This window comes from Erythrolamprus reginae, chromosome 1, assembly GCF_031021105.1.
Source record: "Erythrolamprus reginae isolate rEryReg1 chromosome 1, rEryReg1.hap1, whole genome shotgun sequence".
Lineage (NCBI taxonomy): Eukaryota > Metazoa > Chordata > Lepidosauria > Squamata > Dipsadidae > Erythrolamprus > Erythrolamprus reginae.
Window position 1 is genome coordinate 133874232 of NC_091950.1, and position 243201 is coordinate 134117432.

The following is a 243201-nucleotide window of genomic DNA, read 5'->3' on the forward strand; positions in this document are numbered from 1 at the left end:
CATTGTATAAGTGGTGAAGTATCATGATGATGTCACAATATCTGATGCAAGTAGCTAAGTCATAGCCTTTGTATTTGTGTGATGATGTCGTGATGCAACTGTCATTATCTCTCCACTCAATCTACCGTGTGGATGCCCGCGTATACCTGCTAACTAAGAAATACACATTTAATGTAAATCTATCCTGTATTATCAAAAAAAAATCCATATTCAGTAGGCCAAACTTCCTATCTGTGCTCATTTGGTGGGGAGTAGAGTAGAACCTCTGGTCATGAATGCTTCTGACCATGACTAAATTAGGTTCCGACCAAAACAATTCACAATTCACACACACACAGCCAATTTTCCCTTCTGTGCCTTTTTTTTTTTTTGGTAAGTGCCAAATTTCCAAAATTAGATTCAGATCATGACCAAATTGGGTTGCGACAAAAGTTATGGAACAAATCATGGTCGTGACCAGAGGTTCTACTGTATATCAGTTCTCATTTTGATGGAGATGATACCAAAGTTTTCATTCTGCATATAATTTGGAAAGACCTTTGCCTCACATTCCCTCTGTGCTGCTACACTAGTACAAATTATTCAGTAGTAGCAATCTCAATTTGGCCATAAATTGATGACCAGCCCCTTTATCAGCCTCATACAGAGCATGCAAGAGGGCTGCTTTATTAAATATACTGGAACTTATGCACGAACTGAGTATTCAAGGTGACACAGCTAAATTGCAACTGCATCAGTAGTTCATTCTTGCTGATTCTTGAATTCATTGTGTAAGGTTTTTCCCAACCTATTTGCTTTTTTGCCTGAAAGAAAGACTCAGATTTCACTATTCAGTACTAAAAACGGGTTAGGGAAAGCTACTCTGTATTCTTGGCTGATTTTAAGTATTACCCCTGTTCATAGAAATGGATAGTGTTTCTCTCTTTAGTGTGAAAGAAGAAAAAAGGGAGAACTAGTAAAAGTATAAGAAACTCCTCACCTCCCCAAAGCCACTTTTTTGGTATATTAATATCTGGATAGTTGTTTTAGATGTGTGAGGGCAATAAAACGTAATGATAAGAACTAAAAAGAAAAAGTGTTTTAGTTTAGACAAATATACAGTATTTATTTATTTAATTGGATTTGTATGCCGCCCCTCTCCGAGGACTCGGGGCGGCTCACAGCATATACAAAACAGAACAATAATATAAATCCAATTAATGCTACATTTAAAAACAATCATGTAAATTCAATTAAAAAGAAAAACTTATCAACCAATCATTCAACAATCATACTTAAAACATGCATTGGTCAGGGGGAAGATCTAAAGGTCTGAAGCCTGTACAAGTGAGAAAATGTTAAGACTATAGTTCTATCCAAAGTCTTGGGTCTGTCTATCTTACATCCTCCCATTCTTCTAATATCACTCCTTTTCCTTCTCCTGTTAAGATGCTCAGGGTATAAGGCCCATTTCACCACCTCCACAACACAGGATCTTCCACACTCTGCCAAGCAATCTTCATTTTAGTCTGACTCCAATGTCATTTTAAATTATGACTGAATTTTAGTCTTAGGATGAAAGGGGGGAGGATATCGGCTGATGTAATCACTTAATATGTCTTCTGTTTCTTAATATACATGTGGCCCAAAGCATCTGGGATATGAAAGGTAGTTCTGTTATATTTTTCTGTTTCAATCTCAAAGGCATGCCTTGATTAGAAGCTGGCAGCTACAGTTCCATCATTATATCTCATTGTGCAGAATTGATGAGCGCTACATGATGCAATTAAAATTGTCTAATCAGTTGCTAATTTTTCAATCATAGAAGCTTCAACCAGTTTCCCAAGCTATCAAAAATACAAGGAGAGTACCTCTTTTGTGATATACCCGTGTCCTTGTTCGTATATGTATTTGAGGTGATCTCCCACCCCCTCACATTTCTTATGTCTTTTCCTATATTTATGGTTAAGGGAAGGCCCAGAATAATCCTTGTAGATGGGAAATGCTAGTTGATTCAATCCGAATGTTTGCTATCTGCTTCTAGATTCATTTGAACAAAACAGAATCATACAAAATGTACTCAACAGCAAAAATTGTTTCTAAAAATGATGTAACCTTACTAAAGCGTCTCCCCATTAATTTGAGTAGCCTATAACATTAATTAATTATTTCCCTTGCTCAACAGGCACACTTACATGAACAACTTGAGATTCTTCATAGGTCCTGGGCTATAATCCACCCAGTTCTGAGATATGGTCCAACACAATTGGAAAAAACAAAGTTGGTAAATGCTAATTTAACATATGTTGGCCTATGCATAACAGAAATTAAGGTGTTTTCTTTCTTTCATTTCGAAGTCAGCTGTTGCAGACTATCTTTTGTCAAAGCAAATGTGAAATAACACCACTTTAAGTTAGAAAATAAATCTGAACCTTTTGAAATCTTCTGATATTGCCTATGCTTTCTATGGACACTTTGTATGGGCTTCAGCTCAGCTCCGTAAAATGGCAAATAATTTTTCCTTTCCCATATAGTATTCTTTTATTTGAATTTTAAAATGCGTATAAATGCAATAATGCAGGTAGAGTAGAACTATTAGACTAAAAATTAAAGTAGTTTAGCTTGTCCCATTTGTGACCTACAGTGTTGTTTGACACCCAACACTGTATCCTAGCATTCTCAAGGCTTTCCTACGTAGCTGAATCTAGTCTTAGCTTTGAAAATTCATTGTGTGAATGGTGGGGTGGGTTGACTGGGAACCTGTATGCTTTACACACCGTATGTTATTTGCATCAGAATAGCCACTCCATTTTCTATGGAACTGTAAATGATTCCCAATATACCTGTAACTATTATCAGGATTGTGTGAAATAAACTATATATATATATCTATATAGATATACATGTATATTGTATAATTCCTACAGTTATCTTCATGTTTTATTTTCAGTATGACCCTTTAACAACGAAAAAGAGAACTGTAATACATAGCTTTCTGAACACAGACCAAGAATGATTTATCAATTATGGCAGTAACAGCAATCCTGGTGACCTAATGGTGAAGACGCCTCCCATTCGGAAGATTGAGAGTTCAATCCTGTTTCTCTCCTAGGACATAAAGAAAAAATATCAGCTGCGAACTCTACAGGGCATCAGGAAGTAAACATTCAGCTCTATTCAATCGCCCTGACTGTTTCCTGAATTAAGGGATTACAGGGTCATAAAAAGGGAGCAATCCTGTTACTAAAAAAAATATAAATTAGACAAATGCATAATCATTTGTTTATAGCTCTTATTTAAATCCAACAGCAAACAGACCCTTAAGACAGGGAATTCAAGAAACAAAGTTCAAACTTCTATAATATGAATATTGTTCCAAGTTAGACTATACTTTTATTTTTCCCTGATACAATTTCAGGAAATAACATAGGGATAATGATAGTAAAGAATAATAAAAGTAGAAGGCCTGGAAATTATATAGAACCATATTTGGAACAATGCTGCTGGCAATACAATTCCGAAGGTTTTTTAATAATACAATAATTCAGGAGCAGAGTAAATTTAATTCATTTTAAGACACTATGTTGAGACTATGTTGAAGTTAGTCGGGGAATACCTTTGAGATAATTTCAGCTATATGGCAATTCTGTAAACTGTGTACCTCTATTTTTAGCTAGAAGGTAATGTAGTCTTTAAAAAATTGGGAATAGGAATTCAGTCTTCACAACATAATAATCATCACTGATTTGTTGGCAGTTCACTTTGGAACAAATGATTCCAAGTGCAAGTTTCCCGCTTTGTATAAGAACCAAAATTTTGGTGCTCTTCAATTTATCTATCTATCTATCTATCTATCTATCTATCTATCTATCTATCTATCTATCTATCTATCTATCTATCTATCTATCTATCTAATCTATCTATCTTCTTTGCCGCCCAATCCCGAAGGATTTAGAAAGATTTCTGGGGTATCACTTCATTTTATTGAAAAATTGGTCTTTCCTAAAAACCATGAAGATGATATGGACTAAAGTACTGCAAATGGGAATGAGTTCAAAATCAAACATATTTGGAATGAAACTTCATGGACATTAGGATGAAGTGAACATTTGTTGTTTTCCTCCATGGCAAACCAGATTTTGGCACAGATCCTAGAGATGGTAATAAATGATAAATGTGGGGTGAAACAACTAGAATTATATATACAACTTTTGTTCTGTGTCACATTAGGTTAATAAACTGTAATGTCTTTTCTTTTTGACTTCCTTTAACGTGTGAATCCATTCTAATAATGAATCTGGAAGTATAGAAAGACAGGGAAGTGTAGGTTTATGCTAAAGCTTTTTGTGAGTCCTTGTTCATAATTAATCTGAATAGCAATTGTGAGTCAACAGCTGAGTTCTAGATCTCAATTATGCCAATGTAATATTGGTGTAGACCAGGGGTAGGCAAAGTTGGCTCTTCTGACATGTGGACTTCAACTCCCAGAATTCCTGAGCTAGCATGATTGTCTCAGGAATTCTGGGAGTTGAAGTCTACAAGTCATAGAAGAGCCAACTTTGCCTATCCCTGGTGTAGACTATCTCTGAAAATATCTACATGTACTGTACCTCTGCTTTTGAAGTTTCAAGATAACTCAAGTCCTCTAAAATATTTCAGAATGACAATTTTAGACCATGAGAATTATGGTCTTAGAAAATCAGAACCAAAGAAGTGAGAATTAAATTAGAATTGGAGCTTGCCTTCTTCTTTGCAGGCAAATTACCGGTAAGTCAAATAATCTTGCATAAAGGCCATGGAATTACTAGGCAGCTATGCAAATTAAGGCCTTTTTCCCAAGTGTCGTCACTCTGACTTTTCCCTTGACTAAATAGTTATTTTAAATTACATCTGTCTATGACAAATACTGAATTAATTTGCAGTGCTTAAAATGGATCCTTCTGTTATGCATTAATAAGGTTAATACATATGAACAAGGTTTTGAGGGTGCATAGTATATTGAAATTATGACCTAAAAAGAGAAAATAAGTAGTAGAAACCATATCATTTAACTATGTATGAATGACTCAAATATTTATTATTTAAAATATTTAAAATATTTAAAATAAATCCATTATGTAATTTTTTTTTACAATTGGCCCCAATTACCATCAAATAAAAAATATATTGTGGTCAATATCTATATCAAATATGTATATCAGCTCTTATAGCAAGATCATATGCTGCAACGTCCTGCCTATCAAAAACTACTTCAGCTTCAACCACAACGACACGAGAGCACACAACAGATTTAAACTTAATATTAACCGCTCCAAACTTGACTGTAAAAAATATGACTTCAGTAACCGAATTGTCGAAGCGTGTAACTCATTACCGGACTCCGTAGTGTCATCCCCAAACCCCCAACACTTTACCCTTAGATTATCTACGGTTGACCTATTGAGATTCCTAAGAGGTCAGTAAGGGACGAGTACAAGTGCACTAGAGTGCCTTCCGTCCCCTGTCCCATTGCTCTCCTATATCTCCTATTCCTTTCTTCTATTCCTATATCTCTTCTTCTATTCTTTCATTGATATGTTCTATTACTATATCTTCTTTTCTATTCTCTCATAGATATATTTTACTATGAGTATCTCCTCTATAACCTTCATCATGTATTTTACTATGTGTGTGTGTGTATATATATATATAATTTTAATTTTAAAAATTCCAGCTAAAAACATTTAACACTAAAACCCTTATTGTGTATTGAACAAAATAAATAAATAAATAAATAAATAAATAAAAACAATTTACCATCTAAAGCCGGGGTGTCAAACTCAGGTCGTCATGGTGACATCATGTGACGTGTGGGGACTTTTCTCCCCTTCACTAGAGTGGGTGTGTCCAGCGCATGACGCAGTCAGCCCGCGGATTGGGATTGTGACAGCCCTGGTCTAAAATAACAAGCAGTTCCGAGACAACTTTTCAAATGCACCTCTTTTGAATAAGTGAAGCAGCCATATCTCTTCCCAATTCTGAAGGATTTGCACAGCCATTCTTTTCTAAAGGTAATAGAGGAAATATAGGGAGAGGCATGCTACTATTTCAACATTTGTTTCCATACAGCCAATTTGACTCGAGGGCGCTTGCGCAAGGCGGGCTTGGTGGGCGGGAAGCGCGCCGTGGTTCCTCCTCAGTTGCTCGCTTCTCTTTTTTCTCCTGCAGGTTTCCGCCGCCGTCGCCTCCCTCCCCCCTCTCCTACGCCGTCATGTCGGAGAGGCTCAGCAAGCCGACGTGCCTCATTGTGGCCAGCGCTGCTGCAGCAGGTGAGGCCTGTGGCTCTGGCTCTCCCTCCCCGCCCGCCCGCTCTTCAGCTTTTCCGGGCGAAGGCGGTGGATCCGAGCGCTGAACGGAAAGGCGGTGTGTGTGTGTGTGTGTGTCTCATCCTTGGCCGCTTTAAGACTTTTGGACTTCAACTCCCAGAATTCTCCAGTCAGCTATGTTATGGCTATTCCTCAACTATGCTGGCTGAGGAATTCTGGGAGTTGAAGTTCACAAGTCTTAAAGTGGCCAAGGTTGGGGATCGCTGATTTAGGGAATCGCCTCTGAAAATTGCCCCGGTGGAGGATGTGTGGCTTTGCCGACCTTTGATACTCCGTTATGCTGGAGGCAGGAGATTGGAGAAGGCTATTCCCCGCCACTTGATCCATGCAGGAATTGCAGGGGGAGTTTTATATCTGGCGGCATCGGGAGTGATGGGACCTTATAAATTGCTTCAAGTGGAGTTCAGCTCTCTTTTTACATGGGCTGATCCGTCTAACCTAATGTTCCTGACAAGCAATCATAATGCAGTGCTTTTCTCCTGCTCTGGATGACATATCTAATGTAGCCTTCAGCCCAGAGATTTCTTGGTGGTCTCCCATCCATATATGAACCTGGCCTTTTCCTCTTTTTTATAATCAGCTAACATCAAGAACCTAGCTGGGTGTCTGTTGCATTTTAGGTCTGCATAATCAGTATTCAATGGTTGTCGTGCTGTAGTTTCTTCATAGTATAAAACATATTTTTATGGTCTCAAAAACATGTTGGGTTTCAGTTCCTTTAAGCCCTAACTGTTTTCTGCCTGCAAGAACATAGGAATTGCTGTGTTGTTGGGGCTGTTCGTTGAGGGTTTTTAGTGCTCTTCATTAAATCTTTTATTTGACTTCATTTATATCCAATGTTTATATTATTTTTAAAATAGATTTCCCTTCAGGAGCTCACGTAGCAGCCTTCAAAGATAAAACTGATCTTCAGTATAAGCCAATAACAGCTACATCTCTTCACCACATTGCCTTTATATATACAGTATACATATCAGGCGAAGGTTCCTACCTTTTGCTGCTACCAGAACGCTCCTGGAGACTGGCGTGGGCGTCCGGTGGGTGCGTGGGTGCATCTTTGCGCAGGATTCGGCTTTTGCACATGTGCCGGAAGCCAAATCTCGTGTAAAGATGCATGCACAAGTGAGATTTCGGCGCATTTGGCATGTGCAAAAGTAAAAAACTGCCGAAAATGGGCAAAATCTTACGTGAGAGAGCATCCTCACGTGAGATTTCGCTTCCAGTGATGCGCAGCAGCTGAATCTTGCATGGGCGCAAGCATCAGGGGTGCGGAGATGCATGCACAGTTCCATTTCTTTTTTATTTTTAATATATTTTTATTGATTTTATAATATAAAACACACACACAACATATAACAAGTGCTCAGTGATTAGTGCCAGCCACCAGACAACATCCGCACCCCTCCACCAAAATGGAGGAATATTTTGTATATAGCATTTTAACTCAAGAGCAATGTATCTATTTACATATTATAAAATGATTCCAATTTATTCCTTGTAGCTTGGTCTGGAATTCTACTGATCACATATCCTCTTACCTTGTCCCATCAGTTCCCGCAGATCAGTTTCATTGGCCAAATTCATCCTCTTATCCATAATCTCAAATTGAATATGATCCACTATATACCAATACCAGTTTTGCATTGTCCATTTTGTCCCATCCTTCCAACCTAAGACTATTACCGCCTGAGCATTTTGTATCACTGCTTCTTTTATTTCTCTAAACTCTCCCATCTCGTTTCTTTTAACTAATACCGCCATTTCCTTTGTAATTGTCCATCATATATTTAACATCCTATTAATATCCTCTTGCACTTTTTCCAAAAAGTTCTGCACTACCGGGCATTCCCAAAACATATGCATAAGATGCACAGCTCCATTTCTGCTACCGGAACCCTGATCCCAGTCGTACCAGGTGCAACCCACTACTGGTACATATATACTGTTCCATATGTGTGTGTGTTTGTGTGTATGTACATATGCACACACACATATACCCCTAAACCTTTTCTCTTGTTACAAAACCTTTTTATTTATGTATTACTTATTTATTTATTGGATTTGTATGCTGCCCCTCTCCGCAGACTCGGGGCGGCTAACAGCAATAATAAGACAGCATATAATAATAATAATCCAATACTAAAAACAATTAAAAACCCATTACTGTATAATAAAAACCAACAGACATACAGACATACCATGCATAAAATTGTAACCGCCTAGGGGGAAAGAGTATCTCAGTTCCCCCATGCCTGGCGGCAGAGGTGGGTTTTAAGTAGCTTACGAAAGGCAAGGAGGGTGGGGGCAATTCTAATCTCTGGGGGGAGTTGGTTCCAGAGGGCTGGGGCCGCCACAGAGAAGGCTCTTCCCCTGGGTCCCGCCAAGCGGCATTGTTTAGTTGACGGGACCCGGAGAAGACCCACTCTGTGGGACCTAACTGGTCGCTGGGATTCGTGCAGCAGAAGGCAGTCCCTGAGATAATCTGGTCCGGTGCCATGAAGGGCTTTATAGGTCATAACCAACACTTTGAATTGTGACAGGAAACTGATTGTTTTTAATGACTTTTCTCTTAAGGGAATTTAGGGTTATTCTCAGAAGTTTGTTAGCCCTGGCAAGTTTTGCTTAATTTGTTTTCTTGTTGGTCAAGATCAACAGGAAAATTATTAAGTCTTTTGTTTTTGGTTTTACTTTGAGGAATGTGAAGGCTATCACGTTTGTATGTTTTGTAAGAATAATCACAGAATGCTAAGCCCCCCATATTTCTGTGACAAAAAAGCAAGGTGGCTTTTTCAGTATGTCTCTGCTGCTATCTAGGTCACATCCAGATTTTATTCCCCTAAGTATACAGCCATACCAATGGTTTTTTTTTCCATATGGAAGCTCACGCTACACATATAATGTGCTTCTTATCTGTCTGCCAGGTGTATCAGCTGAGTCCTTCTTCCACTCTTTTACATTGGCGAGCTCTGCTTTTAATCTGCAAGTTGCTACCCCAGGGGTAAGTAAATGTAAGGGTTCCATATTTGTTTTGTTAAGTAGGTGATGAAATAGGTTCTATGCTGTTCTGTCTGGGTCACTCCGGAAGCTATGACCAACCCAAAAAGATAAGCCAGACACACCGGTAGAATCCAAACACAGTTTTATAATGGTAACGAGAAAAGAAGCCAACAGCAAATCAGGAAAACACTGGAACTCCAAATGGATACATGAAGGCAATTGTTCATATAGAAACACAGGATCCTTGATACCAAGACGAGGCTGTAGATAACAGACATACACCTCCCACGGGTCTTCAAGACTGCTGGGCCACGAGCCAGGAACAGAGACGCTGAGAGACAATGCAGATTACAGTAACTCCACTCTGATAACACTCCGCACTGTAGAAAGAGTTTGCCTGCCTTATAAACCCTTCCCTGCTAATGAGGACCCCCCCCCCCCCGTGTTCCTCATTCACCGGTGATAATATTTCTTCAATTGATCCCTCCTTTGATCTATACGTCTCTGTCGCATACTAATGACAGCTTGTGCTTCGTCACCTAATGACTCCAGAGACTCCAAGCTACTGGCTTGAGAGAGCCCCTCGCCAGGGCTCCCAGGCCGTTCTTCCTCGTCACATTCCTGACTGTAATCTCCCCTGTCCGACTACCCAGAACCCTCCTCTTCGCTCTCATCCTCCCCCGGGCATGGAGCCAGCAGAGACGCAGCTGGTCTTTCATCTGACTCAGGCTGAACCACAACATATGCTAGGCAAGGTGGTTAAAAAAAGTGGCACGTACTTCATGCTACTAAAGCTGATTATAGATCTGTAGGTCAGCGGTTCCAATCTCACCACTGAGGTTGACTCAGCCTTCAATCCTTCCGAGGTGGGTAAAATGAGGACCCGGATTGTGGGGGCAATAGGCTGGCTCTGTTAAAAAGTGCTATTGCTAACATGTTGTAAGCCGCCCTGAGTCTAAGGAGAAGGGCGGCATAAAAATTGAATAAATAAAATAAAATAAGGAAATAACTGTTACAGGAAATGGTGGCCTTCAGTAATGGGCTTGAGAATGGAATGTACCATATTTTTTGGAGTAAAAGATACAGAGGGTGAAAAGTGGGTGAAAATCTGGATTTATTATTTATTTATTTATTATTTAGATTTGTATGCCGCCCTTCTCCGAAGACTCGGGGCGGCTCACAACAAGATAGAACAAATCATAAATAGTCCAAATAACATTAAAATATTTAAAGATTTAAAAGAACCCCATATACTAACAGACACACACACAAGCATACCATGTATAAATTGAACATGCCCGGGGGAGGTGTTTCAATTCCCCCATGCCTAATGGCAAAGGTGGGTTTTAAGGAGTTTACGGAAGGCAGGAAGAGTAGGGGCAGTTCTAATCTCTGGGGGGAGTTGGTTCCAGAGAGTCGGTGCCGCCACAGAGAAGGCTCTTCCCCTGGGGCCCGCCAACCGACATTGTTTAGTTGACGGGACCCGGAGAAGGCCCACTCTGTGGGACCTAATCGGTCGCTGGGATTTGTGCGGCAGGAGGCGGTCTCGGAGATATTCTGGTCCAGTGCCATGAAGGGCTTTAAAGGTCATAACCAACACTTTGAATTGTGACCGGAAACTGATCGGCAACCAATGCAGACTGCGGAGTGTTGGTGTAACATGGGCATATTTGGGGAAGCCCATGACTGCTCTTGCAGCTGCATTCTGCACGATCTGAAGTTTCCGAACACTTTTCAAAGGTAGCCCCATGTAGAGAGCATTACAGTTGTTGAATCTCGAGGTGATGAGGGCATGAGTGACTGTGAGCAATGAGTCCCGGTTCAGATAGGGCCGCAACTGGTGCACCAGGCGAACCTGGGCAAACGCCCCCCTCGCCACAGCTGAAAGATGGTTCTCTAATGTGAGCTGTGGATCGAAGAGGACGCCCAAGTTGAGGACCCTCTCCGAGGGGGTCAATAATTCCCCCCCCAGGGTGATGGACGGACAGAAGGGATTGTCCTTGGGAGGCAGAACCCACAGCCACTCCGTCTTATCCGGGTTGAGTTTGAGTCTGTTGACACCCATCCAGGCCCCAACAGCCTCCAGACACCGGCACTTCACTTCCACTGCTTCGTTGACTCGACATGGGGTGGAGATGTGTCTTATACTCCATATGTAGCTTTTCCAGAGCTTCTTTTTCAGCCCTAATGAGGTGCTAACAATCTTCCTGGCTCTTCCCTATTTGCAGACTTTTTCATTGCTGCTGCCTGCTTAGAAGTTTTTTCCCCCCCAGCCCTAAGTCTTTGCAGGGTTTTTTCATTGCTACTCCTCAGAAGAATGCTTTTTACAACCCTCATAAGGGGATAAAATAAGGTTCTGAAGCTGACCAGACTAAGAATGCTAGCCAGATGAATACCTGTTAGGCAGATTTCCACCCCACCCCCCTATTTTCCTCCCCCAAAACTAAGGTGTGTCTTATACCTGGTGCACCTTATACGCCAAAAAATATGGTAATCAGAAGTTGCAGTGTTCCACATTGCATTTTAAAATAAAGATAATTTAAATTGATAATCTGAGTTGCCTTGAAGTAACTATTGTTCCATTTTGCATTTCTAAATTAAGAGGAAAAGATAAAGTCCACTCTCAAAGCTTCAATTGTTTTTATAGTTTAGCTCTAATAAAAGCCATGGTTTCATATTTCTCCTTGGCATAATTTAGGAGTTTGTTTTCACCTTTATCTAACTACAGGTAACTTTAACTTGCTGTAAGGGGATTAGTGGAAAATAAATTTTATCCAACATTATTTTCACATATTTATTTTTCTCTTCCGTTTTCATATGCAATTTCCCATAGGGGTCTGAAACTGCAGCAATGCATAAATGCATTGTTTTATTAAAAAACAACTAAATCCAGCTAATGTTCTGTCTGGGTCACTCCAGAAGCCAATACCAACCCAAAAAGAGAAGCCAGACACACTGGTAAAAGGCAAAGGCAGTTTTATAAAATTCAAGAAAAACACAGGTAACAGAAAATGTCCTTACAAACAGGAAAATGCTGTCTCTTCAGATATATCCACGAAGGCAAAAGTCCATGCAGCAATACAGAATTCTTGCTGCCAAGCCGAGGCTGTAGATTGCATACCTACACCTCCCACGGGTCTTCCAAAGCTGCTGAGACACCGAGAAACAAGACAGGATAACGCAACTCCAAACTGATAACACTCCACATGGCTTCAAGGGCTTGCCTGCCTTTTAAACCCTGCTAAGGAGGACCACACCCAAACCCAGCTGTTCCTAATTCAATGCTGATAATACTTCTTTAATTGCTCTTTTCTTTGATCTGACCGTCTCTGTCGCATGTCAATGACGGCTTGAGCTTCATCACCTAATGACTCCAAACTACTGGCTGGGGAGAGCCCCCCCCGGGGGCTCTCATGCTGTTCTCCTTCATCCCATTCCTAATTTTACTCTCCCCCGTCCAACTGTTCAGCCCCCTCCTCTTCGCTGTCCTCCTCCTCCAGACATGGAGCCAGCAGAGACACAGCCGGTACCTGAGCAGCCTCAGGCTGAACCACAACAGCTAAGCTCTTTTAAGAAAGAATACACCAGTTGTAAATATATAATATTTTTGGGTCTTTCTGTGTGTATTGGCCAGTACTTCTATTTTGGATCATATGAAAAATGACATCTTCATTTAGTACCAGATACACTGTTTTTCCTTCATGGAGACAGGCTATTATTTTTTTCCAAATATTTTTTGTTTCATTAAATGTTTATCCTAAAGGCTTTCTTAAATATAGATGCATTAATTGGGATTTGCTGTTTTAGGGGAAGCCAATTGATTTTGTTGGGGTTAATGAAGCAAACATGCGTTGGATCCAAGATTTCCGTATGAAACCCTACGCAAATCCCGCCAAGTTGGAATCAACTGATGGTGAGATATTTTTTGACATGTGATTGAGTGTATGTTCCTTTGTTACCTACACATTAATAGTCTTTTCAATATCTGGATACATTTCTACCACATAGCATTTTAAAATAAAGATAAGTTTCAAGTTTCAAGTTTTATTGGATTTATATGCCGCCCCTCTCCGAAAACTCGGGGCGGCTAACAACAATCATGAACAATATACAATAAAATCCAATACTAAAAGCAAATTAAAACCCCTTAATATATAAAAACCAAACATACATACAAACATACCATGTATACAGTTGTAACGGCCTAGGGGGAGAAAAAAATCTTAATTCCCCCATGCCTGGCGGCAGAGGTGGGTTTTAAGTAGCTTACGAAAGGCAAGGAGGGTGGGGGCAATTCTAATCTCTGGGGGGGAGTTGGTTCCAGAGGGCCGGGGCCGCCACAGAGAAGGTTCTTCTCCTGGGTCCCGCCAAGTGGCATTGTTTAGTTGACGGGACCCGGAGAAGACCCACTCTGTGGGACCTAACTGGCCACTGGGATTCGTGCGGCAGAAGGCGGTCCCTGAGGTAATCTGGTCCGGTACCATGAAGGGCTTTATAGGTCATAACCAACACTTTGAATTGTGACCGGAAACTGATCGGCAATAATTTAAATTGATAATCTGAGTTGCCTTGAAGTAATTATTGTTCCATTTGCATTTCTAAATTAAGAGGAAAAGATAAAGTTTTCTCTCAAAGCTTCAATTGTTTTTATAGTTCAGATCTAATAAAAGCCATGGTTTCATATTTCCCCTTGGCATAATTTAGGAGTTTGTTTTCACCTTTATCTAACCAAACGTAATGGTTGCTTTAAATTATAATTGAGAGCAGCTTATAATTAAACTAGGTTGAGATTCTGTTTTCTTTTCAGAACAGGTAGTACAGATTTGATACATTAAGCAGTGGTGATGTTGGGATGATTATACAGTGGTCCCTCGATTTTCGCGGGTTCGAACTTCGCGAAACGGCCACACCACGGTTTTTCAAAAATATTAATTAAAAAAATACTTTGCTGTTTTCCCCCCTATACCACGGTTTTTCCCGCCCGATGATGTCATACGTCATCGCCAAACCTCCGTCCGCCTTTAATAAATATTTTTTTAAATAAACTTTAATAAATAAACATGGTGAGTAATAATCTAAATGGTTGCGAAGGGAATGAGAAATTACAGTTTAGGGGTTTAAAGTGTTAAGGGAAGGCTTGTGATACTGTTCATAGCCAAAAATAGTGTATTTACTTCCGCATCTCTACTTTGCGGAAATTCGACTTTCGTGGGCGGTCTCGGAACGCATCCCCCGCGAAAATCGAGGGAACACTGTAATGCTTATATTTCTAAAGGATGGCTAATATGTGAGCAGTGCTCCCTTTATTTCCTCCCTGCCTTTCTCATAGATCGTTACATCTATCCCAAAGAGCACTGAACTTTTAGGGGCAAATGGAGAAGCAAATCCCTTTGTACTGATAACAGAAATGTTGGGCAGATGGAATATACCTCTGGGATACATTGATCTTGTCCTGGACACCAACATTGTTTGGAAATAGTGAGTGGGTTGCAGAAATTATTACCAGTCAAGCGTTTTATTTTATATTTTTTATGCAATGGGACCTTTACATGCTGCTCAAAAATAATAATAAAGTGAATACTCAAATAACACATCCTAGATCTGAATGAATGAAATATTCTCATTGAATACTTTGTTCTGTACAAAGTTGAATGTGCACAACAGCATGTGACATTGATTGTCAGTGTTGCTTCCTAAGTGGACAGTTTGATTTCACAGAAGTTTGATTTACTTGGAGTTATGTTGTGTTGTTTAAGTGTCCCCTTTATTTTTTTGAGCAGTGTATATTGCTATTGAAGACAGTAGGAAATGCTTTAGGACAGGGATCTCCCACCTTGGCCACTTTTAAGACTTGTGGACTTCAACTCCCAAAGAATTCTGAGAGTTTGAAGTCCACAAGTCTTAAAGTGGTCAAGGCTGGAGACCCCTGCTTTAGGAGATCACTGTCCACTAGTTTTTGAAGTTATCTCTGCCTCTCTGGTTTTGAATAATTGAACTCACCTTTGCCTTTGCTTCCCACCTAGGTGCAAGATACCATGCTTTGTTGATCCCTGACTGTCCTGGTGCTTTGACAGATCTAGCAAACAGTGGCTACTTAGCTAGAATATTGCAGCATTTCAGTTTGGAGAACAGTAGGTAAACTTCCATGGTGTTTTACGTGCTATTGTGTACATCGAGACATCATAGATCAGAAAGCATGTGGCAAAAAGTGGTGATTAATGTATAAGATACACATGCCATATTACCTGTAATACTTCTACTTTGACTCTAGCCCTTCAAAATATTTTGGACAGCATATCAGATGCACGATCGGCTCAATCATTGTTAGGAATGCATGAAAAGAATAGATTTGAATATGCGTTACTTATTCTGTTCTCATCAATATTGTATCTTCCTCTTTTGATCCCTTTCCCTGTTGCTTTAGAATAGAATAGAATTTTATTGGCCAAGTGTGATTGGACACACAAGGAATTTGTCTTGGTGCATATGCTCTCAGCGTGCATAAAATAAAATATACATTTGTCAAGAATCATGTCGTACAACACTTAATGATTGTCATAGGGGTCAAATAAGCAATGAAGAAGCAATATTAATAAAAATCTTAGGATATAAGCAACAAGTTACAGTCATACAGTCAACATGGGAGGAAATGGGTGATAGGAATGATGAGAAAAACTAGTAGAATAGAAGTGCAGACTTAGTAGAAAGTCTGACAGTGTTGAGGGAATTATTTGTTTAGTAGAGTGATGGCGTTCGGAAAAAAACTGTTCTTGTGTCTTTAGTTTATATATATATACACACACACACATGGAAATAATAAACGTTGCATTTATACAGCCTGTGATATCCTGTTTTTGAAAGAAAGACCCATTTCAAAATTACATTTTCATAAAACTTTGAAGACTTTATATACAAATTATTATTATTTAAATAGAGCCTATTTGTGCTATTGGAAATGGAGTTGCTGCCTTATGTTGTGCCACGAATGAAGACAAATCCTGGGTGTTTCAAGAATACAGCTTAACAGGGGTAGGTATTGTATGCTGAAGGAACGGTGCATTTTTTTACACTAGATCAGTGTTTCCCAACCTTGGCAACTTGAAGATATCTGGACTTCATCTCCCAGAATTCCCCAGCCAGCGAATGCTGGCTGGGGAATTCTGGGAGTTGAAGTCCAGATATCTTCAAATTGCCAAGGTTGGGAAACACTGCACTAGACAGCTCTCTTGAAAATTTTCTATAGAAACCTATGTGATACAAAGTTAAGTCTTTTTGAATGAAACTTTATTTCCTATAATTCCACAGACTTACCTATGTAATATTTATTTATTTATTTATAGTTGAAAGGGATCTTGCAGGTCATCAAGTCCAACCCCCTACTCCAGCAGGAAACCCTACACTACCCCAACCAGATGGCAGTCCAATTTTCTTTTGAATGTGTCAAGTGATGGGGCATTCACAACCTCTGTTGGCAGGCTGTTCCACTGGTTGATCGCTCACACCGTCAGAAAGTTCTTCCTTATTTCCAATCTCTCCTTGGTCATTTTCCATCCGTTGCTCCTGGTCTGGCCCTGGAAAATAGTGTGACCCTCTCCTCTCTCTGGCAACCCCTCAAATATCTGTATACTGCTATCATGTCCCCTCTGGCCCTCCTTTTTGCTAAACTATCCATGCCCAGATCTAGCAACCTGTCTTTGTATATCTTGGTTTCCAGTCCCTTTATCATTTTATTTGCTCTTTTCTGTACTTTCTCTAAAGTTTCAATGTCCTTTTTGTAGTGGGGTGACCAGAATTGAATGCAGCCTCTGTGACAATATCTGTGTTTCCTTTGATTGGCCAGGTGCTGCTACATATCCAGGCAATATTATGTAGTTTATTTTTATTTTTCATATATGGGTGAATTTCTCATACTCCAGCCCCAGATCTTATGATTTATGTTTTTGCTGAAGGACATCTCCTTTACTTACCGTACATTTAATTTTATGACCACAAAAAGAGTATATTTGCTTTTTAAAAAACCTTTGAAATCTAGTTTTATATCCAAGAGATTCTCAAAGTACTTTAGTAATCTCAAGATAATCACATGCAGAGAGTATAAACACAGTAATAGCTACAATGAAACTGAATTAATAATAGCTAGAGGAATTATTTGCAGCAGTAATGCATTTAATTCTGTATTTCGTATAAAGTGATACTGACTGTATTCTCTTGATTGGAAACTGCTTTGATGAATTATGTGAAGTTCTACTTAGTTCTATAACTAAAACATAAATCTTTGTGCATAAATTTCACTATAATACAATATAAAAGCATCACTTGTATTGTTTTGTTTCTTCCAGCCTTCTGTCTATGAACTTGTAAGACTTCCTAGTTTTGCTAGTTTACCCATTATTGTTGAAGACTTTTCAAAAGATTCTGGAGCTACTTTTAGTGGTATGCTATTTTAATATTTTCTGCTGACATAGATTCTTAATACCTGTTAAAATCAGTATTTAGAATCACTAAATAATTTTGTGAACACATTAAAGTAGAAAGTATGTTATGGTAATAATTTATAGGAATTTAAAGTATGGATGGCTAGGATTTCTTTTTTCCTACTTTATGATCTTAATAATGTACATTCAGATAATTGTGGTTTCCTGAAGTTGCCCACCTGATTAATAGCATCAAATATGCAGTGGTGGTCATAGCAATGAAGTTACACCAGTCTCTCCACCCTACAATTAAAAAGCTTTAAAGAGATGCATTTTTCCTAAATTAGGAAACTAGGCTCCACTTTATTCTTGTTAGGGGGACCTACTTCAAACAGTGATGTTGCGGATTAATAGCCAAGTGTGCAATGCAGCAATCTCAGAATAACACTCACACTTGCACCAACTGGGGTCTGTTTGCTTTCCTGATGCTGGAATGTAATAGAATAGCAATGTGTTATAGAATGGCAGTTTGCAGTAAGAACTACATAACTACTCTCGGACCAAACATCATTCATTAGACTTACAGAGCCTCCTCTATATCAGAACTAAAACATGGCTCTATGCCTCATTGCAGAGTCCTGTCCTGGCACAGATCTGTACTTCATTTTTTAAAACCAGCCTAAAGATTACCAGAGCGATACTCTATTCCAGGGGTCTCCACCCTTGGCTCCTTTAAGCCTGGTGGACTTCAATTTCCAGAATTCCCCAGCCAGCAAAGCTGGCTGAAGAATTCTGGAAGTTGAAGTCCGCCGGGCTTAAAAGAGCCAAGGTTGGAGACCCTTGCTCTATGCTGTCAAGTAGTGTGTGAGGTACAAACTATGCAAAATAAGGGAAATTTCAAGCACCTTGTAAGCTTGAAATCCTGGTTTACATAATACTATATGTGAAATGAACTGCCACATATGATCATTCGCCTTTTCCTTCTTTATCTGAAAGAGGAGGGTGATATCCCACCAGAAAATTGACTTTTCCTCCTTTTTGGTTATATTGAGAAAGCATAAGACTAACCTTGGCTCAACCTTATCTCTCTTAACCTTCTAAAGGCCTTTTGGAAGGTTGTTAAACATGAATACCAATCTTACCAATGCAGGATTCAATTGTGAATTTAACCCATTGTAAAGAAAGAAAAGTAAGCATTTCTTGCTAATTTTTAAAGAAAATATGTAATACTTTTCCTTTGGTTGTTGAAAATTGATATATTGTTACAAGTATAAATTAAAATATGAGTGTGTGTGTGTGATTTTTTTTGTTGTTACCCTGGTATATTGAAGGGGCATCAGCTTCTTGTTTTGCTTAGATGTATGTATGTATATATGTATGTATGTATGTATGTATGTATGTATGTATGTATGTATGTATGTGTTGTCGGGCTCTCTGGTAGAATCCTCCCAAAAATTCACAGGTACAAATTTCAGACACACACACGTTTGAAAATTCAAAACAATGTTCTTTATAATGAAAATTCACTTAACCTAAACCCTCTTTTGGTATAGCAAAGAGCACTCGTCTCCAAACAAACTGGTAATTTGTACAAGTCCCTTATCAGTTCTGTGATACTTAGCTTGCAGCTGTGAGGCAATTCACAGTCCTTCTTCTTTCACAAAGTGAAACACACTTTGCTCTGGTTTAGTTTCAAAGCGGGGAAAAATCAGCACACAAAAAGTCAAAGTCAGTAAAGCAGTCACGAAACACAACGATCAGATAATCCTCCACAATGGCCAAACCCACAGACTGCTCTTTATAGCAGCCTCACTAATTACCACAGCACCACCCAACCACAGGTGGCCTCATTTTCTTTGATAATAATCTCAGTTGTTGTTGCCTATGCATCACTCTCCGCATGCGTGGCTGTATCATTAACTCTTGTTCCGAATCCAAGGAGGAGCTAGATAATTGATCTCCTTCTGAGCTGCCTGCCACACTCTCCTCCTCCCTGTCACTCATGTCTTCTTGGTCAGAGGAGCCTTCATCAGCAGATTCCACCGGGGGCAAAACAGGCCTGCAGCATGTGGATGTCTCCCCTACATCCACAGTCCTTGGGGCAGGAGCTGGGCCAGAGCTAACCACAACAATGTGTATATATGTATATGTAAGCAAAACAGGAAGCTGATGCCCCTTCAATATACCAGGGTAACTCAACAAATATATATATATATATTTCCACTGTAGCCAGCAAGGTAGATGCAGTTCATGTCGTGCTTGACAGACACCTTGTCACTGGACAGAATGAAAATTCTACTGTTGCAGCTGTGCAGAATCTTATTTTTCTCTGCAATGGCAGGTAAGAAAAGGCAGATGACATTACTAGTAAAATACAGAAATTTTGCATTTCCAAATGCATCTCTGCATTACCATAACCAGCTTCAGTCATTTGTGCCAGCATTCTCCACTCCCCCTCCCCCCTGAAATTGGTCGATTTGAGGTGGTTGCTAGAATAAGGGACAGTATTCTCAAGCACTTTATTCCTTAAATGAATCATGTGCAAATAGCTCTATAGTGATTAACTCCATGTAATGTTTCTTTCAACAGAAAATGACAGAAACATCCCTGGAACTAAGCAGAATGAAGGAACGTTGGAAGAGTTCTTTGACTTGTGCAAATTGCTGCTCTTTCTTTATCAGCCAATAGAAAAGAACACAGTTGATTTATAAAGAATGGTATTTTGTACCTCCTGCACAAGCAAATATTAATTCATATAGTAAGGCCTGCCTGTTATCAGATGTACCAATATCCATAGATATTCGTTGTTTATGAGTCTACAAATATTTCTTCCTACCCTCCCACTTTTATAAACCGAGGATAAATTGATTTGAAAGATTTCAGTCACAGTTCCCTATGTTTCTGAACTTCCATCAAATGTATGTTTAAATCTTTTCTTCTTAGCTATGTTTCCCATTGTGCCTGATCTGGGCAAAACCAGTGTAAGATCTGGACTGAGTAAGTCAAGGGTGAATCTGTTAGTTCCATGTTATCATTTCAGATTGTGAATTAGGTTTCAAGCTACAGGATTATATAGTGACTTTCTCTCATAGGAATATATAGTATGTTGTAAAAGTTACAGTGGGAGATATTAATGATATTACTAGTAACTGAAGTGAACTTCAAGAAAAGGAACGATTAACTGTAAAATATTTAATTTTAAAATGAGACAGGTTAAATTTATTTCATAGAGTTGGTTAGTCTTTTCGATATGTTCGTTTGTTGTAGCTTGACAATAGTGCTTCATTTATTTTGCCTACTACAAAAAGCTTGATTAAATTTTACTTCCGATTTTATTTGCTTGTGTTATCTAACACGTAATTGTAATTAGCCATATTTGTGTATATAATTTTTCCATTTTATTCTTGAAATAAATTGATAATATGAAAGCTCATAGTAGCTTATAACTATATTCAAGTTGTAGGTTGTGGGTCTTGTTAATGATAGAATGGTACCCTAGTTGCATAGATTTTGGCTCAAGACTGAAGAAGTACTTGAGATTTTCCTGCAAACTAGAGTTTGCGAATCAAGGTTTAGTTTCATATAATGGACTAAATAACATGCTAAGCAACACTGTTCATTCTAGTCTGCGCGACATGACAACAAGCCGCTCCGAGTCCTCTGAGAGGGGCGGCATACAAATCTAATGAATAAATTAAATAATAAATAAACTACCGTGCAGCTCTTTCCAACTGCCATGCAGTTGTGCTGTAAAATCTACCCCAACAAGCGATTCACAGTGAGGCTCCTCAGTGTGGCTGGCTGGGAAGGGATAGCTAACAAGCTATGGAGTGCGGTGCAGCAAAGCTCCTCCACGTGGTTGGGAAGAGATCACCAACAAGCTCCAGAGTTCTTGATCATTCGGTCACCAGTGAGAATCGTGAAGATCATGACTCCCTGATATTGTCTGACCCGGTGAGAATGAGATTGTTGGGTCCGGTTGAGCCCCTGTGAGACCGATCCTGTGTATGTGAATGGACCCAAATTCGTGGAGAGAATTGGACTGGAGGAAGGAGGAGCTGGAATGCGGGTGTTGGCGAAAAGAAGATGAACAGAGAGGTGGAGGAACTGAGATCTGCATTAAAGCCACTGATGGAAGACAACACTGATTTGGAAAGTTTGGAACGCCACTTGGAGGGACAAATTGCAAATAGACGCTTTACCTAAAAATAAAAAATGGGAGATTTAAGACCTGTTTGAGAAAACTTTCAAAGATTTATTTTTGGGGAGGAAATAAAAAAAAAAAATCAAAAGGGGAAGGACCTTCTCTGTGGTAGCTCCAACCTTTGGAATCAGCTCCTCCCAGAGATTCTTTCGGCCCCCACCATCCTGGCCTTGCTCAAGGCTCTAAAAACACATATTTGCCAGCAGGCTTGGGGCCATTGAACATTGCCTTCATGCTCCGGCCGACGATATGAGTGAATGATTATGAATGAATGTTTGTTAAATGCTTTTAATTATGTGGGTGTTTTAGATTAAGGTTTTATATGGTATTTAGGTTGTATCTTAGATTTTGTATTTGTATTGATTTTATTAATATGTAAGCGGCCCTGAGTCCGCTGGAGAAGGGTGGCCTAGAAATCAAATCAAATCATATCAATCAATAAATAGTAAAATTCTAGTAAAATAAATAGAGATTAGATAGATAGATAGATAGATAGATAGATAGATAGATAGATAGATAGATAGATAGATGATAGGTAGATAGATAGACAGACAGACAGTAAAATTCTAGTTAGAGATTTGGAGATCACAAAGAGACAAAGCTGGGAGCAGCAAAGTGGCAAAAACAGCTGGAGAATGAGACTGCATTATAATTTAGATTTATCTCCCATCTTTTGTACAATTCAAACTTGTACTTAATCTTTCTTCCTCCTTCCCTCCCCGCCAACAATAACCCCGTGAGACATCATTCATTCTATCAGTAGGGAAACTCCTCATAATTCCAAGAATGGAACATTTATCCCATACGCTTCTTGAAACCTTACAGAAATTTCGTTTGCTGTAGAAATAGCAGTTATACATCCTCCAAACGGAGGACTTGCCTCAATAGAAGACAACAAAGCTATATAAAATGTAGTACCTTTTATTTTTTTGGAATGCACTCATACATCAGAATTTTTTAAATCATTATTAGCAATAGTAATACCTTGAAGAAAAAAGCAAGGCAATTGGTCCCTTATGCATCTGCAATTTAGTGAAAAATAAAAATATCGGTAATGCAGAGTTGTAATATTACAATCCTGATATATAAAAGCACAGCAGACTTGAAGAATCTTTTCTCTGCAAATTCATACAGAAATCTCTGAATACAGAAAATCTTTTCGTATGCAGCATGTAAATCTTTACATCTGTATAGCAGCCACAAAATTTGTCTACTTTCCATTTGCAGTACCGAACATTCGTTCCTAAAAAAAGGAGAACAAAAATAAATTGGCACATTAACTTCAGACGTTTTAAGAAATCATTGCCATTTAATGTTCAAGAAGAGATTGACAAATAGGGATTTCACCTATTTAAGGCTAATGCAGAGGCACTGAAAAGTTATATACAGTTTAGTATATATCAATTTTTATATCTGCAGTCTGTTTAAATTTCAAGTTAAAAGGTTATAAATAGCAGAGTTTATTAATTCAGGGAAATAATTTATTTTGATTTTGGGGTTCATTCATTTTGACTATTTGTGTGTGTGTCAAGAAGAGCCTTTAAGATTTTTTAAAAAATCAATGTTGAAAATCCATGTGATAGCTTTGAATGCTGCATGTGGATATCTACTTAATATAAATGTTTGGGGAAAATATCTAATTCTTCAGCATTGTTATTTAAATTTAGAATGTTTAACTTGTCAAAAATATTTCAGATTTATAAAAAAAGCACAGTGATATAACCTAGAACAATGATGGTGAACCTTTTTTCCCCTTCGGTGCCAAAATGCATGCATGAGTACCCACACCCATAATTCAATGCCTGGGGGGGGGGGCAAAAACAGTTTCCCCCATCCCCTGGAGGCCGGAAACGGCCTATCTCCCAACTTCTGGTGGGCCCAGTAGGCTCGTGTTTCGCCCTCCCCAGGCTCCAAAGGCTTCCCTGGAATCGGGGGTGGATAAAAACATCATCCCCCATCCCCCTGGAGGCTCTCTGGAAGCCAAAAACGCCCTCTCAGAGCCTCTGTGTGAGCCAAAAATCAGCTGGCCGGCACACACATGCAGGTTGGAGCTGAGCTAGGGCAACGACTCGTGTGCCAGCAGTTATGGCTCCACGTGCCACCTGTAGTACCCATGCCATAGGTTCGCCATCATTGACCTAGGATCTGCCATCCAAGAATTTACAGTTATTTTTAAAGTGCATTTAATTCTATATGGAAAATAACTGAAATCCATAATAATAAATTGATTATGGGCTCAATAACCCAATTACAAAACAATATACAGTGATACCTTGTCTTACGAACTTAATTGGCTCCAGGACAAGGTTCGTAAGGTGAAAGGTTTGTAAGACGAAACAATGTTTCCCATAGGAATCAATGTAAAAGCAAATAATGCATGCAAATCCTTCAGGAAAATCCCAAACTTTAGAAGGGAAGCGAACAGAGGGCAGGGAGGAGCAGCTAAAGGGGGCGGGTGGAAGAAGCAAGGCTAGGCTAAAGGGTGAGTGGGAAGGAAGAAAGGCAAGGGGGGCGCCCCTCCCTTTTCTTTCTTCAAAAGACACCCTTTCAGTGCCTTTGCAAGCAGGTTTTTCTCCTATTTTTGTTAATGCAAAGTCTTTCCCCCTCCAAGCCGCTCCTCCCTTTTCTTTCTTCAAAAGACACCGTTTCAGTGCCTCTGCAAGCAGGCTGTTCTCTGCAAACTCTTTCCCCCTCCAAGCCGCCCCTTCCCTTTCTTTCTTCAAATGACACCCTTTCAGTGCCTCTGCAAGCACGCTGTTCTCCTACTTTTGTTAATGCAAAGTCTTTCCCCCTCCAAGCCGCTCCTCCCTTTTCTTTCTTCAAAAGACACCCTTTCAGTGCCTCTGCAAGCACGCTGTTCTCCTACTTTTGTTAATGCAAAGTCTTTCCCCCTCCAAGCCGCTCCTCCCTTTTCTTTCTTCAAAAGACACCATTTCAGTGCCTCTGCAAGCAGGCTGTTCTCTGCAAACTCTTTCCCCCTCCAAGCCGCCCCTTCCCTTTCTTTCTTCAAATGACACCCTTTCAGTGCCTCTGCAAGCACGCTGTTCTCCTACTTTTGTTAATGCAAAGTCTTTCCCCCTCCAAGCTGCCCCTCCCTTTTCTTTCTTCAAAAAAAGGGGGGGGAAAAGAAACCCCTTCATCCCAGCAGCAGAGGCTTGGGTTCGTAAGGTGAAAATAGTTCGGAAGAAGAGGCAAAAAAATCTTAAACACCGGGTTCATATCTCGAAAAGTTCGTTAGAAGAGGCGTTCGTAAGATGAGGTACCACTGTACTTATAATTCAAAACTCTTTACCAATAATGTGTATTTAGTTGGTTTTACGCTTTAACATTAGTGTCATCTATGAACACATGCAACAAAAATACAAATAAACAAGATGACATTTAGATTTGCAATACTTGTGTACGCTGCGAAGCAATAATATTTACTTAAGACAAGAAACCCTTGATTTTACCTTTATCATGACTTCCAGTTTAACTGCATCAGCAGCAAACTTTCTGATTCCATCCGACAGTTTCTCCACAGCCATTTGGTCTTCATTATGAAGCCAACGGAATGTCTTTTCATTCAGATGCACTTTCTCTAAGTCAGATGCCTGGGCTGTATTGAAGATGACAGAAGCAACCAGTTATGGAAGAAGGCAACAGTATGCTTTGTCATGATACGAATCGTAGACTATGCCGAATCTCAACATCTTACACAAAACCATTCAGTTGACAAACTAATATGAATACGAATATGTAGCAATAGCTACATGTATGGCTTGTCTGGATTGTATGACTGTTTTTATAAGGGTTTTTTAAAAATTGTTTTTAATATTGGATTTGTACATTATGTATTGCTTGTTGTGAGGCGCTCCGAGTCCTCGGAGAGGGGTGGCATACAAATCTAATAAATTTATTATTATTATTATTATGTCAGTGCAACACCGCAAACGAGATCACTATGCTGGATTTCGTATTTCATCACCAGTCGGGCGCTTCCCAAGCACCTAGGACTGCGTGATGTAGCGGCGAATTATGTTTGCCGATCCTAGTAAAGCGGCCTTTTGTAATTGACAGATGAAGATTTTGTCAATTCCAATGGTTTTCAAATGTCTGCTGAGATCCTTTGGTACTGCGCCCAGCGTGCCAAGTACCACTGGGACCACTTTCACTGGCTTATGCCAGAGTCATTGCAGCTCGATTTTTAGATCTTCGTATTTCACTAATTTCTCTAGCTGCTTCTCCTCAATTCTGCTGTCCCCTGGGATTGCGATGTCGATTATTATTATTATTATTATTATTATTATTATTATCATCATCATCATCATCATCATCATCATCATAATCACTTATACACTGCTTTACAGCCCTCTCTAAGTGTTTTACAGACAATCTGGTTCCTCATTTTACTGACCTCGGAAGGATGGAAAGCTGAATTAACCTTGAGCCTGGAGAGATTTGAATGCCAAATTGCAGTCAACAGCCAGCAGAAGCAGCCTGCAGTACCGCACTCTAACCACTGTGCCACCATGGCTCAGTTAACAAACTAATATGAATATGAATAGGTAGGTATTGATATTATCCTGTCAATCCCATAGCAGAAATGCCACATATTCCTGTACTGTAAATATATTTAATAATGCTGATGTATCTCTTTGAGATATTACTTATTCAAAAGGTGAACTTATCTATTGAGCACTGAAAAGATTTACTTTGCACATATTCAGCCCTCTGTAGATATTTCAGTAAAAATACATTCTTAACGATGAGAGGAGGGGGTGAAAGATCACGATTAAAATGTTTTAATCTGTATTTAAACTGTATTGAGTGTTGTTTGTCTAAGGCAGTAGTCCTTAACCTTTTTAATGCCGCAGCTTAAAACAGGTCTTCATGTTGTGGTGACCCCCAAGCATAAAATAATAAAATAATTAGGAAACTCAGGGATGAGTTATAATAATAATAATAATAATTATTATTATTATTATTATTATTATTATTATTATTATTATTATTTATTAGATTTGTATGCCGTCCCTCTCCGAAGACTTGGGGCAGCTCACAACAACGATAAAAACAATATTATAATGGCACAAATCTAATATATATTTTTTTTTTTTAAACTAAAAAACTTTTCTCGCTGCTAGTTCGCTTCCTCCTGTGCCACATGGTCATGCCTCATGGGTGTTCATGTACTTTGTGCTGAATTTTTTTTTTTTTAAAGCCAGAAACAAGATGGCAATGGCAGAAATTTGGCTTCTATGCATGCCGGAAATTTGGCTTCTGCACATGCTCAGAAGTTTCCATGGTACATATATATATATTTTTTTGAGACAGATAGAGGAGCGGTGTCTCGGTTTCCAAGATGACAGGGAATATGTGTTTTCCGACGGTCTTAGGTGACCCCTGTGAAAGGATCATTTGACCCCCATAGGGGTTGTGACCCACAAGTTGAGAACCGCTGGTCTAAGGCTATTGGATCCCACATTTTGCATGGCTGAAAACTTACCATCTTTGACGCTCAGCTTTGGTGTCAGTTTGCTGTTATCTTTACTCAGCTCTCCCAGAAGTTTAGGCGAAATGGTGAGAAAGTCACAGCCAGTGAGTGCTTTGATTTGTCCAGTGTTCCGAAAAGAAGCTCCCATTACAATAGTTTTATAACCAAACTTTTTGTAATAATGGTAGATTTTAGTGACACTCTTTACCCCTAAAAGAGAATGTAAGGTAACCATTTAAAGCAATTGCTGCAACTTTATTCATGTCTAAAGTAGCCTTCAGAATGGCTTATTTTTGAATATTTAGAAACATAGAAGACTGACGGCCGAAAAAGACCTCATGGTCCATCTAGTCTGCCCTTATACTATTTCCTGTATTTTATCTTACAATGGATATATGTTTATCCCAGGCATGTTTAAATTCAGTTACTATGGATTTAGCAACCATGTCTGCTGGAAGTTTGTTCCAAGGATCTACTACTCTTTCAGTGAAATAATATTTTCTCACGTTGCTTTTGATCTTTCCCCCAACTAACTTCAGCTTGTGTCCCCTTGTTCTTGTGTTCACTTTCCTATTAAAAACACTTCCCTCCTGAACCTTATTTAACCCTTTAACATATTTAAATGTTTCGATCATGTCCCCCCTTTCCCTTCTGTCCTCCAGACTATACAGATTGAGTTCATTAAGTCTTTCCTGATACGTTTTATGCTTAAGACCTTCCACCATTCTTGTAGCCCGTCTTTGGACCCGTTCAATTTTGTCAATATCTTTTTGTAGGTGAGATCTCTAGAACTGAACACAGTATTCCAAATGTGGTCTCACCAGCATTCTATATAGCGGGATCATAATCTCCCTCTTCCTGCTTGTTATACCTCTAGCTATGCAGCCAAGCATCCTACTTGCTTTTCCTACCGCCCGACCGACTAAACATTGCAGGTTGATTCAATTGCAAACGTAATTCCTTAGCCGCATTTATTCAATTACCTGGGTCCTCTGACGGCTCATAGGTTTTCTTGTCCGTATTTGCAACATACCAATCCAGAATACGCCCAACAAAAGGGGAAATGAGTGTGACCCCTGCTTCCGCACAAGCAACTGCCTGAGCAAAGGAAAAGATCAGGGTCATATTGCAATGTATCCCATGCTGCTCTTCAAGGACCCTGCAAGATAAAACAGAGAATTGCTTTTCCTATCAGTATCACTTCTGTAATGTATTCAATTTTATTCAATGCTGTATATACAATTTTCTTTTAAACCGTGTTACTTTTTTCAAAAAAGAAATGTCTTCTCAAATTGTTCTGCCGGCGTGTCTCAACTGCCCGTAATTACAGGGTAATTAGTCCAGGAAGACACACACCACACAATAAAAAGAAAACCCAAAAGTTTTTATAAACAGAAAAACAGAAACAGCTCCCTTTTTAAATGTCAAAGGGATTTTCTGGAACACACAAGGCACAGGTTAAATGCAGTCCAATTGCTCACCCAATAACTGGGAAATTGAGTCCAATTCTAAAGTCCAGAGAGTCCACACACACAATCCTGAACAGCAAAAACCAAGATCTTGACGAAACAATGAATCAGATAAACTGCCATGAGGCTAAAACACCAGGCTGCACTTTTATCTGTAGCACTAATTACAGCAGCCCCACCCAACCACAGCCTCATTTTCTCTTGTAATAATCCTTCAGTTGTTGTCTCCTATGCATCACTCTACGCATGCGTGGATGTGTCATTAATTCTTGTTCAGAATCCAGGGATGATACAGATGACTGATCTCCTCCTGGGCTGTCTGCCAAACTCCCCTCTTCCCTGTCACTCACACTAACGTCGTCAGAGGAGAATTCATCGGCAGATTCTACTGGGAGCAAAACAGCCCTGCGGCATATGGATGTCTCCTACACATCCACATCCACATTCCTTGGGGCAGGAGCTGGGCCAGAGCTAGCCACAACATCAAATGAGTAAGGATACTTTGTTTTCTTCGTGGTTAGTAGTGCTTCTCAATTATTTTCTGTTATACCCCACCACCACCCCAGAAGAAGTAAACATTTTGTGCCCCCCCCCCAACTCTCTGCTGGGACGATTGTTTGCAATATTCCCCAAATTTTCACTTTAAAAACTCAAGCGGTTTATCAGCAGGATTGGAGTGTAATGAGTTTAAGTCATGCCTTAATTTATTTGGCTTCATGCTTTCTGCGGCCAACATTTTCAGACACAGTAAACATACTCGTCTTTCCTCATCTCCCACCGCAGTCACAATGAAACCAAGCGCTACATATGCTGCCATATTTTCTTGTCTTAGCTTTTGGGAGACGTAGGTTTGTCTCATTATCTCTGTCTCTCTCTTCTCCTTTCTTTTCATTCCTGTTAAATATTTTTCCAGGGTTGTCTCTTAAGGGTTTGTTGTCTGCACTTCATATCTCCTGCTCTGTGATATTGTTCCATGCAAAAAAACCCTACTCCCTGCAGTAAAAAAAGAGCACATTCCCAGGGGTCAACCCCCTCCCCCCGCATTGCTCCGTGTCCCCCCAAGGGGCCCTGCCCCACTATTTGAGAAGCACTGGGTTAATGGAAAGTAAGCAACAGTATTCTTAGCTTGCAAAATGATCTCTGCATTATAGATCCTAGCTTTCATAGAATAGCATAAGGACAATAGGAATAAAATAGAATTTCAGCTTTCCTTGTGGCATATAGAGTAAAACATGCCAAGATGGACTGGCATTATCCATAGCAATAGGAGAGAAGGATACTTATGACGGTAGATGTGACTACTACTCACTCTTACTAAAATCTGTGAAAGCTTTGACTCATGAAACAATATATGGTCTCATGTCGTGATGATCTCAGCATATGGAAATTGCCACTCAAACTGAAATGTGATCTGATCCAGGAAGGGATAAATGAATCTGATACTGCAGGGCAAATTACTCTGTTAGGCAACATGAACAGATGAGTAGAATATAAAAGATAAGTGAAAATTGAGTCAGCAACAAATTAGAATGATTGCTTGGACAGTATCTACTTAGGAAAGCATCTCCTAGGTTTTTTTTTTTTAAATTTTATTTTATATGACTTACAAACATTTAGACATCAAACAATACAACATTAAACATTTACACTTGATATATTTACAAAATTTATTTTTTAACAATTCTATTAACTATACCTTTTTCTTAATTTCCACCCAATTGTAAATTTTTTCCCCACACTTTGTAATAGTCCTTATTTTGTTGGTTTTGAATTTCGTATGTTAATTTGCTAAATTTGGCGCAGTCTAATATTTTTTTAATTACCGTTTCTTTGTTTGGAATCTTATCTTGTTTCCAGACTTGTGCATATGCTAATCTTGCAGCAGTAATCTCCTAGTTTTGAGCACATTTTAAAATTATTATTATTATTATTATTATTATTATTATTATTACGGAGAGGGGCGGCATACAAATCCAATAAATAATAATAATAATAATAATAATAATAATAATATATTATTATTATTATTATTATTATTATTATTATTATTATTATTATTATTAAGATTTGTACGCTGCCCTTCTCTGAAAACTTGGAGCATACATCTACTGTGTTACCCTGAAACTAAGCTATCCTCCCAAAATAAGTTCAATCTATTGGCAAATATTAGCAACATTTTTTTTAGTGTATTGGGTGAGGAGTGGGCTGCATAAAATGATCCGGGATGGTGGTTTAAGTCTGAGGCTTCTGATGTAGCATATTGCAAGAAAGAAATGTATCTTGAAAGACGTGAAAATGGCTGTGTTTAATGGCATCTTTTTCTGGCCACATTGTTAAATGGAAATGAAAACTGGCTATGTTAGAGGAAACCTAAAAGATGAATGTAATCAGAATGAACTATTTTAAGAAGTGTGTATGGTAAAAATAGACGAGATAGGTTCAAGACAGAAATTCCTATGCAAAAAATGATGGAAATGGAATATAAAATAGCTACCAAATGAGCCTTATACCGTATTACTGTTCCTGGTACACTTACTTGCCAGCTTGGATGCCCTCCCATGTTGATGACAGCTTGATGAGGATACGATCTTTGCTAATTCCTATTTCTTTATAAAGATCTATGAATTGTCTGGCTCTCTTAACCATGCCTCCTTGATCAAAAGACAACCTTTAAAATAAAAAGATATATTTTTTGTTTCATTATAATTTGTGTAAACTATACTCAAGCAGGCAAATAAGCAAGGATATGGGATGCAACATTCATGCTTTTCTATACTATTGCGACACCTCGGTCCTCTGCTTAAGAAGTCAATGAGGCGAGAACACCATTAAAATTGGCACCTTTGCAATATCTATATGTCAAGCACCATTTCTACTACTTCTGCATTATTTGATTGCCTTAAACATTACAACTCCCTCAAATAAAATCAGTTGAATAATATTTTAAAAACCCACACAAATACAAATTAAGAAAATTAGCATTTTAATTGTAGGACAACAAAGGGATTATTCAAAGGCCTTTCTAAACAAGATCTTCAGCTGGAAGCCTTAAGAGAAATCATGAATGGTAAACTAAACAAAAGACTCCAGTACATAGATGCAAATAAGAGGATGGCCATCTCTGTAATCCATGCAAGAGAAACCAACTGGTTTAATTAACAGAACAAAAAAAGCTTTGGGCGAAAGTGGTTGGAACCCTTAGTTGGGTATGTGATTTGTTGTGTGACCATCTGTTTTGCTTTTCATAATCTTTTTATCTGAATTGTATATGTGTTGTTTTGTTTTTATGCTGTGAGCCACTCAAAGTCATGCCTCCACTGATTATCTTCACAGGGTACACTGCTAACCCCCCCAAAAAACCAGAATATAACTTCAAGTAAATCAAACTTCTGTGAAATCAAACTGTCCACTTAGGAAGCAACACTGAAATTTCACATGCCGTTGTGCAAATGGAATAGTAGTGCAATTGCAATATTCAATGAGAATATCTCATTCATTCAGATCTAGGATGTGTTATTTGAGTGTTCCCTTTATTTTTTTTTTGAGCAGTGTATAACATTATGAGAGCCAATGTGGTATTGGAGTTACAAAGTTAGATTTAGAAATAATGAGAGGCAGATTCAAGTCCATCTTCAGGCTCAAATGTTCTGGATCAGATAGTCACCCAAACCTTTCTTACAGGTTTTTTTTCTATTAGGGGCAAAAATAAGATGGGGGATTTCCTGAAGTACAGTTGGGATATAAATCAATCAAACAAACCAATATAAATAATACATTTGAGGAATTCAGAAGATATTCACCTTGCATCTACTTCTGTGGACACGCGGCCAGGTATCCTCTTCAGTATTTCTGCCCCAAACAGGACAAAAAGCTTATCGCAAGCATTTGTAACTTGTTCATTTTCTGACCTAGAATTGTATAATAACCAAAGTTTATTTCTTTTTTATTTATTTATTTTGTCAAACAATTATAGGATGATAATTGGTACAAATAAATCATTAGATAAGTAATGATAAAAAGTAACAAAAGAAGACAATAGGACAGGGACGGTAGGCACAATGGTGCGCTTATGCACACCCCTTACAGACCTCTTAGAAAGGGGGAGAGGTCGATTGTAGATAGTCTAAGGTTAAAGGTTTTGGGGTTAGGAATAGAAACCACAGAATCAGGTAGTGCATTCCAGGCGTTGATTACTCTGTTGTTGAAGTCGTATTTTTTGCAGTCAAGTTTGGAGCGGTTGACATTTAGTTTAAATCGATTTCGTGCTCGTGTGTTGTTGCGGTTGAAGGTGAAGTAGTCGTTAACAGGTAGGACATTTTGGTATATGATGTTATGAACTATAATTAAGTCGGAACGGAGACGACGGAGTTGTAAGTTGTCTAATCCAAGCATTTCAAGTCTGGCGGAGTAAAGTATTTTGTTGTGAGAAGAGGAATGAAGGACTCTTCTTGTGAAATATTTCTGGACTCTCTCAATTGTGTTGATGTCAGATATGCAATGTGGGTTCCATACAGGCCAGCTGTATTCTAGGATTAGTCTGATAAATGTTTTGTAAGCTCTTGTTAGCAGTTCGAAATTACCAGAGAAGAAGCTGGGAAGGATTAGGTTAAGAACACTTAAAGCCTTTTTGGCAATGTTGTTGCAGTGGGCTCTAGGACTTAGGTCATTGGATATGAGTACTCCAAGGTCTTTGACAGATTGAGGGTTATCAATAAGTTCAATTCATCCAAGTTTATATTTAGTATTCTGATTCTTTTTACCAATCTGTAAGACAGAGCATTTAGTGGTGGAGATTTGAAGTTGCTACGTGGTCAAGGAAGTAGAAGTTCATGTATGAACATGAAGTAGAAGTTCATGTATTGAGGGGGAAAAATGTGGTGCCAATGCGACATCTACAAAAAGAAATGAGTCCAATTGCAACAGTTCTATTAATTCTTTGCATGATGTTCTCAACTTTAAGAGTCAGTTTTAATGGCTTGGTTTTAATGCGAGACTAGAAGATAGGAGACCGTAAGTTCTAGGCCTGCCTTAAGGCATAGAGCCAGCTAAGGGACACTGAGCCAGTCACCCTCTCAGCCCTAGGAAGGAGACAATGGCAAACCACTTCTGAAATCTTACCTAGAAAACCTTAGGGCAGAGTCTGCGGAGAGGGGCGGCATACAAATCTAATAAATATATATATATATATATAGTGATGGCAAACATTTTTTCCCTCGGGTGCCGAAACAGCGTGGGCGTGCATTATCACGCATGTGTGAGTGCCCACACCCATAATTCAATGCCTGGGGAGGGTGAAAACAGCTTTCTCCATCCCTTGGGAGCCTTCTGGAGGCCAGAAATGGCCTGTTTCCCAACTTCTGGTAGGCCCAGTAGGCTCGTGTTTTGCCCTCTCCAGGCTCCAAAGGCTTCCCTGGAGCTGGGGGAGGGTAAAAATGACCTTCCCCACCCCCCGGAGGCTGGGGGGATGCCAAAAATGCCCTCCCAGAGCCTCTGTGTGAGCCAAAATTCAGGTTGAAGCTGAGCTAGGGCAATGACTCGCGTGCCAGCAGATATGGCTCTGCGTGCCACCTGTGCCATAGGTCTGCCATCACTGCCTTAGGGACTTGTTCAACCAGTTATCAGGAGTCATCCCTGACTCAAAGGTGTACACCTGTACATGCACATATGTTCTGAGCTTTAGCAACATTAATCTAAGTCTCTAACTCCCGGGACAAATAGGATTAATGCGACCTTAGAAGAGAACTCTGTTTAAACCTCTGACTCATTCTCTAGAAGTGCACTTGTGCCAACTACTCCTTTCTTCTTCCTTCCTGAATGAGGAAAAAACCTGGGAGGGGCTGGTAGCTTGCAGAAGGGTTTTTACTTCCTCTATTCTGCCATGGTTTAATTTTTTTGATCCCGGTTTAAATCTGACACCTTATGTGAAGGTGAAAGACAACGGACAGTGAGGACTCATATTGATAACAGCCAACCAAGTGTCAAAAGTGGCAAAATTAGAACATTGGCAGACTTACTCACCCACCAAGTTTCTTTCCATACGCCATAGCATCTTCTACCAGTTGCTGGTAGGCTGGCATCTGAGCTGCAGCTAGTATCAGGGATGGGTTGGTGGTAGCATCTAGAGGCTTGTACTCTTCGATAGCTGATGAAAGAAAAGCAGCCCAGAAGAATGAAAAAGGTTTAGGGCCATGGATGTTAACCTCTCAGCTTGATAAGAACTGTTTTAAGGATATGCAATAAGACAGAGCAATGTAATTAATGTAGTTATTCCAGTGCCAGAAATTATGTTAGAAACATAGAAACATAGAAATCTGACGGCAGAAAAAGACCTCATGGTCCATCTAGTCTGCCCTTATACTATTTCCTGTGTTTTTATCTTAGAATGGATCTATGTTTATCCCAGGCATGTTTAAATTCAGTTACTGTGGATTTACCAACCATGTCTGCTGGAAGTTTGTTCCAAGGATCTACTACTCTTTCAGTAAAATAATATTTTCTCATGTTGCTCTTGATCTTTCCCCCAACTAACTTCAGATTGTGTCCCCTTGTTCTTGTGTTCACTTTCCTATTAAAAACACTTCCCTCCTGGACCTTAATTAACCCTTTAGCATATAATATGATTGAGAATTAATAATCAGAAAGGGACACATACAGTTTTTAGAAAATTAGCAGCTAGAATATATTATTCAAAGACTTTGAAAGTCATATAGGAAGTTGATAGTAGGCTGTGTCTGATAGGATGCGCGTCTCAGATGGTGACACAATTTGGGGGTGGCAGGTGGGCAGTGATGGGCTACCAAAATCTTTACTACCACACTGTGGGCGTGGCTTATGCATTTTGTTTCAACATCTTTCAGTGCAAATTGGGTGCTCTGGGGTGGAGCTCCAAATTTTGCTACCCGAACTGCGATCCTGACCGTTCCTGTAGGAGCCCATCATTGCAGGTAGGGTGGGGCAAGATGGGGTGGGATGCACATCGGTGGCTGTGACTTCTGTGGCAGCAGGCACGGTGGGGGCATTTCCAAAAGCAGCCTGGGAAAACCTAAAAACCCGGGCAACTTGTCACTTGTGCTTTCTCTCGCCCGGCGCAAAAAGAGAGGCTCCTGGCTGGGAGAGGGAAAGAGAGCCCAAGCAAGAGGCAGGCACGCGCAGGCAGTTTAACCAACTCCCTCTGCTGTGGTGTTGTGCATGCCCCACGGGACTGGCTCACTTCCTGTGGGCTCTGCCTCTGGTGGCATTTTGAAACATGTTCATATCTGCGAGGAGGAGGAAGAAGAGAGGCAAGGATCGAGGCTCCAAAGGGAGGGAAAGACCAGAATACCTCCGGGATTGTCTGCTGCCACACGAATCCCAGCGGCCGATAAGGTCCCACAGAGTTGGCCTTCTCTGGTTCCCGTCGACTAAACAATGTCGTCTGGCGGGCCCCAGGGAAAGAGCCTTCTCTGTGGTGGCCCCGGCTCTCTGGAACCAACTCCCCCCAGAGATCAGAACTGCCCCCACCCTCCTTGCCTTTCGTAAATTGCTCAAGACCCACCTATATCTCCAGGCATGGGGGAATTGAGACATCTCCCCCAGGCTTATAGAGTTTATGTATGGTATACTTGTGTTGTATGATTTTTAAATGAGGGGTTTTTAGATAATTTTTTAATATTAGATTTGTTGCATTGTATACTGTTGTTGTTACTGTTGTGAGCCACCCAAAGTCTGTGGAGAGGGGCGGCATACAAATCTAATAAATAATGATAATGACAATGACGATGATGATAATAATAATAATAATAATAATCCCATCCACCCGCCAGCGAGACAGGGTGATCTACCAAAAGTAGAAATCTTGTCTGTATAGGACAATATACATGCACTGTAATGTAGAAAGAACTATTTCTGAACTGGCATGTCTAAATTCCAAAATATATTCCACATATACAGGCTAGAAAATTGTGCTTTTCATGGTGAAGCTCTCTGTAGGTGCTTTGTACATAGATATGCTGGTAATTATCTCCAACTACTTAAGGAGGACATACCATACCAAAGTTCTTTGCAAAGTTGCATAAGCGGAATCATAGAAACCCACATAGCCATGTGACATTCTTTAAATATATTGTGCAATATTTCCATAGAATATTTACAAAAATATTTTTACATCAAATATTTAACACCATCACATAGCGTGGGTAATTTCCTGCTCTGCAAGTTTTATTGAAAAGTTTAAAATATTTTTTTTCTTGTCAAAATCTGCTAACTCATAGCCCATCAGCAAGATTCCATCATCTGTTAAGCAACAGGAAGAAGAAATGTCTTTCATAAGACCATTTACAAAATACTTAATATTTCATGTTAGGTTAGATTCTCTGAGCAATTTTTACCCTGAGAAATGACTATTATGCATATATGTTATACATTGACAATCTAAGCAAGAGAACAAGAAATTAAAATTTGCAAGCAATACTATTTTATGCAATTATGTAAACAGAGTAGTGGTAGAATACATAGGAGCTTTGTAAACCGATCAGGTTACTTATAAAAGCCCATTTTTAATAGCATTTAAATAGAAAAGCATATTAAAAACCAATTTTTATTAGCATTTAATAGGAAAACATATTATGATTCCCTTCAGTCATTAAGTTCAAGAAGAATTAAGCTAGGATTTGAAAAAAATCAATAGGCATGTCCTCCAGGAAAAACATAAATATCAATTTATGCAAAACTATGCAGAATAACAGGTAAGAGAGTAAGAGAGCTAAACTGTAAGTTTAAAATATTATCTAAAAGGTTTTTTTTTAAAAAAGATACAATGTTTTAATAATTGTTAATCTTGCTGATAGTTGAGTAGCAGGTACATTTAATAAATTATCACTTACCCAAAATGTGTGTTACTTCTCTTTATTAAAAAGTATCTCTTTATTAAAAAGAATGTTTTTATTTAAAAAATGTCTTTATTTAAAAAGAATCTTTATATTCTTGATAAATATTATTTTATTCTTCTTATGTACACTGAGAACAAAGACAAATTCCTCTTATGTATCCAATCACATTTGGCCAATAAAGAATTAAATTGAATTTTATTGTATTCTATGCTATTCTTTCTTTTTGCATAAATAACATTTTCTAAGGGGCTTATATCACTCCACAAATAACAGAGGTGGGACGTTTTTAATGCTGCTCCTTGTGGAAAGGAATATTGGACACTGTTAGAAATACTACAGGTTAGTACCGTAATATGTAAACTTTTTTTTTAAAGCCTTGCATTTTAGAATGAATGGAAGTCGAATTCTTTAATCCTTAGAACTAAATTGTGAGTGACGGTTACAAAATACAGCAATAGCATGAAACACCTGTATTTTCCCACCAGTAGGCACAGAAGCTAGAGCGATTAATCCATATTTTTTCTTGGCAACGAAACAGAAGTTGAATGCCAATTCCTTCTTCTGAGATTACCACCACCATCACAACATCCTAACTTAATCTCTAGCTATGAGACTTCCTGGCGATCTCTCCCATTCAAAGTATTAACTAGGTCTGATTTTTTTTCAAGCTCCCTCATAAACAGGATGCCCTTAAATTTGCACATGAAAACAAAAATCGGAATCCAATAAAACAGGACCTTTTTCAAAGTACAGTATTTTTCAAAAGGAGATTGGATGGACATTTGTCTGAAGTGGTGATGGTGGGGAGGAGGGGATTGGACTAGATCGGATTAGGCAAAGTTGGCTCTTCTGACAGGTGGACTTCAACTCCCAGAATTCCTGAGCTGGCATGATTGGCCCAGGAATTCCGGGAGTTGAAGTCCACAAGTCATAGAAGAGCCAACTTTGCCTACCGCTGGCACTAGATAACCTGCAAAGTCCCTTCCTTCCAACTCTGAACTAAGAGCTCCCTCCCGTTCTATAGCTTATCTCTCCGGGATCCCGGGATCCTATACAAAACGGATCGTCGCCCCCCTCACCGTGGAAATCTCCCGTATCGGCCACCACGGTGGTGTGTTGCTTGAGCTGCTCCAGCGCCGACTCCATCTTCTGCTTTTTCACGGGGGAAACTGACATGATGGCGCGCGCGGCGATGAAAGAAGTTAAAGGAGGAGGCGCGGCTGCAGCGTCCGAGCCTTTTTCGTAAGAAAGAAAAGGGGATCGGCACGCACGCGGCTTCCGGGCTTGCGCCGCACGAAGGTTCTGTGTGACAGGAGGCCGAGGGCTGCTTTGACGGAAGGCGGGGGGCGGGGCCTACTTCATGACAGAACCCGCCCCCTCCCCTTTCCAAAGGGCGCCGGGGTGAGATAAGGCTGCCCTGAGCAATAGGCGCCAACAGGCGATTGGTTCAATCTTTGGTTTTATTTCCTGCTCGGCAGCCAATCGGGATTGCTTTTAAGCCTTGTGGACTTCAACTCCCAGAACTCCTCAGCCAGCCAACTTTGGCCACTTTAAGACTTTGTGGACTTTAAGACTTCCTGGCTGAGGAACTCTGGGAGTTGAAGTCCACAAGGCTTAAAGTAGCCAAGGTTGGAAACCCCTGATTTTTAGTCAGGCAAACATATACAGTACTGTAATGGTAACAGATAAAAGTATAGACGTGATTTTGAATACGTGAAAAGGATACGAGTTTAAAAAGGGACATTAGGACTGGGGCGGTTAGTCACGCAGCTGGTGCGCTTATGCATCCCGACTTGAATGAAGCAGAACCGAACATTGAAAGGGCGCTCGGGGTACCTCGGTCTTGGCTGCGTTGATGAGGCAAAGCGTTATAAATCAGGTTGATCCCCCCCCCCCTAATCTTGCGTTCGCTTCCTCCACTTTACCTAATATGCTTTTATTTATATATACGCATATAATTTTATCATAGGAAGTAAAATACAAAATAGTGAAACAAAACGAAACAAAACAGAGACATTCAACCCTAACAACAAAAAAGAAAAAAATAGTGTAGAAAAAAGAAGGAAAAATAGTCTTATTAAATTTAACATGTAGGATCCATCCTGGCTGGGGGGAAAAACCCAATTAATTCTCCTCCTATGTATATATTATGTTTAGCTCAACCTGTTGAATACTTTTTCTTCTGTCTTCATATACACACAGACACACACAAATACACACACAGAGAGACATACACACACACACACACACACACACACACACACACACACTTTGTTGAGAACAAAGTTGAATGTGCACAACAGCATGTGAAATGGATTGTCAATCAGTGTTGCTTCCTAAGTGTACAGTTTGATTTACTTGGAGTTATATTGTGTTGTTTAAGTGTTGCCTTTATTTTTTTGAGCAGTGTACATTTATTTATTTAATTTATTTTGTCAAGTACATATTGGTGGTATACAAAGATATAATAATATTTATGTACTAGTAAAAGAGAAAGTTTAGGACAGGACAGAAGGCATTCTGGTGCACTTATGCACACTCCTTACTGACCTCTTAGGAATTGGGTGAGGTCAACAGTAGATAGTCTAAGGGCAAAGTTTGGGGGGTTAGGTGATGATACTACAGAGTCTACTAGTACTAGTATACTGGGATACTAGTGAGTTCCATGTATCAACTACTTGGTTACTAAAGTATTTCCTGCAGTCGAGTTTAGAGCAGTTTAAGTTTATATCTGTTGTGTGCTCGTGTGTTGATGTGGTTGAAGCTGAAGTAGTTGTTGACAGGAAGGACATTGTAGCAGAGGATTTTATGCGCTATGCTTAGGTTGTGTTTAAGGCAATGTAGTTCTAAGCTTTCTAAACCTAGGATTGTAAATCTAGTTGCGTAGAGTTTTCTGTTGCTAAGAGAGGAGCAGTATCTCTGGACATTTTCTAGAGGTGTTTATGCCTGAAATGCGGTGTGCGTTCCAGACAGATGAGCTGTATTTAAGGATTGGTCTGGCAAAAGTTTTGTATGCTCTGGTTAGTAGTGTGAGATTACTGGAACAGAAGCTACGTAGGATTAGGTTAACAACTCTTGAAGCCTTTTTGGTGATGTTTTGCAGTGGGCTTTGGCACTTAGGTCATTGGATATGAGTATTCCAAGATCTTTAACAGAGTGAAGATCATCTGCAAGATTTATTCAGCTTGTATTTGGTGTTCTGATTCTTTTTGCCAATGTGTAGGACAGAACATTTGTTTGTTGGGATTTGGAATTGCCAGATGTTTGACCATTCAGACACAAAGTCAAGGTCTTTTTGGAGGGTAGCTATGTTATCGTTGGTGTTGAAAAGTTTGACATTGTTGGCGAAGGGAACGCAGTTGCTTGTAATGTGATCACAATGGTCATTTACATAGAGTATGAAGAGCGTTGGTCTAAGTACACTGCCTTGGGGTACGCTGCTCTTAACCAGAACAGGATTACATATGGCGCACCCTATTTTGGCAACTTGTTGTCTGTTTGATAGGAACGCAATTATCCAACTATGGAGGGATCCTAAGATGCTGTAGGATTTGACAACATACGTACATACATACATACATACATACATACAGACAGACAGACAGACAGACAGACAGACACAAACACACTATATATATATAGTATAGAATTGTCGGCTAGCAAAAAAACATGTGACGTATATATATATATAATTTTCTGCCTTACAAGGCAAAGTGGGTATGGCTAGCTGATGAGGCCAAAATAAGGCCGAAATAGATCTATCCTAGTCTCCCTTAATTTTCAAATTCAGCAAAAAAACTTGTGACACATACAGATAGAATTGTCGCCTATCAATAAAATAAACTGCCTTGGAAATGGCCCTGGGTTGGGCCGAGAGGCAAATAAGGAGCTGTGATGTTCCTTCAATACACCAGGGTGATTCGACACAAAAATACGTAACCCTTCCCTGGTGCAGAGCTGAAGGGATTGGATACTGTAGCCTAGAGGATAATTCTCTGCCTTACAAGGCAAAGGTTGCAGGTTCAAGTCCCAGTGATGGCTAGCTGATGAGGCCAAAATAAGGCTGAAATAGATCTATCCTAGTCTCCCTTAATTTTAAAATTCAGCAAAAAAAACATGTGACACACACACACACTCACACATATATATATATATATGAGAGAGAGAGAGAGAGAGAGGAAAAAGCAGTCAACAAATTGAGCTAAACATTACAATAATCTTTAACCCCCTCTGTTAACCATCTGTTATTATATTTGGCATGTAGAAAGTACACAAACTGACACGAAATGTGCCTTTTTGAGTCCTTGGCGGCTTAAAATGAAGGAATTAATCAAGGGAAATATCACTGACCATTTGAAGGAAAGCTTCTGAGAGCCAGTTTGGACTAGTGGCTGAGGCACCAGCTAGAAACCAAAAGACAGTGAGTTTTAATCCAGCCTTGGGCTTGAAAGCCGGCTGGGTGAGTTTGGGCTGGTCAACCACTCTCAGCCTATGTTGTCAGGCTTGGGAGCACAACTCATGTATCAATATTAGGTTGTGCCAGAGAAAGCAGATCATGCATTTGGGGAAAACCCTAGGAAGAAAAAGGTTTCTGTTAAAAGTACAGTCCCACTGCCATGCATTGTTTAACATATGGATTATACACTATTTTTGTTGCAGGATTTAATCTTCAAAGCTTTTACACTGTATGCTGGAGCTCATCCTCAGGAAACTTTCATCTCTCCAGAATATGTGCACTGGCGTGTTCTAATATGTAGCTTTTAGTTGATAATTAGGGTGTTGATGGCTGGCCACTAAGTTGTTGATTGTTGCTCCTGAGTCATGTACCTCATGATTCTTGACAAATGTATATTTTCTTTTATGTACACTAAGAGTATATGCCAATTCCTTGTGTGTCCCATCACACTTGGCCAATAAAGACTAAATAATTCTTTGTGCTGTCAGGTCCTCAGCTCCTAAACATCTGATCAGGACTCCTGTTGACTGATAAGGGGGTAATTCCCAAGTTTCAATCATTTCTCTGGCTATTTTTGTCCCTGCTCCGCAACAATTGTAGTAGCTGCAAAATTGAATGAATGTCCTCCTTCATTGCAGTGTGAGGCTACTAATAAGTCCAACAATCCTTATTAACAGATCACTCATGTTCTTGCAATCTGGTAATTAGCTTCCTCTCTATCTGTCCTATATATACTGCCCAAAAAATAAAGGGAACAGTCAAATAACACATCCTAGATCTGAATGAATGAAATATTCTCATTGAATACTTTGTTCTGTAGAAAGTTGAATGTGTACAACAGCATGTGAAATTGATTGTCAATCAGTGTTGCTTCCTAAGTGGACAGTTTGATTTCACAGAAGTTTCATTTACTTTGAGTTATATTGTGTTGTTTAAGTGTTCCCTTTATTTTTTTGAGCAGTGTAGTTACAGGGGGAATCCATGTAGGGAATCAAGTAAATTCGATTAGAAGTTTTTCCCACTTTCAAGTTATCTTTGTAGTGCACCAATCCACCAGACTGCAAGAACACGAGTGAGACGTTAGATGAGGAAACCTGAACTCATTGCCACACTGGACCGAACAAGGACAAAAATAGTTTTGATTTGTCTGGACTACCTGAAAGGGCTGACATATATTTATTTATTTATTTATTTATTGGATTTGTATGCCGCCCCTCTCCGTAGACTCGGGGCGGCTAACAACAATGATAAAAACAGCATGTAACAATCCAATCCAATACTAAAATAACTAAAAAAAAACCTTATTATAAAAACCAAACATACATACAGACATACCATGCGTAAATTGTAAAGGCCTAGGGGGAAAGAATATCTCAGTTCCCCCATGCCTGACGACAGAGGTGTGTTTTAAGAAGTTTACGAAAGTTTATGAAGCAATATAATGAATCATTGACTATGGTTTAATAATGGATGGTGTTTTAGCATTAGTTGTTTGATAGTTAAGTAACACAACGTTTTAGAATGTTAGACTTTTAATATTCTACATGAAATATTCAATAATTATCGAGTAGTTTAGTAATCTAATTTTAAGTAACTCTTGGAATTTTAATATTTGCATTTTTGCTTAATCTTTGTTAACTTGCCCCCTTTTTTCTTAGATTAATTTTTATTGCATAATGATACACAATTCTGGTCAGTGAACAATAGGAAAAGAATTTAGTTTGTTAAATTGAAAATAGAACCAAAAGTCTTTAGTTAAGTAGGGGGAGATTAGTTGGGAGGAAAATCAGAAGCAACGTGAGAAAATATTATTTTACTGAAAGAGTAGTAGATGCTTGGAACAAACTTCCAGCAGAAATGGGTGGTAAATCCACAGTACAGTAACTGAATTTAAACATGCCTGGGATAAACATATATCCATCCTAAGATAAAATACAGGAAATAGCACAAGGGCAGACTATATGGACCATGGGGTCTTTTTCTGCTGTCAATCTTCTATGTTTCTATGTTTAATATTTATTGGGGAGCTGCATGGAAGATAAGGCACATTTACCAAGCTACAGCAATTGAAAGTTTTCCCAGTTTCCGTGCCAGTCCGGAAACAACCACACACATGTGATTTTGTTGTTGCTGTTGCTGCTGCTGGGGCAGTATATTTACAACTCAGCTGCTTTGTGTCTGGAATTACACGAGGGGCAATATTTTCATTTCCTTATGTTCATGCTCTACAGCAGTGTTTACCAACCTTGGCAATTTGAAGATATCTGGACTTCAACTCCCAGAATTCCCCAGCCAGCATTTGCTGGCTGGGGAGTTCTGGGAGTTGAAGTCCAAATATCTTCAAGTTGCCAAGGTTGGAAACACTGCTCTACAGGATGAGTGACTATTTCACTGTGGAGTCCTTGATGCTCTTTTGCACTAGCATTGATGGTGATATCTAGTTGGGTAATCAAGTGCCTGCAAACAATCAAGCAAGCTCAGAGAGCACCAAGAAGTCTACATTTCTATCCAGACCTGTACACTGTTTTTTTAATTGACCATTTTAGTCTTGGCAAAAAATTGCTTCAGCCTGCCTCCCAGCTTTGTGTTCAAATTAGCCCCCTTTCCCTCCCTCTAGAAAGTCAACCACTAACGTTTTTTGATAATTTTATGTAGGTAGTCCTCATTTAGTGATCACAACTGGGATTAGCAACTCAGTGGTCATGCAAAACAATAATTGAGACTGCAACTGTGCTTATCTTTTTTACTATAGCTTTCTTTTGCTTCACGGATCTGCAAAAGTGGTAGATGAGAGGATTTATTTATTTATTGGATTTGTATACATCCATACAGACATACCATGCATAAACTGTAGAGGCCCCGGGGGGAAGAATATCTCAGTTCCCCCATACCTTGCGGCAGAGGTGGGTTTTAAGGAACTTACGAAAGGCGAGGAGGGCGGGGGCAATTCTGATCTCTGGGGGGGAGTTGGTTCCAGAGGGCCAGGGCCGCCACAGAGAAGGCTCTTCCCCTGGGTCCCGCCAAACGACATTGTTTAGTTGATGGGACCCGGAGAAGGCGGTCCCGGAGATAATCTGGTCCGGTGCCATGAAGGGCTTTATAGGTTATAACCAACACTTTGAATTTTGACCGGAAACTGATCGGCAACCAATGCAGACTGCGGAATGTTGGTGTGACATGGGCATTTTTGGGAAAGCCCATGATTGCTCTCGCAGCTGCATTGGTTGCAAAGTTCCTTTTTCATGACAGCTAGAACTATGAATGGTTGCTCTATGAGGCAGTTGCTAACTGAGGACTACCTGTGCCTCCTCGTAAATAGAAATGGGGTTTTTTTGGGGGGGGGAAATCAGGGCCAGGCAAATGCACACAGCATGAATTAAGGGTGGAGAAACTGGTGGGGTAATATGTGCTCTTAATGTTTTTTGTGCTCTTATCTTAGAAACTGGGAATAAGAACTGACTGGTACTTGAACACTAATAGGTGATTGGGAAAGGTATATTATAATCCTAATTAGGTATTTGATATAATATTCAAAGCCAAAAAGAAAATCTCTAGCTATGGTAAGATAGTTATGATAAAGTTACGCTACTTCTGCTATGCCAAAACAGCTAAATTCATCAGCTCCTACTGCTTGTCTGATGAATTTCTTACATATGGTGGATTGGAGTACTCAGTTAAGGATATCAGGGAAAACAGATTTTTCCCCCCTATAGATTGTTTTAATTTTAACTGAAACACGTGTAACAAGAATAGAAATAAAATTTACTGCTTTTTTAATGGAAGAGAAATTCCCTAACTTGACATTCAAAATTTAGTTTAGCCCAGCAGACATGTCAGTCAGTCTAGTTTTTTGTTGAAATTGTCCAATGGGCGGGATGAAGTGGGGTAGCAAAAATGGAGCTCCACCCCAGAGCACCCAATTTGTACTGAAAGACGTTGAAACAAAATACAGGGGATCCTGCATAAGCCATGCTCACACTGTGGTATAAAAAATTTGGTAGCCCTTCACTGTATCCCCCTCACCACCAATATTTAAAGATTTTGCACAATAGTATAGAAAAACATTTGTAAGATTTTAAGTTTGGACTTGGAATAAAAACTGGATGTAAACTCAAAATTGAGTGGTGAGAAGGTGTTCAACTTCTTTGTAACTATCACGGTGCCACAGTTACAGCAGGTAGAGTGCAGTACTGCAGGCCACTGAAGCTGACTGTAGATCTGAAGGTCAGCGGTTTAAATCTCATCACCGGCTCAAGGTTGACTCAGCCTTCCATCCTTCCGAGGTGGGTAAAATGAGGACCCGGATTGTGGGGGCAATAGCCTAGCTCTGTTAAGAAGTGCTATTGCTAACATGTTGTAAGCCGCCCTGAGTCTAAGGAGAAGGGCGGCATAAAAATTGAATAAATAAATAAATAAATAAACAAATAAATAAATAAAATAAATAAATAAATAAATAAATAAATTGAATGAATGAATGAATGAATGAATGAATGAATGAATGAATGAATGAATGGCATATTTCCCCTTGGTGCCATTCAGATTTAATGACTTTCAGAATTTCTAGCCAATACAGAATGCATTTTGACATCAATTCCTAGCAATAAATGATAATTGTTCATGAATGAAAATAGAGCTGGGTCTTATCCATATATTAAGCAAATATATACAGAAGGTTTTCGATATAGAATAACTACAATATTAAGTTATAAGAGACAGCCCCCAGTTTGAACAGTACTGGTAGATGGTTTTAATATGCAAGAGAGGACACGTATTAAAAATCTCAAATTTCCCAATTTTTGGTCGAAATCATGCAAATTGTGTGACAAGTGAAGCCTAGAGAGTTAAACAAAGCATTAAAATTTCCATTCTTATTTTACATAAGGATACATTTTAAAATTAATTTTTAACCAACTTGCCATTTCATTTATTGTACATACAGACAATTCAGTAACACTAATGAAAATATCTTTGGTTAGGCATATCTTCAGACAGAAGTATAAAATACTCAATTTGATATGCTTCAAATACGTCCAAATAAATCAAGAGAGAGACTAGTCCCTCTAAAGCAGTTTTCTGGGGCTTGTGATGCAATGAGGATTGTGCTTGCTCCGTTAATGTGATATAGGAGTGTCTTGCAACTACATCTGCCATAGAGTGCGTTTGGCGGGCCTCCTCCAATGGCAGAAAGGAAAGTGATTGCTCCACATTGGAGGGGATTCAGTCTTCCAAGCTTCCTGTTGGCTACTGCAGAAAAGTCACTGGATTTATTTAAACTCTTAATACCTTCTGATAGAGAAAAGTCAAACATGCCCTTCTGTTCTGACATGTCATTGGAAAATAAGAGCCAAATTAAGAAAAAAGATGTTTACAGAGTTATAAAAAGTTAAATGAAAGAGAGTCTTTCATTTATCTTCAATGGTGATGGGCGAACCAACCGGTGTTTGGGTTCGGCAAGTTCGGACTAACTTTACGCAAAATTTGGCCGAACCCGAACGGGGAATCCCACCAAGAGATTCCAGGGGCGGAGCTTTGACGTCATGTATACTGGCAGGTTGCTAAGGACGCCAAGGTGATCACTTCCTGGATTCCATGGAATCCAGGAAATGATCACCTTGGCGTCCTTAGCAACTTGCCGGTGATGTCAAAGCTCCGAACGCCGAACGCAACCCCAAACTTTGCCCGAAGTTTCAAAAAATTTCACGTTCGCATTCGGCATACCGAACACCGCAAAATTCGGTGCGGACCCGAATTGTGCGGGTTCGGTTCGCCCATCACTAATCTTCAGTCTTATCATATACATAGGAAATACACCGTGGGTAAAAAGTAGTTTTGTTACTTTGATTTCTTCCTCTCTATTGGAATTGTTCCTTAATGGTGATAATCATGTATCTTTAATGAATTAAAATCTACAGCTATTAATGTACATTTAAAAGTGAGAACATAGCCATTTATTTCTTATATTTATTGTTTAATCTTTCTATTAGGAGTTCTCAATATCTATACTACTTTGTTTGGCTTTACCTTATTAATATTCCATATGATAAGCGGATAGTTAATTTTGCCTGCTCTACATCTGGTCTATAAGTAAGTGCATCAACTTCTGCGTATATATTTGTCAGCTTCACATATAATATATATTTTTTCTGATTTTAAAATATGATTTAAATTATCTCTGCACGCTACCTTTAAAATGTATTTAATGTGACCATATGTTTATTTAGCAATATCTCCACAAAAGCTTTTTGTTTTGCCTTTGTTAAGAACTTTGTCTACATAGTTATGTACAGATAAATGATTCCAGCTAATGTACAAATAATAGTAGATAGAGGAACATTAAGCAACAGAGTATGCCTTCTTTAAAGGCTCGCAAATTTCTCCAGACATGCAGAATAATACACATTTTTTTGGAATATTATATACCAGACACAGTCTATGTTTAACAATTTCTTCAATATTTATATATTTTCAGATTCAAAATATATGTAAATGAAGTTTTAGCAGCTAATATTTTATATACTGATTTGCAGTTTAAACAGAGTTGTGTTCACCAACACTGACTACAGCAATTTTCATAAGTAGCCCCACTTCAATTGCATACCTTGATTTTGGGTAAGTATCTTCCAAATGAGGATATAAGCAGCCAATTACATAATTTAGGCAGAAAAAGAAAAACATCTGAGAATCAGGACTGGTTGTGGATTTCGGCTTATGCCTAATTAAGCAAAGCGGAGCTTCACCTTACAAAAGATAGGAGACATAGTGGCACCTGTACCTTAGTACAGTATAATTAACTTACTAAAAACCTAGGCACCAAAAGTTTTCACCAACATGTTCTGGATTTTAAAAAGTATAAAAGATAAATTAATGTTGTCTTAAGTGCATAAAGTGCCATATTCTAATTTCATAGTTCACTTTCTTCCTCTTTATATAGCTCATAAATTTAGTTTTTATGAAAGTTTATATTCATTAGAGGATTTCCTAGAATCAAAATAAATTGCCTCCTTCCTCAATTAAAACAGACTGCAGAGTTTGGATGCATTAGGAATGTTGGGAATCCCATCAGATTGGAATTATATGTTGGGTTCTTCTTTGTATTTTGATTAATCATTATTAATTGAGTGATGCTGGAGCTTCCTATGACTCAAGACTGCCCAAATTTATTTAGCTATTTTTGTCCTACCCCTAGGATAAAAAGGAAAGCATCATAAAGCCATGCCAATCAACAAAAGCAAATGTATTTGTTTGGCTTTCATTTTAGTTCACCTTTACTTTGAAGATTTTTGTCGTTGTTACTGAAAATAGTTACAGCCCTTCATTCTAAAGCTTGGTCTAAATACAGTTTAGTGATAAATGTATTAAAACAAAGAAACACACATTGATTTCTAAATGTATTTCTTTGGATAACTCCCTTGGAAGAGTATTTGGGAGACTTCTTCAATTTCACTCTGGAGTGGAGAGATCTACCTTGAATATTCTTTGCCAACCTCTGTAAAAATGTTAAAAATTTGTTTGTTAACACCTGAAGTCCAGTGTTGGAGGAAAATCCTGAAAACATACAGGTAGCCTTTTGGGGCCCCTAAACCTAATCTACACCAATTTTGCAGGTGGTGGAGAACAATTTCCTTCCTTTGGTTTAAAAAGAGAAAAAATGAAGTGCTCTTCTCTCTTCCATCTTGCTGCATTTGTATCTGCAGAACTGCCAGAGAGTCGACTGTCGGAGCAGTCTGAGGGCTCTTCCCATGAGGCTCTGGTTCTAAGCACATAATTATACAGTGATACCTTGTCTTACAAACTTAATTGGTTCTGGGACGAGGTTCTTAAGGTGAAAAGTTTGTAAGACGAAACAATGTTTCCAATAGGAATCAATGGAAAACGCTTAATGTGTGCAAGCCCAAAATTCACCCCTTTTGCCAGCCGAAGCCCCTGTTTTTGCACTGCTGGGATTTCCCTGAGGTTCCCCTCCATGGGAAACCCCACTTCTGTGTTTTTGTGATGCTGCAGGGGAATCCCAGCAGGGGAATCCCAGCATCGCAAAAACGAGCACTTCACTGGCAACGGAAGTCCGGGGGTGGGGTTTCCCAGTGAAGGGAGCATCAGTGAAATCGCAGCATCACAAAAGCACCGAAGTCCTCGAAACCCCACCTCCGGACCTGTGTGTTTTTGTGATGCTGCAATTTCACTGAGGCTCCCCTCGCTGGGAAACCCCACCTCCGGACTTCCGTGTTTTTATGATGCTACAGGGGAATCCCAGCAGGGGAATCCCAGCAGCGCAAAAATGGGTGGTTCGCTGGCAACAGAAGTCCGGAGGCGGGGCATCCCAGCAGCGGCAGTGGGTTTGTAAGGTGACAATAGTTTGTAAGAAGAGGCAAAAAAATCTTAAACCCCGGGTTTGTATCTTGAAAAGTTTGTATGACAAGGCGTTTGTAAGATGAGGTATCACTGTATATGTACAGTCTTGGACTGTAGAACTCCAGGTATCTCCTTATACTAATAAATAAGAAATAGAAGTTTTGATATACGTGGCTATGGGCCAGTCCAATTATGCACTCTTTTGTATGCCTTGACATTCCTTTTCACAAAGACAATTTGAATTACTGCGACTATTTAGATTTACTGTTGAAATTATCAGGGATGCCTCATGTGTTCACTTCAGAATCAGAATAGATGTATGCGGGGTCAAGCCTGGGCAAGTTGCAAAGCATTCAAGTTGATTCAAGTCTTGGATGGGTGTGTATATGTGTGTGTGTGCAAAAGCCTATAGAAAAACATATGTAACTAAAGGAGAGATGTGTTCTTGCAAACAAAGAATGCTATCACTATCAATATGAATGAAGCAGTTAATCATTAAACTGCCATTGGGTGAACCTGAACTTGCTACCGGTACAGTGCATCGTATTTTCCCCATAACCCTTTTCGATTGCATGTAATTTTTTTGGGGGGGGTGGGGGAGATAATTCTAGGAGGAAAAATCAGGCAAATTTAAAGATCTTGCCTGCTAATGTTAAGCTTTTGTATGTAACAAAGGTGATGCAGGAGATTCCCGGCTGCATGCTAGAGAGAGGTTGTACTGAGTTTTGTACAAAATTAGCAGAAGATTTGCAAGCATGCAGGCTTCAAAGCACGTGGATTTGCTGGCAATACAAACAGTATTTCCAGCCAGTTCTGGATGCATTGTTGGGCCACAGAGAAAACCTACTGCATAGATTGATTGGGTTTTGCTTCAATTCAACCTTAGCTTAGAGCAGAGATCTGGTTGTCCTCATGCTTGGAAATCATAGACATAACATCATATATAAAATATAGCAATATAAAAATATAATACTTCACTCAATACTACAGCTTCTTCTTTCTCAACGCATTGTGTCAAATTAATGAAGGGGTTTAGTGTTCCCTTTGTCAACATTGCTGAAGGAACAGTTGGTCTGAATGGCAATGTACATTGACAGTCCCAACAGTCTCACTTGAAGAGGTTCTCATTACATTATTCCTCTTTTCCCTTTTTCCTGCAAGTAAATATATGTGACTGCAAGTTGAAATAAACAAAAATAACTTAAATAGAAGAATCGATCCTCTCTTGGCGTCGCTGCATGATTTCCTCAAGTTCTGACTTCTCTCTATTTTTCTGTTAAGAAAAAATATATAATGAAGTTTATTTTATTTTATTTTATTTAAAGCATTACCTATGTAATTTAGCATTTTCAAGAATGAGTTCACTGCTACGGTTTCTTCTCTCAAATTTCTCAGAAGCAATTTGAGATGACCTGCAATTGCCTTCTCTTCCATCAATCACAATTTTAAACAAAAAATTATTGTTCAATTATTGCCCTGAGTTGCCAGAGGTTCAAAGCTATGTCTTGAGCTGTTGCAGTTCCTCCAGAAACAAAAATCTCCTTATTCCTCTTCCTGCAAAAATGAAATAAACATTGCAGCCCACCACTGCAAAACCTGGATTCAAGGTGAGCAACTAGTAGGTGATTAATGACCTTTGCACTGAAACTTTTAATGGCACTAAACATACTTATTATCTTTATAATTGGCAAAATGGAGGATGGTATTTGAAAACTTTTATGGCTAGGGGCAGGTTAGCCCTTATTTGTTGCAGGTTATCAAGGCTTGGAAGGAGACACTTAGATATCCAAATATTCTCATCTGATTAATGTTAAAGCCATTAATTTTCCAGGAATAGTGCTGTGTAATGATTAATTTGGAGAAAATGGCTATGGTTTTAAGCACAGTGCATCTGAGCTGGAAATAATTGATTTTGTTATTGGACATTGCTATTGGAATTCATAGAATCACAAAGGTCCAGAGCGGCTTTCAGAGACATAAAGTTAAAAAGAAAAGGGGGAGGGGCACGGAACCGGAATAAAATGTAGGGATTATTGTTAAATTAGTTGTATTAGATTAGATTTATTGGATTTATATGCCACCCCTCTCTGTAGACTCGGGGCAGCCTATCAAATGCATTTTATTTGGAAAAGGCAGTCAGTTCTTAAAGGTTACAAGTTAAATTCTGCTTCACCTGGAAGTAGATGAACCATATAGTACCTCAATGGTCCTCAACTTCCCCCCCCCCAAAGACCCTCTGTAAATACCTTTTGTGGCCATGGACCCCCAAAACGTACTGTATTTTTTGGAGCATAAGACACATGTTTTCCCAAAAAAAACCCCAAGAGTGAAAATCTGGGTGTCTCTTATACTCCAAATGTAGTCCCACCCAGTCTCTCAAACGGAAGTTTCAGAGACTGAAAAAACCTCTGAAACAGAGCTTCAAGCCTCTGAAATGAAACTTCAGAGAAAAAGCCCCTGAAACGGAGACTTCAGAGGCAGAAAAAAAAGCAAGGTGCAGAGCTCACAACCAATGAATCTGTTGCTAAAACTCACCCCTGGGAACAGCTGATTCTGAGAGGCCCATCCACCAGCCAATCAACTTTTTTCTTATTTTCCTCCCCCAAAATTAAGGTGCGTCTTATACTCTGGTGTGTCTTACAATCCAAAAAATATAGTAACTCAAGAATTGAATCCTAGCATTTCTTCAAGTCTTCTCAAATCCCCTGTGACAACGTCATGGACCCACAAGTTGAGAATCATTGAACTACCTTGTTAGCACAGCAATAAAGTCTGCTAGTTTATTTGCAACACTTTAAAGCATCTTTAAGCATCAGCATCTTCCCAGGATTTTGAGATCGCCCTCAAATATTAACAGCCTTAAAAGTCCTGTGGACTGTGTTAACAATGTCACTCTACCCATCCTTAAAAGTATGGATGTCACTATCAAAAGTTTGCTATTTTAGGAACTTTACCTCTAGAATAGCCCTTTGCACTGTGATTTTGCTAAATACCCGGGCACCTTCTTCTCCGCATACTTTTTTCAATTCTTCTTTGTTCAAGGAGAAAAGCTGTGCTCCTGTCAGTATGCCAAGATGCTCCACGGTTCTAAAAAAACATGTCAACGAGAAAAAAACCCACTATTTAAAGATGTACAAGTCCCCAGACATTCAACACTTTTCACAGGCCAAATAGTTTGTCCTAAATTCACAGAAGATTGTAATTAATTCTGTATCCTTGACATCTGCTCCAAAGATTTCTAAAAGGATGCCATGATCTCTTCTCTGAGAAAGGGTCTGCATTCAGGCTTCACAAAGTATAAGAAATTTGAAAAGTGGACCAGTTTCTTAAAGATGAACTGAACTGAACTAAACTAAAACTAAACTAAACTACGATAATATATATTTTAAATATCTTTCAGACCTAGCTGTTTTTGCCTCTTCCTCCTGTGCCATTCTGAGTATAAAAGATCCTTCATTGACATACATAAGTAGTGGACAAACTAATCAAAGGCCTAGTTACATCACTGTCATAGTTATGTAAACTTTAATCTAGGAGTGGTTATGGGGATAACAGAACAGCCATCCGGATAAAAAGGTAGTGCCTCTCCTTTTTAGTTAGAATAGAACTAAGCATAATAAAACTATCCCTTAATGATCTGCAGATAGTTTTACATTATGATTTGCTGAAAATCCTGCACTAATCAGTAGAACATCCAAATTTAAGTACAGATTATTTTGGCTGCCTAAATCTAAAGTATATTTATATAATGCCCTTTACAGAAGAAAGTTCCCTTGAAACTGAAGAAGATGATAATGCATGTGCCTAGCAGCAGTAACACAGTTTATTTTTTAGACAGAACTTGATTTGCATCTGCAGATGTCTTTCTACAATTATTCCTTAACATCTTTCTCAGGAGGGAAATCTTTAAGCGCTGATTAATGTATATGTGCTAGTCCCTTTGAGGGTAAACAATATTACGCAGAACATAGAAAAGGAGTAAGAACTAGCAAGCACCTCAGAAAAAGTCATGAGATTAAAAAAGAAGAAAAGGAAATACAGCTAAAGTTACACTAACATTTTTCGCCATATCTCTCTCATCCAGTCCTTACAAACCTACTATAGGCTTCCTACATTGCTTTTCATTTTTTTAAAATTCTCACCTCTTTCAGGGTCACATTAACTTTCTCAGCCTTCCTCTTCCTCTCAATCCAATTACTCTTCTTTCACATACTGTATTGGCATTGTAACTTGAACCTAGATTATACTGTCTAGATCAAATCACCATGTACTTACTTCATGCCAGTCATTAATTTTGTATTCCATCCACATTCATGATCTATCTATCTATCTATCTATCTATCTATCTATCTATCTATCTATCTATCTATCTACCTACCTACCTACCTACCTACCTACCTACCTACCTACCTACCTACCCACCATCTATCTATCTATCTATCTATCTATCTATCTATCTATCTATCTATCTATCTATCTATCTATCTATCTATCTATCTATCTATCTATCTATCTATGGGCGGACTGTGAACGCCGGGACTGGGTGGGCAGCAAGCACTAGGGCCCGAGCGCTGGGGCTGGACTTACCTTTTTTTTTTGCTGTTTTTTGGTCTTTTTTGCTTCTGCGCATGCGTGGAATCAAAAAAGCAAAAATCTCATTCTTGCATGCGCAGAAGATGAATCTCGCGCTGGGAGCGGGAGCATGTTTCCGGCCCATTCCATTAGCGCCGGGAATGGCAGCTCATTGCTGCTATCCCAATCACTTCAAACAAAAATGAATCTGTTGCCCTATAGAGTCATTAGACTTACTTCCATTATCCCTAGCAGTTACAGGGAAGGGAGAATTGCAAAAAGCAATAAAGAAGAAAAGATCTGGGGAGGCGCAGAGCCAGGAGAAGAGCCACTTACCCTTTGCTGAATGAATTTGCTTCCAGCCAAACTCTGACTTCCTCAGCATTGGATTCAAAGGTTAAGGGCACGTGAACCTGCTGGGGCTTCTCTACTCTAAAATTCCTTTGAGGTTGCTGGATTTTGATATTTGTGATCTTTTTCAGCAGTTCATCATTGACTTCGTCCATGTGATGGATCAATTCTAAAAAAAGAAATTGAGGAAAAAATATGCAAGTTCAGAAGAGACATCAGGCCTATCAACCTTTTAAAGCAATTTTTTTGTAGTGGAAAATCTCTTCATCAATTATTTGTTAATATTTAAGCTACATATAAAAGCACATTTAAAGATGTCCATTTCCAGCTACAGGTAGTCTTAAATTTACAAACATTCATATAGTAACTATTCACAGTTACAATAGCACTGAAAAAATTGACTTAAATTTTTCACTCTTATGGGCTGCGGCAGCACAGTGGTTAGAGGGCAGTACTGCAGGCTACTTTTGCTGATTGCTGGCTGCTTGCAATTTGGCAATTTGAATCTCAATAGGCTCAAGGTTGACTCAGACTTCCATCCTTCTAATGTTGGTAAAACGAGGATCCAGGTTTCTGGGGACAATATGCTGACTCTGTAAACCGCTTACAGAGGGCTGTAAAGCAGTATAAAAGTCTAAGTGCTGTTGCTTTTGCTATTCTGACCACTGTAATATTGCCAGGGTCATTTGATCAAAATTCAGACTCTGGGCAAATACTTGCATGTATTTATGTTGGGTTCACAGTCCCGGGGGCACATGATAACCTTTTGCAACTTTCTAAACAGCAAAGTCAATGGGGAGCCAGATTCATTTAACAATCATGTCAGTGACTTAACAACTGCAGTGATTCACTTATGAACTGTGGCAAAAAAGGTATTAAAATGGGGAAAACTCTCTTAACAACTGTCTCACTTTAGCGACAATGAATTTTGGGCTCAGTTGTGATTGCAAGTTGAGGGCACAGCTCAACATTTTCTTCCAAAGAGAAGTGTGCTCTTAAAAGTCTCTTCCATGCAAAAGTTGCATTTCCCCTGAAGCCTTTAAAATTAATTCTCAACCACTGAATGTAAAAGCAGTACATTGAATTGTATTCCATGTGCATTAAGTCTGCGGAGAGGGGCGGCATACAAATCTAATACATTATTATTATTATTATTATTATTATTATTATTATTATTATTAATTATTGTTAAATTTGCACACCTACTATTGGGAACATTAAAATATGGGAGAGAAACAGATGAACTGCCCTTCCAATCTTGGAGAGAACCAGCTATTGTCAATTTTGAAATGGTTCAGGTCTATTACAGCCTGTTTCTTTCCGTTTCTCAGAGGGGGTGAGGGGGGAGGGGAGGGGGGAGTCTGGAATGTCAGACTAGACCACACAACAGACCAGTCTGTGGGAACCAAGTCATCTCAACCGGTGCTTGCCTCCAGAGGTTGTGAATGCTCCAACACCAGAAGTTTTAAAGAAGAGATTGGACAATCATTTGTCAGAAATGGTATAGGGCAGTAATGGCAAACGTATAGCATGGGTGCCACAAGTGGCACGCGGAGCCATATCTGCCGGCACGCGAGCCGTTGCCCTAGCTCAGCTCCAGCATGCATGTGTGTGCCAGCCAGCAGGTTTTTGGCTTGCACGGAGACTCTGGGTGGGCATTTTCAGCTTTCAGAGGACCTCCCGGGGGGGGGGGCGTTTTTGCCCTCCCCAGGCTCCAGGGAAGCTTCTGGAGCCTGGATAGGGTGAAAAATGGGCCTACCAGGCTTACCAGAAGTTGGGAAACGGGTTGTTTCTGGCCTACAGAGGGCTTCTGGGTGGGGGGCAAGGGAGACAATTTTTGCCCTACCCAGGCACTGAATTATGGGTGTGGGCACTCATGCAGACAAGATAATGTGTGTGCATGTGCTTTTGGTAAAGGTTTTCTATCACTGGTATAGTATTTCGTGCCTGAGCAGGGGGTTGGACTTGAAAGACCTCGAAGTCAACTCACTGATCTGAGTTGAAAGATCAGAATATCTTAGCCAGTAATAATAGCATAAATTTCTTTTAAAATATTAAATATATCGGCTCAGATTGCATAGGTACTTACGTCCTTTGGCTTCTGAAGAACTGTGGGCTGCCATTTCAATTCCCCATTTTTCACCAGCGTAGCTAGGAGGTAGCTTATGGGAAGGACTGGAAGATTCTGCTGCTCGTGGACTCAAGTCTCGATATTTCTGATTACTCTACAAAATGTCCAATGATTGTTTTCGTGTCATTCAATCATATTTCTATTATCCTTCATTCCTTATTGCTTGATAAGAAAGCATAACCATTTAACTGGTGTAAAACCTTATTTATTCTTTTGTCCAGTTATAAAATTTCTACCATTGACCTGACATTATTAAGAGATAATTTCAACCTTCATCTGCTTAGGACATCTGCTTTTACTGACATTTGGCTGAGTTACTGACATGCTGGAGCATTATGATGGACATTAATATATACTGCTCAAAAAAATAAAGGGAACATTCAAATAACACATCCTAGATCCGAATGAATGAAATATTCTCATTGAATACTTTGTTCTGTACAAAGTTGAATGTGCACAATAGCATGTGAAATTGATTGTCAATCAGTGTTGCTTCCTAAGTGAACAGTTTGATTTCACAGAAGTTTGATTTACTTGGAGTTATATTGTGTTGTTTAAGTGTTCCATTTACTTTTTTGAGTCGTGTATATACTTTATATCTATGGATAACAGAACAGAGACTATGTTTCTCTATGGAAATGTATTATTAAAGCCCGACACAGAAATGAGTACTTCTTTCAGTATTTATCAGAAGGTTGGCTATGTAAATACGATTCATTTATTTAATGAATTAATAGTCCCCATCATTACTGCATCATTAATGAACAAAACTCATGATTTTTGTGCCAGGGTTACACTCTAATTCTTTAGGGAAATTTTTATCCTTTAAAACTACTTTTGTTAAGAATATGGAAGTGATTGTTCACACATTCATCAGGAATTGAATCTGATATGTCAGCAAATAGGTACCTAATGAAATATAATGTGGTACAAATAGAAGATTGCATTTAAATCTTCACTCAGATATGAAGGTTAGAAGATCAGTTTAGGGACAATTTTTGTCTACTCTACCTCACAGAATTGCTTTGTGGAGAAAGGAGGGAGGAAGATACATATCTATGCCATTTCCACTGTTCTTTTAATAAAGAAAGAGAATTATTAAAGAAAAAGAAATTTAAAGCAGTGTATGTGCATTTGACTAAAATGTGATTTCCTTTCGGTTAAGAAAAATTAATAACCAGAATCATTTAGGTTTAGGGAAGCATATCAAAATAACCTGTGTGAATTTGTGTTCAATTTAAATAATTATGATATCTAATTTAAGAACTAAATCACACCTGCTCGATTGCTGCAAAATCCTCCGGAGTCACCAGATCTAAGATATTATATGGAACATAACCAGCCTGTCCACTTCGGTTTTTCAGCTTCCACCATTGTTTGTTATCTTCCAACACCTGTGAATAATAATAAAAAAACCTGCTACAAAAGATTACCTTCTACCTTCTATGTTCTTTGTTTATACCTCTCCCTTTGGAATCTTTATCTTACAGGTAAGTCCTCCATTCATTAGTGACTGTTTGAACTTGAACTTGAGTGATTTGGGATCATTGAATGGCTACCAAACTTTTTACTAAAACACTGTGGCCATGGCTTATACAGGATGCCCTGCATTTTCTTTCAACTTCTTTCAGTGCAAATTGGGTGCTCTGGGGTGGAGCTCCACTTTTGCTACCCCACTGCGTTCCCCCACCCCCATCCGGGCAGCAGCCCACCCCTGTTTAGGATTATGTTCTCACTTACAACCACTGTAGGATTCCCACAGTGTAACTCTTGACCTACAACGAGTTGGCCATGGCAAGTTGGCCGTTGTTAATTGGCCATGGAGAATTATCACAGACTCTCCGAGTCTGCGGAGAGGGGCGGCATATAAATCTAATAAAACTATAAACTATAAACTTCTACACCATAAATCAGCTAGTGCTGCAGAATATTAAAGTGCAGGCTTCCTTCTCTCTCCCACCTGCCCTGAAAAATCTCAAATGGAATATTGTGTGTCGAGGATGGAAGGATCTACTCGAAGCGTTACGTGACCATGCCTGCCTCCCACTTCCCTATTTCAGTTATTTGCAAGGATCTTGGTTTTTTATTATTTTACCTCCAGAATTTCATCTTTCAGTACTGACAGTTCAGTTGCATTTCGAGCAGTGAAATCATAAAGAATTTTGGCATATCTCTTTGACTGAGCCATACCCTGTGCCTCAAAATTCCTGCAAGAAAGAGAATATATGGGCAGAACCAGGTTAGACTATTGTGGCAAAAAAAATATGTTGGTAGCATGTTTGTCGATTAACAAATATCTAATAAGAATTTAATTCAAATTTTAACAAAATTGGCTAGTTGAACACAATGCCTTCTGGTTTTGTTTTGTTGTTTTGCAAAGAAAGATATAATGGCATTATCACTGGCCTCCATTACCAGTCATAATAACTCATGTCCTAATTTAAAATACCATACTGAAGTTAAATGATACACCAGTGCATTTTCCCAGTTTTCTTTAGCTCATGTGCTAGAGTTCCTGAAAAAAATTAAACTACGCATTATATCAACAAAATAAAGTAATAATGAAGTGTGCCTATAAAAGTAGTTAAAATAATAACTCTTCAGAACATAGTTTTAATTCATATTACAAAATCTTTTCTTAAGGTAAGCAAGCCAGACCTCCAACATAACCACAATCCCAATTCTCTCAAGAGTTGGAATGAAATTTTGCAATAGAAATAAGAGTTAACAATTGGAAGACAGCAACTGAATTCCCTGTTTTTAATACGTTGGAATAGATAAAAGAGAAAATATTAGCTTTCATGGATTGACGTTTGAAACCAAGGCAGGGAACATCACCTTAGTAGGAGAAAAGATTTCCCGCCCAAAAGTGGCTCTCATCAAGAGAAACATACAATAAAGACGCTCAAACAGGAAAAAGAGAATGATACTTAAACTAGTGTAAACAGAATGAGTCACTGGAAAGAACGGTGGAGACTAGGAGAATGCTTACATTGGATAAGTAACATTGAAATATGTTCGAAAATACTCTGAATTACTTGTGAACCCTATTGTGAAGGACACTGGTCATCATACAGTATATTCATTTATGCTAACAAGATTATTCTTAATAATTTTCTTTTTCTTTAGAAGTGTCATTTTAGATATAGTGCTAATCATGGATATTTAAGGCTATTTAATATTTTTAAGATCACACATATTGTCTGTCTTTCTTTCTTTCTTTCCTTCCTTCCTCCTTCCTTCCTTCCTTCCTTCCTCATTTTCTCTCTCTACTTTTATTATTTTCTTTGATTTCTTTGCTAGTTTCTAAAACTCTGTAATCCTTTTGGTCTTGTTTCATGTGTTCAGTTAAAAAGATAAAAGACAAGAAATCCATTTGAGGGCAATTATTTCATCTGTCCACCCAGAGATGGTTTGCTCCCAGTTTGGACTGGTTCTATAAAACCAGTAGCAGGAATTTCCCACCACTCGCTGAACCAGGAGTGATCACCAGCTGGCCACACCCCTGAATCGGCTCTAATGGTGGCTGTTTTCTGCTTCTGAGCATGTGCAGAAGCTGTTCTCCGTACTGAAGGAGCGGGTCCAGCAGTCACATGGGTTGCTCATGTCCAATCCGGTGGAACTGAGCCTAGTGTTAAAAAAGCTTGCTGGATCCGCCCCTTCCCAGAATTCGCTCAGTTCTCGCATCCAGCGGAACGTTTGTGAATAGCTCGTTCATCACTAACACCTTCCCTTCGTTCTATCCTTCCAAAAACAGTAAGAAATCCTTCTATTGAGTTTTGGGACTTGCCTAATTAGCGCCAGCCATTTGCGGCTCGGCTTTCTCTCAGGGGAGAAGTAGCGGTTTAGCCTCCCGCGGCTTCCCTCGCCGCTGGCTATTCCTGCTGCCGTTTTGGATTATTTAGCAATCCTTCGGCCTGGAGGTCATTAGGCTAGTCTATTTATATATATTTATTACTTTTAAGGGGCTTTACCTCCCGCGGTGTGAGACGCTTCCCTCTCAGTCTCCTGGACTTAGTCGACCATTTCCTTTAAAACTTTTACGGAGCGGTTTCGTTTTTGGCGCGAAGGCCTTCGCGCCCTGTAATTTAGTACCTCGTATTGGCCTCCTGCCAGCCGTTGGTGCTTCAGTCCGCCGCTTGGATCCTGGAGTGGGCTTTGAGACGCTCAGGCTTAATTCTCCACCGGCCAGGCCTCCAACCAGGGTGCCTTGGTTACTTTAATTGAAGTTTAGGGAGGCTGGCCATGCTGTATTTGGGGACACGAACTCTGGGTTTGCCCAGATTGCCCTCAAGTCGCAGCAGCTCCGAGGCCTAGGAGCAGGATCCCATTCCTCTTGGGAAAGCTTGGAATTCTTCTCCCCCCTAAATCAGATTTCTTTTGGCTCAAGCCTTGTCTTCTGTAGATTGTCAGACTATGGCTTCCTTTCCCAAGAGAGGCACCACTCAGGGTCCCAGAGAGGCCAGGCCTACAGGTGATGAGATAACCAGTATCCCCCAGGCCTCGGCCCCCTCTTCTTCTAAAGCCCGCCCCTTGACCAAGACCACCAAGGCTGAGAAGAGAAGGGACCAAGCCCTACAAAAAATCCATGATAAATCAGCAAAACGCTTGAAAGTGCAGGCCCAAGTGCTCAGCAGTTCTGACCCCCCAGAGGCTCCTAACCTGCCTCTCTCTGGTGTCACTGTGTTATCTCTGGATGAGCCAAACCTAGACAGACCCCAACCTAACCTATGGGGCTTAGGTCCAGAGGAACCAGATATCGTTGAAGATTCTTCCCAGCCAGAAACCTCTCAGGCCTTCAGAGATTCTTCGGCCACTCCTGCTGATATTTCTAGCCTCCCTCCAGAGTTCCAATCTATTTTCTCTGTGTTGTCCAAGGCCATTGATGCCAAGCTCTCTGCCATCAATGTGCCCTCCTTACCTCTTCCTCCTCCTCGCCCCCCCCCCCGTCCCTTGAATTCTCCTCCAGCTGTCAGAGCTCCTATTCAGGAAGAATCAGATTCTTCTCAGGATGAATATGATCAGGATATGGAAGAGGATGAGGATCCACGTCAAGGCCTCTCGGACGATGAGGAATCCCAAATCAAGGTTCCTTCTCCAGTTACTATTTTTCCATCTCAATTGTTCAAATCTCTCCTTCTCAAGGCTAGAGTTTCCACAGGGCTAGCGGCACAAGAGAAGCAGGCCACTACATCCACTGACCCTCCGGAGGAGAACTTACCCTACTTCACAGAGGAGCAGGAGGATAACGAGGTAATCCCTATGCCAAAATTGTTTAAAGATGCTTTGCTTAAGCAGTGGGAGTTTCCAGCATCGGGGCTTAACCCCACCACTAAAGACAAAAGATTGTATAAATTATCCCCTTCTTATGAAGATCTCTTATCCTGCCCTAAACCTGATGAACCTGTCAAAACCCTACACTCTGCGGCTGCAGTTCCAGGCGAAGCAGAGGAGGTTCTCCGCCCAGAGGACAAGCGGATTGAACAGATGCTCAAGAGAGGGTTCACCGCAGATTCCTGGGCTATCAAAAGCTCCGCATCCGCTTCCTTTTTTTCTAGAGCCATGCTCCTATGGCTTCGTCAACTTCAACAACATATTCCTCCCGATGATTTAAGAGGTCAACAGGACTTCAACAAGGTATTTGCGGCCGCCCAATATGTGGCTGATGCCACACTGCAATTCACCAGATTCGCAGCCAAGTCTATTGCGGCCTCCACAACGGCCAGAAGACTCCTATGGCTTCGCCCCTGGCAGGCAGGAGTACGGCAGAAGTGGCAGTTAGCTTTAGGTCCATTAAAACGCGATCTCCTATTTGGAGATCTCCTAGATCCACTCCTAACTGAAACCACGGACAAGAAAAAAGTATTGGGTCCGACTACCAAAAAGACCACCAAAACGCAGTCCTTTCGTCGCCCGGGGCGCCAACAAGATCAGGCGCCCACTTACCAGAGGAATCCAGGTCAGTATTCCCCTCGTTTTCGTTCCCAAGGTAGGAACTCCAGGGGTAAAGGATACCGTTATCAGAGAGGAGCGTCCTCTAACAGGGCTTCTAAAAAGCCTAGATGGTAATTTCCCTTCGGTCCCCATAGGGGGGCGCCTGGCTTACTTCTCCTCTAGCTGGCGCCAATCTTCCAAGGACCCCTGGGTCATTGATACAGTACAAAAAGGTCTCCTTTTAGAGTTCATTTCTTCTCCCCCTAAACGTTTTATTTCCTGTCCCTCTCCCAGGTCTTCCTCAACTCATAGCCGAATGGGGGAAGCCATCTCCCATTTATTATCCATTAGAGCCATTCAGCCGGTCCCCTCCGGTCAGAGAGGCCGGGGCTTTTACTCCATCCTCTTTATGGTCCCTAAGACCTCCGGAGGTTGGAGAGCTATCTTGGATCTCAAAAGGCTGAATTTATTCATCAAATATAGAAAGTTCAAGATGCATTCATTGTCATCCATCTTAGCCGCTATTCATCCGGGGGATTTCATGGCCTCCTTAGACCTCACTGAGGCCTACCTCCATATTCCCATTGCCAAATGCCACAGAAAATTCTTACGCTTCTCCTTCCAGGGCAGACATTTCCAGTATAGGGCCATGCCATTTGGTCTTTCCTCGGCCCCTAGAGTCTTCACAAAGCTTTTGGGGTCCCTGGCGGCCTATATCCGGGCCAAGCCCATCCACATTTTATGTTACTTAGATGACATTTTAGTTCATGGAAATTCCCTAGAGGAAGTAAAGGTAAACCTTTCTGTCACCATGTCAGTTTTACAGAACCATGGCTTCTCCATTAATTTTGACAAAAGCCATCTCCAGCCTTCTACTTCCATATTGCACCTGGGATCTATCATTAATTCAGAATCCTCCCAAGTTTTCCTCTCCCCTGAGAGGAAACATAATATAGGGGAGTTGATTTCTCGCATTTTACCCCTGCAATCAGTCTCCATAGTCACCTTGTCCTCCCTTTTGGGTAAAATGGTGTCGTGCATAGGCATCATTCCCTGGGCTTGTCTCCACGCCAGGGAACTACAGTGGCTTCTATTACCCTTTCAGAGATCGGGGCTCAGCAACTCAAGTCGTCGCATTGCCATTCCATCGATGGTTCGCAGATCTCTCAAGTGGTGGATGTCTCCGGCCATGGACAAAGGATCCCGGACCAATTTGTCATCACCACAGATGCCAGCCTATCAGGATGGGGCGCCTATGCCCAGGGGATGATAGCCCAGGGCACGTGGTCACCGGAGGAAGCTTCCAGGCCGATCAATTGGCTAGAATTAAGAGCCGTATCCCTAGCTCTAAAACAGTTCAAGCCTTGCATCCCCAACCGGCATGTTCTCATTCTCACCGACAACATAGCCACAAAAAGCCACATCTGCAGACAGGGAGGCACAAGATCCAAGGCTCTCATGAGGGAGGCCCTCAAGTTAGGCCTTTGGGCGGAAAAACATCTTCAGTTGCTCCTAGCCGATCACATCTCGGGGAGCCTCAACGTCCAGGCGGATTGACTCTCTCGAGCAACGATAGACCCAGGAGAGTGGAATCTCCACCAAGAACTGTTCCATCAAATCAGCCTCAGATTCGGCCTCCCAGTGCTGGATCTCTTTGCGACCGAAGCGAATGCCCAACTCCCTCGATTCTTCTCCAGGTTTCCATCCCCGGGAGCAGAGGCAACCAATGCCCTCAGGAGCCCCTGGTCTCCAGGACTCCTGTACGCATTCCCTCCAATTCCAATTCTACCAGACGTGATTCACAAGGTCCTCATCGAGAGGGCCAGAGTAATCCTAATCGCCCCTCATTGGCCCCGCCGGCCCTGGTTCGCGGACCTCCAACAGCTGTCCGTTCAGGACCCCTGGCGACTCCCCGTTTCGGGGGATATGCTACGGCAGGGGGCCTCATTCCATCCAGACCCGGAGTGGTTCCACCTCACCGCCTGGCTATTATCAGGAGAGACTTAGAACTGCGTGGACACGACCCCGACACAGTGGAGGTCATCTTAAAGGCCAGAAGAGGATCGACCAATCGAATCTACGACCATACATGGTCCAAGTTTCACCAGTGGTGTCTACAGGAAGGTCTTTCTCCCCTGTGCATTCCCATACACAGGATCATATCCTTCCTTATGCAAGGTTTCCATCAAGGCCTTTCCACCAGTACTCTCCGTCGTCATCTGGCGGCCATTTCCTCTGTCCTAGCAGGGCCTCGCAGACAGCCTCTCCATTCCTTCCCAGAAGTTCAGGAATTTCTCAAAGGTATAGCCAACCTCAGACTTTCTAAGGTCCACAGATATCCTTCCTGGGATTTGCCACGGGTTCTCCATTCCCTCACGCAGGCACCCTACGAACCCCTAAAATCTGCGTCCCTCAGGTACCTATCCTTTAAGGTAGCATTTCTGGTGGCAATTACCTCCGCCCGACGCATTTCGGAGTTGGCAGCCCTCTCAATCAGGCAGAACCTCTGCCAATTCCATCAGGACAAGGTAGTCTTACGACTGGACCCCACCTTCTTACCTAAGGTCAGTTCCATGTTCCACAGAACCCAAGATCTTGTCTTACCTTCCTTCTGCCTCCAACGGGACCATCCTCTGGCAATTAGATGGCACACCCTGGACCTCACTAGAGCGCTGAGGATCTATATCCAACGCACAGGACCCTTTCGGAGGTCGGAAGCACTTTTTGTAGCCTATCACCCCAGAGTCATGGGTGCCAAGGTGTCTTCAACAGTGATAGGCCGTTGGATCAGAGGGACTATCTCTAAGGCCTACGAGTCGGCCTCCCTCTCAGTTCCAAAGAACATCACAGCGCATTCCACCAGGAGCGCAGCCACTTCGGCCGCTTGGGCGACTCAAGCTCCGTTGGAGGAGGTCTGCAAAGCAGCCACTTGGGCCTCACCAAATTCCTTCATCAGGCACTACAAGATTGATTCTTACGCCTCAGCGGACGCTGCCTTCGGCAGAAGGGTACTCCAATCCGTTATCTCTCACGATAGCAATCTAACCCCACCCTAGGGACCAATCTATTGGGTATGTCCCATGTGACTGCTGGACACGCTCCTTCAGTATGGAGAATAGGCGTTGATTGCTTACCTGAACGCCTCTTCTCGTACGGTGAGCGGGTACAGCAGTCACCTCCCACCCTTGTATGTGTCTTCTATACCTTCTATAACCTTTCTTTCCTCTAACAATGAGAGTTGAACACTAAAGAGCTTCACATCTGAGCCTAGTCTACGGATTCGCGAATTCTGGGAAGGGGCGGATCCAGCAAGCTTTTTTAACACTAGGCTCAGTTCCACCGGATTGGACATGAGCAACCCATGTGACTGCTGTACCCGCTCACCGTACGAGAAGAGGCGTTCAGGTAAACAATCAACACCTATTTTCAGCCCTGCACATGCGCAATGTGTGTGCAAACACATGGCATGGGAGGAAGCGAACTGGTGGTGAGGTACGTTAAAACCCACTCAGTTGCATAATTAAGCCCCACAATAAATCCACTAAGGCTGGGGAGTACAATCTGAGGTCCCAGGGTGGTTGCAATCACTCAAAATGTTAGCCACAGACTTCACAGAGTGAGTTAATTACCATTTAATGACTTAACAGGACAGAGAGAAAGAGAAAAATATTCAATACACAAAGTATATGCTGCTCTGAGTCTTCAGAAGGGGGCGGCATACAAAACAAATCTAATAAATAATAATAATAATAATAATAATAATAATAATAATAATAATAATAATAATGGTAATCACATTAAATTCATTTATATAAATACTACGTTTTGTGTGTATAAGTCGTGTGTACAGTAGTTTTTGCCCTAGCATCATCCAATTGCAAGAATGCAGCTCCCAGCTTTGCATCTCAACCTAAAGTTGTGTTATTTCTGATTTCCAGAATGATGTGACATCAGCTACCCACATTTTTTCATTCCCCCAAATGAAAGAATGAAAGGAAAATACCTATTTACATGTTGAGTAACATGCTGAGCAAAGGCATCCACCGCTTGTTTTTGGTCTGAAGGCTGGACTGGCTTCAAGTGGCGATTGGGACACCCATTGGATGATGATGACAGCTTCCAAAGAAAGGAGGAAGAGGAAGAGGAAGAGACCAGGATATTACTAATTTTGTGCACATCCCAAAGAAAGTTCGCATTTTTATCAATCAAAATCATAATGTGAAAGGTGTCCCAAAGGAGGCAACTGGACTTTCTTTTTTTCTTTGAAGATGTTTCTCATCTAAGACGTTTCTTCAGCTCTGACTGGATAGTGGGGAATGGCAGGATTTATATTATCCTGTCAGAGCTGAAGACGCTTCTTGGATGAGAAGCGAAACACTGTCAAAGAAAGAAACAAGGAAGTCCAGATGCACCTTTGGGATAACTAAAAGCTGGATGACTGAGAATTTCTACAGACGAATATGAAAGGTGGTATTTCCACTAATATCCCTTTCCAGGAGATATACACACACACATGCATATAAATAGTTAGACTGCCAAAATATCATTCCCATGATATGAATAATTCTCAATAGATGGTATGCAATCCAGTTATAAATCTGCAACTAGCTAGACCAGGGATCCCCCAACTTGACAACTTTAAGACTTGTGGACTCCAACTCCCAGAATTCTCCAGCCAACCCTAACCCTAACCCTGGATTTAGGCAATAAGTGAGTCTTGAGTAAACTACTCAAGACTCACTTATACCGCCAGACATGGGGGAGTTGAGACACCTTTCCCCCAGGCTTTTTTATATTTTGTTTTATGTTTGATATGAATGTGCTGTTTGGTTTTTTAAAAATAATGATAGGGTTTTATATGTTTTTTTAATATTAGATTTGCTCCACTACTATATTGTTTTTATTACTGTTGTGAGCCGCCCCGAGTCTTCGGAGAGGGGCGGCATACAAATCTAATAAATAATAATAGTAATAATAATAATAATAATAATAATAATAATAATAATAATAAAAAGGGGAGAGAAAGAGGTAGGTTCTAAGAACTACCTATGGACAGACACAAAATGAGGGAGGAAGAGAATAGTTCTGGAGCAACTAAAACCTCATTCCCTCACCCATTCTATACATTTTAAAAATCAATATCTCCCTGCCCCCCCAACTATGTCAAAGATCTGTCTGTCAAAAATCCCCACGCAGATTGATTTACATCCTGGTTAGTTCAGAGAGAGAGGGGAACGATTGAAAGTTTTTTTCTTAATTTCATCCCGGTATCTTGCTTGGGCTGCTATGCTCTTGGAACTATTGCATAGGTCTACAGAATCAAAACAATACAAATCAACACTTCCTTTTCAAGTGGCATGAGAAGCAAAGTTAACTTGCATTTGGTCATATACAGAAATAGAAACATAGAAACATAGAAGTCTGACGGCAGAAAAAGACCTCATGGTCCATCTAGTCTGCCCTTATACTATTTTCTGTATTTTATCTTAGGATGGATATATGTTTATCCCAGGCATGTTTAAATTCAGTTACTGTGGATTTATCTACCACATCTGGTGGAAGTTTGTTCCAAGGATCTACTACTCTTTCAGTAAAATAATATTTTCTCATGTTGCTTTTGATCTTTCCCCCAACTAACTTCAGATTGTGTCCCCTTGTTCTTGTGTTCACTTTCCTATTAAAAACACTTCCCTCCTGGACCTTATTTAACCCTTTAATATATTTAAATGTTTCGATCATGTCCCCCCTTTTCCTTCTGTCCTCCAGACTATACAGATTGAGTTCATTAAGTCTTTCCTGATACGTTTTATGCTTAAGACCTTCCACCATTCTTGTAGCCCGTCTTTGGACCCGTTCAATTTTGTCAATATCTTTTTGTAGGTGAGGTCTCCAGAACTGAACACAGTATTCCAAATGTGGTCTCACCATCATTCTATATAGTGGGATCATAATCTCCCTCTTCCTGCTTGTTATACCTCTAGCTATGCAGCCAAGCATCCTACTTGCTTTCCCTACCGCCTGACTGCACTGTTCACCCATTTTGAGACTGTCAGAAATCACTACCCCTAAATCCTTTTCTTTTGAAGTATTTGCCAACACTGAACTGCCAATACAATACTCAGATTGAGGATTCCTTTTCCCCAAGTGCATTATTTTACATTTGGAAACATTAAACTGCAGTTTCCATTGCTTAGACCATTTATCTAGTAAAGCTAAATCATTTACCATATTACAGACGCCTCCAGGAATATCAACCCTATTGCACACTTTAGAGTCATCGGCAAATAGGCAAACCTTCCCTACCAAACCTTCCCCTATGTCACTCACAAATATATTAAAAAGAATAGGACCCAGAACAGATCCTTGAGGCACACCGCTTGTAACCTGACTCTGCTCAGAATACTCGCCATTAACAATAACTCTCTGATGTCTACGCTTCAGCCAGCTGCAAATCCATTGAACTATCCAGGGATTAAGTCCAATCTTCACTAATTTATCTATCAGCTCTTTATGTGGAACCGTATCAAAGGCTTTGCTGAAGTCCAGGTAGGCAATATCCACGGCACCACCTTCATCCAACACCTTTGTGACATAGTCAAAGAAATCAATGAGATTAGTCTGACATGATTTGCCTTCAGTAAAGCCATGCTGATTTGGGTCTAATAAGTTATTGTTTTTTAGGTGCTGATTTATCCTCTTTTTGAGTAGAGTCTCCATCATTTTAACTACAACTGATGTCAAGCTAACTGGCCTGTAGTTACCAGCTTCTTCTCTACTGCCCTTCTTGTGAATAGGCACAACACTGGCCATTCTCCAATCCTCAGGAACTTCTCCTGTTAACAAGGATTGGTTAAACAAATCAGTCAGGGGGGTAGCAATGACAGATCTGAGTTCTTTAAGAACTCTGGGGTGGATGCCATCTGGACCCATTGCCTTATTTATCTTTAATCGTTCAAGTTCTTCTAAGACATCGGCTTCTAAGATCACTGGAGCTGAATCCGTACAGCTGGGAGCAATGCTATATCCCTCTATAGTATTATTTTGTAAGGTGTCTTTTGAGAAAACTGAACAGAAGTAGCTATTGAAATGGTCAGCGATCTCCTTATTCCCATTAATGCATGTATTATTCCCGGTACTAAGCTTCGTGATGCCGCAGTTTTTCTTCTTCTTATCATTAATATATCTGAAGAAGGTTTTATCCCCCTTCTTTACAGATTTGGCAATTTCTTCCTCTTTTGAGGCTTTAGCAGCATATATTATCTGTTTCGCCTCCTTCTGTCTCATTTTATATACCTCCCTATCAGCTATACTTCCAGACTCTTTATACCTCCTATAGGCAGCCTTTTTTTCATTGACTATAGCCCTTACATCATTGCTAAACCATAGCGGTTTCTTCTTCCTTTTACCTTTAGTTGTTTGTCTTACATACAGTCCAGTGGCTTTTAAGATGGCCTTTTTTAATACAGTCCACTGGATGCTCGCTCCTGCCATTTTATCCCTCCCCTTTAATTCATTATCTAAATATTCTCCCATTGCATTAAAATTTGTTTTTCTGAAATCCAATACTTTGGTTGCATTATAGGATTGCTCACAATGAGTTTTTACATCAAACCACAAACATAGATGGTCACTGCAACCTAAATTTTCTCCCACCTTGACATCTGAAACCCAATTCCCATTCGTAAAAACTAAATCTAGAATATTCTCCCCTCTAGTTGGTGTCTTAACCAGCTGTGCCAGAGCTGCTCCTGTAAAGGCCTCTACTATATTCTTACTTTTGCATGTAAGGGCACTGGGGATATTCCAGTCAACATCAGGCATGTTGAAATCACCCATAACCACAATATCTCCCTTTACTGCCATTTGGGTAATTTCATCCACCATCTTGTTGTCATATTCCTCGGATTGCCCTGGAGGCCTATAGATCACCCCAATTCTAATGACAGAACCTTCTTTATTTTGCATGCAAATCCAGAGAGTCTCTAGATCTTGACACGTATTTTGAATTAGTGTTGTTTTTAGACTTTCTTTAATATAAATGGCTACTCCACCTCCCCTTCTCTCTATTCTATCCTTCCTATACAGTGTATATCCTGGTATGGATATTTCCCATTCATTAGAATCCTTAAACCATGTCTCAGTTATGGCAACCAGGTCCAAATTATCTCTAGATATTATGGCCATTAATTCACAGAGCTTGTTGCTCAAGCTTCGAGCATTTGTGCACATTACCCGAAGAACATTATTTTCGTTATTAGTTTGCCCCTTATCATCAACAACTACATCTATATTATTTGCAGCTCCCTTTTCATAAGCTTCCAAAAACTGCTTTATCCTCATTGGTCGGGGACAGAAATCACCCACATCAGTTACATCTCTGTCCCCTTTACCTAGTTTAAATGCCTGTCCAAAAAAGTTCTGAATTCCTCACCGAGCACCTGGGTACCTCTGTATGATGGATGCAAACCATCCCTCTTAAACAACTCCCTATTAGACCACCTACTGACATCATGACTTACATAGCCAAAACCTTCAGCTTTACACCACTGCCTTAACCACACATTAAACTCTCTGATACACGTTGTTTTATCCTCTTGGCCACAAACCGGTAACACCTCTGAGAAAGTCACTGAATCAGTTATTTTACCCAGCTCCACACTTAGACATTGAAAATCTCTTTTTACTACATTAACATTTCTCTGGGACAAATCATTTGTGCCAAGATGCACCACCACATCAACGTTATTACCTTTACTCACAGTCTTAACAATGTTTGTAATCCGCCTCCTGTCCCTGCTGGCAGTGGCCCCTGGGAGACACCTCAGCACCTTAACCACATCCTTGCTCTGTCCCAAATCAACACCTCTAACGGTCGAATCACCCACAAGAAAATGTGTCCTCTTTTTATTTCTACTAACTGTACTTGATGGTTTGGTGACATTTACGACAACTTCCCCTTTGAACATCCCCTCATTCTCTGCCTGAGGGACCTTGCTAATATCTCCAACATCCTTACTATTTAAATCCGCAAGAACACTATAGGAATTCGATACAGAGAGACCAAAATTGCTATGTTTTTGCTCAACTGCACGCAATCTTCCTGAACCGACAGTTGTCCACACAGCCCTCCTCCTCGGGGGGCGCTGTGGAAGTGGAGGCTGGACACATGGCTGCATTACAGTTTTATCTAAGTGCTTGTTATAAAATGGGTTATCTTTCCCTTTTATGGTGGGAGAATAGAATACTAAATTAGCTGAAGACCAGCTGTTGGGAGGTGAAATGAAGCAAGATTTCTACCAGCAGGAAAACAGAGACTCATAAAATTTTGAGAATTTCACTGTCAGAAACAAAAAGAGGTGGGTTTTTTTCCTGGTTTATCTGGCAAGTCACAAACAAATCAGCTCAGTTGCTATAAACAACAATGGCATGAGAACACAAAGATGAAGGTTGATTCTGGAACAGCGTAAATAAACTACATGGGTGAGATTAGGTGGTGCTTAGCTAGACTGCTAGCAAGTTAGCCAAGTATCAAAAATGTTTAACATGCTTGAATTATCAATTCACCTCCCTAAATTTTAAAAATAAAAGAATACAAACCCTTTATAGATCAGTCTATCTAAATTAACAATAGCAGTGTATTTGGCTCACAATTTGAATAAAAAGCTAAATAGGAGGGAGAGAGGGATAATGGATGGATGGATGGATGGATGGAGGGAGGGAGGGAGGGAGGAAGGAAGGAAGGAAGGAAGAAAGGAAGGAAGGAAGGAGATCCACAAAGTACCTCTTCTTGCAAATGGGCAATATCGATTTCCCACGGAGCTCCACGAAAGATTTCCAGGGGTGGTTCCCATCCGTTATGAAACTTTGGAACATATCTTGGAATGTTGGCATCTCTTGGCCATTCGGCTCTTGGAACACATATTAAAAAGAAGTTTATTTTCTAGGAAGCAAGAACATACGCAGCCCTTTCCCATTTCAGATTACCAGTTCTCAAAAGCTGAGCATCTTTTTGGGACACCAGCATTCTGACTGCTTAGATCACATACAAATGCTACCAATGACCTTACAAAGCTAGAGACAAAACAAACATTGCTTAACAGTGGTCCCCAAACTACGGCCCACGGGCCACATGCGGCCCACTGAGGTCATTTATCCGGCCCGCGGGTGAGTGACAGGAGCACATCTAATTTTCCATGAATAAAAGGACCGTTGAACTTATCTGAACGGTCTTCTCGATGCACTGCAAGGAGAGTCCAGGATGGGTTATTCTCAGCCTGATTGGCTGGGACTGAGTTTAATTTAAATATTTAAATATTAGTCAGGCACCGCCCCCTTAGCCCTCCAGTCTAATAAGCACGAAGGAGCAGTAATGCAAAATTAAGGTTTATTAAACTAGGAGCAACCCCCAAGTTCCAACTAGAACATCAACAAACAGGTGACCCTGGTCCCAACAAACCGGGTGGGTCTGGACTCTCCTTGCAGTGCATCGAGAAGACCGTTCAGGTAAGTTCAACGGTCCTTCTCCAATGCACTTGCAAGGAGAGTCCAGGATGGGATATACCCAAGTTAGAGTCAAAGGGAGGGAGAAGCTTGGACCAGGGGCTCTGAAAATGAGCACACCCCCTGCAAAACCCTCCTTCCAAAAGCCGCTTCCGAGGAAGCAAAAGAGTCTATCCTGTAATGTCTTATAAAAGTGGACGGGGCTGCCCACGTGGCAGCTCGACAAATGTCCTCGAGTGAGGCCTGTGTCCTCCAGGCCGATGACGTGGCCGCACTCCGGGTAGAGTGAGCAGTTATCCCATGTGGAATGGCAGTGTTCTTAGCGGTGTAAGCCTCTGAAATACAATCCCTCAACCAACGGCTGATAGTTTGAGGAGACACTTTCTTCCCCATCGTTCTAGTGGAGAAAGACACGATGAGACCTTCGGAAGACCTGAACCCCTGAGTTTGACGTACATAGATTTTCAAGGCACGTCTAACGTCCAGTTTGTGCCACCTCAGTTCAGAGGGGTGGCTGCCGTGGGTGCAGAAGTCCGGCACAACAATGTCCTGTGACCTATGAAAATAGGTGTTCACCTTTGGAATAAAAGCTGGGTCCAATCGAAGCACCACTCTGTCCGGATAAAATCTGCAAAGGTCCTGCCTGATTGACAGCGCTGAAATTTCGGAGACCCTCCTAGCGGATGTAATAGCCACCAGGAAGGCGGTTTTAATGGACAGGAACCTCAGGGAGATATGTCTTAAAGGCTCAAACGGTGGACCTGTCAAGGCATGAAGAACCAATGATAGGTCCCAGGAAGGAAACCTATGCACCGTAGAGGGCTTCAGGTTGGTTGCCCCTCGCAGAAAATCTCTGATCCATGGATGCCTCGAGAGGGGATGGCAGTGACCCCCAACGAGGACAGTTGACAAGGCAGCGACGTGGCGTCGAAGAGTATTTGGGGCAAGACCCCTGTCCAGGCCCGCTTGTAAGAAAGAGAGCACCATCAGGGGAGAGGCTCCCTGCGGGTCCACCTGCCTCTGTTTGCAGAAATCGGAGAACGCCGCCCAAGTAGTTTGGTAGAGCCTCCTGGTAGACGATCTGCGGGCAGCCTGCATAGTGTCTATGACCGCATCCGGCACGAGCTGGCTCTTCAGATGTTCCCGCTCAAGTGCCAGACGGTCAGCTGCCACCAATGGGGCTCTGGATGACTCATTGCCCCCTGCGTGAGGAGTATTCGATGATCCGGAATTCTCCAGTAGGCGGAAATCGACAGTTCCACCAGATCTGCAAACCAGATGCGCCTCGGCCAATAAGGAGCTAGAAGGAGAACCTCTGCTCGTTCTTCCAGTAGTTTTCGAATTACTCTCGGTATCAGTGGGATCGGCGGAAAGGCATAAAGTAGGCCCGCCGGCCACTGTTGGTGTAAAGCGTTCACTCCCTCCGCCCCGGGGGAGGGAAAGCGAGAGAAGAAGCGGGGAAGCTGGGTGTTGTGGACGGTCGCAAAGAGGTCTAGTATAGGCTCGCCAAACCTCCCGACCAGCTCCTGGAAGATTCTGGGGTCCAGGCGCCACTCCCCGGGATCCAGAGTCTCCCGACTCAGCCAGTCCGCGTAAACATTGTCCACCCCCGAGATATGCTCCGCTGAAATAGAGGCTAAATTGGCCTCCGCCCACCGTAACAGAGACTCCGACTCCTTCATTAGGCGATGAGATCGTGTTCCGCCCTGCCTGTTGATATGGGCCCGGGTAGAGACATTGTCCGTGAGGACCAGGACGTGACGCCCCCGTACCCTGGGGGCAAAACTCCGGAGGGCCAACAAGACTGCCTTCAACTCCAGGAAGTTGATGTTGACGTCCTGTAAGTCCCGATGGTCCCATAAGCCCTGGGCCATCTGAGAGGCAAGGTGGGCCCCCCATCCCAACAAACTGGCATCTGTCGTCAGCGTGAGATGGCGTTTTGGCAGATAGGAGGACCCCCTGTCCAACGCCGGAGAAGTCCACCAGCGCAGCGAGCTGCGAACCCCGCTCGGGAGCAAAATCCTCCTGTGTAGGTGACTTGACTTTGTCCTTTGGAAAGGAAGCAGGAACCACTGCAACGGTCTCAAGTGATATCTGGCCCACGGTACGACGTCTATACAGGATACCAGGGTCCCCAAGATCTTTGACAGGAAGGAAAGTCTCGGGAACCTCTGACCGTCCAGATCCCTCAAGAGTCTCTTGATGGAGGACCGTTTCTCTGGGGAGAGGAACACCATACCCCGGGTGGTATCGATGGTGGTCCCCAAGTGAGCCAGCCTTGACGTGGGCGTCAAGTGGCTCTTGTCCCAGTTCACTGTGAAGCCATGGCGTTCGAGTGCTGATGGTCAAGTAGAGATCCCGATACGCCTGGTCCCTTGTCTTTGCCAGTATAATAATGTCGTCTAGGTACGCCATGAGGCGTACCGACTGCTGTCTCAGAGAAGATGTGAGAACGTCCAAGAGCTTTGTAAAGGTTCTGGGAGCGGACGAAAGCCCAAAAGGCATTGCTCTGTATTGAAAGTGGGTTCCACTCAGACAGAACCGAAGGAACCGTCTGTGCGGTGGAAAGATGGGGACGTGTAAGTAAGCCTCTTTGAGGTCGATTGACGTTAAAAAGTCCATGTGTCGGATAGATGCGAGGATGGTTCTCAGCGAGTGCATTTTGAAGCGTCTGTACCTCACATAAATGTTCAGTTGGCGCAGGTTCAGAATCAGTCTGACCCCTCCGGAGGTTTTGGGTACAAGGAAAACTAGGGAATAAAACCCCGTGCCTCGTTCTCCTGGGGGAACCTCTTCTATGGCCCCTATCTCCAGGAGATGAGAGACCTCTTGGTAAAGAAGGTTCCTCTTTTGAGCATCCAAGGGAATTTGACATGTGACGAATCGCTGAGGGGGAAGATGAAGGAATTCGATCCTTAGACCTTCAGCCACAGTGGCCGCCGCCCAAGCGTCCGAAGATAAACTGGCCCATGGCTCCGCGAAGTGTGCCAGCCTGCCCCCCAATGGAACGGAGACGAGGGAGTCATTTGTTTTTCCTGAAGCCCCTCCCAGCTCCTCTGAAGGGTCTGCGTCCCTGAGTAGCTGACCTATCCGACCGAAAAGACCCTTGGTTGAAGGAGCCCTGGAAGTAAGGCCTCGATGCCTGGGCGGTGCTCGAGGAGGGCTCCGAGCGAAAGGGCTGGCGCCTTTGATATGGAGTGAATCGCCTTTCCGGCTTTTTGGACCTTGGCATGACTTTCTTTTTGTCCTTATCCTCGACCAACACGTCGTCGAGGACCTCTCCAAAGAGCTTGCCTCCCTTAAACGGTGCTGAGGCCAAGCTCCACTTGGACTTGATGTCCGCCTGCCAGCTGCGTAGCCATATGAGCCGGCGGGAGGACACCGACGAGGCCCTGGTCCTGGCCGCGAACTTGGCCGCATTAGCCATCGCATCTGCCGAGAATTCGGTGGCTGCTAGGATTTTATTTAGATCTCGGCGAAGGCGTCCATCTTCAGGATCCACCCTCGATTGGAACTCCTTAATCCAAAGGAGAGTTGCCCAGTTAAAAAAGGAGGCCGCAGATGAGGCCCCTATGGCCCAGGCCGCCATCTGGTGGGTCTTGCGCACAATATTTTCGGCCTTCTTGTCCTCAGCTCTTAGCCCCTGTTGAGACTTGGAGGGGACCAGGGCATTGGAAACTAAGCTGGTGACTGATTTGTCCACCACCGGGAACGTTAACAGGTCCTCCATTTGCTGGTCAAAGGAGTACAATTTCCGGTCCAGGCTAGACGGGCCTTGTGCCGCCGCCGGGTTCTCCCAAGGCCTTTGAACCATTTCCAAGAACAGATGCGAGGAGGGGATGTCCACTGTCTCTTGCTTCGGCAGTACGAAAAGGCCCGCCTTAGGTTGGGATGAAGCGGAGGCATCTGGTTGTCCGCCCTCCCCTGCCTGCTCGATGGTGAGTTTGGCCTTATTGAGGAGGACCCTAAACAGGGATGACTTAAAGAGACCTGTGAAGGCAGGTTGTTCCGGGGGGTGTTCATCCCCCGACAGGTCATCCTCTCGATCGCTGTAGTCACCCTGAACGGAATCATCCTCCTCCATAGACCCCGTCATGGAGTGAGAGGCTGGGGCAGTCCAAGGGTCCCTGGATCTCAGTGGGGGGTGACCCGCCAGAGCTTGCTGTTGATGTGCCCCGGTCTCAACACCTTGGGAAAACACATCCACGATCAGATCTTGCACAGCCTGTGGCATATTCTGCCAAGTGTCATGAGCAGTGCGCAATCCCACTGCCGTCGGGGTGAAGGTGGATGACTGCGCTGAGGCATGTTGAGAAGGAGCGCAGGATTGAGGCACAAAGGTGCCAGAACACATGGCAGCTTGCCTTCCCCAAGCACGCGCCTCCTGATGATTAGGCTGTGTAGGCCTCTCAGGAGACCAGTCCCTTTCAGAAGCCGAGCCTGCTACCCATGCTGGGATCACGGGGGAGGCTGGCGGAGGCGTGGGGCCAAAGGTCCTAGCTGGTATTGAGGCTTGCTTTTGTGAGGCCTCCAACTGCTTTTCCAGGGCTCTTATCCGTTTCTCTGCCTCCCTGAGGGAGGAGCCCTGAGATGTCTTTGCCTTTTGGCCCTTTTCTTTAGGGGTGCTGGGCCTAGCAATGGCGGTGGCCTCCTCCCCTGCCTGGGCTGGTGTTTCTGCCATAGCCTTTCCTTATGCACACTCACGGTCAGAAAGAATGGAGCACGAGCCAGCCAGAAACCTTTCCTTTGTACTTGAAGTAATGGCGAAGTACAAATAACGGTTAACTAAGCCCCTACTGTGCCTGCGTGTCACCAGGCCAAGGGAAAAGTCTGAGGCAGAGCCCGACCAATGGTTCCTATTGGCCCTAGCCCCTGCTGGCTGATGTCGTCATGGCGACCATCTAGCCCTCCGACAATAGCTGCAGCTCTGACATAAAATTGGGCCGGGCGACAATAGACAGACAGGGGGAGGGCGGGGACTCCTCCTCCGCCCTGGCCTGCTGTTGGAGGGTTGGCCCCCGTTGCCGTGACGACCGCTCCTGCGGTCTCGGTGGGCAAGTAATAAGGCCGCTGAATCGGGCGGGAACTCTTCTCTCCGTTCCCGCCCTTATGTCCCCCCCAAGATGGCGACATTCCCCGCCGGCGTTTTCAATCTGAGGGACTCCTCGGCAGGACTCAGCAGCCACAACTTGCGGGGGAGAGGGGGGGGCGCGGGGCTTCTGGGGCTGTCAAGGCTTCGGAATCCCGATCTTCTAGCGGCATATCCGCCATGGGGAGCAGGCCCCCCATGGCGTCAGCCGACCGCCTTTCCACCGGGTGCCACCACGGAGGTAAGCAACCCGGGCGCTCCTCTGGGGCCCTTCAACAAGCCTCCCTGCGTGTTGAGAGGAGCTGCAGCTCAGGGGGTTAAACCCACAGAGGGTATTAACCCCCGCTGCCAACATGAAGCCGCCCCTGTGCCTGAAAAAGAGAAACACAAGAGAAAAAAACATTATAACATTAGAAAATAATACTTAAGAAATTTTTAATTAAATTTAACCCTATTAAACTAAGTTCAATAGGAGAACTAAAACTCAAAGTCCCATTACTGCGACTGAGTTTTTTAGACTGGGCGGCTAAGGGGGCGGTGCCTGACTAATATTTAAATATTTAAATTAAACTCAGTCCCAGCCAATCAGGCTGAGAATAACCCATCCTGGACTCTCCTTGCAAGTGCATTGGAGAATGTGGTGTTTTGTTAGTAACTAATATCAATCATCAAAAAAGTTGCAAAAGTTTTTTTTCTAATTTTGTCATCCAGTTACATTCATTTTCTTTTAATTAAATTCCCTCCTCAAAAAAGGACAACACCAATTATATTTCTAACTTATTAACCATTATGCCAAAGTGCTTCCTTCTTTCTTTATACATTTTTCTATAAGCCAAGAAAACCTTGTATAGCCAATCAGATGTTAACAAAAGAAAATTAAAAACTAAACATGAATATATGAATTTCAAACTTCTTCCTCCCCCCCTCTAAATAGTACGTTCTCATTTTGTTTTTTACTTTAAAATAAGGTATGTGCAGTGTGCATAGGGATTTGTTCATATGTTTTTTTTATAGTACGGACCTCCAACAGTCCGAGGGATAGTGAACTGGCCCCCTGTGTAAAAAGTTTGGGGACCCCTGGCTTACAACGTGGATAACCAACCCACCTCCTGGCTGTGGTCCATAAGGACTTTTGGGGTCTATTGTTTTAAATTCATGAGGAGAGGCACTAGTGAGGAAGAAATGTTAATGGGTGCTTCATTGCTAAGGGCCTCACTTTTTAAATCAGGGAAATTATTGCTTTCAGTCTACATTATTTCTGTTCAGATAGCATTTTAGGGAATTTTGCTTCAGCCAAGAAAGACATGAAACGTCCTGTGAGTACCATGGCGATCTGATGTCCAAACATGACCATATTTGCATGAAGAATCACGGCTGGATGCACATGGCAAAGTTTTGGGAGGAAGGAGAGATTGTTGAGATTATCCGCAGGACTCTGGACAGCCACTCCTTGTGAGTAGACCAGGGAAACTATTGTTTTGCAGTCAGCTTAGTCGAATACCTATGAATCAGGGTTCCATTGAATTCATCCTCAATACGGAACTTTCTATGGGCATAAACCTTAACTGAATCTCATTTCCTAATCACCTTTTGGGTATGTATGTCCACGCACGCACATGTCTCCCACCATGCAATTTTATTTCTGCGCATGCTCAGGATGACATTACAAGCCAAAACACAGCTGAGGAGCTTCTCAGCTCTGCTTCAGATGAAGAATAAAGGTCAGCATTAACATGACGGCAGGTGGGAGGGCTTTTTTCAACTCAGAGACACTATCTAAGGTTTTGCCCCGTGTAATAATTTGAGTGTCTATGCGACGTTTCGGTGAAATCACATTCACCATCATCAGGCTGAAGTTTCAAGCTTCCATATTTACAACAGCACGAAGCTTGAAACTTCAGCCTGATGATGGTGAATGTGATTTCACTGAAACGTCGCGTAGACACTCAAATTATTACACGGGGCAAAACGCGAACTCAGAACAATCTACATATACATACATACATACATACATACATACATACATGTGTGTGTGTATATGTGTGTGTGTGTATATATATACCAAGACCGTCATTTATATATATGTAACCCTTCCATGGTGCAGAGCTGAAGGGATTGGATACTGTAGCCTAGAGGATAATTCTCTGCCTTACAAGGCAAAGGTTGCAGGTTCAAGTCCCAGTGGGTATGGCTAGCTGATGAGGCCAAAATAAGGCCGAAATAGATCTATCCTAGTCTCCCTTAATTTTCAAATTCAGCAAAAAAAACCATGTGACACATACAGATAGAATTGTTGGCTATCAATAAAATTAACTGCCTTGGAAATGGCCCTGGGTTGGGCCGAGAGGCAAATAAGGAGCTGTGATGTTCCTTCAATACACCAGGGTGATTCGACACAAAAATATGTAACCCTTCCCTGGTGCAGAGCTGAAGGGATTGGATACTGTAGCCTAGAGGATAATTCTCTGCCTTACAAGGCAAAGGTTGCAGGTTCAAGTCCCAGTGGGTATGGCTAGCTGATGAGGCCAAAATAAGGCCGAAATAGATCTATCCTAGTCTCCCTTAATTTTCAAATTCAGCAAAAAAAACCATGTGACACATACAGATAGAATTGTTGGCTATCAATAAAATTAACTGCCTTGGAAATGGCCCTGGGTTGGGCCGAGAGGCAAATAAGGAGCTGTGATGTTCCTTCAATACACCAGGGTGATTCGACACAAAAATATGTAACCCTTCCCTGGTGCAGAGCTGAAGGGATTGGATACTGTAGCCTAGAGGATAATTCTCTGCCTTACAAGGCAAAGGTTGCAGGTTCAAGTCCCAGTGGGTATGGCTAGCTGATGAGGCCAAAATAAGGCCGAAATAGATCTATCCTAGTCTCCCTTAATTTTCAAATTCAGCAAAAAAAACCATGTGACATAATTATATATATATATATATATATATATATATATATACAGTATATATATATATACATATATACAGTATATATATATACACAATATATATATATATATATATATATATATATATATATATATATATATTTTCGTAAATTTTCACGGGTATATGTATGTAGATTGTTCTGAGTTCGGGTTTTGCCCTGTGTAATGTTTTGCATGTCTATGCGACGTTTCGGCGAAATCACATTCACAATCTGAAGATGGTGAATGTGATTTCGCCGAAACGTCGCATAGACATGCAAAACATTACACAGGGCAAAACCCGAACTCAGAACAATCTACATATATATATATATATATATATATATATATATATATATATATATATATATATATATATATATATTTTACTGTATTTTGTTTTACTGTACTGGAGTGATAAAGACCCTTTGGATCAGCAAGATTTAGTTATATTTACTGGAAGACTCCCCTTCTCCTTGGAGGAAGATAATATAAATTAGATTTTACTTTTGTTGGATGTGACCCAAAGTTGTTTCTGAGATTGGTGGACATATACATGAAATAAAAATAAATAAATAAACAAACAATTTTTAATTATGCATTAAAAGAGTATTTATAATATGGATTTTGGAAAGTTAATAATGGATTAAGGGTCCACAGAATATTTTGAATTGTGGAATATTTCTCCGTCAAACTTTGACAAAATAGGTAAAGTTGATAAGATGGCTAGAAGATGATGTAATGATGCTACAAAACAGGAAGAAGCTGCAACGAATAATTTTGAAATTATTTTGAAGGGGGACTTATGTTAGTTGAGATAAAAAAACAAGAAGGATATAGAGAAAAATATCGACATACAAATGGAACTGATAAATAAAACTGACAAATATTCCCTAAAGGAGATATACAACCTTTGAACCAGGAAATGGAGTTCACTAATCTTTTATTACTACATGTACAAAAGAACTTTAGTAAGGTTCTGTTGGAGGGGACAAACAAAAGGAAGCACAAAAGAAATCTGTTCTAAAAGTTCTAAAAGACTTGTGGCTCCAATATGAATAAAAAACAAGCTTGGGGATTCTTTGAAGGGGCTAAGACTAAGAAAACTCAGGGAAGGTTTACAAAATTAGCTTATTCAATCAGAGCTAAAAGAGAAAAAATAGTTGTATCTGGTTCCCCTTACTGGACTTTTGCTAACAAAGAACAATTGACAAAGCATTTGGATTTTGGTTTCTACTTACGAGATGTGCTATGGAGTGAAAAGAAATTATGTATTTAGAGATGGAGATAAACTATTAAAATTGCCTTTAGTTGTGGGGATGAAGGATGAAGTTAATCTTTGTTTTATTTTTTCCCCACCCTTATTTTTCTTTTTGTATTTTACTGTTTGTATTTTTAATAGTTCGTTATTTGCTGTTGCTTTTATTGTTTTCAATCATAAAATTATGCAAGAATCTTTCTTTGGGTTCCTCTTCCGCTTTGCTTTATTTACATACCTTGATCTTGTCCAAGTCTCTCCTAAGGATTCCCACAATGCCATTTCCTTTGGTGTTAGATGCCCTTTCAGAAAATCTGTAGTATCCTTTGAAAGAAGTGGACTGAGGACAGACCTTGCAAATTCAGGGCCTCCACTGCTGTTAACAATCTGTATTACAAACAAGAGATCTTTTATGGTTAAAGCGTTTGGAAGTATCAATGCTTAGGCCTTTTCACGTAGATCTTGGCTTATGACCACAAATGAGCCGAAAATTTCTACTGCTACATGAGACAATTGTCAAGTGAATTTTTCCCCATTTGATGGCCACAGCTGTTAAGTGAATTACTGCAGTTGTTAAGTGAATCTGGCTTTCTGATTGTCTTTGCTTGTTGGAAGGTTGCGAAAGTGGGGAAACTGCCACTGTCACAAATAAATGCTAGTGGCCAAGCATTCAAATTTTGATTACGTGACCATGAGGATGCTACAGTAGTCATAAGGGTGAAAAATGATCTTAAGTCACTTTTTTCAGTGGTGTTGTAACTTTGAACAGTCTCTAAATAAATGGTTGTAAATCAAGGACTCCCTGTACTTAAACTGCTGGATTAGGAAAATATTTGGAAATCAAAGCTTAGCCATGGACTTTTACTTCCAGGTTGGTGTCATGCCAAGATATTGTTTTAAATAGTACTTGGGTGATAAATAAGGAGCTGGTGTACTGTTTGCTGGATGCTCACGGCGTGTTTACTTTTCTGAAGTCCGTATTTGCAGTACAGACACAATTGAGTGCAAAATGCACTGCACTACTCAAGTGAGTGGGTTGGTGCCATCTAGATCCTCCACAGAATGTGTTACCTTAAGAATGTTGCCTTTTACAGAGATTCAGCTGAGGGAGATGCAGTTTTTAAAGTTGTAAGTCAATGTATAATAAACATGTTTCAGATTCACTTCCAATTTTATTCAGCTGTATCATTCAAAAGTATGGTCATTTAATTTTCTATATACACCTCCGTACCAGTCTAGAGCCCAAGATCAAAAGTTTCAATTAAGGACTGTCTAAAGTTAGTCTTATCAATGATGGAAAAATTAACTACAAAGAACGTTAAATGATGTTATTGTTGCATGAGGGTTTGTTGAAGCGGGTTCAGGTGTGTCTGCAAAGGAGAACAGTGGGGAGCAAGTATCCAAAGGTGTATTTTGCCACCAGAACTCAAACCTTGTTGCTTATATACTTGGAGCACAATTAAAGAAGGGATTGTATTGTCTGTGAGAGATTATGGGAAGGCTGAAAAGGGTGCATAAAGTCAAAGTGCACGAGCCAAAAAGAGGGCTGTGAAAATATTTACTGACCCCTAGCATCTTGGACATACACTGTTTCAACTCCGACCCTCAAAACATTGCTACAGAGCATTGCACACCAAGACAACTAGACATAAGAACACCATCAATCTGCTAGGCAAATAATTCCTTCAACACTGTCCAACTATTTACTAAGTCTGCATTACTATTACTACTAGTTTTTTCTCATCATTCCTATCACCCATTTCCTTCCACTTATGACTGTATGGCTGTAACTTGTTGCTTATATCCTCAAGATTGTTTCCTCATTGCTTATTTGACCCCCATGGCAATCATTAAGTGTTGTACCTTGTGATTCTTGACAAACGTATCTTTTCTTTTACGTACACCGAGAGTATATGCACCAAGACAAATTCCTTGTGTGTCCAATCACACTTGGCCAATAAAAAATTCTATTCTATTATTAATAATAAAGAGATAGAGTCGGAGTCGGTTGATAGCTTATCCTATAAATGGTAGGTTAAGTTTAGGTGGAGAGAAATCAGAGCCATTCAAAGCCATTTTTCAATGCATGTTATGCTTTAAGATAGTAACAGCATTTAGACATAGGACTTAGTCTTATATACCACTTCACAGTACTTACTAGCCCTCTCTAAGTGGTTTACAGAATCAGCATATTGCTCCCAACAATTTGGGTCTTTGTTTTTCTGACCTTAGAAGAATGTAAGGCTGAGTCAACCTTGAGCCAATGAAGACTGAACTGCTAGCAGCTGTCAGAGTTAGTCTGCAATACTGCATTCTGACCACTGGGCCACCATAACTCTTGTAAGAGTCCCATTTTTGCTGGAAAAGACTAATAGAGCTACCTTTTGGAAATCTCTGTAACTACCACATATTTTTCTTTTAAGAAAGAGTGTTCTGTTTACGCTGCTTTTTTGGTGGTGCACAAAATAGTATTTAAGTGCCTCTCCAGAGAAATAAATGCATACATTGACTCACTAGATATGATAGCTTTGCTATTTCCATTCTCAGATATTATGGGAAATCTGAAGTGAATCCTCTCAACATGTCATGAGCCTTTCAACCTTCTAGGTTTCTACTTTGGAATACTGTAAATCAATCCCTAATCTAGAATAAATGAATCTTTAAACAGGCTAGAAAAAATGTAATATGTGTCAAAAATATGCTTGTTTAAATAACCTTCTAAAACCTACTCCCAAAAATTACATGCAATGGTTAGAATTCAGGGAATCAGAAGTCAACATATCTGGATGCCATTATATGAGGAATGCTGGTTTAAATGTTATCGAATAAGGGAGAAGGTAATTTATACCAGTTCCAGTCGTCCAAACAGGAAATGGGCTAATTCTGAAGCACTTGGATTCTGAATATGTTTTTTCAGTTTGACCTGAAAAGAGAAGAAAAACAAGTTAAATCTATATTTATTTTATATCCAACTATGTTATAAAACTGTTCAAAATTAAAATGCAAAAAAGCAATTCCAAGAAATGCCTAAGAAGATATGCACCATATTTCAACTGAGATGGTGTAAACTATTTCTCTCTAAAGTAACATAAATAATATATTCCGGTTCTTGTACAAAGTTAAATTAGGAACTGTATTATGACTCTACCTTATTCCCACGATCAAGTGGGCAGCTGGCCTCTTGGCATTAGATCAACTATTGCAGGAATTACTAAGATTAACTTGATCCCACTTAATCTAGAATAATTCTTTTGAGATTTCTAAGCAACATACAGTTGTATTGTTAGTCAAACATTGTTTAATTAGCAAGAGCTTGTTTACATTGTAGAATGGGTTTGCTTTACTGCAACTGCATTGATTGTACTCCACGGGGCAGCCAAATCTTGAATCTCCTGCAATGTAGCACCTGAAAGAACTAAACTACAAAGTTTACTCTATGAGTTGCTTGGTTCATTGGTATTGGTATGGGAGATGGCAGATCTATTCATTATACTGGAAAGAATGTGCTACCTTGTGGCTATTTTCACAAGACTCAATAGATAGACAGAAGCAGTCTGGCAACTGCTTGTGTAGCCTTGACACTTCTCCCACTGGGCAAGAACTAGCATAATATTGTAGTAAATCACAGTCAGTGTTCCCTCTAATTTTTTTGGGGGGTGGGCGGAAAAGTATAGTGTCTGAGCGGCAGTCCCTTTGGGACTGGGCGGCACAGAAATAATAAATAAACAAACAAACAAACAAATAAATAAACAAACAAACAAACAAACAAACAAAAAACCCACCCTGTTTTGCCCCAGAGAATTTCAAAATAAAATACTGTACTGTGTGTCTATAACAGTGAGCTCATAATAGGGCAACTCTATCAATATCAAAATGCCACTTAAATAGTTGAGCTAGTTTCAAACTAGATTTTGATTTTCTTTCTCTCTTCCTTACTCCCATTCTTTTTCTTTCTCTTTTCCTTCCTCTCTTTTTTACATCTGTTTCTCTCTCTTCCTCTCTTCCTCTCTCTCTCTTTCCCTCTCACTCTTTCCCTCTCGGCTTCTGGGCAGGTTTGGAAAACTCTGAGTTGATGATGATTTTTAAGTGAGCAATTTCTCACTGCTCAGCTTAGAGGGAACTATGATCACAGTGTGTGGCCTTCTGTGAGATGGGTGGCCATATACAAGTAATTCTCAACTTATAACCATTTGTTGAATAAGTATTAGAAGTTAGAACAGCACTGAAAAAATGACTTATGACTGTTTTTCAGAATTATAGCCATTGCAGCATCCACATAATGCTGTGTTAAAAATTCAGATGCTTGACAATTAGAAACAACATTTATGAAATTTGCAGTGTCCCAGGGTCATGTGATCACATTGCAAATTTCATAAATATTGTTTCTAATTGCCAAGCACCTGAATAAACAAAGTCAATGGGGAAGCCAGATTCATATAACAACTCTGTTACTAATCATAGTGATTCACTTAACAACTGTGGCAAGAAAGGTTGTGAAACAGAGCAAAACTCACTTAACAACTGTCTTGTTTAGCAACAGAAATGTTGAGCTCAATTGCGATTGTAAATCAAGGACTACCAGTGGCTCTCAACCTTTCTAATGCCGCGACCCCTTAACACAGTTCCTCATGTTGTAGTGACCCCCAACCATTTGTCTAGTGCCAATTCTCCCAACAGAGTTTTAAGCTGATTGGCAGGAAGGTCAGAGGGACACCTCCACTGTAAATGCCTGATTGGTTGGATTGTAAAAATATGTTCCAAGGTGCCAGAATAGAAGATTTAGTTCCTAACACCATGGGAAATTTATCTTTTTCCATAGTCTTAGGTGACCCCTGTGAAATGGTCATTTGACCCCCAAAGGGGTCCTGACCCCCAGGTTGAGAACCACTGATCTAAACATTTGATGAATAAATTAACAAATAACACAAGAAAGTAAAAATAAGGTGTTGTATCCATTCATGTGTCTACCTACCCATCTACTTGGGATTATTTCCTCTAAGACTGCCAGGGAATTTTCAAAGCACTCCTCCACCCACCTTCTTTTCCCACAAAGCAACATTATTAGGGAGGGCTTGCTAAGAAAGAAGGAATTTCCAGGACTGAAGGTAAATTTGAACCTGCCTTGCCAAGTTTCCTAACAGTGCCTGAACCACCATATCCCACTACCTCTTATATGACATATACGCTAAGGTTGCCTTAAGATTTGCACGGATACTGAATATTAACTGTGTGATTTGCCAATAGTGCAACATTTGCCAAAAGGGTAATGATCTTTCACACTGCACACATATTATTCAATTTTGTACAGTTTCTACTTCTCTAAGTACATTTTTATTCAAATGCTGTTGGGGGGGGGGACGACCTATTCTGCTTTGTTTTCCTCTCAAGTACAAGAAGATCATACTATCAGAAAAGTCTTAGAAAAAATTGATGTTTTTTCTTTTGTATGAAAGTCAATTGTTTCTACTAAGTAGGATAGTTAAGTATTTTGTCCTTCTTGCTTTGGCTTGATTTTATCAATGAACGTGCAGAATGAATAGTTTTCGAATAAATAGGAGTCTCATTGTCAGCACTTGGCTGGGGATCATGTGAATTGTAATCCAATACATTTAAGAGCTCAGGGTTTAGTAATGCTGGTTAGGGACATGCTGAAGAATAACCAGTTTGAAGATAACCAGTTTTGACTTGAGCAAATCTAGATCTTACTAACATCCCAGGTTTTTTTAGAAAGGCTTTAGGGGTCACATTTATGAATTTGACTGGATGTGGGAGCAAGTGTACAATTTTTGCTGCAAACAATTGTTATGTTCAAAATTTCTGCTTCTCCTTTTTCGTGGACGAGTAGAAACAAGATTTCATGATATGATATGAGTCTGAGGAATAGGTTGGCATATAAATCTAATAAATAAATAAACATGTATACAAGTTAACCTAGCAGTGGAAAAGAGTATTTGTCCTATATGCTGATATTTTGTGAATGGATATTTTTTTGGCTCTTCCTTTCCCATTTTCCAGTAATAAGGGTACATAGAGTGTCAGTCTGAGGCTAATTCCCAATACATTTTATGAAATGGATTAAGTGACACAAAAATTAATGCTCCGAGTGTGTGGCTTTTTAAAGTGTCAGCTGCAGTACATCATTTTGTGCTATGAGGGTTATTGGAAAGTAAGACACGTAGCTCTTGAGGGGAATGTTGCGGGAGACGTAGGCACGTAGCTCTTGAGGGGAATGTTCACGGGGGACGTAGACACGTAGCTCTTGAGGGGAATGGTCGCGGGGTATGTAGGCATGTAGCTCTTGAGGGAATGTTCGCGGGGACGTAGGCACGTAGCTCTTGAGGGGAATGGTCTCGGGGTATGTAGGCATGTAGCTCTTGAGGGAATGTTCGTGTGGGACGTAGGCACGTAGCTCTTGAGGGGAATGGTCGCGGGGTATGTAGGCATGTAGCTCTTGAGGGAATGTTCACGGGGGACATAGGCACGTAGCTCTTGAGGGGAATGTTGCGAGGGAGGTAGGCACGTAGCTCTTGAGGGGAATGTTCGCGGGGGACATAGGCATGTAGCTCTTGAGGGGAATGGTCGCGGGGGACTTAGGCACGTAGCTCTTGAGGTGAATGTTGCGGGAGACGTGGGCACGTAGCTCTTGAGGGGAATGTTCGCGGGGATGTAGGCACGTAGCTCTTGAGGGGAATGTTCTGGGGGACGTAGGCACGTAGCTCTTGAGGGGAATGTTCGCGGGGGACGTAGGCACGTAGCTCTTGAGGGGAATGTTGCGGGAGACGTAGGCACGTAGCTCTTGAGGGGAATGTTCGTGGGGGACGTAGGCACGTAGCTCTTGAGGGGAATATTGTGGGGGACGTAGGCACGTAGCTCTTGAGGGGAATATTGTGGGGGACGTAGGCGCATAGCTCTTGAGGGGAATGTTGCGGGAGACGTAGGCACGTAGCTCTTGAGGGGAATGTTCGCGGGGGACGTAGGCACGTAGCTCTTGAGGGGAATGGTCGCGGGGTATGTAGGCATGTAGCTCTTGAGGGAATGTTCGCGGGGGACGTAGGCACGTAGCTCTTGAGGGGAATGTTGCAAGGGAGGTAGGCACGTAGCTCTTGAGGGGAATGTTTGCAGAGGACGTAGGCATATAGCTCATGAGGGGAATGTTGCGGGAGACGTAGGCACGTAGCTCTTGAGGGGAATGTTGCGAGGGAGGTAGGCACGTAGCTCTTGAGGGGAATGATCACGGGGGACGTAGGCATGTAGCTCTTGAGGGGAATAGTCGCGGGGGACGTAGGCATGTAGCTCTTTAGGGGAATGTTCGCAGGGGAAGTTGATATTACTGTCGTGTAGCAGGAAGCAAGCAGAAGTGAACAAGCAGTGCCAGTGTCCAGTACATCAACGCCAGTCGATGATCTGCTGACCACTGGCACTGTTTGTTTGCTTCCACTGGCTTTCTGCTACATGACAGTAATACCAACTTTCCCCGCGAACATTTCCCACGAGAGCTACGTGCCTTTTAATCTTACTTTCCGGATAACCCTCGTATTTTTTTGCAGCTCTGTAAAGTTGCTTACTACTTTCTCCATTCTTTGACTATACAGGCATAATATTTGCTTGATTTCCAATAACAGCATTAAACAAGCAACTATCCCATTATCTGTCTAGTTGATACAAGAGAAAATTATACCCAACTTCCTTTGCTTCTTACCAGGAGATTTAGTGCCAGTTTGATTTTCTGAAAGCAGTCAAGAAACTCGGTTTCATTTGGAGGTCTTGCACGCAGAGTCAGAACTCCCTCTTTAGACCAAAAGAAAATAAACACTGAATAAAAGGCTGAAATAGTTTACAAAAAAACCAGCCACCTCATTCTATCAAGTATAGTTAAAAGCTATCTATAAATACTGGGAGTTGTGGGCTGGGAGGTGCTTGGTTCTTAAAGGCCTTATAGGCAAAATTAAATATTGACCACCTAGTCCATTGGGACATACTGAGAGATGAGTTTTTCTCATTGGAGACATTGGAGGTTTTTAACTATGCCTTTTAATAACATCTCTATGTGGTTTTGGTTATTGTTTCCTAATTTAAAGAGTTTCACTGTTTACAGGAAGAAATGAATCGTTGAACTTGGAACCAAATCACAATGGTGAAAAAAAAGCCCCCCCCCTCCTGACAGTGGATGGCCAGTGTTCCTACCCACTGTCTCAAAACCTAGATGAAAGACTAAGAAAGAGCTAGATCCAGTGGCTTTACTTTTGAAAAGGAGGAGAGAAACGGAACAAGAAAAGAGGTTAGTGGGGTTCAGAACTGGCCTAGAATTCAGTATTTGAACTGGATCCTTCAAGCCTGATGGGATGGGGTGTACAGTGCATTCAGAAGGTATTCAGACCAGTGTTCCCTCTAATTTTTTGGGGGGATGGGCGGAAAAGTATAGTGTCTGAGCGGCAGTCCCTTTGGGACTGGGCGGCACAGAAATAATAAATAAATAAATAAATAAACAAACAAACAAACAAAAAACCCACCCTGTTTTGCCTCAGAGAATTTCAAAATAAAATACTGTACTGTGTATCTATAACAGTGAGCTCATAATAGGGCAACTCTATCAATATCAAAATGCCACTTAAATAGTTGAGCTAGTTTCAAACTAGATTTTGATTTTCTTTCTCTCTTCCTTCCTCCCATTCTTTTTCTTTCTCTTTTCCTTCCTCTCTTTTTTCTATCTGTTTCTCTCTCTTCCTCTCTCTCTCCCTCCCTCTCACTCTTTCCCTCTCGGCTTCTGGGCAGGTTTGGAAAACTCTGAGTTGATGATGATTTTTAAGTGAGCGATTGCTCACTGCTCAGCTTAGAGGGAACTATGATTCAGACCCCGTTCACTTTTGTCAATTTTGTTGTGCTGCAGCCTGATTCTAAGTTGTTGAAATTCATTTTTTTCTTATTAATTTCCACTCAGTCCTTCATAATGACAGAGTGAAAATAGAATTATTATTATTATTATTTAGAATGTCTATAAATTTATTAAAAAGAAGAAAAAAGATATATAAGATATAAAAGATAAGGTCCCACAGAGTTGGCCTTCTCCGGGTCCCGTCGACTAAACAATGTCGTCTGGCGGGCCCCAGGGGAAGAGCCTTCTCTGTGGCAGCCCTGGCCCTCTGGAATCAACTCTCCCTGGAGATTAGAACTGCTCCCACCCTCCTTGTCTTCCGTAAACTACTTAAGACCCAACTATACCGCCAGGCATGGGGGATTTGAGACACCTTTCCCCCAGGCTTATTATAATTTATGTTTGGTATGTATGTGCTGTTTGGTTTTTAATTATGATAGGGTTTTTAGTTTTTTTTAATATTAGATTTGTGCCAGTATAATATTGTTTTTATCGTGGTTGTGAGCCGCCCCGAGTCTTCGGAGAAGGGCGGCATACAAATCTAATAAATTATTATTATTATTAATTATTATATCACATTGGTATAATTATTCAGATCCCTCACTTAGTACTGAGCCACCCTAAGTCCCAAGGGATTGGGCCACATATATGTCAATTAAGTTAAATTAAATTACTGTTTTAAAGAACCTTTGGCAGCAATTACAGCCTTAAGTCTTTTAAGGTATGATGTGACAAACTTTGCACACCTGGATTGAGGGATTCTTTGACATTCTTCTTTGCAAATCCTCTCAAGCTCCATCGGGTTGGATGATGAGCATAGGAGGACAGCCATTTTCTGATACCTCCAGAGATATTTAATAGGGTTCAAGAGTCAGGGCTCTGGCTGGGGCACTCTAGGACATTCACAGGATTATCCCTAAGGCACCCCTGTGTTGATTGGGCTGTGTGCTTAGGATTGCTGCCATGTTGGAAAGTGAACCTTCGACCCAATCTGAGTTCCTGAACGCTATAGAACAGGTTTTTATTGAGGATATCCCTGTACTTTGCTCCATTCAGCTTTCCCTCAACCCTGACCACTCTCCTACTTCCTGCTGCTGAAAAACACCCCCACAGCATGATGCTGCCACTACCATGCTTAATATTGGGCAGGTGATGAGCAGCGCTTGGTTTCCTCCAGACACAATGTTTAGAATTGAGGCCAAACAATTCAATCTTGGTTTCATCAGACCAGAGAATCTTGTTCCTCACAGTGTGAGAGTCCTTCAGGTGCTTTTTTTTTCTTTTTGCAAAATCCAAGCAAGCTTTCATGGGTTTTGCATTGAGGAGAGATTTCTATCTGTCATTCTGCCATAAAGCCCAGATCGTGGAGGGCTGCAGTGACGGTTGTCCTTCTGGAACTCTGTCCAATGACCATATGAGATCTCTGGAGGTCAGTCAGAATGACCAATAGATTCTTGGACACCTCTCTTACTAAGGCCCTTCTCTCCCAGTTGCTCGGTTTGACCCATTGAACAGCTCTTGGAAGAGTCCTGGTTGTGCCAAACGTCTTCCATTTGAGAATAATGGAGGCCACTGAGCTCTTAGGAACCTTCGGTGCGACAGATATTTTATTGTAGCCTTCCCCAGATCTGTGCCTTGCAATAACCCTCTCTGAGCCTTGCAGGCAGTTCCTTTGTCCTCATGGCTTTTGCTCTGCTACAGCATGCCTTATCAGTTGTCAGGCCTTCTATAGAGAGGTGTGTGCCTTTACAAATCATGTGCAATCAGTTTAATTTATTACAGGTTGACTCCAATTAAGGTGTAGAAACAGGTCAGCAATGACCAAGAGGCACCTGAGCTAAATTTCAAGTAGTGTTGCAAAGAGCCTGAATAGTTATGCCAATGTGATATTTCAGTTTTTCTCTTTAGTAAATTTGCAGACACTTTTAAACTTCTGTTTTTACTTTGTCATTATGGGGTACTGAGTACAGATTAATGAGGGGGGGGGAAATGAATTTCAACAACTGTAAAATCAGGCTGCAGCGTAACAACACTGACAAAAGGGTCTGAATACTTTCTGAATGCACTATAACTATATAGTATGAAAGCAAAATAGGCATCACTTAACAGAACTGGCTTAATAATAATAAGGTACATCATGTGGTGCAGTAGGGTCATTATTAAAAAAAACCAAATGTGGCTCTTGAAAAGAGCCCTTGAGACTGGTATTTGTAGCTTTTTTTCCTTTCATGGTGTGCATTTAATAATATATAGAAAACAAACATGAAATCTCGTTTTTCATTCAGCTGAAATTTTCAGGAGAAAAAAAGCCACATGTTTATTTTTATTAAAAAGTTGCAAGGGTCATCAAGGCAAAAGAGAATTATTTGAGGGTTCTAACCCTTGGATTGTGTGCCAGTTTGCTTATTTGCAAAATAATTTATTGTCCAGATCCACAAGAAAAATTTACAAAGAATAACCAAATCCACAAAGCCAACAAAATGACATCTACAGTACTTGAGTACGTATTGACATCTGTTATGGGACTTCTCTCTTAAGGAGGTGCATCTAGTGGGGCCAAGAAGATGAGTCTTCTCAGTGGTGGTCCCCTCCTTGTGGAACATTATCCCAGCAGAGATAAATTTGGCCCCAATTTTGATTTTTTTTTTTTTTTGCAAGTCCCCTAAAAGATACGTTCTACCAAATGCTTAGGGAACCTGGAGTGATTTGGAGCCCTTCAAGTGATTGGTTAGTCTGATTTTTGTCAACAGGAGAATTAGCATTTATTGGGTTTTGTACATGGGTTTTATCTTGGTAAGTTACCCAGAGTAATCATGTGATTGTTGGGCAGTTTTTCAAACAAACAAAGGAAGCCCTTATACTATTATCACCCCTAAGCAGAACAAAAACATGTTCAAGTCATTTTGGAAATTGATGGAAAAACTGCAGAGTGGGCTAAGTGAAAATACAAAGGCTGTCCCGTAGGCTCATTAACCCTTTATCTCATGTACATTTTTCCAAACCTGTGAACAGGTGTCAAAAACACAGAATCCCCAGAGGGGGAGAGCCAGACCCCTGTGGCAGAACCAAGGGCCAGGCCCCCTGTGCCCAGGGGTGGGCTACTGCCGGGATGGGGGGGGGGACGCAGTGAGGTAGCAAAAATGGACCTCCACCCCAGGGCACCCAATTTGCACTGAAAAATGTTGAAAGAAAATGCAGAGCATCCTGCATAAGCCACACCCACAGTGTGGTAATAGAATTTTTGGGTAGCCCTTCACTGCCTGTGAAGAAAATAAAGCAAGGGATGAAGCCACATCTGTCCTCTCTGAGGACTGAGTCATCACTGGGGATCCAGGCAAGGCGGAGCCCCTGAATTCAAATTATCAGACTCAGTCCTCAGATGATTGGATGAGGTCAGTCAACCCATCCTGGATGATAACCTCACCCACTATAAAGTTGGGCATTTTTTCAAACAAACCAAGGCAGCCCTTATACCATTGTCACCCCTAAGCAGAACAAAAACATGTTCAAGTCCTTCTGGAAATTGAGGAAAAAACTGCATTGGGTGGGCTAAATCAAAACAGAAAGGCTGTCCCATAGGTCATTATCCCTTTATCTCATGTACATTTTCCAAACCCATTTAGACACAAACTAAGGATGTTCCCTTTTTCCCTTTTGAAGGAGAAAATCCCCTGAATGTAACACTATACACCCTCTAAAAATCTTGTGTTCAGTTGCTCCTACAGCCAATGATTTAGCTGTTGATACCTGCTGGCCCTTTCTTCTTGTTCTTCTTCCCCTTCTTCCTTTGGTTCAGTTGCCTGAATGCTTCTGCTGCTTTTTGAAGCTTGGCCACGAACAGCTCAATATCATCAAGGGTGCAATTCAGTATTTGCTGTGAACACACAAATCAGAGAACTTAAGACAAAGCCAACAGCCAGAAGTCATCCATGCTCACACAAACGTACTCTGTATCTCCCTGATTAAGAGTCAAAATGTTCATTGCAGCTTTAACCATGGGCTTCCCCAAATATGCCCATGTTACACCAACACTCCGCAGTCTGCATTGGTTGCCAATCAGTTTCCGGTCATAATTAAAAGTGTTGGTTATGACCTATAAAGCCCTTCATGGCACCGGACCAGATTATCTCAGAGACCGCCTTCTGCTGCACGAATCCCAGCGACCAGTTAGGTCCCACAGAGTGGGTCTTCTCCGGGTCCCGTCAACCAAACAATGTCGCTTGGCGGGACCCAGGGGAAGAGCCTTCTCTGTGGCGGCCCCGGCCCTCTGGAACCAACTCCCCCCAGAGATTAGAATTGCCCCCACCATCCTTGCCTTTCGTAAGCTGCTTAAAACCCACCTCTGCCGCCAGGCATGGGGGAACTGAGATGCACTTCCCCCTAGGCCTTTAAAATTTTATGCATGGTATGTCTGTATGTATGGTTGGTTTTTATATAATGGTTTTTAACTGTTTTTAGTATTGGATTTTGTTATATACTGTTTTATTGCTGTTGTTAGCTGCCCCGAGTCTGCGGAGAGGGGCGGCATACAAATCCAATCAATCAATCGATCAATCAATCAATCAATAAATTCAACGTGATTAGCAGGTACATTTTGTTTTAAATAATCACAACTACTGGTAGGAAATTATGGGCTGCCTCCAAACCAGGTAGAGAGAAATGCTTGGAAAAGAGCATCTTTCCCTGCTATGTTCTTATTTGCATCTCAAAAAAAATGTTTCTTTTCTTTTGGACAAATAAATGTTACCATCAAGTGGTGACCGCATCCTCTCCCATATAACTTTAAAAAAAATACTATTACTAACCGTTTCTTTTTCAATCTTCTGTGCTAAAGCTGCACGAGACTCCTCAAAATCCTGGGAGCCACTATTTCGTCGATCATATTCTGGCAAAAACACAGAAAACCAAGTACAGTTAAGTTCTCAACTTACAATAATTCCTTTAGTGACCATTCAAACAATGGCACTGAAAAAAGTGAATTATGACCGTTTTTCTCATTTATGGCCTTTGCAGTATCCCCATGATCACTTGATCAAAATTCAGGTGGTTGGCAACTGGTTCATATTTATGACCGTCGCTCTTTTGGGATACATCTTTTGATAAACATGGATGATTAACTGTAATGCAAGGGCATAACTTGCTTTAAAATGCATACATAGAGGCCATCTCCCTTTATCATTGGACATTTTTTCTCTTTTGCAAAATTGAATTTTAAAATGGGATTGTAGATCTTGTGATCAATGTATATTTCTGCTAAGAAGTCCAAACAAAACTGTTCTCTATCCAATAAGTTTAAAGCATCTTAAACTTTCAATTAAAGTAAGGTTTTCAGTGTCAAACTGACACAATGGCTGGGGATGGTGGGTTATAGTTCCTAACGCTTGAGAGTATCAAGTCAGGAAAAGCTGCCATATACAACAGAAGTTCCCTTCAGAGAAAAACTCTGTCAATTGGATCACTTTGCTTCCTTCAAACCTAAGGCTTTTCAACTTGTCAATCAACTGGGAGGAGGGAAGGGGGAAACAGAATGCTGAGAAAGTGTGCATAGAAACATAGAAACATAGAAGACTGACGGCAGAAAAAGACCTCATGGTCCATCTAGTCTGCCCTTATACTATTTTCTGTATTTTATCTTAGGATGGATATATGTTCATCCCAGGCATGTTTAAATTCAGTTACTGTGGATTTATCTACCACGTCTGCTGGAAGTTTGTTACAAGGATCTACTACTCTTTCAGTAAAATAATATTTTCTCACATTGCTTGTGATCTTTCCCACAGCTAACTGGACCTTATTTAACCCTTTAACATATGTAAATGTTTCGATCATGTCCCCCCCTTTTCCTTCTGTCCTCCAGACTATACAGATTGAGTTCATGAAGTCTTTCCTGATACGTTTTATGCTTAAGACCTTCCACCATTCTTGTAGCCCGTCTTTGGACCTGTTCAATTTTGTCAATATCTTTTTGTGGGTGAGGTCTCCAGAACTGAACACAGTATTCCAAATGTGGTCTCACCAGCACTCTATATAGCGGGATCATAATCTCCCTCTTCCTGCTTGTTATACCTCTAGCTATGCAGCCAAGCATCCTACTTGCTTTCCCTACCGCCTGACTGCACTGCATGGATCGTGACAGCCTTGCAACCATCAAGGTCACCACTGCAAGTGCTTGAGAAAAGAGATGGACTGTTCCCATAACAAAAGGATGTCTCATAATTGAACAGGGGTGGGGAGAAGAGGGAAATATTGTTTAACTAAGCAAGCATTTGCATGGAAATACCAGAGTTGGTTTTGATTCTTTAGTACCAAAATGGTGTATCCAATAAAGTTTTACTTTTGGGAATTCAAAGCTCCTGAGAGTATTTCCTTATTTTGGGTTCACTAGTCGGACAGCTGACACTCACATTTTGTAAATTTTGACTCTGAAGAAAATCAGCAGGTAAAGATTTCCTCTGCATTCTATCACCTGATTAGCTAAAAGCTTATCTCTTAGTGTGCTATCCATTATGCAAATATAAAGTTGCATCAAGCTTCTATTAATTAAAAAAGGTAGTGGCTTTGTTCTGGTCCTTCTGGTTTCTTCCGTAGGAAATCTGCATGTCCACCCATTTTGCATAAATTGCTGTAAAGTAGCAGACAGATTAACATCCCTTCTTTCATCTTGCAATGATTGTGCTCTTGATGGAGCTACAGCACCCTTTGGGGTTGCTGTTAATTCACATGACAAAAATCTCTGCTATCTTTTGTAAACCTCCAGCATAATGAGGGGCTCTTTTGCTGTAATCAGCCCCATTATCCACTGCCTCCTACTCCCTGGAGCAAATAGGCTCTTGTGCTGTTCCCCAGAAGGAAGCAATGGATTTGAGGAGAAAAATAAACTAGGACTTTGTAATTGCTGGAAGAACTAATGACCAGAGAGGGAGAGTCCCCAGGAAATGTTTAGAAAACTAGTATAAGTTAATCAGTAGCTTGAACCACCTGGAAGTGTGCACAAGGTTGGTGAGTTGGAAAATAGACTATGTATTGAGTGGGTAGCTCTAGATTTAGCAATAGATTTCTGGTTGATTAGGAACAGTCTGGCAAGAATCTCTAACTCTTAATTGTTTAACAGTGACAACACCAAAGAGTCCTACCTCCCCTCTGATCTGATCAGCAAGAATCAGATCAAATTATGATGGTCTATCTATCTTTGTACCTATACAGTTGTGCATGAAGTTCTAATAAAACTCAAGGATTCTACTAAAAACAAAAATGTCATAAAGTTGAAACATAGAAACCGAAGATTAATGGCAGAAAAAGACCTCATGGTCCATCTAGTCTGCCCTTATGTTATTTCCTGTATATTATCTTAGGATGGATATTTATTTATTTATTTGTTATTTATTTATTCATTTGTCCAATACACAAATACATAGGAAGAAAAATAGACATGTAGTAATATATATAAGGGTAAAGGGAACTTAGAGGAGAGGATACAGTATATGAAAGAAAGAAAATATATATGATAAGTGAGAGAAAGGAAAGACAATTGGACAGGGGACAAAAGGCACACCAGTGCGCTTATGTACGCATATGTGGATATATGTTTATCCCAGGCATTTTTAAATTCAGTTACTGTGGATTTACCAACCACATCTGCTGGAAGTTTGTTTCAAGCATCTACTACTCTTTCAGTCAAATAATATTTTTTCACGTTGCTTCTGATCTTTCCCCCAACTAACCTTAGATCTTGAAGGCTGCCTTCCCCATCTATTGATGCAAAAACCACCTGCCATCACCTTTTCTTAATCTGCTATTCTCTGGGACCAATGCTCTCAGAATTGAAGAGATTCTGAAAGGTTGAAGGAGGAAGCTCCAGTACAGCAAGGACACCTAGGCATAATTCAGGTTGTTCAAAGGCTGATGTGAGTGGGATTTAAGCATGCTGTGTTTTAACTATCGCATGGAAATATTCATGAATGCCTTGCTTCCTTGGGCCTTTAAGACAGTGTTTCCCAACCTTGGCAACTTGACGATATTTGGACTTCAACTCCCAGAATTCCCCAGCCAGCAAATGCTGGCTGGGGAATTCTGGGAGTTGAAGTCCAGATATCTTCAAGTTGCCAAGGTTGGGAAACACTGCTTTAAGACATGCACATGAGTGACAAGAACGAGTGACATGGCCTTGATTTTCTGTTGACCATATTAGTGTGGCAATGTAAGGCTCCTGCAAATGCTGTTGGAACTGGCCTTCAAGTGCAGGTGCTTGGCTTGGCGCACCATTTAATGTGTTCACGGATGTGATGGAATGTAGTCTGGATTCCCAGGAAGGAGGGGCTGCGTTCTTAAGGGGGGGGGGGCAGCCAGGCACGGAAAGTTTCCTTGGGAGAAAAAGAGTTAAGAAGGCTCCTCACTAGCAATTCTCAATGATGTTAAAAATCAATAAATACCTTTATTTTGGCAAGATTTCTGTCTATAGCTGAGGAACAATAAAGGAAACTACAGAGAGCTAATTCTACTTGTCTGTTTTGTTCTTGGAGCCTGATAGAGTACTGACAACAATTGCCATACCTGGCTGGGACGGAGGGACCACACGATTCTGCTTGTTTTTTTGGAGGCCTCTGTCATCGTGGAAAGGGATGGGCGCAGGCCCTTGAGGCGGGGGAAGGATGGACTGCCTCTGTTTGATCTTCTCCAGGTTCACCCTGCAGAAGGAAAATAGGAATGGTATTGATATCCAAAAGATGTCCAAAAGATTCACTCAAACAGCAGACACAGAGCAAATGAATTTAAACCTGTGTTGATTAATTTGGATTTTATTGGATTAAGAGCAATGTTTAATTATGGAGGGGAGGAGTACAAAGCATTTCATATAGGCCTCAATTATGGGTGATCTAACAGTGCAAAGCCTTTCATTTACATCCATTGTACAGATTAAGCTGATCTGCATATGTTGATCATTGTAGTAATCCTATTAAATTCAGACAGATTTAATGCTAAATAAACAAGTGTGCATAAAAACACCATTCTACTTTGCTTCTCTCAGCAAGCAAGGAATCAGTAGAGGCATCAGACCAGGCCCAAAACTGCCTGATGAACATTTTTTTCAGACGCCTGTTTGGTTTGTAAAGTTCTATCGGCACATTGACGTACTTGCTCCATTGCTGAGGTGGGCATTTTTATCCTCCCTTTATCCAGGGCTAGTACTTTTGTTTGAATCTCACCAGGCTCAAGGTTGATTCAGCCTTCCATCCTTCTGAGGTGGGTAAAATGAAGACCCTGATTGTTGGGGGCAATAGGTTGACTCTGTAAATTGCCTAGAGAGGGCTGTAAAGCAGTCTAGAAGTCTAAGTGCTATTGCTATGGATAAAGATATGGATAAATTAATGTTTTTTTAAAATGACCAAGCCTTCCAGGTGCTAGGAAAAAGCAGATCAGTGGGCATTGTAAGGCATACGTTCAATTGATGAGAACTTTCAGGTAAAATTTTCATACAAATGGGACACAAGGGTTTTGTACAAATTCAAAATCGGTTCCAGATTTATCTTATTTATTTTTATCCCACCTTTATTATTTTTATAAATAACTCAAGGCAGCAAACATTCCTATTATTCCCTCCTTTTCTATTTCCCTCCCCAACAATAACTCTGTGGAGTGGGCAGTGCTGAGAGAGAATGACTGGCCTAAGGTCATCCAGCTGGCTTTCAGGCCTGAGGTGAAGCCAAAACCCAGACCCTGGTTTCTAGTCTGTTGCCTTAAAGCAGTGTTCCCCAACCTTGGCAACTTGAAGAGATCTGGACTTCAACTCCCAGAATTCCCCAGCCAGCATTCGCTGGCTGGGGAATTCTGGGAATTGAAGTCCAGATCTCTTCAAGATGCCAAGGTTGGGGAACACTGCCTTAAACCACCAGACCAAACTGGTTCACATCTCTGTGTGACCTGACAACATCAGCTGGTTTGAGGAGCTGAGTCAATTCTTTCCAGCTCTGTGGTAGTTTACTTGAAGCTAGAATTTAGGTGATCTCCCCACCCCCCTGAACTTGTGGATCTGCCAGATTTGTGGTTGATTTCATTTTCACCGATGAAAAGAAAGGCATCACCTTGTCTTCTGGAACCAAAGCGGCCACTGTTCTCTCTCACCAACTCACCTACCATACCGTTTACCTTCGTAATTCTTGTCTTGTTCCCAATAATTCTCTCCAAGCATTGCGCTGCAGTTAATATGTAATCAAGATTGCAAGTAGGAGGATAAAATGCCAGATTAAAAAGTTGCTGACATACTAGCAAAAAAGGATCTTTTTAATGTGCAACAGATGTCAGCTGTGGGGCCAGTTAAGTATTTCCTCAAAGCAGCTTCTTTGATAAGTTTGTCAAAATGGCTGAATAAATAGGACACAGTGTGCACTGAAACGGTAATCGTGATTTCTTTTACTGCCTTTTATATAAAGTGGGAGAAGAAGGGATTCAGTTACCCTAGTGCTGTGATGGTGAACCTATGGCATGCATGCCACAAGTGCCACACGGAGCCGTATCAGTGGGCATGCGAGCTCACATCTGGTGTGCGCTGGCCAGCTGGTTTTCAGGCCTTCTGGGCCCCCTGGGACTCAGGGAACAGTTTGTTTCCAGCCACCAGAGGGGATGGGGAAGGCCCATTTTTTGCTCTCCCCAAACTACAGAGCCTTTCTGGGAGCCTGGGGAAGACAAAAATGGCCTTCCCCACCCCAACCAAAGGTCCTCTGGAGGCCAGAAACGTTCCGTTTGTCGACTTCCGATTGGACTGGAAGACCCATTTTTTGGCTGTCCCCATGCTTCAAAGCCTTTCTAGGAACCTGGAGAGGATGAAAATGGCTTTCCCCATCCCCCAGAGGCCAGAAATAGCAAAATAAAAATGGGCCTTGCAGTCTAACTGTTGGCAAATGGGCTGTTTTCTGCCTCTGGAGGGTCTCCGAGCAAGGGAGTCCATTTTCACCCTCCCCAGGCTCCTAGAAAGACTCTGAAGCCTGGGGAGAGCGAAAAGCATGTGTGCCATCGCATACCGGGAGCAGGGGATGGTCATGCATGCATATGTATAGGGGTGCACATGGAATTATGGCTGTAGGCACACAAGCACAACCCTCCCCCCCGATGCTTTCCCCCATTTGGCACACAAACCAAAAAAGGTTCACCATAGAAACATACAAGACTGACGGCAGAAAAAGACCTCATGGTCCATCTAGTCTGCTCTTATACTATTTCCTGTATTTTATCTTACAATGGATATATGTTTATCCCAGGCATGTTTAAATTCAGTTACTGTGGATTTACCAACCACGTCTGCTGGAAGTTTGTTCCAAGGATCTACTACTCTTTCAATAAAATAATATTTTCTCATGTTGCTTTTGATCTTTCCCCCAACTAACTTCATATTGTGTCCCCTTGTTGTGTTCACTTTCCTATTAAAAACACTTCCCTCCTGAACTTTATTTAACCCTTTAACATGTTTAAATGTTTCGATCATGTTCCCCCTTTTCCTTCTGTCCTCCAGACTATACAGATTGAGTTCATTAATACAGATTGAGTTCATCACTGCTCTAGTGCAACTGTTTCAGCTGGATAATGTCCTTTGGTCATTTGGAAGGGAGGACATGGATGGACTCCTATTATTGGTATAGAATTCCTAAATTTTGAGGTTCAAATTATTTCCATGGGAATTGAAGATACTATACCGCCCCGAGTCCATGGAGAGGGGAGGCATACAAATCCAATAAATAAATGAAAAAGTAAATACAACTATCTCTAATCCTATCAACTTTATATTTTTCCCCATTAAGCAGGGCTCCATCTCTGCCCTATTAAGTTCCAGCAAGATATATTAGGCGCTTGCACAAAGTCACTGCTTTCAATTCCCAGGTCTAGAAACTGATTCACCATGACCTGCAATTATTTTCCAGCTGGTGAAAAAAAATCCTGAACAATGAAATTTAGTTGAATGATTTCTGAACATTTGGGCTGAAATGCGATAGCATTAGGAGGTGAATTTAGACTTTTGTTTTAGGCTATTTCCTCTGTTACTGAATCCTGTCTGAAAGACTCTCATCCAATTCTCACTCATTAGATTTAGGTTTCAGGACGTCTTCCTGAGAGAAAGAGCAATTCTGCTGCAAGAGATAATTCTTTCCTCCATCTTCATGGAAATATGGGTAAAATTCCTCAAAGTTTTGCTACTCCAAATGAGCTCCCACCACGCATTTTCAAACTGCAACAACTCAAACTTGGAAACTTGCAACTCCTGTAGTCCAAGAAATGCCTTTTCTTGGTCTCCCTGCTAGTTTGTCCATATACAGAAGCCACTTACTTGAGGGTCTGGGGCCGTACCTTCCTTCCAGATTTATGGTCAACAAGTGCACTTTCTATGTCCTCGTGAACCAACTCTGCCTAAAACACAGAATCAGAAATAGATTGGGGAAGGAAAGATGCAATGGAAAAATGCCTGCAGCCTGTCTGTTAGATAAGCATTAATCGACTGCCCTAAATCTAGATTTTATTGATGATGCATGCCTTCAAAGTGTAAAAAGGAAACACACAGGCACAGGGCATCAGGGAAATATTTCATGGGGCTAGCAGTGGAATTTATACAAAGAGGTTATTCAGGCTTGAAGCAAAGGTTCCCTTCAATCCTCAAGTAAAGCTAATTTCTGGAAAGATTCAAACTTTCTAGATGCAGCCAACAAATATATTCCTGTATGAATCATGGAGTGTGTTTTCCTGCTCTGTAAATACATCTTCTTTTAAGGGAAGCTCTGCAACCCCACCTATTTCTGAAAACAGTCTCTTGTTTGCATTTGGTCTGGCAAAGGAGAACTTCAGTGTGGAACTTCTGCTGACATGGGACTCTTGGTAGAGCTTCGCCCTCCTTTCCCCAAGCCATCAGATAACTGTGAAACTTTAAATATTCATGCCACAGGATTGCCCCTCTCTAGGTCACCTCTCTGAAATCTTGCAATCTAGTTGGACCAGGGATGCCTTTCACTCAGAAATCTGAAAGACTCCATCCTTTAGTCTTCTGGTTAGTTATCAAGACCTGGCTTTTTATGCAGGTACTGAGCTAGCATGAAACTGTTTTGGGTGGGTTGTTGGAGCATCCTAAGGTATATCTTCGAGACTGTTTTCTACCTTCTATCTTCATTTCTCCCAGCGATCAGTAAGATCCCACAGGGTTGGTCGTCTTCGGGTCCCGTCAGCTAAACAGTGTCAGCTGGTGGGTCCATGGGGGAGAGCCTTCTTGGTGGTTGCCCCGACTCTCTGGAATCAGCTCCCTCCTGAGATCTGCACTACCCCCACCTTATTGACTTTCTGGAAAGCTATAAAAATTTTGCTTTTCTGACAGGCCTGGGGCCGTTGACCTCAGGGGATGATTAGTGAGGTTGGCCCATGAATGTATGAATGGCTACAATTATTTTAAATTGAAATGTTTTTACACTGATTCATGTTTGTTTTTGTTGTGAGCCGCCCTGAGTCCCTAGGGACTTGGGCTGCATAGAAATATAAATAAATAAATAACCAAGGCATCAAGTTAAGGGGTTTTATGATTTTTATAGACCAGGATTTAATTGCTGTTGTGAGCTATCCAGAGTTGTGTTTTAAAATGGACAGCCACATAAATCTTAAAAATGATAAAATAATAAATAATAAATCTAAATTTAAAAACAAAGGGTCTTTTCTATAACTCTAAAATCTGGACCAACCTTGCACTTGGGGGGAACTGTAACTCTAGTGAGTCCAATTTTTCATAACCCCATTTGGCTCCCTGCCGTTTACCTCCACTTCATCACAATTAAAGAAGTGAATGTCAGGTTTGTGCTGTTCAGAGTCTTGACACACTAACAGGAGGACGGAGGGATATCGCATCTGATTCAGCACAGTCTGGCAGTGCTGGACTGTTGGCAGGAGGAAGTCTTCAAGCTCTTCCTGAAAAGCAAACACCAAAGAGAAAATGGTTCAAATACACATAAAGGAATATTCAGCTAGTGGCTGCATTTGCACATTGAAATGGCTCTTTGCAAAAGGAGACCATGGATATAGGAGCATTTGAGTTGCCCTTAGGACTTTAAATCCATTAGCAGCCACTTTGTCAACATCAGAGTGGCAACGCTATTGCTGACGCACATTATTCACAAGGGACTGAAAGAAAGGGAGCATAACTCTTGGTACTTGTCATAAAACGAGACATACTGGAAAAGAAACCAACCCTGAAGAAGATATGTAACTTTTTAATATAGATCTGTTTATATCTTGCTTTAATAATATATTTTCTCAGATGGCAATGAGAAAATTAACCACTCATATATCATGTAAGCCACAACCACAACTGACCAGAGAGTTGTTTATTATCCCCAGAGAAAACATGGTTTATTTACCTGTCTTGCTTGTATATAATGCTAAACCAGGAACAAATAAATCACTCTGAGGCTTAGTGCAATGTGGGAGGCCAGACTTTTATCATTTTGATGCCCTCCAAATACATTGCCACATTGAACCCATCCATCATATGGAAATTGTGGTCCAACCAACTTGCAGGGTGCTAGATCAGGAGAGGCTGCTTTGTATTATGATATTTCTAACAAGATTTTTGCCAGCACAGCTCCTGATCTATCAAGACCATCTTGATAGATCTAATTGTAATGTAAATAACCTCTTTTGTCCATCACCCAATGCTCTGGCAGAACAGAAAGCATTTCCATTCATGTGCAATTCATCCCTCTGCTCAGTCAGCTTGATTAGATCAGTCTTATCCCAGCTGGAATACAGGCACACAGACAACAAGGTGCTTGCTATGCACGTAGGCGGGAGAAATCGGGCAGACTTTTGACTTTTTGTTGTGGTTGGTCTGAGCCTGAATTCCATCCAGTTTAATACTCTTAGAAAAGCCTGCAGCAATTCATCAACCCATTGAGAAATAATATGCAATGTGTTTATGTAAATCATAATCTTTCCAATGTATGTTTAGCAACTTGCCTCGCCATTACCTTCCAAAAGAGGTTTTTGCTACTCACCTGAGTTCCACAATCCAACAGTCGAATAGATTTGTCATTCACCTGCAGCAGCATATCTTGGGCCCAGATTTTCTCTTTGGAGCTCAGCTGTTTGAGTTTCCTGATGGCATCTTCCACTGTTACAATGGCCTCGCTTTTATCCATCATGAAGGTAGCCAGGTGCTAGAGAGGGGGGGGGGGAAACACCCCAAAAGGTCAAACAGGGATGATAAGCAATTTAACTGCAGAGTTTTATTGTATTCATGGCGTATATGCATGTTCATAGAGACAGCTAACTCTGGTTTCTACTAGTGATAAGCAGCAGAAATAACACTTTGTGAATTATTTTATTTATTAGGTTTTTAAAAAATTCTATGCATGGAACATATTTTATGATTGGTTTAAGAGGAGAAATAGAAGTTCAAATTGAATTACGATAATAACAATGCTTTAAGATATGTATTTATTGACAGAAAGATGAAATATGATGCAATTACAACGATTTTTTGTGAAAACAAATCTTTATGTAACTTTATGTAACTAAATTAATTAATAAAAAAGGGTACGGAAGGCGGTTTAAAAATAATAATAATAATAATAGAGAAGACATTGATAACAAAAAGGACAACAGTGAATGTCGATGATTTCTATTCACCAGAAAATAATTTGATATGTAACAAAACTGTAACTCTCCTTCTCTCAAGAGGAAATTGATGATATTTCTATGTTATTTGTAATTTTGTAATTGTCCAGGTGTTTTTTGTTGGTTTAGAAGTGTATGTATGTTTTTCTATTTTCTTTTTTGTGTATTGCAAATATTGCAAATATGTCAATGTATATATTTTCTTGATTATGCTTTAAAAAAAAACAAATTAATAAAAATCACTTTAAAAAAAATAAAAATTCTATCTTTCTTACTTTAGAGATAAATTAAAATAGCGAACATGCCTAATACTCCCTCCTCCTCCTATTTTTCTCCTGTTGGTCTGTAAAGGAGGGACTGGCCCAAGGTCACCCAACTTAATTTCATAGCTTAGAAAAGGCTAGAATTTGCAGTCTCCTGGTTTCTATCCTGGTGCCTTAACACTAAACCAAACTGGCTCTCTAATTTTGCCTCTCCCCCCAATTCTAGGGTGCAAATATTGCCAGTGTATAAAAGAAACCACTGCTGTTGATTTGATGGTTTTGTTTATCAACAGTCTCTCAAATCTTGCTTTATAGAAGATTTGGGATGCATAGAAGTCAATTAAATAAATAAATAAATTTGCAAAAGAGCTATGTGAACTGACAAGGACCTGCAGCCAAATTGTAGGTCTCGTTTTGAAGAACTGTTAAATCCTATATATTTAAACACACATGGCAGCCTTTAGTTAGTTCTTTCTCTTTGGTGTAGAGTCATTTATATTGAGACCTCAGCAAGGGATTCAGCTTCCTGCAAGCAATAAAAAAACAACAACCAAACAAACAGCCAGGCGTGATTGGACTTGTAATAATTCCACCTCAGCTCAAAACCTGTTGCCCTAGTTCGAAGGGGGAAAAGCCCTCCATGGCTCAACACACTCCAACAGTTTGCTTTCTAGATGTGAGGATTTGCATACATGAGCTATTTTTGTGCAGGCCCTACCGATGCTAATGCCAGGAGCAAGAACATTGTTATCAAACAGTGCAACAAAAACACACAGGAAATGGGGGCCTTTTGTTAATCTCCATCTGCCTGCTGTTGTTGGCAGATGAAAAGAAGCTGTTCTTCCTTGGCTCAGGGGGAAAAAAATCACACAATGTTCCCACTATGGCTTTATCATCCAGCAGAGGGAAGTGTAAAGACCCTTCAAAATTACATTATTAATCCATTCTCCTAGGAAACTCAATTAGACCACAGTGCTGGCTGTGAAAAGGCCAGCTTCTTGGATTAGAAGTTTGCCCATTGTGGACCTTCTTATGCTGTTTCTGCACTTGACCCCCTTCTCCTCATAATCCAGCAAGCAGAACACACATTCACTTAATTTTGCACTATGCTGACTTGACAAAGTTCCGGATGAAGTTATTTATCCTGCGACTACTCTGCTCCGAGGAGGGAATTCAATAGCAAGTCCTGACTATTTGCATCTCAGCTGTGTTCCCCACTATCCCTTCCACCTTTTCTAAAAAGGCAGATCATCTCTTAAGGAAAAACATGACAGCTGCAGAAAATCTTAGAGAGAAAAAAGTATTACAGCACTACTGTTAGGTGCTCCATCACTGGAGGTTTTAAGAAGAGAGTGGACAGTCATTTATTTGAGATGGTATAGGTTCTGCTTAAGCAGGGGCTGGACTGGAAGATCTCCAAGGTCCCTTATTTATTTTATTTATTTATTAGATTTGTATGCCGCCTCTCTCCGCAGACTCGGGGCAGCTAACAACAGTGAAAAACAATATAAACAAATCTAATATTAAAAGTTGTTAAAAAACCCCAATTTAAGAAACCAATCATACATACAAACATACCATGCATAAATTTTGTAAGCCTAGAGGGAAGGGAATATCTCAATTCCCCCATGCCTGACGACAGAGGTGGGTTTTAAGGAGCTTATGAAAGGCAAGGAGGGTGGGGGCAACTCTGATATCTGGGAGGAGTTGGTTCCAGAGGGTCGGGGCCGCCACAGAGAAGGCTCTTCCCCTGGGTCCTGCCAGACGATATTGTTTAGTCGATGGGACCCGGAGAAGGCCAACTCTGTGCGACCTAACCGGACCAAAGCAATTTCCAAGTCACCCTCCCAGCTTGGTTCTGGTTCTGGTTCCTATTCTATTCTATTCTATTCTATTCTATTCTATTCTACTCTACCATATCTTTGGACAATACTTTCTACTGCCAGGGTAGTTGAATTCCTCACTCATACTTGCTGAATTCTGTCCATCTGAAAAGGAACTGTAAGGTTTTTCCTGGGAGGTTGAAAACTTTTTTTTGTTTCCTCAATCCCTTTCTAAAGCAAAGCCAAGAAACCAAGTTGGTTAATAAGTTTGGGGTCTTGTTTGCAACTGAGAAATGATAAAAAAACATAGCAGTATTTCTCCCTTTAATTCTCTCATTGCTGCAAAGGACCTATCACCCACTGAGGCTTTGGAACTGAGGTCACGCTAGAATGGCACTTCAACTGTAGAGCATCAGGGAGAGCTGGACCTTTACTCTGGTAATATAGCACGAGCATTTGGGTAGCCTTTGGAGAAATGATTTGCAAACATCAAAATTATTGCCAGGCTCCCAGGCGGGAAATGGTCTAGTAAAGGGCTTCTCAAATTTGGCAACTTTGAAGTTGGTGGATTTCAACTCCCTATATAGAATAGAATTATTTATTGGCCAAGTGTGACTGGACACACAAGGAATTTGTCTTTGGTGAATATGCTCTCAGTGTACATAAGATACAATTGTCAAGAATCATGAGGTACAACACTTAATGATTGTCATATCCATATTAATCAGGAGAAATCTACTTATGAGAACTTGGTGTGCTGCCAATCATATCTTATTTGATTAGGGTTCAGGATGAAAGCTCATTTCATGCCTGAACAAACATGATAAGGAGAGACACATATTCTGATTACTGAAAGAGCATAGGCATCACTCCTGTGGAAATGCATACAATCATCTTATTGCTTTATTTCCAAAACGAATCACCAGAATTTAAGTCATATGTACAGTTCCAACTCCAGCCTTCTGAGAGCTCAAGTATCTTAAATATGGAACAAATAAAGATGTGCTTATTTTAGACAAAGGTATATTTGAATATATAATCCCATCCTTTTATAGGAAGCCCAGAGTGGGAATGCAGTCAGAATGAACATGCAACGGAGAAACAGGATTCCACATGCTGACCTTCCATTCTTCCACCCAATGAATGAACCAAGCACCAGCAGGAAACCTGGCTTATGGCCGGTGAGACCAGCAGAGCCTCTACCTCCAGCCCAATATTATTATTATTATTATTATTATTATTATTATTATTAATTAGATTTGTATGCCGCCCATCTCCGTAGACTCTGGGCGGCTCACAACAATAACAAGAACAATGTAAGAACAAATCTAATAATTTAAAAAACACTAAAAACCCCATTATTAAAAGCAAACAAACACACAAACATTCCATGTATAAACTGTATAGGCCCGGGCGAGATGTGTCAGTTCCCCCATGCCTGACGGCAGAGATGGGTCTTAAGAACTTTACCAAAGGCAAGGAGGGTGGGGGCAGTTCTAATCTCCGGGGAGAGCTGGTTCAAGAGGGTCAGGGCCGCCACAGAGAAGGCTCTTCTCCTGGGTCCCGCCAAACGACATTGTTTAGTCGACGGGACCCGAAGAAGGCCAACTCTGTGGGACCTAACCGGTCGCTGGTATTCGTGCGGCAGAAGGTGGTCCTGGAGGTATTCTGGTCCGATGCCATGAAGGGCTTTACAGGTCATAACCAACACTTTGAATTGTGCCCGGAAATTGATCGGCAACCAATGCAGACTGCGGAGTGTTGGTGTAACATTTTCCTTTGTCTCCCCATCAGGAGCAATTCTCTTTTACAAAGGTACCAAGAGAAGCTTCTTTTAAAATTTATTTCTTAAAAAACCTCACTGGTGCAGTGGAAGCATTCCTAAATGATGGGAACATAGGTGGCATGGGGAAAAACTAGCTTTTCCTCTTTTAAATAATTGATTTGAACCAGCTATTTCTCACATCCCTCCCTTCCCATGAGTAATCTTGAAAGAAGAAAAAAAGGAAATGGAAGGATTTCCCAAGTAGTTTACCACTGCCTTCTTCTGTTGCTTGCTCACAGTGAACCTGCTAAACTGCTAGGGCTGCATTATTACTGTTACCTTTGAATTTTTTTTATTTTATTAGATTTATTAGCTGATTATCTATCTCCTGTGACTTATCCCTGGTGTGATCACAGTTGTGCAAAGAGATTGCCCACTGACTCAGATCCCTTACCTATTACTAAGCAATTTATTATCATCATCATCATCATCATCATCATCATCATCATCATCATCATTATTATTAATTAGATTTGTATGCCGCCCCTCTCCGTAGATTCGGGGCGACTGCATGCTTATTCTGGGCTTTCCAACTCACCTGGACATGGTATTGAGATGTTTCGTGCATGATGATGTTTGAGTTGGAGTATTTCTTCCTTTGTTCTGTGGAGAAAAAAAAAGTAGGATAACCATCACTCCAAGGCTTGGCTAGCTTTTTTAGACTGCTTTCTTCCAAAAATGTATTCCTTTTCTTTTCTTTCAGGATAGCTTATTTATTATTTAGCTTAATTTAATTGGTTTATAGAAGATTTTATACATCATTCTGCTGGAGTAACAGCAACATTCTAGCATGCATGGGTATTATTTAGTTAAGTAAGTCCCAAAGTAGGTATTTTCTTGGCAAGTACACATTCCAAGTTCTTCATTATCCAGAGAGAGAGAGAGAAAAAGAAAGAAAGAGAGAAAGAGAGACAGACAGACAGACAGACAGACAGACAGACAGACAGACAGACAGAGGGAGGGCATCACTCAGTGTCAAAGACAGTCTTTCCTCCTAATATCATTTTCCCATACTTAGAGCTTACTAGATATGGTTAGGTTGTAACTGCCACATCCTCTCCTTCAACAGATAACTAATCACACTTTGATATCAGACATTCAATATGGGAATATTGGTTGGGGAATTTTAAGAATTGAAGTTCAAAGATCAGAGACTAATTAATGAATTTTAAAAAGTTTTATATGAGGTTTTTGGAGATGACATGAGAGGGCAGGCAGGGGAGAGGAGAGGAGAGGAATCTACATACTGTATCTGAAAAGCAAACTGAGCTTTGATTTCAGGTCAGAAAGACTCTACTGGCCAATGCTGCATATAAAAAAACCCCTAGTATTCATTTATTTATTCACAACTAGTATTCACAACTAGTATTCATTTATTTATTATTTAAAAACTGTCACTGAACCATAAGAAATCCCAGAACATTATACATAATGCAAAAACAATTTGAATATTATATAACAATAAAATTACAAATTATATAGAACTAAACACATTTTCCATCTATTAATCAACCAACCAACCAACCAGTTATTTTTTTTAAAAAAATGTGTTTTAAATACTTGGAGAAAAAGAAATTGTCATTTGGTATCATAGAAAAGCAAAGTCGTTGCTCATCCCATCTCCTTAGAAAGGGCACATTGGGGCAACATGACAAAAATGTATTATGGAATTGCATTGTGTAAGTACTCGTCAGTGACGCTTATGGGAATAGGGCTTTCTTTGAAAAACTAATAAACAAGTAGGATTATACGACAGGTGATTTTTCTAATATTTCAGCTCCAGTCCATTTTAGGACTTCACAGATTGAATACAGGAAGATTCTGTTAATGTAGTTTTATATTAAGAGTAGAATTAGTTCATCTGATCAAGTTCCCGGTCTGGTCTACTTGGGAAGGCTGACATCAATACTGCAAATCTGTCATCTCTTTTATAGGCCAAGAAGTTAAGGAAGCTCCTTTCAGAGTCTCTTTCTTTACTCATTATGCAAGTGTGTGCTATGTCCTCTCTTATCTGATTGTTCCCTAGGCAGCACCTCTCCCCCCTCCCTCCCTCTCTCTCTCACACACACACATAAGGTCATTCCCACATACCATTACAATTCTTTGCTTCTGGTGATATGAAAATTATACTGTGATTGATGCAGCGATTGATGCAGCCTAAAACAGCAATCCCTTTTTTAATTGTAGTTAGATTTTTAAAAAAGAGAATGGACTTTGAAAAGGGTTGAGTCACCTGCTTGAGCAGGGGATTGGACTAGGAGAAGACCTCCAAGGTCTCTTCCAACTCTAATATTCTCTTACTCTACTGACTCATTCTCAGCTTTTAATCACTACTACTATTCCAGAATCTTTTTTCATTACTACAATTAGTATGTATAACTCTGTAATTTATATTTGCTTTGTAAATAAAGAACTTTGCATTTGTCTCTGTTAGGTGTTATGCCATTAACCTCTGCAGAAAGGACACTAGATGTGAAAAGGTTTGTTTAAGAAATAAGTCATAGCTTCCTGCTAAAAAATAATCACATTTGCTGCCTCCCTTGGGTCATTTCCACAATGATTTTACTTTTTATTTTCTTTTTTAAAAATATATTTTTATTGTTTTTCATTAGACAAACAAGACAAACAACATTCAACATTTAAGGGAGCTACCATTGCTCCGCTTATCATAGAAGTCTAACTAGTACAAAAAACAAAGTCTAACTATAATCAGATCAATACAGAAATATAACACTTACATTCTATGTTCTTGTTAAATTTAACTCTGTTATCTTTATGCTATAGTTCATATAGCTCAAGTAAATTCTCTTATCTATAAAATATCAAGTTACTTAAACTAGTAATAAGATATAAAAAATATTGAATAAGTGAATTTTAATTATTTTATAACATGATAATAATAGATATAATGTAATAGATTAAAAACAGTATAAAGATAGAGTATTTTTGCAATATTACAAATTTTAATGTGTTATACTTTTTATTTTCAAAAGGAGACTGACCAAATGTCGCTTTCACTGCTGTTGATTTCAATATTGAGGCCCAGTAGAATTTTCTTCCAACTGACCAATACTGGAGTGCAAAAAAGAAGCATTGAAGTATTCCCTGTCTCTATTTTAAGTCCATGTGTTAATTTTTCTGCTCAATAATTTGAGCAGCTGCGACAAGGAAAAGATGCAAAGCCACCAAGTTCTATCCCTTCTATATGCATATACGCAAGATGGAAGACCGATATTTATTGGCCAAATATGATTAGATCCATAAGGAATTTGTCTCCTGTACAGAAGTTCTCAGTGTTTATGCAAAGCAGAAAAATAATCATAATTATAATAACAAATCATAACCAACATACTAATGATATCAATAAGAGAAGGTGGCAGAACAGATGAGAAGATAATAATAATATAGCTGTATTGCATAAGTAAATATACCTAGATATAAGATAGTACTGTGGGAATTAGATGTTCAGCAGAACACAAGCACAAGGAAAAAAACTCTGGGTCTAGTAGACATGCAATGCCCAGTAGCGGCTTTCCGTGAAAAGGTTCACAGAGTTTATGTCCAGGATGTGAGGGATCTATAGTTGTTTTAATACAGGTACTAGAAAGATCTATGAAGTATGATTGGACCATAATAGAAGTAAAACAAGAGCAGGGGGGATATTCTCATTCTTTCTTGAGATTTCTGTTTTCCAACACAGATGAGAAAAAAAACCAGGAATAGCAAATGTTTCTCTTATTGTTCTGAAGAGCTTTCTGCTTTCTTGCTTTCTCCAAAATACATCATAAATGGAAGCTCTGGAGGAAAAATAAACAGCTTCCTGGCAACCTTCTTACCAGATGGCCTGAGACACCCTTGTCCTGGCAAATGTAAAAGGAGATTCATAGATGTCTGCATGAGAAATCTACTTGGCAATGATTATACAAACTTGCAAATGAGATGTTGTTCAGTGGTCTGTTAAATAATAGATATTCAGATGACCAGACTGGAGAGATTTGCAACATTCTTTTCTATTTCAGCTATATCTGGGTAACCTAGTCATCAGTAAGCTAGAAGCAATTTATAATAATTTAATAATAGTATGTTTGAATTCATTTGATGGGTTATCATAACAGTTTAGAAAACAACATTTTAATATGTATTTTCAATGTTTAAAAACATCCTGGTCTCTGTACAACTGAAACACAAAATTCAACTAACAAAAGATGAAAAGCACAAGCAAACATATTATAAAAGAACCTCAGGGAAAGAATGTTACTGACATAAGTAGGAAAGTTATGTACTTCATAATATGATAGCCAGAGTGTCAAGGGAGTTAAAAAGCTGGGATATTAGCACAGCAGAAGACAAACAAAAATAATATTTACATTCAGTGCTTCCTTCTGGAGGGAATGATGTTTAAAATAAATAATCTGGTTTTACAGAACAATCAGATGGTTTGGTGAAAGTGTTTAAATCAGGGTGGCTGGATTTAGCCAATTTAGTCATCCCAAATCTTGATCTGAGCCAGCCAGGCGAAGCTCCAAAGAACTACGGTATATACCAACTAACTATAAAATAGCAAGACCTGGGCTAACATTCTGAATATAAGTATAGGACTAAGAAAGGTAAAGTCTTTGCACCTGAAATGAAAACATTTTTTAAAAAATTATGTGTCGTGAAATCCCTCAGGTCATTTATGAAGAAGTCTTTGAATTCCAAACTGTTAATTTAAGTTTAATATTCATTCAAGGAATCTGATACTGAAATGTTTCTTTTTTCAAAATAAAAATGAAGACTTAATTCTCACATAATGGAGAAATCTGAACTTCAGAATAAAACTAAAAATACAAGGAGGTGAACAGAGATTCCTTTATCTTTAAAGAGCACAAAGGACCAAATATGGGAGAAGAAGTTCTGAAGGTCAGGAGGTGGATCAGAGGCTATAAATCATCTAAGACAGTTCTGCATCTAGTTTTTTGTTTCCATTGGTTATACCTGAATAATGTGGCATACGACATGGGAAGGAAATGACCAATTCTCCCCTTTTTTGTTACATATCACTGAAATAGTAGCATGTCACATTAAAGTACCATAGTTGTTAGGACACAAGAGGCCTGCGTTTCTAGATCCAACATAAGTCCATAAAGAAAGGTTAGTTAGAAAAGGTCTTCGGATCACGACAAATATTTGTTGTCCATGTCCTGTGTTGAAAATGGCTGTATATATTCTAAACTTGTGAAGGGGATGGAGCAAGTTCTCCCCAGAAAAGATAAGACAGGCCCTAAGGAAAAATCCCATTATCATGATATTATCTGTATGCCTCATTAACTGCAGATCAATCTTCTTTTCTTGGGCTATTGGAGAACACAATTTTTGCTATTGTTGAACAGGGTGAATAGAAGAGGCAGACAGATGTGGCTTCAAAACAACAGCTCTTTATTTGGCAACTACTTACAATCCAACAAAATCTTTGTCTGACAGCCAGCCCTTTTATAGGGAACTGCCAGACAGTCTAGCCAACTACGGTAGCAGCCAGTATTTTCCCCTCTAGCCTCTGTGCTTCAGTATGAGAATGTAACAGGTATAATTGATCTATTCTGCACACTATGTTCTGTACTACTCACTATGTGCTACTATTTGACACTCAAGGCAGCTTACAACAGAAAAATGTAAACAAAGAACCATTCATACAATTCAAGGCCAAATAAGAACCAAGCATTCAAGCACATTCGTTAGGAATAAAAAGCTGGGAAGCAGGGATATGTTTTTAATGACTTGTACAATACAGTACAGTGATACCTCGTCTTACAAACGCCTCATCATACAAACTTTTCGAGATACAAACCCGGGGTTTAAGATTTTTTTTTGCCTCTTCTTACAAACTACTTTCACCTTACAAACCCACCGCCGCCCCACCTCCGGACTTCCATTGTCAGCGAAGCACCCGTTTTTGCTCTGCTGGGATTCCCCTGAGGCTCCCCTCCATGGGAAACCCCACCTCCGGACTTCCGTGTTTTTGTGATGCTGCAGGGGAATCCCAGCAGCACAAAAACGGGCGCTTCGCTGGCAACGGAAGTCTGGAGGTGGGGTTTCCCAGCAAGGGGAGCCTCAGTAAAATCGCAGCATTGCAAAAACACAGAGGTCCGGAGGTGGGGTTTCAAGGACTTCGGTGTTTTTGCGATGCTGCGATTTCACTGATGCACCCTTCGCTGGGAAACCACCTTTGGACTTCCGTTGCCAGCAAAGTGCTCATTTTTGCGCTGCTGGGATTCCCCTGCAGCATCGCAAAAACACAGAAGTCTGGAGGTGGGGTTTCCTATGGAGGAGAACCTCAACAGCAGCACAAAAACGGGTGCTTCGGCTGGCAAAAGGGGTGAATTTGGGGCTTGCACACATTAATCGCTTTTCCATTGATTCCTATGGGAAACATTGTTTCGTCTTACAAACTTTTCAACTTAAGAACCTCGTCCCTGAACCAATTAAGTTTGTAAGACAAGGTATCACTGTATATGGAAAATGAGAGCCAAATGCTCTCTAGGCCAGTGGTGGACAGCTATGCTGGCTCAGAAATTCTGTGAGTTGTCCACGGATCATAAAGGTGGCATAATTGCCCACCCCTGCTCTTTCCCAAGTACCAGAGAGTTGAAACGTCAGATGGGACTTCTCTGCTGATCATGGGGGATTAACCAAGCAACTTTAAGAGATTCCACGAATAGTCAGAACGTAAGCCATTCAGGGCCAAAGCAAATAAATCTTTATTGTGGTCCAAGACCAGTTTTCATACTGGTCTAAAGACTGAACTAAGACTGCAATAGGACAAGACCAGCACAGAATGCAATAAAAGCAGAACCAGTAAAAGTAAAAATATAGACGTAAACAGAATAGGAAAAGTACAGAACAATTAAAAATAGTCAAGAGCTTAATATCCCGAGCCTTGAAATAGCTAAAATTAGCCCTGAATCCAGGGAAGGGTGGTCACTAATAAACACAAAGAGAAGTCTAATTTAAAAATAGAGATTAACATTTAAGGTTAAAAATTGGAGTTATAAAATTGGGGTGGGGGTGGTAAGAAGAAGAACTGTTTCCATCTGGTTGCATCATTCCAGACCTCAGCTTTTGATATGTCCCTTAGACCAGTGTTTCCCAACCTTGGCAACTTGAAGATATTTGGACTTTAACTCCCGGAATTCCCCAGCCAGCAAATGCTGGCTGGGGAATTCCGGGAGTTGAAGTCCAGATATCTTCAAGTTGCCAAGGTTGGGAAACACTGCCTTAGACAATCCATAGATCAGTGTAGAATCCAAGTAATGAATGGAGGTTACATAGGCTGGGTTTTGGCCATAGCAGATGAAACCCCATTTTTATTCCAACATAATAGAACTCTGGTCCAAGAAATTTGGATTACAAAGCCTATTACATTTGATGTTTACCTGGAAGACCACCAGCAACTGGAGACAAGCCTTACATGCCTAGAAAAACACTGAAATATGCCCTAGCATCAATCTTGCAAGAAGGCTAGCTGTTCAGTCTTATGAACCACATTCATTGAAAGAAAGAAAAAGGAGGTGGGGTGGGAACTGCCTTATAGAATCTCGGAAACGGGATATGCACACCTTAGCACGCAATTTCTCAATAAATTCATTAGAGTGCGGATTCTTGCTGACTGCTTCCTGAAACTAATATCCTCCACATTTTTATTTATTTATTTTTATTATTTTATTTTACATAGAAGGAATACACAGCTTTTCTGGCCCTATACATTTCACAAATTCCTGCTGCCTTCCTTGCCAACTGAGAAGTCTATTACAAATAAACCAGAGTAAGTTTACACATGCTTTAGTGCAAAGTATCACAGAAAATAGCCTGTAGCAGTTATGACCCATCCAAGTCTCCCATGCCAGACAGGGTCAGACATTCAATGAATCAACAACATTCAGTCTGACTGAAGGATGCTTTCTTTAGCATGTGAAGAGCACTCTTTAATATAAAAAGAGCACTCAATTCCCTGCTTTTCTGCTTGGAGGGGAAAAAGGGTTTTGTTCACTTAACTTCAAGCCACAATTTGGGTACAAGCTGGGGGAGGGGAGGTAGAAGTAATATTTCTCTTCCAAAGCTCTAAAAACAGAATGATGCTTCATATTTACACTAGTCTGAAAAACATCCAGAAAAAGAAGCAAAGCCAGCAGGAACGGTTTGCTGCAATGATCCTTTGCCTCTAAAGCACTGCTACACATTTAGCAATGAATTACATCTTTTGATTCACTTAAAATCATTTATTTTGTCTGCAATTTTTTGGCTCTGTTTATTTTATATGCATGCTCAAGACTTTTCGATCTAATGTAGCCTTTCGTCTAAATTAGAAGCATATCAATATTATCTACTCAGAACCTTTTTTATTATAAATATTTATATTCCTTTATCTTTTTCTTTTGAAGATCCCAGCCTATAGTATTGAGCAGCTCTATATTGAACTATTTTGCTGCAGAAAGTTTTACATGTGACTACTTAAAAGTTAAAATAGCCTTCTTATATACTCTTCTTTATTCTTTTTAATCTGAAATTAATTTAAATTTAAGTCTGACAGAAATGGTGAAATAAAAACAGTAACTGCTTCAAATTATTAATATGTGGGTGCATTATGATAGGAATAATAAGAGCTCAGTTAACAATGGCTAGTTAGAAGTAAGCCTGACTGAACTCATCATCACCTATTTAAAGATAAATAGGACTGGAGAATAAAGGATATTTCAGTTTCAGTTATAGCACTTTAAATTTTCATTTGCATATTATTAGGGTCAATTATGTTTGGAGGGCATTAATGTTTGCTAAGATTCCTTGTCTTTAAGAGAGTGCCTATCTGCATTAGATTAGCAGAGTTTTCCATATCTGCTTCCTCAACATTTCTATCACAGTATTAAAGAGATATATGAATCCATCAGCTAAGGATGTAAAGATGCCTAAATGTGGATCTCATTCAACCCTGCTCCGAATTTGACCTCCTTCACAAATATAAGAAACTTTGTAGATACTAGTAAAACAACTTAAAAGTCAGCTTTTATTTTCTTTTAATATTCCTGTGGTCTCCCCCCCCCCCCCCCACGTTCAAAGCAATAGGCTTGATTTAACAGAATCTCAGAAAAACAATTTCTCTCCTCTCACCCCATTAAGCAGGCAATTGGAATTTACAGTGTATAGTACAATAAGGGACTTAACCAATGGTTTGGTAAACGTGGCCTTCAGCAAACATTCAACAAATGTCTAGGAGTAACGTTGGAATTAAAATAAATATGTACTGTGGTGGTTTTTTTAGCTTTACTTAAATGATGGGTCAACGGCGAACATGAAGCTTAGCACATATGAAGAAAGATTAATCTTTTTACAAAGAAAAGAAAGAAATCCTTTGACAGGAATAAATAAATTTGACTTTCATCCACAATACTGGAACACAACAAACACAAATAAAGAGAGGAAGGAGAAATAGAACAGGGTAGAAAAATGGTTTGTAATGTAATCAATTAAAACTTACTGTGCTTACTTAGGTGCTGTTTCACTAAGATTATCTAGAATAAATTCCATGCATCTAAAAATACAGTTATTGTTTATATACACCTCAATGTCCTATCATTCTACTTTAAAAAAAAAAAGAACCCCTGAGAAGAAAATCTGAAGTGCAAAGTTTGATCCCATTTAGGAGAGGAAAAAACAGTGAAGAACTTGAGATTTGAACACTTTTTGTAATATTTTAGTTGTTCTAATAAAAATATCACCAATTGTGGGCTGCAATCTTTGTGTGTATACTGTATATGTTTGTATGCATGCTTTAATCTTCCATTATAATTTATTTATTTACTTAGTATGTGGCATATCCTACAGGCACTAGCAATATACGGTACATTAACATTTCATCTACATTAGTAGAATGAAACCATCAAAACGAAACTCTTGTACAACACAGAGAGGAAAAACATTCATTATTATTACCAAATACAATAGATTTCCTGGCTGGACTTCACCACATGAGCAAATCTCAAAAGACCTTTGAGATTAAAAATAAAATCATTCAGATAATAGACAAGAACAAATTATCAGCTATTGGTGACTATTTCACCATAATAATATAAGCATTCTTTTTTTTTTTTTTTGGGGACATCTATAGCTATAGCTTTAAAACAGGGACCTTCAACCTTGGCAACCTTAAGACTTGTAGACTTCAATTCCCAGTATTCCTCAGACAACTTGGTTGGAGTGAAAGTCCAGGTCTTGAAGTTGCCAAGGTTGAAGACCTGCTTTAAAAAGTCTCCCTGGGCAAGAGAATTCAAAGCAAACCAGGAAAAGAAATAGGTTACCCTCATCCCAAAGTCCTCTGGCATCTCGTCCTTGCAAAATTCAACAATCTCACATTATTCACAGTATGTTGGATTTGTATGGCTTGCAAGGTGGTCACATAGCTGTTCAAATAATCCAGCAGACTAAAAAGAGGCATTTCCAACTCTTAGATTTGTAATGAAAGGCACCTCCTACTCAGAACTCATACATCTAAAATGGGGAAAGCAAGAGGAAAGCAAAACCATTCTATCCTTTTCAAACATGATAGAGCTTGAATAACATTCATTCATCAGTGTAAGATGCTATTGCCAGGCACCATTCAAGTTCTCAAAAATGCACCAGGCAAGCTTCTTAATCCCATTAAAAAAATATACTCACAAGTAACATTTGTGAGTTGACTTATTAATTTACTAATAATTGATCTTTTCCTTAGGTAAGAAGATTAGGATATCTATTCTGCCTTCCATCCAGGAACTCATATAGTTTTACTCACTAGAACCCAACCATGAAATAGACTAGCTAAGTCAGGGGTAGGCAAAGTTGGCTCTTCTGTGACTTGTGGACTTCAACTCCCAGAATTCCTGAGCCAATCATGCTAGCTCAGGAACTCTGGGAGTTGAAGTCCACATGTCATAGAAGAGCCAATTTTGCCTACTCCTGAGCTAGGTTAACACAGAGAGTGAGTGAGTGACTTCCCCTAAGCCATTTTGTCCTTTGAGTTTCCATGGTGGATGGTGGATTTCCTTTCGGTCTCCCAGATTTCAGTCCAATATCTTAATCATTATGACATTGGCTGTGCAGTTGGTGTGACTTTGTGAGAGGAATTCATTCCCTCAGCGCACTTCTCCCATATTTATCTGCATGCCCCAAAGGTACTTTTTCAAAAGGCAAAAGGGCGCCATACAAATTATTATTATTATCATCATCATCATCATCATCATCATCATCAACAACAACAACAACAACAACAACAACAATAATAACCAAGACCTGGATGACTCAGAATCTCCATAGACAATTTCTCTGCAAGAAAAAGGAGAAATGTTCCCATCCTTTTTTGGAAAGAGAAAAGCATTCTATGAAAAAGATGTGTATAATCGGGCCGGCAGGGAACAGAATGGAGCCTTCTGCGGCGGCTGCCTGCTGGGCTGGTAAGAGGGGGAGCCGAGCCCAGCCCCGTGGCATTCGCTTTCCTCCCGCCCACAGCCGACTGACCGTGGGCTCCTTCCCGAGCTCGGAGAGCTTCCTGGGCATGAAAGCTCGCGAATCCAACAAGAACGAAAGCCAGGAAGCTCTCCCTGGTGGAGACCGCCGGCCCCTCAATCGGGCCGGCAGGTTACAGAGCGGAGCCCACATGGCTGTGCTCCGTGACGGGGACCACTGGCCTGCCTAGCGGGCTGGGAGGCGGAATACGGGAGGAGGAGGAAGAGGAGGAGGAGGGAGGAAGGAGAGAGAGAAAGAGAGAGGGAAGCCGCCCGGCTGTTTTAAAAGGTGACAGCCGGGCGGCAGCGTTTTTTGGCGGGTTTTTTTGTTGTTGCACGGATTAATTGACTTTACATTGTTTCCTATGGGAAACAATGTTTCGTCTTACGAACCTTTCATCTTACGAACCTCCCCCTGGAACCAATTAAGTTTGTATCTTGAGGTACCACTGTATTCTGTAAATGTCTATGGAGATTCTCAGTCATCCAGGATATGGTTGCCCCAAAGGTGGTTTTTCAAGAGGCAACTGGGCTTTTTTGGTTTTTCTTTGAAGACATTTCGCTTCTCATATCCAAGAAGCTTCTTCAGCTCTGAGTGGATGGTGGGGAATGGAAAGAAATTTAAAAAAACCCTACAGGAGCTTCTCCGTAACAGATAACAAAGAAAACACTAAACGAAGCAACGTTGTCATTCCGTATGTTGTAGCGATGTTGGAAAAGCTCAGGAGGATCTTCAGCCAATATAACTTATGTGCACACTTCAATCCCAAGTATGCACTAAGGCAGAAGCTTATCCATCCCAAAGATAAAACACTCAAGACAAAAGCTGAGCAATGTGGTATATGCAATACAATGCAGTTTATGTGCAGATCTGTGCATTGGGGAAACAAAGGAGCCACTTCATAAGCACATGGCACAACATAGGAGAACACACACATCAGGACTAGATTCAGCAGGCCACTCTTTTGAAGACAGCAAAGTCCATATTCTGGACAGAGAGGACAGCTGATTTGAAAGAGTGGGGTCAAAGAGGCCACCTATGTCATAATTGAACAGCTAGATTAGATTAGATTTATTGGATTTATATGCCGCCCCTCTCCGCAGACTCGGGGCGGCTCACAACAATGACAAAACAGTACATAATGACAAATCCAATACCCACCAATCCAATTACAATTTTAGGCTAAAAAATTCATAAAAACAACCCCAGAATATATAAAAACAAGCACACAATCAATCAAACACCAGAACAACATGGGCAAGGGGGAGATGTTTCAGTTCCCCCATGCCTGACGGCAGAGGTGGGTTTTAAGGAGTTTGCGAAAGGCAAGGAGGGTGGGGGCAATCCTAATCTCAGGGGGGAGCTGGTTGCAGAGGGTTGGAGCTGCCACAGAGAAGGCTCTTCCCCTGGGTCCCGCCAGACGACATTGTTTAGTCGACGGGACCCGAAGAAGGCCAACTCTGTGGGACCAGCCTTCTCTTCACAGAGGGGGAGGGATATGGCATCATCTATATCCAATCTACAACACTTTTCAACAGTTCCAAGAAGGCTCCACACCTATTTGCGCCCCTCAGGTGGCCTTGATGGCACAGATAAACCTCCAGGTGACCTTAATGACTCACTAAAAGAATGCAAATGTTCAGCTGTCTGCAAGGAGTATAAATCCTTCCATTTCCCACCATCCAGTCAGAGCGGAAGAAGCTTCTTGAGTGAAATGTCTTTGAAGAAAAACCAGAAAGTCCAGTTGTCTCTTGAAAAAGCACCTTTGGGTGTTATATGACTACACAAATAGCAGTCCACTGCTTTCTTGGCACTAGGTTGGCAGGCCTTTAGAGGGATCTCTCAGCTAAATTCCTTTCCATCATGTTTAATGTTTACCTTGAAATTAGTGTAAGGTGCTTGCATTCCATTGTTTATTAGCTAATGCGATATAAGCCAGCAAAGAAAGCAAACACGGTTGCAGCCAATGCTTCCTCCTTCTTGGGAGAAGGCTCAACGTGGTGAAAACACGAGCTCACACAACAATTGCCTGTCAAAACATACAACCTCAAGCATCTGTACAGTACAGTATTTTCAAGATTCAAAATGTTTTATAAGCATTACCCTTGTTAACTAGACTGTTGGGTAAATCAGCATTATTTCTCATATTGCAGGCAGGAAAATTGAAAAGAGCACATGGTGGCAGAGATATGATTTCGCTTGGGAACTTTCCCTCCTAGTTGTCAGTCTTCCTGGCACCCTGAAATTCCAAATGTTGCAGGTTTCCTTGTTTTCCCATAATAACACTGAGACATCAGTTTTGCCTTTCCTGCAGTGCAAATTGTAAAGCTAGTATGGAAACACAACAGATGTCCAACTGTGAAGTTCTTGGTGCTAAGCTTGGATGCTGTAGTTGCAGACTTTTCATTGCTCAACTACTCTCTCGTTCGCTAATGAAACATTTTCAAGTAAATAACGAAGCTCAAGAGAGCAGCCAGAGTTTGACAAGTTCAATAGATATTGAGCTACAGCTTCTCTTCTATTGGAACATGTCCATCTATAACAATCATTATCCCATGAGGTCTCTACTGTACAAGGGTAGCATAGGCCAGTGATGGCGAACCTATGGCACAGGTGGCATGCGGAGTCATATCTGCTGGCACATGGGCTATTATTATTATTATTATTATTATTATTATTATTATTATTATTATTATTATTATTTTTATTAGATTTGTATGCCGCCCCTCTCCGCAGACTCGTTACCCTAGCTCAGCTCCAATGTGAATGTGTGTGCTGTCTAGCTGATTTTCAGCTCACCCGGAGGTTCTAGGAGGGCATTTTCGGCTTCCAGAGAGTCGCTGGGGGGATGGGGGAGGGCATTTTTGGCCTTCCCAGGTTCCAGAGAAGCCTCTGGAGCTTGGGGAGGGCAAAAAACATGTCTACTGGGCCCACCAGAGGTTGGGAAATGGGCTGTTTCAGGCCTCCAGAGGCCCTCGGGGGGTGGGGGGAGGCCATTTTTGCCGTCCTATGGGTATGGGCACTTTCAGCATCCAAGGAAAAAAAGGTTCGCCATCACTGACATAAGCTAACACCATGATTGTAGACAAGAATGGAACAGTAGAGTGTTGCTCAAAGCTGTCATTTGGCTACTTTTTTGTGAGCAAATGCATGACAGATTTATGACTTGGGCAGATCTCTAGACAGCTACACCTATCACTAATTACAAGTACATAGCTACCTTGAAAATCAAATTTTAGAATTTAGGACTGCAGTTTGACAAATAAAACCCACCAAGAACAGCATGCTACTATACTGTAACTATAAGATTATTCTTAGGCAAGGCTTCATTTCTATTAAACAGGAGACATAACTCTTTGTACCTTATACAAAGGCACCAAAACCTCTGAAATGGAGCTCGTGCTGCTCTCTGAGTTTGGTGGTTTGTTTGCAAATGTTTCATTACCCAACTAGGAGCATGATGGATCATGAGGTTAGGACGCTGGGCTGGTTTTTGACGGGCTCGCATTCAAAACCCAGTTGCTGCCATGAGAGGGGTAAGTTCCTGTCACATGCTTTAGCAGCTCCTGCCAATCCAGCAGTTCAAAAGCGGGTGACCGCAAGTAGATAAACAGGTACCACTTCAGTGGGCAACTAAATGGGGATGTGAAAGGAGCCCCCAACTGGGGCATTCTCCCAGGCAATGATACTGTCACTGTTCAATTCTTCCAAGCTGGAAGGGCTTCAGAGCTCCCAATATGACTGTAGTAGAAGTAATAGTAGTATCAACTATGCGAAGTTGCCTAGTTGAGAAATGAAATATCTGCAAGCATCCAACCAAGCTTAGCACCAAAAACTTCACAGTTGGACATCTGTTGTGATTTCATATTAGATTTATAATTTGCACTGCAGGAAAAGCAAAAATGCGGTTTTAGTGTTATTGGGCAAAAACAAGAACATTTGTAACATATAGACTATAATAATTCAAATACTTGCAACCTGAAGAGGGCATGACATAATAGCAATTGCCGTATTTTCCGGCGTATAAGACGACTTTTTAACCCCTGAAAATCTTTTCCAAAGTGGGGGGTCGTCTTATAGGCCGGATACTGCGCCCATTCCACAGCCGCGGGCGGGAGGAGGCCGGGAGCGGGATTGGGGGGGGGGGAGCGGACCCGCGCTCACTTTCGGCTCCGGGGACTGCGGGTGGCTATGGCGCCGAAAGGAAAAAGCGCTGCTGTTGCTGCTGTCGCTGCCGCCTGAGGCGGCGGCACTCGAATCTGGCGTGGTGGAAAATCTGGAGGCAGGCAAAGATTTTCCACCACGCCAGATTCGAGTGCCGCCGCCTCAGGCGGCAGCAACAGCAGCAGCAACAGCAGCGCGTTGATGAAGCCGGCGAGGGAGCTCCGGAATCGGTTGGTGCTCGCCCGACGCCTTGTTTTTTTATTTCCCCCTTTGGTTTCTCTTCACAGGCGGGAGTTCGGGAGGCAAGGGAGCGCTCGAGGAGACAGCGTCTTGCGGCATCGCTCAGCAACTTCTTTTTCCTTTCGGCGCCATAGCCATCCGCAGTCCCCGGAGCCGAAAGTGAGCGCGGGTCCGCTCCGCCCGCCCGGTTTGCAAGCGGCGGAGATCCCGGAGCGAGGCTTCCATTCAGGACGGGGGCAGGAGGGAGGGAGGGAAGGGAAACGCAGCCCTTTGCCTCAACCCGTTGGCTCCGGGGACTGCGGGTGGCTATGGCGCCGAAAGGAAAAAGAAGTTGCTGAGCGTCCCTTCGTCGTAAACCCGACGGGAGGCGATGCCACAAGACGCTGTCTCCTCGAACGCTCCCTTGCCAAAGGGGGAAATAAAAAAACAAGGCGTCGGGTGAGCACCAACCGATTCCGGAGCTCCCTCGCCGGCTTTGCTGGGGTGGAGCGCCACTCCCGGCGGCAGGAACTGTGGGGGGTAGCCGGCATAACGAGCCCTTGCTGCAGCTATCCGCCGCTTCTTTCTTCTCCGCCTTGCCTCCGCTACTCCCGCTGCCGCCTTTGCCTCTTGCCCAGCGGGGAGAGCAAAGGCGGCGGCAGGAGTAGCGGAGGTGAGGCGTTCCTGCCGCCGGGAAGCAGCCCCTTTACATTAGCAGTGGCTGCAACGGCACTGGCGATGCGGCCGCTAGCCGCTCCGAGCGGTGTGGGGGCTGCTTCCCATCCTCCTGCCAGCTTGCTCAGAAGGAAACCTTCTGAGAAGGAGGATGGGAAGCAGCCCCTTTACTGTCAGCTCGAGACCGGACTGTGAGAGGGGTGGGCGTTCCCACAGCGCTCGGAGCGGCTAGCGGCCGGATCGCCAGCGCCGCTGTAGCCACCGTTGTGGGAGGAGCCTCAGAAAGAAAATAAGAGAGAACAAGAGAGAGGGAGAGAGGTGATTCTTGAAGCATATGGTAAAAAGCACCCAAATAATAAGAAACACCCCCCCAGCCCACACCTGTGTTTGAAAAGAATAAAAGAGAAAAAAACCCCAGCCCTCAACTGGTTTTGGAAATGGTTCGAGTGTGTATACACACACACACACACACACACACACACACACACGTAAGGGGGGGGGAGAGACAGGGATGGAAAAAGAGGAGAAGTGAGAGGGAGAAGGAATGAGGGAAAAAGGGAGGAAGAGAGAGAAATGAGAAACATGAGAGAGAAAAGGGGGAAAGACAGGAGAAGAACCCAGAAATGAGACAGTGGTATAAATTTGAGGAGGGATGATTGATGATTGACTGTATTTATAAGGGGATGTTACATGGGATTGTATATATGAGGGGGTTATTTATGTGTGTGTGTGTGTGTGTGTGTGTGTGTGTGTGTGTGTGTGTGTATGTATGTATGTATGTATGTATTTATTTATTAGATTTGTGTAATTTTGGTTGGTGATGTGCCCCAGGATTTTGTAAATGTAAAAAATGTGCTGCGGCTCAAAAAAGGTTGAAAATCACTGCTCTAGCAGGTGGTAAATCAGCACTCCTTTTAACTGACAAGGGACCCATTTCCCAGACTTTGATAATTTCCCCAGGTATTTTTGTACCTACTTGACCAACATTATTAGTGGTTGCAAAATTGAATGTTAAACTGGATGCATTTATTTCTGCCTGTTTGTATTTGTTCTTATGTTTAACCATTGAAAATGTACTTTTCCTCCAAAAAGAATCATCTTTCCATATTTCTTAGGCAACATTTTAAAATAACTTTAAAAGCTGAGGTCATATTATTCACCCTGCTCTGTATCATAGCACACTGCACAGTACTGAAAATTGGCAGGGTCACTAATTAAACCCGACAAGTTAAAATCTGTTTAAGTGACATTGCAAGAGGATAAAGACAGAAAGTGCGGAAAGAGGAAAAAATGGATGGGCTGTTTGGATTGCCATATCATGATATCACATACAGATTCTCATTCCATAATAGATTCTCACATAGGTGTCAGCATGCTGCATGTTAGACTGAAAGATACCTGCAGAATAGATGGTAGGAGAAAGAAAAATAGCCAGGTTCACCTTTTTGTGTTGACAAATTACGATGAGTTATAATAATAAACTTAATTGTGGTGAGGAGAAATATGAGAGGCAGACAAGACAGATAGACAGAGACATATGGAGAGATAGACAGAAGAGTGTTCCCACTTGGCTCTCTCTCTCTAAATAATTCATTCATAATTTTAACAATAAGATCTTCATCATTAGTAATTAAAATATTGTGTTATCATGTTCAGAAATGATTTTTTTCTCAATGCAAGTACATCATAGACCTAGACTCAGTCAGGTCTATGATGTACAGAAGAGGGGTAGTCTTATACGGCGAGTATATCTCAAATTCTATATTTTAACTGGAAAAGTTAGGGGGTCGTCTTATACGCCCAGTCGTCTTATACGCCGGAAAATACGGTACATTAGTTCACAATTAGGCATGTCAGAGGAGTATAAAAGCAAAAATGTGTATTTGTCCAAGGGAATGAATGTCTAATAACTGAGAATGAGAACAATTTGAAGGGAGGATTGTGTTTCTAAAATTCACATCTAGGCCTATTTGCTATGGGCTATTTCGCTAAGTGATATATTAGCAATGATAAACAAGCAGCGAGATTATTTTTATGTCAGATAATTGGTTTTGCATTCATTTTCAGCCAAATACAAAATTAGGAAAAATAAATTTGGGATTTAAATTATTCTCTTGCGAAAATGATACGGAAGTAATAATAATATTAAATATAATTAGGGAGCCAAATTCTGTATCAGAAGAGAGACGAGACACATTTGATGCTGTTATCCACAATGTGGAAAAGGTTTGAAACGAGAAATTGAAATGGTAATACTGCATTGAAAATAAACAGTGAAGTTTATTTGATTATTTATACCCAGCCTTTATTATTTTTATAAATAACCCAAGGTGATGATCATAAACAACACACCTCCCTCCTCCTATTTTCCTCACAACAGCAACCCTGTAAGTAAGGTTGGGTTGAGTGAGTGACTGCCCCAAGATCACCCAGTTGGCTTCTGTAACTAAGATGAGACTTGAACTCACAGTTTCTTGCTTGGTATCTTAACCGCTAGACTAAATTGGCTCAATTCATACTTTTTCAAGGAAAGGGAGAAGGAAATTTACTCTACTAAGTGTTCTCAGAGAACATGTAGGAATGTGTGTGTGTGCATACACACACACCACGCACAAACAGAAGAAGAGAATCCTGTAATACCTTAAAGCAGTGGTTATCAACTTTTCTAATGCCACAACCCTTTACTACAGTTCCTCGTGTTGTGGTGACACCCAACCATAAGTCTAGCGCCAATTCTCCCAACAGAGCTTTAAACTGATTAGCTGTAAGGTCAGAGGGACACCCCCACTGTAAATCTCTGATTGGTTGGATTCTAAAAATATGTTCCAAGGCGCCAAAATAGAAGCTTTAGTTCCTAACAACATGGGAAATTTGTCTTTTCCCATAGTCTTAGGCGACCCCTGTGAGACATATCTCAGGGACCGCCTTCTGCTGCACGAATCCCAGCAACCAGTTAGGTCCCACAGAGTGGGCCTTCCCCGGGTCCCGTCAACTAAACCAGTGTTTCCCAACCTTTTTTGAGCTGCGGCACATTATTCATATTTTCAAAATCCTGGGGAACACTGAACGGGGTGGGGGGGCTAAAGAAAAGTTTGGACAAAAAAAATTTCTCTTCCTCCATTTCGCTCTATTTCTCCCTCCCTCTTTCTCTCTCTTCCTTCCTTCCCTTCTTTCTCTCCATCCCTCTTTCTTTCTTTCTTCCTCTCTTTTTTGCTCTCTTTCTCTCTCCCTCCTTCCCTCCCTCTATGTTTTTCTCTCTCCCTTGCTCTCTCTGCCTCTCTTGCTATCTCTCTTTCATTCTCTCTCTCTTTCTCTCTTTCTCTGTCTCTCTTGCTATCTCTTTCTTTCTCTCTCTTTCTCTGTCTCTCTTTCTCTCTCACTTGCTATCTCTTTCTCTCTCTCTTTCTCTCTTGCTATGTCTCTCTTTCTCTCTCTGCCTCTCTTGCTATGTCTCTCTTTCTCTCTCTCTCTGCCTCTCTTGCTATGTCTCTCTCTCTCTGCCTCTTTCTCTCTCTCTCTTTCTCTGTCTCTCTTGCTATGTCTCTCTTTCTCTCTCTCTCTGCCTCTCTTGCTATGTCTCTCTTTCTCTCTCTCTCTGCCTCTCTTGCTATGTCTCTCTTTCTCTCTCTCTTTCTCTGTCTCTCTTGCTATGTCTCTTTCTCTCTCTGCCTCTCTTGCTATGTCTCTCTTTCTCTCTCTCTCTCTGCCTCTCTTGCTATGTCTCTCTCTCTCTGCCTCTTGCTGTCTCTTTCTCTCTCTCTCTTTCTCTGTCTCTCTTGCTATGTCTCTCTTTCTCTGTCTTTCTCTCTCTGTCTCTCTTGCTATCTCTTTCTCTCTTTCTCTCCCTCTCTTGCTATCTCTTTCTCTCTCCCCCCCTCTCTCTTTCTCCCTCTCTTTCTCTCCCCCCTCTCTCCCTCTCTCTTTCTCTCTCTCCCTCTCTTGCTATCTCTTTCTCTCCCCCCTCTCTCCCTCTCTCTTTCTCTCAGCAGCCGCAGCGGGTAGTAGCCGTGGGGCGGCGGCAAGGTCGTCAGCTGTGAGGCAGAGCTCCGGAACGGAGTCACCGACGGCGTCTAGTGAACAAACCCAGCTTTTTGAGGTCTAAGCTCTCATTTTTCTTCCCTATGTTGTCTGTGACAGCATTTTCATTGCAACCACAAGAGTTAATCTGCTCCTTTTCATTTATTTTAAAAGATAAACATGACGCCAAGTGCTAACAATTAACAGAGATTACTAAAGAAGCATCTCCACAAGCATCTTCAACAAGCTATTAGAAAAGAGGTATTTCCGAGTTCAAAGTGTTGCTTGCTGTTGTTTCAGAAAAAGGAACAATTTCACTAATCTATTCTCGGTAGCCACAGCTACCTCCAATATTTTGGAACTATCTGTGGTCACATGGTTTCATTTATGGAAATAAAGCCCATGGAGATGTTAAACAAATCTTGATTTTAAATACTAAGGTTATAAAAATGTCTGGCTGGCTGGTAGACAAATTCCACTGTATGTGCTTGAGAGATGGACTAGAGCAGTGTTTCCCAACCTTGGCAACTTGAAGATATTTGGACTTCAATTCCCAGAATTCCCCAGCCAGCAAATGCTGGCTGGGGAATTCTGGGAGTTGAAGTCCAGATCTCTTCAAGTTGCCAAGGTTGGGAAACACTGGACTAGAGAACATTCCATGACTTGGAGGCCTCCACAGATTCTCAGGAAGCTAATCAGAATTCTCAGGAAGTTAATAAAATCAACAGTCAGGTTTTATGGGCGTTCTAGGATTTACTATATTTTTCAGAGTATAAGATGCACCTAGATTTTAGAGGTGGAAAACAAGGAAAAAAGTATTCTGAACCAAATGGTGTAATAATGTGTTATTTAATAAAATACCAGTGTAGCAGAATACTTTTTACAACCATGTACACTTTTTACAAACTTCAAACTTGACAGCTTTAAGGCTCGTGGACTTCAACTCCCAGAATTCTTCCTCCAGTCATGCTATATGGGTAAATTAGAAGGCGAAAAACAGCCCCATTTCCAAAAATTGGGTGGGCAAAGGGCCTAGGGAGCCTGCAGAGAGCTCCTGGGGAATGGGGGAGGTAAAAATGCCTCCATTTTTGTGAAAGAAGGGGCAAAAAAATGGCCCATTTTTGCCATCCCCCAGCACCCAGGCGCTCGCTGCAGGCTTCCCAGACCCTCTGTCCAAATATAGGATGCAAGGGTGGGGCTTTGGGACAGCAAACATGGCTGTATTTGGGGTATAAGACGCACCAACATTTCCACTCTCTTTTAGGGAGGGAAAAAGTGTGATTTATACTCCAAAAAATACGGTACATTGAACACTACTGGAGAAGGAACGCTCTGTATTGCTGATGCAAATAAGTTCATTATTTCAAGCAAGAGAAATGTATGAGCATTCAGATAAGGTCTGTTGTGATCCTGGCTCGATACATGGACAATAATTACCTGCTTCATACTAGCCTATCAATGTGCTGTTTCTGTATTTCACTTCTTCTTAAATTACAAGTGACTTGCCTTGAATCAGTTGGCAACAGTTGGCATCATCAGTTGGCTTCTGCTGCATGAATCCCAGCGACCGGTTAGGTCCCACAGAGTGGGTCTTCTCCGGGTCCCGTCAACTAAACAATGCCGCTTGGCGGGATCCAGGGGAAGAGCCTTCTCTGTGGTGGCCCTGGCCCTCTGGAACCAACTCCCCCCAGAGATTAGAATTGCCCCCACCCTCCTTGTCTTTCGTAAGCTCCTTAAAATCCACCTCTGCCGCCAGGCATGGGGGAATTGAGATGCTCTTTCCCCCTGGGCCTTTACAATTTCATGTGTGGTATGTCTGTATGTATGTTTGGTTTTTTTTTAATATATTAATGGGTTTTTAAATCATTTTTAGTATTTATTGGATTATTATTGTACATTGTTTTATTACTGTTGTTAGCTGCCCCGAGTCTCTGGAGAGGGGCGGCATACAAATCCAATCAATCAATCAATCAGTCAATAATAAATAAATAATAAATAATAATAAATAAATAAATAAACAAACAAACTATAGGAACATTACATGAACATTATTTGAGGACTCGCATCCAACTCACACTGGATATTTTCCATTTTTATGAGCAGCAAGACAACTGGTAGCACCTCACCCTTATTCTTTATGCCACATTTTGGTAACCGTAAGCCTTTCAGATGCATTGCATGGCAGAGGTGGGTTCCTCTGGTAGCAAACTGCTAGTGATATGACAGAGTCGGTTTGGTCAATGCCGGTCTGTGGACACCACCATCTTTTTTGTGGGAATATTTTTTTCTATTTTTTTTTCTTCTTCCGTGCACGTGTAGAAGCTGAGTTTTTGGCACTGTGCATGCGTGGTCATCTTGTTTTTGGCTTTTAAAAATTTTGAATTTTTGGCACTGCGCATGCACCCATGTGATGCTGCTACATGGTGTGGGAGAAAGGGAACCAGTGGCCAGGTAAGTTAGAACCCACCCCTGTTGCATGGTTACCGCCAGTCAATATGTTTGCTATGAGTATGAGAGTTGAAAGGCAAAGTAACCAAAGGGCAGAGTTGTGGAGAAGACTCTAGCTTGCTAAAAGGTATCGCCATTCCACTTTTCTGTCTGTAAACAAAATAAAAAGTATTTCTACCTAATACTTTTAAATATATATATATTGTAATATGTTAATGAATAACTAACAGGGAATGGATCCATTTTCAGACTTCTTTCCAGATAGTGAATTCTTTGCGTGAAAGCATCTCAAAGAGAATGATCTCAAAACTTCTGCAATAGTTCAGTTAAACTGAGCATGTTTTAGTTTTTTCTTTGTGTGATTTCTGCTGGAAAAGTCAAAAGGGGAAACAAGGAAAAAGGGCTAGCAAATAGCTTTCTCTTTGGCATCATTAGACATGAGGACAGTTATATAAAGTTAATTGATTATGTGCCACTAAGTCATTTTGATTCTCAGCAACCAGATAGATAGATTTTCTCCATAACAATTAATCCCTAATCTTCCAGGTATTCAAACATTGCCACTGTAATTGAGCCCATCCACTTTGCTGGTGGTTGGGCTTCTCTTTCTTTCTACCTTTCCCAGCATTATAGATGTCTCAAGAGAGTTGGTTTTCACATAATGTGTCCAAAGTAGTATAAATCAGGGTTATCCAGAGTGAAAACGTTTTGAAATTCCCCGATATTTCCTTGACATTTCCCTGTAACTTGCAATCTAGTTAAGGTGCGGTCATAGATGACGTCATACCAAATGGCTAAGCCGTGGAGAAATATCAGCAGCTGAGGAAGCAAGTTGTTGCCACAGTTATGCTCATCTTTGCTTGACTCTGCCAGGCAGCGCGATCCATTTTTAAAAATATGATTTTCCCCTGACTTTTAAACATTTTAATCCAGTTTGTTTCCCCCCCTGATTTATTCCATTTTTTTCATGAATTTCCTGATAATTCCCTGATATTTCCTGAATCAGATTTCCCTGACAATTCCCTGTTTTCCAGGTTTGCTGGACACCCTATATAATTTGAACAGGGGTGAAATTCAAAATTTTTCCCTACAGTTCTGTGGGTGTGGCTTGGTGGCCATGGCAGGGGAAGGATACTGCAAAATCTCCATTCCCACTCCATTCTGGGGTCAACCAGAGGTGGTATTTTCTGGTTCTCCGAATTACTCAAAATTTCCACTACCGGTTCTCCAGAACCTGTCACAATTTCACCTCTGAATTTGAACCTGGTTCAAACGAGAACTTTGGATTGAATTATTTGATGATCCATTTGTACAAGCAACAGAACCTAATGCCATAGCAAATGCATCATCTGAGAGCTACCTTGACCATGAGGACAGATCATATCTCCAAATGGAACCTCCAGAATGGAATGGAATATTTACATATAAAAATAAATCCACAGATCTGGATTGATTGATCTATCTATCTATCTATCTATCTATCTATCTATCTATCTATCTATCTATCTATCTATCTATCCATCCATCCATCCATCCATCCATCCATCCATCCATCCATCCATCCATCCATCCATCCATCCATCCATCTATCTATTTATTGGATTTGTATGCTGCCCCTCTCCGTGGACTCGGGGCGGCATACAAATCCAATAAATAATTCCCCTTCTAGAAGAATTCAAAAGGCAAAACAATCAGGAGGTACACTACTACTATAGCCTTGCTACAAATTTACTGCAAGTTCAGGGAAGGGGAGAGTGTTGCAAATATGACAGAATAAGCAGCAATGGACGTCTCATACAAATCTCTAATTATTCTGAAATACTTCCCGGCCACCCAGACTTGCCAAGAATAAAATGGATTTCCCTTCAATGCCCTGTCATTTTGGTTCAAAACAGAAGCAGCCAGTAAGCAGAGAAGTCACATTATTTATTCATGGTCTACATTAACATTTATTCAGCTGGCAGCTGTGTACTGAATGAAGCAGAAACCTGAGATCTATCTGCTGGATCTGTAAGCGTACGGATCCTTCACCAAGTATGTGGCGAATCTTTTAAAATATGGGGCTTAACACATGAGAAGCTTGGGTGTTCAGTGCCAAAGGCAAAGAGCATTCAGTACCCTAATGACCTCAAGGGAAGACAAGGAACATTTGTGGCCGGCACAGGACAATTCATTCATTTGTGCAAATAGGAAGAAGGGTCATTCATCAGCTCCTGTTACTACTATGGGAGCAACTAATTTAAGAGGTGTGTTATTTCTGAATCCTGAAGTGAACCTTCAATAAATATCCATGAAGCTTCTAAGACCATTCTTAATTAGCGAGTCCAATGCAGTAGACATTAATTTGGCATCAAGGGGATTCCTGGTTCAGAACTGAGTCTCTTAGGGCTCATCTACAGAGCAACAGCTATGTGTTTTCCTCCCATCCTTGAGGCAGGAAGACAGTATGCTAATAAAATACCTCTCTCTCCACAGCCTATCTTTCATTGCACGTTAGCATTTATCTATCTATCTATCTATCTATCTATCTATCTATCTATCTATCTATCTATCTATCTATCTATCATATCTATCATCTATCTATCTATCATCTATCATCTATCTATCATCTATCTATCTATATATCTATCTATCTATCTATCTATCTATCATATCTATCATCTATCTATCTATCTATCTATCATCTATCTATCTAACATCTATCTATCTATCTATCTATCTATCTATCTATCTATCTATCTATCATATCTATCATCTATCTATCTATCTATCATCTATCTATCTATCTATCTATCTATCTATCTATCTAACATCTATCTATCTATCTATCTATCTATCTATCTATCTATCATCTATCTATCTATCTATCATCTATCTATCATCTATCTATCTATCTATCTATCATATCTATCATCTATCTATCTATCATCTATCTATCTACCTATCTAACATCTATCTATCTATCTATCTATCTATCTATCTATCTATCTATCTATCTAACATCTGTCTGTCTGTCTGTCTGTCTGTCTATCTAACATCTATCTAACATCTATCTATCTATCTGTCTGTCTGTCTGTCTATCATCTATCTATCTATCTATCTATCTATCTATCTAACATCTATCTGTCTGTCTGTCTGTCTATCTATCATTTATCTATCTATCTATCTATCTATCTATCTATCTATCTATCTAACATCTATCTATCTATCTGTCTGTCTGTCTATCATCTATCTATCTATCTATCTATCTATCTATCTATCTATCTATCTATCTATCTATCTATCTAACATCTATCTGTCTGTCTATCTATCTATCTATCTATCTATCTATCTATCATCTATCTATCTATCTATCTATCTATCTATCTATCTATCTATCTACCTACCTACCTACCTACCTACCTACCTACCTATCTATCTATCTATCTATCTATCTATCTAAATGTGTACAAGATAATAGATGGTATAAACATAAACAAAAGCAAAGTAGGTACAGGTACATTTGGACAATGGGACAGTAGGACAGGGATGGTAGGCACGATGGTGCGCTTACGCACGCCCCTTACAGACCTCTTAGGAATGGTGTGAGGTCGATTGTAATGAGCTGGCAGTGCCTATATATACCTCAGTGCAAGGTAATTTTAGAACAATTGGTATGTCTCCCATCAAACAGGTGCTGCATCACCAGCAGAGAAGACAGCACCACATTAGAAACTAGAGGATGCGAAAAGAGGACAGATTAAGGTTGTGCGTTACCCATGCTAGAAGGGTAATAAAAGCTACCAACACATGCAGAGCCCACCAAACTCTTGCAACCCATGGGGTGGGGAAGAATGAGTTGAAAGTGCCAAATTTCAGGCACTAAAAGACAGATCAATTGGGCTCACAGAAACAGGGATACAAATTGTCTATGGAGATTTTTAGTCATCCAGGTCATGGTTATCCCAAAGGTGCTTTTTCAAGAGGCAATTGGACTTTCTGGTTAACCAGAAAGTCCAGTTGCCTCTTGAAAAAGCACCTTTAGGACAGAGATATAAATTGCTGTGATGAAAAAAGGCTGGAAACATTGGCCTAGCTACCCCGCCAAAGCACATGCTCCCGCAGAAGCAAAAGTAAGGAGTCTACTTATAAAGCCTGGCCAGGCCAACTATCTGGAAAAAGTTCCGTCTAACAGATGGTATCAGAGGTCTGGCCCTACTAACTCTTGCCACTAGATCTGCTTAGAAAACCAACAATGGCAACTGAATAATTCATAGCACACATGGTCTAAGAACATCTAGGAACTGTGATGGTGAACCTATGGAATGCATGCCGGAAGTGGCACACAGAGCCATCTCTCCCGGAACAAGAACCATCACCCGTTGCTGTTCTGGCATCTGGTGTGACAGCCAGCTGGTCTTCATGTGTGCAGAGATGTCGAAAACCAGAAGAGCACCTGCTAGCCACGCATATGCGTGCCGGGAAGATGATCTTCTGGTTTCCGGTACACACGTTTCTTATAATTCTTGTCCCTGTATATGACATACTAAATTAATCTTCTGCTACATGGTGCTGTTTTCCAGATATCCAACAGGTAACCAACAGAATTCCTAGCAAGCATAGACACTTCACCAAATAAATCACAGGTAGTTACTTTAAATGCATGCAATAGCAGGAGAAACCAAGTGGGAGTGATTTAAGTACACTTCATTATGGAGTGCAACACAAACTGTTCATTAACCTTGTGTACACATGGCAATATTAATATACTTTATGTTGAATATAAGAATTACATCATATTATACTTTAAATTCCCCCAAGTTTCAAAAGCAATAATTGATGATGACTTTTTTTAGAGATGATTGCTCTCATTAGCGTGATACTTGTGGTCCTGTGGATTAGGGGTTAATTGGCTGAATGACCCCATATTGAAAACAGAAAGACAATTTTCTTCACACAGTACAGTGTATATTATGCTCTAAATCAGTGTTTCCCAACCTTGGCCACTTGAAGATATTTGGACTTCAACTCCCAGAATTCATTTGCTGGCTGGGGAATTCTGGGAGTTGAAGTCCAAATATCTTCAAGTGGCCAAGGTTGGGAAACACTGCTCTAAATGAATAATCTTCTTTAAATTGACAACAAATAATTCTTTTTCATCATTTTGTAAGTTAACTCTTGCTTTTGTTAGATACAAAATTGGATCTAACCTAAGCTTTATTAAGCATGAAATGTGGACTTACCATATAAATCTTTTGCACTCATTTTGCCAGCACTGTCTCCTTTACCCATGCTGCCACTGGAAAAAAGAGAAAGCAGTAAGATGAAACAGGAGCTTTTTAATTTGTCTTTAAGAAAATTCACCATTTGTTTGCACACTGCAGATATCAGGAATTTTAACATCCTGTAGTGGAAAACAGGACACAGAATCCTAAGCAAAGTTTGGCTGCAAAGTCCTCCATTTTTTCCTTATCACGAGATTTAAAACAGCAGTTCTCAAACAGATAATGCAAGAGAAGAATGTAGAAATTTATGTTGGAGATTGGGCAATGCTTATCAATTCTCCTCACTTGACGCTGATTTCTTATGCCTCTTATAATTTGCAGGTTTCAAATAGGGCAAAGATTTTGCAACAGCTCTGGCTCTTTGTTATTTACCATGTACTCATAGTTACCAACCTTTTTTATAATCTTATTCTAATGTATTTTCTATTTTTGCTTGCTTTTGTTGTACACTGCCTAGAGTCAGTCCTTGGAATCGGGCGGTGCCTAAATTGAATACCTTAAATTAAATCCCCTGCTGATGTCATAGTTAAAGAATAAAAGGAAACAAATTGCCATTGTTCTTCAGGAACTGTAATCCCTAAAATGACATGAATAAGCAACAGGCTGGTTTCAGGCTATAGGACTAGCTGTGTCTCACTCAAAATCTATCCCCACCCCACCCCGTTGCCATTCGCCATTACTACTGCCAGTCAGTGGACCCAAAAAGGTTGGGGACGGCTGTTTTACAGGACAGAAAAACAATTGAGTTGTTGTTCCTATCATTACACAATGGGAATCAGAAATCATGATCTGGAGACCCACCAGGGGATTTCATGCCCACCCAATCTAGCCAGAAAAAAGAAAGCAGAATTACTATTGACCCAGGACATAGTTCTACTTTTTAACATCTGCAAACTTGCTCTGTATATATCCTCAGCATAATAACCCAGACTATAGAACTGGGAACCTATCCAGTTGCTTTCTCCTTCACCCGCACTTTATTTATTTATTTATTTGTTTATTAGATTTGTATGCCGTCCCTCTCTGGAGACTCGGAGTGGCTCACAAGACAAAACAGTACAAATCCAACGATTAAAACAATTAAAAACCCTTAATATAAAAAGCAATCATACATCTCACATAAACCATACATAAAACGGAAACTGGTCCAGGGGAATCAATTTCCCCATGCCTGATGACAGAGGTGGGTTTTAAGGAGTTTGCGAAAGGCAAGGAGGGGGGGAGAGTTGATTTAAACATTAGAGTCCTTACTTTGCAGATCCTTTCTGGCTCATACTGCTTCTGGGATATTCACCTGCAAGAGAACAACATGGATTACTTTTTTTTCCAGTCCAGTGCTAGCTCTTATACATTTGACATCAGGGTAAAAAATAATTATTCAAATTTCTTATATGCATTTTAAAAGCTATTATCTAATACAATTTCTTTTAGCTGCTTCTTTTCTTATTACATCTCATCATTTAGGCTGTCAGGCTTCAATCTCCTTGATATATCCTTAATATTAATTTCATATATATTTCTCACCATTACTTTTATTGTAATCACCCTTTAAAAAAGAAAAGAAAGAAACCAGAATTCCCAATCATAACGACTACATCTTAAATTTTATCTAACTGTTACAGGGATCTAACATATATCAATTCAAAAGGGGAGGAAAATCCAAATAATTTATCATAAATGTCCCAACTAGCCCAATTAGTAAGTAGATTTAAAAAAGTTAAAAAGAAGACGAGAAGAAGAAAAAAAAGAGAAAAAAAAGAAGAGGAAAAAGGGGAAAAAGAAGGAAAAGCAAAACCCCTTTTTAACATGAATTACTTGAGAGGCTACCATGCTTACGGTATGTTGTAATCACTGATTTGCTTATCTAAATATATTCTATATTTGAGCCTCCCAGAGTCCTTTGGGAGTTGGGCGGCATAGAAAATCAATCAATCAATCAATCAATCAATCAATCAATCAATCAATCGGTTTTATCTCACAAATTACAACAGTGCACAGGTACTCCTTGACTTACAACAGTTCCTTTGTGACCATTCAAAATATGCTGGGTGGAGAATTCTGGAAATTGAAGTCTACAAGTCTTAAAGTTACAAAGTTTGGGGACCCCTGCTCTTTGGGATGCTGTACATCCTTGATTACCGTAACCCTCCATGCTGAGTGGAGAAGACCAATTGATTTCTGCTTTTAAGGGTCTTCAAAATGTGTTTCTTTGGGCAGTTTCTTTTTTTAATTGCTTATCACTTTAGTTCATTTTTAGTATCCTTGGTTTTAACTAAATACATTTTATATTGAGCTGCCAAGAGATTGAATAGCCAGTAATGTAACAAATTTGATCCAACCAAACAATAAATATACATTTAAATTAAATACATAATTGAATAACCAGTCTAGAAGACATTCGGTTGCAGATGAAATGCCAATAAGCAAATGATAAATTTGCTTATTGTACCACAATAAAACCCTCCTAATCTATAATTTATGCCCAAACCAGATGTTAAACTGCCTTCATCTGCAAAGTGCAACTTATTAAGCTTATTAATAAATTCAGATTTTACTTTATGTTAATTCATTTGACTATTCCTTTTTTTAAAAAATCCAAAACCCCCAAAATTTTAAGCCATAAATATCAGATATGTTTTGAGATGCTAGATATCTTCTAAATGTAAATCAGTTCACAACACAATATAAATATACAACAAAGTCCCCATTCTTTCTATTTTTAGAATTTATTTCTGATGAAATAGAAACGATCACTTGCAAATTCTTCAGGATGACTATTGCAAAAAAATAGTAATAATGTAAAAATGATCTCCTTATTGTTACAACGAAACCTATTTTTTAAAACATAAATTCCTGATTTACAGTGAGATGGGAGAGTGTTGGATTATTTAAAAATCCATTTTGCTTTTGTTTGCCTGAAACATTCTCTTTATCCTAAGGCTTGATATTTTATTTTTATCTTTCTTTTTAACCATGAATCTATTTTTATGAACTATGTCATAGTTCATCTAAGTCTCCATGTGAATCTCCATGTTTGCCATTCTACAACTATTCTATCCCTCCTTTCCTTCCTTTTTAATTCTCTCTATTCTCAATGAAGGAGAATATTTGCATCTCAGGGTTGAAATGAAAGGTCCTTGGTGCTCTCTGAACTTGGTTGTTTTTTGTAGACGTTTCATTTCCCAAACTAGGTAACATCATCAGTGTTATTAGTCATTTCCTGGAGTGAATTAGGTCCTCTTTGTTCTTTGAATGGTTCTGAGATAATGTGTTTATTGTCCAGTGCATATGACATTTCTTTTTATCGGAATGCAGTTAAATAACATATCTCAAACATTTTTATTAATGGTTGGGCAGGAAGCAGATAATAAATAATTCCCAGAAGAGGTTAATCTTGCCCATCAACCATGTCAAAAAACCTGTCTGACCAGAATGACTACTATTCATAGAACAGGAGATTCTTCAATTTTTGGTAAATCAGCTTTTAAGCATTTTGGTTTTTAATTGGAATAAGACTCTCTCTGTACAGGTTCATGACATCTTCTGTACAAAGGGAGTGTGAAGCTCCGCCCACCCGCCCACCCCCATTTGGGTTCTTTTACCCTTTGTGCATGCACAGAACGCTTTGTGCATGCACAGAGGGTAAAAGAACCCAAATGGCGGTGTCCAGGCAGATGGGTGGAGCCTCGCACTCCCTTCACGACTGGCTCTCCAAAGACTGACAGGCATGAGCACACCGGGAGCATTTCACCCCTGCACTGAACCTGAAATTAAATTATCATTTGGTTGCACTGCAATGACGAGCATAGAGACGATCTGAAAAAAAAAGATCACCAGCAAAAACACTTGAATAAACCACAAATACTTGCTCCCCATATGAATCTTTGAGAAGGGCGGCATAGAAATCTAATTAATAATAATAATTATTATTTTTATAGTAACAGGATTTGTTTAGATAGCATAACTGCATCATCATTTGGTTTCCTTTGCACTTTTCTCCCACAAATCTGTCGTTTTGATGTATGGGACACAGTTTTTTCAAACTATAAAAAAGAAGCATAGTTACTGTTCTGCCAGGCTCTCTGATAGGAGCCTCCCGAAAATTCAAGGATACAAATTTCAGACGCACACACACACACACACACACACACACACACGTTTGAAAATTCAAAACAATGTTCTTTATCACAAAAGTAAAAATAAACTAAAGCACTCTTTTTGTATTGCAAAGAGCACTCTTCCCAAAACAACCGGGTAGTCTGTACAATTTCCCTTAAGCAGTCATTAAGTATTTAGCCAGCAGCTGTGGAGAAACTTCACACCCCTTTTCTTCCAAGGAAGGGAAACACACACACACACACACACACACACGTTGCTCTGCTTTGGTTTCAAAGGCATGAAAAAGCAACCATATCCAGCACACAAGATTCCTGACGAAACTGCAACAGGTATTCTTCCCCAATGGCGAAATCCACATGCTGCTATTTATAGCTGCAGCCCTAATTACTGGAGCCCCACCCAAACACAGGTGGCCTCCCTTATTTCCTGTAATATGTTCTTACTTGGTCTCTTCTACGCATGATTCTGCGCTTGCGTGGGTCCAAAATGTCATCATTTGAAGCAATAGAAGATAAGGAAGATTGACTGCCTTGGCTGTGTGCCAAGCCCTCCTCTGCTGAGTCACTCCCACCTTCTTCTTTGTCCGAGGAAACTAAACTCTGCACTGATTCTGTCGACAATAACACAGGCCTGTGACATGTTGAATTTTCCCCTGCATCCACCTCCCCATTCCCTGGGGCAGGAGCTGGGCCAGAGCCAACCACAACAGTTACTAACATGAATCAGTGAACACATTCTCTCTCCTACCTTTACAACCAAATTAGCTTTCCCACAATATTTCCCTTGAAAGCCACCTCTTTGCAGACATCTCAGCTGGCCACAGGGCATCAGTTGGGCATCAGTTGGGCATCTTTTGCAATGAGGGGCGCATAGGAAAAAATTTGCATCATGTTTGGGGTTGCTTTAGTCACACACATTGAATTTCCTTTTTTTTTTGAGTTTCTTCCTATTGGAAATTGCATACAGCATATGTGTAGAAAGTCATAAGCGGGGAAAAAATATTGTAGTAGCCCAATAAATAAACTTGCACATGATGTTAAAACCCACACACTGAATGGAAAATAGTAACCCACACGAAGACTTCCTTTTTCAAAAGCGACTGGCTACTACAATGTTAGAGGAAAGTTCAACTAATCTATTGTATGAGATTCAAATATATTTGGTTATACAAACGTTCTTGTACTTTGTTATTAATATACACAGATGCCTTGTAGCAGAGGTGGGTTTCTCCCAATTCTAACCAGTTCTTTAGAACCGTTAGTAAACCGGTGGTGACGCTATGGAGCCACTTCTGTCGGTGCTGATTCATGGATGCTGCCATCTTTTTTTCCGCATCTGCAAATGTGCAGAAGTGAATTTTTGCCTCTGTGCATGCACGGAAGCCAACATTTCGGCACTGCGCCTGTGCCACGCGGCATAAGAGGAAGCGAACTCACAGTGCGGTAAGTTAGAACCCACCCCTTGCCTTGTAGCCATAGTTCCCTCTAAGCTGAGCAGTGAGCAATCGCTCACTTAAAAATCATCATCAACTCAGAGTTTTCCAAACCTGCCCAGAAGCCGAGAGGGAAAGAGTGAGAGGGAAGGAGAGAGAGAGGAAGAGAGGAAGAGAGAGAAACAGATAGAAAAAAGAGAGGAAGGAAAAGAGAAAGAAAAAGGATGGGAGTAAGGAAGAGAGAAAGCAAATCAAAATCTAGTTTGAAACTAGCTCAACTATTTAAGTGGCATTTTGATATTGATAGAGTTGCCCTATTATGAGCTCACTGTTATAGACACACAGTACTGTACAGTATTTTATTTTGAAATTCTCTGAGGCAAAACAGGGTGGGTTTTTTATTGTTTGTTTGTTTGTTTGTTTGTTTATTTATTATTTCTGCGCCGCCCAGGGACTGCCGCTCAGACACTATACTTTTCCGCCCACCCGCAAAAAAAATTAGAGGGAACACTGCTTGTAGCTAGCATATGTTTTGAAAAAAAGTTCCCTTCTGTCTGTAGAAGATGGGAGGGACCTCTAAAATATTAGCTGATGCTGGAAATGAGTCTGTTTATCAGAAAAGCAGCTAAAGCAGGCGTATTCAGTAGTGGGTTGCACCTGGTACAGATGGGATTGGGGTTCCGGTAACGGAAATGGAAATGTGCATGCACCTCTGAACCCCCAATGCATGCACGCCCGCATGAGATTTGGCTTCTGCGCATGCACCAGAAGCAAAACCTCACGCGAGGACACTCTTGCACGAGAGATATCACCCATTTTCGGCATTTTTTTGCTTCTGCACATACACGGAAGCAAAGATATCAGCAAAAATTACTGATATCTCACTTGTCCGAGTGTCCTTACATGAGATTTTTCTTCTGGTGCATGTGCAGAAGCCGAATCTCATGTGAGGACGTGCGCACCCGCGCCCGTCTGCAGGAACGGTCCAGTAGCGGCAAAACGTAGAAACTCCCGCCTGGGTGTATTCTGTATCTCCCATCCATCCTGTTTGTTGCCATCATGGTAATTTGATCCTTAGAAAGCACATCTATTTACTGAAAACAGTAGTCTTTCACTGGTCCTTGTTGGGTATACACAGACACTTAATTTAGTAATTGACAAAATCCACCATTCAGGGAAATAGTTTTGTGACCTTAGAGCCAACAAAAAGGAACTTGCATTTCATTCAAAGAAAGAGGATGGGTCTTGTTAAAAACCCCAAACCAGTAAATCTTGTTCTTGAACAAGAGTAGTTCACATTGCTGACATTTAGCAGAGATCAAATATAATTGAATTCACAAAATTAAACTAAACTAAACCGCAAGTGAGATATGATAGGTGTGCTACAAAAAAAAAACTGGTAGGGTGGAAGACATCATACTGGCAATAGAGAAATGATAATAAACAACCTTATTAAAGGCAGTTCCTGGAATTTTCTTCTCAAAAGCTTTGCCATCTGGCAGCTACCATGACCGGAAAATATGGGATTGGTAATGGAACGCAACTGAGACTGCACCAAATTTGGAAAAGGTGCAGTAACCATAAATAAGCAAAAAAGAATCCCTCAACAGGATCTCTTCAGGTTCTTGCAGTGATAGCCAATTAAAAGTTCCCAGGAAGCTGAAAAGTAAAATGTAATGGAAACGTTCTTGTTTAATATTGGTCCCCAGCTAGTAGTACCTGGAATATATTCCCTGCCATTCTGGATTTGCCAGGGATGTAATGGTATGCGGAATGACTTTAGGATGTTGGGTGAAGAGATGCTTTCTAGGAAATGGCCCCATAAAAGGTAGTATAGCTCACAGTTGCCTAATGGGCAGAGTAAGATGCTCAGGATGGACCCTCCCTTAGTCACTGGGAGAACTGTACTTTCAGACTTGCAAGAGTCTGTTAACCTGGCTTTACAACAATGAAGAAAAATTATCTTATTAGGTTGTGTTACTTGTCTGCTCTGCTTGGTAAGGCTGAAACCAATCAGTTGCAAGGAATTATGTGGATGTTAATCCTGTTTGTTTCTTTGTTTTCCCAATAGTGGAATGCTATAAAGATTATTTGCTAATTAGTTCAGAAGGCTGTGCCTCAATGATATATTCAAAACACATCCAATATTTTTAATATCGTTAATAGATTAGACTTATTCTATCAGGCAAACTTCAAAGGACAAGTTGGGGGAAAGATCAAAAGCAACATGAGAAAATATTATTTTACTGAAAGAGTAGTAGATCCTTGGAACAAACTTCCAGCAGATGTGGTAGATAAATCCACAGTAACTGAATTTAAACATGCCTGGGATAAACATATATCCATCCTAAGATAAAATACAGAAAATAGTATAAGGGCAGGCTAGATGGACCATGAGGTCTTTTTCTGCCGTCAGACTTCTATGTTTCTATGTTTCTAAGTATAAACTGGGCTTCTCCCATTTCTCTGCAGGTATGCTCAGTCATATAGTGCAGATCTCCAACCTTGGGCAACTTTATGAAGTGTGGACTTCAGTTCCCAGAATTCCTCAGCCGACATGGCTGACTGAGAAATTCTGGGACTTGAAGTCCACACCTCATAAAGTTGCCAAGGTTGGAGACCACTGATATAGTGTACTTGAATGGATACAGCATGTCCTTCACAAACGAACAGAGAAATCCAGCAAGATCTCTTCCGTATGGCCACAGTTTCTCTTTACAAAAGAGTTGATAGCTGATTCATAGTTCAGCAGCTGACCTTGACACATGGCAGGAACCAATTAAGTGACCAGCAGGAGAACACACTAACCAGCATCAGACAGTTTCCTTATCCATGTCCAATGAGTAATGATTCCATGTTGCAAAGAACATGATACTTAAAGAACCTAAGCAATTGCTGTGAAGTTGCCAAACAAGAGGTACTTTTGCTCTACTGAATTTTGGGCCATGTCCAGCTGCAGGATGAAAGCTGTGTGGAGGAGAGAGAGAGCCAATGAGGTAAGACATAAGGTGAGGTGAGAATTCCCACCAAAGGGGAAAACAGACTCCCTCACAGCTTGATACAGCATTAGTTTATCTGGCTGCAAAGTAGCTCCAGGATTATGTCTCTTGCACTGCAGTTCATGAGGAAGTAAATGGACTCAGCTGCCAGCAGAAACACCAAGGTGGGATGATTAAAAGACAGCAGAAACCCTGTGTGTGGAGTTTATTTATTTATTTATTATTTATTTATTAGATTTGTATGCCGCCCCTCTCCGTAGACTTGCCCTGGGTTTGTGTTTAGCTGAGCAAAAAGTAAACTCATACAATGTATTTCAGCAAGCCAAACAAATGAAAGCTGGAATTGCTTCTTTTCAAATATTTACCATATTTTTCAGAGTATAAGATGCACTTTAATTTTGGGGCAGGTGTTATTGCTTTTAGCTTGGGAGGAAAACCCCTCTGGTTTTCAGACTGACTGAAAATAAAGCGAATTTGGAAAATAATGTTGTATTTTTTCATCATGCTCAATTTAATATGGGTTTGAATATTGGACTTTATTTAAGAATTACAAATGAGGGAAAGAAATGGAGCCTTTCTCCAGTTCAGGGGTCTCCAAACCTTTGGACTTCAGGGACCACCAAATTCATAATTTTAAATCCCGCGGACCACTGGTGGAGGTGGGGAGCTCAGCTGCCTTTCAGGCCTACCTGTCTGCTTTTGCGAGGCCTCCCAGTGGGAGGCCCGAGAGAAAGTGCCTAGTCCAGGCACATAGTCTGGAACCCTCTTTTGTGTTCCTTCTCTCAAGAAGCTTAATCAACCTGAGTGAAGGAAAATGAGACGGACAGACTCACAGTGGCTTACTGATGATAGTGGCAAAGTCAGTCCCCTATTCATTCCAGAGTTGTAGCTGTAGTCCCTTCTCTCCTTTCCTTCACTCTCCTTTCCTTTTTTCCTTTCCTTTCCCCTGTTCCAAAGCTTTCCTTCTTTCCTTTCCTTTCTTCTTTTCCTTTTCCATTCTAGTTCTTTCTTCCCCCTTTATTTTCTTTTCTTCCCTTCCCCCTTTCCTTTCATTTCCTCTCCTTCATTCCCCTTTCCTTTCCTTTCCTTTCCTCGAGAGATAAGAGTTTGCAGGTGGCCGATCTAGCATCTGCAATGGACAGCAAAGCTAAGGTTGACCCCGGGTGATTCTCTCCACTAACAGGTAGCCAAGTTAACTGCCTGAAAGACCCTGTCCCAATGAGTCAAAACACTGAAGCGCGAGCAGCACAGGAAATTCGGCAGGCACATTGAGAGAAAGGCAAAGATTTCTCTGCAGACCACCAAAGTTTCGTTGCAGACCACCAGTGGTCCATGGACTATCAGTTGGTGATCACTGCTCCAGTTGATCTAAAAACACAAACCATATTTGGCTTCTCCTTGATAGCCATTACCACAACATTAATCGTACATTCTTGCTTCTACCTCAAAAAAATTCTAGGTTTGCTCAGTGAATCCTATTTTTACCCCATACTCATTGGGTTTGCACACACAATCAATTTTAAAATCAGAATTCCTTGGGGAATTCCTAACCCTTAGACTTTGAAATCTGTTGCTGAAGGTCAGGGGTAGGCATGTGACATGTGGATTTCAACTCCCAGAATTCCCGAGGTAGCATGATTGGCTCAGGAATTATGGGAGTTAATTATTAATTAATTAATTAGATTTGTATGCTGTCCCTCTCCGTAGACTCGGGGCGGCTCACAACAATAATAAAAACAATATACAGTGTAACAAATCTAATAATTAAAAGAAAGCATCTAAAAACCTATCATTTAAAAAACCATATAACACAAGCATACCATACATAAAACTCTGTAAGCCTGGGGGAGATGTCTCAATTCCCCCATGCCTGGCGATATAGGTGAGTCTTAAGCAATTTACGAAAGACAAGGAGGGTGGGGGCAGTTCTAATCTCTGGGGGGAGTTGATTCCAGAGGGCCGGGGCCACCACAGAGAAGGCTCTTCCCCTGGGGCCCGCCAGACGACATTGTTTAGTCGATGGGATCCGGAGAAGGCCAACTCTGTGGGACCTAATTGGTTACTGGGATTCGTGCGGCAATAGGTGGTCCCGGAGGTATTCTGGTCCGATGCCATGTAGGGCTTTAGAAGTCATTACCAAAACTTTGAATTGTGACCGGAAACTGATCGGCAGTCAATGCAAGCCATGGAGTGTTGGAGAGACGTGGGCGAACCTAGGTAACTCCACAATAGCTCTCACGGCCGCATTCTGCACGATCTGAAGTTTCCGGACTTCGACAAAGTTAAAGTCCACAAGTCATAAAAGAGCCAACTTTGCCTACTCCTGCTGTAGGTGAATAGTTTTAATACCAGGAAGTAAGCCAACTAAATAGGTATTCAGAGAGATTCCTTGAAGAACAACCTTTATTCAGAAATGTCCTATACTGCAGTGGCCCTTAACCTTGTGGGAACCCGGGACTGGTTTCATGGAGAAAGGTTTTTTCCCCATGAACTGGAAGTGGGGCATGGTTTTATGTGATGCCTGCATCCAACAGATGGGCCTTCGCTTGCTTGCACCGACTGGTTTCTGGCATGCTGCAAAACGATGCCTGTCTACAGACCGGGGATTGGGGATCCCAATTTACTGTACTGCCTGAGCCCTTGCCACTGAATTTAAGCTCAACCAGGCATTTGTAATTTCAGAATAATTTTTAAGAGCTTGCTCCACTGTTAAGTTAAAGTGTTATCTATCCATCTTCGTAGAAAATAGTTAGTCTCTGTTTTGCATTTAGTGCCTCTAGTTTGGCTTTCTGCCAAAACCTTGTGTTCCAATTTCACATACATGGGGCAGATAAGCAAAGTAATTGGGGGAATCCTCTAGCTTTGGTATCTTCCTACTTTCTGAATAACATAGCCAGAAGGAAATGATCTGCCATTTAGGACAATGATAGAGGAGGGGGTAAGTGTCAACAGGTGTATGATTGGCGTCTCCTTTGACCCTGTCTGGATGAAAGCAGGAAAGCACATCTGTCAAAACCTGGAAAGCTCTGCCATCGATTGAAAGAGCCAGTTCCCTCAATCAGATGTTTGGAGGGCTGGTCTTGATAGCAGATTTAGCCCTCCTTCAGAAGAGTGTTAAACCTATGTAAAAGCAAGTTTGCTGCTAGCTTTGGAAAGAACCACTCTTCTGCCCCAGTTTCCTTTTTCTTAGTCATTCAATTATCTGGTGGACTAAGAGATGCTGCTATAAACTGATAAGGCTGGCAGCTCACCCAGCTCTTTCCATCGGGGAGGGGAGGGGGCAGAAAAGTAGCAAGAAAAAAGGCCCAGGATCCAAGGAGAAGGATGGTGCCATCTCTCCATCACATCAACCTAAACTGCCAATAGCACAACTTGCTCTGGCCTTCATGGGCTATCCAACTGGCCCATGATTGAAACAGTGGGTGAAACGTTTTGGATTTTAAGCGCTGCTATGCACTGCTCTCAGTCTAAGAGGAAATATCACTACAAACCTAAAATAGATCAAGTTGACTTAAGCTTGTCTCACTCATGGGATGAGAATGAGGTGAAACCAGCATCATGGACTCACCCTTGAAATAAAAGAAGTTGCCAAAACATATTGTTACTACAATTAGATGGAAGGGTGGGAAGGCCCTCAATATATATTTTTTTCATCTTTCTTCTCAAATTGTGACCCATGAGTTTTATCCAAATGGTCTACAGAAAGATTAGAATTCATCATTTATTTATTTATTTACTTATTTATTAAATTTGTATGCCGCCCCTCTCTGTAGACTCGGGGCGGCTCACAGCAGTGATAGAAACAATGTACAATACAAATCTAATAAAACGAAGTTAAAAACCCATAATTTAAAAAACATGCACACAACACACCATACATAAATTATATAGGCCTAGGGAAGATATTTCAATTCCCCCATGCCTGACGGCAAAGGTGGGTTTTGAGAAGTTTACGAAAGGCAAGGAAGGTGGGGGCAATTCTGATCTCTGGGTGGAGTTGGTTCCAAAGGGCCGGGGCCGCCACAAAGAAGGCTCTTTCCCCTGGGTCCCTCCAAATGACATTGTTTAGTCGACGGGACCCAGGGGAAGAGCCTTCTCTGTGGCTACATATATTACATATTAGGTCTAATAATATTTTGCTCTACTGGGTAGGCTTTCAACAATTACATTTGAAGTGTATAATTATAGTTGAACCTTTAAGTCCCTCAGTATTTTATATAGTAGATAGATATTTTGAAAATATTGACAAAATTGAACGGGTCCAAAGACGGGCTACAAGAATGGTGGAAGGTATTAAGTATAAAACGTATCAGGAAAGACTGAATGAACTCAATCTGTATAGTCTGGAAGACAGAAGGAAAAGGGGGGACATGATCGAAACATTTAAATATGTTAAAGGGTTAAATAGGGTTCAGGAGGGAAGTGTTTTTAACAGGAAAGTGAACACAAGAACAAGGGGACACAATCTGAAGTTAGTTGGGGGAAAGATCAAAGGCAACATGAGAAAATATTATTTTACTGAAAGAGTAGTAGATCCTTGGAACAAACTTCCAGCAGACGTGGTTGGGAAATCCACAGTAACTGAATTTAAACATGCCTGGGATAAACATATATCCATCCTAAGATAAAATACAGGAAATAGTAAAAGGGCAGACTAGATGGACCAAGAGGTCTTTTTCTGCCGTCAGTCTTCTATGTTTCTATGTTTCTATGTATGAGAACTAAAACTTAACTTATAAAAAGAAAGACAATCAAATACTAGCTATAGAGAATAGTGCAAAATATATTATGCCTGGCTGTAACATGGATAAATGAAATTGTTTTTACATGTAAGGGTGCAACTGGCTTACCTAACGCCTATTCTCAGTAGGTTGCGCAATAGTCCAGGAATGGGTTGCTACAGCCTGATCTGCCTGGTTACTGAGTCTATGTTTTTCGGCAACTCCTCCATGCCTCTTTGTGCATACCCCAGTTTTCGACAAAGTGATGGCTGAAAAGGAGACTTGCACATAATGTTAAGAGACAAGGCGGCTCCAGATCCTATGAGCGCTCTGCAGGGCGGGACTGGACTATTGTGTAGTCTACTAAGAATAGATGTTCAGATAAGCCAACGCCTCTTCTCCATTTTGGTTGCAAAATAGTCCATGAATGGGATATACCAAAGCCTAGTATCCCTAAGGGTGGGTAGGCATTGGGACTGGAGCCCCCAAGGCTAAGTGGACCTGTTGTAAAACTTCCTCCCAAAAGAAGTCTCCGCTGAGGCAAAGACATTCAGTTTATGTCTAATGAAAGGGGAGGGGGAGCCCAAGTGGCTACCCTGCGGCTATCCGTGTAAGAGGCCTACGTGGCCCATACAACAGTGGTAGCTGAACTTCTCGTGGAGTGTACGGTGATGTGTCTGGGAACCTGGAAAGACTGTGCTTGATATGCTCTAGCAATGCACGTTCTGATCCAGCAACATCGAGGATGACAATTGAGTGCCCATGGAAGAGGGTTGGAAAAAGACAAAGAGAGCCTTTGATCTCTTTGTGGATGCTGGCCACGTAATATAAATTTTTAAGACCTTCCGTACGTCCAGCTTATGCCATCTTCAAGACATGAGAAGGCTGAGGGCAGATGTTTGGCAGAACCAAACATCCTGTGATTTGCCTGAGGCCTTTCTGGATTCAGAGATCTCTCCCTGCTCCGAGACAAGGCTGGGATCAATGGAGTAATGATCGAAGTCAAAGATCCAACTGGTGAGGGCTGGTCCAAATCTGAGCAGCCACACAAAGAATTGATGGATGGAGGTTGGAACCGAAAAGGTGAAGGTTTAGTAAGACTAGGCTACACATGGCTACGGATTGGCTCCTGAGAGGCTTAGGCCGAGGCAGGGTTGACCAGCACCTGCACACAGAGTCACAATCAATAGAGTGCAGCGAGCCTGAGAAGTCCAGCCACACTGGGCCTACAATGAGGAGAGCCAAGAAGTAGATGTAGGACACTGGTATGAGTAGTTCTCTAAAGCTGGCAGAGGTAAAAGGGCCAATGCACTAGGAAGTGTGCAAAATGGTCGCTTGAGGCTCCTAAAATGGCTGCTGCGGCCTTGAAAAAAGGCATGAGCACAATATGGCTGCTCAGGGCTCTCCAAATGGCCACTGCAGCCTTGAAAGAAGGCATGAGCACAATATGGCCCCTCAAGACTCTCTGAATGGCCACCACAGCCTTGAATAAGGTGTGAGCACAAGGCCAGGTAATAAGGCATTTCAGAGGGTTCTGGATGAACCCCTGAACAAGCAGCTTCACTGGCTTCTAATGCGAGTAGAACGGTGCCTTGTTTATTGCCAGGATGCTGGGAGACAGATTTTTTTTCTGGTTTTCCTGCTCTAAATTTAATGTGCGTCTTATAGTCCGGAGCATCTTACACTCTGAAAAATAAGATACTTCTGAGGGAAGAGTTAAAAGAAACTTATAGAGGGGAAAAAACTGTCATGAAGCTGCAAAGAATGGAAAGAATCTGAATAATCTATAGTCCTTCACCTCGAAGAAAAATCCTCAAATACCCTTTCTCAACAGGATATATTTGAACTGGTAAAAACAGCAAAGCAATTTGAATATATAGAATTTAGTTCCTTCTTAATATCACTAGGCCCATCCCTTTTTTCATGTTTGTGTAACTAGAAAATGAAGTTCTGTAAGAAGGGAGGGTGGTGCATTCCATATTGTTAATTCTGAAGTTCAGTTAACACTCATCCAACCACACCTCAGTCTAAATCAATGTTTCTCATGCTGAGTGGGAAATTCTGAAAGTTGTAGTTTTGCTAAGGTTGAGATATCCTACCTGTTTAAGTGACGCACCTTGGATTCCAAGGCAAATTCTATAGTAATCGGTCAACAATTAGGCTCCACAATATTCACACTAAGACAGAAACTCCTCGCAAAAGCACTTGAAACATTTACTTAGACAAAGCAAACAGGTGACTCGCTCCTTAAAAAAAATGATGGTATCCAAAATGAAATCTCACAATTGATGCTGGGGTAAAGGGTAAAGTGGCAGGGGTAATACAAGCAAAGAAAGATAAGCTTACGGTACTGCAGATGCAAACTACAATTCAAAGGGAAATTAATGCAAAAGAATATTCTTGAGTTATGACCATCTTGCTGAGTACTCAAGCAATGTATTACAGTCAGCAAATTCCTGATCTCCTAGTTTTCATGAATTGATTTTAAGCTATTCAAGCTTTATATTTACATAATTTGAGGCTCTATCTTTGCTGTGCAACATTATATTGTCCGAGATACTCCAGGTACTTCAACTAATTTGTTTAAAAAAATAAACCTGGTGGCTTTGTGAATGAAATATTACCTTTAGTGGTAGCTATATCTCTATACCTGCTAAGTTTATAAGTATCAATGCAAAGTTTTATGGGTTTCCTTGTAGTCGTAAAAGTGTTCGTTTCTTTTGATTGCAATAATAATTTGTTTTTTCCAAATTACATTCAAACTTCTATCAGAAGACTGTACTGTACAATAGGGGTGTCAAACTCAAGGCCCGTGGGTAGGATTTGACCTGTGGGGTGCTTAGATCTGACCTGTGGGGCAGAGATGGGATCCAGCAGGTTCTGACCATTCTGGAGAGTCGATAGAGGACATTTTGAGTAAATGGTAAATACCACCTCTGACTGGCCCCGCCCCCATCTATTCTCTGCCTCCCGAGTCCCAGCGGATCGGGAGGAAATAGGGATTTTGCAATATCCTTCCTCTGGAGTGGGGAGGGAATAGAAATTTTACAACATCCTTTCCCTGCCATGCCCACCAAGCCAGGGCCACCAAGCCATGCCACGCCCACAGAACCGACAGTAAAAATATTTGAATCCCACCACTGCTGTGTGGTCACCCTGGAAACAATGAAGGACTGGCTTCTCCCAGTGAAAATGGAGGTTGGGAACGGCGTACATGGTGGTGTCAGGCTGTGATGGCCTACTGCCAGCAAAAACGGAGCTCGGGGAGGCTGTGTGTGTGCCCCCTGGGCTCTGTTTTAGTTGGCAGAGGGCTGCAGGAGGCCACTGTGGCCAAAAATGGAGCCTCAACAAGTGATGTCAAGCTGGCAATGCCCCTCAGCCATGGTCACCCCCAGCCCATAAAGTCAAACACAACCCCGATACAGCCCTGATCAGCTGGGACTCAGGAGGCAGAGAATAGATGGGGGCAGGGCCAATCAGATGCGGTATTTACCATTTACTCAAAATCGAGCTTAACACTCCTGCTCTACAAGGCAAACATATTTCAGTTTATGTCTCATGGTAAAACACAACTCAGGAGCCCTTTCAAAACTTGTTTCTGGTCATCTGAACATTTAATGAAGAAAATTCACTACAATAGTTTATTTCAAGGTAAAGCATGTGAAATTGAAAGGTGTATTTTTTCTTCAAGGAAAATATTTCGTTTCTAGGACCAGGGAATGTATACTGTATACTGTGCACTGTATACTGTAGTGGGAAAACTGTAGCCCCCTTTCTGTTGACATTTTCTCATAGATTTTTAATGATGATCTGCCAAAAAGTTGCAATAGTTTGCTGTTTGAAATATACTTATATTTTGACAAACAGTGTTTCCGGAGGAAATAACAACAAAATCCCATTTTGAGTCCTCCTTGCAGCAAAAAACAAACAGCCAGTTTGCTGCAAAGAGGTAAATTGCTGGCAGGCAGGGACCAAAGAGTGGGGGAGTATTCGATGTATAAAATGCACTCAAGTTTTCACCCTCTTTTGGGGGGGGGGGTAAAAAGGTGCGTCTTATACACCGAAAAAATACTGTGTGTGTTTGTGTGTATGTATGTATGTTTGAGGATGTAGTTGTACCCAGGCTCACTTCCTTGTTTCCCCACCCACAGCCTTTGTTGGTAGTGTACAGCTCCTGAAAAAGAAAAATGGCATGGTGTGTAAATTTCCTGCCTTTCAAAGTGAAAGGACAGAGATTGCATTTGAAACAATGAATTTATGTGTGTGTAGCCTAAATATAAACACTGCCAGGTTTTCAAAAGTCAAAAAAGTAGAAAATCAAGACTTGAAAAAACAAGACCATCTATCGCTCAGAAATGTAGGACTGACCTGCAGAACCTTGTTGAAGTTGTTAAAAGCCCTCCATGACACCGGACCAGATTATCTCAGGGACTGCCTTCTGCTGCATGAATACCAGCGACCAGTTAGGTCCCACAGAGTGGGCCTTCTCCGGGTCCCGTCAACTAAACAATGTTGTTTGGTGGGGCCCAGGGGAAGAGCCTTCTCTGTGGTGGCCCCGGCCCTCTGGAACCAACTCCCCCCGGAGATTAGAATTGCCCCCACTCTCCTCGCCTTTCATAAGCTCCTTAAAACCCACCTCTGCCGTCAGGCATGGGGGAACTGAGATACTCTTTCCCCCTAGGCCTTTACAATTTATGCATGGTATGTTTGTTTGTATGTATGATTGGTTTTAAAATAAGGGTTTTTTAGTTGTTTTAGTATTGGATTTACATGCTGTTTTTTATTATTGTTGTTAGCCGCCCGAGTTTACGGAGAGGGGCGGCATACAAATCCAATCAATCAATCAATCAATCAATCAATCAATCAACAAATAAACAAATGAATAAATAAATAAACAAATAAACAAATAATAAATAAACAAACAAATATAAATTTTAATTTGTCAGTAAAGTACTAAATAAATGACTCAAATGAAATTATATTAGTTGCATCTCATTTTCATTTAATGTAAATCAAATCATAAATTCATTTATGAGATACAGTCCACAGTGTACCGCTCAAAGGTCAAGAAAAAGGATGCATTCCTGTCAGTAAGTTGAATCATATATTTTTTAAGTTCAGAAACAGAAGCAGCTTGTATTCCTGTAAGGGCTTTTTCATCTACAGAGGGATCTTTCTTTTCTCATTAATATCCCTTCTGTAAGCTAAACTGCCACTCTTTAAATGTAAATTCTTCGTGGGAATCAAGCAAAAACTAGAACCCAAGTTATAAACTGTTCTTAACAAATATCGTTTAACTTTCCTTAAAGACATTACTCAGATTTAACTAAGTCAGATGTAATGAAGAACATGTGAGGATTTTGTTCTGCTCATTTGGTTTGAAAAAAGCAAGCCAAACTTTTTGGGTTGATAAAAATATTCAGTATTATGAGAATTTCTGGATGGTCTCACTCACTGGGATAAGACATTCTCTATTATAAGCCAATCATGAGATACTCATGATTTTCTACCTATAGAAAATCATGAGTATCTCATGATTGGCTTATAATAGAGAATGTCCTATCCCAGTGAATAGCTATTGAGTGAGACTAATAATGCTGAAATAACAAGAAGAAAACCCTACTCAAAATTAAGCGCAGGCAGGGGAGAGGTCCGAGATACAAAGCATGCTAACATCTTATGAATTTGCCTTATTCTACTCATTCCACAGAAGACAAACCGGAAATCTCAGAGACAAGAGATGGCAGTCTAAGCTTCAAACTTCACTTCATTTCCCATAGGGTAACATGATGATGCTCAAAGAACCACATAAACTTAGGAGAAACAACTTATCTACAGCAAAAGCAAGCAAACAAAAATTCATAGCCATATTTTTTACTTCCTTTCCCCCAATATCTAGTGCCATGTTTCCCCAAAAATCAATCAGACCCCATCTTATATTTTTTTGAACCCAGAAATAAGTGCTTGGCCTTATTTTTGGGGAGGTCTTATTATTTTGGGACATATGGAGCAAGACCGGGCTCCTCTTGCCTTCTTACCTGATTTCCAGCTCTGTCTCCCTAACCTTAAGCAGAGGAAATGGTGTTTTCAAGGAAGGGCTTATTTTCAGGGAAACACAGTACCTATCAAATTAAAATAAAAGGCACTGACAGACTAATTCTCAAAGACATGCTGGTTGCTGCAGTTTACACCTCATAAAATAATATTCTCTTCCGCTTCTCCTCCTCCACCCTCACTCCTTGCTTCCTAGGCCTCCAGCTCATGTTTATTTTTTTTTCCTTTTTCCATCAGGCTGAATAGTTTTTAACATGAAGCCCTGCAGCCAGTCATAAATTTTATTTTCTGTAAATGTGTCTGCTGTTTATGTAGGACACAGAGAAATTGCAGGAAACTAAAGTAAGTTTGAAAGTTGCAGGTTTTTTTGACAGTGCTGGTCTCCCTCTTTCAAAAGAAAGCCGTTGCACATTACACAATCTGGCAAAGCCTAATTTTATTTATTTATTTGTTTGTTTATTTATTTGTTTATTGATTGATTGATTTGATTTGTATGCCGCCCCTCTCCGTAGACTCGGGGCGGCTCATAACAATATTAAAACAATGTATGACAAATCTAATATTTAAGTAACTAAAAACCCCTTATTAAAAAAGCAAACCATACACACAAACATACCATGCATAAATTGTATAGACCTGGGGGGAGGAGGATATCTCAATTCCCCCATGCCTGACAACAGAGGTGGGTTTTAAGGAGCTTACGAAAGGCAAGGAGGGTGGGGGCAACTCTGATCTCTGAGGGGAGTTGGTTCCAGAGGGTCGGGGCCGCCACAGAGAAGGCTCTTCCCCTGGGTCCCGCCAAACGACATTGTTTAGTCGACGGGACCCGGAGAAGGCCAACTCTGTGGGACCTAACTGGTCGCTGGGATTCGTGCAGCAGAAGGCAGTCCCGGAGATATTAATTTTATTATATTAAAGGTCCAAGTTTGTAAGCACTAGTTAATAGAACAGAATAACAGAGTTGGAAGGGACTGGAGTTGGGTTCTAGAAAACTCTGTACCATTTCAGACCAAGGATTGTTCAATCTCTTCTTTAAACCTTCCAGTGTTGGAGAACCCACAACGTCTAGAGGCAAGTCGTTCCACTGGTTAATTTTTATAACTGCATATAATTTTATAGTCGTTACTAAAAAAAAAGCAATAATGGAGGATTGAGGGGGGGAGGAATCAAAATATTATTTGAAAATAATTTAGATAAAGTTTTGGATGTAAGCAAAGCTTTTGTCAGAGGTTATTAATACAATTCAAAATGCTTAAAAAAGAAGAGACAAGAGAAAACAGCAAAAAAAAAAAATCCAGATAAGATAAATAATAAAGAAGAATTAAAGAAATGTTTAGGCCAGGTAAGTTTTTCTCAGCAAATTAAGCTAATAAAATGACAGCTATCTATTTATTTATTTATACTTATTTAATTATAATTATATGTTTATAAGTTACTTATATTTATACTAATGGCTGCTTATTTAGTATCCAATTAACAATTATAATATTAATGCCTCTTCCATAGACAGCCTCCTTCTGTTCATGGAGAATTTTCAAGTCACAGGTATATAGAGAAAGTGGGCAGCGTCATTAATTATTTTTTTTGTTTACAGTTTCTTCCCCATTGATTCTGAGAACTCTCTAAATTTAAGAATACCACCTCCACCCGGAACTAAAGTGTCTGCAAAGAGAGAAAACATTATCAAATGAGACGGGGTTCCCGCTTGGAGATTCAGCAAAAGGAATTGTATTTATTGGACATTATCACTGGAAAAGAAAGATGGCAAATCATTGCAGAAGTGGGGAACTTTGGCCCTTTTATGACTTGTCGACTCCAACTCCCAGAATTCTGGGAGTTGAAGTCCAGATATCTTCAAGTTGCCAAGGTTGGGAAACACTGCTCTAGTCTAGACTATACATTTGCCTTATCAGGGAACTCAACTGCATCAGGTACTCTATGCCAGTGATTTTCAACCTTTTTTGAGCTGCGGCACATTTTTTACATATACAAAATCATGGGGCACATTGAGCAAGGGGGGGGGGGCTAAAAAAGTTTGGACAAAAAAATTCTCTCTCTCTCTCTCTCTTCCTCCCTTTCGCTCTATTTTTCTCCCTCTTTCTCTCTCCCTTCCTTCCTCTCTCTCTCTCCATCCCTCTTTCTTTCTCTCTTCCTTCTTTCCTCTTTTTTGCTCTCTTTCTATCTCTCCCTCCTTCCCTGCCTCTCTTTCTCTCTCTCTCTTCCTCTCTTGCTTTCTTTCTCTCTCCTTCTCTTTTTCTCTTTCTCTCTCTCTTTCTCTCTCTTTCTTTCTCTCTCTTGCTTTCTTTCTCTCTCCTTCTCTTTTTCTCTTTCTCTCTCTCTCTCTTTCTCTCTCTCTTTCTTTCTCTCTCTTGCTTTCTTTCTCTCTCTTGCTTTCTTTCTCTCTCTTGCTGAGCTTCGCGGCACACCTGACCATTTCTCGCAGCACACTAGTGTGCCCCGGCACACTGGTTGAAAAACACTGCTCTATGCCACAGTTCTTTGCAGAGGATCTCAGATTTAATCTCTGACCTCTCCAGGTAATATTGGCAAAACATTTACCTGAATAACAGCTGTCATTCCATACCAGCAGTACTGAATTAGTTGGTCCAATGCTCTTGGCTTGGTATATAAAAGATGAAGTCCCTTTCTAAGTTAACTCCTCGTGGCTATACATACACACCCATTGGTGTGAGGTGCAAGAAACCAGGAGCTAGGAAAGAGTTCAGAAAGCATTGAGAGTTTATTCCACGTAATCTATACACACAGATCTGATCTACTAATGGTCAAGACAAATTACTGCCAAGTAAAAGTCAACAGACTTCAAGCAGGGTTGGATTTAGGTCTCTTTTGTGGGTGTAGGTTCAGTCTTGTAGGCCTCTCCTACAATTGGTTTTCTATTATGTAGCAGCTGAAGATCTGAATTTCAGGAACATGGAGATACAACAGTTTGGGTTTAATGCCAAAATAAACAAGTTAATCTTCCCAACTCTAAAGAGAGTGTCTTTTTTGGGGGGGAGGGCGATCAGATGTAAGGATACAATTAAAAAAACACTCAATTACTTATATATAAAAATCCTAAAAGTTGCATATTGTAGAGGTTATCAAAATAATTTTACTTACTATCTTTACAAAAACAATTGAAATGGAATGTAAGACGCCTAATGTTAAGCACCAATACAGTACTTACAAATCCTTTAGTCAAACAAATATTTAATTGCTCTGAATCTTTGGGCTTTCCATTTCAAGTGGTGGGAATTCAATTTCACTGTAGTTGCATAATGATAACCAGATGTCCTGGCCCAGTGAAGAGAATCCATGGGTGGAGACTTGGATGTCATAGGTCATAGGAGAATCAGCTCTGGGCTACCACAATGTCACAAGTTAGAACATCAGAAAGCGGAAGCCTTTAGGCAACTAGCTTGGGTTTAGTCCAATTACATAATATGAGCCAACAAAACTAGATTCCTTCTATTTGTGCCAAGCTAATCCCCTACAGCAAAGTTCTCACTTGTTAGGTTTTAAAGGCTACTACTCAGTAAGAGCAAGGGGTATTACGATCTGCCCTAAAATTCATGTCTTACAATTCTGAATAGGAACAACTCTGTGCAAACAAGATGGTGAAGCAAGCGGTATGCATCATTAGAGCCTTGCAGAATTTGCAGAGGCATTTCTCAATTATTCCATTGATTGATTGATTGATTGGATTTGTATGCCGCCCCTCTCCGGAGACTCGGGGCGGCTAACAGCAATAACAAGACAGCATACAATAATAATCCAATACTAAAAACAATTAAAAACCCATAATTATAAAAACCAAACATACATACAGACATACCATGCATAAAATTGTAAGGGCCTAGGGGGAAAGAGTATCTCAATTCCCCCATGCCTGGCGGCAGAGGTGGGTTTTAAGTAGCTTACGAAAGGCAAGGAGGGTGGGGGCAGTTCTAATCTCTGGGGGGAGTTGGTTCCAAAGGGCCAGGGCCGCCACAGAGAAGGCTCTTTCCCTGGTCCCGCCAAGCGGCATTGTTTAGTTGACAGGACCCGGAGAAGACCCACTCTGTGGGACCTAACTGGTCGCTGGGATTCATGCAGCAGAAGGCGGTCCCTGAGATAATCTGGTCCGGTGCCATGATGTCAATTCAATAATTTTTTATCACATTTAATTTCTTCAAGACCTGCTTCAGTTGGAAAACTGGAATCCCGTTGAATTATGGCTTTCAAAGGGCCCAGTCAGCACAGCCTATGGAGAGGAATCCTGAGAATTGAAATTCAATGTCACCTGGGTCTGTCCTGGCAGGTGACAGCTTTCCCATCCTTGAACTAAAGTTTTTAATTAAGATGCAAATGTGACTTGCTCTTCCTCTTGCGATGTTGAGAACATGCGGTGAAAAGAGCTGCATTCCCAGGACAATTACAATTAGAATTCTATTCCTAGGACAATTGCAATCCCCACTAGGGGGAATATACAGGTGTCACTGAGCATGACCCTCATTCTTCAGAGCACTGTTAAAGGACCCAGCTGTGTTACCAGACTGCTTGTTTTTGAACAGTACACACAATCACATGGAAAAATTTAGATAGAAGTCATTCACATATCAAATTGTTGCATCAATTGAATATCTGGATCACCCTTTGTGCCGCATCACAAGAAAATAATTATCCTTCATGTTAAATTTGACTTCTCAAGCCTTCACTAAAACATCCATGTAATATTTTTTTTAGTAGAAATATGGATGTGGTTTGTCACTTTCAGGATGTATTTTTGACTTCCAAACTAGTCTAATTAATATTTTCAGGGATAGATACAGCCCTGGCATTTGTTGTTGAATTATCCTGAAATACTAGGTCCGAGTCTGCTTAGCCTTTTGAGAAAAATTCTGACAGATAGCACCCTCAAACATTTAGAGTACTAAGTAGGAGAACAATGAACTAGTTACCGTGCTTCTTAGTTTCTGCAGATTATTGAGCTTGGCACCAAGAGCAAGAGAAAAATGTTAATGATTATTAGTCAGTTATGTTATATGATTTCAACTTAGCAGTTGGTGAAAGGTGCCTCCATCTCCCAACTGAAACTAGATCTTATTTCATAGACAATTTAAAAATAATAATATTCTGATTTGATTTCAAAGATAGGCATTGGATAAATCTAGAAGGCAGTTCCCCAAAGATCTGTTTGCTCTACTAAATTTCCATAAATAATGCTCCTAAAATTAATCTTGCCTAATTACTGCAGAGAACCAGCAACATTTGATTTTTCAGTTTTACATATTTTTGCATAGCAAGCCTTAATTTGGCTAACGCCACCCAACCTGATGATCACAAACACCTTCATCCTTTGTTTTTTTAATAGGGATCAGTGTGACCCTTATATTAAGATGAGCAAGAAAGGAAGTACCGGTATGTCGGGGACATCCCATTCTCAATTCTCTCTGCATATGATGTTTAATCCCATGCAAAGGCCACTTTCTCATGGGCTTCATTAAATTCTGACTGCAATCCTATATTCCAATCTCTACCTACCTGGGAGAAGGCGTACAGTATTGTAGTCAATTATATATATGAAGTACTGTTTCCCCAAGGTAAACCAAGGGATAAAAATCATTTCAAATCTGAAATCCATGCAAGGAATGGGGAAAGAGAGCTATTCTCTCCTAAAGATATAAGTCAAAGTATGCAGGTAAAAACATATCATTCAGTGTTATTATATAAAAGGCCATATTTTGTAATTAACTCTATAGAGAAAATATCTTCGTAGTAACGGATGCCAGAAGGATTGTGATGAATTCTGCAGACATGCTACAGTGAGGGCCTCCAACATTTTTTAACAACCGGTTCTCTGCCCTAATGACTGGCTGGGTGGGCATTGCTGGGTAGGTCATGTGACTTAGTGGGCATGACCAACTGAGTCCCTTATATGAGTGGTACCTGTATGGGACAGGCAGGGTTGGGGAGGGAATCCAGGGCTCTCTGGTGGTGGTGGTGGTTAAGAGAGGAAAATATGGTCCAACCTGTTTGTGCGTGAGCGTGTGCATATGAAAGAGAGAGAGACTGCGTCATGCTAGATTGGGAAAGCTACCAGTAATTGTGAGAGGAACAGAAGATAGATAAGCTGGACCCAGATCCTTCTCCCTCATCCCACAAGCAGCCACCTTGCACTCTCCCCTCTCTCCCTAGCCCTCTTCTCTGCATGGGATCACCCAGCAGTGGAGATGGAGAGGGAGAAAGAAGAGGGCAGCAACAGCCACTAGCATTGAGGGGAAAGTATCACACAGAAACGGGAGTAGACAGAAACATCACCCCCTTCTCCCTCCTTTGCTAGGCGATCCCATGTGAAGAAGGGGATAGCAGAGAGGAGAAGGGTACGAGGTTTCTGTTTCTTTGATCAGGGGACCTGGGACACGTTTGGGTCCAGCTCACCCGGCTTCTCTTCCTTTCACAGCCAGCTGTTTTCATGCCATTTTTAGGCTGATTTTGGCCAGAAAAATGGCCGAAAATGGCCCAAAAATGGGAGTGGGGCAGGCAGTGGTCCGATTTGCCGGTTCTCCGAATCGTACAGAATTGGAACAACCAGTTCAAGCGAACCGGTCTGAACCAGCAGCAGCATGTAGCATTTTGCACTTCAAGAACAAAAAGTTCTGAATTGCTGTCCTTGAGGTCTGTCTAGCCCAGATTCCACTTAAAGTGTACAAACAAGTCCCGAGATCTGCAAAAGAGCCACCCAGCCTTTCCCCCAAACTGGTGCCCTCTAAAGATGCTGTTTTGGAGAGCACCACAGGAGTGGTTAATACACATCTGCATGAGTCTGGTTGGGAATGTGGAGTTGAGCAATATTGTAGAGATTTTTAATTATTCTCGTCCTCCTTTTCTTTCATACCCTGCTACTTCGATACGTTTGAAGCAGCATGTGTCTGAAATGGAAATTTAACAAATGGAATTTAACAAATTCCAAAGGTTAAAAGTGAAAGTTTAATGGAACTTTAACAAATGAGAAATTTGTTTCTAAATGGATCAGTTCAGCTTGTTTATAAGCAGTGATGAGAATACATTTAGTGGTAACACAAACACACTTAGAGATTGTGAGAAATAAATATTCCACTCATTTAGTTTTCTGGAATAGAACTGATCACTGCACACCTTTGCTAGCTGCTTTGCCATTTCGATCATGACCTGCTCAAGGTTGACTCAGCCTTTCATCCTTCTAAGTCCAGTAAAATGGGGGCCCAGATTGTTGGGGTCCATATTCTGACTCTATAAACCACTTACATAAAGCATTGTGAAGCAAGTATGTATTGCTACTGCTATTCTAACATTTCATCCCACCTCACAAATACCCCATTTTATATATGCACTGCCCACTCTTGCTAAGACAAAATCCACTTTTGAGGAAAACCGTGGAAGAAATTATTGGACTTCATTTTAACTTTCCAGAGTTCTACCTAGCTATACCTAATTGCACCAGCTCTTAGGAAATCTTTACAACCGCCTGAGCCAAAGCAGGATAAGAACAATTCGGAGACTGAGCATAATTACAGGATGGGTGGAGTGATCAGGGCATACTCCAAAAAAATTGCAAGAAAACTATCATTTGGAAGAATGTTTGACATACATCATTAATTTTGCTGGCAGCACAGTAGGGCAGATAACAGGTGATATGCACCATTCAGTTTTCTAAATTTCTTTTTTAAAAAAAATATTTTTATTGTTTTTCAAAAGGACAAAGACATACAACATTAAACATTTAAGGAGCTACAATTGCTCCGCTTGTCGTAGAAGTCTAACTAGTACAAAAATATAAAAAAACCTAACTGTTATCAGATCAATACAGAAATGCCACACGTGTAAATTACATTCTTATTAAATTTAACTCTATGTTTTTAATATTAAGCCTATTAATTAAATTTCTTTATCTTTTAAATTATTGTATACTTATACAAAGAGAAAAAACAAAGTACTGTATTAGTAATACAGAGAAAAGAGAAAATAAACACTTCTAAGTTGGTTATACTATATACTATTTCATTCTATCTTATAATTCTAAATAGATCCAAATTTATAAAACCCAGTTTGATGTGAACAATTTGAACCATACAGGTTTTCTTTGATGATTTTCTCAACAGCAGAGTGCCATCGTATCGACTCTGCCAGATATGTCTTAACCCTCCTGTTCTGTTTAAGAAAAGTAACAAATCTTCTGTTCCCGGGTCACCCTGACCCGGACCGAAAACTCTTCATTTGCAGTGCTTATGTTTGGTCAATTTGAATACTTTTTTCACTTGGAAAGTAGTCTGAACATTTCTGCACACAATGATATGAAAATTGAACTGAAGAAATTAATCCTTATTGGTTTATTTTGCACATAAATATGCCTCCCCCCCCCCGTTTTTGTGAATTTTCTTTAGGTTTATTGATAATTATGCCTGCAAAATACATTCTATTTTACTAAAGTTGGTATGGGATTGGTAGCTTGAACATTTCTGAACATAATGATATGAAAATTGAACTGGAAAAATTGATGCATATTGGTTTATTTTGTTGATGAAATGCACGCCCCCCCGTTTTTTAAAAATAGTCTTCACTTTATGGATAGTTTTGCTAGCAAAATACATTCTATTTTACTAAAGTTGGTGTGGGATTGGTAGCTTGAACATTTCTGAACATAATGATATGAAAATTGAACTGGAAAAATTGATGCATATTGGTTTATTTTGCACATAAATGTATGCCTCCCCCCGTGTTCAATTATTTCAATTTATATAAAAATTATGCTGTTAATTTCAAACTTACATACTTTTTTTTAGTAAAATGGATTTGTTTCATAAAATTAGTTCTCTGGCTACAATGTGGTTGATTTTCAAAAGGATATTCCAAATATTTCTAGACAAATATGTATAAACAGTGACAATAATGGCACATAGCAAGGCCGGGGGGTGGGGGGTGGCCCTTTTGTGGCAAAAATAAACCAATAAGAACCATTTTTTCAGTTCATTTATATTTTTCTTATATTCAGAAATGTTCAATTTAGTATATCAAACCTTTTGGGGGGAAATTCCTTAGGGATTTGTAGCCTTAAAAAATAGAAATTGACACGAAATTAAAAAAGGATGGGGGGAGGGGCTTTTTGATCAAAATAAAAATATAAGTCTCAATTTTTCCAGTTCAATTTTCATATCATTATGTTCATAAATGTTCAAACTAGTTTTCCAGTTGAAAAAGTTTTCAAAAAGATCAAATTCAAGTACCTAAAAAAATTATTTTTGGTCCGGTCATATACGAACAGAAACAGACTCGAAGTTATGATTTTTTTTTGCCCAGAAAACAATTAGCCACCACCCCAAAAATATTTTTTGATGATCAGCATTGTTAAATTGAGTAAATGAATGCCTAAGATTTTAAAGAATATTTCGGATTTGGAGCATAAAAAAATAAAAAGTGAAAATGGTTGCAAGCAGCCGAGGGGGGGGGGGGCTTATTTCTGATATTAAAAAACCAATAAGAATCATTTTTTTCAGTTCCTTTATATTTTTCTTATATTCAGAAATGTTCAAGCTACCAATCCCACACCAACTTTAGTAAAATAGAATGCATTTTGCAAGCAAAACTATCCATAAATTGAAAAAAAATTCACAAAAACGGGGGGGCGTGCATTATATCAGCAAAATAAACCAATAAGATTTACTTTTTTCATTTCAATTTTCATATCATTGTGTGCAGAAATGTTCAGACTACTTTCCAAGTGAAAAAAGCTTTCAAAAAGACCAAACATAACCACTGCAAATGAAGAGTTTTCGGTCCGGGTCAGGGTGACCCGGGAACAGAAGATTTGTAACTTTTTTTGCCCAGCAAAAACTAAGCCCCCCCCCCCCCCCAAAAAAAAAATTCTCATAGAGAGAACCCCTGAAATGATGAAAAGTTATGAAATTTCAAGTTTCAGATATGCAGGGAAAAATTTTTACAGGGACTCAAACTTGGCTTCGGGTCGCATACGACCCGAACAGAACAGCAGGGAGTTAAAGAAAAATCCAAAAAGACTGACAAAGTCATTGTTTCATGTTTAAATCTAGCTTAAATCATTGATTTCCATAGATACAGTTTGTGGCATATGCCGCTTTTCTGGGATCACATATTTGCCTAACCATAAAACAGATCGAAAGAACATGGAACTTAGCGACCAAGGTATAAATACTATATAATGTTTCAATATGTTTGTTTAGTTCTGATTTATTGGCAGGTTGTGGAATTGTTTATTCAGTAACCTTTAACACATGACTTTAATGCAATATATGACTCCAGTAAATGGAATTTTTTCAAATTGAGGAGTTCAGTATAAACATCTGTTTGGATTTGGGATGTTCTATCTTCTGTGCTTGAATAATACATAGATCACTATGCATAATTAGAGTGTAAATTTCATGACTTTTCTGAACCAAAAGGCTTCCCTTGTGATAATTATGCTCCATAGAAAGCTGCCAGGAAATTACATAATTCAGGATTGTAGTAATATGATTCATTACCATTAATTTATATTAGTGCAAATGAGCCCACTAATTTTGGGCACGGAGCCCTTGGCATGACACAAGCACTCCAGTCTGTGTCCACAAGACAATAGATCCCCAAGGCACAATGATCCACTAAGTCAATGAGTGATACTCTTGATCATTTCTCTTTTGTTAGCTTCAACCAGAGATTCCATACACAATGCCAATAAGTGTTTTGTTTACATAAAGGGCAATGGAAGCAGCAATTAATCTCAATAATCCAACAAAACACAGACATAGCAAGAATTACAGTACTTCCTTGCTTCTATCTGACATAAAGCAAGATATGCTTGCATTACAAAACCAACAAGTTCCATTTTTTGCAGGACAACTCCTGTTCTTAACAAAACATCTTCAAAATATCCTTCAATCACCACTGTGATTCATTCTTCACACTGGACAAAGACTTAATGCAGAAAACCAACTTTTCCTGTTCTGCTGATTGAGTTCTGCATAAGCTGTGTGTCACATGCCATAAAAATTTAGGAGGCTCCCCTACCCTTGTTGCCCTTGTTGTCTCCAATTATGTCAATAGATGGTCCTTGATACCATCTTTTCCAAGTCAGGTTATCACCTTGCCATCCTGCACAGAACTTGAGTAAATTTACGGGACCGTCTTCTGCGTCACATTTCCCAGCAAATTAGATTAGATCACACAATGCTGGCTGGCGGGACTGCGGGGAAGGGCCTTCTCTGTTGCGGCTCTGGTCTTCTGGAACCAACTCCCCCCAGAGATTTGTACCGCCCCCACCCTCTTGGTCTTCCTAAAGGCTTTGAAAATACTATTATTATTATTATTATTATTATTATTATTATTATTATTATTATTATCATCATCATCATCAATTAGATTTGTATGCCGCCCCTCACCAGCAGGCCTGGGACTGTTGAACAATTGTATATCACTCCGGCCTGTAGTATAGATGACGGATGGCTGTATGTTTGCTTATATCGGGTTTTAAATTTTGTATTTGTTTTTGTAATATATACAGTATTTGGGGATATTTTTAACTTTTGTTGTTATTTTATTGTTGTATGCCACCCTGAGTCCGTCAGGAGAGGGGCGGCTTATAAATTTGACAAATAAATAAATAAATGATAAATAAATAAACGTGAATATGAGTTCAAGAGATGGGCCTTCCCCAAGTTGGTACCCTCCAGTTGATTTAACTACAACGTCTATCACCTCTGACTGGGCATTTTACAGCCCCTGAGTCACATCCAGCTCTTTGACTGTCTGTGTCTGGCCCACTTGGGATCAACCAGAAATTAGAAACCAATGTAAATAAGATGTAACATATATTCTTACTGGTAGCAGCTATCAAAACCATACAATTAACTGCTTTTTATAATGTGATAAAATTATATATTATTATTATTTATTATTATTATTTATTAGATTTGTATGCCACCCCTCTCCATAGACTTGGGGCGGCTCACAACAATAACAAAGACAATGTAAGAACAAATCTAATAATTTAAAAAACACTAAAAAAACCATTATTAAAAGCAAACATACACACAAACATACCATGTATAAATTGTATAGGCCTCAGTTCCCCCATGCCTGACGGCAGAGATGGGTCTTAAGAACTTTACAAAAGGCAAGGAGGGTGGGGGCAGTTCTAATCTCCAGGGGGAGCTGGTTCCACAGGGTCGGGGCCGCCACAGAGAAGGCTCTTCTTCTGGGTCCCTCCAAACGACATTGTTTAGTCGACGGGACCCGGAGAAGGCCAACTCTGTGGGACCTAACCGGTCGCTGGGATTCGTGCGGCAGAAGGCGGTCCCGGAGATATTCTGGTCCGATGCCATGAAGGGCTTTATAGGTCATAACCAACACTTTGAATATTGTGACCGGAAATTGATCAGCAACCAATGCAGACTGCGGAGTGTTGGTGTAACATGGGGATACCTTGGGAAGCCCATGATTGCTCTCGCAGCTGCATTCTGCACGATCTGAAGTTTCTGAACACTTTTCAAAGGTAGCCCCATGTAGAGAGCATTACAGGAGTTGAACCTCGAGGTGATGAGTAGAATTAAGTTCGGCCAATTGGTCTGACCCTCCAGAGCAGTCCCAGTTTCTCATATGTTCCCCTGGAAAAATGAATTGCCTGCCATAGCCCAACCCTCCTCACTCTGATGGGAGCGTTGTTTTTGAATATTTGTCTGCAACAGTTTCATATAGCAAGAAACTTGAAAGACTGCAACAGGTTTTATTGCCTGTGTCACATTGCACAATAAAAGAGCTTGTGATCATAGCTTTTTTTCCCCTGAACAAGTCAGAATGACTTACCTCGCTTAAAACAATAAGGCCATGATGACAAACCTATGGCACGCGTGTCACAGGTGGCGTGCAGGGCCATATCGGAGGCACACGAGGCGTTGTCCTATGTCAGCTCTAGTGCATATGTGTGTGCTAGCCCAGTGTTTCCCAACCTTGGCAGCTTGAAGATATTTGGACTTCAACTTCCAGAATTCCCCAGCCAGCATTTGCTGGCTGGGGAATTCTGGAAGTTGAAGTCCAAATATCTTCAAGTTGCCAAGGTTGGGAAACACTGGGGTAGCCAACTGAGTTTTGGCCTTGGGGAAGGCTGTTTCGCCCTCTGGAGGCTTCAGGGAAGTGCAAAAAACCACCCAGCGAGCAAAATGGAAATTCAGAAATCCGGTTTGCGTGTTGTGATGCTTTTTGCACCCCAGGGACTTCAAGGAAATTCAGAAAACAGATTTCTGGTTTGCCCGTTTGGCTGTTTTTTCACTGTCCTGGGATTCAGTGAGGTCTGTGTGCATGTGTGGAGATGGGGCATTTGTGCGCATGTGCAGGGGCAGCACAGGGGGATTGTGCATGCGTGGGGGTGAGGGAATGGGTGTGTATACATGGGCATGTGCTAGCACACAAACACACACCCTTTTGGCACACGAACCAAGAAAGGTTCACCATCACTGCAATAAGGAGTACACCATGGTTTACATGCCATAGTTACATATTTCTCAGAGTTACTAAGGCCACCGAATAAAGTGCACTATGGTTAGAATTTGATCATGTTTGAGAAGCTCCAGATATAGAAAAATATTTCAAACTGAGTTACTGTAGCTTTCTATTTCTTCAATTTCAAGCATAGGATTTGATGTTTTTCTAATATGATTAGCAGTTGTATGATCAACACCAAACCCATAAATTAATTGCTCTCCCAGTCTTTTAAGAATTTATTATTCTTTGCAAGTATATTGCCTTAAAAATCGGATTAGAACTTAGTTTTGACAGGTGCTCTGATGTCCCTGCAGCATGGGAACCTCTAATGATCCAGCTACAATTATTCTACTTTCTCAATAGCTACTCATCAAATGACTTGTATGGAGCCATCCTTCACAATGCACCTTGCATCACCTCTTTTTAGCTAGAGGAATTGTTAGACCAGAGAAGGCTGACCTTGGCAATATGTGTCTCATCTACTGGCTTGCCTTATCTTCTTCCTAAATGATGAATGTTCATGATCAGGCTTGGCCAATCCACTACATTTATTCCCCCAGCAAAGATGAATTCCACCCTTGCCCTGAATATTGCTTTATCTAACCAACAGTCTGAATAAAGCAGATAAATCTGCTAATTGACCATGTTTTCTCCTGGACAAGCCAATAATGAAGATCTAATACATATAGAAAGCTATTATTGAAACTTTCATGACACGGAGCTCAACATTGAGTTCAAGTCCAAAGATAGGAATTCCTGGAAATGCATGATCTTCATTTAGTTCTTCCAACTGCAGCTTTCCATTGCGGACTATGTAAAATCCCCATGCAATCTTTTAGAACAGATTAATGTTTGGCAGAATTATCAAAATCTAGTTTGTCCCAGAGACAATCCTGAGAGTACTAAGGACCTCTCCGTTCACCGTTCATATTCCTTTGGTACAAATTTAGCTTCTTAACTTCTGTGAGAGAACCAGTTTGGTGTGGTGGCTTAAGACAACAGCATAGAAATCAAGAGACCGCGCGTTCTAGTCCTGATTTAGGCATGAAGCCAGTTGTGTGGCATTAGGCCTGTCACTCTTTATCAGCCCAGGAAGGAGACAATAGTAAACCACTTCCCAAAAAATTATGTCAAGAAAACTGTAGGGGCTAGTTGTCTCCTGGTGAATAAATGGAGTGGATTGGCCAAGTGTGATCATTAACACTTATAGTTTAGAAAGAAGACAAGGAGACCAGTTGCTAGGAGTTGAAGACTAACTGGAAGACAGAGACACAGCCCCCAAATCTTTCTCTATAGCTCCAGACCACAAAATTCAGCAAATGATGGCCACGTTATCAAAACAAAGAAATGGACGAGCTCACTGCAATCCAAAAGTTTGGCTTAATTGCTCATGTGGCCATGAGACTGAACAATTAGAAGCTGCAAGTTCAAAGAAGATACTGTACTTCCCTTCCTATCTTTTCTTTTCACAGCTACCTCAATTCTCCACCCCCATCCCACCCTCCAGACCCCGGTTTGGTTTCCTGAGTTATCAACCATTTAACCGGATTTTATTTTTACCGGTAATTTTATTCTTTAATTTATTTTTATTTTTTTTTTCTTTGTAAAAGCCACTGGGCTTAATTTAATTAAACCACGAGACTGAATTCACAAGTTACATTAATCCAAAATATGATTTGCTTTACTTGGGCTTGATTTGCATAAACTCAACTACTATTATAAACCAGGATTGTGGTTTAGCACATATGAGGCCAGCTTACGCTGCAAACCAAAGTATGTATCAGACCTCATAAACCGGTAGTAAAGAAACTTATCCAAGTTGGACATGACAACCCCGAATGCTCAGTAGAATTGCCTTCCTGTTTAGGCTCCAACAAGTTTCTCTGGTTTAGCAAATATTCTCCAAAAGAGAAGCTGCTGGATGCCCTGGAAGCCTTATACATGTTATGGCTTGTGGTAATAAGAAAGCTGTTTATAACATGAATCTACTTCTACCATTGCTGAGATTAATCACCTGTATTTATTACTGTTGTGGGAACAACATTCCTTTCAACCTTCAGGAATAATAACTCAGATAAGGTCTGAAGCCCTGATGTTTTTCAAATAAATACTGCAAGCCCAATGATAAGATAGCACTAGTTGCTATTAGTTCTGTAGCTGTGTCACAATTGTGATTATTGTGCTTGTCCCTAAGCAAATATCCCAGGGCATCAACATATCAGCCAGCATTGCTGATGCCCAAACAAGTATTACAACTGTAAACATAAATTCTATATGCAACAAAGGGGGCAGAGAGGAGAGCTAGCAAACTATCCATCTTCTTATTACATCATTTCCGGTCCATTTAATTTTAGTTTCAAGCCTGCAATCACTATTTTGCTGTGTGTTGGTTATAATTTGCACAATCTAAAATCTAGATTATCTGGAAAGGAATCCAAAGGGATGCTTAGTATTTTACAGTAACTTCCAGGCACTAGACATAATATATATGCAGATTTCAGTTAGTGCTAGTGTTTTCTTTTTTCATCACTTATTCTGCCTTTTTTCTTATTGCAGAATATCCTCCCCTCCCCCCCAAAAAAGGGGGGTATGGTTTATTTTATTGTGGATTATTGAGTAAGCCATTGTTGGCAGGATTCATACAGCTCTCCAAAATCAAAAAAGGCAGAATTATGGCTTTGTAGTAAGGACAAATCTGTCCAATCTCTTTGTGAGTATGGATAAAAATGTGTGTAGTTTGTCCCTGGAAAAGTAGCATTTCATCAGTGCTACATACGTATCTATCTATCTATCTATCTATCTATCTATCTATCTATCTATCTATCTATCTATCTATCTATCTATCTATTCGACTTCTATGCTGCCCAATCCCGGAGGACTCAGGGCAGCTTACAACAACAGTATGAATACAATAAATAGATACAAAACAGTAAAAGAAGTCGAACATTATCTAAGGCTAAAACATTAACAAACTAAAACCCCTTAAAAATATTATAAGAAATGGCAGTCACACTCATATATTTATATTTCAGGGTCAAAATAAAGGAAATCATCAAGTTCTTTGACCTGACTTGATTGCAGATCAGACTTCTCAGATTAACCTAAAAGTACTTGTAGTTATTCTTAAAACTGTTTGAAAATAAGCTTAGCCCCCTGGCTTCATTTTGTAATCAGAGGCACAGATATGTAGTATCAGAAAAATCGGTGGATTGACCGCTGAAGAGAAAGAAAGGTAAAGTGAAGGAAACAATATTGCCCATATAGTTTTTTTCTTCAACAGGGTGAGACCCTGAGAAGCACTATATGCAAAGTATTTTGTTCCCTGATAATTTACTGTAAATTCACTGCTAGTTTGCAAGCTTCCACTGCTCTGAATGGTAGACCAGGAGCCTTCTGTTGGGAGTATGGTAGGAGTACCAAGCCATAGCTAAACAACATAATCCTACTTCTACAGTAAGATGGAGACACACAGAAACATGCAAATATCACAGAACAGATTGGCAGGAAATAACAGACAGGCAGTGGCATTACTCATTCCATATGAATTCACTTAAATTCCATTCTCCAGAAATACTTTAGTATGTTGTTGTCATAAACCAGAAATGTACTTGAAGTTTTCTTAAAGCTGCAACCCAGAGTCAACCCATTGAAGTAGAAATGCCATTTCAAAAAAATGATAACAGATATCAAAGCTATAAAATAAAGCTGAATAAGAATGTACCTTTATAAAAATAGCCAAATAACTATTTGAAACATTAATCAGTATTTGTGATTTATTAGTACCGATAATTGCTTTTTTAAAAAAAAAAAGTTTGTTATTTTATTAGGCTTAGAACAAATATTAGTGTGTTTACTGTCAGCCTGCCTGCCTAAATATTTATTTCTTATAGAAGGTACTGCCTGTAGAGAATTTCTTACAATTCCTATCTTTGCTGGACCTTAACAGGCCAGGTTTCTGCTACATGATTTTTTTTAATTTTATATTATCAATATTATCAAATGTTATATAACTTCAGATATTATCACACCCTGTGTAAAATAAATGTCTTCACATTTTTGTAATTTTAGGTATAACCTCTTTATAGCCTAGATGTTGAGTGTTCCTTTTGGAATTTATTCTGTGGTTCTATGGTAGCCAGGTTGTATTATAGATGTATTTTAATTTTATCTCAATTTTAATTTACTGGTTTCTTGAGATAGATTTATAAGTATAGACATGGACATGCTTGTTCTGGTCTTATAACACAATCAACTGACTGAATGAATTCTTTTTTTTTTTTTGAATGAACAAAAAAGAATAAATTCTTATCTCACTTTGCCTCTTTGCAGAAATCCTGGAAAGGCATAGGCACACTTATTTTGTAGCGGAAATCCTAATGTTAGGAAGTTGCAATTTCTAGAAATCCTTCAAGACTGAGCAAGGGTTTGAACACAAGTTTATACAGGTTTCCTCCCCTCTTTCAACTGGGCTGCTCTGGCTGTCTGATCATATTTTAATCCGATACTGGACCTGAAACTTAAACAATCCTCATAACTTGGCAGTTCATGCTGATATGAGGGTGGAGACTCGCTATGGGGCTCAGCTGATAAACACTGTTCCAGAAACTTACAGTGTTTATCACTGACTGGAATCCTACTGAGTATGACTGCATAATTTCTTTTCAAATAAAAAGTATTTTGAAAAAATAGACCTACAAGGCCTACCAAATTTTGAACCCTTTCAATCCTGGCAAAAATCTGAAAGACAGGAAGTAAATTTCTATACTGCATGTTCCTGAAGGCCATTATTTAAAATCATCTTGTGAAGTATAATAAAAGGCTGGATTATGCTTTTGCATCCATCAGGTGCAAAAGGACTGTAAGTGACCTTAAAGTACCATGAGAAATGCTTTCTTAAACTTTCATTAAAATATTGTAACGATGTCCATCCATCGTGTTAGAAGAGGACCTTGACATCTAACGGGTTGTGGGCTGTACACAATGTGTCTGCAGGTGGCTGGTAAGGCCTTTATAGGCACGAAATGTTCTGCCATAAGTTGGGCAGACATGTGTGGGCACCACTGTCGCAGCATTTGCAGCCCTGGCTTTGTGGAGTGCTCGCATTCTCTTCTGCTATGAATGTTCTTCTGGCCTCAGATATCTGGCAGCCTTGGTGGATCAAGTTTGGTCAATCTTGCGCCAGGGTTTCCCAGGAGGTGGTGTCGATATAGAGGGACTTGAAGGAGGCTTTCCACATGTCTTTGTATAGCTTCCTTTGTCCCCTGTGTGATCACTTTCCTTTAGACAGCTCACCATACAGACGTTTAGGGATGCGATGGTCTGGCATCCTAGCAATATGACCTGCCCAGCATGTCTGGGCTTTCGTTGGAAGGGTGGGAATTGATGGCAGGCCTGCTCTGGAGAGGATCTCAGTGTCAGGCACCTTATCCTGCCACTGGATCCTCAGAATTCTACGGAGGCAGGTCATGCTACGGGACCGCCTTCTGCTGCATGAATCCCAGCAACCGGTTAGGTCCCACAGAGTTGGCCTTCTCCAGGTCCCGTCGGTCAGAAAATGTCGTCTGGCGGGGCCCAGGGGAAGAGCCTTCTATGTGGCAGCCCTGGCCTTTTGGAATAAGCTCCCTCCAGAGATTCGCACTGCCCCCACCCTCCTCGCCTTTTGCAAGAGTCTCAAGATTCATTTATGTCGCCAGGAAAGGGGCAATTAGATCAAGCCCCCTTTCTCCTGTTCATGAGATGTAATGTGTGGCTGTGAATGAGTTGGCCGATTGATTTTAATATGTATAGGATTTTAGTAGTAATTTTTAATTAATTAGATTTGTTGTTGTATTGTTTTTTGTATTCTGTGAGCCGCCCCAAGTATTCGGAGAAGGGCGGCATACAAATCTAAATAATGATGATGATGATGATGATGATGATGTGGTTCAATTGCCTAGCATATCTCCTGTATACAGTCCAAGTCTCACTGGCATACAACACTACTGCTTGGTAGACTTTGAGCTTCGTAGCAAGGCTTATTCCACGTCGGTTCCACACGTTGGTCATTAGTTTGCCAAATGCAGAGCTTGCCTTGGCGATTATGCAGTTGACCTCAATGTCAATTATCACTGCACGGGAGAGGGTGCCACCAAGGTATGTAAATTGGTCCACTGCTTGTAGTATTTGTCCTTCTACTGTGATGGTGGGCTCTTGGTATTTGGCTTTCGGAGTTGGCTGATGCATCACTTCTTTATGTTGATGAGGAGACCAAAGTTCTCGCAAGCTGCTGCAAAATTATCCACACTGGTTTGCATTTCCTGCTCTGATCCAGCATTCAGGGCACAGTCATGTAGCACAGTCTCCTTTATCTTGGTGATAGCCTGGAGTCTTCGCAGGTTGAACAGTTTCCCCTTAGTCCTGTATCTCAGGCTAACTCACAAGGAAGTGTTCTGGAAGGCATCTGGCAGCATGGCTGAAAACATTATGCTGAACAAAGTCCATGCCAACATGCACCCTTGCTTGACGCCATTTGTGAAGGAAAAGGACATCGATCCCTTTCATTGCAGCTTATCAACCACAGCTTGGACTTCCTACCATCACACTAAAACCCTACAGGCCATCAACCAGTGTCCAGGGATCTTTGTTTCCCTGTGAACGTCTCTTTGGCTTGATGTGATAGCTTAATTTGGAGATGATGAGTCTATGGTCAGTCCAACAGTCAGCAGTCGGCATGGCCTTGGTCACCCTTACATCCTGTCTGTCTTTCCTCCGCACAATGACATAATCAATAAGATGCCAGTGCTTGGAGAGTGGGTACATCCAGGACATTTTTTTGCAAGTGAGCAGACAAAAGAGGGTATTGGTGATGATCAGATCGTGAGCCGCACATGTCTTCAGTAGTAATAGGCCACTGCTGTTACATTTGCCAATTCCATTTTTTCCAGTGACGCATCCCAGGCAGAGTGATCGGATCCTACTCTCAGAATCAGCTTGTCGATGTGCCTCATGGATAAAAGTAGGGCAACAAGATCTTCATAAAACTTGTCCTTTATTTCATCCAGGTTCATCATTGTAAGTGTGTAAGCACTGATCAGTATGGCTATGCGTGTGTGTGTATAGTAATATAGCTCATTTATATATACTGTATATTACAATTACAATTGGATCCAGGACCAATCAAGGATGTGGACCTCTTTTACCAATTGTGCTAAAATAAGCCACAGTTTTTGTACCCCACCACATAATTCTGGCCTTACAACTTTAGCAAAACAACATACAAAGAAGTAATAGAAAAACAACTCTGCTGTATTACAGTATTGGAAAATGAATCCGCCCCAAGTTTGTTTTCATTTTGCTTACTACACAGACCATCTTGAACCCTTTCTTATATTTTTCCACAGCAATGCTAATATATTCCAACCTCTTGTTTTGTAACAGATCCTTTTAACCAAAAATAGCAATCAAAGGGGACTTCTAAATGGGGCCATTCTTTCCTCTAGACAATCACAGAATTAAATCAGGTTAATGCAGTAAAACATTTTTGAAAACTTGAAAACTCTGATATGCTTAATATTTGTTTAAGCATTCTCCCATAAAAATATAGGGTGATAGTTAGAAAATTCAGATACTTGGAATGCTCAGACATTTCATATCAGAAGTTTTGAAATTTAGCTATGTTTTTAAATATAGAGATACAGAGTGGTTTGATTGTTTATAGTTTGATAAAAGCCAGGCAATGTTTTACTTCTCCTTTGTGTGCCTGGCCAGAAATATCCACATTTCTATGATTTGTTAACAGCATCTTTGTGTATACTTCCTATAACTTCAATAATGTACCTACTGAGCAGCTGTCAAGGCTAAGATAACAATTTATAAAAATATCCTGTTCTTTCATATGAACATTTGTATCTAATCCCAAGGTACAAAAGGTGTAATCATGTACTCTGCCCTCACGTAGGCTTGTAATTTGTGGGTGAGAAAAGAAAACTCTCGTGTTTATGCTTCTAGGCAGTTAAATATTCAATATGGATGAGACATCCTGCCATTAAACCTTATATCAAATTATCCTAATTAAAGTCAAGCAACAATTATGGTCAATTGTTCTAGCTGTCTGATGATATAGTGATTTAATCCCCAGGATTTTATATCAGAAAACATTTTAAAAAGAAAACTTTTTCTTTTACTGGAGAGAAGAAATGGGGTGGGGGTGGGGGTAGAGAGGGAGAGAGATCCTGCCATTAAACCTTATATCAAATTATCCTAATTAAAGTCAAGCAACAATTATGGTCAATTGTTCTATCTGTCTGATGATATAGTGATTTAAGCCCCAGGATTTCTATCAGAAAACATTTAAGAAAACTTTTTCTTTTACTGGAGAGAAGAAATGGGATGGGAAGGAGACAGGGAGAGAGGAGGGAGGGAGAAATAGGGAGAGCGGGTGATATATATGTATATGTGTATGTATGCATGCATGTATGTATGTATGTGCAGATAGATAGATTAGATAGATAGATAGATAGATAGATAGATAGATAGATAGATAGATAGATAGATAGATAGATAGATGAGAGAGAGAGAGAGAGAATATCCTTTGCCACCCAGGCAAAGGATAACTGCGAAGTTCAGAAAAACGGGTTCCATAAAACTCAGCCCTATTTCTTGTTCTGAACTGGATACTGACAAAAACTCCGACCAAACTGGTTAGAAATCCCAGCTGATCCATATTCGGCAGTTGTGTAAACCGAAAATAAAATATCGCTCTCCCCGAGGCAGAGCCTTCCCACGCTCAGGAAAACTTGCTGTCCTGGATCTTTCAAAGACCGGGATGGATTTATAATGGCACATCAACGACACTGAGAAAATGCTCCCCCCCCCCCTCAGTTTTCCGTATTGAACTTCCTCCAAGGTTGAGTTTCGGCTCCCTTTTTCCAGGTGAGAAGAGTGCAAATATACATATATTTGTATATATAATCTGCATATATATATAACTATATAACTATAGTTTCTCCCCGTATCTTTGGGGGAGGCAACTACACTACTCACCTAAGCTGGATCAGGCAGGCGGACCCTCCTGCTTCGCCGCCGGTCCTTGAAAACACTTTTTCCCGTTCGCGATCCCCTCGTTCGTCTTCAGTCGACCCAGAGTCCTGCCATAGCTCAGCCCCCGTTCACGGGGGGGGGGGGGGGAATGCAGGGTTGTCGTCAGCCCGCGTCCTTCTCTTTTTCACCAGCGCCGCTGCCTCCTTCTCTTTTTTCCGTGTCCGGGCGACCCAGCTTCTCCGGCGCGAGCAGGTGGAAGGAGAACGGCTTTTTTTTCTCCTCGCCCAGCGAGGGAAAGAGGCGGGGTGGTGCTGGAGGAGGAGGAGTTATGGTAGCCACAGGTTACTCCTTTTCCCTGTCAGGCCAGCCCGGGATCTCTGCTGACCCCTGGCGCGGCGCTGCTGAGTCCCGGGCTGGCCTCCGCTTTGGAGTCCCGTTTTATTTCCCCGAGGTGGCGGGGAAGGGAGGAGAGCCGAGCCATTATTTATCTGCAGCCTCCCCCCCACACACACACACAAACTTTCTTGCCCCTCATACATACACACAAGTGAGGATAAAATAAAAGCTCACAAAAGTGAGGACACACACACACATCACTGGCCGCGGTTGCCACACGAGCGCCCGGCCGCCGCCGTGTGAAAGGCGGCCGCGTGCCAAGGCTGCTCCTGAGGGGCGTCGTTTTACAGCCTCCCCCCCACCCCGGGGCCCGTTGCACCGCTCAGCCCCGGCCGTGTGGAGTGTCAACCTAGCAAAGGGCCTGAGAGAAGCAGGCGGCGGGAGGGAAGCAGGAGGAAGGGAGCGCTCCAGCTCAGCCCCAGTGTGGTTCCGTTGGAAGCGGCTGCCTTTCAGAACAGCAGGCCTTGGCCTGGACCGGAGTTGGAGGCGGCGGAGAAAGTTTTAACAGCTTCGAGTCTAGGCATGTTTCCTGAGAAGGAGGCTGGCTAAAGTTGACCCCGTTAATTTCTCAGTAGAAGCGGCATTGCCTTTGGTCGTTTAATATTGTATAAGTAGCTGGTTTCCTAGAAGCACCGAAGCGTTTAGATCATGGGCTGTGTGTAGGGACACCAGGGTGTACATTAAATTCTGCTGGGAAGTCAGAAACGTTCAGTATTGGTGGCAAGAAAACAGAAAATTACCAGTAGTTTGTTTTTTATTAATTAATTAATTTGACAAGTATGTATTGGTAGTATACATAGATATAACGCTGTTTATATGCATGTGATGGGTACTACTAAGAGGGAAACATTGGGATAGGGACGGTAGGCATGCTGGTGTATTTACTCACACCCCTTATTGACCTCTTAGGAATTGGGTGAGGTCAACAGTGGACAATCTAAAGGTAAGGGTTTGGGGATTTGGTGATGAAACTACAGAGTCCAGCAGTGAGGTCCAGGCATTAACTACTCGGTTACTGAAGTCTTATTTTCTACAATCAAGTTTGGAGCAGTTCAGTTTGAGTTTTTTATGTGTTGTGGGCTCACATATTGTTCTGGTTGAAGCTGAAGTAGTTGTTGGCAGGATGCTGTAGCAGATGATTTTATGGCTATGCTTAGGTCATGTCAAAGGCGATGTAGTTCTAAGCTTTCTAAGCCTAGGATTTTCAAGTCTGTTTGCCTAATATATTCTGGTTTGAGTAGAGTGGAGGGCTCTTCTCATAAAGCATCTGTGGACACTTTTTAATGTATTTTGCTTAGTTAAACAACCTAGAAATAAGGAGAAATGTTCTGACTGTGAGAGCAATCAACCAATGGAACAGCTTGCCTTCAGAAGTTGTGGGAGCTTCATCACTGGAAGCTTTCAAGAAGAGACTACTATCTGCCAGAAATAGTGTAGGGTCTCCTGCTTGGGGGGGTGGAGGAGTTGGACTAGATAACCCACAAGGTCACTTCCAACTCTTACTCTGCTCTGTTGTAACATATTTCATTTTTAAGTAGCTTGTCAGTGTTGATCATCTTCTACCACAAGGAAGAGCTGAGCTGGATGGCTCCCTTTGCATTTCTTTACTATTATCCGTATAATATACTGTAATATAATTTTTAATTGGCCAAGTGTGATTGGACACACAAAGAATTTGTCATTGGTTCATATGCTCTCAGCTGTACATAAAAGATACGTTGTCAAGAATCTGAGGTAAAACACTTAATGATTGTCATAGGGTTCAAGTAAGCAATCTGGAAACAATCAATACTAATATAAATTGTAAGGATACAAGCAAAAAGTTAGTGTCATACAGTCAATAGTGAGAGGAGATGGGTGATAGGAATGATCAGAAGACTAATAATAATAGTAATGCAACCTTTGTGAATAGTTTGACAGAGGTGAGGGAATTATTTGTTTAGCAGATGGCATTCAGGAAAAAACCTGTTCTTGTGTCTTGGTGTGCAATAATCTCTAGCTTCATTTTGAGGGTAGGAATTGAAACAATTTATGTCCAGAATGCGAGGGGTCAGTAAATATTTTCATGGTCTCTTTTTGACTTGTGCAGTATATAAGTCCTCAATGGAAGGCAAGTTGGCAATACTGTAATTGTTTTTTCTGCACTTCTGATGATGCATATTTATCATTAATTGGAAACCCCATGTGGATATTTTGTGTGAAACAAAAAAAAATCAGTTTATGATTTATAATTTTGATTACACAGGACAGACTACAGAAAGATGAGAGTTCTATTGTAACCGTAGAACAAGAGGTACATTTATAAAAATCCCAAATTTGTTTGAAAGACTAAATAGACCAACAGAAGATGGAAAAATCTTTTTTGTAACTGTTATTATGGTGATGCTTTTCCTGGGTGATTGAAAAACTTCCATTAGGCTTAGCCAGAGCCTACTGTGCTAGCAATGACATGTGCCCTTCTTCACTAAGCAGCAATTTGCTCTTGCAAATTAGAAACCAATTTAATTTTCATTATAAAGGCAAACTGCTGTTCTCAGAGTAATAAGTTGCAATATGCTGTTCCAGGAAAGAAAGAAGGAAGGAAGTTAATTGAATGACTTCAAATATTGTGATATCCAGATGCATGTCAAAGTGCCTTGCCATGGCTTATTGATACCAATAACAATATGAATTGTCCCCCCAGAGTCTTTTTAATTTGCAAGGGGAGAGGGAATGTGCTCAGAACATTTTAAATTGGCAGATTTCTCAAGGGTACAATGGTAGATGTAGACATACAAGAGACCCACATGATTCTGGTGCATGAAGGAATTTGAAGAGTGTAGGAAAGAAGATGCCTATTCAACATACTGTCCTCTTTGAAGATTTACAATCCAACCCAAGCAGTGAAGACTCTGAAAGAAAGGATTGAAATCTTTTAATTCTAAGCACATGCTTACTCTTCCTGAGTCAGATTAGTGGATAGAACAGATTTATTTACATTAATATATAATGCCATAGAATAGATGAATCAATTTGCAATATCCTACTTATTTTAAATGTCACTTAATAAGAGGTGGAAGAGCTATAGTTGGCAGATTCCTAATTCCAGAATAAGATTGTGTTTATGCATTATCTATGATGAACACAGAAATTGTTATCTGTGTAGGCTGATTTCTATGGGATCTGATCCTATTATTTTCTGTACATTAAGACTTCAAAGCCCACATAAACTATTATTGAAGTGAAGAGTCCTCCCTTAGTTACCTTAAGCAGTATAACTTACTGTGTTGGACAGAAATTTGCTTACTGTGTCTTCTGAAATCAAGTACTTTGCTTTGGTTTAATTTCTCTTAATTTTGTTTGGTTTGGAAATAGCAAAATAATGCAAAACAACAAAGCTTTATCTCTGTAGGGCATCTTACGTTCCCCCCCTCCTTTTAAAGCAAAATTTTAAATTAAGCTAATGATAGTAAAACCAAATTGTGTATAGAATATTTTTTTCCTTGAAGCAAACACCTCCCAAAGCAAGAATTTTGACATCTAAAAAGCATATGCTTCTTTGTTTTTATTGCAGCTTTAGTTTAAACTGGCTGATCCTGTTCTAGAAGGGCTATGCTTGTTAATTAGATACTTTAAACTTAGTGTTTTAGCAATTATTGTGACTTCACCGTGACAATTCATGTTCATATACACAAATACCAGATGAAGCATAGCATAGAAATATTTGGAAAATCTACTCCATGGTTCATTTAAAATTATTTAAGGTTACAGTATTTCACTTTTATACAGGAAAGCACTTCTAATATGCTATATGCTTAGCAATCAATGTAAACCATTTTTCCAATCTGATACTACAGTTTTCTCTTTTGGCTGGGAATTGCAATCACAACATACCTGAAGGGTACTAGAGTGCCTTAAAATATTTATTAAATAATCTATATGTACTGTATATTTGAAAATATTATATATGCTCTAGATTAATTTCTGAGCTATTAAGATGCTACTTTGTTTTATACAGATAGATTACATAAAAATAACGGAGTTTAATAATATCCATTTGTAAAACATTTAGCGCATCAGTACGAACATTATTAATACTATGTAATAGATAAAAACATATGTACATATAAACGTTTCTTCGTTTTTTAGCTAATGTTGGCTGTCATATGCATCAAGTTCTTCCCAAGAATTTAGCATGTCATAATGTATTGTGTGTATATACCGGTATATCAGGATCCAAAAACAGTATGGCTTTTTGCAAATTAACGAACATTTTGTCAGTGCACAGATTTTCTAAGCATTATCCAATATTTTTTGATAACATGCCCCCATTTTGTCGATTATCACAGGCACCAACCTAACCAAGTTTATGCCATCCATATTTCAACTCTGATTTTCATATCTTGATACTTTGTGATCTTCCATTATTTTGCCTTCTGTCTTACAACCCCGATATTGCCATATCAATTATCCACACTTTCTTTAACTAGTTAAATCTGATGTGTTATGGAGCAAGCCTATCAGTTTGTCTTTGCAATTCCCACATTTTAATCTGCTCACTTTTAAATACAGTGGTACCTCTACTTAAGAATGCTTCTACTTACGAACTTTTCTAGATAAGAACCAGGTGTTCAAGATTTTTTTGCCTCTTCTCAAGAACCATTTTCCACTTACAAACTTGAGCCTCCAAAACTGTAACTGGAAAAGGCAGGGAGAAGCCTCCATGGGGCCTCTATAGCAATCTCCTATGAGGAGCCTCTATGGGGCATCTCTAGGAATCTCCTGGGAGGATGCAGCCTCCCCCCTCCCTGTGGTTTCTCCAATTGCATGCATTATTTGCTTTTACATTGATTCCTATGGGAAAATTGCTTCTTCTTACAAACTTTTCTACTTAAGAACCTGGTCACGGAACGAATTAAGTTCGTAAGTAGAGATACCATTGTATTTTTCCATTGTATGATACCACATATTTTTCATTACTGTCGCATTATAATTCTTGCAAATGTTCCAGTGAATCATTTTGGTTACTGTGTTATATCATTGTTTATAATCAGTTTGTGCAATCTTCCTACACTCCAAAAATGTGGAGAGATTTTGGATCCACCTATTCCGGGAGTGTTTTGAGAATTGCAATCTAGTCAGTGTTTCCATGGTAGTAAATGCTATCGATCACAATGAATTTTTTTTAATGTAAACATGCACCTGGACATATGCCAAAATTCACTGTTACAAATCACAATTGTTAACTTGGTAAGTATAATTATAAAATTATATATTATTATTTTACTTGTTTCCAAAGTTTGGCTCATTCTGATTTAATCAGCACTTATTCTAAGTAATTGAACATTCCTGCTGCATTGCTCTGAAATGTCAGAAATAATTACATGTTAGGCATTCTCCATAATAATCTTCACAAAATCTTGAACTTTCCTCTATCTCCTAATACATCGATACAAGGCATTTCCAAAGGGTCAGACCTACAAAAATGATAAATGTCTGCAATCAGATTTGAAATAATTCTAGGCTTTTAAATCTGTAGGACTCACTAAACCCTAAAATTGATATTTCTCTTTCCTAGATTAATCACAACTATTCCTTTTGTGCAATGCTCCATTATCTATAAGAACTTCATAATATTTAGCACAGACAAAATGGATTTATATTCTACATTCAACTATCATTGTTATCAAAATAACAATAAGAGGTATACATTATATATACAATCTCCGAAATATTTATTAAAAAGAGATATAAAAATATAAATATAGTAATTTTGGGAGAAAAAAGTCATATCAGATCTTATATCTGCTTTTGAGGGGGGGAAGTATTTACAAAATTAAACTGGAATGTTGCAAATTAACATACACAGAGAAAAATAAAAGGTAAAACAATTCATATTAAACATACCAGTAGTTCCTAGAAAATTCATTTATAGCTTACTTTTTCTTAGGATTTACAAGAAACATGAATGGATGATAAAATCATCTGTCAAAAAAATAATTAAGATATTCTGATGGTGGTAAACATGTTGAAAAAAATTATACCTAGTAATCTATAAGATTTATAAAGCGGAATAATTTTCAATCTAATATTCTTGAAACGAAACTTTGAAATGTGTTCTTCTGATTAATTGGAAATTATGCAAACAAAAATGCTAACGGGCTTTAGAAAAATTATACATAGGTCAGAAGAGCATACTACAGCTTTTAAAAATTGTAATGTACTGAATGAGTCTTTGCTAGAAGGATTTGCATACTAAACTACATTATAAACTATGGTTTTTAAATGTTATCTTACATTCTACTAAACAAAAAGCAAAGGGACAATTTTTTTACTTTAGTATAATGTGTAACTTCTATGATATGGAAAATTCTTATGTCATATCTAATCTTTTCTCTTTATGCTGCACCTTGCAAATCAAAATTAAAAAGTATAATTCTAATCGCAGGCTAATTTATGATCTGTTGGCCTTGTGCAGATTTAACTAGAAAAAATATACTTGCCACAAAAAAATTTACCCTGAGGCTAGCTAATTTTAAGATATTATCTCCGAATAAAAATGTATATAATTTTGGATTAACACAATATCCTTTACATGGGGCTACCCTTGAAAATTACTGTATTTGGAAACTACAGTTGATACTGAAAGTAGAACAATCTGTTCTGACCACCCCCAGGTCACACATAATACTGTATTGTGGGACCTCCATTGGTTGCCAGTTTGCTTCCAGGATCAATTCAAGGTGTTGGTCATCACCTTTAAAGCTCTTCATGGCATGGGATTAGGTTATTTGAGGAACCATCTCACCCCAATGGATTGGCCTGCCCCACTCAATCTGGCAGAAGCACCATGCTCTGCATCCTATCAGTCAAATGGCGATAGTTTGAAGTTCTGATGGGGATCCTCCATGTTGGAAGGAGCTGGTAGACTAATAGGGAAGTTGCCACCTCCGTGTTGTCCTTGCTATCCATTTTTTCATTTGTATATGTTATTCGTATTTTAATAATTTAACATCTATATTTTAAATTGTAAGCTGCCCAGAGTGTCTTTAAAAAGTGAGAGGGTGGCATATAAATTGAATTAATAAATATTCCTACTGCATTGGCCTCTTAAGATATTTTCCCCTTGAAAAACAGCTTGTTTTTTTGGTCACAAACTTGCAAACATTCATTGAAGCACATTCATGGAAGGTCATTACAGTAAATATGCTATGCGGAAAATGGGCTAGCAGAACCTGTTTTACTAATGTCTCATGCAACTTTGCTATGTCACAAGGAACAGAACTGTCAGGAAATGTCTTTCGTGTCATTTTTAAATGTTGCTCCCATTGCAAAAAAATGCAGGGAAAAAAACCATGTATACAAGCATCAACAGGATTTAGCTGACAAATGCAGCAATTGCTATGATTTGTAGAATTCCTTCCAGTCCATATGCAACAAGTAGCACCACATTAATAATGACATCGGCTCTCAGAACGTATGTTTGCCACACTAGAAAGTAGACTGACAGAAGTACACTGCCAACAGTGATCCCGAGACTGATCCCAAGGGGAGCTTCCTCTTCTCTCAAGTTGCCTTTAGTACCTTTAGTAGAAAAAAAAGACATACATGTATGTATCTGATGGCATTTACGAATCTGGTAGACCATCACAGTAGAACTCTGAAACTGAACAGAAATTTAATTTATAGAGAGGGGAAAAATAATTTATAATGCAGTCTTAAATAGAAGTTGAACCCTAATAATATTAGAATGGCTAAAGACAAAGTATCTGGCTGCATCTAAAGCTGTGATACTGCTGGAGCACTTGTGACTGGACACATATTTCTTGTTTATTTTTCATTAATTCATTCGTTCATTCAATTTCATTGGCTGCCCACCTCAATTAAATTGATTCTGGGCAGCTCTTCCTTCATTAGCTGTATTGGCAAGTAATGTAGAGGTGATCTGGATACATATTTAGACAGGTCTTAAGATGGAGCAGAAGGAACAGTTGTGGTTCATTGTTCTCTTCTGCCTGCCGGGCTCATTGCCAAAGAAAAACCCATTAGTCTATAGCTGTGATGGCAAACCTATGGCACGTGTGTCCAAAGAGGCATATGGAGCTATGTCACCTGGCATGCACAGCGCCGCCCATTCCTCTTCTGGGTCTCAGACTTGCATGCTGTATTACGGTCAGCCGGCCTTCAGGCGTGCGACAGTGCCAGAAACTGAAAAGATCTGCTCTTCCATTTTCTGGTGTATGTGTGCCGACCAGCTGATCAGCACATGTGCATGAACGGCAGTAATCGGAAGTACATTTTCCAGCATGCACATGCCCCCTGGGGATTTCCTCTTCCTGGTGGTGGCCCAAGCGAGCACGCTCACACAAAGTGCTCCCTTTTTGGCACTCAGTGCCGAAAAGGTTTATCATCACTGGTCTATAGGATACCCGCCCCTTGTAAGCCACGCAGCTTTATATAGCAGCATTGCAGCATTGCAGATTTTTGTGTGCAATGATCCAGTCTAGAATGCTATAGGAGAAACTCTTGAATACTGGTAGTCCTTGACTTAAGTGAATCCCTGCAGTTGTTAAGTTAACAAGGTGTCCAGCAAACCTGGAAAACAGGGAAATCAGGGAATTATCAGGGAAATCGGCGGTTTGGGAAATATCAGGGAAGGTCTTTACCAAATTATCAGGGAATTCGTGAAAACAAATCAGGGAAAATCAGGGGAAAAACCCAAACTGTATTAAAATGTTTAAAAGTCAGGGGAAAATCATGTAAACCCCCCCCCCCCCCACTCAAATGGATTGCGCTGCCTGACAGAATCAAGCAAAAATGAGCATAACTGTGGCAACAACTTGCTTCCTCAGCTATGGATATTTCTCCATGGCTTAGCTGATGTCATCTATGACCGCGTCTTAATTAGATCGCAAGTTACAGGGAAATGTCAGGGAAATATCAGGGAATTTAAAAATGCTTTCACTCTGGACACTCTGGTTAATAATCTGGTTGTTAAGTGAATCCAGCTTTCCTATTGGCTTTGATTGTCTGAAGGTCGCAAAAGATTGCAGGACCCCAGGATATTGCAATTGCATTACAAGCCAGTTCAAATTTTGATCACTATGGGAATGCATGAAAAATGGCCATAAGTCACTGCTTTTGTATCTTTGCTCACAAAATCAATCAAAATAGAGCCAGAAACGAGCTTGGAAATCTTTTACTCCAGCCCCCTGCTCAAGCAGGAAACTCTATATCTTTTCAGATGGGTGGCTGCTCAGTCTCTTCTGAAAAACCTCCAGTGATGAAGCACCAACAACTTCTGAAGGCAAGCTCTTCCACTATTTGGAAGTTTCTCCTTAATTTCAGACTGCTTCTCTTCTTGGTTAGTTTCCATCCATTGTTTCTTGTCTTGCCTTCTGGTGCTTTGGAAATAAGTTGACCCCCTCTTGAATGAATGAATGAATGAATGAATGAATGAATGAATGAATGAATGAATGAATGAATGGGTTACAGACTGAGGACTACCTGCAAAATTAAATTTCATAATAGTGGCAAGTAATCTGCTTTTCCAAAGAAGATAATTTAAGTTGTACAATTTATTCTATGGCTGCTTAATCTGCTGATTCAAGAGTACTTTGTCTATTCAAGTGGTTTGAAGAATCATTCTCCAACCCCACAAAATAGGTCCTTCCTTTTTGACATTTTTTCTAGACAAAGAATTCCGATATATATGGAGAATAGTTGTCATTCTCCAATAGTTACAATTTTTAAAATATAAATTTTATAGAGTAAGTCCCACTGAACTCTTTCTGAACTAATATGGGCAAAATAGATGAATTGGCCGGCAAAAAAATCTTATTTTTATATTAATGTCTGATTTGCACTTTCACCCAAATAAATTGACCACTCTTTTAATGTTTAACAGTACAAGTATTTAAAAGGCTTATCAGATAATTGGCTAGTTGTCCTGAATTGCACAGTAAGGACTCATGTTTTTACATACAGGTTAATATTAAGGGGTGGTTGTAAATTACATAGCACTTACCAAAGTACAAGCGGATGGCTTCGAGAAGTGCCATAAAGCACAGCAATCCAAGATCAAGAGTCAATAACTTATATGGATAAGTGAAAATCTGACCTGATGGTAAGTAAAATATAAAAAGGGAGAGAAAAATCAAGTTAGCATATATATCATGTTGCCAAGAATCAGCAGAATCATCTCTTAATTCTGTATTTTAAACAACTTACTTTTATAAATAATCATTAGAAGTGCCGCTAAAAAATAAAATATATAATAAATTCCATCTAAAAAGAAAAGGATCTGTAAGGGAACAGATGACAGCTAGCAGGTCCCATCAAGGAAAATTATTTATGATCATATTTTTTCACATACAAATCTAATAAATTTATTATTATTATTATTATTTGTTGGATCATAATTGTGTTATATACTGTAAAACTGCATTGTCATTCAGTACATCAAGTGGTAGTATAAACTACTTAAATCAGTATAAATTAATTTACTGATTTAAATCAGTAGTCCATTTCTAAAGATTGATAATAAACAGGCTTGGATAAGTATATCAGAGTGAAGTAACTGTGCTTCATAGAGACCACAGGCAACTCAACTACATCACATTTCAGAAGCAGTCTTTTTTTAAAGGTCTTTTTGAGGAATGGCTGCTTCCAGAATATTTTTTTATTATTTTATTTAGTTGTCAAACACGTACAAAAAAACAGATATAAGTACACTGCTGGAAAAAAAATAAAGGGAACACTTAAACAAGACAATATAACTCCAAGTAAATCAAACTTCTGTGAAATCAAACTGTACACTTAGGGAGCAACACTGATTGACAGTCAATTTCACATGCTGTTGTGCACATTCAACTTGTACAGAACAAAGTATTCAATGAGAATACAGTAGAACCCCGACTTACGAGACTAATTGGTTTCGGAAGGAGGCTCGTAAGTCGGAACGCTCGTATGCCGAAACATTGTTTCCCATAGGAAACAATGTAAAGTCAATTAATCCGTGCAACAACAAAAAAAACCGCTGCCGCCGAACGCGGAAGTTAGCGTTCGGTTTCAGGAGACAGCTGCGAAGCGGCGCAGGTGTTTTAAAATGTCGCAGCCGGCCTGGGGGGCTCGGGGGCTTCCGCGTTCGGCTTCAGGAGACAGCTGCGAAGCGGCGCGCGCTTTAAAAGGTTGCAGCCGGCCTGGGGGGCTTGCCAGCACCCCCCTGAGCCCGCCAGGCCGGCTGCAACCTTTTAAAACACGCGTGCCGCTTCGCAGCTGTCTCCTGAAGCCGAACGCTAACTTCCGCGTTCGGCTTCAGGAGACAGCTGCGAAGCGGCGCGCGGGATACGAGCGCCAAGGAGCTGTCTCCTGAAGCCGAACGCGGAAGTTAGCGTTCGGCTTCAGGAGACAGCTCCTTGGCGCTCGTATCCCGAATGTGAGCTCGGGAGGCGAACAAAAATATCGCTCCCCTCCCAGCTCTTATCTCGAGTAGCTCGTAAGTAGAGCTGCTCGTACGTCGAGGTTCCACTGTATTTCATTCAGATCTAGGATGTGCTTTTTGAGTGTTCCCTTTATTTTTTGAGCAGTATATAAACATGAACACAGAATATGGGTACTAAGGTTGACTCAGCCTTCCATCCTTCCAAGGTGGGTAAAATGAGGACCCAGATTGTGGGGGCAATAGCCTAGCTCTGTTAAAAAAGTGCTATTGCTAACATGTTGTAAGCCGCCCTGAGTCTAAGGAGAAGGGCGGCATAAAAATTGAATAAATAAATAAATAAAATAAATAAATGGGGACAGTAGGACAGGGATGGTAGGCACACTTGTGTGCTTATGCACGCCCCTTACAGACCTCTTAGCAATGGAGTAAGGTCCATGGTACAGTTTAAGGTTAAGGTTTTTGGGTTTGAGGATGTATCAACAGTCAGGTAGTGCATTCCAGGCATTGATCACTCTGTTGCTGAAGTCATATTTTCTGCAATTGAGCTTGGAGCGGTTTACCTTGAATTTATATCTATTGTTTGCTGCGGTTGAAGCTGAAGTAGTTGTTGACAGGTAGGATGTTGTAGCAGGCAATTTGTGTACTAAGCTTAGGTCAGTCCATAGGCCTAGTGTTCCTGCCAAATCACCATTGAGCGATTCCAAAATTACATTTCAGAATACAGTGATCCCTCGATCATCGCGAGGGTTCCGTTCCAGGACCCCTCGCGATGATCGATTTTTCGCGAAGTAGCGGTGCGGAAGTAAAAACACCATCTGCGCATGCGCAGATGGTGTTTTTACTTCCACCGCCGCCCGTCCTTCGCCCGCCATTGCCAGCTCCGCTTCCCAGCTGAGAAGCGGAGGGGGGGGTGTCCCGAAGAGCGCGCGCACTTGCGGACACCCTAGCTCCGCTTCTCAGCTGGGAAGCAGAGCTGGGGTATCCCGCGCTCGCGCGCGCCGTCCGCCATTGCCAGCTCCGCTTCCCAGCTGAGAAGCGGAGCAGCTGCTACGAGGGGCATTTCACCTTCCCTCCCAGGCAAAAAGATGCCGGCATTCTGGGATGATGGGGCCGGACTTCTCAGGCGGAAGGCGTGCCCCTCTCCCCGGCATCTTTTTGCCTGGGAGGGAAGGTGAAATGCCCCTCGTAGCAGCTGCTCCGCTTCTCAGCTGGGAAGCGGAGCTGGCAATGGCGGACGGCGCGCGCGAGCGCGGGGATACCCCAGCTCTGCTTCCCAGCTGAGAAGCGGAGCTAGGGTGTCCGCAAGCAGACGCAGAGATTTGCCTCCCACCCCTCGCCCGTGCCGCCGGCGCGTCATCTTCCCTCCCAGACAAAAAAGGCCGGCTTTCGGGGAGGAAGGGGCGTGCTCGGCTCTGCGTCTCCAGCCCGTTTCGGCCAAGCCTCCCTGGCCAAACAGCCAGGGAATCCGGGCCGGGCATGGCAGTGAGGGGCTGGAGATGCAGAGCCGAGCATGCCCCTTCCTCCCCGAAAGCTGGCCTTTTTGTCTGGGAGGGAAGATGACGCGCCGGCGGCACGGGCGAGGGGTGGGAGGCAAATCTCTGCGTCTCCAGCCGATGTTCCCTGCCATGCCCGGCTCGAATTCCCTGGCTGCTTGGCAGTGGAGGCTCGGGCAAAAGGGGCTGGAGACGCAGAGCCGAGCACGCCCCTTCCTCCCCGAAAGCTGGCCTTTTTGTCTGGGAGGGAAGATGACGCGCCGGCGGCACGGGCGAGGGGTGGGAGGCAAATCTCTGCGTCTCCAGCCGATGTTCCCTGCCACGCCCGGCTCGAATTCCCTGGCTGCTTGGCAGTGGAGGCTCGGGCAAAAGGGGCTGGAGACGCAGAGCCGAGCACGCCCCTTCCTCCCCGAAAGCTGGCCTTTTTGTCTGGGAGGGAAGATGACGCGCCGGCGGCACGGGCGAGGGGTGGGAGGCAAATCTCTGCGTCTCCAGCCGATGTTCCCTGCCACGCCCGGCTCGAATTCCCTGGCTGCTTGGCAGTGGAGGCTCGGGCAAAAGGGGCTGGAGACGCAGAGATTTGCCTCCCACCCCTCGCCCGTGCTGCCGGCGCGTCATCTTCCCTCCCAGACAAAAAGGCCAGCTTTCGGGGAGGAAGGGGCGTGCTCGGCTCCAGCCCCTCACCGCCACGCCCGGCCCGGCCAAACAGCCAGGGAGGCTTGGCCGAAAGGGGCTGGAGACGCAGAGCCGAGCACGCCCCTTCCTCCCCGAAAGCTGGCCTTTTTGTCTGGGAGGGAAGATGACGCGCCGGCGGCACGGGCGAGGGGTGGGAGGCAAATCTCTGCGTCTCCAGCCGATGTTCCCTGCCACGCCCGGCTCGAATTCCCTGGCTGCTTGGCAGTGGAGGCTCGGGCAAAAGGGGCTGGAGACGCAGAGATTTGCCTCCCACCCCTCGCCCGTGCCGCCGGCGCGTCATCTTCCCTCCCAGACAAAAAGGCCAGCTTTCGGGGAGGAAGGGGCGTGCTCGGCTCTGCGTCTCCAGCCCCTTTTGCCCGAGCCTCCACTGCCAAGCAGCCAGGGAATTCGAGCCGGGCGTGGCGGCGACGGCGGCGGCGCTGCTACTCCAGTCACCCAGTCCTCTCCTGCCTCCCGCACCAATGTTCCCCGCTGCGTCAGTCGCTGCCAGCCCCGAGGGACATTTCACGAGGGGCATTTCACCTTCCCTCCAAGGAAAAAACATGCCGGGGAGAGGGGCACGCCTTCCGCCTGGGAAGTCCGGCCCCATCATCCCAGAATGCCGGCACCTTTTTGCCTTAGAGGGAAAGTGAAACGCCACTCGTAGCAGCTGCTACGAGGGGCATTTCACCTTCCCTCTCAGGCAAAAAGTTGCCGGCATTCTGGGATGATGGGGCCGGATCTTTTTGCCTTGGAGGGAAGGTGAAACGCCCCTCGTAGCAGCTGCTATGAGGGGCGTTTCACCTTCCCTCTCAGGCAAAAAGTTGCCGGGCAGAGGGGCACGCCTTCCGCCTGGGAAGTCCAGCCCCATCATCCCAGAATGCCGGAATCTTTTTGCCTTGGAGGGAAAGTGAAACGCCACTCGTAGCAGCTGCTACGAGGGGCATTTCACCTTCCCTCTCAGGCAAAAAGTTGCCGGGGAGAGGGGCACGCCTTCCGCCTGGGAAGTCCAGCCCCATCATCCCAGAATGCCGGAATCTTTTTGCCTTGGAGGGAAAGTGAAACGCCACTCGTAGCAGCTGCTACGAGGGGCGTTTCACCTTCCCTCTCAGGCAAAAAGTTGCCGGCATTCTGGGATGATGGGGCCGGATCTTTTTGCCTTGGAGGGAAGGTGAAACGCCCCTCGTAGCAGCTGCTATGAGGGGCGTTTCACCTTCCCTCTCAGGCAAAAAGTTGCCGGGGAGAGGGGCACGCCTTCCGCCTGGGAAGTCCAGCCCCATCATCCCAGAATGCCGGAATCTTTTTGCCTTGGAGGGAAAGTGAAACGCCACTCGTAGCAGCTGCTACGAGGGGCGTTTCACCTTCCCTCTCAGGCAAAAAGTTGCCGGCATTCTGGGATGATGGGGCCGGATCTTTTTGCCTTGGAGGGAAGGTGAAACGCCCCTCGTAGCAGCTGCTATGAGGGGCGTTTCACCTTCCCTCTCAGGCAAAAAGTTGCCGGGCAGAGGGGCACGCCTTCCGCCTGGGAAGTCCAGCCCCATCATCCCAGAATGCCGGAATCTTTTTGCCTTGGAGGGAAAGTGAAACGCCACTCGTAGCAGCTGCTACGAGGGGCGTTTCACCTTCCCTCTCAGGCAAAAAGTTGCCGGCATTCTGGGATGATGGGGCCGGATCTTTTTGCCTTGGAGGGAAGGTGAAACGCCCCTCGTAGCAGCTGCTATGAGGGGCGTTTCACCTTCCCTCTCAGGCAAAAAGTTGCCGGGGAGAGGGGCACGCCTTCCGCCTGGGAAGTCCAGCCCCATCATCCCAGAATGCCGGAATCTTTTTGCCTTGGAGGGAAAGTGAAACGCCACTCGTAGCAGCTGCTACGAGGGGCATTTCACCTTCCCTCTCAGGCAAAAAGTTGCCGGCATTCTGGGATGATGGGGCCGGATCTTTTTGCCTTGGAGGGAAGGTGAAACGCCCCTCGTAGCAGCTGCTATGAGGGGCGTTTCACCTTCCCTCTCAGGCAAAAAGTTGCCGGGGAGAGGGGCACGCCTTCCGCCTGGGAAGTCCAGCCCCATCATCCCAGAATGCCGGAATCTTTTTGCCTTGGAGGGAAAGTGAAACGCCACTCGTAGCAGCTGCTACGAGGGGCGTTTCACCTTCCCTCTCAGGCAAAAAGTTGCCGGCATTCTGGGATGATGGGGCCGGATCTTTTTGCCTTGGAGGGAAGGTGAAACGCCCCTCGTAGCAGCTGCTATGAGGGGCGTTTCACCTTCCCTCTCAGGCAAAAAGTTGCCGGGCAGAGGGGCACGCCTTCCGCCTGGGAAGTCCAGCCCCATCATCCCAGAATGCCGGAATCTTTTTGCCTTGGAGGGAAAGTGAAACGCCACTCGTAGCAGCTGCTACGAGGGGCGTTTCACCTTCCCTCTCAGGCAAAAAGTTGCCGGCATTCTGGGATGATGGGGCCGGATCTTTTTGCCTTGGAGGGAAGGTGAAACGCCCCTCGTAGCAGCTGCTATGAGGGGCGTTTCACCTTCCCTCTCAGGCAAAAAGTTGCCGGGGAGAGGGGCACGCCTTCCGCCTGGGAAGTCCAGCCCCATCATCCCAGAATGCCGGAATCTTTTTGCCTTGGAGGGAAAGTGAAACGCCACTCGTAGCAGCTGCTACGAGGGGCATTTCACCTTCCCTCTCAGGCAAAAAGTTGCCGGCATTCTGGGATGATGGGGCCGGATCTTTTTGCCTTGGAGGGAAGGTGAAACGCCCCTCGTAGCAGCTGCTATGAGGGGCGTTTCACCTTCCCTCTCAGGCAAAAAGTTGCCGGGGAGAGGGGCACGCCTTCCGCCTGGGAAGTCCAGCCCCATCATCCCAGAATGCCGGAATCTTTTTGCCTTGGAGGGAAAGTGAAACGCCACTCGTAGCAGCTGCTACGAGGGGCGTTTCACCTTCCCTCTCAGGCAAAAAGTTGCCGGCATTCTGGGATGATGGGGCCGGATCTTTTTGCCTTGGAGGGAAGGTGAAACGCCCCTCGTAGCAGCTGCTATGAGGGGCGTTTCACCTTCCCTCTCAGGCAAAAAGTTGCCGGGGAGAGGGGCACGCCTTCCGCCTGGGAAGTCCAGCCCCATCATCCCAGAATGCCGGAATCTTTTTGCCTTGGAGGGAAAGTGAAACGCCACTCGTAGCAGCTGCTACGAGGGGCATTTCACCTTCCCTCTCAGGCAAAAAGTTGCCGGCATTCTGGGATGATGGGGCCGGATCTTTTTGCCTTGGAGGGAAGGTGAAACGCCACTCGTAGCAGCTGCTACGAGGGGCGTTTCACCTTCCCTCTCAGGCAAAAAGTTGCCGGCATTCTAGGATGATGGGGCCGGATCTTTTTGCCTTGGAGGGAAGGTGAAACGCCCCTCGTAGCAGCTGCTATGAGGGGCGTTTCACCTTCCCTCTCAGGCAAAAAGTTGCCGGGGAGAGGGGCACGCCTTCCGCCTGGGAAGTCCAGCCCCATCATCCCAGAATGCCGGAATCTTTTTGCCTTGGAGGGAAAGTGAAACGCCACTCGTAGCAGCTGCTACGAGGGGCATTTCACCTTCCCTCTCAGGCAAAAAGTTGCCGGGGAGAGGGGCACGCCTTCCGCCTGGGAAGTCCAGCCCCATCATCCCAGAATGCCGGAATCTTTTTGCCTTGGAGGGAAAGTGAAACGCCACTCGTAGCAGCTGCTACGAGGGGCGTTTCACCTTCCCTCTCAGGCAAAAAGTTGCCGGCATTCTGGGATGATGGGGCCGGATCTTTTTGCCTTGGAGGGAAGGTGAAACGCCCCTCGTAGCAGCTGCTATGAGGGGCGTTTCACCTTCCCTCTCAGGCAAAAAGTTGCCGGGGAGAGGGGCACGCCTTCCGCCTGGGAAGTCCAGCCCCATCATCCCAGAATGCCGGAATCTTTTTGCCTTGGAGGGAAAGTGAAACGCCACTCGTAGCAGCTGCTACGAGGGGCGTTTCACCTTCCCTCTCAGGCAAAAAGTTGCCGGCATTCTGGGATGATGGGGCCGGATCTTTTTGCCTTGGAGGGAAAGTGAAACGCCCGTATCCAGCAGAAGCGGCGGGATTCAAAGTGCTGCGGTGGGGGGTGTCCCGACAGCGGCGGGTGAACGGGGCGAGCGAACGAGGCGGGGGAACGAGGCGAGCGAACGAGGCGGGGGAACGGGGCGAGCGAACGGGGCGAGCGAACGAGGCGGGGGAACGAGGCGAGCGAACGAGGCGGGGGAACGGGGTGAGCAAACGGGGCAAGCGAACGAGGCGGGGGAACGAGGCGGGGGAACGAGGCGAGCGAACGAGGCGGGGGAACGAGGTGGGTGAACGGGGCGGGGCGAACGTGGCGGGTGAACGAGGCGGGGGAACGGGGTGAGCAAACGGGGCAAGCGAACGAGGCGGGGGAACGAGGCGGGGGAACGAGGCGAGCGAACGAGGCGGGGGAACGAGGTGGGTGAACGGGGCGGGCGAACGAGGCGGGGGAACGAGGGGAGCGGCGGGCGAACGAGGGGAGCGGCGGGCGTACGAGGCGAGCGGCGGGCGTACGAGGCGAGCGGCGGGCGAACGAGGCGAGCGGCGGGCGAACGGGGCAAGCGGCAAACGGCGGGCGGGCATCAGCGGGATCCGAGGCGGCGGGGAAGACCCAGGGAAGGTTCCTTCAGCCGCCTAGCAGCTGATCTGCTCGGCAGCGCAGCACCAGCGAGGAGCCGAAGATCTTCGGCTCCTCGCTGCTGCTGCGCTGCCGAGCAGACCAGCTGCTAGGCGGCCACTCGAGAGCAAGAGGGGGAGAGAAAGAGAGAGAAGGAAAGAGAGATGAGAGAGGGAGGAAGAGAGTGTGAGAGAGGAAGAAGCAACATAGAGAAAGAGAGAGAGAAAGAAAGATGAGAAAGGAAGGGAGTGACCTCATCGGGTGGGAAAAATCGCGATATAGCGTTCGCGAAGATCGAGATGGTCACAATTGCTGAAAAATCGCGATATAGCGTTTCGCGAAGATCGAGATCGCGAAACTCGAGGGATCACTGTACTTCAAACATTACATTTCCTTTCTATCCAGTCATGTTGTTTCCTACCTGCAATGTGAAATTGTTTCAACCAGAGACTGAATTTGGAACTTTTTGAAGAAATGTTACATGCTTGGCTACTGGGCACATACAGCAAACTGGTTTAGAAGCTGCACTAACATAATTTTCTTTAACCATGCTTTATGAATAAATCATAATTAGCTATATTTGTAAAATGCATTAAGCTATAAACTATAGTTCACAATCACAATGACTGAGGTTAGAAAAGTTAAAACCAAATTAATTTGTATTGTGGTATGAGAATAAGGTCAGAAAAATCAGCTAATCATCTATTTAGCTGTGCTACTGTAATCTATTCCAGGTTACTAACCCACATATAGGAGTCCACTAATTATGTCTTCTATTAATAGCCAGTAAAATGTCATAAGAGAATCTCTGATCCCAGAGAATTATTTCTTTAAGTTAGGAGAAATAGTACAGATAGTATTATTTCTAAAAACTCTGTCTCCTCTAAAGATTCTAAAAGTTAAATATTGATTGCCTCCACTTCAAATCACAATGCAAACTACAAGTCCCTCATCTTAAGTCTACCCTATTGGCCAGTATCAGGTTAAAGCTAGTTAATCTTCCATGCATTGAAAGAGAAAATTATGAATACATATTAGGGATTTTTAGACCATGTTTCGCAGATTTTGATTCCTAACAGATGACAATGTGATTTGAGCTATTTTAACGAATGCATTCTTCTTCGAAAAATCAGCAATTTGATACTGAAAATTATCTAAGCAAGATAATTGAATGGATACCAACAATATTACTGCTTTTATTTACTTAGTCCCAGATCCTGTTTTAATGGCACTACCAAATTCATTCATTTGGTTTTCTAAGCCCGGATGAGTATATTTCATAGTAACATGCAAGTCTTTCCCCTTTTTATTGCTTATGTTGTGTTTGAACTCTGCTCTTCAGTTTCTAGCTTTCATCTCTGGTAGCATTTCCATCAGATTTCTGTTACACTTGTTAAATTGTATTTGATTTTCTGTACAAATTGTTCAAGCTCATCTTGAACACTGTGAACATTAGTAGGTAGACAATGAATGTCATGAACTTTATACAACATTGCTCTGATTTTTCAGCAAGGCCCCATTTCAGCACTATTCCCATATTTCATAGTGCACAGGCATTTATTTGAGATCCTTCACAATTTCGAACTTATATGGGACTCAATTTAAAACCATTTCAATAAAAAATCTAGGGTTATTTGTCTTACAATCCTATTAACAATCCTTGAGAGATGCTAGGATCTCGGGCCAGCAGGCCATCTTAATTCAGAAGACAAACAGAGATTCATGTCATTTGCATAATCAATACCGTAATTGCCTTTTCTTTATTAGTTCTCATTCATGGATTGGACAGATGGATAAGACTACTACTTGAACCTCCAAGATCTTAGCTTTCCTTTTGAGAATTTTAGTCTGCATGTAATACAAGTATAGTATCCTTTGTCTCCACCTGTGTTAGCAGGAACAAATGTATCCTAAGGTGACATGATGATAAGTCTTAGAAGTTGTCACGTCACTAATCTCTGCTTATGGCAAACAATTTCAGGAGAAATTTGCTTTAAATCTGTAAGGTAAGTCATTATCCACTGTGCGTCTCTTTGTCTTATTTGAGTATATAGCTGTATCCTTTGCCTCCTTTAGGGATATATTCTCTATCTCACATTTTAAAATCTTGGAACCATTTCTTTCATCTGCAATGGCCTGAATTTTTTTTCTGAACTTCAGATACATAGAATAACCAGGACGCACCACATGACCTATATCATCTTTTGACGGATTCCTGAAAAACAGCCAAATGAAATGTTATTTTCCGACATTCATGCTGTCTATCAGCAATTAGATGCCTATATAACATGCACTGGTTACTGGAAGTATCCAGGTTCTGGGATTCGGCAGTTCTATAGTTCCATATCTAGAAGCATTATTAAAATTGTATAGATTAATTAATTAAATTTAATTAATATTTCTGTTAGGCTCTTCCCCAGCAGGCAAATGTTACATTATGTCATAACACCTTGTATGGGGCCTTACATAGCTTCCATGCTTCTGGAAGAGGGGGGAATTATTTATTTTTACAATGCACATCCTGTGTGTTAGTTTCAGATACATTGACCATCAGGAGGCATCACATGACTGGTTTGCTCTTATTGAGATTCCTTAGACATAGGGCAATTCTCCTAAATTTTTAGCTCCTGCTTGAGAAGCAGATGGAAACAGTGATCAGAACAGCCTTTGCTCTCGATTGTATTTTTTCCTGCATAAGACTGCATTATGCAATTTAGTCTATACAGGGGACTGTCTTTGAAAAGCAACTGAAAGCTTAAACAGGTTCAGCAAACAAATACCCAGATAGTTGGGGGACACTTAAATTAATCCATATAATATCTGTAGTCTTAGAGCTGCACTGACCTATGTCAACTTCTGGGCACAATATGGTAGATACATTTTTAAAATTCTGTGTTTCTGTTGATTGCTCTGAAAGTTCTCCATCTAGTGAGATCAAGGAGAGAAGACCTCAAGGTCAATCAAGGTCAACCTGTTGATCTTGTGATCATATCTTCTCAATGGTAGCTCCTCTTCTGTAGAATTTGTCCTTGTACATAAGGGCCATCACCTCCCACCTGTTTCTGTGGAGCTGTGAAAACATAATTGTGTGATAGAACACCTGGAGGAATTAAATATCTCCAAGTGGGATGGAATTACTATTGTAATTTGACCTAGTTTATAATTTTCTTTTTATGTAGCATATGATTCAGAATGGTTTGAAATGGGGTTTTATAGAAATTCAAATGATAAATACTGATTGTTATTGATTATGCAAAAATAAATAAATGTATTCTTAAATTGTGTTTTTATCTCACATTTTTATAGATAACTCGAGGCACAGAACGTCTGTCTCCTATTTCCCTACAACAATCCTGTGGGTGGGCTGGGCTGAGTGACTGGACCAAAGTCGCCCAGCCTGCTTCCATACTAAGGGAAACCTAGAATTCAGTCTCCTGGTTTCTAGGCCAGCACCTTAACCATTACGCTAAACTACCTCTCTGTTAGAATTGTAACTGAAAAGCACATATCTGGTAATTTCTATTTGTTCTCTTTTAATTTTATATATCTCCAACAGAATGGTAAATATGACAAGCAGCCTTTTAAAAACAGCAACAGTTAAATTGGTATGATTGTTTTTGCATTTGTGATAGTCTTGCCCTGAAGAAATATTTGGATTACTCTTGCTAGAACATGTAAATTGCTGAAAGCCAAACTTTTCTTGAGGAAAATGAAGCCAACCACACCCACTTAGGTCTGAAAGGAATTTGTGTATTATTGTTTGTTATGTAGATAATTCATTTTGCTTCTATTTTACTTCAAGGATAATCCCTTTTCAATTGAACATTTTAAAACCTACTGATAACAGATGTATTCCAGTTTACAGAATGGATGAGGAATGAAAATGAAAATGAGATCGCAATAGAAGACATAGTTGAAGATTATGTCTCAAATGCTTTTGGAGATTTTTTTTCTGGCAAGTTGTATTATGTGTCTTGCACTTTCCTCCTTTAAATGTTCTTATTTTATGTATTTCATTTCTTGGTTCCACAGTATATCAATCAATTATAATATAAATGCCTACAGTCAATAACAATATGGCCAATTTCATGTTATCTCCTTAAACATTAAAACTTTGGAAATAGAACTTATTAGAGGATAATGACATATAGCAACACTTCTCATATCTCTGCAGTTTCTGGAAGTAATCACAACAGACTGTCATGGAATTAATGTGGGTTTTAGTAGATGATATTCTAAGGCTACTCAGGCAAGATCAGAAGAACAGGAAAGTTGCTGTAAGATATACCTAACAGTCTTCTGCATTTACTGTATATGTTAAAAATTATCCATCATTATTCATTTTCCTAAAATGAACCATCATAAAATTCTAAGAAGATACCAACTTTCTCTGAAGCACATTTGAAAATTTTGGGTATGATTAACCAAAATGTATTTGATTTTCCAGATAAAAGAAAAAGGATACAACAGATGATCTCCCTGTATACAAAACAAAAATAATTATCCAAGTTAAATCTTTAAGTGAAAAAGTTACAAAAACTAACATGTAGAAATTCTTCTAATTATTCTGAAAAAGCAATATTGTCCTATAGCAGGGGTGTCAAACTCGTGGCCCGGATGCGTCATATGCTGTCCATGGCCACCTCCGGTTTAGTGAAGGGGAAAAAGGTTGTGATACATCGTGTGACGCCGTGATGCCACAAATTTGACATCCCTGTCCTACAGTAAGCAACTGCATAATTCAGAACATGGCACAACTTGTTTCAATACTGCAGCACCTTATCAGCCCCTCTGATAATACAGGTACCTTAATTCAAAATTACCTAACATAATTTTCTGCAGATTTTTGGTTTACACTCAGAACTATAATCCTAAATACTTTACTAAATCAATTTATGAAACCATTAGGCAGATTGATTACTGGAATGAGCTCTTTGGATTTAAGCAGTTAAATAATAATAATAATAATAATAATAATAATAATAATAATAATAATAATATATTACATTTGTATACCGCCCCTCTGCAGACTCAGGGCGGTTCACAACAACAACAGTAACAATATGACAAATCTAATATTTAAAAAACATCTAAAACCCATCATTAAAACCATACAACACAAGCATACCATATATAAACTATATAAGCCTGGGGGAAGGGGTATCTCAAAGTAATCCAAAGTTCTGATAAAAAAAAATAAAAATGAGTTATGCAATACAATGAGAAGTTATGAATTCTGGACTTATTTAAATCTCTCTAAGAACATGTTTACTGTATATCTGTGTTGGGAGTCATGTTGGACTTGAGTATCTTTATTCATGCTTTATATGGAGAGCCAGAAGCACTGTGTGACCAGTTTCATTGTTTCTGAGTGTCTTCACTTATGGGTTGCCAGATATTATTCTTTGGAGTTCAAGCTATTTGCAAGTAGTCCTCAACCTATGACCACAATTGAGCCCAAAATTTATGTTGCTAAGTGAGTTTTGCTCTATTTTGACCTTTCTTGCCACAGCTATTCACTTAAATTACTGCAGTTATTAAGTTAGTAACACGGTTTTTAAGTGAATCTGGTTTCCCCATTGACCTTAATTGACAAAAGGATACAAAAGTGATCACATGACCATGAAGATGCTACAGTGGTCATAAGTGTGGAAAATTGTCATGTCACTTTTTTCAGTGCTGTTGTAACTTTTGAACAGTCACTAAATGAACTGTTGTAAGTCGAGGAGTATTGGGAATTGAACTTGGCCTATTGCACTGATGACTATATAGAATGCAATAGCTTCAGGAGTTATCCAGGTCCTCTCATTCAGTGATTGCAGGGATATCTAGATGTGCTATCAGACGGGTATATACAGTCCACCTTCCCTTCAACTTTCAGAAAAGAAATACAGTATACAAATACTGCCTTATGTCATGACTCCCATATATAAGTTTTTACATGATCTCCAGACAACCCTCTACAAGAGGGTGGGGGGAGATTTCTCTGTTTTTTTACAGTGTATATTCAGTGTGATATTTTCCCTGTAGGTATAGATGACATAATACAGCATCTATATCTTTCTGTTCAGAGCACAAGGGAAGGTACACTATATACAGCTTAAAATCTTTGAAAGTTTTATTCAAATGTATTTCCATTAGATAGAATGCCTCTGTCTCCCTCTAGTGTAATAACTATGAAATGATCTTTTTACCCGTAGTTGGTAATAATTTCAGACTAAATGCAAGTTTAAGGTGCAAGTTTCACTTCTTTAGTGGTTCACTAATAGTTTATTAACAGTTAATTAGTTAAAAGTGATAGCCATTCAATACTGATTTAGAGAAACACAGATTGGAAGAGGCCATTTAGGCAATTCAATTCCTTCCTCAATAAGGAATCCAAATTAAAGCACTCTCCAGAATATACTGTATTACAATAAAAATAAAAGGTAAGCCTACCCATTTTGAAGCTGCACAACTGTCAAATTGCCCTTATTCTCAGAATGCCCTTTTCCCTCTTTTAATGTCCATTTGCATTCTGCCTTTCTCTAAAATCCATTATTTAGCTTTCTGCCCTCTGGAATGAAAGAAAATAGATGCTGATGATGGCATATATATATTTTAGATATCTGAAAATACTATAGCATCCTTCAACCTATCTTTTCTCGAGACCAGACTTCCCCAGCAATTTGACATTGTCCTAAGATTTAGTTTCTAGTTCTCTGTTCATTTATTTCATTTCATTTATTCGATTTGTATGCCGCCCCTCTCCGGAGACTCGGAGCGGTTCATCCTTGTTTTTTTAACCTGCTCCAAATTCTCTATATTGTTCTTAAAACTAGATTTCAATATACAAGATGGGATTTGACTAAAATGGAACAATGAGCTTCTGTAAAATATTTACTAAAGCCACAAAAAGTATTAAATGTACAATATACTGTACTAGAAAATGGAGATTTAAGCATTTGACAAATATCCTCTCCGGATGACAGTATTACTGCCTATCACTTGCCTTCTATAAAATATAATGTTTGTTAGTTCACACTAAATCTCTCATTAGTATAGTACAGTATAGCATTGTACAGTATTGTAAACATCCTGGAAGAAAATAAATCTTCATAAATAAGGCACCTCAAGAACCTGAACGAAAGGCAGGCTATCAATTAAAAACATGTATGAATATCATTAACTGTACTTCAACCAATGCTGAATTATTTAGGGCATGATTATGTGTGATGCCCTGTGATTGTAGCTTGCAATTTCCTGCCTGCTTTCCCATTGTCAGAAGCAGCTAGTGAAGGTCACCACAAGTGGCAATCACATACTAGGATGGGGGTCTGCAATAACCTTAATTTTGAAGACCGGTTATAAGCTTTGGTTATCAGCATCATCGTAAATTCCAAGAGTAACCAAGTGGTCATTAACTGAGAACACTTCCACAGAAATAAACCGGCCAGCTAATTTGTGCTTTGACTGTCCTGTAGGGCAGTTGGGCGACCTTATTCTCCATGAGGCTTCTTAGTCTACAAATAAGTTACCTATAAAACCTACAACCACCATAAAATATAACATAAAACATAAGAGATACAATGTGAGAGATTAGGTATAGATCTGTGTAAAATTATTGTGATGTTTTAAAAATGAAAAAATAAAACATAAAAAAAAGAAACTACAACCACCGATATGGTGGGATGCAGTGGAAATTCTGCTGTATCAGCTTACTATTACTAGTTTTACTTCCTCAATCAGGTCCCTGTTGACTAGGAAGCAACTTCTGAATGCTCCAACACTGGAAGTTTTTAAGCAGATTTTGGATAACCATCTGTCTGAAGTGGTGTATGGTCTCCTGCCCAAGCAGGGGATTGGACTAGAAGACCTCCAAAGTCCCTTCCAACTCGTTGTTGTTGTTATCATTATTATTGTCATTATTATTATTATCATTATTATTGTCATTATCTTTATCATTCTCTTCAAAGGAGCAGAACTTGCTTGAAAGCCAACTAGGCAACTGTTTCACTATTGTCAAGGCAACCCATTTGCAAGCAGCTTAAGACGCAACCTAATGACTAAATGAGATGTCGCCAACTGTGTCCAAGATTCCTCTCGGCCTCCCCTTAACTCGGTTCTCCAAACTTGAAGCAATGCTTCCAGTCAAAGCAACTCCGCTCACCTTGCCTGACGGCCGCCATCCTCTCTCACCCCACCCACCACCAATTCCTCCCCCTCCCCAAGTCCTCCAGCATCCCGACAACCCTTGCGCAGCCTCCTTAAAGTGCTGCAGGGGCGGGTTGCCGTTCGGCGGGTTTCGCGCGAGCGGAACTCTACGATCTCCTTCATTGTTCGCGTCCTCGGAGATATTCGGGCCCCCTCGGACACCGCCGGTGGGTCCGGATTGCGAGAGGGAGGATTGACGAAGCCTTCGCTGTTCTTCGGACCTTTGCTTCCCATCTCGGTTCGGTCATAGCCGGAAAGGCTCGGGCTCCTTCGGCAACGGCCGTAGCTCGACGAGTAACCGCCATCTATTCGGGGAACTTCGCGAGTTCCCGAGCTCGCTCTAGCCGCCTCAACATGAACTTTCGGTGGATCGGGAGAAGTCGGCTCCAATCGGGATCGCTCGGGTGAGGCCGAAACGGGTTGCTGGACGGGTTCGGGAAGACCTGTCATCGACGATACTCGGATAAGATCGGAAACGGCTTTGGGCCGTTCGTTTCCCTATTCGGGATAAGTGGAGATCGGACGAGATCGGAGAATAACTTTCATTCGGACGAATTCGGCTAACCTCGCGGGATAACACCCCCGCCCCCCTCCACTAAGTGTCTTCGGATGGAGGACTCGGATTCGGCCGCGAAGCAACTAGGTTTAGCCGAGGCGGCGGCGGTGGCTGCCGCTGCTGCAGTAGCTGCAGCAGCGGCAGCCGCCGCAGCCGCGGAAGGATCCGAGCAGCAGCACGAACACCGAGGACAGGTGCCCGCCTCGGAGGCAGAGCCACAAGAGGAAGAGGAGGTGACGGCTGTCACCGTAATGGCGGCAGATGCCGAACACATTGAGATGGGAGCCGAAGCCATGCCGAGCGCGGACGAGGCTGCTGCGGCAGCTGCCTTTGCAGGTCGGCGCGCATGCGTACAAGTGCGCCACCCGCCGGTCATTGAGCTCGCTTGTGTGAATGGCGTCACGCGAATACTTAGCTTCACGCGTCTCTCCTTTAGTGGAAGCGTTTGAATCTTCTTAACTTACTTCTAGTACCTCATCATGAGGATATATACATACATGTGTGCATCATCCATCACGTCAAGAAAGCGCAGAAAGTGCCACCTTTTCCTCTACATTATTTTAGTTGTGCCGTTTCTTATCCCTGACAGGACTGTGGTGCAATCATTGTCCAGGCAGAAATCTAGCATATCTCCCATCACTTTTTAGCTGCCCGTTTGCATTTTAAGATGCTGTAACAAAATATATTGGACTGGTTAAAATTTCTAAGGGCAACAGCAGACATTAAATACAACACGCCTTAGCCAATAGTTATTGAACTCTAAAAAAAATCAGCTAAAATAAGATTGTCAGATGATAAACGGGGGCAAGGATTCATTTTCTCCATTAATATTTGGCTATTAATAATATAGCTATTAATATGGAAATCAATATATGCACATAATCATTAATCTGTTTTAATATTAATTGATATTATTATTAATCTATTAGTAAAGTCAGTATATAAATTTTGGAAATTGATAGGTAGTTAATGGAAATTGTACCCTCAGAATCAATATTAAGATGTCATTCTATAAACGTCTCATTTAATGGAACATGTGCATAATTTGCTTCTTGGATTTTGGTAGTTCTGAAGGAGGATATCACAGCAAATATTATTTATTGCATCGTGTTTTACAGAAGTAACCACAGTAACCGTAGCCAATGTGGGTGCCTCTGCAGACAATGTATTCACTACTTCTGTGGCAAATGCAGCATCAATCTCAGGACATGTATTGGTAAGGTCAGGTTTACTTAATCTTGCAATATTTATTTTTGCATATTCAAGATTTCCTTTGGGGTAGAAAGTTTCTATCCTAAATGTGTGTTGTGAGTAGTTACAAAAGTTCATTATGTCATCAAATTGCACAGCTTTGTATTAGCAAAGTTTGTAATGGAGATGAGCAGAATAAATGTGACTAGATTTGCCAAACACAGTAGGGTGGCCATTACTTAGGTTGGCTAGCTTGCAATTCAAGGATATTGAATGAATTCAGCTAAATTTTTTATTTAGTTAGTCACAGTTAAACATAGATTAACATCTTGTGACATCATCTTAATTGTTGTTAGCCCACAAAGGTATTCTTTCACTAACTAGTGCCTTAATCATTTCTCATATTGACTATTGAAGGGGTAGGCAAAGATGGCTCTTTTATGACATGTGGATTTCAACTTCCAGAATTCCTAAGTTAGCATGATTGGCTCAGGAATTCTGGGAGTTAAAGTCCACAAGTCATAGAAGAGCCAACTTTTCCTATCCCTAGACTATTGCAACGCACTCTACCTATGTAGGCTTACGCTTGAAGATTATCAGGATGCAATGCAGTGGCGCAAATAGTTTTAGGCACTGCTAGAGTTGTGCATCTAACATAATAATAATAATAACAACAACAACAACAACAATAATATATTAGATTTGTATGCCGCCCCTCTCTGAAGACTCGGGGCGGCTCACAACAACATAAACAGTGTACAAATCCAATTTTAAAAAAATACAATTTAAAACCCTTATAATAAAATAACCACACAATCCAATCAAACCATACACCAACCTTGACAATTGAGGGTGTGTGTCAATTTCCCCATGCCTGGCGGCAAAAATGACTTACGAAAGATGAGGAGGGTGGGGGCAGTCCTAATCTCTGGGGGGAGTTGGTTCCAGAAGGCCGGGGCTGCTACAGAGAAGGCTCTTCCCCTGGGTCCCGCCAGATGACATTGTTTAGTCAACGGGACCCGGAAAAGGCCAACTCTATGGGACCTAATCGGCCGCTTGGATTCATGTGGCAGTAGGCAGTCCCGGAGGCATTCTGGTCCGATGCCATGTAGGGCTTTATAGGTCATAACCAACACTTTAAATTGTGACCGGAAATTGATCAGCAGCCAGTGCAGGCCGTGGAGTGTTGATGAGACATGGGCATATCTGGGGAGGCCCATGATTGCTCTCGCGGCCACATTCTGCACGATCTACATCTCTCCTGTGTGAGTGGCATTGGATGTTAGTTTGCTTCTGGGTCCAGTTCAAGATGTTGGTTATCATGACATAGGACCATGTTTCCTAAAGAACAGTCTTATCCCTATTTCATTAACCATCACACCCATTCAGGCAGAGAGAGTATTGTCAACCCCATTGATCAATTTCAACTTGTGGGGGTCTGTGAAGAGAACCTTTCCTGCAGTTGCCCCTTCCCCTGGAGATGGGGTATGCCTCTGCTCTCTTGGCCTTCCAGAATATCATCAAAATCTGGCTCTGCCAATTAGCATGGGATACTAACATGCAACCTTGGGATGGCTAGTGGATTGAAGGGTAGATTGCTACCTCTGCTGATTTAGCTTTTTTACTCTCCACTGAATTTTGTTCTAATTTGGGTTTTTTAAAAACCATGTTACTTTATATAGTTGTATGGTTTTATTTGTAAATCATCCAGACTCATGCAGGTGAGATGAGCAGTAGAAATTTGATTACGGTATTTAAACAATTACTGTCTCTCCAGTTAAATGGATGCAAATTTCAGCTGAATCACCTAGAAGAGAGCTGCACCTAATCCCTAATATAATATAAATTTAGTATTTAAATATAAATAATATAAAATAATATACATTTATTAGGAATGTTATACTATTTGATTACTTGGGGAACCGCCTTCTGCAGCATGCATGAATCCCAGCAACCGGTGAGGTCCCACAGAATCGGCCTTCTCCAGGTCCCGTCAACTGGACAATGTTGCTTGGGGAAGAGCCTTCTCTGTGCCCCCCCCGAGATTCGCACTGCCCCCACCCTCCTTGCTTTTCACAAGAGTCTTACGACTCATTTATGCCACCAGGCCCCCTGGCCGAGGAATGTTTGTATGGTTGTTGTTTGAATGGGTATGACTGATTTTAACACAACTGGAGATTGTAGATTGTTTGTTTAGCTTTAATTTAATAGGAGTTAGCTATTGCACTCTACCTATGAGCCGCCCCGAGTCTTTGGAAAAGGGCGGCATACAAATCTAATAAATAATAATAACAACAACAACAACAACAATATTGTATTTGTTGTTTTTATATGTTGTAAGCCACCCCGAGTCCTCGGAGAGGGGCGGCATATAAATCCAATAAATAAATAAATACATTTGTGTTCTACAAATATTATAAATATAATATGTAATGTTATATTGTAATACTTGTGGTACATTTGGTTCTACTGATTCCATTATCGCCACTGGGTCCCTTTCCTCTGGCTAACGCAGAAGGTTAGTCACCATAGGTCAGTGATGGCGAACCTTTTCGGCACTTGGTGTGTGCACTTATCTGGGCCACAACCCGGAAGAGGAGGTGCCCAGGTCGCATGCGCCCCTCCCCTGAAAGTGAATTTCTGGTTTCTGCTGCACGCAAGCCTGCTGGGCAGCTAGTCTACCAGCTACTGATGCACATGCATGTTCAGCGATCAGCTGCGTATGCTCACGCAGGTAAACAAAAGACCAGCTCTTCCAGTTTCAAACAGTGCCGCATGCGTGAAGGCCAGCTGATTGTTGCGCACCCATGCACGCCAGAAACCCAGAAGAGGAATGGGTGACACTGCGCGTGCTGGGTGACATGATTCCACATGCCACTTTGGGCATACATGCCATCACAGACATAGAGGTTGTATTTGGTAAGGAGATTTTATTTGATTCAGTATAAAATGCCATAGGCATGACTAAAATAATAAATAGAGCTTGCAATGGCAGTTCTATTTCAGTATGACTCAGTCTTCACTACACAATGTAATGAATATCTTCAGACCTTAAATGAGTTCAAAGAATCGAAACCATATATATCAGCTTTGATTAAACTGAAAAATGCTATAAATGCTATAAAACTGGTGAAATGCCAGTTGACTCGAGAAAGGCAATTATCTTTATCTTCAAAAGGGAAATAAAAGGAAGACAGAACTACAAACCATTAATATCTGGGAAGATTTTGAAAATGAATTATAATGCAACCAATCTAACCATTTTGAAAACAAGAATACAGTATAGAAGTCAGCATGCCTTTATGAACAAATTTTGCTAGTGTAACCTTTTTTCATTTTTAATGAGAATACTGTATTTACTTAATAAATGATGGGTGTACTGTATTGGAAATACTGTATATCTAAACTTGAGGAAAGTATTTATGTGATTCTGTAATATTAGATTAGTTAATTAATGTTTAAAGTGTATTTGCAGTTGTCTAGACCCAGACAGTGCTCCTTAATGGTTCCTTATAAAATTAAAGTAATGTATCCAACAGGGGGCTATAGCTATTGATCATATGCCCAATATTTGTTTTGTTTTGTTTTTTCATCAAGAAAGGAGAAAATACCTAATCTCCATTCATTTATATGTGGAAAAGAGGGATTTGACTCTTGCCCTCTTCAATATATGCAACGTGATATTTCTATGAGAATTTGTTAGGAATTCTTACATATTAAAAAACATAAAAATCTAAATCCTTTTGGTAAGTTATACTAGAAAATGTGTTTTTTTTTAATTTCAGTCTGGAAGAACAGCTCTTCAGATTGGGGACAGCTTAAATGCTGAAAAAGCCACTTTGATTGTGGTTCACACAGATGGCACCATTGTGGAGAGTGCAGGTCTGAAGGGGCCATCTGCACCTCTTACTACAGGTAAAATGTGAACTGGTGGGACCTTTTTGAAAATGTCATATAGAAATGCAGTATAAATTTATAACATATTTTTTTCAACATTGCATAAGCAAAATAATGTTTGATTAACAGAACTTTTGGTTTTTCATTCCATTCCTTCTCAAAAGGGACACTTTAAAGAGGGACACTTTAAAGGGGCTGTGGTCTGCCCACTTCTTAAGAAACCATCTCCGGACTCCACCCGGTTGGATAATTTCCGACCTGTGTCCAAACTTCCCTTTTTGGGGAAGATAGTTGAGAAGGTGGTCGCATGGCAGCTCCAGAGGTCTGTGGGTGAAACAGATTATCTTGACACCTACTATTCAGGTCTAGATTTGGGATCATAATGTCATTGGTCGCACTTTTGGATGATCTCTGGAGGAAGCAGAATGGGAATAGTGCATCCATCTTTGCTCTACTTGACCCCTCGGGGGCTTTCAATAAATTGACCATGGAATTCTCCTGGGGAAGCTTCAGGGGATGGGAGTGGGAGGCCTTGTGCTATCCTGCTTCACTTCTGCGGGCGCTCTCAGTCAGTGTTGGTAGGAGGGTGAGAAATCCAGTCCTTGCCCACTGCTTTACAGGGCTCCACAGGGCTTGGTACTCTCTTCTCTCCTGTTCAACATTTATAAGAAGCCACTGGGTGAGATTATCCATCACCATGGACTGAGAAATCATCAATATGCTGATGATATTCAGCTGTATGCCTCGGTCCATGATGAGTTAAATAATGCCGTGTCCTCCCTCTCGCAGTGCCTGGAGGCTGTTAGGGGCTGAATGGGGAGATGGGTTGAAACTAAACCTTGGCAAAACTGAGTGGCTCTGGATTTGGGGTTCATTGGCTCAGGGAGAATTGCCACCTTTGGTCTTGGACAGGGTGGCACTACCCCAAACAGATCCTATGCGTAATCTGAGGGTTCTCCTGGACTCATGATTCCTACTCAAAAAGCAAGTGGCAGTCATGGCCAAGAGGGCCTTTGCACAACTGTGGGTTGTGCATCAGATATGCCCTATCATGGACCAACAATCCCTACTCACAGTCACTCATGCCCTAATCACTTCCCGTCTTGACTATTGCAACATGCTCTGTATAGGGCTGCCTTTGAAGAGCATCTGGAAGCTCCATTTGGTTCAAAATACAGTGGCCTACATGGTTTTTTGCAGAAACTTGGTGTGCACATGTATCACCTCTCTGATTGGTTGCCGATTTGCTTCCATGTGCAATCCAAGCTGCTGGTTGTCATCTTTAAAGCCCCCCATGGCTTGGGACCAGGTTATCTGAGGGACCATCTCTTTCCGGTCACATCTACCTGATCCATCAGAGCAGGGAAGCAGGGAATGTTGCAGGTTCCATCCCCGAGGGAGATACACCTAGTGGGACCCAGAAGAAAGGTCCCTTCTCCATGGTAGCTCCCTCTCTCTCTCTCTGGAACATCATTCCCCCAAGAGAATGGCCCCACTCTAATATTCTTCCAGAAAGTGCTACAAACCTGGTTCTGCCAGGGGGCCTTGGGAACCCAGAGTGGGATGGAGCCAGGGGTGGGTTGCTGCCCAGATGGGGGGGGGGAATGCAGTGGGGTAGCAAAAATGGAGCTCCACCCCAGAGCACCCAATTTGCACTGAAAGATGTTGAAAGAAAATGCAGGGTGTCCTGCATAAGCCACGACCACAGAGTGGTAGTAAAAAATTTGGTAGCCCTTCACTGGATGGAGCCCATTAAATGGCTCGTGTGATCTGCTTACGCCAGGGCAGGGAGGATGTGAGAGGTGGGGGGTGATTTTTTTATATTGTACTATATTAATTTATTTGATTCTTTTTGTTAGTTTTTATTGTTTTAAATATGGTCTTATATTCTATAAGCCATCTTGAGTCACCATAGCGAATAGGTGGCAATATCAATTCAATAGATAGATAGATAGATAGATAGATAGATAGATAGATAGATAGATAGATAGATAGATAGATAGATAGATAGAAAGAATGCCTCCTCGCACTCAAACCCACAGAAGACTAGTCTTCTCATTAGGATCAGCTATCTGGTACCATGTGAGCAATCTTCCATCTTCTCCTTTTCTTTTATTTGAAGGATCTCAGTCCCCTTCTACTCAGTTAACATCTGGTCAAGAAAAAGGTGGAACAAAATATAATTGGGACCCATCAGTGTATGACAATGAACTGCCTGTGCGATGTCGAAATATCAGTGGGATATTGTACAAAAACCGACTTGGTTCAGGTGAGGAATTTCAACCTATATTTTTCTGATCAATCTGAGTCATTAAGAACCTGTCAAAATTGTTAACCCACTAAGGTTAAACATTTGCTTTCACTAAGATTTAAATTTCTTAATATTCAGGATATTTCTCCATGAGTTTGTAACATGGTCAATCTTAGAGTTATGACAGGATCTGCTTTTTAAATTTGGTAGCAATGCAAATGTGGAGAATTCCCTGCCTATAAGGAGAATTCCCTGCCTATATTCAGTGTTCTTCTGTCCTCCAAAATGCCACCCAGATAACATCTTGATCTGTTGTGAGAGTACAGAGTACAGAGAGGAAATACTACCTTGGATACAAATCATTGCATGCGTCAAGGCATCTAAATGAAAGCTATTTGCCAGGGGTGCAATGTGAATTTTTTCCCTTCTAGTTCTGTGGGTGTGGCTTATTTTGGGGCATGGTTTGATGTCTGGCAGGCATGGTTCAGGCTCAGGCATGGCCAACTTGTAAAATGTAGTGAAACTCACTTAACAATGTTCTTACTTAGCAACCAAAATGTTGGCATCAATTGTGGTCATAGGTTTTTCTTTTTCCTTTCCTTTCCTTTCTTTTCCTTTCCTTTCCCTTCCCTTCCCTTCCTTTCCTTCCCCTGCCATCATATATCAATATCTAATCTATCTATCTATCTATCTATCTATCTATCTATCTATCTATCTATCTATCTATCTATCATCAATATCTATATCATTTCTCTCTCTCTCTCTCTCATCTGTCTGTCATCTATAATCTATTTTCCAGAATTTTATTACAACACATACAGGTTCAAATCTGGCAGAGAAAAGATACAGCTTGTTGTTTTTCCACTCACCCCCCATCCAAAAAACCATCCAAAACCAGCATGCAATATTAAACAGCCTGGAAAAACGTTTGTGTGAACACAGAGGCTGCATTGTGCCGTACTTCTCCAGACTGCAGATCAAGAAGCCCAGAATATCTTTGGAAAGAGAGTTAAATTTGAGCAAATAAAAGAGGGGACGTGGAAGTTCTCCCCCTCCTTTCCACTGCCTAACTGGAAGCAGGAGAATTAAAATGAAGTTTTCCCTGGATTTGCAGAAACCTTCTTTTTGATTGTTTTTGCAGAGAGAGAAAAGAAAGTGGGGAGGGAGTGGGGGTGTTTCTGGAGCTGCCTTGCTCTGAATCAACCCCCATATACGAGGGGCTGGTGAGTCCCGTCCTTCCTTGAGGATGTTTTTTGTAGTTATATACACTGCTCAAAAAAATAATCAAACTTCTGTGAAATCAAACTGTCCACTTAGGAAGCAACACTGATTGACAATCCATTTCACATGGTGTTGTGCACACTCAACTTTTACAGAACCAAGTATTCAATGAGAATATTTCATTCATTCAGATCTAGGATGTGCTATTTGAGTGTTCCCTTTATTTTTTTGAGCAGTATTGTTCTCCTGCGTGGATGCGCCTGGCAGCGACGGCAACAGGGGGGGGGCAGAGTTTGCCTGCGTTCTCTGCCATCCTGGACCCAAACCATGTGAGGGGAGTTTTCCAGCACGGCTCAGTTTTGCGATCATGGAGAGCTTCTTTGGGAGAGGCAGCGGTGACAGCAGAGATTGCTTAGGAGAGGCCAAGGAAGCTCTCCGTCATCCCGGAACCATGCCACAAGCAGCAGGTTACCTGTTGAGGCTCTGGGCCTCAGCGCGTGAGCCGGAAGGGAGGCAGCCGAGCATGGCCCGGAATAAATTATTTTCTAGATGCATGTTACTCATCTCAGTGTTGTCCTTAGCTGTGAATGGGAAGGGAAGGGAAATTGTCACTTGCATCGTCATGCTCCGTTTTGTGAAACTATTAAGAGTGTTTATATTGGGAAGGCATTTTTTTTTAGTGGGAAGGGAACTATTAGTCTGCAGCTTGCAAGGAAAAGTTTTTGCCGACTCTTCTGAGACTCATTTGTATAAAACAATTATGAAGCAGGAGTTGTTTCTTTGTGTTATCCTGGACTAGGTGGTCGGGGTCGTTGTATTAAGCAAGGGGACAACTGGTACAGCCCCACTGAATTTGAAGCTATGGCTGGAAGAGCCAGTAGCAAAGACTGGAAAAGGAGTATTCGTTACGCTGGGAGGCCAATCCAGTGCCTTATTCACGTAAGATTCCTTACACATCTTTTTCCTCCTACTGTCACATATGCCACAATCATTCTTGCTGATTTCAGTGGGATTGATTCCTAAATAAACCCACATGGATTATGACATTTGAAAGAGTTGCATCAGGTGCTGTATTTGTACTTAGGTTTATACAACATATTTCTTGAAAATGGAGAAGGTGAATATCCAGCAGGTTATTCCCTTAAAACACAGGAAAAGTGAAGGATTTAATAAGCATTATATTGGAAGTGGGAGATGAGAGAAAAGAAAAGAAAATCTAGCTACTCAATTTTCTGGTAGTAGCATCCTTTCATATCCAGTGTTCTTTTCACTAGAGTTATATTTCATGACACCCATTTCATAAATTGCCTGTACTTTAGAGAGCTCCCTATTTGCATTATTTGTGGTTCGGCAGCATCTGGAGATTTGTGTGCTGTAAAGAAGCAAGGCAGTGGTGGACACAGAGGTGAGGGGACAGGACCACAGGATATGATACTAGATTAATTGGTTAATTTTACTTTAAAGCAGTGTTCGAACCAAGCCCGCAGTGCTGGAGAACTAGGAAGGGCTTCTTTGTGTTAATCCTGGATAGCTGTCAGTTTTTCCAAAATAATATTGTTCTTTTCCAGTTTTAATATTTTTTTAAAAGTTTGTTATAAAAAAATTGCAGGATAATATACATAAAAGTTACAGCATTAACTTTTTGCCTTACATTTCAGTATTTTTATACTAACAAAGTCAATCAAGTCATCAAAACCTAAGCTCAGTTTTTTTGTCAGTTTCGATCACAAAGTCCAGAAGCAATTTCCAAGTAGCAACAAAACTACATGGATTCTTCTCTTGCATATATGTGCTTCGGCAGCACATATACTAAAATTGGAACGATATAGAGAAGATTGGCATGGCCCCTGCGCAAGGATGACACATTTGCTATCCCATCAGCTTTATCATTTTTACTATCCATTCGTCCATTGTGGGAATTAATATGTCTTGCCATTTTTGTGCATATACGTTTCCTAATACTGCTCTTTCCTATCAATTTAGGATGGAATACTAAATCCCCATGCGGCCTCCTGCACTTGCGCTGCGTGTTGTGATGACATGAGTCTGGTGAGTCTAACAACTGCGACTTGGATTACTTGATGATGTGCTGAACTACTACCGTGTTTCCCCGAATAAGCCCTAGCCTGAAATTTTTGTGTGCTTCTAATATAAGCCTTGCCATGATTGCTTCGGCAGCACATATACTAAAATTGGAACGATATAGAGAAGATTGGCATGGCCCCTGCGCAAGGATGACACGCAAATCCATGAAGTGTTCCATATTTTTTCTAAACAGTCCTTGGGAGGCTTTCCCTGCCTATCGCCAGCCTCCCCAAACCTGGAAGATAGAACCAGGAGAGAAGAAAGGAGATGGGAAACAACAGTGAGAAGGCGGGGTGGGGTGGGGATGGGTACATTTGCCACCCCTCTGGCCAATTATGTATTTATATATAATAAAAAGAAATAAAACTCAGGGAAAAATAATAATAATATAAGCCTTGACACCAAAATAAGTCCTAGTTAAGGTTGTCATGGGGGGGGGGGGCAACGTGGCCAGCACAAGGTGCCAAGGGCATGGAGGCTGACAGTGTTCGGCAGCTGTCGCAGCCTGCACAGTGCAGGTGAGTTGATTATCTGTCCAAGCAGTAGGCAAAGGTGGGGGGGAGGCACATGATCCGACGTGCCATGTGGGTGGCGAGGAAGCTGAGAGACAGGCAGTCAGATGCAGAAGGCTCGTCTTCATGCAGTAGCACTGGCAGCAGATGGAGGCAGAGGTGCAAGGGGAATGCAGGCGACCCTGATGCAGCATACAGGCCCCAGGCAAGCAGAGCAACACAAAAATGAACCTCCCGCAACCGCCATCCCACTGTCTCTCGACTTGCCTGTGTCTCGTGCAGCGCATTGAAATTGCATGCCTCCCCCAAGCGACTCTGCCTCCACCTGTTGCCAGTGCCGCTGCACAAAGACAGGGCTCCCGTTTGCCACTCTGGCCCATCAACTCTTGGCTTTCCAGTGGCCTGTGTGCACATTTGGATTGTGTGTCTCTTCCTGCACCTCGGCCACCATCTTTTGCTTGGATAGGTAATCAATTTATTTGTACTGCACGGGCTATGCAACCCCAAGGGGTGCCGGGCTGCAGCTGATGCGGATAATGTCAGCCCCTGCCTGCTCACTATCTTTTGCACGCATGCTGGTGTGTGTGTGTGTGTGTGTGCGTGTGTGCATGCCCAGCCAGACTGATCCCGATGTCGTTTTCCCTTAAAAATAAGCCCTAATGCTTCTTTTGGAGCCCCAAAAATATAAGACTGGCCCTTATTTTCAGGGAAACATGGTATATGTTGGTTATCATATAGAGATGATTTATAAATACTGTGGGCTGAAAGATCCTTTGTCAGACAGGGAAAGGCAGCAAGGAGACTAATAGGATTCTATCACCATTTCTAATAAATATATCTCCGTGTTGGCGAATCTATGGCATGCGTGCCACAGGTGGTACGTAGAGCCATATTGGAGGGCACGCGAGATGTTGCCATATGTCAGTTCCAGCGCACATGCTCATTCTGGCCAGCTGATTTTCGGCCTTGGGAAAGGCCATATCACCCTCTGGACACTTCAGGGAAACTTCCCTGAAGCCCTGGAGTGCCAAAAAACATCACCCAATGGACAAATCGGAAGTTTGGAAAACGCACTTCTGTTTTGCCCATTATGCTGTTTTTTTGCACTCTGGAGGGTTCAGGGAAGCTTTCTGAAACCCCAGAGCACAAAAAACAGCCCAATGGACAAACTGGAAGTCTGTTTTTCTGAACTTCTGGTTCGCCTGTTTGGCCATTTTTTCACTCTCCAGGCTCTGCATACTCCAAATTTATTGAACTGCACTTCTTGTCAATTGTAACCTGTCAGAGTACAGTATTTCATTTTTTATTGACCCAGAGCTAGCAGTGAGGGAATTTGTAATCCGCCACACTTGAAAGTAGCTCTTTGGGGGAAAAAATCTGAACATTTTGGGTACATGAAAACTAGTCTTAGAGGAACATTGGGCCCTTAAAATTCTCACATTTCACTAACATTTTATACCTTACCTTTAAAGAATGTGTAGTGTAACATGAAATGAAAATAATTTGGAGTACATTGCCAGAGCTGTCCCTTTTATTGAATTAAAAAATAATGTATTATTTGAACTGAAATATTCAATATGTTAGTCCATACATTATTCAATAATGTTCAATATATTGAATATTGTTGAAGTTTCTCATGCCAGGCATTACAGCAATAGCAACTGAGCATTGAGCTGTCTGTTAATATTATTTATAATTGAAGAATTTCATATTTATCAGAATTGTGAATGTAAGAAGATAGGCCTGAGTGGCTTTGGACTGGGATCCTTTGTCAGTATTATAGAAATCTTTTAGATCCTGTGTTAAATTCATTGTGTCAAGATGTCGATTTTATTTTCTTTGGTGAGGCAATTTATGTAAAGCTTAGATTATATCAACCAGCAAAAAACGAACAAGTGAACAAACATTGATTTTGTCTCCAGAAAGAATTATTGCCATATTCTGACAATGGTTGCTTTCCCTTTATCAGAGTGGTCCCATAAGACTGTTTGTCCCCTATAAAAGAAGAAAAAAAGAGAATGAATTGCCTACAACTCCAGTGAAAAAGGATTCTCCAAAAAATATCACCCTGCTTCCTGGAACTGCCGCCACCACATGTAACGGTTTCACAAATGAATCCTAACAGTCATTTAACATTTATCATTGTTTTTGAAATGACAAAAATTTCAGTTTCAAAAACAGTTAAATATTCAATTATCATTGTACACTTTGTAAGAAACAACTTTTCCTCCTTTTCAGCTTTGTCACTTTAGTATAAATTGCAAACCATCTTAAGTTCCCTTTTGGTACCCTTAATCCTTGTTTGATCTTTATTTACTAGCTGACGGTTTACTAGCTGATGGTTATAATTTGAGTATTAGCATCAAGAAAATATTTGCAAATATTACTTAAATTATTTAATTTTAATGTTTGCTTCCCATCTTAATCAAATATGTTCTTTTTCGCCCTGAGCTGTCTTTTTGGTGTGTTAAAACTTTTAGACTTATTAATTTGGCCTGTTGCATTTCTTTCAATCAGAGAAGATGTCTGATTGTTTTTGGAAAGTTATATCTTATAAACCCAGTGGGGTGTTTCTGCTGGGTAGAAACAAAATTGGGGAGATCCTTTGATCACTAAGTATTAGCATTCTACTTAATTCTGAAAATATTTTCATCATTTTTTAGTCACTGTGACTCCTTCAGGACAGATTACAACTTCCGGCACTTTGACCTTTGATCGTACAGCGGCCGTGGAGGCCACAGCTATTATCTCAGAAAGTCCGTCCCAAGGTGATGTTTTCACTGGTACCACTGGTGAGTAAGACAAATCTACATCCATACGTGATCGGGATACTTCTTTATACCTACATTTTAGAAGGAGGAATCGGGCAGTGATGAAAGAAGATAGAAAACGTGATTAATAGCACAAACCCAGAAAATTCTATCAATGAGTTCAGTGGGGTTTATTCTCACATACAGGTGTATGAGATTGCAGTGTAAAGCAGTTGCTTCAATCAATTGCCCAGCCTCAGGAATGAGCCACAGATAATATTTTTGGAAAGGCCATTTGTTGTGGTTAGCTCTATTCCCTCTGTTCCAAGGCAGGACTCTAAATCAAAATAAAACAGAATTGTTACAAGATCAAAACCAGAAGTACACACACACATATATATATAACATATTTTTGCTGATAATGGAAAGGAAGGGAGACTAGTATAGATATACTGTATTTCAAGCTTATAGATTATAGTTGTCAGCTATAAAAAGTTTATCTGTCTTGGAATATGGCCCCTAGTGGGGCCGAGAGGCAAAAAGAAAGCTGTATGCTCTTCCCATATTTGTGTATACCAGGGTGACTGGACAAAAAAAATCATATACAATGTTTCCTCGCTTTTTGCGGGGGATGCGTTCCGAGACCGCCCGCGAAAGTCGAATTTCCACAAAGTAGAGATGCGGAAGTAAATACACTATTTTTGGCTATGAACAGTATCACAAGCCTTCCCTTAACACTTTAAACCCCTAAATTGCAATTTTCCATTCCCTTAGCAACCATTCAGATTATTACTCACCATGTTTATTTATTAAAGTTTATTTAAAAAAATATTTATTTAAGGCAGATGAAAGTTTGGCGATGACATATGATGTCATCGGGTGAGAAAAACCGTGGTATAGGGGGGAAAACCCGCAAAGTATTTTTTAATTAATATTTTTGAAAAACCGTGGTATAGACTTTCCGTGAAGTTCGAACCCGCGAAAATCGAGGGAACACTGTATATATATATATAATATATGTAACATATTTTGCTGATAATGAAAAGGATGGGAGACTACTATAGATCTATTTCGGGCTTATTTGCCTTCATCAGGTAGCCACACCCTTACTGGAATTTGAACCTGGAGCCTCTGCCTTGTAAGGCAGAGACCTTAGCCATTAAGCTACAGGCTCATCTCCTGTATCAGCTTGTACCAGGGAATGATTATGTGCAGTGAAGGGCTACCAACATTTTTACTACCACACTGTGGGCGTGGCTTATGCAGGACACCTTGCATTTTCTTTCAACATCTTTCAGTGCAAATTGGGTGCTCTGGGGTGGGACTGAATTTTCTTTACCCCACTGCGTTCCTCACTGTCCGGGCAGCAGCCCACCCCTGGTTATGTGTGATTTTTTGTCGAGTCACCCTGGTATATTGGTATATATAAATATATATGATATTATATTCTTACACGGGAAGAAACCAAATATGCCAAGACCTTCATACCTGTATATTATTATATATATAATCATTTAATCAGTTTACAGGTAAACACAGGCAGAAAGAGTTAGTTTCATTTCAGCAGAGTTCAGAGTGAGAGAATACAGAGTATGGACCTGGAGCCATGCCCAGCCTTAAGCTTAAGTTCCAGTTTTGATTCTCTGCACAGACTCAAGTGTGTTTAGTTCCCATTGGCTGCCTTAGTTGCTATGCTTATTCATTACCTGACCTTGTTACCATTGGCTCTCCCAGTTCATGAATATCTTAACATGTATCCCTTCAAGATTGCTTTGGCTTTTTGCTCTTGTTTGCAATTTCATACATTTTGAGCTTTCATTTTCCTGACATCAAGTCTACAATTCTGTGCTATCTGTATGCATCTTTTTTGTCAAGCTTTCCATCCAAAAGAACATCTGTGTATGTTCTGTTTTACTTTCAGATCCTTGTTAAACTTCTGTGGTCATCTTATTTCCCCGTCCCCTTTAAGTGATTTGCCATTGTGCTTTTGATGTCTCATTTTTAAGAATTCTTATCCATTGTCTAATTAGTTTCTCCTTTTATGGACTCATATTTATTTTTTTACTTTATAAAGAACTTTTTTTTAAAGTCCAGATTTTGTATTCAGATCCTCTTAGTTATTTTTTTAAGAACTTAAGCATAATGTGATCAATATACTTTTGTACAGTGTTACTGGTTCCTTGGCTTCTTCCTTGGCTAGGCCTTGCTGAATACAGTGGTCCCCCGATTATCGTGAGGGTTCTGTTCCAGGACCCCTTGCGACAATCGATTCTTCGCGAAGTAGCGGTGCGGAAGTAAAAACACCATCTGCGCATGCGCAGATGGTGTTTTTACTTCCGCCGCAGCAGCGAGGAGCCGAAGATTGGGGTTTCCCCGCCGCCCACGCAAACTCCTCGCTGCTGCTGCGCCCGCCGCTTGTCTTGTCCGCCCGCCGCTTGTCCGCCGCCTGCCTGCCCTTCGCCCGCCGCTCGCCCACCCTTCGCCCGCCCACGCCGTTCGCTCGCGCCGCTTCCCAGCTGAGTCCTGAAGCCAGAAGGCAAAGGCGAACTTCCGCGTTTGGCTTCGGGACTCAGCTGGGAAGCAGCGCTGGGGTTTCCCCACCGCCCACGCAAACTCCTCGCTGCCGCTCGCCCGCCCTTCGCCCGCCCACGCTGTTCGCTCGCGCCGCTTCCCAGCTGAGTCCTGAAGCCAGAAGGCAAAGGCGAACTTCCGCGTTTGGCTTCGGGACTCAGCTGGGAAGCGGCGCTGGGGTTTCCCCACCGCCCACGCAAACTCCTCGCTGCCGCTCGCCCGCCCTTCGCCCGCCCATGCCGTTCGCTCGCGCCGCTTCCCAGCTGAGTCCTGAAGCCAGACGGCAAAGGCGAACTTCCGCGTTTGGCTTCGGGACTCAGCTGGGAAGCGGCGCTGGGGTCTTACTGGCCGCCCACGCAAAGGGGAAACCCCGGCTCCTCGCTGATGCCCGCCGCTCGCCCTCCCGCCAGCAAGAGGGGGAAGACCCAGGGAAGCCGCCCAGCAGCTGATCTGCCCGGGGAACGCAAACTCCACCATCTACGCATGCGTGGCCATAGAAAAAAGGGGCGCGCATGCGCAGATGGTGTTTTTACTTCCGGGTGGAAAAATCGCGATATAGCGATTAGCAATGATCGAGAGCGTGAAACTCGGGGGATCACTGTAATTAGTATCAGGTCAAAGATAGTTGCTCCTCTGGTGCCTTGCTCCACTCACTGAAAGATAAATTTTTTAGTAAGATGTCTCAGGAATTTCCTGGAAGGACCATACTCAATGGAGTTTGACACTCAAACAGATTTTGAGATAATTGAAATCCCCCATCCCTGGTACTTCATGTTGCTTTGAAAGATTTGCAATTTGCTTTTGTAAAACAGCATACATATTTTTTCCTTGGTTGGGCAAGAATAATGGACATTATTACAATACTGCTTTTATTTGCTGTTGAACAATCAAGCTCAGAGACAACCAAAGACCCCTCATTTTAACTCTGAGCTATAATATTCTCCTTTATTGGTAAAATATGGATTTAAACATTATTAGGAATCTTTTATGTGGGGCATTTTTAAAATTATAACAAAGAGAATAAGGGAGAAACCTCTTAGCAATACATAGAAATCTGCATTGTCTTACCTAAGGGTAAGTACTGCGTGTTTCTTTTTAAATTACCCAGATAATCCAGTGGTGGGGTGGATTTAGGTCTCACAAAATCATTTCATTTCTGACCATCTCACTGGTATTTTCACTTTGAATTTATCAGTTTCTTCGATTCTAGTTTTAATGATTTATATTGAAAGGGAAATGTATTTCCATTAAATAGTAAATGCAGGAGCTTGAGCATGTTTTGATCATGCAAGACACGATATTTTCTTACTAAGTGTTCTACTTTCCTTCATGTCTTCTTACCTTTTGTGAACTTCCAAGATGTAACATCCAAACCAGTTCCTTTAAACTCTGACTTTACTTTCTTCTTAACAGTGCAAGATACAAACCTTCAGCAGCAACCTTGTCAGGTCAATCATCCAGAGCCTCACTATCCAAGTTATCAGGACAGTTGTCAGATCTCCGCATTCCCCGAAGCAGCTTTGCCAACTTCTCATCCCAAAATTGGTAAGATTTTTTTTGTCTCTAAAATAATCTCCACATTGTTAAGTTATATAATTCAGTATTTTTCTGCGTGGGAGTAAATATACTCGGATATTGGGAAGTAAAGGTTAGGGTTAGGGTAAGTCACCTGAGTAGTGCAGGTGTGCTAGGGTGCTGCTGATGTCCTCGTGTAGGAGGAAAAGAGCAGGAATTATAGGTGGAAGGATAAAAATAACATTGGTTTTGAATGCAGCACTGTCAAGGATCCAATCCAAGTGCTATGTTTTGTTAGAACTGTTGTTCTATACAGGCCAGATGATTGCGGATTTGGAGATTGGAACCATTATAACCTGGCAGTGGTTGTGTTAAGGCAATTGTCAGCTTAGGTACAGTTTTAGGAACTTTCAATTTCTTCAGGATGGGGACTATTAATTTGACTTGCTCTGAAAAGATATGGAGTTCTCTTGACTAAGCAAGAACACTAATCCTCTGGGAATATCTAGTTCATAGCTCCGAATCTTCCCAACCCTTCCTATCTACCCCAATATGGTTCCTTGGTTTAGAGATGAATTGCTGGCTTAAGGGGAGGTGGAAAACTTCACACACAGGTGCCATGAAGCTATTAGTTATACCATATTGTATTTTTATAAGGTTCCCTGTATGAATACAGTGAGACTTTAAAAGGATTTTGACAAGATAAGGGTGTGTTCATTCATGAAAAAGTGACGGAATAATTTGAGGGCTATCAAAGTAGCACCCGAACCAGTAGCGACCTGCTGGTGACATCACGATGATGTCACCAAACCGTATCTGTCGTTGCTAATCTGAGGGCACTGCCCTCTTTTTATATTTTTTTCTGATTAAAAAAAAAATTAAATCCTTCAGAGCATGTGCAGAAGCCGAGTTCTGGCACTGTACATGCAGTTGCCATCTGTTTTTTGGCTTTGTTTTTTTATCATGCTGTGTGGGAGGAAGTATACTAGCAGCGAGATAAAGTTAGGACCCAGCCCTATTTCCAGGGTTCCCCCTCACACCTCTTTTGGCTTCCAGAGGGCTGTAGGGAATTTGCTAGGCCCAAAAGGGGTGGGTGGGGGGCTTCAAGGGAGAAAGAAAGAAAGAAAGAAACAAACAAACCCTGGCTGTTTGGGGATTCCCATGTGCATGGAATTTGAGTTGAGAGCTTATTGTAAGTAGCTGCTAAGCTATCGTTCTCAGACTAAGCTAATCAACAGTGGAACTCTAAGAATGCCAGATGATCAATGGACATGCTCTCAGTTTCAGAATGTCTGGCTTTTCTTTCTGCTAGCCAAGACCTTATGGGGTTCTTCACAGGAAGGGAGAAAGGGAGGGAAGGAGAAATAGAGTGAGAGACAGAAAGAGAGAGAGAGAGAAAGAAAAAAAAGAGAAAGAAAAGAAAAACAGAAGGGAAGGGAGAGAGAGAAAGACAAGAAAGAAAAAGAGAAAGAAAGAGATAAAGAAAGAGGAAGGAAGAAGGAAGGAAGGAAGAGAAAGGAAGGAAAGAAGGAAGAACCACAAACTCTGCCACTAGACATGGGTTCAGAAGACACTTTGAAACAGCACATTAATTTAGGGCTGGAAGATATCTCACAGATCATCTAGTCCAACCCTGTGCTGCAGCAGGAAACCATGAATTGTCTGGATTATTTTGGTGCCTCTAATAGAGAGGAAAATTGCCAGAAAGGAGAAGGGGTTTACTAGGACAAGGCTGCCATGCAGAGGAAAGCAGAAATAGTCCTTGACTTATGACTGCAATTGAGCCCAAAATTTTGGTTGCTAAGCAAGAGCGTTGTTAAGTGAGTTTCACCACATTTTACTCAATCCATGACATTTCCTGGCTCTAACAGTGATACGCAAGCCTGCCAGAGAGGAAGGACTGCCTCTGAGTCTGGACTGTGGATCCCTCTGCCATCTTGGATTCCATCTTAGTCCTGGATTCCACTACTACCACCACTTGAGAGAAGTAATGAAAGAAAGAAACATTCTGCATGGATTTAGTATCTCCCATTAATTTTGACTTTTGTGGAAAACTAGAACAACTGAATTTGTTAAGATTGAAAAAATATCACTGAATATGTGGTGAAGTCTCCAAATTATAGAATGTGTATTGTCCCTCAGGCACTGGATTTCATTAGCCTATTACCATCACTAACAACACTAACACTTTTCTTTAGCACTAGGGCTTACAAATTACCATTTCCCCCCCTTTTTAATTATGTTTTTGGCCTTACTGTATGATAGATTAGGTTGAATGTGTATGGCTGCATAGTTAGGGGTTTTATTATGTTATTAATGCCTTCTTAAATGAATTTAATTTTTTATTATTAGATTTGTAATGTATTGTATTACTGTTATGCTGTGAGCCACCCCAAGTCTTCGGAGAGGGGCGGCTTACAAATCTAATAAACTATAAACTATAAGTATTGTGAGAGGCCACGCTACCTGAAAGTTGGCTAGCATCTGGGCTGATTGTGCCCTTCCCCTTTAAAACCTTTTCCTAGATAGCCCAGCTGCTCAGCAACAAGGAGGTATAAAAGCTGAGTGGAAAAGCAGCTGTGAGTGTATTGTTGTGGCAGAGTTTTTGGTGTGTTGAAGTTGTTCTGGAAGTGAGAGGGAGGTGGTTTTTGTTCTTGGTGGAAATAGAACTACTGGAAGCAGCCAAGCGACACTAACACTTTTCTTTAGCACTAGGGCTTACAAATTGTATTGGTTTAGAGTTAATAGTAGGAGTAAACCTGGGGAAGTGTGTGAAAAACAACTATTGAGTACTACCCATTGTGTGCTTGTGTGTGGGATGCCTAAAGTCCAAAGGGACTTGTGTTGGTCCTATGGGGTTTTGGGAGCCCGTTGACTTTGGATATAGATAAAAGAATCTGTGATACCCTTAAAGCTGGTTTGTTATTTTAAATTGTTGATACAACAGGTTGATTGCTGCAGTTGTTACAGTCTGCTTGCTCTGTGTTTGTTTGCTTCAGTTCTAATATTTATTAAAAGCATATACCTCCTGTTTCCAGATTCCTATAGTAAAAAAAATGCTACTGCATCATGGAGAAACCATTCAAAATCTAAAATATTCAAATGTTCTTGTATTGGTTATTTGTAATGCAACTAGAAATGATCAATACTTTACTATGATGAAACACTCAGTGGAAGCAGCTTAAATTATTGATTTCTGAACAGAACTGAACTGAGAGGTCTTAGTCTGCTGCCTGGCTCTCGACCAGAACCAAATTGAATGGCTGTGGATGACAACTAGGATGGAAGACGGATCTGGCCAACTTTCAGGTACAGTTCCTCTTGATTCAACCTTATTCTGTGTCTCTGTCTTTTAGTGTTGACCTCACTCCCTGCCCTGGCAGTGCCACCTGCTACTCCCACTAAGACAATATCCTCCTCTGTGATGAATGGGCTTGAAATGACAGAACAACGGAACTGGTTGTACCTAGAGGAGACCGTCAATTCTCTGCTTAACACAGCTCGGCAGTTGAAGACGCTGATTGAACAAGCTAAGCAGGCCAGCTCTTCCTACAGAGAAGCTTCTGTTTCCCAAGCGAAACTTCAAGCTGATGCAGAAAGGAAAGAGGTAATACATAGTGTTTCAAGAAAGGAATCCATCTTGGCCCCAAATATTTTATAGTCATACAGCCAGGGAGTCGTAGGAAGGGGAGGAATGTCGCCCAAAGAAAAGCCTCTGCTAGGGGTGGTGATTGTTCCTCAGCACACAGAGAGAAGTGGAAATGGAGCACCTTCCATATCTTACAGGTTGCAACGCCTTGGTCTTTTCAGCCTTGAAAGACGGCATTTAAGGGGTGACTTGATCGAAGTGTATAAAATCATGCATGGGATAGAAAAGGTGGATAGAGAAAAAATATTTTCTCTATCACACAATACTAGGACAAGGGGACAATCCCTAAAGCTCATAGGTAAGAAAGTGAGGACAAATCAAGGGAAATATTTCTCCACCCAGAGGGTTGTTGGTTTATGAAATTCGCTTCCAGAAGCGGTTGTGACTGCTGTCAGCCTTGATAGCTTCAAAGCAGGATTAGACAGATTCGTGGATGCCAAGTGTATCGGTGGTTATTGAAACGGATGTCCAAGTGCCACTTCTATGTTGGTTGAGGCAGGCAGGATTCCCTTGAGTACCATTTGTTGGGGGTCAGGGGAAAGGGAGGGTTTTGCCTTCTCTTTCTGCTCAAGATCCCCATGGACAATTGGTGGGCCACTGTGTGACACAGAATGCTGGACTCGATGGACTTTGGCCTGATTCAGCATGGCTCTTATGTTCTTATGTAGAAGGGGAGAGAGAGGGAGAGGGAGAAAAATGGAGAGAGAGAAAAAGAGAGGGAAAAGAGAGAGAGATAACTTTCTCTCATAGAAAACATAGAGCCACAAAACCTGGGTAGACATAGCTGGAAACAGGTCATGTGATTTGGTGGGAGTGACAGACTTGGCCACGCCCTCCCAGGTTTTGTGGCTCCAGGTGTTTTGTTTTCTCTGGGAAATGTGTCCAAGTGGCTCTTTTTGAGTTTTTAAGGTTTCTGACCCCTGGTGTATAATTTAGTACACAGAATATACAGTTTGATGTGTGTTTAAAGATGTACACTTCTTAATATTACTTAAATAAGTCTTCACTCATGTTTAAGATACAAGCACTCCACAAAGCCATATTTCCAATAGAAAACTCGTTCTTGCAACTATGCTTCCCAGAGCAGCATGAGGGAATTGTAAAGAGAAATTTATGATGTCTTTCCATTTTTCCAGTATCAGAGTCAGTTATTTCAGCATACAGAAGACGTGGATGGAAAAACAGAAATTATTATTAAGGTAAGCCCAAAGATTTAACGTGAATGGTATCTAAGGGACTATCAAGCGATTTCCATGTTCTTTTTTGATACTGAATGGTGGCTTCACAGTGGCAGCAGCCTAATGGTCTGAGATTGAGCGTGTTAATGCTGATGTGGCTAAGCTGGCCTTGTTCCTAAGACAGCAACTTATCTCCCATAAGGAATTGGCATCCATTTTGTCAGCTTCCTTTAGCCCCCAAGTCTTGAAGAGGCCAATAATGGTGGTGTGTTTCTGATCTGCCCTTGTGGTCATTACATTAATAGCTGGTAGATGGGAATGTATGGATTGTTTCTTTTTACAGTGTGTTTTGAATTAGTAGAAGGTGATCTTTTACCATCTGGTGCTATGGGGCCATTCCCTGGGGGAGAATCTGGGGGCGGACAGTGCCCTAAAATTGCATTTATGAATAGGGGAAGGTGATACCCCAACAGTTTGGTGGGAGCAGACTGCAGTTGGTACAAAATACAGCAGCACAGACTGTGACTGAGTGCCTTTCAGCTTACCCATTTTACTTGCTTGCTCCATGAGCTGCATCGATTGCCATTGTGCTTCTGACTTTTACTACATTGTGCTGGTGTTCACCTATAAAGCTCTCCACAGCATGGGGCCAAGCTTATTTGCAGGACTACCTCCCCCCCACAGTTATGTCTGCCCCTCCAAACGGAAGAGCAACCATGTTTACATAATCTTCCTTGAAATTTGGCTAGAGAAAAAAAGCAGTATTCCTCTCCCCAAGTAGTCAGTCTAAATTCCTCGGAGGAAGAGTTAATCTGATCTCGGGTCTCCTGCTTCTCAGCTATTTTGGTTTGCCTTTTCAGCTAGTCCTTTTTTCCCCTTTCTCTGTTTACCAAGCTCTTTATGAGTGTCACGACAAGTTCTCATTGGAGGCTCAGCTTTGCATACAGTCACTGAAATGAGAGAAATCTGTGACATTGGTTATACTTCAGTTTGCAGAGAATTTATTGGCGGAAGGCGCAAAGAAATTAGGCGTTGATCACTGTGAATCAGTTGAGCCTGAAACTAAGTCTATCTCATATATTGCATATGGCAGGCCTGTCAAACTGACAACCTGTGGGCCAAATGCATCATGCCCAGGCCACACCTACCCTGGTTCCCCCAAAGGCAAAAGAAAAAAGTCACAATACATCACGATATGTCACATGACACAATCAAGTTCGATACCCATGATATGTGGTCTCGCTAAATGCTTTTGTAGCAGGGCAATTTATTCACGATTCCTTCCTGTACTCACCTTGTACAGAGACAGTAATCATGCCTAAGTAATGATATGAATTGCAAGCTAATTGAGCTGTAAATCCATCTCCCTCATCTTCTGCTTTGAACGAGCTGTTGGAGCAGACAGGTTAGAAATACAAAACAAAATGATATTTTCCCAAATTGCCCAGGTTTCCTATCACATTAAAACTTATGGCCCGAATATAAGAGATTGTTTGGTATTAATCATGTAAACTTTAAAAAGGTCTGACTTATCTTGAGGCCGGTTCCTTAATCTTGTGCTCTTCCATATTCTATTCTCTATCCGCCATTCCGCATTCTGTTATTAACAATTCAGAATCATTAGACTTTGATACGTCTTTCCTGCTAGCATGTTTTAACCATAAAACTACTGAGAAATGCCAAATTGCCTACTCTTTTGAAGACTCTTGTTCCTGCCCCAGCATGAGACAAAAATTGCTAATGCAATGGTCTTTTATATTTATCAATATATAGTGATACCTTATCTTACAAACTTAATTGTTTCCAGGACGAGATTCTTAAGGTGAAATGTTTGTAAGACGAAACAATGTTTCCCATAGGAATCAATGGAAAAGCGATTAATGCGTGCAAGGCCAAAATTCACCCCTTTTGCCAGCCGAAGCACCCGTTTTTGCGCTGCTGGGATTCACCTGAGGTTCCCCTCCATAGGAAACCCCACCTCTGGACTTCTATGTTTTTGCGATGCTGCAGGAGAATCCCAGCAGGGGAATCCCAGCATCGCAAAAACGAGCGCTTCGCTGGCAACGGAAGTCCAGAGGTGGGGTTTCCTATGGAGGGGAACCTCAGGGGAATCAGTGAAATTGCAGCATCGCAAAAACACCGAAGTCTTCGAAACCCCACCTCCGGACCTCTGTGTTTTTGCGATGCTGTGATTTCACTGAGGCTCCCCTCGCTGGGAAACCCCACCTCCGGACTTCCGCTGCCAGCGAAGCACCCGTTTTTGCGCTGCTGGGATTCTCCTGTTGGGATTCCCCTCAAGCATCACAAAAACACGGAAGTCCAGAGGTGGGGTTTCCCATGGAGAAAAGCCTCAGGGGAATCCCAGCAGCGCAAAAACGGATGCTTCGCTGGCAACGAAAGTCCGGAGGCGGGGCATCCCAGCGGTGGCGGTGGGTTTGTAAGGTGAAAATAGTTTGTAAGAAGAGGCAAAAAAATCTTAAACCCTGGGTTTGTATCTCAAAAGTTTGTATGACGAGACGTTTGTAAGACGAGGTATCACTGTAATTGCAATTTTTAATGAAATTATAATTTAAAAACATCTTTTTACAACATAGATTTTGGTTACTCAAAAGTTCTTGATAATTACAAATGCATGGGAGTGTGTGATCATATATGGATGGGTGGATGGTAACAGTATATTTGCTTTTCAGATCTTTCTGTCCACTGCAAGTTGTCCTACCTGTTCAGTTTGCTGCAACATTATAGTCAGAGACAAACAGATACTTTACTTGAAATGTTCTACTTCGTATTATCAGTATAAATTTGGGCTGTCTTTAATGCTTGAAAGAAGTTAGGGAATGTGTTTTAATTGTGAAGGAGTGCCCAGTTTCTGTATTAAGAGAATTGTACCAGTACAGGGGCGGCAGAAATTATATTTGACTTTCTTTATTTATACTTCATGTGCAACCTCCTTTTACTTCCATGTAACTTGTATTCTTTGCCTGCAATCTCACAGCAATCCTGTGTAAACTGTGGCCGGGAGGCAATGAATGAATGCACCGGTTGCCATAAAGTCAATTACTGCTCGACGTTCTGTCAACGGAAGGTATCACACCCCTTATGAATACAGTTGCCCTGCAGAGCTGAAGGAAGCAAGTGCCCATGTATGATCTAGTACTTTTGAGCAATCAACAATGATTATATTAGGAGTACTAGGTTAGAGCTGCAAAAATCCAGCTCTTTAGCAAAGAGTTAAAGAAAACCCCAATGTTTGATCCCATGTAGTGGTTGTTTGGGTTTGTAGACCAGACTTTGCATCCCTGGACTAAATCAAGGAAGGACTATTTTCCCTTCTAAAAAATATGAAGGATGAAGTTTCTTGGTTTTTATTCCTTTTGGTTTTCACCTTTTGGTATAAAAGCAAAACACTTAGAAACATGGGTCTCTTAGTGTCAGAGCAGGGATGGGGTGCCCAAGCAATTGGTCCTTTTTTCTTTTAATTAATTTTTTTATTCATTTTAATTACAATATAAGACTTGCACAACATAAAACAAGTGTTTTGAGAATTGTGCCCACCACCAGACAAACATTCATACCCACCACCAATCAGGGGTGTTTCTTGTATAAACCATGTTGATTAAAGAAGAAGCAATTGGTTCTTTGGACCAAAGATAATGAGCAATTATCTCATTAAGTTTTATTATTAATTCAATAAAATAAACTTAAAAGGATAACATATAAAAGCATACGTACCAAGTAAAATGATACCCAACTCTTACAAGCTGTCAGGAGCTCCATAATAGGGACAGCAGAGATACTCCAAGGGCAGCCATAGTACCCAATTTTATTTATTAATTAAATTCATTTGCCACCCATCGCACTGTGAGGCATCTCTAACAACCAGTATTGGTTAATACTGCAATGTTAATATATTTTAGTATTAACCAATGCTAAGTTCTGTGTAGAAACTCCCAACAAACAAAAACCATCCCAAGATTTCTATCAAAACCGGGAACCATCATTTCATGGTCCTGCTTTTATGGTCATGAGATTGTAAGATCTGACATTAGCTGAGTGGCATATAATTCTGGGAGGGGTAACTAAAAGTCTGAGAGTTTCACAGATTTGCAGTGAAGAATAACCCCCTCCCACCTCCTTTTATTCAGCAAACAAGAGCAAACAAACAAGCAGGTTAGCTCAGAATAAGCTCTAAACTTCTAGGCCTTTCTTGATACAAAGGGAGAAAAAAAAATCAAAATATGTCTTTCTCAGAATAACAACGATCTTCTGCATTGCCACTGCACTACAGGTTCTCTTTAATTTGGTAGCATGGTGCTTTGCTGCCATTTACAACTTAGTGCAATTTAATTTTGGATTTTAATACATTTCTCTTTTAGTTTGATAATTTCACTGGGTGTTTATGCTTTCTCCTTTTTCCAACTTGTCTAGGATATGTATTTAAGAAAGATGGAGCGTACCAAAGATTTTAGCACCCAATTGCTAAGCGAGCTTAGGAATTACTTGGGAGGGCAAGTATGTGAGAGTCGTGGTGTCTAGTGCTTTATTTATTCATAAATAAAATGAGTAATGCTATGTGAGAATGACCTTGGGAGACAGGGCAAGAAGATGCAGCCAAGGGAATGATAAGATAAAAGGCAGTTTGGTTTGCAGCAAGAATGCGGACTGGCTAAGAGATTCAAAGAGAGACTTCCTAGTTTGAGGAAAGGTGGGAAGAGGAAGGGTGGGAAGTATTTGCAGATTTTCAAACCTTACAGACAGGAAATTTGATCAGATGAATTAATTATAACTTATTGAAAGCTTACATGAGTATTTCAAGTCTGGAAGTACTTCTCTCCCTTCCCTCGCAGCTCCCCCCAAAAACTAGGGAGGGCCTCTTCTACGTCTCTTGCCTGCTACTGGCTAAGCTGCCTTTTTATCTGACGTTTCCCTTGGCTGTGTGATATTGTCCGGTCTCCCAAGGTCATTCCCATATACCATTATGTAACGGTAGCATTCCCTGCCCCTGCTGTATGCTGCTGTACTTCACTCAATAATTGCTTCCAATTCACAGTCTGTTTCTTTGTGCTCATTTTCAGGATTGGAAAGACCATCAGCATATGTGTGGGCAGTCAGCCGCAGTAACTGTTCAGACAGAAGAAGATCATGATACAGATAATGCGATTGAAAAAGTTATTGTCTAAAACCTTTCTTCCAATTTCATGGATTGTGTGGTGCAGCAGTCTGGCTGGACCAGCAATTCTTCTGCGAATTTCTGTGATAAACAAAATAAAACATAAATAAAACCCTTCACCGAGATGGCGAAGGCATAGTATTACTTGCACGTTGCTGGCCAACATATGTATTTTCTCTAACTAAGCAAAAAATTAAACCTTAAGGGGGTAAGAGCATCAAGGAGCTCCACTGTTTTAAGGGGACTTCGGAAGCTGATGGATCTTCACAAACTGCTGTAAAACAGATTCAACTGTTGCCTCTTGCTGCTCTGATGGATTATGGGATTCTTTGAAGTATTTTGAAAATGTTATTTAAAGCAGCTTCTGGGTCTGCATCCTTTTAAGATTACTCTGATGAGGTTTCAATAAAGATTATAACAGCAAAAGGTCTTTGTGATTCTTGTTCAAATATGCAGCAGTTCTCCTTTTCAGTAAATTTGGTTTCCTGATCTCTATTAAATATTAACTAAAACATATATGATTCTATTAATGAATTTTTGTGTGTTATTTAGGAGTTGTCTATAAAAATTATCCAATATGATAAAAAATATATATGGTGCTTACAGTGTTGGAAGTATCACGAACCTATAGTTGTAGATGTTACACTGATACATGTAGAATATTTGAATACCTAGAGAATAATTATTCAATAGTTAGATTTGAAGGTCTTGCAGGAAACTTCAAAGCTGAAACCTCCCTTGTTGAGTTCAACATTTGAAAATGATGTATTCATATCCATATGGCCATCTTTTTAAACATACAGAATTGTTTGTTGGACCTTTCCTTCTTTCAGTAATTTTTAAATCCCTTTCTCTCCTCAGATTTTGTTGTAGTCTTCCAGCGAAGTAGCATGGCCCAGCTTTGTTTTTCAAGATCAACTCAGATCAAGTAGATTCTGTTATTTGCTGGACCTATTAAATCAGGAGTCTCCAACTCCAGGCCTTGACCCATTTAGAACCGAGCTGCAGAAGTGGCAGGCAAGCACACACAATCAGTGGATGAGCCTGTTCATACATGCGTCATTTGCATGAATGGCTGCAACGCTTGCCCTCTGCTCAAACAAATGAAGCTGCGCAGGCATGCACCTGCCCACTGCTTGCACAGAACCAAACACCCCCCACCCACCCCGCTGGTCCACAAAGCCAAAGAGGTTGGGGAATTCTGTATTAAATAATTACACTAATAGTCCACACTCCTGAACCCTGTAGACTTCAAACTACTATCCTGTTATTCTGCTAGACATGCTCAACAATCTACAATAATACAGAGTAGAACAAATAGCATTTTAGCATTGCTGAATTGCCTGCTATTCCAGTGAGATGGTAGAATTTGTCCTACTGGGGACTGAAACAGCAACAATTGTACTTATTTGTCAGTCACATGCCAGTGAGGACATGTCATTAAATCTCAATTGATTGCAAGAATACATAGATAAATTACACTCTGGTATACAGTGATCCCTCGATTTTCGCGATCTCGATCTTCGTGAAACGCTATATCGCGATTTTTCCCACCCGATGACGTCACTCTCTTCCTTCCTTTCTCATCTTTCTTTCTCTCTCTCTTTCTCTATCTTGCTTCTTCCTCTCTCACACTCTCTTCCTCCCTCTCTCATCTCTTTCCTTCCTTCTCTTTCTCTATCTCTCTCCCTCTTGCTGGCGGGCGGCGGGCGGCAGGCGGGCGGGCGGGCGAGCGGGGGCATCAGCGAGGAGCCGGGGTTTCCCCTTTGCGTGGGCGGCGGGGAAACCCGGATCTTCGTCTGCTCGCTGCTGCTGCGGCCGCCCAGCAGCTGATCTGCTCGGCGGCAGCAGCGAGGAGCCGAATCGGGCTTTCCCCTTTGCGTGGGCGGCGGGGAAACCCGGATCTTCGTCTGCTCGCTGCTGCTGCGGCCGCCCAGCAGCTGATCTGCTCGGCGGCAGCAGCAAGGAGCTGAATCGGGCTTTCCCCTTTGCGTGGGCGGCGGGGAAACCCCGATCTTCGTCTGCTCGCTGCATACAGAAGCGAGGCGCTTCCGGGAACCCTGGGCGGACGTCACTTCCTTTCCAACGTGGGGGGAAACCACCCCTTCCAAGAGGAAGGCGCTTTCGTCCTCTTCGTCGGGTCTGCATTTTCCAGCGGAACTGCCAGCTGTATTCGCGGGGGTTGCACAATACCGAGCGGGGGTGGAACCGGGAAGGAGATGATGATCTCTTTGTGCTTCCAGAAAAAGAAGGAGGGGGGCGGCGGTGGAGAGAAGAGGAGTTGTGCAACTCAGGCTCCATTTAAGCCACATCACAAGATGCTGATTTCGCAGCCTCGTTTCTATCCACTTTGCTGGGTGGCAAGAGCAGATCAGCTGCTGGGCGGCCGCAGCAGCAGCGAGCAGACGAAGATCCGGGTTTCCCCGCCGCCCACGCAAACTCCACCATCTGCGCATGCGCGGCCATGGAAAAAGGGCGCGCATGCGCAGATGGTGTTTTTACTTCCGCAACCCTACATCGCGAAAAATCGATTATTGCGAGGGGTCTTGGAACGGAACCCTCACGATAATCGAGGGATCACTGTATTGTAAATCAGAAGCAGTATAGAAAAAATATTGAAGCTTTTGAACAATGGTATTGTACGTAGAAGACTTGAAAATATCCAAGAAAACAAATACAGTGGTACCTCTACCTAAGAACCGCCCCGAGTTTTCGGAGAGGGGCGGCATACAAATATAATAAATAATAATAATAATAATAATAATAATAATAATAATAAATAATAATAATAATAATAATAATAATAATAATAATAATAATAATAATAAAAAAGAACGCCTCTACTTATAAACTTTTCTAGATAAGAACTGGGTGTTCAAGATTTTTTTGCCTCTTCTCAAGAACATTTTCCACTTACAAACCCGAACCTCAGAAACTAACCGGAAAAGGCAGGGAGAAGCCTCCGTGTGGTCTCTCTAGGAATCTCCTGCGAGGAAACAGGGTCAGAAAAGATGAGGAGAAGCCTCCATGGGGCCTCTCTAGGAATCTCCTGGGAGAAAACAGGGCCTCCACCCTCCCTGTGGTTTCTCCAAGCGTGCACATTATTTGCTTTTACATTGATTCCTATGGGAAAAATTGCTTCTTATAAACTTTTCTACTTAAGAACCTGGTCACGGAATGAATTAAGTTCGTAAATAGAGGTACCACTCTAAATAGATCATAGAACAAATTAATTCAGAGTTCTCACTCAAGGCTACATGTGATCAGGCTCAAATGATCATATATAAAACAGGTGAAGAGCCATGTATCTTTTGAAAAGTCCTTAATGCTTGGTTAGGTGGAAAGGAAAAGAACAAGAGAATGACCAATAAGATGAATGTATTTGATTACAATGGTGATGGGGCACACTTGGCAGATTTGAAGAGTCAGGTTGGGAATAATCATCCTGGAGAAAACTGTGTCTGTGGTTGTTAAGAGCTGACATTAACTTGATGCTTAAGCAATTTAAAACATCAGATATGGTAAATTAATGGAATCAAATCAGCAATTTCCATCCAACATCATTTTTTTCCCTTTTTCATCCTGTGTCAGGTCTTGTTCCAGGGAGTCCCATCAATTCTCTGGGAATTTATTTGGGAGATATGCAGTCAAAGAGGAAATAAGTCCTTCAAGGCAATTCTTGCAATTTTAATATTCATACTTCTAAGTATATACTGTAGATGGAAACACCTTGGACTTCTTTCTGGAACTCAGTGATCAATTCATTCAACATTTGCACCACATTTACAGCTTTCTGTTTGCGCTGCCAAAAATAAAAGCAAAGGCGCAACTGTGTATTTCGTCAGCATCTCACTTGAGGGGAGAAACTTACATCTTAACAAGAAGACTAATCTTGAAAATAGCACTTCTTGAGTGTTAAAAATCACAATAGGTACCAAAAAAGGTACTTATTCTAAGCCAAGGAGAGGAAAAACCTTTAAAGATATTGATATAAGAGCATGGGTTTTGTATTTGTAGCAAATATGTATTTTCAATTGTTCCTAAATCTGCTTTTGGCAAGACATTGTTAAAGGGAAGGTGAATGGCATTTGGAGGAAAGACTTTATATTTGTTTGGCCTCATCAATCAAGAGCACCAAAAAAGCCACTGTAGGTACAGCAGCAGAATTGCACCCCTATCATGCTGCTCATCTGATCCCTATTTGACTAGAAAGTGACCAACCCCGTTATGGTGACATCTCAATAGGTCCCCAAAAGTATCTGGTACAGTCATCCCATGTTGAGAAGAGACGAGACCTGAGTTTGTATTTTATTTTCCTTTCATAAACATAGTTACAAGGTATTTTACACATTGTAGCTTCTTCAATTTCTTTAGTATTTAACTGCAGGGCCACCAAGGTGAGTTCAGCTACTTGTTGATGCTTTGATTTGCTAGCTATATTGAACAGTGGAGGAGATGGTACACCTCAATTTGTCTAAGCCGGAGTCCAGTCAACTTCTCCCAAGACAGGGATCGTCAAACTACAGCACACAGGCTTGATATGGCCCACTGAAGCCATTAATCCGGCCTATGTGGGGCCACAAGCCCCGCCCACAATTGCCCCACCTACCCTCTGGCCCCCACACACACAGAGACACACACACACAAACAGAGGTTCCTCTCATACATCCCAAGGCAGCCACATCCCTTTCCAAACCGGCTTTCCACCCCCAGGAGCATAACAAATTAAAGTTTAATTTGTATATATTGTTTAATGGACTGCTAAATTGGCCGTGACCACCCAGTCACTTGACCACCTAGACACGCCCACCCAGCCAGTTCAAAGCTGAGGGACCATGAAGTGGCCCTCTATTTAAAAAGTTTGAAGACCCCTGTTCTAAGAGGTTCAAGTTCTATTGCTCTCAAAATGAAGAGAAACAGACGGGTAAGATATCATTAACATCTAAGCAGGAGACCAGTCTACTCTCTCTCTCTCTCTCTCTCTCTCTCCCCCCCCCCACACACACACACATCATTCCTGTATGAAAGGAATTCTGCCTATCTTCTCAAACCTAAGATCCTACTCAAATAGGTACCACATCAATTACTTTAATTATATTCGTTTTATGTTCTGTGTAAGACTGGTGCCTTTATATTGTCCTTAATTTCTTGTCTTAATTTCCAGATACTCCTTTTTATATTTAGATTAAATTTTCATAAGAGGGATTTCTTATTAAAACATGCACAGTTGCCTAAATATGTTGTTGTGTTTTCAGAATTTTCATAAGGTTAAAATTTGTACTTTGGGAGTTTGGGCATACAAACAAAAATCCAAATGATTTAAAAAAACAACAACAACTTTTCCTGAATCTCTTTTCTCAAAAGTGGGGCCCTTAGCAGAATAGCAAATATCTGTCCAATGGGCAAGAATTTGGTGTATCAGGAAATTCAACTTTAAGTGTTGGTATCATAACTTTTTCAGGAGAATTTTCAAAGGGGGTGGAATTAAATTCCTTTCCCAGATCAACCCTTTTCAGTACAATATCACTATGAATTATTGTGTATGACCTGGACTAGAGGCTGAGCAAACATTTGCCATGTTACAGTCAGACTAAATTATCATCCTCATCATAATGGTTTTCTGATCCCATGGTACATAGAGCTTGATCAAATTGATTATGCATCTTATCCAAGCCTTTGACATTGAACAGCACTCTGAGCCCGCAAACTATTATAGCTATGACAAGCATGGATGTTTTTCCAGCCCTGTCTGTTTTATCAGTTTCTCACCTATCACATCCTTTGCAAACGATTCTAGGCATTAAACATCTTCTGGTGGTTAATTATTTTTACAAGTGAGGGGGGGGGAATCCCTAGACTCTATCAGAGCCATAAAAACATGTATAAATTCTTACCGCATCACTCAGAAGACACATCCACATGTGTCTTTA

At 41.1% G+C, this 243201-nt stretch overlaps 5 protein-coding genes, 2 long non-coding RNA genes and 2 other non-coding genes across 14 annotated transcripts; 5 read left to right on the plus strand and 4 right to left on the minus strand.

Moving 5' to 3' along the window:
* Window positions 1-1084: 1084 nt before the first annotated feature.
* LOC139174796 (uncharacterized) lies at window positions 1085-6083 on the minus strand. Its single transcript, XR_011560426.1, has 2 exons — window positions 5776-6083; window positions 1085-3087 (listed from the first exon to the last, which is right to left on the minus strand). It is a non-coding gene; the product is annotated as an uncharacterized lncRNA (long non-coding RNA).
* On the plus strand, window positions 5878-21206 carry GATD1 (glutamine amidotransferase class 1 domain containing 1). Its single transcript, XM_070765366.1, has 9 exons — window positions 5878-6029; window positions 6187-6287; window positions 9266-9342; window positions 13149-13254; window positions 15365-15472; window positions 16276-16370; window positions 17681-17774; window positions 19985-20096; window positions 20345-21206. The coding sequence occupies exons 2-9, from the start codon at window positions 6230-6232 to the stop codon at window positions 20349-20351; spliced, it is 657 nt and encodes a 218-aa protein (XP_070621467.1). The 5' UTR covers window positions 5878-6029; window positions 6187-6229; the 3' UTR covers window positions 20352-21206.
* Window positions 21207-22864: 1658 nt separating this feature from the next.
* On the minus strand, window positions 22865-39240 carry TALDO1 (transaldolase 1). The gene is made up of 8 exons (XM_070765390.1): window positions 38851-39240; window positions 34923-35046; window positions 32705-32812; window positions 31441-31572; window positions 28419-28594; window positions 27448-27645; window positions 25412-25557; window positions 22865-23202 (listed from the first exon to the last, which is right to left on the minus strand). The coding sequence occupies exons 1-8, from the start codon at window positions 38945-38947 to the stop codon at window positions 23170-23172; spliced, it is 1014 nt and encodes a 337-aa protein (XP_070621491.1). The 5' UTR covers window positions 38948-39240; the 3' UTR covers window positions 22865-23169.
* Window positions 39241-46722: 7482 nt separating this feature from the next.
* EPS8L2 (EPS8 signaling adaptor L2) lies at window positions 46723-182178 on the minus strand. The gene is made up of 22 exons (XM_070765430.1): window positions 181902-182178; window positions 141301-141343; window positions 140008-140063; window positions 112290-112354; window positions 107219-107380; window positions 105984-106133; window positions 104521-104600; window positions 100758-100891; window positions 97013-97092; window positions 95955-96081; window positions 91035-91123; window positions 86184-86258; window positions 83574-83722; window positions 73346-73472; window positions 67568-67680; window positions 59726-59837; window positions 58908-59024; window positions 57589-57724; window positions 55485-55668; window positions 53531-53663; window positions 50679-51849; window positions 46723-50006 (listed from the first exon to the last, which is right to left on the minus strand). The coding sequence occupies exons 2-21, from the start codon at window positions 141321-141323 to the stop codon at window positions 51778-51780; spliced, it is 2184 nt and encodes a 727-aa protein (XP_070621531.1). The 5' UTR covers window positions 141324-141343; window positions 181902-182178; the 3' UTR covers window positions 46723-50006; window positions 50679-51777.
* A 5809-nt stretch (window positions 182179-187987) lies between these two features.
* TMEM80 (transmembrane protein 80) lies at window positions 187988-208741 on the minus strand. Of its 2 annotated transcripts, XM_070765625.1 has the most exons (6): window positions 208682-208709; window positions 206971-207088; window positions 204998-205011; window positions 192504-192597; window positions 192301-192393; window positions 187988-189857 (listed from the first exon to the last, which is right to left on the minus strand). In XM_070765625.1, the coding sequence occupies exons 2-6, from the start codon at window positions 206972-206974 to the stop codon at window positions 189652-189654; spliced, it is 411 nt and encodes a 136-aa protein (XP_070621726.1). In that variant the 5' UTR covers window positions 206975-207088; window positions 208682-208709; the 3' UTR covers window positions 187988-189651. The 2 variants fall into 2 exon arrangements, with proteins under 2 accessions (XP_070621726.1, XP_070621720.1); XM_070765619.1 differs by lacking the exon at window positions 206971-207088 and having other exon boundaries at window positions 208682-208741.
* LOC139174928 (uncharacterized) lies at window positions 192315-204854 on the plus strand. The gene is made up of 3 exons (XR_011560451.1): window positions 192315-192399; window positions 202300-202538; window positions 203839-204854. It is a non-coding gene; the product is annotated as an uncharacterized lncRNA (long non-coding RNA).
* A 42-nt stretch (window positions 208742-208783) lies between the features above and the next one.
* Window positions 208784-237697, plus strand: DEAF1 (DEAF1 transcription factor). 5 transcript variants are annotated; one of them, XM_070765609.1, is made up of 14 exons: window positions 208787-209388; window positions 209426-209617; window positions 210400-210497; window positions 214258-214387; window positions 216492-216638; window positions 218641-218780; window positions 219825-219890; window positions 222408-222534; window positions 223102-223230; window positions 227173-227304; window positions 230631-230881; window positions 232060-232122; window positions 235097-235244; window positions 237177-237697. In XM_070765609.1, exons 2-13 carry the CDS (start codon window positions 209533-209535, stop codon window positions 235202-235204), a joined length of 1476 nt encoding a protein of 491 aa, XP_070621710.1. In that variant the 5' UTR covers window positions 208787-209388; window positions 209426-209532; the 3' UTR covers window positions 235205-235244; window positions 237177-237697. The 5 variants fall into 5 exon arrangements, with proteins under 5 accessions (XP_070621686.1, XP_070621677.1, XP_070621710.1 ...); XM_070765595.1 differs by having other exon boundaries at window positions 208789-209352; window positions 235097-235186; XM_070765603.1 differs by having other exon boundaries at window positions 209333-209388; window positions 235097-235186.
* On the plus strand, window positions 219631-219734 carry LOC139158281 (U6 spliceosomal RNA). Its single transcript, XR_011557671.1, has one exon. It is a non-coding gene; the product is annotated as a U6 spliceosomal RNA (small nuclear RNA).
* Window positions 220008-220110, plus strand: LOC139158278 (U6 spliceosomal RNA). The gene has a single exon (XR_011557668.1). It is a non-coding gene; the product is annotated as a U6 spliceosomal RNA (small nuclear RNA).
* Window positions 237698-243201: the final 5504 nt, after the last annotated feature.

What these genes read in the sequence shown, in the direction of transcription:
- TALDO1 (XM_070765390.1), bottom strand. Translation starts at nt 38,947, where the DNA reads ATGTCAGTTTCCCCCGTGAAAAAGCAGAAGATGGAGTCGGCGCTGGAG. An exon ending in TCCACAGAAGTAGATGCAAG is followed by an intron (nt 31,573 to 32,704) that starts GTGAATATCTTC and finishes TTTATTTTAAAG; the next exon opens with GTTGTCTTTTGATCAAGGAG. An exon ending in GAGGGCATCCAAGCTGGCAA is followed by an intron (nt 28,595 to 31,440) that starts GTAAGTGTACCA and finishes TTTATCTTGCAG; the next exon opens with GGTCCTTGAAGAGCAGCATG.
- DEAF1 (XM_070765576.1), top strand. Translation starts at nt 209,335, where the DNA reads ATGGAGGACTCGGATTCGGCCGCGAAGCAACTAGGTTTAGCCGAGGCG. An exon ending in CAAAAACCGACTTGGTTCAG is followed by an intron (nt 216,639 to 218,640) that starts GTGAGGAATTTC and finishes ATCCTGGACTAG; the next exon opens with GTGGTCGGGGTCGTTGTATT. An exon ending in TGGAACTGCCGCCACCACAT is followed by an intron (nt 222,535 to 223,101) that starts GTAACGGTTTCA and finishes ATCATTTTTTAG; the next exon opens with TCACTGTGACTCCTTCAGGA.
- GATD1 (XM_070765366.1), top strand. Translation starts at nt 6,230, where the DNA reads ATGTCGGAGAGGCTCAGCAAGCCGACGTGCCTCATTGTGGCCAGCGCT. An exon ending in GGCCAGCGCTGCTGCAGCAG is followed by an intron (nt 6,288 to 9,265) that starts GTGAGGCCTGTG and finishes TCTGTCTGCCAG; the next exon opens with GTGTATCAGCTGAGTCCTTC. An exon ending in TGCAAGTTGCTACCCCAGGG is followed by an intron (nt 9,343 to 13,148) that starts GTAAGTAAATGT and finishes TTGCTGTTTTAG; the next exon opens with GGGAAGCCAATTGATTTTGT.
- TMEM80 (XM_070765619.1), bottom strand. An exon ending in TCTAATGATTATTTATAAAA is followed by an intron (nt 192,394 to 192,503) that starts GTAAGTTGTTTA and finishes ACTTACCATCAG; the next exon opens with GTCAGATTTTCACTTATCCA. An exon ending in AGCCATCCGCTTGTACTTTG is followed by an intron (nt 189,858 to 192,300) that starts GTAAGTGCTATG and finishes TTTCTACTAAAG; the next exon opens with GTACTAAAGGCAACTTGAGA.
- EPS8L2 (XM_070765430.1), bottom strand. Translation starts at nt 141,323, where the DNA reads ATGAGCCAGAAAGGATCTGCAAA. An exon ending in AGCCAGAAAGGATCTGCAAA is followed by an intron (nt 140,064 to 141,300) that starts GTAAGGACTCTA and finishes TCTTTTTTCCAG; the next exon opens with TGGCAGCATGGGTAAAGGAG. An exon ending in GTACGGCCCCAGACCCTCAA is followed by an intron (nt 100,892 to 104,520) that starts GTAAGTGGCTTC and finishes TTCCTTCTGCAG; the next exon opens with GGTGAACCTGGAGAAGATCA.